Source organism: Perca fluviatilis, chromosome 16 (assembly GCF_010015445.1).
Source record: "Perca fluviatilis chromosome 16, GENO_Pfluv_1.0, whole genome shotgun sequence".
NCBI lineage: Eukaryota > Metazoa > Chordata > Actinopteri > Perciformes > Percidae > Perca > Perca fluviatilis.
The window spans coordinates 19,831,921-20,075,930 of NC_053127.1; the positions used below are offsets into that span (position 1 = coordinate 19,831,921).

The 244,010-nt window shown below is 39.6% G+C and overlaps 10 protein-coding genes and 1 long non-coding RNA gene across 15 annotated transcripts; 7 read left to right on the forward strand and 4 right to left on the reverse strand.

The window, feature by feature from the left end:
- Window positions 1–3,432: 3,432 nt before the first annotated feature.
- Window positions 3,433–14,133, forward strand: map3k7cl (map3k7 C-terminal like). Of its 2 annotated transcripts, none has more exons than XM_039777515.1 (5): window positions 3,433–4,276; window positions 5,214–5,324; window positions 7,801–7,859; window positions 9,270–9,385; window positions 13,192–14,133. In XM_039777515.1, the coding sequence occupies exons 2-5, from the start codon at window positions 5,249–5,251 to the stop codon at window positions 13,370–13,372; spliced, it is 432 nt and encodes a 143-aa protein (XP_039633449.1). In that variant the 5' UTR covers window positions 3,433–4,276; window positions 5,214–5,248; the 3' UTR covers window positions 13,373–14,133. The 2 variants fall into 2 exon arrangements, with proteins under 2 accessions (XP_039633449.1, XP_039633448.1); XM_039777514.1 differs by having other exon boundaries at window positions 3,434–4,276; window positions 5,243–5,324.
- Window positions 14,134–14,745: 612 nt separating this feature from the next.
- Window positions 14,746–23,398, forward strand: bach1b (BTB and CNC homology 1, basic leucine zipper transcription factor 1 b). The gene is made up of 5 exons (XM_039777513.1): window positions 14,746–15,416; window positions 15,524–15,772; window positions 16,612–18,081; window positions 19,107–19,313; window positions 19,416–23,398. Exons 2-5 carry the CDS (start codon window positions 15,524–15,526, stop codon window positions 19,755–19,757), a joined length of 2,268 nt encoding a protein of 755 aa, XP_039633447.1. The 5' UTR covers window positions 14,746–15,416; the 3' UTR covers window positions 19,758–23,398.
- Window positions 23,399–25,799: 2,401 nt separating this feature from the next.
- Window positions 25,800–33,382, reverse strand: rab38b (RAB38b, member of RAS oncogene family). The gene is made up of 3 exons (XM_039777517.1): window positions 32,950–33,382; window positions 30,459–30,736; window positions 25,800–26,539 (listed from the first exon to the last, which is right to left on the reverse strand). Exons 1-3 carry the CDS (start codon window positions 33,176–33,178, stop codon window positions 26,390–26,392), a joined length of 657 nt encoding a protein of 218 aa, XP_039633451.1. The 5' UTR covers window positions 33,179–33,382; the 3' UTR covers window positions 25,800–26,389.
- Window positions 33,383–34,794: 1,412 nt separating this feature from the next.
- Window positions 34,795–58,864, reverse strand: grm5a (glutamate receptor, metabotropic 5a). The gene is made up of 18 exons (XM_039777516.1): window positions 58,451–58,864; window positions 57,739–58,050; window positions 57,520–57,653; window positions 55,990–56,251; window positions 55,352–55,466; window positions 53,296–53,545; window positions 48,049–48,284; window positions 47,807–47,928; window positions 47,596–47,720; window positions 47,346–47,514; window positions 45,436–45,562; window positions 44,610–44,727; window positions 43,848–44,034; window positions 42,897–43,055; window positions 42,574–42,699; window positions 42,192–42,374; window positions 41,917–42,083; window positions 34,795–37,643 (listed from the first exon to the last, which is right to left on the reverse strand). Exons 2-18 carry the CDS (start codon window positions 57,964–57,966, stop codon window positions 36,758–36,760), a joined length of 3,594 nt encoding a protein of 1,197 aa, XP_039633450.1. The 5' UTR covers window positions 57,967–58,050; window positions 58,451–58,864; the 3' UTR covers window positions 34,795–36,757.
- A 4,310-nt stretch (window positions 58,865–63,174) lies between these two features.
- LOC120544345 (tyrosinase-like) lies at window positions 63,175–66,601 on the forward strand. The gene is made up of 5 exons (XM_039777998.1): window positions 63,175–64,121; window positions 64,950–65,166; window positions 65,499–65,646; window positions 65,763–65,944; window positions 66,225–66,601. The coding sequence occupies exons 1-5, from the start codon at window positions 63,300–63,302 to the stop codon at window positions 66,479–66,481; spliced, it is 1,626 nt and encodes a 541-aa protein (XP_039633932.1). The 5' UTR covers window positions 63,175–63,299; the 3' UTR covers window positions 66,482–66,601.
- A 311-nt stretch (window positions 66,602–66,912) lies between these two features.
- Window positions 66,913–76,489, reverse strand: chordc1b (cysteine and histidine-rich domain (CHORD) containing 1b). The gene is made up of 11 exons (XM_039778000.1): window positions 76,314–76,489; window positions 72,796–72,845; window positions 72,662–72,718; window positions 72,343–72,503; window positions 71,385–71,485; window positions 71,017–71,075; window positions 70,289–70,359; window positions 69,971–70,076; window positions 69,639–69,758; window positions 69,468–69,530; window positions 66,913–68,617 (listed from the first exon to the last, which is right to left on the reverse strand). The coding sequence occupies exons 1-11, from the start codon at window positions 76,375–76,377 to the stop codon at window positions 68,441–68,443; spliced, it is 1,029 nt and encodes a 342-aa protein (XP_039633934.1). The 5' UTR covers window positions 76,378–76,489; the 3' UTR covers window positions 66,913–68,440.
- Window positions 76,490–76,698: 209 nt separating this feature from the next.
- On the forward strand, window positions 76,699–149,291 carry LOC120544126 (protocadherin Fat 3). The gene is made up of 52 exons (XM_039777706.1): window positions 76,699–77,147; window positions 78,118–81,107; window positions 81,207–81,341; window positions 82,376–82,577; window positions 89,520–89,638; window positions 91,010–91,208; window positions 96,374–96,435; window positions 97,584–97,898; window positions 99,184–99,394; window positions 100,702–100,773; window positions 102,262–102,398; window positions 102,961–103,236; window positions 103,480–103,690; window positions 103,857–104,071; window positions 104,289–104,447; window positions 104,588–104,709; window positions 104,862–105,044; window positions 105,156–105,270; window positions 105,374–105,655; window positions 106,097–106,447; window positions 106,519–106,692; window positions 106,822–107,352; window positions 108,322–108,686; window positions 108,921–109,074; window positions 109,673–109,780; window positions 109,905–110,088; window positions 110,463–110,683; window positions 111,477–111,929; window positions 112,406–112,540; window positions 112,645–113,038; window positions 113,887–114,083; window positions 115,703–115,856; window positions 115,969–116,202; window positions 116,492–116,670; window positions 119,295–119,508; window positions 119,624–119,838; window positions 119,950–120,087; window positions 120,283–120,426; window positions 120,512–120,709; window positions 121,077–121,354; window positions 121,466–122,028; window positions 122,383–122,514; window positions 122,671–122,828; window positions 122,924–123,455; window positions 123,799–123,952; window positions 125,331–125,487; window positions 126,533–126,946; window positions 133,044–133,299; window positions 140,638–140,736; window positions 142,376–142,435; window positions 142,717–142,755; window positions 145,585–149,291. Exons 2-52 carry the CDS (start codon window positions 78,141–78,143, stop codon window positions 146,343–146,345), a joined length of 14,328 nt encoding a protein of 4,775 aa, XP_039633640.1. The 5' UTR covers window positions 76,699–77,147; window positions 78,118–78,140; the 3' UTR covers window positions 146,346–149,291.
- Window positions 132,810–142,065, reverse strand: LOC120544127. The gene is made up of 2 exons (XR_005636460.1): window positions 141,648–142,065; window positions 132,810–133,211 (listed from the first exon to the last, which is right to left on the reverse strand). It is a non-coding gene; the product is annotated as an uncharacterized LOC120544127 (long non-coding RNA).
- Window positions 149,292–156,961: 7,670 nt separating the features above from the next.
- On the forward strand, window positions 156,962–190,612 carry mtnr1bb (melatonin receptor 1Bb). Its single transcript, XM_039778244.1, has 4 exons — window positions 156,962–158,023; window positions 186,923–187,041; window positions 187,146–187,490; window positions 187,963–190,612. Exons 1-4 carry the CDS (start codon window positions 157,816–157,818, stop codon window positions 188,383–188,385), a joined length of 1,095 nt encoding a protein of 364 aa, XP_039634178.1. The 5' UTR covers window positions 156,962–157,815; the 3' UTR covers window positions 188,386–190,612.
- A 40,414-nt stretch (window positions 190,613–231,026) lies between these two features.
- Window positions 231,027–236,740, forward strand: si:ch1073-15f19.2 (T-cell surface protein tactile). Of its 4 annotated transcripts, none has more exons than XM_039778602.1 (8): window positions 231,027–231,216; window positions 231,454–231,792; window positions 232,273–232,382; window positions 232,488–232,644; window positions 233,262–233,309; window positions 234,411–234,884; window positions 235,470–235,569; window positions 235,775–236,740. In XM_039778602.1, the coding sequence occupies exons 1-8, from the start codon at window positions 231,135–231,137 to the stop codon at window positions 235,929–235,931; spliced, it is 1,467 nt and encodes a 488-aa protein (XP_039634536.1). In that variant the 5' UTR covers window positions 231,027–231,134; the 3' UTR covers window positions 235,932–236,740. The 4 variants fall into 4 exon arrangements, with proteins under 4 accessions (XP_039634536.1, XP_039634539.1, XP_039634537.1 ...); XM_039778603.1 differs by having other exon boundaries at window positions 231,139–231,216; window positions 231,360–231,792; XM_039778604.1 differs by having other exon boundaries at window positions 231,140–231,216; window positions 231,363–231,792.
- Window positions 236,741–237,371: 631 nt separating this feature from the next.
- On the forward strand, window positions 237,372–241,589 carry LOC120543562. The gene is made up of 6 exons (XM_039776682.1): window positions 237,372–237,540; window positions 238,357–238,458; window positions 238,567–238,606; window positions 238,803–238,927; window positions 239,384–239,439; window positions 240,243–241,589. The coding sequence occupies exons 1-6, from the start codon at window positions 237,534–237,536 to the stop codon at window positions 240,747–240,749; spliced, it is 837 nt and encodes a 278-aa protein (XP_039632616.1). The 5' UTR covers window positions 237,372–237,533; the 3' UTR covers window positions 240,750–241,589.
- Window positions 241,590–244,010: the final 2,421 nt, after the last annotated feature.

The following is a 244,010-nucleotide window of genomic DNA, read 5'->3' on the forward strand; positions in this document are numbered from 1 at the left end:
TACCTGCAGGAAGATTTAGGTGCAATATAATTTGTGACAAGATTATGATCCATAGACAGAACGATTATATTAACCATTTATTAACTTTTATTCCCATAAAACGTTCCAGGAATATGCTTCATCCTTTCAATTAAACCAACCAGATTTTTCCTCAATCTCCGTGAGCTGTCACATTTTTGCATTCAAACTTTAAATCTGTTCTACTCTTTGCTGCTGTCAGTTCAGGCAAAATTGATGCAACCCTCCTCCATCCCATTCTCCTCTACTTCTCATCATTCCAAGCGCCCAGGCTTCCTCCATCAGAAGCCCCGCTTCACATCACATGCATCCAGATCTTCAGGCTCTTCCTTTATCTCTTCATCACCGACACCAGTGTCTAGACTCCATCGGAGGGATTTTCCTATATATCCATGGCCTCTATACCCCTTATAATCGCCAAAGACTCTAACATATCAACATATTATGCACCATGTTCATTGAACTTATTTCACTCTTGAATGAAGTCTCTTCTGATTGAAATAGGTGCTGAAAACGTTTTTTAATAGACATTCAATTTGCCTTTACAGTACTCACGAAAACAAAGTTTGCTTTTTTACAAATTTAAAGCAGGAAGATCCATTGCCTGACAGCAGTGTATGCAGTATATTTGCCTAAACCTCTGTACTTTAGGTAATCAGAATGAGGGGTGAATATTTTTTCAGCAGCTGCAGCACAATTACCCCTCTGCAGCATGAATACAAAGAGCATCAATTAACATTTTCATTGACATGTCCTGTAAATCTATTTCATTTCCACTGTTTTCTGGGCTCAATGCTACATTTAGAGCTTCTCCAAATCCTCAGGATTGTTAATGTCCTCTGAAGCTGACCTAAGGTTAAAATAAATTAATTAGAGAATTTAAGAGTTTACTCATGCTCTTTGTCTATTTGCCAACTCTTTGCCCAACCTTTAAATCTCTTCTCTTTAGCAGCATCAACTTCCTGTCCTTCCTTTGCCCCTTTAGTTTGCACCTGCCTTGTACTCTGTTAGTGGAATGTTTATTTGGAGAAGCCTGAAGCCAGCAATTCAGTATTCCTGACATTTTTGAAATACTACCATCTGTAAAATCTGAATAACATAAATAATATACAGTAATCATTCAACACTAACAATTATACTGACAATGTCAACATGTCCTAAAGTTAGTCAGAAACTAACTAGTGGAAATGGAAAGAAGAATGTTAATGGAGCACCCTAAGCATTAAATCTTAATACAATTTATTATCAATAATGTCAGGACTTTTAAAACTGACCTGGCATTTACCAGCTAATGTGATGACATTTTGAAGAGGATAGAGCAAAATGGATATAATTTTTTCAGTCAGAGGTTTTGTTGTGACATTTCTCTTGGTGGATAGTGTGCACGGGTTTGTGTGCATCCTAAGAGAATTGGACCGAGCTTTTCTTAATCTCTTCATGTAATGAGTTTTCTCTTTTTGGTATTCAGATTAATTCTGGGATTGGTCTCAGTCCAATGTAATAGCGTTTGGTTGTCTCTAATCTTCTAACCCCATAATTCTTAATCAAAACCAAAGGCAGTATATATTTTTTTATCATTATCTAATCCTTCACGAATGAGGCCATGGATTACAACTCTGGCCTCGGCATTCTGCACGGCTGAGCAGGACTCTCCTCCTTACTAACCTAAAATAACCTCACCTGAACAATGTTCTGCTGTTTGACAATGTTTCTGTCTTCACCTGTGTTCATAGAGGTAAAAGAGAAATGGGGAAAGATAAAGAAATAGTAGCATAAATCTGTTTGTGCTGTCAGTTAGAAGGTCAGGGATTATGATCCATATTTCTATACCTCTTGCACAGATGAAGAGAAAGAGATTGAAAGAAAAATCCAGAGACGTCAAGATGGAGAGATCGCTCAAAGAAACTGTTGTTGACATTTTAATGTCCAAAATGGGCGGGCTCTATATTGCCTTTATTGCATTCACTTAAAGGAAAGGTCAGCAAACAGACAATCTCAATAGGGCTAAATTTATACAGGATACATTTGCAGGATACACAGCTGCGTTATAGAAATACATTTTACATCAGAGAACACTTGTACATTTCTTCTAGAATTCTTCTCTATGTACTGTATCTTAAATCTCACATAAAGCCATCAAACCTGTCAAGTCTGGTTCACATATCCCTTCATGAGACTTTCAACTGTACATACAGAAGACTCAAATCTAAACTAACTCCACCGTAAAAGAGTGGCAGATGTTTAAGTGTGTCCCATTCATCACAATGAGATGAACAGTCTCTGGGGCTGATAAGGCAGGTCTGTGTCAACAGCCTGTCAATGAAGACAAACGAGGAGGAGGAGGGCTCTTGGAGGTGCAGAGCATCATTTATCTCTCTGTGTCTTTCTTTCTCTCCTACCATCTCATAGCCTGGCTGTAAAATAATTCAGGGGCAATGCTCTCATCTGCTGGCGTGCAGGTGAACTGGCCTCATGGTTATAAAACATCAGAATATTGCAGTAAGTCAAAACACGAGGAAACCCTGAACAGTAATTCTTTTAGAGAACCGCAAGGCTTTTTTTTGCTTTTAGATCCATCTTTAATGACTTATAAGGTCAGTTCAGCATTATTATTATAATGTTTAGGCCTATTATGAATTCTTGTTGTCATGCACATTCAGCCTATAAACAGACCAGATGGAGGGCAGACTGTGATGCCCTACTCAAGTTTCAAGTTGAGAGTAAATATAAGTTGTTTCTTTTCAGCAACTCTGGACACTTATGCTCAATTGCAAATCATCGTTGTGTGAAAACAATAACTCTCCAGATCATCAGCGTTTTTATGAGCAAAGTAAAATAGTCCTTTTTCAGCTTTGTAATGTAGCATTTTTCAGATAATCCAATGTGGTTTTAAATGGTGATTTATCTTAAGAAGTTGGATAATTTCATTTAAATCTCAACCCTGGAATGGACCCTTCACTTTATTAAAATAAATCAAAAACACAAAATTTGGTACGTGCTTTTTGCTGAACAGCTAGTATCTGTGATGATACAGGAAAAACATTCATGTACATGTTGTATAATCTAAAAGGGGTACTGTAGCAATTTAGTATTGCACCTCCATAAAGTTGGGGCACTTAAGAGACAGATTTAAAAAAGAATGGTCAAAACTGAACCACCAGAGGCGGAGATATCTATATCTTTAGTCCTATGGGTCAAACTCCAAAAACACAGAATGCTACTCTTCCCATTATTAAATTCAATGGTGTGTTTTCATTAGACCCGTCCTGCCTGGGAAATGCCCAACATATCAATCTCCACACCCACAGGTTGTAATCTTTCTGTTAAAAAAAATGAGGTCTGAATCCTGAATCAGGTTTTTTTTTCAGACTGATGGCATCATCAGGGTTATTTTTTCAGAATTTAGAAAGCCTCTTCTCCAGAGCCACATATAGGCTTATAGTTTTCACAGGCTAAGTAGTACTCTTGTGATGAGTAAACTAACCCATGTGTAAATTCTTCAGTGTCCCTTTAAAAAGTATATATAAAAAAAGGTTAAGTGCCTGAATCACAGTAGCCTATGTATTGCAAGAAACTCCCCTTAGGTAGGCTATAAGTATATCACGTTCGTTAAGGTGTTCTTGCACATAATTGCCAAAAAGACCCCCCAAAAGATAAACAGACTGGGATGCTCCATTTCTTTCCCCAGAGCTATAATAGCATGAGATGTTCATTCTGAGCAACTGTCTCATTGCCCAGCTATTGCAAAGCCAAAGACCATCCCAGCGGCATGACCGTGTCACTCAAAACAGTGCTGCAGCTATGGGCATTTTTGCGGGCTAAAGTCATGTCATCTGAGACATTTAATTGGGCCCGGGCCGCCACAGGGGGACAGCGGACGGCATTCCTCCACTGCCTGCGCCCTGTTGTGTTGCTCTTCGCCGCGTGGCTGCAGTCCGTGGATAACATGTCCATACCCACGCAAAATTGAGCTGCTGGAGACCCTTTGACTGACACCATTGTAGTGGACGCCTTGACTATGCTGGAAAACTTTTGAATACAAAACAATATAGTTGGAGTCTCGAGGGAAGTGGAGGTCAACTTTTGGATCGATAATTGTGCCATGCAACGGCTGAGAGACGATTTGTGCTTTTTCTGAAGAGACCTCAGCGGTGGTCCGACGGGGAACAGACAACAATCAATATTGAGGACGTACACTGCTACCTGATTTTAAACTTTATTATACGGAATTTCCTGGGTCGGGCTCGTGCTGCTTCAGGTAACAATGCCCTGTTGGCACAGATGGTTCATTTTCAGCTAGATAGCCCATATGTAGGCTATGTAATAAACTCCATCATTATAGATTCTATAGCCTACAATATGTGCACTATTAGGCTATTCCACCTAATACTGTCATCTTTTGACACTATCAGTAGGGATGTTTTGATTCTTCAAAATTTGACCTTTTAACCCTTTTCTAACAACTGAGAAAGACATTCATTAAAAAAGTGCTTATTTGCTGGTGTAGAAGGTCATTGAGGTATGTAATGTGTGAGACAGAGGGTTTACCGGGGTTAAAGTAGGCAAATGCCCTGATATAAAAAGCCTGTATACTGGAGAGGGGCATGCAAAACCCAGACCTAAGAGCCAGTCTGTCAAAGATCCCTAATTATTTACAGTAATCCTACTGCAACTCTAAATGCATGATGAAATTGGTGGCTATGTGTGTGTGTGTGTGTGTGTGGGTGGGTGTGTTCATAAGGTCCGCCATACTTTCCTAGGTTATCAAAGCATGCTTTCATTCCAACTGAACACAACACCTGCTGAGTTCAGTATTTAGTTTAGTCTGGTTAACATCACAATAATGTACTAGGTTGAAATTAAAAAAAATGGTTTACTTAGCTTTCCATGTCTGATTGGATACCACATACAGATACAATTAAGGCTGATCCGCTGATATATTGTTTGGTCTATAAATAAAATAGTTAGAAAATGCCCTTCATAATTCATAGGTGGCATTTTCAAAATGCTTGTTCTGTACAAAAGATTTACAACTTACAGTCAAATAAAATGGAGGAATGCAGGAAGTCATCAAATTTAAGAAGCTAAATCTCTTACATTATTAATAGATCTGTCAGTTTTCAGTTGATTGACTAATTGTTTCATTATTATATCATCACTCTTCTTTCATGAGACCCCTTTGATTGTGCTAACAGCTCTGTTTTGTGCCTGTGGCCTCATGAAGGGATAAATGATCACCTCAACCAGAAGAGTGTCTCCTGATAAATCTGAAGTTAGAATCGCCTTCAGCCTTGACGACACATCAGGTAAACACACACGCACTTACAAAGTGTGCGCACACACACACACACACACACACACACACACACACACACACACACACACACACACACACACACACACACACATACTGCAGTCATCCACACACACCATGCGCTCACCTCACACACAAATGCCCACCCCACACGCACCTGTGTCACAGCATTTAAAAAAATGATGGTAACAAATTATTTTAAGTTACACCTATTATTCATTTGATCATTTAACACCTGACATTGTGTGGAGCTCTACTCTCACTGCATTTCCAGTATGTGTGTAACACATGCACGACATTCCTCCCTCCAAAACAGACCAGCACCCCCCCCACACCCTATCACTTTAACTGTGCTCATTCTTAAGACATGTGCTCCCTCTACTTCAGTAGGATCGCAGCATTTAAAACCCAACCACATGTGCATGTGCGCAGCTGTGCGCTTGCAAAATGCACATGTACTATATGCACCCATACAAGCGATTGCAAAACATTTTACAGTGATCAGCATTGTATAGTTCTTTAATCTTCAATCAAAGGTCAAAGGTCTACCCTACCTATGGTGCAAGGTACTGTCTGTCAGGATATTTTACTGCAGTGTGGCCAGGCACTGGGACAGCAGCTGCAGCTATGTCATGGCAGAGTCAGGTTTCCCCTCTAATACTAACAGTGTCGCGCTGCCTGATTCACTGTTCAGCTTTTAGAACACTGGCCTATATTTATAAGCAGTTAACACTTCCAGTCCTACTCCGCCCATCTCTGATCCCCCTTGTCTTTCTCTTAGGAAGTGAGATGAAGGGCTGTAGCAGGAACGACACTCAAATCCCACTCTGAGCAGTGATTCATTGAACTCCATGACATTCTGCTTGTCATTCACACAATGGCAACATGTCCTCTTACTGAATTGCCTTTTCATTTTCTTAATCATTCATATTGCTGTTCTTTTGTTTCTAGCTTGCTTTTTCTTTCAGCCTCAACCATCTATTTGCATGGATTCAGTTAAGTTTCACCTCACTTTCCAGTGAGTTTTGTTTTTGTCTAGTTGTGCACTGGTTCAATTTTTGATAAATCTTAAGGATCAAAGTAACTGCACAGGGCCTGCTTTATTTGCATGCTTACATGCCTTGTTTTAGTTTTAGATGTAGCTTCCAGAGCTGTTTAGGCACAATCTGACCCTACCCTCCTAAATCAAATTTGGGACATTCCCTAGACGATCATGTTGTTGCCTTTTTGAACTTGTGTTTCTCAGCAGAGGGACTAAGACCTGTGCTCCGTCTGGGGATCATGCTCTAGGGCTTTCATGACTTAATACCAGACATAGTTATAACCCCACACTGTGTCAATCCTAAGCATGAGAACTGTATTTATTCCACATCATAATTGGCCCCATGGCTGCAGGCTGGCACACTGATACTTCTGCTTTTAGAAGGTTGCATCATCACAGGATTCTCCACATGTGTTCCACAACTCCCGGGGGACATTACTGGCGAGGCAGAGGCTGGTGTAGACAACCTGTCGGTTTCTGTCTGTCTGCCTGTCTGTCTGTCTGGATCCCTCTCTGTCCATACATCTGGCCTGTCTATTCTTTCTGTCCACTGTGTTTGTCTGTTTGTGTTCGTAACCTGCATGTCTTTCAGTGTGACAGCTCATTACTGCTGTACAGTAAGAGGACATGGCTCATTTATAAGTGTAGCACTGTGTTGCTATGTTGTGGTGTCATACTTTATAAGAGGCCCCTATTGTGTTTCATTTTGGTCCATTTTATGAGGTGGAGAAAGGCATTAACGCAACTGCCTGTAGGACAAGTCACTTGGCTGTACATCAAGAACATTCAGCAAAGTTAATAAAAAAAAAGTTGAGTTGACTTTTCATCAGACAATTGAAGCTTGGAGATTATCTATCACAATAAACATTTTATTTATAATTTTTTAATGCTAAAGAGAAACCTTATTCATTAACTACAGAATCTACATTTAAAATAATAATAATAATATTAATTATTAATAATAATCTCATCACAGAGTACTTAGATGGAAGGAAGGAAATCAATCAGAGAATATGTGGTGGAAAGTACAATAAGTACTTTTCCTCAAGTACTGTACTTAAGTACAGTTTTGAGGTACTTACTTTACTGAAGTATTTTAGTATTTTGCTACTTTATACTTCACTGCATTTATCTGTAAAGTAGTTACTAGTAATTTTAAGCTTTATACAAAACAATAATGATCATCTGATGCATCAGATGTATTGTTATAGATTAGAATACTCACACCACTGCAGGATACGTACAGTATGCTTGGGAAAATGGTCAGCAGTAAAGCATATGCAATTTGTAGTAATGCAAAATCATCAAAATAGTATGTTAAATCATGTATCATTAACCAATATACTATATTCTGTTTTGATATGTCAGTATATGTCAATCATTATACTGATTGTTCATGTCTGAATAATGTGTTATTTTTCAATAGATGCAAAAGATGTGGAGGACGTCCCTCAGACTTTCCCGGATCTTGAACAGCGACTACAGGTATACAGTACTACTATACTAGTACATACTGTAGCATCACATTGCATTCAACACACACTTTTGTATTGTTGGCAAAGCAGCAAAAGAGTGGAGAGGCAGAGTATAGAAGAGATGGCAATGATTTTAAATCCACAGTGCTGAAGAATATCATTATGTGCCTTTTAAAGGAAAACTCTGCACTATAATGCTATTAACATTTTGCATTTCATGTCTGGCTCTGTTTTGTGGCTTAATGCTACATTTTTCTAATGGATTGTCAAACAATGCAATGTCAATAAATTCCTTCTTTTATATATACTGTATTTTGACTTTGAACATTTTTGCTCTGTTAATATTACTATTGATGTCATTATTGCTCTCTCTACTTACCGTCTAACTAATTCACAACTGAAGGCCAGGCCAGAGAAATCATTGTCAACCTACTAAAACAAAGTAGTGGAATGTTCCTCTAAAGCTCTGTTCTGTTTAGGTTAGAAGGATTCGAGTCTGTACATCAGGAGAACCTTGGGTTTAGTTTATCAACCCTGTAGATCAATGTCTTCACACTGTGCGCTCAATCTGCTATTAGTGTTGTCATTGAATTATCCTTCAACGAGGTCCAGTGCCAGGGTCACATACATGTTAGAGTATCAAATGAGAACAGTAGTTGCAGGCCAATGATAGCTGTCATACGCTATACTACAGGCTGATAGAGATTTCTTTTTTGTTCCCATTTTTTTTCTTATATACATAAAATTAGCATATTATATATCTATATATATTCATATTCAATTTCTAGAACGGTAAATGTGTTTTTGTTTTTGTGACGTTGACACGATTTAAACACGCAATATTCGGATCTGGTGTCAGACATAGCGCCATATGGTCTACCTCTGTGAAATAAAGCATTTATAGGTTTCATACAAGTTATATGAAGACAAGTCGGGTTTAGCTTTCACTTGTTGTCCTCAAGCACAGCAATCTCATGTTTCACCAGTAATGAATTTAATGGATATTCTTTCATTACTTTAGGAAATAACCTTTCTTGGATCAAAGCATGTAACAGCGGTGCTACTGGGGCAATGTGGGAAAGCTTAGAGGGTCACCAAAATAATAGCAATTAGCCTTTTAGCAGCCATTTAGCATAAGGTTTAATAATAAACAATGCCAGCAAAAAGGGAGTTTGCTTTGAAGCATTTTTAAAGCTTTCAAGTTGGAATGTGCTGTTCCGGGTTTGTACATAGTGTTGCTTGTGTGATATAATCTGTTTAATATTTATATATATTATAATAGATTGTATTTTTAGCATTATTTTATTATATGATATATTATATTTATTATATTATTATATATTCTAATCTTTTTTGTTTTGCTTAGTCATAAACTAATACATCTCTCTGACGTCACATATCTCTCTCTGACCTCTTGCAGCCAGTGCCCCCCTGTGTGTCTCTGAGAGAAAGTGTTCAGGTGTACAAGGAGCACTGCCGGATGGCAAGAGAGTTCCACCAGGTCAAACATGAGATCGCTGTGCTTGAGGACCGCAAGTGAGTCCCTGTAAATGCCTTCTTTTTTTTTTAAACTCAACGGGAGCTCTTTTGGTGCAATGGTAGCACATCTGATCAGAAGGTTGTGTCTTAAATCACGTCCGGTGTCACTGCTTGGATCAGAAGAAAACACATCTAGTCTTACTGTATATACTGGTGGCTTTGCCTGTAGTCTTCTTGGCATATTGAAACGTTTAAATATCCACTGTAAAGTACCATTGATTCAGGGAGAACAAATAAGACTGAGTTATAATAATTATAATAATAATGTATTGTAATATAGGTTGTGTATAAATGTTTGGAACATACAGTAAATCTAAATTTAGAAATTAAATTCCCTACTAAAACACAACCCGTAAACACTTTTTTTGGATCAAAATGTCCACCAGATGGCACCTGTTAATAGATTTTTTTCAGCAGCACATAATCTACTGAGACCATTTTCATTAAGATGATATTCAAACAGCTGGTATTGTATGACTTTAATTTCAGATGTATTTTCTTTACAAGGCCACTTCTGTAATTACTTTTGGATCAGAAACAAAATCCAGCATGGGTGTTGTATACAGGGATGTGAAGGTTACACTGTACACTGGGTTTCTGGGTTAGATTGGGCATCATATTTGGGAAAAGTAGCACCTTTGCTAGGGTGGATATTACACTAACTGCAACCCTTGCCAGGCGTAATTGAGTGAGACCTGCTGTATGCTTTATTGCACATATGTACTGTGTTTGCTTGCTGCACATAAACAGGCGTCTATAATAACACACACACACACACACACACACACACACACACACACACACACACACACACACACACACACAGTGCACACTGTCCCCTGTGCCCTCAGCAGCTGTGGGTAGTCTTAGCAGTAGGATTTTCAAGGCCCTCACCACCACACCCACACACACACACACACACACACACACACACACACACACACACACACACACACACACACACACACACACACACACACACACACAAACACACACGCACACACACAACCTACACCACTTGGCAGCTCCTAAATAGAGAACAGGCATGCAGACTCTGATGGAATGAGTATAGCCTTGAGTTTAGATAAGAACATGATGAGTCAGGCCGATATAAACTCTTGGTTCTCTCTTTTCACGCTGCTGCTCACCATCCACTAACACGTACACACACAAAGTCAGATTTACACTTAAAGTAAAGTAAGACACAACTAGACAGAAGTGAAGGCAATGCAACAAATGTTGCTTTTACGCCGATACTAAACATACCATATAAGGTATCACTGATACTATTACTTAATTAATTAGAACAGTGAATATATTATATATGAATATATTTCTGTGGAAGAGTAGATATTTTCATATTTTCTGCTATCGGTCATTTACCATTAACAGATATGCATGATACAATGAAAGTTTGGTTACTTCCCATATGATTACACACAGTAAGGTAGGAGAGTTTCAGGTGACGACAACAGGAACAACACTTTAACACACTGCAGAGGGATTTTCCAAAATTCACTCAATCTGCTTTTTATCAGTATTAAACAAGTAGCACTCATCTGTATGGTGGATTTTAACTCTTACAGCTATCCAGTTTTTCAGTGCAAGCTGTCATGCAATGCCAGATGCACAGAATTTCATTCCACCAGAATAGGGTCAACAAAGATGTTTATTTTCTCAAAGTTGGCCAAAGTGGAATAAATGAGTATAATTATATATATATATATATAGTTATAATTAATTTAATATGGTTATATATCTTTTAAACCAGCAGTTTAATGTTGTTTTACATTCCATTTTTTTCAGATCTTTACAAATTTTGGTGCACAGAAAAGACAAAACAAACAAATGTGGTAGTATATTACTTTTCATTGACTAAGAAATAAAAGTGTTTTGTACAATTTCTATCTATATCCTCCATATATCCGGATGTATTCTTTTGGACTGAAAAAGACCTCTTGTTTTTATTCAGGATCACTCTGTCACACAAAAATGCATACATACCCCCAGACACGTATGCACATGCAGGTTTCAACTTGCTTCTAATAAAGAAAAAAGAAAGTCAGCATAAAAGTAATGTATCCAAATTACTAATCTTTTACTCTAAATCATACTGCCTTTTGCTTGTATTTGAAAACTCTGTGGTTTAAAAGCTGCACTTTAATTACAGTTGAACACAATCATGTAACCCAAAAAACAGTGAAATCATGTGCGATTGCAAAAAGGAACCACATGCCTTCCCTTTCTGTTTTGTGTGTGTCATAAAGTAAAAAAAAAAAAAAAAGCTTACCAACTCAGATGGAATTACAAGTCTTAGGGAAATGTGTCAAAACAGATTGTTTATTAGTAGATACACAAGATAAGATTAGATAATATCAAAGTTTCCACTAAGCAGTTATGTCTATTTGTATTACTGCTTCTTAAAAGTGGATATGGTTTATGAGGAAATGAATTGTCTGAACATGGTTTCATAGGTATTTGGAAAAGATGATTTTAGAATATATAGGCCATTGTAATCAGCAGCTGAATTATTGAGAAAATCTGATTTTGGACTCAACAAGGTCAATTTCTCAATAAATAAAAGGTTGTGCTTGACGTATTTTTACTAAAAGTAAAACACATACTTTAAAGAGTTCATACCCATGAAATGTGTGTGAATTTAACACAAAGAAATTAAGGGTTAGGCCTTTAAATCATTTTATATTGCAACCTCCATTAAATAAAAAAAAACAGTAGTCATCTTCTGTCATAATTATGCCATTAAAGCTCTACAGACAGCCTGTATTGTAGAAGAGAGACTTCTTTTCTTCCTTGTTGATGCTGCTTTTATGTGACTTGGCACTTAGCAGCTGTCATACAACACTGACATTCACACACTCTCAGACGTGAGGCCATGGGACACACGTACACATACATACGTATACGTATGCTTACGCTGCCTTTCAAAGTCCAAAGGCTGATTTCTTCTCAGAGTGTAAAAGCACTGTTTGCCAGGCAAAGTCAGGTCATCCTGCTTAAACCAGAGCTACTGCAGTCATTCAACTCGAGTGGCTTCATTGGGAAACATAGTTGGGATGGAGGGGGGATGTTTATGTTTATGTGTTTATGTTATTCATTGCATCATATGCATACTGTACAAGTGCTCAGCACACATGGACTTACAGGACACCAAACATTTTAGTGGAGAAACTTTTGTCAGACAAGAACATAGCCTCTTACATATAACATTACATTGCAAACAACTTTGTCTTCTTCACAGAGATTTTTGAACTTTGGTGAAATTCTGCTGCACATACGCCTCTACACTGTTGCTACTTTTCATTAGCCAATATGTTCGTAATAAAGGTTTATACCAAACATCAGCACACCATATTGCACACCAAATGTCTTATTCACCTATTTCAGAGCGGTTAGCTTTGTTTGTTGTTGTTTTGTTGTTGTTTTTTTCTTCACACAGTTCAGCACTTCCTGTAAGTTTGCATTGTTGCCATGTTTATTTTTGGTATCTTTGGTTTCTCCAGAGAGCTGGAGAACCTAAATTGCTCATAGGAATGAATGTCTGCATATCTCTGAACTGGGAACCTGTTATGAGTGTTTCCCTGCCTCCGTGTGTGCTTGGACAGTGTCCATCTTTTCACAACTGAAGATTAAGCAGGAAGAAATAAAAAAACAAAAATGACCCGACACTCAATTCATTGTAGAATTTGGAGAAATACTTTACTGTTTTATGCGTTTATATGTAATAAAATTAGAGTACAAATATGCATCTGCTGCTTAATTCTTTATCTCACTCATCTACTTAGGCGTAAGTTGCTGGCAGAGCTGGTGGAGGATGAGGAGGTTGCCATAGAGATCGCCCGTCTAGAGGAAGAGTTTCGGCGTCTAACGGAGGAGAACCGGACCTTGATGACTGTCCACAACGAGCGCGCTCAGCAGTTAGAGAGGCTCTGTGTGACCAATCAAACGACGCAGGACTCCTCGTGACCTCTGACCTCAGCAGAATCTGAGGCCTCCAAACATCCAGCTGTCGCCAGACCGGGAAACCAAGAAGAAATAAAGGCTCAGCTAGTACTCATTCTACACAACTACAGTCAGTGAATCAGCTAATTACACAGAAAGGCGTCGTGTTTATTCATGTCTGAGTCATTTGTTTGAACCACAGACGTACTGTCGTCATCAGTTTGAAGCTGTTGTAGTGATTCTACCAAGCTATGACACAAAGCCACTTTTCTGGGTTTTGTTATTATGTGATCTTGCAGAACTTTCCTGGTTGCCAGTGCAATACCTCACAGTATATATTTATACAATGTCAGCTGCTGTGAATGTGACCAGATATTCTGATATCTGTCTCAGGTCCTGTGGAGACTCAGATCTTTTACCTGAGGTCTGTGGAGGGAGCCAATGGGAGTATGATGTGGTCCAAATTTTGTAGTTTGAGGAGTGCTCCCCCTCCCTTCCCCGACAGCTGCTCGTCAAGTTCCTGTTATGATAAAAAAAAAAAAAAGGAAATGAGACGAGTGTTTAACAGTGTCAGGGATCGGGAAATTATAGCCATTTGTGAGGAACAGCAAAAGAAGAAGGGTGATTATCTATTTCACAATAATTATCTGCTGTGACACAACACTGTAAGAGTTGTAAATTTTTTTTGATGTAGCGTGTCACACACCTGTAGAAGGGGAAGTATACAACAAGATAAATTGTTGCTTATCGTCCTCGTCTTATTAATAAAATGTATTTTAATTTTATCACCAGCATCAGTTCCTTAGTTTCATTTCTCCAAGCCGGTGCTGTTGTGTTTGGTGTGTGCTTTACGACCATATTGCGGTGCTTACATAGAATAAGGAACTAGATTTCTTTTCTTTTTTTCCATGAGGAGATTAGCTCATTCTGGAATTATGAAACAGTCACCTGATTGGCCTGTTTGACTCTGGCAGCCTTCCCTCTTCCTCCTTCCAATCATGTGACATTGGCAACAGTGTGTTGTGGTGAAGATTAGTCCATTCTGTTGTACTTTACTGCCTGAAACACCAGATTTGAAGGTGTGCTTTTTCTTTATACTGTAGAAAACTCACTTGCAAAGTTTATCATTAGACAATTTTTCTGGCAGCGTTGTGCTCCTCTATAGTCATTCTATCACAGATAATTGGTTAATATTTATATGGCCAATAACAGTTGCTGACACCTCAAAAGCCTAAATTCTTTTTATTAATAATTAATATGAGGATTCAATTATATTAGTTGTGTTGATACTTACTATACCTCTGCCAGCAAGGCATTCTCTCTCTCTCTCTCTTTCTCTCTCTGTCTCTCTCTCTCTCTCTCTCTCTCTCTCTCTCTCTTCTCTCTCTCTCTCTCTCTCTCTCTCTCTCTGTGTCTCTTTCTGACACAGACTATTTCTCTCACACTCACAAACACACATATTAACCTTTAGATTGACATGATACCCTCCCTCTTCTTGCAACCAGTGGCCAGTTCCATTTGTCTTTACTCTATGTTTTTGCACAACTTGTTATCAAAATGCACTGCCTACAAAATTAGTCGAGTAAGTCCAGACAGCATCTAAAGACACAGACAATAGACGGAATCCTGTTTACTGTAAACACTGGCTTTATATTCCCAACCCTCACCTTAATCTCTGAATTGTGTGCTGGGTAAATCTATAAAGGAATCTTCTGGGAAAAGCCTGTTAGTTTAGCAGACAGATCTGAGGGTGGGATTGGTATGGACGGGAAAACTTGCTTGCTCATTCTATATCAGCAGGAGTACATGAGTCAGCGCTTGCTCTGTTACACCCAGAGTTGTTGCAACACACACTCTCACTCCCTCTATCTCTCCCTCCCTCTCACATACTCACATACAGGCCATATGACTGAGTCAAGCTCAGTTTTTAGTTTGTAGCCGAGTTGCGATAAGGCTTTCTGGGAATCGTAGCCTGGTTGGACGACATTCCATTTAGAATGTGTGTTCAGCAGCTGGGACTTTTTTTAATACTCTAAAACACTTGGATATATAACGTCATCCTTGTAAGGTAGGTATGTTTTTGTTGTTATTATGATTATTATTACTTTTTATTAAGTATGTATCCTGATAGAGGGGAAATGGTGTACATAAGTGTGTTTTTGTGTGTACATGTAGATGTCCCTGATGGCCACATCTGCCCCCCGGTCGTCTGTGTTTACATTTGAATCTACAGTACATTCCTCCCATGTGCTGCGCTGCCTGGACGAGCAGCGTTGCCGGGACACGTTGTGTGATGTTACTGTGGTGGTGGAAGGTCAGAGTTTCAGAGCCCACCGCTCAGTGCTCGCTTCCTGTAGCGAGTACTTTACACACAGGATCGCCTCCCTCACCCAGCATGGAGCGGTCATCACTCTGCCACCAGAGGTGAGATGTCACCTCACGATGGAGTACAGCTAAAGAGTAGACACACACAAGCAGGGCTGCAAAGAACATCCTTGTGTAAAAGTGAAGTGAGAAAAATGACTGAAAGGTTTATTTCCTCAACAAGTGGTGATGGTCGGCTGACTGCATGAGATGTATTTATTGTGTACTTTCTTATGTTGTCTACAATCTTGTCATGGCCTGTCACCTTGAAAACAACATTTCCTACTGTAGTTTGCTTTTGAAGGGCAATGTAGAATAGCCCTAAATGTGTTACCACTCTTACTTGCTTATCAATATAAAAATATTTTTGGTTCTTAGTGGGTTTTCAATACAAACATATTTGCTCCAAGTGGGGCTTCAGGAATAGTCCTGAAGTTGAAAAAAAAGGATAAGATAAAATAAGTAAGGCCAATAAGTGTCCAAACAGTTTGATTTTCAAGAGGAAACATCAGTATTTTGAATTTTCCTGTTGGCTTAGCCATGCTAATAAGGCTATTTTACAATTACCTCATCTATTTATTTTTGGTTCTCTATTATTCCACAAGTAATGTGTTTCTTTTACCAATTTCATTTGCATTAACAATATTCTGTAATAGGAGAACCTGCTGGTATTCAACTTCTTTGGAACTTTTAGTTTCATTTATTGGTTGCTGTGTCAGTAAAGTCCTACGATCCTTGGCTTTATTTCGCTAAAATAGAGTAGTTATATTCCCTTGCCGGCCAGTATTGTATGCTTGATTATCTGACAGAAAATATTATATAATTACCTATTGCTATCCTTGAGAACTGACTAGAGGATATAAAGTGATCATTTTTGTCACTCTTGTCCTCTTTCACAGGTGACAGTTGCTGGTTTTGAACCCTTGCTGAAGTTTGCCTACACATCCAAACTTCTCTGTGGGAAAGACTGTGTCTTAGAAATACGTAACTCAGCTTCCATTCTTGGTTTCAGAGACCTAGACGAGGCATGCTTTGATTTTCTCCTCCCTAAGTTCTTCTCCAGCAGCAATGGCTCTGCTCCTGTTCCGAGAAAGACCTGTTGTAAGAAGAAATGCAAGAGGCGATTATCAAAGGAAGACAGTGGCATTGACTCTAACAATGTATTGTTGGATAAGAAAGAAGTAAAACCAGTTGCTGACTCACCATCTCAGCAAGAACTGGCTTGGCACTGTCACAAATCAGTGAACAGCAAAATGGGAAGTCAGAACAGTACAGGCGCTCTTACACCTGTAGTTGAAGGAACAAACGACCAATTTATGCAGTGTCCTAAGTATCGCAAGTTCCAGCTGGCTTGTGGGAAGGAAACTTGTGTCACAGAGAAAAGTCTCAACAATCCAGTAACAGTAATCAGGGATGACAGTAACCTCTCCTGCTTGCCTTGCTCCAGCAGTGTGAACAGCAAGAATGAAACTGACATTACATTCCCTGGAAATTCATCCTCAAATTTCACCAGGCAGAGCAAAGGAGGGGCTGATGAGCCATGGGAAACTGAAATACATGACAAGAAAACAGAGAATGGTGTGGACAGAGGGGAGGTTGATATGATTGAGAAAGACACAAATGAAAGGCAGAGAAAATGGAAAAAGAAGGAAAGAGAGATGGTTGTGGAGGAAGACATGAGCTCTTCAGACAGATCCAATGTCAAGGCAGTCTCCTCACAGCCAAGCACCGTGCTTAGTGAGAGGTCATCAGAGTTAATATTGCACCAGTGCCCCGTGAAGATCTTTGGTGAGGGCCCTGCAATCACTCAGTCACCGGGGCACAAGAGGTTTATCATAGACATCACAGAAGGCAAGAAAACAAGGGACTGCTGTTTACTAGCGCCAGTATCCATTCATCGAACAGCAGAGGAACAAGTAGAAGCTGAGAGGAAAATGGCAGATGATGAGATCGTACAGACAGGCAGCGTGGAGAGAGTAGCCTTGTTGGTAAATGATGGCAATGAAAGGAGCACTGTGGAAAGGGAGGTGGCCGAGCATCTGGCTAAGCGGTTGGGGTCTGACGTGGGCTTGTCTCAGCTGAACTTCCAGGACCCTGATGCAGGAAGTTCCTCTGATACAGGGAGCGGACGTGCACAGAGCAAATCTTTAAAGTGGCTGCAGCTCCACAACCTCAGCTCCACAAGCACCAGCTGTCCCTTTTTCCAGGATATGGATCAAAGCAAATGTTTATGGAAAGGAGCAGAGCTGTCTGAGTGCGAGGGGGCATCTCAGTCCGGTGTGTCATCCCTCAACTCAGGGGAGGATGGAGACTCAGAGACAGAAACAGAAGGAGACAGTGAGACCTACACAAGAGAAAGGGCCAGACAGGTGAGCAGTTAAACTATGAATCAAGTCTGCACAGGCACTGCAGATTTGTTGTGTTCTGTGCTTCGATATATCTGTCTGCTGCCACCTAATTGTGAAGTTCATGTTTGCTTTAGTTACCAGTGTTAAATATATTATATCAGATGCAAATGAGTGCTTGCATTTATATAACAGAAAGCAGAATCGCTTTATTGCCAAGTTAATAATTCACAAAGTAGAGAAGATGTGTGTGTGTGTGTGTGTGTGTGTGTGTGTGTGTGTGTGTGTGTGTGTGTATATTTGTGTCTTGCTAATTAGTTCAGAGTCCAATTCATCTGAAATTGACAGCTCAGCCCATTGAGTTAGCAATGACAATTGAGGTGCTACGGTCCAGAAAGTGTGAACACCAGAAAGTGTGAACGGCGCAGTGAGTGTGCAGACATATTGAGGTCATTTCAGAGGAGAAACAGTGCTTTTATTTACCCTAGATAAAACACTACATGATTGATACTGCTCCAATAAACCGGTGAGTGTACATTTCCTCTCACAGATTGGCAGCAGCAATGACCCAATAAAGTTAACTCCTTGTTTTTAGAGTTAATAATTAACAGCTTGGTAAAAATATAACTTAGTATCTGAACTCCATCCATTTTGACTTTTGCTTCACTTTACTGCTTTTTGTCCATAAACAGCAAGCTCAACACTTTCATTTTTTATGTTGTATTTCAATTGATTAAACGATGTCCTCCGATTATTTTAATTTTCTTCGGACTCAAGAGATACATGTTAACAATTATCATTTGATGTATTTCTTATGATAGTCAGACAAGCAAATCAAACCCAACTCTACAAGACTGCTGCTTAATGCAGGTATATGTGTACTATAGCCACAGTCCCATGTCATCTACAGCGTGACGTTATTTAAAAAGAAATATATATAAAAACATTGATTTTGGCTCCATTTGTCCTTAAGGGTGCTCTTCCAGTGATGCAGATACTCTTGCATGACTCTCTAGCGTAACCTTTATTTCCTGTACGGGTTTCCTCAGGTGCAGTTGCCATTCTCTGTAGATTGGATTGTGGATCTGAGCAGAAATGACTTCCAACAGCTGCTAAAGCAACAGGTCTTTACGCATGAACAGCTTGAGTTTGTCCACGATATGAGACGTCGCAGCAAAAACCGCCTCGCGGCCCAGCGTTGCCGGAAGAGGAAACTAGACTGCATATATAATCTGCAGTGTGAAATCAATAAGCTGGTAAAAATGTTTTTGTTTGTTTGAATCAGTACATTTTTTATTGAGCCACTTCTTGCATATAGACATGCTAATCATATTGTGTACTGCATGTGGATGTCACAGAAGACGGAGAGAGAGAAACTGATGACGGAGAAGAACCATCTGAACCAGCTGAAGTTGAAAACATGTCACAGTGTCTCTGCATTATGCCAGAGGGTCTGCAACGAAGCCAACCTGCAGCCAGAACAGCTCCAGGTTTTAGCCAAATACACCTCTGCAGACTGCCCTCTGTCCTCCTTCTTTCCTCACATAGACACACTCCTTTCACAGCCTGGGTTGACACTCCAGCCGCAAGCTTTACTCTCGGCCTGTTTTGTGGGCCTTGATAAGTATGTGGCGTCTGAGGAGGCCTCGTCCAGCTCCAGAAGGGATTCAGTCACAGGAGATGGTGAACATTCGCTTTAGATACCCATTCAGCACACATACATGCAGCACATGATCTCAAACTAGTTATTAAATGGTTCCCACACTGTATCATACAGTATCTGAAGACATTACCCCGGACTATGGACTGAGTACAGGCTGTATAATAAAGCAGCGCCATACTCGTGATCCATTTATAATGTAATGTAATCAGCACACATTTTAATTGATTCCTGCTACCTTTTCAATTTAAAACATTAAACTTAAATTGAGAGGTCAGGTATGCATTCCAGGTGTCTAAAACCATTAATTTGACTTTTACACCAAGTATAAGTCTCTGATGACCTTCTGTAGCGAATGTTTCACGCTTTGCAAATTAATTATTAGTCTTTGCTTTCTGGTTAAAGCTGAAAGGTACCTGCTTATAAATCACCGCAGCCAGTCAGGGTGCATGTTGAGAATGTTAAAATGTTAGCACTGAGACAATCAAAACTTAAATCATATATCAAAGGGACCAATGGTCTCTATATTTATAATATGCTATAATAATAATAATAATAACTGATTGATTACCTCAGGACAACACACTTCATCCTCATGTACTTTAATTGTTTAAAAGGACAATTCAGCATAAAATACCTCTTGCAGACAGTGTTGGTTCTGCCCTCTTTATGCAGAGTGCAACGCAAATCAGCATTTTGCACCAAAACCAGACAACTCAGAACAATAGACTTGATGTTTACCTTCTGGTCATATGTCTAGCTATCATATTTCAGGCTGTCATTGTGGTTGTCTGACCACAGTGACAGGGCTCTACGAGTTTGCACACAGCTCTCAGAGCTTTGCTTTGACTCACCAAACAGACCTCACAAATTTGCCTAAATAAGTTAAACGTGCTGTCAAAAGAAAGTGCTCCTCGGAAGAGCTTTCATGCATGAACAAAGTACACTTTCAGGAGAAAATCTGCCTCACTCTGTGTAATGAAAATCATTCCCATTATTTGTCACACATTATGTTTCTGTCCTGTACTGTGGCAGGTAATGGACTCTTCTAATATATTAAAGTGAAAAACAAAGACAACGTTTTGACCCTGCTGGGTCTTCTTCAGGGCCAGCAGAAGACCCAGCAGGGTCGAAACGTTGCCTTTGTATTAAATATGGGAGCAGTGTTACATTACATTTTTTTCGCTTTAGTATTTTTCATTTGTCCTGCACCTGCCAGAAGGTGGGATGTGCACACGATTACTTTTATAATCTTCTAATATATGTCATGGAAATATGGTGTTACCGATAAATTAATTATCTTTAACACCCTTATCTAAATTACTGTCAATGGTCAAGTAAACAAAGTAGCAATAACTTGTTGATGCGTGCTGGACAAGCATATTTATGTGTGTATTTTGTGTTTCCTGTACTATCAACCACACAATTATTGTTATTTGTTTTGTGCCATTCATTACTCCATTTTCTGTAGCTTTTCTGTTGACTTTCACCTATAAATCTTTCACCTATTTTCTCTCTGCTTATAGATCTTTGACACTCATGATTAAGTTTCACTGTATTACATGTGCATATATTTATGGATTCCTTTTCACTCATGATAATCATTACAGTGCAGCTGGTTTTAGAACTATTTGTGTAAAATATGAAATAATACAGTAAATACAAAACAAATCAGGTAGCCTATACATTTATTATGAGGAAATGCTGAGTAACCACATTGTATTTTTGAGGACAGTGGGGTTTAAGGGTGTTACGAAATGTGTTTTTTTCGCCCACCAAGCTGACTCCAAACACTGGTGCTTATTGCCCTCTAGTGGCAGTGCCTGTACAGTCAATACACTGAGAGATGTATACTGTATACTGTACATGTGTACTACATTAGCCTATATGATGCACAAATTGCTCTACTACTGTATTCCTTTGTTTTTAATCCACAAAATGACAATTTTCTACGACAATGTCTGAATGGATTCCTGCATTTTTAAGTAAAAGTGAAACTGAACCAATCAATATTAAACAGTAAAATATGTTTTTTATCATCCCCCACTTGTGAAGATGATTGCTAATGCAATGCAGTGTTATTGAAAAACATTAGTAAGGTTAATGAGATCTGTCATAAATAAAATCTGTCAGTGTTCAGTGTGAGCGATGAATAGCTGAGCTCATAAGGGCTTCAGAGGACTCATCTTTCAACCTGGACAGATATATTAATGATGTAATACTGCACTTCGTCTTACATCTTTCTCCCTCCTGAATCTCAGTCACTCTCTCCCACTTAGTCTCCTCTCTGTTACTTTTAAGTTTTGCTTTCTTTTCACTCTTTCTTCACTCCTCTCTCCCTCTGACTCTCTCCCTGGAGGCTATTTTAATTATACAGAGACTGTTATTTCATCTCTCAATTTTCTTTTATGTGAGCAAACATTACATACTAGTCCCCAGATGATTACGTAACTATACTAAGATCTGTAAATCACAGTATTGTTGGTCATTCTCACTGGCTATTTATGAACTTATAATGAAGAGAGAATTGAAGGAAGACCCATGGAGGCAAAGGTAAAGCAGGTTAACTTGGCCTAATAGATTCTGGCAGCAGGGAGTGGGAACTGAGAGTCACTGAGGTCCCAGGGCTTTAAAAAGGAGAAAGACACTTTTGGGAAAGCATGTGTTCACACGCTGTGATTAAGTTTTAAATCCAGTCATTCTGGTTCAGTGTTTATCTTTGTGGTTTTTCTGTAGAAATTAGACAGCTTGGAAAATACACTATATGAATCATTAATATGTTAGGCCATACAAGTTCAGTTAGCATCATTTTAAAATAAAGGTGAGCTTAGCAAATGAATACTAATAGAAATGAAAAAGGGTGGGTTGTTTCCAATCAATCAGCATCTACAACTAAGTTGCCCTAAAATGAATAACAGGCCTGCGGTGTCACTAATGTGACAACAGATGGCACCACATGAGCAATTTTTGATGGTGAAGACACTGGATAAGATCAGATCATATATCTTGTCTATCATCTTGAGTTCTTGTCGCTGGATTACGTAACTTGTCAAACGACTCTGTTGGCCTTCATGTGATTAAGCTGGCTGAATGTGTTCTGATATAATAGAGAGTTAGTTATAATATGTTTGAATTCTGTCTGGAAAATATTTCAAAGCTAGACGAATGTGACCTGTTTAATGTGTTTGCTTCTGTTTACCTGCACCTTTGATGGGCTGGCTGTAACCTTTTGTTGCTGCAATCTTTAAGTATTGCTTTTCTCCCATCTCATTTTCTTCTCTTGCTACCTGCTTCTCCACGTCTCTCTCTCTCTCTGTCTCTTGTGTTCTCTGAGCGAGTATGTGGGTGTTTTCTGTAGGTGGTTCTCTGGCAGAGCTGAGCACTAAAGAGAACACAATATGTTGGGCTCGTAATCTAAGTAATGAATAGTTAGATTTGTGCCAGCTGTTGTCATAGGAAGAGTTAACTGACCAAAACTTGGAGAATATTGTTCCAAGTGTTTTAATTACATCTTTTGAAATGTAATTAAAATCCTAAAACAATGACACCCACTACACCACAAGTGAGCTTGTTTCTTAAACCATGTGCTATATTCAAGTCAAGAGTTATTTATGTAATTAAGATGAATGCAGATGACAAAATCCTTTCAAAGTGGTTATAAAGTGGTTTTGGATCAGTTGATAAGTTGTTGGTGGTGATGTCTTTTAGGGGAGCCAAAAGCAGACGACCAAATCTAATCCGCCAGGCAGAGAATAATCCACGCAGTCATGGGCATCCTAATGAGAACCTGAGAGTCCTGGATCAGCTTGAATACACACACTCTCTCTCTCACACACACACACACACACACACACACACACACACACACACACACACACACACACACACACACACACACACACACACACACACACACATTTCTCAGTATAAACTAATAAAACACTTGGAAGCTCATTCACTGTCTCTTAAAGTGAAAGCTTTACAGTGATCATGAGGCTGTAAAATGGTTTGTTCCAGGTGTCACATTAATGTGATACAAAACAGGGACATGTGTGAAATTACTAATACTAATTACTGTAATACTTTACAATAAATAATGAGCAAGAACAATCCACAAGAGGTGTAATCAGAAAAATACCTGCAGTTTATTTGTGAGACAAAACATTTGATTATTCATCACAAAGTATTATCCTACACAGAATGTGTGTGAGTGTGTGAGCATGCAGTTCTTTCTAGTCAGACGGTTTAGAACTTTATAGAGAATCTATGGCATAGTGTAACGCCATGCTGATCACATGATGCATGATGTCACACACCCTCATGATGAGCCAAGCTAACACTGTGACATTGTAATCCTGTAGAGAGGGTATTGTTTAAGCCTATTAGGCCTTAATATGCATGCTGTCAATGACCACCAAGAACTCACACAATAACACATGACACTGTTGTGATCAGGCTTATAAACACTGTGCAAACACTGCTGACCAACAGCAGCTGGAAGACACATATGACATTGAAGTGCTCATATTATGCTTATTTGCTTTTTCCCCTTTCCTGTATTGGGTTATATATATATTTTTTGTGCAAGTTATAGGTTTACAAAGTGAAAAATCCCAATGTCCACCCCAAAGGGACTTACCATCTCCAACAGAAAACACTGTTCACAAACTGCTCCAAACAGCTCTATTGTAGTCCAGCCTTTACTTCTGTGACGAACGTGTGTCACTTTGTAACACACGTTATAATGCTCGCCTAGATGCTAGCATGGCACGACCTCATGCTCTGCAACTGACTAGCTAGCAGTACTTACCTAGGTACTGCGCATGTGCGACTCCCAACAAAGATGGAACAGAAGTGTGATACCTCACTCTGTAGCTAAAACAGCGAGCTCAACACACAGGGTGAAAAGAGGATCTGCAGCAATGTGCAGTACAACAAATATATGATGCTTTCTGAAAATTAAACCACATAAACCTATTCTGGGAAAAAAAAAAAAAAAAAAAAAAAAACAAAAAAAAAAAAAAAAAAAAAAAAAAAAAAAAAAAAAAAAAAAAAAAAAAAAAAAAAAAAAAAAAAAAAAAAAAAAAAAAAAAAAAAAAAAAAACCCCGAACACAACCAACCCCATGCTTTGCACCCAGGCAGGGACTTGATGTATAAACTTTAGTTTATATAAGGTCACAAATCTTCTCTGTCTTATTAAGTTTCAGTAAGAAAAAAAGACAACATTGACATTAGTTACCTTGCCTTTTACGGTAGTACTACTAAGTAATACAGAGGTGCAAGGTCAACTTCACAGTCAACTTGTTGCAAGATCAACAAAAGTATTGCATCTCTGGGTGTATAGTTGAGCCTGTGCGGGTTTATATAATGTGCTGTACATACTGTATGTGAATTAGAGAATGAGAGAAAGTAGGACAATTATGTGCGGGGGATATACAGTATACATATATATATATATATATATATATATATATATATATATATATATATATGAGAAGACACTGGAAGCAGCCATATTTAGAGAGGTCAGAGAATATTTCAGTATAAGAAACAATAACGAAGGATGGAGTGGAGTGTGAAAGGAGAAAATATGAGGTAAAAATTATGTAGTTACTATGGATACAGAGGGTTAAGGCTTTGGCAAGTGAACTCATGAGAATGTCCAGTTTACATCCAGTACTTAAGACAGAAGGATACCACTCCCTTCCATTAACAAACATACATGTCTGACAAACCTTTGATCACTTCAACCTGAACTGCTCCAGTGAAACTGCCCCTGGCTATAAAAGACTAGTTAAACTCGCCAAGCTCCAGGATGTTTGTGTGTCAAAGTGTTTAACTCTCCTTTTCTTTGCAGCCGACCAAGTTGTTGGTATACATATGAATGCTTTGCGACTCAACATGCCTGACTTAATAAGGGTCACACAATAGTCAGTTGTAGAAAAGATTTTAAGTAGAATAACATAATACATTAACCAGCATTACACTCATTAAAGCATACTGTAAATAACTTAGAATTGTAATAAATAAAAATATGTATGTGCAAAATTCACATAATTACACAATCTGGGATCCACCGAAAATGGTTAATACTGCTTTATTTGGCTCTTGCAGAATAACGATAAAGGAACCCAGACGTTTTTTTTTCACAAAGTTTAGGTAGATATAGAGGGAGAACAGCAACACAATCACACTTGCTTGAAATGGCACAAACACTCCTGTTTTCATCCTGTATTACTTTACAACTTTTGGATGTGTTGCATCAGGCATTTTGCGAGCATTTACTTGTCCAGCAGGTTGAGGGATGAAAAGTTTGACTGTTTGATACTTTGAATAATCATGCCAAAGAGCGTAGACAAGAGCTGAAGTTACACTTGTTTGTCTGCCAAGAACTTTAAACTCACAGTATGACGACTTACTAAAACTCTGTTAACAAATGTGCAACTTCTGAGTCCATGTGGTTTTAGTTTGCAAGCTCTGGTTCTTTGTAATTGGGCACTAAGAACACAAACAAACCACAAACATGCACCAAACTAAAATCTTCAACTCAACTCTGTTTCAGTCCAAAGAAGCCGAACTGTACTGTATGTACTTAGATTTCCTTGGAAGACTGTGTGGTGTGCCTGTCCCTCTTTGTCCAACTGTCTGTTCTGCCTCGGTGCCACCTTTTATTATTTGAAACAGCCAGAGCAGCTCATCTGCCTGTTGGAGTCCAGCTGAGGTGAGATGGTGTCTGGTACCACGCTTTTCAGGATGTCATTCTCTGTGGCCATGATGTGCTTGACCAGGAAGTTTGCAGCTTCACCGATGTTGAGATTGTCCTACAAGAGAGATAAAAATGTTAAGTATAACTCTATAATTAGTTTTTGCTTATCTTTTTTAAACAATCTGTACAGTTTCAGAATCTCTACAGTTTTATTTTCTTAACTGTGTGAATGCTGATTCATACATACTATGACTTTTTTCGATATACTATACAATGACTTTTTGTCACTTTTGACATACTATACTGTTACTTTTTATTACTTTTTTCAACATGCTATAACTATGACTTTTCATCACCTTTAGTAACATACTCTACTATGACTTTTTTGACAAACTATACTATGACTTTTTATCACTGTTTTTGACATATAATACTAACTTTTTTTCGACATTCTATACTCTATACTTTTTCATCACTTTTACCATGACTTAGTTCACTTTTCAACATTTTAAACTGTGGACATGGTGGCCTAATGGTTAGCGTTGTGGTCGCACAGCAAGAAGGTACAGTGTTTGGACCAAGGTAGTCAAAGACTTCTCTATTTGGAGTTAGTATGTTCTCCCTGTGTCTGCATGGGGTTTTCTCTGGGTGCTCCGGTTTTCCACACCAGTAAAAAAAAAAAAAACTGTTCCTCTTACTCTCACTTAATGGGAAGTTGCTTTTGAAAAAAGTGTCAGCTAAAATTACATGTAATGTAATGACTTTTTTTGACCAACTATACCTCTTCCTCTCACTTAATCGGAAGTTGCTTTGGGTAAAAGTGTCAGCTAAAATTACATGTAAGGTAATGACTTTTAGACATACTTTACTTTGACTTTTTTTTACATACTATACTATGACTTTCTAATCACTTTTTTCGACGTACTTTACTATGACTTTTATGTCACTTTTTTCAACATACTATAATATGACTCCTTTATCACTTTTGTAGACATACTTTGACTTTTTTCAACATACTATATTATGACTTCTTCGTCACTTTTACCATGACTTATATCACTTTTTTTCCTATACATTATACTATGAGCATGGAGGCCTGATGGTTAGCATTGTGGTCTCACAGCAAGAAGGTACAGGGTTCCAGTCCAGGTGGTCATGGGCTTTTCTGTTTGGAATTTGCATGTTCTCCCTCTGTCTACATGGGGTTTTCTTTGGGTACTCCGGATTCCCCCATTAGTAAAAAAAGAAAACACGACTCTATATATATATATATATATATATATATACTTACCTACAAACACCACGGGACTCCGGAGAGCAGATGTGACGACGTGATTTGACATTACCAGTACTTTTCTTCTAATAAGCACCGGTATTTGGTTTCTAAATAGAGTGTAATTTGGTGTAATATATTTTGTAGATATAGTATATTTTGAGTTTAACACGGCAATATATGCGTTTCTAAATACAGCATAATTCAGGTTTATGGTTTCTTATTAGCATCTAACTGTGTTCGTTTTCTGTCTAATTTCTTGTTTTGTTTTGGTCTAATTTGATAGAAAGTAAGGCTTATTATTTCTTGTTTATGTACTAATTACAGGATAATTACGGCGTTTGACCTGTAATTAGGGTATAACCGTTTTCTACTTAAGAAAAACAAAATTATTTCTAGTTATGTTCTAATTTGATAAGAAGCACGGCTTATTATGTCTTTTTAATGTACCGAAAAATAAAGTGCAACCAAATTCTGTACTTTTTTCTAACTGCTCCTAAAGAAGTCTGTGTATGTCTGTGTGCATAGCCTACCTCTGACATTTCTGGATGAACCTGCACCTTATAACCTTTGACCTTTCAGAATGTTGAGTCTTGATGCAACAAGAATGGCAGCGCACTTATGCTGCTCCAACACATTAGTGCCAACAGAGGATGTGTGAATGAAGACAACGTTTGTAGAATTTATAGCTACTTGTGCATTGCCAGTTTTAAACATGCCTGTTTGGAACGGGCCACTAGCTTGGCTTGTAGTATTGCTGCTAGCAGCTTTCTCGAGAACTGTTGATCTCATTAACTTCACACTCACACTGTGCTTCATTGGGTCCTGAGCAATACACCTGCCATGACATACTTGCGGCTATTAACGGTCAGAAAAAACTGTGAAATACACTCTGGTTCACGGCAAAAAACTGAGAGACTTTACCATTAGACAAGATAGGCAACTGCCTGGGGGCCCGAGGTCAAAGGGCCCCAAACAGCTATAGATTAAATATGATGTTTAGTTATGAAAAATATTCAATATGTTACTATTCTAACTCATTATAACCTGAAAAAAGCTCCACCTTGAACAGTTGTTAAAGGTGCTCTAAGCGATGTCACGCATTTTTTAGGCTACAACATTTTTTGTCATATCCGCTAGCTGCCTGTCCCTTGAATGCGGTCTCTGTACAGGGTTTCCCGCAGTACTTTGCAGCTTAGGCGGCTGCCTAAGCAAGACACGCCTGCCACCTTAACTACATCGTTAAAAAAAAAAGTATATTAACGATATCCGCCGTGTTACTGTGTCCTGTTTTTTCCCTTTCATTCCAAACCGTGACCAACGCCAGTCTCCCTTCTCTGCAGAACACATTAAAAAATAATAATAAAACACGTGCCATGAATTGGAAAATAATCAGTTTTTACAATCTTTAAATATGCAATGCCGGTAAAGCGGTTGCAAGTGTGTTTACACTTTTCAAAACTCCACGCAGACAGTGTATATAACGGCGAGGTGAAAGCTGTCATGGTATGGGTTAACGTTAGACTTCCTCTGTTACAGGCAGGCGCCACTGTGTTCACTATGCTCTATTGACTGACTGACCCCCCCCCCCCGGGCTGATGGCAATCCACACCCTACCACCACCTTAACTAACAAATTTTCTGCGGGAAACCCTGCTGTAGACAGCCCAGGCTCCACAAACGGCAACAAAAACAAACTGCGCCAACCTGCACCACGAAACATAACAAACAGTGTTCCAGCCAATAAACGACAAGAAGGATGGGGGGGGAAGGGGCTGGCCTCGTTTTGTTTGACAATACTTCAAATGTCAACAAGAAGTGACATCACCCAACATCGCTTAGAGCACCTTTAAGTAAATATAAGTACATTGTGCTGATAATGCCTCTCTTTTACTCTTCACTTGAAGTAAACATTTGAATACAGGACTTGTACTGTCAGTCAGAAACTATGTTTTGTTTCACACAGATTATTGGAGCTCAATCCTTACAAACACATAGTGTATAGAAATGAGTTGTTTAAACAAAACGGTATTTTAAATTCTAGTCAGGATCCCTTTGTTTCTGAGCATACAATTTATCATAAATATGGGGAAATATGTGGTGCACAAAATACCTAGACATTTCTATTGATTAAATAACTTTTCTTGGCCTGGAAGCAGAACTCTTTTTAAAAACAGTTAATAATCCTCTAGCTTGTTTTGACCCTGCTTTGTAAATCTGTCTCGCTGAGCCACTTTTCATGAGGATATGAAATTCCAGTTGGCTCTGTGGGGATGTTTTTCACTTAGTGAAGTGACCTGAGTGGGAGAAGATCTCCACTGAGTGTGTCAGGCGCTCACTGCAAAGGCCTACATTCTGGCCCATGAATTATCATGTTGAGGATTAGAGCAGTACTTCAACATTTTTGGAAATAAGCTCATTTGTATTCTTGAGTTATATGAGAAGATTGATTCTTTCATGTCAATTATGAAGCTACAACCAGAGGCCAGTTAGCTTAGCTTAGCATAAAGGCCAGAAACAGGGGGGAACAGCTAGCCTGGCTCTGTCTGAAGGCATACAATCCGAAAACCAGCTCTTCTAAAGCTCACTAATGTGCAGTATAAGTCACTGTGCCCAGTCAATAAATAGAACCTGCTGATTACCCATAAAACCACAAATTGTTGTTTTAACATTCATTTTTGTACAGATTAAACAAACAAGATATAATGTGTTAATAAGTGAGAATTAGAGAAAAGAATACCTTAACCACACTCTGGTCTCACCTTAGCCGAGGTTTCAAACCACCCGAGAAAGCCATGGTCCTTGCAGAACTGGTTCATTTTGATGCCGTTGTTGGTCAGCTCCTTGCCCTGGTCGCATTTGTTAGCCAGCAGCACAGTGGCAATGCTCTGTCCATTAGTCAGCATTAGTTTGGAGTCCAGGTCCTCTTTCCACTTGATCACAGCCTCAAAGGTCGTGGGCCTTGTCACATCGAACACTATGAAGGCTCCCATCGCTTCACGGTAATACACTCGGGTCATGTTTCCAAAACGTTCCTGACCTGTGATGAACAAACACACAGACACAGGGCGCTTTATTCATTACTGTGGCAACACTATGGTTCCCAGCCATCAGTTTAATAAAATATTCTCCTTGTTTTCCTGCATTTTTTTTGCAGCAAAACAGCTAATGCAGCTGGCATTAGGACTGCAGTTAGCAGAGCCTGCATTCCCATGAAACAGCACATTCCTGTGGTCTTACTGTCACGTTGCACTTAACCAGAAGGTCAATGCAACTGCTTGTTCCCGCTGATAATAGGCCTACTGAAATTAGACCTGTATTTTGCCCGACCTGTAATGAAAATAATCTCTGACCCAGACTATAACAGTATTCATGCAATATATCGGTGAGAATATAACCATGTGAAATGTCTGTGTGCAGGTATGCATGTATGTGTTAATCCATGCTTGTGTATTGTGCAGGTAATGGAAATGAGGTGCTTAAGAAGCAGGTTAGAACATGTCATTCCCCAGGGTTGTGTGTTCTGCCATCTAATGTGACAACTTGAAGGTCCAAAACTGAGTGTGTAGGTGTGTGCATCCTCTCAGCAGAAAAGTTGACATGGTTAATAAATATTAATGTGTGAGAGTCCACTTTTGGCATCGCTAAAAATACTTTGACAAGGACAAAATGCTGCTATTTGCCTCATTAGTAAGAGGAAATGGAAAATCTGACAGGCCATGGATTGAGAATTTCCTCCTTTTGTGCGAGATAATATCAACCACTTAAATCGCTCACAAGAAACCCCTCACGTGTAGTGGTGTGGCAGCAGTCTCAGACAGACACACACGTCACACATGTCCCTTGACACACTGTCATTCAATAAATTGATGGTGCAATATACAACTTACTGTAACATGACTTTAAAGTACATCATGTAAAATGTACCATTCCTTAGATTATAACAAACCAGAATCTCTCAGCCCCTCCTTAGTCTATTCCTACTCCTCCCTAGGATGAATTTCAAGTAGGTAGATGAGACTAAATCCGATGTGATTTATAATCGCATTTGACTGCTTGAAGCATGTGCCTGTGTGTGTGTGTGTGTGTGTGTGTGTGTGTGTGTGTGTGTGTGAGTGATTTATGATGTTTTGTTTTTTATTTAGGCTCCAATGACTCCTATGACTACCCTTTAAATCTCCCTCACATGGGCCTAATCACATGATGCAGCACCATAGCTTGAATGGCCACAGGTCAGGTCTTCCATCTCAAAGAATTGATTTTAATCAGAAACAAAGATGTCAATTAGAGTTTAATCCATCTTTCACATATTGTCATACCTTAAATCTGTCTGCCCCAGACAGACAGACTCCTTTTGGCCTTGGGAGGTGTCATGTGTATCGGAAGAGAGAAGTGCTTAAACCAACCACTTGGAGTTGCTCGTGGTAGTATAGCAACATGATCCCCCACTCCAGGCGTAGTCAGTATTGGGCCAGGGCGCTGGCCCGCTCACTTTACTCACTGGCCCATCCAGCCAAGTTTGATCAAAATGCGTTTTGTTATGAAAAATATTCAATTGTATGTAAAAGAAAATGTGTTATGTGTTTTCTCTTGTGATTAAAACAAAACAGTTGAAACCATAGAATAAGGATCAAACAATTAGGAAGCCTTCGCAACGTAACAGAACATAATTTAATTTTAGAACTGGACACCTTCCCAGCCTCGAGTTCTTCCATTACAGAGTTCTCGTGTCCACTCAGAAAAGATCTGTCCAAAAAGTATTGTATGAGGTAGAATAAGAGTGTGTGTGTGTGTGTGTATGAGAGAGAGAGAGAGAGAGAGAGAGAGGGAGAGGGAGAGAGGGGAGAGAGAGAAGAGAGAGAGAGAGAGAGAGAGAGAGAGAGAGAGAGAGAGAGAGAGAAATAATACTTTGTCATAGCTCTCCACAGTGACAGTGCGTCTTTGAGCTGTGAATGTTTCATAATTTTATAACAGTCATGCCTCACTGTCAATTTGAAGATAAGTCTTATCTCCACAAACCATCAACTTTTCAGGAACTATGACAAACAGCCTTGCTAAACAACAATTTGACGTTTTTCAGTGAGGATATGAAGGGGTTCCTTAGTTCTTGCACATATTTACCACGAACGTAGCCTACCATTTAAACTATGAATGGTGTGCAATATATTACACCCGCCAAACTGTTACAGTGACAGCAGATAACTAGGCCTATATACCCAGCAAAAGACATATTCAACTTCTTCACTGTCCCACCTGCAATGTCCCACAGTTGGAGCCGGACAGTCTCAGAGTCCCAGTTCAACACCTTTAGGGCGAAGTCCACGCCGATGGTGGCCCGGTAGTTGGTGGAGTAGGTCTGGTGGACGTAGCGCCTGATGATGGAAGTCTTCCCGACCCCCAGGTCTCCGATAACCAGAACCTTGTACAGGTGCTCCGTCCGGAGGCTCTGCATGCCATTGGAGTGTGATGAGTGATTGGTCATTCCACTTGTCGGATCTCAGGCGCACAGCAGATTTCAACAACTTTGACTCAGTATGTGCAGTTTGAGGCTTCTACCCCCTGATCCCGTGTGTCTCCCTCTACGTCTGTATGTGTATAGGAACCGCCCTCCCTGTGGGCAAGTGTGTGATGTGCTCAGGGGCTGTGCTGCTTGGGAACTTGTGACCTCGCCTCGTCGCTCTGGGGAGACGATCAGTGCGCAGGGTTTACTAAAATAACGCCATACGTAGTTCCTGTCACAGGGCTTCGTGAGTTTCGAGTGTAAAATACTGCCAATTTATATGATTTTCTGCCATAGTGTAGCCTAACCCTTTATGTGCTGCTAAACCATCGCCTAGTTGCTTAAGTTATCCAAAACAAATATAAGCTTTAGGAACTTACACTGCAATGATGTGCAGGAATGAATGGCACTGGTCATTTTTGGCAAAAAAGTGTCCCTTTTTAAATGTTGAATGTAAACTCCTTACAGGTTGCCTCCATCATCTGGCTAAATCCTGTTTACACGCAGTTAAAAAATGCATTCATATTGCAATTAATGCAGTAATGTCAGTTACTCATGTCCATGTAAAAACTACTCTGATTCTTGCAACTATTAGGAGAATGCGTAGCCTGGTCCTACCTCTCGTACATTTCATTAATACTGAAGGAAAATTAAAATTGAACAAGTACGTAGGAGGGCGGAGCCAGTCTAGAGAATGCACACAGTTCTAGTAAGATAGAGTCCTCCCATTTTTGTCTGATTATTGAAAGGCATTTCAAGTATGTAAACATATTTATTGAATCTTCCTGTTTCCCACAGCAACACATCCAACTGCTGGATCAGACATGTCAAACATGGCATATTGCAGGTTGTCATTTCTCAGGAAACACAACTATGGGCATGCTCTACAATGTTGATGCTACTGTTAAAAGAGCAAAGTTATAAAAAATAAGGCAGTACACTGCATGTTTTAACAGACCCAATACCTGGTATTATCTGCCATATCTCCCAACTGGAATACAGAGTACTGAATAGACAGAGAAATGCAAAGAGGACTAACCCCAGGCCTTAAAGCCACAGGTTTTTTTGTGTGAATTAAAGTGTTCTGTAGAAGTAAGAGATATCCTGGTTATGAAAGCTATTATGCTCTAACTATAAACTTTGGCCACCATCTTGTAAAAGTTAATTTCATTTAACAATTTTGGTCTACAATTTACGGCATAGGGAATTATATCACGTTATTTAATAAAGAGTGCCCCAGAAACCCTATTTCCCGTTAGGTTTATTAATTATCGCACCATGATTTGACACAATTATCTTCTTATTTAGAGAAGGTTCATAAGTAACATCAACTAAGGAAGTGTAAAAATAACTACCGCTGCATATGATCCAGTTACTACCATCAAAAAATACGTGACTCCTTCAAACATAGACAAAAGCGTCGTTCAAATGTCACTTTGAGACATTTTCTTCCAGTTACAGTTGTACTTTACATTTTTAAATATTCAGATAAAGTATTATTCCTATAATTGCGATGAAGAATTTATATAATGTGAATGAAGCATTCCTAAAATGTAAACAGGGAGCATTAACAAGAATTACAAACAATTGTAAGAAAATGTTTTGCATTTTGGATGGAAACATTTATTGCAGCACAGGTCTAAATTGTAAATTCTGTCTATTTGAAAGGCAGATGAAGAGATAAGACCAAGACAAACGTCTTATGTAGATTATATCAGTGAATAAAGCTTAGTATAATTCTGCAAATTTGGCACAAACCTGCATGCAAATATGGCAATTGTCTATGATATCGAAGCCAGTAGAAAAACACTACACAATTCAAAAAACTTGAACACATTCCTGCCTTTGTAAACATACAGATAAAAAATAATGACTGAAGGACTGATAAACAAGCATAAGCTAGCTCTGACCTGAACATCATCAGTTACATCTGCTAGCCTGTCAATCTACATCCCCATAGAGGCCAAAATGCAGATACAAAAAGAATATTCATTGATTCATTGTCATATATTATAAAAATAATAATAATAATAATAATGGCTGAAACATGAGCCCATTTATAGAAACATAATGTAATTGACATATACTGCAGGTAGATATCGGCACATATGTAGGTGAAAAGCCAGGCTAGAAACAACTGTTTTGCAATAGATGTTTGGCACAAAATCTGGCACACTTTCAGTTTGCTTCTCTCCTCCTTAAGCTAATCTTAAAAACAAATCAATATTCACAGACTGATAGTATCATTAATTTGCTACTGTATCTATTCATCTTATTAGTTTCACATGTACAATATATATATATATATATATAAAAAAAGTAATTTATTACAAATATAACTTAAAGAGTGCAAACAAATCTTGACATCATGCAAACTGGAAACATTTTGAGCCAAAAGATGACAGCGCTCGTTCAGCAGGTAAGGAGTTGAAGTCAAAAGGTATTTTGGTTCAGACACATCCTGAGGTGGAAGATCATTTTGGTCCACTTTAAATGACAATGTATCGTACATTCAGCTAAGAGAAAAGAATTAAAGAAGACATCTAAGTATTCCATAAACTCGTTGTGGATTAGACACTTGACGATTATGTCTATTTAGACAATGTCTTACATTCCTTTGAGATGTCCTCTCAGGATGGGTGGGGGTTTCATTCTCAGTAAATATTTTCTTTTCAAGAAAAGAAAAGCTCTCCACACAAAAAAAATGCTTCCTGATTCACATACTGCAGCATCTGTAAACTTTCTCCTATATCGTCAGGATATACAATACTTGCTTATGTTTTCTAGGACTGACAACCTATTAGAGGGCAGCATTCATGCTGATACAATCGACATCCACCTGGATCTCAAAATATTAAAGATTAGGGCAATTTGTCAGTAACAAAAACATTACATGTACAGAAAGTCAACAGCAATAATATACAGTAAGCAATAAAAACAAATCACACTTTCTGTGTTTATGATAATATGTGATGCAAAATATACAAATTAAATACAATTATCTTTACAACCTGCACCTACCTAAAAAAAAAATCAAATGCCATTTTGAAGTTCAGTATATAAGCCATTTTGGCTTAATCCAAAGAAACACTGAATATAAACATTTGGTGAATTTCCCCTATTTATGATTGATGACCATTTTTATAATGAAATCAAAATGTATTTTTTACATACATTTTTCTCAGCTTATTAGTATTTTCTTTGGAATTTGAAAAGTTAGAAACCTGTGTCAGTCAGTATAGCATTCTAAAATGCCCATATTGTCAAGTTTTACTCACTTGGAAACAAACGATGAAGCACTGACAATGCTCAGCTTAATTTCAGCATTTAATATTTGCAGTCGTGCCACTTTTCTCTCAGTCCTCTCAATGGAGGCATGTAATGGGTGCATTCAATCCAATCTGAAAATGAAAATATATTTTAAAAACTGACTACAAATTCTGAATATCCCCATGTAGAAAGGCGTCCAAGAGTCTGGTCCAGTCTAAAGCTTTGTCTTTTTTAAATAGCCCAAAAAAACGATAAACAAGGAGAAAAACGTGTAGTGAAAGGAGAGCAGGTTTAGAGAGAGGAGGAGCTCTGGCTGTAGTGTCTCAGCAGCAGCTGGTCATATTCAGCCTCAGAGGCCGGGGACATCGAGGTGGGTGAGCTTCCGCTGGAGCTCAGAGACGAGTCTCTAAACGGGGAGGGAGGTGTCAGAGCCACCAGCTCCTCCATATCCTTGGCTCGCCTGCTACTCACGCAAGTCCCGGCCAGGTGCTCATAAATCTTACCTGCTGGTCGATTCTCGCAGAAATTGGAGACAACCGCGACTTCGGCATATGTGGTGGCATTGGAGGGGGCTTGTCTGCTCCTGGATGTGAGGTACTGAGGTGGGCCGGGGGAGGCATCTGCAGCTGCAGGCAAAGCAGTGGTGGACGTGGAGCTGACGGTGACTCCCCCTGGCAGCATCATGGTGTTCAGCTCGCTAATGTTGGCAGTGAAACGGTTAACCACACAGCTGATTTGGTCCATGATTGTGGTGCCCTGAGGTTGGCCGCCGATCACCCCTATGCCGATATCACCCACACCTATGACGCTAATGTCGGCACCATCCACCATACCAACACCCTGGCCGTTGTCCCCAACTCTTCTTCTAAACCCAGCTGGGTGCTCAGGTATGTAGGTGGGTAACGCTTGTCCGTCCTCTCCAGCCTCTCCTCCCTGGAAACCCCTTGGTGACTGAGAGGGGGAGCAGGTGAAAGGCTGAGACACCTGTTGCTCCTCATACTGCTCTTTGACACCAGTGTCCGCAGGTGTATCTCCTCCTTTAGAGAAGGGCTTGATGATGGCTGTCTGGTTCACCTCGACTGCTTCCTTTTTCTTGACATGGAATGACATCCTCTTCCATATGTTTGGTCTGTAGCTGTGCTCATTCTGCGCCCATGTCACCGATTTCCCATTGGAACTGCAAAACATAAAGACAGAGACATAAGATTTGTTTACATGTATTGAAAAGTGATAAATATGACAAATCCACTGTGCAATACTGCTAATCTTCTATACTGTATAGATACATGCATATAAATGTGAGTACTGCAAGACATTATTTGTATGTATGTACATACTGTAAAATACCATCATACCAGGATAACTTCCCCATATAAGCTGAGGTTCATGTTCTACTTCTTGTTGTCAGTATTTCTACCATCCCCCATTCTATCTTTTGCTGTCTGTGTAATTTTACATCTCCCTCCATTTTCTTTTTATCTTCCCTAGAAAGACAAATCCTTAAAGGCAGTGGGTCTCCTCTGGGAGTACTTAACCCAAATGAGGTAGCCTAACACTGGTAAGAGCAAAATTACGTTTAATCATGTATCCAGCTAATTTCAATAGCTAACATTACGGTATTGTGTGAACAGTTGATTTCATTTAATATTTTATGCGACATTTTCTTTTGCGGGGTGCAAATGGTTCACCAAAACAAGTTTCTTTTGGGGACCATTTTGCAGAGGCACCATTGCTGCATCCAGATTGTTGTGATTGTTTAAAGTAATACAAACAACCCATAGCGTTTTTTTCTCTTATCCCAGAATGTGTCTGTGTAGCCAGACCTTCCTCCACAGCGCTGTGGAGATAGGTCTGGCAATGCAAGACTACCTAATGTTGAGCCAAGCAGGTAGTATCTCCACCATGTCTGCCATGCCCCTACCCACCTGCAGTTTTGTGGTCTTAGCCCCTTTTTGCAAGACTATCCTTTTTTACCATAAACCATCACTAATAAAGTCCTTACATGAAATAAAATGCTGAATGACTGCAATGCAAACCATGATTGTTCTAGTATGTTATAGTGTGATTATTAACCTGATCTGACAAAAATCTGCAAAAAAAGGAGGCCACATTGTTGTTACTGTAGTACAAATGTAATATCTAATGGATCATCCAATGTAATTAAATGCCTGTTTTAGATACTGAGGAGTTCATTTAATGTGGACTATTAAACATTAGATCTCTGTCTTCTAAAGTAATATTGGTAAACGAATTGATATCAGATAACCAAATTGATTTATTTTTTCTCACTGAAACGATGAATATGTTAGTCTAAATGAAGCCACTCCTCCCAGTCATAATAATACTCAAATTCCACGAGGCTCAGGCCGAGGAGGGAGAGTTGCAGCCATATTCGACTCAAGCCTGTTAATTAATCCTAAACCTAAACTAAATTATAAGTCGTTTGAAAGCCTTGTTCTTAATCTTCAACACCCAACGTGGAAAACGGCACAGCCAATTATATTTGTTGTTGTTTACCGCCCACCAGGTCCGTATTCTGAATTCTTATCTGAATTCTCTGAGTTCTTATCAAGCATAGTCCTTCAATCAGACAAAGTACTTATTGTAAGTGATTTTAATATCCATGTGGACGATGACAGCAATAGCCTTAGTACTGCTTTCAATTCACTACTAGATTCAATTGGTTTCAGTCAGAATGTGCATGAAGCCACACACCGTTTTAACCACACCCTCGACCTTGTGCTAGAATATGGAATCAAAATTGAAGATTTAATAGTATTTCCGCAGAATCCTTTCTTATCAGATAATTTTTAATTACTTTCGAATTCCTATTACCAGACCATAAGAAATTAAATAAAAGTTTCTACACTAGATGCCTATCTGACAGTGCTATAACTAAATTTAAGGAAGATATTCCAACAGCACTTAACTCAATGTCGTGCCTTAATATAACAGAGGACCTTTATGTTAACTTTAGTCCCTCCCAAATTGATAACTTCGTAGACGATGCTACGGCCTGCCTACGGACAACTTTAGACTCGGTCGCTCCTCTCAAAAAAAGACGATGAAGCAAAGCAATTAGCACCTTGGTATAACTCCCAAACTCGCAAATTAAAACAAATCTCACGAAAACTTGAAAGTAAATGGCGTTCCACTAAACTGGAAGAATCTCGTGTGGATTGGCAAGATAGTATGAAAACCTATAGGAAGGCCCACAGAATTGCCAGATCAGACTATTACTCAACACTAATAGAAGAAAATAAGAACAACCCAAGGTTTCTTTTCAGCACTGTAGCCAGGCTGACAGATAGCCACAGCTCTACTGAGCCATCTATTCCTGTAGCTCTGAGTAGTGACGACTTCATGACCTTCTTTAATGATAAAATTATAACAATTAGAGATAAAATTCATCACCTTCCGCCCTCAACTTCTAACAGCTCACCATTGGGCGCAGGAGGACTGGAGGAAACGATAAGACCTGATACATACTTAGCTGCTTTATGCTACTTTTTCCTAGGACCTTCAACAATTAATGTTAAAGGTCTCTTCAGCCAAGCCAACTACCTGTCTTTTAGACCCTATTCCAACGAGGCTACTTAAAGAAGCACTACCTGTGGTCAACACCACAATATTAAACACGATCAATTTGTCTTTATTAACAGGTCATGTACCGCAGTCATTTAAAATAGCTGTGATAAAACCTATTCTGAAAAACCTACCCTCGATGCTGAAGTCTTAGCCAACTATAGACCTATATCTAACCTTCCCTTTCTCTCCAAAATCCTTGAGAAGGTAGTCGCTAACCAACTATGTGACTTTCTACATAGGAACAATCTATTTGAAGACTTTCAGTCAGGATTTAGAATGTATCATAGCACAGAGACGGCACTGGTGAAAATTACTAATGACCTTCTAACTGCTGCTGACAAAGGACTTGTCTCCATTCTTGTTTTACTAGATCTTAGTGCTGCATTTGACACTATTAACCATACCATCCTGTTACAGAGACTGGAACACTTAGTTGGCATTAAAGGAATCGCACTAAGCTGGTTTAAGTCCTATTTCTCTGAGCGATCCCAATTTGTTAACATTAATGATAAACCCTCCAAGTACGCTAAAGTTAGCCATGGCGTTCCTCAAGGCTCAGTGCTTGGACCAATTCTATTTTCCTTATATATGCTTCCTCTAGGTAATATTATTAGGAAACACTCAATTAACTTTCACTGTTACGCAGACGACACCCAATTATAACTGTCAATTCGAAAGTGGTCAGTTAGCTAAACTTCAAGCGTGTATTAAAGATATAAAATCCTGGATGACCCACAATTTCCTGATGTTAAACTCAAACAAAACTGAAGTTATTGTGATGGGACCAAAGCACCTCCGAACTTCATTATCTAAAGATATAGCTACTCTGGATGGTATTGCCCTGGCCTCCAGCACTACTGTCAGAAATTTAGGAGTTATTTGTGATCAGGATATATCCTTCAATGCCCACTTAAAACAAACTCAAGAACAGCCTTTTTCCATATTCATAACATTGCCAAAATTAGGAATATCCTGTCTCAAAACGATGCTGAAAAACTAGTCCATGCATTCGTTACTTCTAGACTAGACTACTGCAATTCCTTACTATCAGGTTGCTCAAATAAGTCCCTTAAGACTCTCCAGTTGATCCAGAATGCTGCAGCGCGTGTTCTGACGAGAACTAAGAGAAGAGATCATATTTCTCCTGTATTGCCTTCTCTGCACTGGCTTCCTGTGAAATCTAGGATCGAATTTAAAATCCTCCTCCTGACCTACAAAGCTCTAAATGGTCAAGCACCATCATACCTAGAAGAGCTCTTAGTACCTTATTGTCCTAGTAGAGCACTACGCTCCCAGAATGCAGAGCTACTTATGGTTCCTAGAGTCTCTAAAAGTAGACTGGGGGCCAGATCCTTCAGCTATCAGGCCCGCCTCTGGCAACTAGCTACCGCAACTAATGGGTTCGAGGGGCAGACACCGTCACCACATTTAAGAGTAAACTGAAAACCCTCCTCTTTGATAAAGCTTATAGTTAAGGAGTGAGGAGTTGCAGCGTCCGCCTAACCGGCCCATCTGCTCCTCTTCGTAGTCATCAGTTTTATTTATCATATAATCAATAATATAGCAAGAGTAGAGGGTGGCAGGCCAGTACAGCCCGATCCGGTTGGGGAGAGTTCTAGCCCGACCAGGCACCTCTCTTTAACCTGCCTCTCTTAGTTATGCTATTATAATTTATAGACTGCCGGAATTCCTTAGTTCCTTCCTTCCTTATGACACACTGAGTTGGACTTTTATCTCTGTTTTCACTTTGTTTTTAAAAAAAAAAACTTTTTGTTTTTTTAATTCGAGATAACTCTTGGATACAATTGAATTCAATTTAATTACGAATTCATACATAATAAACACTTAGGTCCCCCATATACCTGATGTCCTGCGCAGAGCCACGGCGTCGAAACAAGTTGGCCATGCTGCTCGAGGTTTTGCCTGTCTTGGCAGCTTTCTTGGCATCACCTACATGCATGCGCACCACTGTGGATGTTGTGAAGGCACTCCGGACATTTTTCTCAGGCTTGGCAAGCATGATGTACACCTGACCAAGAAAATAACTATTAGCATAAAGGTGTTGGGATAAAACAAATACAAAAAAAGAGGAAGATATATTCACTGTAACTCTGAGAATATGTGTTTCCATTTATACCTTTGGGACAAACATGCAGCAGAGAGCCACTGTGGCACTGAGGCTGACACTAAAGCACATGGTTATGATCTTGTAGTTGGAGCCAAAGTAAATGGGAACAAAGGCCAGCCAGATGATACAGGTGGTGTACATGGTAAAGGCAATATACTTGGCCTCATTAAAATTTGCCGGAACATTACGAGTCTGTAGGAGAAAAGAAAGAATAGAAATTTTAAAGCAGTGTAAGTTGAAGTAGAAAGGACAGGATACAAAGGGAAGAAAACAAGAATAGGCCTGAGTGCAAAGAAATAAAACCATGAACCTGATAGAGAAAGTACAATGGGGCGGTGTTATAAACTACTTAACTTAACTAAACTACTTAACAACTGTTATGCTGAGGTACCTTGAAGGCGTAGAAGGTGCAGCTCAGGATAAGCAGGCCATTGTAGCCCAGCGGCGCCACCACCCCCAGAGTGGTCAGATTGCAGATCAAATGTACTTCACTAATACTGGGGTAGTCATAGATCACCTAAGAGGAGAGAAAGTGAGAGATCAAGCTAGATGTATAAATTAATGATCATCCCCCACACTGTTCAGCACACACACACACACGCACGCACGCACGCACGCATACACACACACACACGCACACACGCACGCACACGCGCGCACACACACACACACACACACACACACACACACACACACACACACACACACATATACCTGTGGTGGCTCTATGATGAAAAGTGCCACAATAATCCCAAGCTGCAGCAGTATGAGTAGGAAGGCGATGACCAATTGTGCGCAGGCGGACATAAAGCGCGGTTTCTTGGTGCAGATCTTCTTCTTGCTGCCTGCCAGGATCCGTGCTATACGGTTGGTCTGGATCAAAAATAGATCAAATGGTGATGCAGGCTTCACTTACATTGACTGTGGATAATACCGCTTGCGCTGGTTTATAACAATAATCCCCTTCTCAGTTTTTTCAGATTTTAAATAACAACCTCAGCCCACACACAGATCCCAAACTTCTACCTTACCTCCCTTACAATTGGCAATCATCCAATCTCTGGAGGTAGCTCCTTTAATCCTGCCCTTATCCTTAGATGCCCTTCTATTTACGCTAAAAACCTAAGAAAAACATTGGACTATGATAGTAGTAGTGTCTGATCAAATGTGTTAGTTTGCAACATCATCGGCAGCTCTGCCAAAGGCGCCAACATATACGGTAGACTGCATACTGTATGTTTCTCCTTTTGTCCTCCAACTCCTCTGCATGTGTGTGTGTGATGAAAGAAGTTAGTGATCTTCAACAGCTAATTTCAGTTTTGTTCTATTGACGATTGAATCTTCTATACAAGTGCATCTCAAGCCCAACATCCTGTTTCATGTGTCAAAAAATGGAAAAAACAGAGAATTTTCAAATCGCAAAGCCATCTAATCAGACCTTTAATGGGAGCGTGTACAGATAATTTTTTAAAAATGTTTTATGAAATAGTTATGCTGTGCTGTGGAGTTTCTGAAAATTCTGATATCCAAATAAGCTAATGGTGGAATGATGTAGCTTTAACCCTCAAAGTTTCGCAGGAAGTGAAACATGACACTAACTTGTACTACTTGAACTGTGTATATTTGTTCCTCTAACTCCTGGCAACAAAACAGAAAAGAAATTACCTTGGTGACCAGCGCAGAGTAGCTCATGGCGGGGGACAGGCCGATTCCCAGCCGCTGGAGGTAGCAGTAGACTATGTGGGGCTTGGCGATAAGGGTGAAAGTGCACAGGTAGCCAAGACATATTCCAACTAGGATGATGTAGCAGAGCTCACGACTGGATGACTTGACCACAGGAGTGTCCCAAAATCTACAAATGGATCAAATTATATCTCACAAAATTGATAAAATACAGCTGGTGCAGTAAAGGTATTGCTTTTGGCTCATTGATATATTCAACACAATAAGTCTCACTGGTTTCAATGAAGACATGTTATTTTTGTATTTGAATGATAAAACTATATTTTCATATTGAAATATATTTACATTCTGCATCACACAAGAAAACATTTTGTCCTTACTTAGTGTCTGAATCTTAATGAGATATCATGTATTTATTCATTGATGTAATTAACAACATGACCATTTTTAGCAACACATATACACTCTAAAAATCACGTTATTAAAAATGGACCCAGTTTGGGTCAATATAGCAATTTATTTAATACCGGTTGATTTGACCCAACATTTGTGTTTGTTCTTTCTATTATGTTTGGGTTATTTAGACCCAGTGTCAGAAACAACAAGCTCAAGTTTTACGTTAAAACTACTAACTAGTTTTCCACCCATGGGTACTGCATTAGGGTATGTTATTGCTATTGACCAAGTTGGATTTATTTTTACTGTGTATGTACACGACTAGTAAAACCGTAGACTGTAACTTACTTGATGAAGACAGAAGTAACAAAAAGTGTAGCCATGAGGCCCAGGCAGGAGAAGACCACTGCAGCAATGGGCTCTGGATCCCCCCAACGCACATACTGCACCGGGATCGGTTCACAACCTGCAGGATACAGTGAGATCATGGGGAGTGAGAAAAGAGAAGAGATAATGAGAGGATGTGTCTCCATGTCTTTGCATGTTACAGCAACTCATAGCTTGATGTGGATGCAGCAAAATAAATTACTATTACAGTAACTGTGTGAACAACAACAATTTAGTTGTTATGTGTAAAATATTCAATCTATGTTGCAGTGAATTTTGTGAAACATTAAAGTGATCTGTAAGGGAGAAAAGAGGGATCAGAAAGAGATGGATCGATGACAAGATAACACACTGCTGTTCGCCTATGGAGATTACACAAATACACAAAAAAAAAACTTCCTTCATGTGTTTGTTTTCACATTACAGAGTAACAGAAATATTGTGGGAGACAATAAACGTTTATCTACGGGCAGGAAAGGGGTTTTCAACAGTGTGTGTGTGTGTGTGTGTGTGTGAGTGTTTGTGTGTGTGTGTGTGTGTGTCTGTGTGTGTGTGTGCGCGGTGTGCGCGTGTGTGTGCGCGGGTGGCGGCCGTATGCATGCGTGTATCGTGTGTGTGTGTGTGTGTGTAGAGTACATAAGATCTAAGGGGATTTTGGGTGCACCATGTGTGTGACCTAGATTCAAGGCTCCTCTAGCCTGTTTGGAAATCTTGTATTTGAAGTAATACATCTAGTAAACACATAAAAAGTAAAGTAAAAGTAAACACATAAACAAAGTGTGTTTACCAGTGAGGTCATATGTGGGCCAGAAGCCAAGGTCGCAGGCTCGACAAGTGTACTCATCAAACACAAACTCGTTCTCCTTGCAGGGAGTGCAAGTCCAACAGCAGCTCACCTCTCCTTTACGGATCACCTGGAGACACACACACACACACGCGAAAACACATGCACACACACACACACACACACACACACACACACACACACACACACACACATACACACACACACCAGTATGAAAGGGGCGGAAAGGTCTCAAAGCTCCAATGGCACTTTCCTGTAGCTAATCTTACACTCTGACTGGGCAGGGAAATGAGAATTTCTTTGTCAGGGGATCAAAAGAAGAAAAAAAGAAAGAAAGATGTATGGAATAGATTTATGCTTGTTATTTTAAAAAAGGTTGTCTTTGTCTTATCATCTTTTCAGTGTGAAAATAAGCTGAGGAGAGTGGAGACGTGGTGGGTCAGTGGTTCATGCTTTTACTTGCAGAAAGTTCTGGGTTCAAATCTCTGTGTGGAGCTTGCATGTTTGCCAGGGGTTCCCCTACGTACTCCAGTTTCCTCTCACAGTCTGAAGACATGCCATGTCAGGAGATCTGAAAAAACAACTCCAAATCCAGGACTTATTTTCTATTTCTATTACTATGATCCCACCCATCCTCTCAATTCAGCATTTCAGTTGCTACCATCAGCCTGCCGACTGAAAGTCCCAATGGTCGGGAATAACGATTACTGTAAACAAGAAATCCTTTATTCCGTCAGCTGTATCCATTCTTAATAAGAGGCCCCTTGGAACTTGCCTGCCCCATCCCCTCCACCTACACACACACACCTTACCTTAACCCTTTCCCCAAATCCCCCTCCCAACCAATAAGGCTGTTTTTAGGACATTCTACAACCAACACCATCACTTATTTCCATGTATCATGGAATGTTGTGATGTTTGGATGGACCTACATGCCAGTGAAAGAACAATCCACTTTTATTACTGCCACTTGGTCACTTCAAGATTTTAAGATGCGTAATTGTTGTGTATTGTTGTGTATGGTATGTGTTGTCTTATGTGCCAGTGCCAAAGACACATTTCCATGTTATGCTAATCTAATGGACAATAAAGTCATGAATCTGAATCTGAATGACTCCTATCTGTTGTCAAGGTCAGCACATGTCAGAGAGAGCCAAGCAGCTGGTAGAGCCAAAGCTAGGAATGTGGGCTGGGGTGTAAGGCCTGGAGGTGTGAACAAGTAGATCTACTCGAAATGTTATGCATGAGACTGGAGTTTTGAATTCCCTACAAGCTGCCACATTACGGGTAGTCAGTGTAGAGTGTGTAGGAAGGGTTTAATGTTAGAGACGTTTGGGATGATTAAGAGGAGGCAGACTGCAGTGTTCTCCATGATTTGGAGGAGCTGCAGGGAGTTACAGAAGCCCAGATGGGACATGATTAAAGCTTGAACAAAGAGCTTTTCTGTGTCCCTCGTGAGGTACTCGAAGATCTGATTGGACCATTTGCAGATTGTAAACCTGTGGGCCCAAGTCATGGCTGCTGTGTGGGTCATGATTGACAGTTTTTTTTTCAGTAAAACGTTGATACTGTATGTTCTGTGGTCTATAGTCAAACATGAATGTATGAAACCATGTCTGTTGTTTGGAGATAATAACGGAAACAGCTGCCATTATTACTAAAACTGAATTCCAAAGGTATGATGTAGACTTTGAATATAAATCATTTATAGCCTGAAGATGTTTACATACAGTATATTCTACTGCATGCATGCAAATAAAGCAGTAGGTACACGGTTACCACGTGTATTTTTACTTGATAAAAATGGGTTTTTAAGTAATTCGACATAGCTTATCAATTTTACAACACATATTTCTCTACAATGTAAAACTGTGTGTTGGATAGGTGCATACCTTGATCTGTGCCTTCTGACAGGGCTCAGAGCAGACTGACTGGATGATGTCACTGTTGTTACTCCAGATTTCCTCATCGTTCATCTTAAGGCCACCCTGATCCCAGCTTCCCACATAGATGTAAGCGTACTCATCCTCGCCTGTGCGCTTGAAGTTCATGATTTCATACCTAAGGCACAGCATATGCATACATTTACCAATGCTTTCAACTTCTTAATTTCCTTCCTTCCTTCCCCACCATAATCCTTACCTGCCAGGTGAGTCTCCACTCTGGTCAAAGTAGATGGTCTCCCCAGACACACCAGTAAAGTTGGTTCTCATCAGGAAATCCAGCAGCTTGCGGCCATCAATGGGCCGCATGTTCTCACACAAACCCTGGCACCAGGGGAGGAGCAAACACTGTCAATACGGTCAGGCCCAATGTGAAACCATACAAATGTGCACACTGTTCATTATCGTACCTTATATCCTGGACAGAGGGATTGCTGCATGGCGTGCAGTCCGTAAGCCATGGAATAGATGGCATTTATGACAAAGCCCATCTTGGTGTCTTGGGCATACTGATGGCGAAGAGACTCTCTCCCTGTGTAGAACAGAGACCTGCTCATAAGGAGAAATCCAATCACTATAATCTAAACTGATGGTGAAACTTTTATGATGTGAATACAGTAAGGAGGTGTGTGAAGCATCATGTTGTACTAACAGGTGCAGGTGCGGTTGTACATGCTGCTTTCCTGCGGATGCCCCTTCAACCTGCATTGGAAGCGATGCTGCCAGAACTCGGGGAACCAGGGGTTTCTCAGGTTGGCGTCAGGCTTCAGGTTCAGGTAATAATCGTCGAACCAGGTCACGTACGCCGACTTTAGCTTTATAGTGATTCCACCAGCTGCCTCCCTCTGGTAGCCATCGGTAACGTCGGACCTGTCTGCCCAGCCATCACTGGACAGGAGAGAGAGAGAGAGAGAGAGAGAGAGAGAGAGAGAGAGAGAGAGAGAGAGAAATGAAGGTACAGCACATTTAGTTTGAATGGTTGGTTCTGATACTGTATGACTTTGATATGTTTTCTTCTTTTTTGTTTTATTGCTTTATTGTTTTTTATTATCATTTATAGATTTTTTTGTTTTCTTTAAAGCTATTGATTAAATCAGCATTTTAAATTCAAATGCTGAGATAAATAGTACAGGCATATAATGTGAACAATAGAACAATTATATTGGACATTTACACGTTTCTACAAAATAGCTTTTCTAATTCTTACACAGAAACCATTCATTTATATACAGCACATTGTGTACCATTTAAGCATTATGGTAACTGTTGCTCAATTGCAACCCACACCAGGATTTGACTGTTTAGACAGCACTGTCACCTCAGCAAGACTTGTGGAAAACATATCACTGTTTGTTAGCTGTAAGGAACAGCTAGTAAACCTGATGCAATGTTCGAGAAACAAATGATTGATAGGCAGGACTTATTTTGTCCATTACATTACCATCTGTCTTCATAGAAGACGGAGGCATTTGGATTATGGCATTGATGCTGAAGAACAGCTTCCACCCCCTTACCAACACTGTGCTTATGTACTGGGGATCTATACTAAGCCTTGAACCTGGTTCACAATTACACCCAACATTACAGTAGTTCCTATTAAAAAACACTTTACTAAATACAGGATTAGGGTACAATAGGTTACCATATGTAGTTTATAATGATCTTATAAAGAGTAATAACACCAAGTCCATGACAACAGTTAATTTTATATCTGGCCTGGTGAAAAAAGCTGTAGTTGGTGCTTATGACAAAATTTTGTACCACTGTTGAACAGATTGAAAGAGACAGTTGGTGCCTCACCAAATGAACCTAATGGCTGCTCTGCAGAGAGTTACAGTAAAATAAAAAAATAAAATAAAAAATAAAATAATTATCATGATGACTCAGACCAACACAAGATCCACTGGGTGATACAAAAAAGAGTAAGTATTTGCTTACATATCCCAGTTAAAAAATTGTGAAGTGACATTTTTTAATTATGTTCACATGCAAAGATAACTTGAAATAAATCTCCAGGGATCAAATGTTAATGGTGCTGGAAGGACTTGGCTAGCTGGGATAGAGATGCTTCTTTTCAACATGCCGTTTTGTTTTGTATAGACTATAGTCACATATTTTTGTTTGCAAAGTTTGTGTCTGACTGCTGATAAATAAGATCTCTATGGGCTCATTATCTGTGAAGTCTATTGAGACACACTTGTAATGGAAAGCATACTGATTTACTTGACTTTAATAATTTAAGGAGCAACAATCTCTATAGGCCTGCATTGCAGAAACATGCTCTTCATATGAACCAATCTGTTAATGTATTTTTAATGCAGACAATATCAGAGCATATATTGGTTTGTCAATTGGACATTTTACATAAGGGATTAGTTATTTGTTTCATTCTACATAATGGCAGCTTGGTGCAACACCTTCTGACTATAATTACAAAAGATACCTTATGCTCAGTGAATTAAAACACCAGACAAACACCATCAGACTGCAGCGTCTGCAGACACATCTGATCTACTATTTATTCAAAAACACTGGGGGTTGGACTTAGTAAGCTAGCTCATCAGTGAATTGCTTAAAAAGGTTTCTACTCCATCTATTATTATCTTTCCCTCTGGACACTTGTCTACGATCAACAAAGACAAAAGGCTTATTACACCTCCACACATGTGCATACATGTAAACATGCACACCTCACTGACAAAGAAATTCACTCTTCTCTTTCTAACTGACAAAAAAAGCAAAGGAAGTCATTTTAAAAAAAACTTTGCAAACTGAACTGGAGTTACACAACAGTAGCGTGGGTGTTTTTTTATCATGCCTAGTTCTCTGGGTGAGGTAGGAGATCATTTCATAACACATCCTTAGAGAAGCGAGCACAGAAATGGTATACTGGCATAAAAAAGACAGGAATGGATATGAAAAGCATGGATGGCTTTGACTCTGGATAGTTTGAATCACTCTTGAACGAGAGCTCTGAAACCCACACATCGACCTGGGAGGGCAATATGCTGTGTGCGGCGTGTTGCTGCACCACCTACAGGCTTGAAGACACGCACGCATACGCACACGCGCACGCACGCATGCACGCACACACACACACACACACACAAACACACACACACACACACACACACACACACACACCATGCTCTTATTTAAAACAATGCTGGTCAACTCTCCAGCCAGATCTTTTCTGAGTGGACACTTTACTCTGTAGTGGTACGAACTTGAGGCTAAAAAGGTGTCCATTTCTAAAATTAAACTGAACAAGACATGAAAGAAAAAGTGAAACAGCTGTCTGAACGATGCAGAGGCAAAAACACTCTACCAAGGCCTAGGCAAACCTCGGTTGCTGTGTTTCCGGCTTACTCAGGTGCTCCAATGAGCACAAATGGCATTATTTGCTGGTGGGAAGCCAGTGGGGGATCTTGTTGTCTTTACTAGCACTAGCAACTCCAAGTAGTTGGTTGAAGCACTTGTGTGAAGGGACTGTCATACTGTATGTAAACTGTACTGCAAACTAGGCAGTGGCACTAAATGTACTGTATTACATGAAGAGTGTATCGCCATGCTAACGGCTCTTTGTGGCTGTTCTTAGGCACAGTGGTGATTTGAGCTACATGCTAACATACTCACAGTGACAATGCTAACATGTTGATGCTTAGCAGTTAATGTTTACATGCTCACCATCTTGGTTTAGCATGTACGCATGCTAACATTTGCTGATTAGAGCTAAACACAAAATGCAGGTGAGGCTGATGGGAATGCCATTGGTTTTTGGACATTTGATGATGCTACTGCTTAGCTTAGAAACAAAGTGAAAAAAAAACTACATAAATCTTCAAACAAAAGTGAACAACATGATTTGAATCAGCAAAGTGATTCGTGATTTACACCTCTAACATAAATAAAAGTACTGCGTTGGACCAATTAAAATGTTGACCTGATGACAGATAAAAAGTGAAAGGATCACCAAAGTTAATCATTCATTTTGCATGGGGACATAGCCTAAATGTGTACGCCATATTTAATGGAATCCATCTATTGGAACTATCCAATAGTTGGGGAGATATTTCACTCAAAACCACAGGTGGCACCAGAAAAAAAAGTATAATCCATCCAATAGTTGGCTAAAAACAGACACATGCCCCCCATTTTGAGAAGTAATCCTCTTGGAGCATCTTAACTCTAAGATGTTCTTGTGATATATGCACCATTGATACACTCCATTGATTTCTATAAAAAACGAGCTGAAGGATGACAGTGGCTTATATACAAAAAAAATCTGCTTAAGCTGTGCTTGTAACAAAACAGCAACAAAAAATAATGATCTTCTCCTTCAGTCCCTTTCTTTCTATAAATGGAACCTAAGCATGAATGCACTGCATACATACAACAACCTGGTGAAAAATCCTCCAGGCTGACATGAAAAGGATGTTTGTTTAGGTAACAAGAAGAGCATGAAAGGTGATGGAGCCAACAAAGTGAGGTCAGAAACATGATGTTGAAGAAGGACATAACCATTAATAGGATACACTGATAAAAGTGCATGCTCATATTATGATCACATCAAAAGAGACACCAATCTGCCATCTTAACAGTACATCTCAAATCCAATTACCCTCAAAGCAGAACCGCAAGGAAAAACGTCCTAACAAATTAACTATAATCTATAATAATGAGCAGATGACAACTGTCTGGAAGCCCTGTGTGTTAATATGGATTATAGAGCATGGTGTTTTGCAATATGTAGTTCAAGGTTATATTATGTTTTCTACTGTCAGATTTGAGCGACAGCCTACATATGTGGCTCTTAATGAGGAAAGGCATTTATAGAACACGAGGGACGAGAGTGAGCCAGAGAGCTAAACCTTAAAATAAAACATGTTATTCTCGGAGAGAGTGAAACCTCCTGCTAAATCAACCCCCTCTTTTCCGCTTATTTCTTTCCCTAATTGCATACTGTCCCTCCTGCATCGCATGCCCAGCCTTTAACATTTTCTTAACCTGAATAAGCCAGTACATAGCAACATTTGAAACAGTAATATTTTCCCTAAAGGAAAATCTCTTTTATTTTAATGTGTCTTCCACAATGATATATTTTTAAGGATGGATTACAATGCTGGAAAATGACGACTGCCTTGGCTATTGATTTGTGTAATAGGTGGCCTTTTTAAATAACAAATCCCTGATATGCTGCCTTTACATGGCTACCAGCCACACCTCTTTTTTGTTGTTGTACTGTTAGACAGTGACAGTGACAATAGCAAAATTATACAATTTAATATTGATTCACGATTCATTTACTGTGTGTTCTGTTCCAGCACATTTGTGCAAGATAAATATGCTTCCCCATTTGAGTGGTTACGTTTTCTATCTGAAGGATAATCGTACAAACAACACCATGCTGCTCAAATAAAACATCTGCATTAATAATTCTTATTTGGAATGGTAAAAAAAAAAAGAAAAGCTGGCTGGGTTAGCCTTTCTCGATGACAGCAACAAGTGCAGCAATACAGACCAAATGTAAAAATAGCATCAAGTACATAGAATTTGAAGATAAACAAAAAATTCCAACTTCCACGTCTCATAAACGTTTGTGGCACAGTGTCACTGTCATGTAAATACAAAAAAGGTCATTAAAAATACCTTGATTTTTCTACACCACCATGAAGTTGATGGATGCGATGAAGATGATAATAAGGATGATGATGATGAGAGGACAAAGATGGCCCCAATGCTGGACATCTGAAGACAGTCTGGATTGGAAATGAAGACTAAAAAACCTGAAGCACAAATATTTTAGTCAATTCTTTTAGCCTCTAACACAAGCAACAACAAAAAGCTAATGGGTAAGAAATGCAGTCATGAATTCTACATACCACAATCCACCACTCACCTTCCAACCAGCAGAAACTCTCCCACGAGGCCCTGTCGTCTCATAGCCATCAGTATGCCTCGGACTGTCATGCCCTCGCAGAAGCAGGCCACAACCCTGGCTTTGGGCAGGTGAGCTCGTAGCTTCTGCAATAGCTTATCAAAGCTCTGTTCGCCTGCATTGCTATATATCTTATCAGAGTGGGCGATGCAGATCCCCTCCTTTGCTGCCATGTCTTTAAATGCTTCCATTCCACTCTCACCATAATTACCTACGGAGAGCAATACATTAATCAAATAGTGTTCATATACACAGATAATACTGCGCACACAGTGGCTCAGGTGGTAGAGCGGTCGTCTACCAATTGGGATGTCGGTGGTTCAGTCCCCAGCTCTCCCCAGTTGTGTGAGCAGGTGGCACCTTGTATGGCATCCTCGGCCACCAGTGTGTGAATGGTTCCTATGTTTAAAAGCGCTTTGAGTAGTTGTTAAGACTAGAAAAGCACTACATAAACACATTACATTAACAAAATGTTTGTTATCAATTTAAACCACCAGCATTCTTAAGAAAGCAGTTTAGGCAGTGGCTTTTTAGTTTTTTTTGCATTAGAATTTAAAATGTATTATCTGCTATTCCAGTATACTTATTTGACATTGCTCTGCAAACATTTATGCAATATTTTTTTTTTGTGCTCCCCACACTTTTACTTGGCATCAATGCTTTTTTGTGATCTTGTGATTCATGCACACAGGCGCACACAGGGTCTACACAATCAAACACACTGGTGTACTGCGAGCACAACACTTTAGAATCTAGTAAATTGGCCCCATTATGGCAACTGTCAGGGGTTACATTTCCCTGTTTTTGCTGGAAATGAGGTCACCTACTTTCTGTTGCTTAGCAAGTGTACTCTCACTATGGGCATGACACTGTTTGAGGCATCCTTTTTATTACTATGTGTGGGTTTTACCCCCATATGTGGCATGCCTCCTTGAGTTGGAACATTTTTCTTTTTTTTTTAAACTGTATTTTCACCTTGATTTAACTCTCTGTCAATGCAGCTAATGATGCTACTATTTATGTTTGAATTATAATTATTTTATTTTCTTCTTTGATATTTTTTCCACCTTTCTGTGCAGCCAACATTGTAAATAAGAACTTTTTTGTTGTCACAGGTATAGGCAAAATGTAAAGTAAGCTGAACATTTTTTCATAGCATACAGTTTTTGATAACTACAAGCATAATCTCTGGGGCTACAGTAAACGTTAATTGCTTTCAAAAATTAGGAGTGATTTGATTTAAGTCTCCTACCGTTCCTTCTCAGTGAATCAAAAGCTAACATATAGATAGGATAATAAAAGATACAATTCATATCCGATAATGGGCAACTGCTAAAAGCATCCCTGAAATAAGTGGACAGAGCACATGATACCCAGAGAGTTCAAAGCCCATGGCAGATGTTTCCTGAGAAGCTTTGCTAATTATGAACAGGATTACAGAGAATAAATAATCAGAGTTAATTTCATATGAGTTTCATATTCATGCCATGGATACATATAATGGCCTCCACTGAACAGTAACAACTAAAATCAGAGGTTTTACGGGAGAGTGACTTGACGTATGGTATGTGTGTGTTTGTGTTTGTATGTGTATCTGTGTAAAGACTCCAGTGTACTTGCTGACGGAGGCTATTCACACTCAAAATGATATACGAGATTCGGCAGAGCTTCCTCTACTGTATTTTGATGTCAGGTCAGAATGTCACTAAGTAAAAGTGTGATGCTTCGTCTCTGCCCCTTCAGATGGAAAACAGAAAAACTTCTGAAACTAAGAACTGAGTCTGGCGCTGCCCACAATAATGCAGATGCATGTGTTTCTCCATTTCAGACCCAATGTAAAAAAAAGAAATATTAATATTTAAGATTAGTATCAGCGTCACCTGGTATAAGACTATTTGCAACTGATAATCTGGCAACTCAGTGTAAGTGTCATGAATGTTGCTTAATCCATGTGTAAATATTGATTAAAGAGAGAGATGAAAGGAGAAACAGAATGACACAATTTAGGATGTCTTACCCTCTGTGTGTATTGCAGACACGTAGCTCCAGTTGTATTTCTTGACAATGTCCACCATGGCTTTGGCCTGTTGCATATCTGATGGAACCACCCTCATGAAATATTTATACAAGCTCTGTCGGAAGGAATTTAAATGTTCATGGCAGTATACTTGACAGCCTGTCTACCAGTGTCACATGCATCCATAATAAACCCTATTAAATTCCAGATGATTTTTACAACAAAGGACAATACTAATGTCTTAGCAGGATATAGCATACAAATCAGGCATACAAATGTAGTATTTTAAATTCTTAAATGTATTCTACCTGGCATCCAATCCCCAGCTTTCCACTAGTTTTATTATATGAAAATCATCCTTGAAATATGGCAATGAAATGTCTGCTTTTGTTATTGTCATGTCTGCATTATCGTCAGAGGATAATTTAGTTGAAAACCAGGTTACTTTGTAAAGTCTACACTGGAATACAATGCATCTTGTAAAAAGCAGACATAAAGTCTCTTCAACCCCAAACCAGTAACTGCCTAGAAAGAATGAAACACATTTGGTGAAGATATTTTTGCTATCTTGTAATTCAATGTGAAGGTTTGAAGTGTTCTCAAACTTTAATGTCATTGTTTTTGTTAATTGGTCTTACCTTGTCACTGAGATCCATGCTAGTGGCTGAGTAAGCTATTTGTGGGATGTTGAAGAGTTGAAGGAGATTTTGCACCTGGATGGCCACAGAGCTAGATCCTGGTCCAATCAGTCCCACAATGGGCTTCTTCGCCTGCAGCAACAGGCTCCCTGCTTCTGCAGTACACCTGCCCTGGCTCTCCTCCTCTTCGTTGGACACTAGTGTGTCCCGAATAAACTCAATGCTCTGCTCCAGCGCCACCGCAGAGTGCCAGCATGAGTCCCTGGTGTAGAAAGACTGAGTTCATAATGTTGTTAAGGCGAGCAGGATGCAAAGATCGCTATTTAAGAACATAGTCTGTATCTGGTGCTTTTGAAAAAAGAAAACCGCTTTACTATCGTTGATTAATTTTTTTTAGAGCAGTGAGAAACCTGCATTCCAAAGTTTAGCCAAAGCTAATATGAGATTTCAGCAGTATGACTCAGTCAAATGTATCTTCCAAAGTATTTTAGTCGAAATTTGCCTTTTTTTAGTTTTTCTGGACAGTGTTTCTTTGCTGAGCTGTGGCAGAGGGATACTGCCTGATTTGTAGGTCTGTTGCTGGGAAACAACACCAGCAGCATCAGCCTCATATTGGTTTCATCTAAGCTTTAAAATTATTCTTGTGCTGTGGATTTTGTCCCTCATTTCTTACAGTGTAGTTGCGCTTAGAATGGATCACACCACCGACCTTATGGAAAGGATGCATGATTGTGGCGAACAAACTTCTTCAACATATACTTTAGTACTTTAGTAGCTTAAACTCTAAAAACAAATCTGAAACTTAGATTTTTAAGGCATTTTATCTAGCCTGCTCTTTCAAGGTTAACACTTACTACAGTATGGTACATGAAAATCCTTGTCCTTAGACAAAGATAAAATATTAGACCCAAAAAAGGAACATTAACTTTAGTGCAATTTTGCTTGTTGGATTTGCAAAACAAAGGAAAACACAGTGTCAGCAATTACAGTTTTTTGTTTTTGTTTTTAGAGACCAGTAAAACACTTTGCCTCCGGTGAATGATTGAAAATGTAATAAAAGTACACAGCAATTAGTATTACAGACCTTGCCTGAGTGCATTGTTCTTAACATTACGTTTTGTAAAAAGTAGAATCCAAACAATGTTGCTTAATTTTTATGATTTTCCAGTAGCAGTTAGGGCGATGCCTAACATCTCTGCAGAATTCAGACAGTTGCTCAGGTTGTCTGTGAGTCTGCTAGCTGATTTGATCACTGCTTATGTGAAGTCCTTATATGTGGCATCTTAACCGAACAACAGTGTCATGCCAAACCTCTGGGTTTTATCCTACCCTGAGTGTAATATATTATATGTTCAAATTGGATTGCTATACTTTGTTGTCTTTCTGGTCTCACTCTCTCAGACTAACAGATTAGTCAGCCATTCTTTTATATCAAAATTCTACATTGTGTCTACACATGGTCCACTCATAATCCAATAGTAAAGGTCACTAACAGTAACATCATCAAATGTTTTGTGAATAGTTTCTGACCTGATCTCGCAGCCCAGGGTGATATTCGGGAGGATAGTGGGGTCTGCGTTGATTCGATCCAGAGTGTGCATCATGGCCTCCACTCTCTGGATCCCATACTGCTCACGCACCGCACCACACTTTCGCTCATGGACCTGAGCAAAGTGTAACACATCTGAGATTATAATGTTTATAACATGTGGAAAAAAATAAGAACACACATAAACACACAGCATGTACCTTGTCTGCAGGTGGTTGGTGGTGGACAGAGAACAGCGCTCCTATGATGATGTCACCAGGGATATGTGTCAATACCCTTCTCTCAGTGTTCTGGGCATTGACCCCAACCTGATCTTTCAGGCCCAGCCAGCTCAGATCAGCTCCCAGTAACGCACTCACTGCCAACAGCCTCACATATAACCCTAATCTATTTCCCATCTCTGTGTTCCTCCTTACACCTCCTGCCATCCTCTGTCCTCTTAGAGCTGACGTTCTGATGAATGTGCTGTCTTTGGCATGGTGCTTGTAGTGCCTGGGGTAAGGGTTAGATTCCTGAAGAAAATGACAGGGATTGGAAATAAAGGAGCTCAGTATGTAAGCACTTTTTTACAATACCCTAAGACGTTTTAGTATAAGACTTACTCAGTCGAGTCAGCGCATGTATTTTAAGTACAGTGACCATGTGGGGAAAAAAAGTAGGTTTGGTTATTTATTCACAAATCACAGCTTATTTAAAACTTGCTCTTCTTGCTCTCTCCCTAAAATGGCATCAAGTTGCTGTCCATGGTGCTGATAGGATGTTGTCAGGGCATCATGCAAACTAAAAAAAAGACATCTAGGCTGGTGGTCCAAAGAAGAATTAATAACCTATGTAAAACTCAATTCTCTATTAAGTATAACTTCATTATTGTGCGCATCTCATAGCTATAATATACAGACAACTTCAGCCTACCTGTTTCCTGCCAGCAGCCTTGCAGATGCCATTCCTTTTGAGATCGTTTCCATCACAGAAGAGCGCTGCAGGTTTCTGCTCAAGCTCAGTCTGGCGCCTAGCTACAGAAAACTGCAAATAGCAGCAGATATTATAGTCCGTTATTGGAACATGTTTGACTTACTGACGCACACGGCGGCCCCCACTCCTTCTCCACCTCCTCCTACTCCAAAACAGTGCAGAGCATGGAGCATCAACAGTGACTAAAATGAGCACTGTGGAAAGCTATGGGAGGCGAAGAACACAGACGCATTGTTAACATGAAAAAAGAAAGAAGTGCACAAATATAAGAAAAACAAATAAGGGATGAACGGTAACGATTGACATCCTTAACGATAGGCTAATGGTTAAAGTGGTGGTGTGGTGTTTATTATGGAGCGCGACGATCTGTTGCGATTGGCTTACAGAATTGGTAATGCGGGGTTCTCTTTCTGCCCTGACGAGCCCAGCCTGTCGTCTTTTTCACCCTTTTAATGTGATTGTGTAACCGACTCGAAATGACCGATTATTCATTAATCCGACATCAAAACGAGAGGATTCCCATTAATTGGAAAGTTACATTTAACATCCAGAGTCCCTCTTCTTTCACTTTTAAATTAAGCCGTAGGAAGGCTTTTATGCTTTTCGTTCATCCTCTCTCTTCCTGTTCTCTCTCTCTCTCTGTGTCTCTGAGACTATGGGCGTTCACTATTTCAGTTAAATCAACCAGATTTGAACAAGATCTCCATGAGCCTATCATAGCATTGCTATCAAACTTTTAAACCGTTGTCCTCGCTGCTGCTGCCCATGGGTTCCTCCCATCATCAAAAGCCCCACTCAACATCACATCCATTTAGATAGGCAGTTCCCTTCATTCCTGCACCACCACCAGTGTCTATTCATGACATCTCTACCCCTAAAACGTTCATGTCGTCACGATGGGGTTATTTTTGCACCAATGTCAATACATTTATTTCACTCTTATTACTCTTAAATTAAATTTCTCCTGATTGAAATACCATTGATAAAAACAGTGACCATATAATCCCATGTTTTTGTTTGGTATGAAGGGTTTTGTTTTGTGGCTGACCTTCCTGTGCTTGAGGTCAGTTTGACTTCATGCACAGCTTGACATTTGAAGAAAAGCATTTTATCTGTTCTCCTTGATGCTTCATGGCTTTTCATTAAATTTGCCATTACAGCCTCTGTGTTCAAAGAGACATGGCAGGGGTTCATCTGAGCTGGATGGTAAATGATAGTGTCCAGGACAGAACGGAGAAAGTATGCACTTCAACTGCAACTCTTTCCCTTTCTTGTCTTAGGTCAGAATGACTCCAAACATAATTAAATGTCTGCCTTGTATAATATAAAGTGTAATTATCTCCCACTTCAATGTGTTTCTTTCCAGATTTTCAGGAGACCTACTTTCTGAGTCATTCAAAGTCATTTCAGCATCAAAAACAAGTTTGCAAGAAAGTTGCACAGGAGAGACTTGATAAAGAGGTGAATTATGAATAGGTGAGACACACACAAAACTTACTTTACTACAGGTAGGAACCGCGGACAGAACCTGGCTTTTTGTTGGTGGCTATCTGCAGCAGTGGGTACATCAAGTGGTTCAGTTCAGTTTATTACAGTAAGTGGAACATACAGTTTTTACTTAGAAAGGCTACACATTTAGGAACAAGAGCAAACATGTTGATGTGTGCAATCTGGGTACGATTAATCCATCTATGATAAAAGAGCAAGTCTCAGTAACTTATTTACATCTCAGAAGTTCTATCCGACATGTGAACACCTACACAATGAATCCATTGGTTTCTGATGTAAGATGCAGGGATCATTGAGGCTTTTAGCAGGCTCCCAACTAAATAACAACATTTAAAGTCACAGATAATTAGCACAGCGAGAATGAAGGATGTGAACGTTTTGCAGGCTAGGATGTGTGACGCATATCCAACAACAATCTTTTCAGAGGATGTTTGGTAAAGTCTAATCAAATGGAGGTCAAATGTGTGAGTGAGGATGTTTCTACATGGGGATTCATTACCAGGAGCTAAATTAATGAATTTCTGCCTACAAAATTCTGGTTTGTTAGTTGCCTGGGGAGACATAGAAAGAGAAAGTAGCCCTGGTGAAGATGCCATTTGTAGACAGAGAATTGTATTGGAAGTAGTCGCATGGCTCCCTCTGGTGGGGAATTGTTTGATGTCATGGACATTCTTGCCCTATAGTAAATATCACATGCAAAGAGAATGATCATTAGTCTAAAGATTAAAAGGTCAGGGTGACCAGCAGTTATGGCCTCAGGTGTAAAGAACCATGTGAGACATCAGTACTGAAAAACCTCAAAAGTCATCAAAGTTGTCTTCTGAGAGAGCATTGTACAAATGCAAATAGGTTTGCCTTAGGCAACGTCTTGCTTTTGTCATGCTTTTCCCAAGAGCTTATTCACACTGAATCCTTTATTTTAAGTCCCTGCATTAGTTTACACTGTAGGTAATGACTAACAGTATTGTGGGGTCATATGACCACACATTCACAAGAAGGGAAGACAAAAAAATAAAATAAAAAACATATAGGCTTATATACTGTACTGTCTTTATACACATATAGGCCTACTGTACACCAACACATTCATTTATTAACATATCATTTTAGATATGTGTATTTTATTTCTCTCCTCATCCTCTATCTCTTACTCTGTGGTCCCAGTATTGTCATGGTGATTTTCATCCCATAATGGTAGGAATAACAGTTTACTTTATTTGAAGACTAATGTCTTCACTAAATGTGTGTCTGTATGTGTGTGTGTGTGTGTGTGTGTGTGTGTGTGTGTGTATGTGTGTTGTGAGCCGTTTCCAGCAGAAAATCACTAAATCATTCTAATATCTGCTGTAGCATTCTTCTCATCAGATATAAGCATTCACATGTCTCTATGTGACTTTACAGGATTTTTGTTTGTGGTGGTGGCTATCATTATATAAGAGGTAAGTGGACATTTAACTTTAACTTGATTAGCCCCCAAAGCCTATTACAAATCCCCTAATAAAAATTCGTAACTGAATTTTCGTGTAATTCCTTATTTTCCTCTGGATGGAATATGGCTGCAGTCTTTGGATGTGTCATAGACTACAATCTGGGATGTGTGCATTAACTGATGATGATCATGATGTAAGCTTTACCCTGAGGTTAGGAGGCATATGACTGACTCAACAAAGAGAAGGGGCACAGGATGAACATATTTCACTTATCCCAGGCTGAGAGTATTAGACCCGATATTCCCTGATGTGTCTTCCTATAATGTGTTTGTGTGGATGTCTATGTATCCCGGAATGCGCTGTTAGGCGGGCTGGGGAAGGGTTGGCCTCAGTGTAGAGAAACCATGTGAGACAGCAGTACAGAGAAATCTCAATCAATCTCAAGTCATCAAAGTTTTCTTCTGAGAAAGCATTTTTCAGATGCCTTAAGAAATGTACTGCTTTTGTGTTGCTTTTCCCATGAGCTTGTTCTCAGTGAATCCTTTGTTTTAAGTCACTGCATTAGTTTACACTGTAGGAAATGAGCAAACATATTGTGGGGTCATATGACAGTCAAAAAAGACAATTTCCACAAATATGATTTGATTAAAGGAAGTCTTTGGCAACACTTTGCAATACACCATAAGATGAGCGTTTTAGTTTTTTCAAATGTGCAATTCAAACAACATTTTTCAGATACAGATTCAAGCATTAAAAAAATGTTATTCATTACTTTACACATCCATACAGTGTGTAAATATGTTGGCCATTTGAAGGTTAATTGTGGATAGCCACTGTTGATTTTGACTATATATATCACAAGGAGACAAAAAATAAATAAATACATATAGACTTATACTGTCTTCATATACTCTACAGTAACACATTCATTTATTCATATCGAATTTTAGATATGTTTATTTTATTTCTCTCCTTATCGTCTCTCTCACTCTGTGGTCCATCATGGTTATAATCCCATAATGCCAGGAATAACAGTTTATTTTATTTGAGGCATTGCTGGTGTGTGTGTGTGTGTGTGTGTGTGTGTGTGTGTGGAGAGAGATCATGAGCTACGCCTGTTTTATGCTCATGACTCGACTAGAAAGCAGACTGTGTTCCAGCAGAAAATCACAATACAAACATTGTAACTAATGTGTGCTATAGTGTGGCTATTTTAGATATAGGCCTGATCATATGCCTCTATGACTGTATGACATTTTTTTGTGCTATTATTATGATATTGTATAGGCCTAAGTTGACATTAAAAAGACCTGTGGGCTACTCCGAACAGACCGTTCCCCAAGAGGCCTACCTGAAATCTATGTTTGTTTTTTTTACGGCCACGTGCACTAAAACTGTCTATCAAAACAAATAACACAGAAATTCGGATTAGGCTACACTACGGAATGTGACTTCATTCTCTGCTCAGGACGCCATTACCAAATATATATTTACATGGCAAATATTTGCTTTATGCTACATTAGGCTATATTAGGCTAATGTTTTGAATAATCTACATTATAAGATATACATCCCCTTTAACTTTTGTTCGCCCCCAGTTACTACTACAAATCCCATTATAATGGTTCACTGAACTTTTTTTTTCTCTGGAAGAAGAGAGAATTGGCTGCAATCTTTGGATGTGTGCCCCCCTCATGAATGAGGTAAGCTTCACCCTGAGGTTAAGACTGCCATGTGACTGGCTCAACAAGGAGGGGGTGCCTGGAAAAAACTTCAAGAATCCCTGTGAAATAATCACTTGGACCTTATCCACTGACTACTTTCCGTCTGCAAAGTAAAAACTTGATGTAATGTTGAAACTTACAATCATTAGTTTCATGTTTTGTTTTGTACCCTCCTATCAACAATTCCCCCGTCTCTGTGCCACCCGGGAAGCCTTACGCACAAAGGAATGCTGCCCGTCCTGGGAAGGGGACGGTTCGCCCTGCGGAGCCATCTCTGGTCGGGGCTTCTGCCAGGATGTGGAGGTGCCGGACCAGCCCGACGGGCCGCAGTACCCCTTCTCCGGGTTGGACGACAGGGAGAAGTGGCCCTTGGTTTTTTACAACCGGACATGCCAGTGCGCAGGGAACTTCATGGGTTTCAGCTGCGCGGACTGTAAGTTTGGCTACTTTGGGGTAAACTGCAATGATAGGAGAGAGTCTCTCAGGAGGAACATATTTCACCTGTCCCGGGCAGAGAGGATCAGACTCATGTCTTACCTGAACTTGGCCAAGCAGACGATCAGCAGGGAATATGTTGTGGCTACCGGGACCTACCAGGAAATGGAAAACGGCTCCAATCCGATGTTCGCTGATGTGTCTTTGTATGATGTGTTTGTGTGGATGCATTATTATGTGTCTCGGAACGCGCTGCTAGGCGGGCCGGGGAATGTGTGGACCAATGTGGACTTTGCCCACTGGGCGCCTGCGTTTCTGCCGTGGCACCGCTTATACCTGCTGCACTGGGAGCATGAGATCAGGAAGCTGACCGGAGACATGGACTTCACCATCCCGTACTGGGACTGGAGGGACGCCCAGGGGTGTGACGTGTGCACGGACGAACTGATGGGGGACCGGAGCTCGCAGGATCCCAGTCTCCTCAGCCCAGGCTCGGTCTTCTCTTCTTGGAAGGTAGCCTAAACACACACTCAAGTAACTCCTCCGGCTTCTCTCCTGGGGGGTTGCCAGAGTTATTCTGTTCATCCCTTCGGTTTCCCTCTCTTTTGTTTTCTGATGACCTACAGTAATAATATCAAGATTAAAGTTATTTGTCATATATTATCTTAAGCTCCCTCCAACAATGCTCAATAAATATGTAGGCCTATAAAATGAAAATAAACAATAATAAATGTGTGTAAAGTTAAAATATAGGGATACAATATAGCATATTTACATAAAGTGATGAGCTCAGGAGCTCAAGAGTTCAAAAGTGTAAGTGGTTCACTTTTCAGATAACATGTTGAAGTAAGAGTTCGTTCTGAATTGTTGCCAATGTTAGACATTATTACTTAAAAGATCATTAAAATGCAGGGAAATTGAAATTAATTAATCAATGGTCACTCACACACTTGTCTAATTTTAAATGAATAAATAGATACAAATTACAAGGACATGTTTACCTTTTTAATACTACAACTACTACTGCACCCAGACATTTATACTCATAATACTACAACTAAGTAAAAACACCAGTTTTGGTTTGTTTTGATCAAGATAATTGCAAACATGCTTTTACAGTCAGTGTTGTCCTGCTTGGGTGAGATTTACCTTGAGAATAGGCTAATAACAGTAAACGTAATAGCATTGCAATTGTTATTTCCAAACGCTGTAACCAGCTTCAAGTAACAATACATCATTTGCAACAACTGCAAAATGCTTGGCATTCACTTTATTGCTGGGATTTGTGCTGGTGCCTCATTCTCTGTATTGCAATATGTTTCTGTTTGTCTCCATCAACAGGTACTGTGCTCCCAAGCACAGGACTACAATGACAGGGGTGTGCTATGTGATGCTGTGGAAGAAGGCCCATTGCGTCGTAACCCTGGAAACCACAACCGTAATCTGGTTGAACGATTGCCAACTTCAGCAGATGTGGAGTTCACTCTCAGTCTGACCAACTATGACACCGGAGCCATGGACCGTGGTGCCAACATGAGCTTCAGGAACACTATGGAAGGTCAGATAGATACATACACACACACACACACACACACACACACACAACACACACACACACACACACACACACACACACACACACACACACACACACACACACAGACACAAGGTTGGTTTAAATGATGCATTATACCATCTTATTTATTGTAAGAAGCTGTTGTTGTGCAAAATGTAATACTGTATCCATTTTTTATCTTTTTTCGAATTGTCAATGAAAGATTAAAAAATGCCATTATAAATGACAATTTATCATTTTACAACCAAAAGCTTTTGTTTCCCTAACACCAAATGGTGCTGTCAACTTTGGCAATGCTAAACTTATTTTTGCAGGATTTGGGGATCCTCAGACTGGGCTAGGAAACAGTGCTCGTATGGGCATGCATGCTGCTCTCCATGTGTTCATGAACGGATCCATGTCCTCAGTGCAGGGCTCAGCAAATGACCCCATATTCCTTCTCCACCACGCTTTTGTCGACAGGTGAGACAAACACACACACACACACACACACACACACACACACACACACAGGAACACACATTTTATAGATTTACACACTTGCACTTAACATTGTTTTCATTCATTCTCTATGAAAGCATTTATGAGCAGTGGCTCAGGAGGCATGAACCATCTCCATCACAATATCCAGAATCTGATGCTCCTATCGGGCACAACAGCGAGTACAACATGGTGCCCTTCCTGCCCCTCTACAGAAACAGAGAATTCTTCATCTCCAGCAAGGACCTGGGATATGAATATACATATCTGCTAAATGCTAGTAAGTTCTAATGGGGCTTTTCTATTTTTCACTTTAATTAGCATTTGAGGAAATAAGTGTTGTCCGTTTTCATTCTTATCCTGCATTTTCAGATATCTATTTGTTTAATCTATTTCAAGTCTTGAACCAAGGTTTATTCATATCTCCAAAGGGTATGCTTTCTGTAAAGGGATGATCATTTAGCCCACTCAGATTTAGGTTACTTACTATCCTTGTTTTACTTGAGTAAACTCAAACATTTGCCTACTTTCCTGTGACTACTTCTATCTTTTTTTTCCAGGCCAGAGACTAGCAGAATCCATGCGTCCTTACCTGGAGGAATTGCAGGATGTGTGGCCCTGGCTGCTGCTTGCAGGGCTCTGTGGAGGAATTTTAGCAGTGACCATAGCTGCAGCCATCCTAACTGCAAAACGGCGATATGGAGGGCTGCACATGAGCAAATGGAAAAACGCATTTGATCTCCCAGAAAGACAGCCACTTATCTTGAGCAGTGACACAGAGGAAACCAAACATCCCAACTACCAAACAACTACCTGAAGGCACAGCCAGCCCTGTGCAGTGATGCATGCATAATTCATAAATTGTTGGCTTATTGTAATGGGTCTATAACCTTTGTTATTGGCAATGTATTTAAGTATTAAAACATTACAAAACTGAGCATGTAGGAAATTGTATGTATTTAGTATTTATGGGCTAAGAGGTATGTTAAATGTTCCACCCACAACTTGTAGGCCTAAATTCTAGCTCTTTTCAGAGACCGTCTGTGCAACATTTATGATTTCTGTCATGCAAGTGTTCCATTATGACTTTTTGCATTTATTCTCTAGGGTTAAAATGGTTTTAGGTGATTATCTTAAAAATAAGCTTCTGCAGTATTTTGCATCAATCATGTATGCAGGCATTTATTAAGACATTATATCCTACATGCATCCATTGCCATTCACAACAAGAAACACAAACTCTTCAGATAAATGTACAAAAGCCTTGGGGCACTTTCTTTTATTATCTTTGTGTGGGAGTTGACTGAAACAGCACTTTAATTAACATTTAAATTGATCCATGTCTGTGGTGTCAGACGTGCTTCTGGAAAGAGAAACAAAGGTGATAATAGCTGCATAGATGTCAAGGTCTGAGACATCTCCATAGGATCGGGACATAATTCAATATTCTAACCTTAAAGTTATGCAATAGTTTTGAAAAACTTTGACATTTGTAAAAGCCACTGCAATTCCCAAAGTTGCAGGTGGATCACAATCTTCACTTGAAGAGGTCACATACTCACAATTGAATTCAAGTGTTTCAGACAACCGTTAGAAGAGTCTGGCGTTAATACCACTTTAACAAACTTGGTCTGCATATACTGAAGGTCAGAAATATTCACACCACACCTTTAAAAGTTTACCACAAAAGTCTATTTTTGGTAAGATGAATTGGTTACCTAATCATTGTACCCTTAGGTAATTGTGTCATTCGACAAAATATAATTCATACATTCTAAGCCTGAGACATGCTGTCAAGCATAGCGTTTTTAACCATACAGTACTTTGCTGAAACATACTTTGTATTCAATCGGCATTCTCTGATATTACAGTACATTCTCAATATTAAAACTAAGGTTGCTTTGACAAGAAATGAGGAGACAATTACAGCATTGATCATGTAGAAGCAGAACTTGCACAAGATTTACATAATTTGGAGCAAATCTAGTATTTTAACTGGAAAAGGTGGAGTAGTCGGAGTACATCTTAATTTCTAAGTGTACGAGTCCCAAGGAACTGTTGGATTTCTTATAACACAATTTATTTAGAATAAACTCCATTAAACAAGTGTGGACATCTTAGAGATCCAAATGTCCTACTCAAACTACATAGAGCTGCTTCATTGCCACACATACATGGGAATTTATCTATGAAGACAGCATTCAGTCTGATGTGATAATTGTGGAGAAAATGCAACAATTTATAAAACTAAAGGCTGGAATGACTATTTTAACAAAATGTGGAAATAGAGGATGGTCACAAATGTGGTCCATTATGAAGACTTGATATGAGCAGTTCACATGAAATGCTTTATTGGTCTGAGATTAAACATGGTCACACCTGACTCCTATCCCATTGTGTGGTGTTATTTTCCAGGGGATTTCAGTGCAATTAAAAAGTGTGTCATAGTCTGACTTGATTAAAAATCTGCTAAAAGTCAGTGTTCCCGTTATCATTCAGTACTTGAACGAAAAACGGTTGTAAAAAAGTACTTGAAGATTCTTGAGCATTCCAACATATATAATGACCAACAAAATGATCAAAAGTCAAGAAAAAAGGGCAAAGGCAAGTATGTTTGTATGTATAAGAACTAAGAATGAAAAAGGAAACACTGTAAATGTTGAAGAGTAGAGGCCAAAGTTCCATGGCAGCAAAAGAGACAAAAAGAGGTAAGGAATGGACTGTGTGGCCTTGGATTCAGCTAAAAATACACACCGTTTGTATTTTTAATTGATCATCATTCATCTTCATCCTCGCTATCAGTCTCCTCTTTTTCCTTCTCCTTCTCCTCCTCCTTGGGCGGGGGCGGGGGAGGAAGGTCCAGACGAGCCCATGTCATGGGCTCGGACTTCTTCGTGGCGACCTCGATCTTGGCGGCCATCATGTTCACTATGCTTTTACTCACATCTATCACCTACAAGGAAAGGAGAGAGTGTGACAAAGATGGCTTAGCTCCTTTGGTATAAGGTGATCACAGATCAAGTCATGTTTTAACTAGTGTTTATTTATAGCTGGAAATTTATTTTCAAAGTCCAATTACTGCCATGTTTAATCCTGACAGCAAAGACCCCTAGTGTAGATAAGTAGCATATTAAATAATAAAACACTGTATAATATTGTCCATGAAAGTATGTTATATTGTGGTATCTGGAATGCAGTACAAAAAAAGTAGCATTATGACGTTTTTCCATTACATGGTACCAGCTCGACTCGCCTCTACTCGCCTTTTTTGGTTTTCATTACGAAAAATAGTCCCTGGTACCTGCTAACAGGTACTTTTTTTAGTATTGTCTCCGTCAGGGTTCCAAGCGAGCTGAGGTGATACCAAAAGGTGACGTGAAAACCTGCAGACTACTGATTGGTCAGAGAGAATTGTCACTAATCACTGTGTCATAATTGCTAGCGACAGACGGGGGTGTCCTGAACAAACACGCCATTTTTAAATAGTTTAGCCAGTGGTGGGTTTTTTGCTGCCTCCAGCTTCTTTTGAAACAAAATGTGTCTTCTGGCTGTGGCAACAGCCACATGCCGAGAATCAAAAACAACACACCTTCCACATCCATCCTGTGTGTGTGTTTCCTGTGGCATCGCTATGACGACCAGCCACGCTTACCTCATGCATGAGCTGGTGCTAAACCTGCAATGGAAAAAGGAGGACGGGGCACCGCGGCCGAGCCGAGCCGATACTAGCAGTGGGTAAGCGCCATCAGTTGTGTGTATGTACAAGACTGTTTCCATCAGGTTAAAAGTGATGCTGCACTTACTCCCCACAAGCTGATTTTCTGCACAAATTCCTTCTCTCCCTCAAATATAACATGGATGTCGAGCTGAAAGAGAAAAGAAAAAAAATAATTAGGTAGAGAAGGACACAATCACAAAAACTAAGCAGTTAGATATGGACAGAAATCATCTGACAGACTTATGGCATCCCTCACCGTGGTGCTGTTTGCATCCACATAGCTTAGCTCTGGGACGGCGTTCTTGGCGTAGATAGAGATGATGACCTGCGTCCCCGTCTGGTGCCAGTCAAACCGACATGGAACCACTTTCTTACCCTGCGTGGAGAATTCAAATAAACAACATTTGAGGCAGCGTTTGATTATTTTAACACACAAATTGAAAACGCAGCCATTCAGTCTCTATCACAAAGCATTTTCTCCACTGTGCAAGTGTTTACCAGCCACCACTAGATGGAGTCACAGCTGAGGCTTTCTCACACGGACTAGCACACATAAATGATCACTCGCTGTCAGACGAGCACACCTACCGCATCTTTTTTCCTCCATACATGTGTTCCCTTGGTACAGCCCTCTTGAGAAAGGAAGGTGTTAAAGTCAGAGGTTTTCTTCTTACAGCAGCTCCAGTATTTCATCCTGGAGATGCAGGAAAGACAAACACCCGCTGGATTTTTAGCAGTCAATAACTTGTCACTCAAGTGAACCAATGAACAAGACAAACAGGAAGACGGACAGGAAAATATCAGTGTTGCTCTTAACGCTTCTTTTGGTGTTTCCAGACAATATCTACCATTTCATGACAATACAGTGAAACACATTGATGGAAAGTTAAGTTTTTCAGTACTTACCCTTCATGGAAGATAGGAAATCCAGAGTGGTAAAAGCACACATCCGAATCGCTTGCAGGTCCATCAAAACTCTTAAAAAAAAAAAAAAGTAGTTAAAAGACTAAACCGGATCTTTTTTTGCCATCAAAAATACAAATAGGTCTTAATTACTAATATCTTGTTAAATGTTAAAACGTACCAATTTAGACTCTACCAGGACCCCAACTGAATAATCAAATAAAAACAGGCAGCCCTTGAGAGCATATCTCATGGCTTTCCATCACATCAGTTAAAGTACATTTATGAAATTCTACAAAAACCTGTCAATGCAAATCTTCCTTACAATTTATGTTCTAATCTTGGGGTTTCTGCTCTGACAGGCTAGATTAGCTTGAGCAAAAAATGTTGCTTTGCAGCCATCTCAGAGCAAACATCGAGGAGGAGGAAAAGGAACTGTACGGATTTCCCCTTACCCAAAGCAGTGAGCTATTTTGGGGCATTATCTTCATGATTTGTTATGTTTTTATTTAGTGACATCTGTCATAGATATGTTCAAATATGTTAATTGAATTTGGCTTAGTGGGAACTTATTTGGCAGAAACCACAAGTTCAGCATGAATTTAAAGCAAAATAAATGTAAACATTTAAGCTGTTGTTGCCAGAGGTATGATAAAGAGGGATTTTATTTTCTCATTTCATCACCATTAGAATTTATGACAGAATGTCTTCCCTGTAACACATTCACTTACTTTAGTACATCCTCCATTTTTACAGGATGTTCCAATCTTGATCTCATCATTTTCATCCTCTAGAAAAACAGAGAGACACAAAGAGACAAATAAGTGACTTAGATGCTTTGAATAGCATCTAAAAAAGGCATCCACAGTTGTGATGTGTTGTCCCGTCCCTGCCAGCTTTAACTCAAACGCCATGATGTGAATGACAGGTGGAGCAAATTCCCAGAGGCCATCCATTAACTTCCCGTCAATATGACCTTCCTGTCTACTGTAACAAGAGGTGGATGGTAATGGATGTAGTCTATGATAAAGAGGACAACAAACAGAAACACAGAAGAGTTAAAAGGAGAAAGAAGGGGAAGATGAAGTTATGTTCCCACCTTTCTTCTCTGCCACATTTTCAGAAAGCTTCAGTCTCTCCAGAGCCTGCTTCAGTGAAGTAGAGACGTTATGCTGCATCCTCACCATCGGCTCATCAGCACTGTAACGGTAACAAATCTATTAGGCATGAAACATTACCAAAGGAAGGGACAAAAGGTATTAAAAAAACAAAATTAACTTGTTAATATAAAAAAAAGGGTATTGTAGTTTTTACTTTACGTAAGGAATATATTATCACTTAAAAATTAGGTATTTGGTACGAAGCCAGCCTAAGACCAACACACTACTTGAAAATAGTTACTATTCAGTAGTAATCGCTTTATCAGTCGCTTGGCCACGTTCTTTTGAACTCCGTAAGGAAGCATCCAGGGTAAACTCCTCAGACTATCCTGTGGATCTTCAGTATTCAGGCTGATTTAATACCTCTGATACTGTAACTGTACCTGCCCTTTTATGCATTTGATACTAAACCAGAATTAATAGAAGCAGAATGTAATATGTGGGATAATAAGGATACATATATAATTTTAAACTGAAAGCCCTGTTAATGTACTGACTGGAGGAAAGTGTGTTCTTGCAGGTCCGCAACAACTCTCAGCTCTTTTAAATCAAGGCTGAAGACCTATCTTTTTGACGTTGCCTTTTTTTAATTCATTGTACTGCACTGTGACTTTTATTCCTGTATTCTATGTGTTTTTAATTTTGTTTTCATTTCTAACTGCTTTTAATGTTTTATGTAAAGCACTTGGAATTGCACTGTTGCTGAAATGTGCTCTATAAATAAAATTGCCTTGCCTTCTTGGCCTGTTTTTTCCCTTTAAATGCGATTTGGTAAAATCTTTGTACCTCCAAAAACACGTTAGCTTTACTTAAAAGGGGCTTTGTTGCACACATAATAAGAGCTTAGGGTATTCCTACGATATTGATTAAATGTATGTATAAAGCCAACTGTACAACCTCGGTCTGCTTATCGCCTCCTGAGGCTTTGGTGCCGAGATGATGTACTCGTTAAACTTTGGCTTTTGGTCATCTGCGTCTTTCTTTTCTACTGATGATGTCACATCTGGTTTCACCGGCTCAGGGGGCTTCTCCTTGTTGTGGGGACCTTTTGTACAGCCCTGTGGAGGAGAAAGTCATTGGGTTGGACTCACAAACGAGTGCCCAGGCCAATATGGCCACGGCAAAGGTGGCAGTCAATTCCTATGACAACAATAGACAATGGAAACATGACCACTGAGGATTAAAAGTATGGATTAAAACAGAAACTAAAACTTACAACAATGCTGAGGAAGTCTGAGAAGTCGGTGGTTCTTCTCTTGCAGCAGGACCATCCCTGGAGAAGGTCAGACAGACATTAACTTTGACCAGATAACAAGACACAAGCTAGCTGGGCATTTTCAGGCATTTTACCTTCAATGCATCGTGGAATACTGGGACTCCTGGATGATAGGTGCAACCATCTGTAAAGAAGAACCACAACTTTGATTAATTTAGAGATAGAGATTTTTTTATATATATATATATATATATATATATATATAGTTACCCACAACAGCATCGAAAAGCATGCAACCAGACTTATAGACTTTTCTGGCCTACTTTTAATGAATTGTAGTTTCATTAAAGACAGAAAACCTTCAGTTTTCAAGTTACACAATAAATGGCTCACTGTGGCATAAATCTCATATCTTTTAGTGAATAATAAGTAAGTAGAGTTGTAGAAAATGTGTTTCTGAATATGGCAAGGCATTTTGTGAATCAACAACTACAAATAATCTATCGTCATTTTCAACTGTTTGACGGGGACCAACCCTTTCTTGGTGAAGCACTACAACATCAGTGATGTCTTGTCTGCATTTGATCCTCCTTTTGTGTGTGGTACACATCTCAAAAGACTTGGGTCAGCAATGTCTGATGCTGCCTTCAGAAAACTGTGTGTAGATTGTGGGATGAAATACAAAATAAAAAATGTTTATTCTCTCTCTTAGGACTGGGCAATATATCGATATTATATCAATATCGTGATATGATACTAGATATTTTAGATATTGTAATATGGCATAAGTGTTGTCTATTCCTGGTTTTAAAGGCTGCATTAAAGTAAAGTGATGTCATTTTCTGAACTTACCAGACTCTTCTAGCTGTTCTATTATTTGCCTTTACCCACTTAGTCATTATAGCCACATCTCTCTCTCTCTCTCTCTCTCTCTCTCTCTCTCTCTTTTTTTTTTTTTTTTTTTTTTTCTTTCTCTCTCAGCAATTCAGTAGATAACTGCAAACTAGTAAGTAATAAACTTACATTAATATTGATACAGCATATTTCATGGATAAAACAAACAACCAGACTACAAACCTAGCAAACTAAACACATGAAGACAATTCAAGCTTTAGTACATATGTTTTTGATACTCAGTATTAAACTTCAGTTTGATAAAAATAGACTACAATTCCCACTACCTCTTACATAAAACATAAATACGTTTTGCATTTTTCCTTGTAAAGTGCAACACACAAAATACATAGAGAAGGTATTTACTTGGGCATTAGGAAAAGCATTGGAATTATTTATTCAACATTTTTTTTTGTAGAGAAGAAGTTATTCAAACTGAGGCTAAATATCAGCAACATACAAGCCAAACCAGTCCAAAAAAAATATCTGAAACCGATACAAGACAACCACACATGACCAATTTATATGAATACAATTTGAAACGTATGTGGATTCATGACATATTAAAGATACAATCAGAACGTTTGACAAATATTTGCCTTATCAGAAAAGTACAGCATGATTTTTTTAAATGTTCTCTGTTTGGAACTGCCCTAAAAGACAAATCACTGTGGAATCAATAAAAAAATGTGGCTGGGCAACGCCATAAATCAAGCATGTTCCTTACAGACAGAGCTGTGCCTCTTCTATACAATAGCATTAGATACACCTCTTAGATACCTCTAAAGATAACGATAATACTCATTTTTATGGAAAGAGGCATCTATTGACATAGGAATTGTATCATTGTGTATCATCACCAGATACTTAATGTAGCCTATTATTTGAAGACAGAGGACATTTCTAATAAAAGTAAAAAAAGGACTCATTGAGGTTTTGTCATGAGAGCTGAAGACAATAATACCACCTGGAACTATCAATTACATTTAGATCAGTGGCTTCAACTAAATAATTGTTTTATGAGCAAACCTTCTCTTAAGTAAGGAAACTCAAGATCAAGAAGTAAATTATCATTGAAATGATCTTCTCCCTACGCAACCGTATAAGTGAGTTATCTCGTGGTATTGTTGGGGTACTGCACAAGTTAATTATTTGTATGTCAGCTAAATGTAAGGAATTAATAGTTTCTCACATAAAAACAAGATATATATAGTCTACCATGATATAGTGCCAAATCTGTTAACACCAACTCAACCATGGCCTCAAACATGACAAAAGGCAATGAGATGGGAATAATTAGTTTCGCTCATGATGAGTGGCGTTCAAAATGCCTGTCTCCTGAGGAATCTTGTGTTACATGGATTTGGCCATGGTTTCAATGATGAATAAGCACTGTAGACACATCATGACTATATGTGTCAAACGTCCTGATTTCTAAATGAGGCCCCTGGTTATTGGGGATACTGCTCCCACTTTCATAAATTGATATGGCAGCAGACTGCGTGGGTTCAAAATATACTTTGACTTTCCTCAGGCATAAACCTGCTTGGTACTGTACTAAGGAAAATAACTATCTTATATATATATATATATATATATATATATATAAAATATGAGGTTTGCAATAACACACCTATTCTACCTACATCAGCAGGTTTACATTTCCTAATTACGTACGACACTGTTTGGAAGGCTGTGGTGATTATTTCAGCATATCTACACTACCGGTCAAAAGTTTGGGGTCACTTACAAATTTCCATTCCACTCCATTATAGACAGAATACCAGCTGAGATCAGTTGCATTGTTTTTTTAACCAGGGCAGCAGTTTTCAGATTACATTATGTGCTTACAAAATTGCAAAAGGGTTCTCCAATGTTTTCTCAGTTAGCCTTTTAAAATGATATCAGATTAGTAAACAGAATGTTCCTTTGGGACATTGGATGAATGGTTGCTGATAATGGGCAATATAGATATTGCATTAAAGATCAGCCACGTCTTTCTACAACAGTCGAGAACCCTTTTGCAATTCTACCTATCTCACCGTTTTCTGCAGTTTAGTGTTACAGTTTTGCAGTACTTCTGTCTTTTTTGTGTTAGCATTTATTTCATGGGGAACTTAAAGTTGCTTTGCAACCCATATCAAAGCAGCAGACAGCTTCAAAGGCTGTTGGAAAACAAGCAATGTGATGGATATTTCCATACAGAGAGATAACGTTACTTCCCTTGAAAAGCTGAACCTCACTGTAACTCACGGTAACTCTGTTTAACCCCGATCTGTCTATCGAGTTGTTGAAAAAGTTATTTCGCAGTTGTGGTGACATGGTTATGGGATAACATTGATTAAAAAAAAGTGCTGTAGAGAGTCTCCATGTAGTAAAAACGTCGAATGGCGTGTTTCTGAAACTTCAAGACGACGTACTGTGTCCTGTCCCCGGTAATGGTTCTGCAGTCTCTAACTTAACCGGCTAACGTGGAGCTTAACGTGCTAACAACATCTTGACGATTGACAGCAGGCCCACGTGTTATTAGCTTCTTGAGTTATAAGATACAGCAGTGTTGATTAAATAAGTTTTTACTGTGTTGGGTCCAGTCAGCTACAGTAATATCAAGTTAACGTTAGCTAGCTAGCTACATGGGCCAAGCAGGCCTGCTCGCTATAGAAATTTCCAGATGATCAGAGGTTAGCTTGCTAACAGACTGGTAACGTTAGGGGGCACAGCGATAGTTAAAATACTAGCCAGCTATAACGTTACTCACCGTCTGGGTTATTTTCTGGATCAAATCGCTTTCCACATCCCTTATTATAACACAAAACGGACATGATGGCGAGTGGAACAAGTTTAACTGGTGGCCAGAATTGTAACTAACCACTAGGAGCTCGTGTGTGTGTGTGTGTGTGTGTGTGCAGATGGTAGATGCTAGATCAGATCCGCTAGACGTATCGACGTCACAGGACTTGCCTCTTTGCCCGCCTTATTCTGCCTCTGATTGTCTTACCATGGTATTCTTACCCTAACTCTAACCAATCCTAATCCTACATCGACACGTCTAACGGATCCGATCTAGCATCTGTGTGAGAGCCGTAGCTGTTGCCTGAGACTGCTGCACATTACATTTCCGGATGTTGTCGACTACACTCGGCAAAGATCGGAGCTTGCCCAACCCGCCACTTCCATCCTGTGAGCGCACCGTGGTCCCACTCAGCGACAACTGATGCTGGTTGCTTTCCAACTTGCGATAAGCCACATGTTCTTCATACCACATTTATATCGGACCTTATCCTTAGCCAGCTAACACACCTAACTGCTTAACTTCAGTGTTTGCGTTAACTATTGCAGATAAATCCGAACTAGCCCACTGCAATCAGGGCTATTAGTCAGGTGCATGGAACTGGGGCAATAGCTTTTAGTTTTACGAGGATGGCTGCAGCCTAGTAGACAACTGCCTGTCGGGATATGTGCACATGAATTTTGCATTTCGCGCATCAACACCGACTTCTGCGCGACTGTTTCGCCTTTCTTTTTTTAATGACTGTCGGAGAGAGGATGGGAAAGGATTTACTTTCACTGATGACAGCTGTTTCGTGTGAAGGTAAGACACGCTGCGATGTGTGAGTTAAGTATGTCGACAACAGCTCTATTGCATCTGCATCAACATGGGAGACGATAAATGTACCCCGATATCTGCCGGGACAGTCTCCCTCTGGGGAATGTTAATTTGAGTCGTTGGATTCTGACAGCCTATTCACGACAGTCAATTTGGTGCTGATACTGATCTCTACTTTGCCCATACACACAGTATAAGCGAGCAAATTTCATATTTCATCAGTTTACAAAAAAATGTAGTTTCTGTTCAAGTTGTATTTATGATCAATAAAATGCTATTTGGCGTTACTTTAGTAGGCTACGGTGTCTCATACAGTAGACCTACTTAAAAGCAGTTGTAATAAAAAGAAAAATTAATTTTTAATTAGGCCACCTCATATTCCATTCCCTTTTTCTGGCAGTTAGGCAAATTTGGCTGTGCATTGGAGTTAACCTGATGATAACCAGTGGTGGAAGAAGTAGCCTACTCAGATTTTTTAAGTAAACGTAGCAATACCACAGTGTAAGAAAAGTAAAAGTCCTACATTAAAAATCTTGCTTTAGTAAAAGTAGGACTACAGGCTGAAAAATAACAAACTACTGTGTCTTTTAGGCACTCTGTATTATAATGCCAGTGATTGTTCCTGATCCCTGTTGTTTTATTTGGTGACATGATGTTCTTCACTGAGTCTTTTTAAGTGAGCTTTGCTTTGATGTGGTTTGTTTAAAGATATGTCAGTCTCTGCTTCTGAGCCTTTCCGCCGGAAAGTTTCTGGTGCAATATTCAGTGTTTTAAATGCAAACTGTTGAGCGCAACATTGAATATGCTATCATATCCCTGTAGTGATAAGCAGTACCCCAGAAATGTCTTTGTAACTTTTGTCACACAGTTCTCTATAAATTTTTTTAGCATGCAGAGTGCATGTCTTTATCAACTCTCCAACTGAATCCAGATCTGTTATTCTTTCCAAATATAGGGTGACTGGGTGATGGAATAGTGATGAAGCCTAATCGGTGGGGAAATATGCCTTCTCTACCCAGCTTCTCTCTTCTTTTCCATTCTATTTGCTTCTACCTCCTCCTCTGTTTCCCCTCAACCAATGCCCAGTTCCTGACAGAACCTAGGGCAGGTCAAGGCCTGCTGCTCTTCACCCAGCCTGCCTATAATGCTTCCATCTTCGAGAACTCTGCGGCAAGAACCTATACCAGAAGTGAGGTAAAAATGGGCATCGTTCTTGGGCCACCTCGGTCTTTGAACATAAAATATTCCGTTGTGTCTGGAGACAGTGAAGGAATCTTCCAGGCTGAGGAGTTTGTAATGGGAGATTTTTGTTTTCTTCGTATACGCACTAATGGAGGCAGTGGTGCCACATTAAATCGGGAAGTACAAGACAATTACACATTGACAGTTAAGGCATCTGCCCATGGAGGCCTAGAGTCCTTAGCCACCGTTTATATCAAGGTCTTGGATACCAATGATCTCCGACCTCTCTTCTCCCCTACCTCCTATTCATTTGTTGTTTCTGAGAGTGCCCCTCTGGGTGCCAGCATAGGACGTGTAACAGCCACAGATGCTGATGTGGGCTCCAATGGGGAGTTCTACTACTTCTTCAAGAACAGAATTGAACTTTTTGCTGTTCATCCGACCAGCGGTGTCATCACCCTGACAGGTCGGCCCAGAATGGACAAACAAGTCCGATTTGAGCTAGAGGTGCAGGTGGTTGACAGAGGGATGAAACTCTATGGGAACAATGGTATTAGCAGCACTGCTAGGCTGGTCCTTACTGTGGAGCGGGTTAATGAATTTGCTCCTGTTCTCAATGCAGTTGCTGTCGTTCCATCATGGGCAGACAAGGACCCAGTCTATGCGATAATGACTGTGGAGGACAAAGACGAGGGAATAGCTGGGGATATAGAGTGGGTGTCCATCATTGAGGGTGACCCCATTGAACAATTTGTGATTGATCGATCACCTGTCGGGAATGAGTATAGGGTTAAAACATCAGAATTGTTCGACTGGGATACATTCCCCTATGGCTGCAACTTAACCTTTCAAGCTAAAGACAGGGGTATACCTCCTAAGTTTTCTAATACTCAAGTTGTTCAGTTGTTGGTTAGAAAGCCAGACCCAGTGTTGGCCAATTTCCAGAAAGATGTTTATGTAGTGAAGCTGAGTGAAATAGCTCCCCCAGGTACTTTTGTAGAGGTGGTGAAAATCTCCCCAGCTCCTCTGAGTGTCAATTACAGCTTCAGCAGCCCCTCAGATCTAATGTACTTTGATATAAATCCTTTGACTGGAGTTATTATGACCACAAGGCAGCTGACAAGGATATCACAGGATTTCATGGAGATGGAGGTAGTTGATATTATCAGTCAGAAGCAAGCAAGGGTCCAAATCATCATAGAGGATGCTAATGACAACTATCCAGTGTTCAACAGGCCATTCTATGATATTGCAATCAATGAGAGCTTACCTGTAGGCACTGTTGCTCTTGTAGTGTCCGCTGTGGATGCTGATAAAGATGAGAATGGGTATGTAACCCACACAATAACTGGCGAACAGTCACTTCCATTTACAATAGACCAGGACACAGGGGAGGTGAGGATCACAAGAGATCTAGACTTTGAGTCATCAGATGATATCTATACTTTTGCAGTGCGTGCCTCTGATTGGGGTTCACCATACAGAAGGGAGAGTGAAGTTAATGTCACTATTCGTCTGATAAATATCAATGACAACCAGCCTCTTTTTGAGATGGTTTCTTGCAGGGGGATGATAAGCCGTGATTTCCCTGTCAGCCAGACTATTGTCACCTTGTCAGCTGTGGACATGGATGAGCTAGGAATGGTGAGGTACAAGATACTGTCTGGGAATGAGTTAGACTATTTCAATTTAAATCCAGACTCTGGGGCTTTGTCATTAAGAAGATCGTTAGGAATGGCTAATTTAAAAAGTGGGATATTCAACCTGAAAATAGTTGCAACAGATGGTGAGATGTTATCTGATCCTACATTTGTGAATGTATCTGTGGTGAGGGGTAGGCTGCCACCAAGGGGGTTCAACTGCAAGGAGACCAGGGTAGCCCAGCTGTTGGCTGAAAAAATGGTTTCAAAAGCATCTGCTATGGCTAGACCGAGACAAGTTGAGAGAAATACAGATAATTTCTCTATAAACAAACAGGCTCCACAGTTTGAGGCCTTACCTACTAGTATTCTAGTGAGAGAAGACCTTGCTGCTGGTGCCAGTGTATTTCAGGTGAGAGCACGAGATGGCGACACAGGCTTCAATGGCCGTGTACTCTTCTCCATATCTGATGGTAACAAAGAAAACTGCTTCAACATCAACATGGAGAATGGGTTGATAACTGTGTTGCAGCCACTTGACAGGGAGCGATTGGATCGTTACTTTCTTAATATCACCATCTACGATCAAGGCTTTCCTCAGTTGTCCAACTGGAGACTACTGACTGTGATCATTGAGGACACAAATGACAATGACCCCCAGTTTTATCAGGACAGCTTCTCTGCTCTTGTTGCAGAAAACTCAGCCATTGGTATTGAAGTTATTACCATGACTGCATTTGACAGAGACATGGGTCAAAATGGACAGCTCTCCTATATAATGCTGACCAGTGTCCCTCAGTTTGGTATTGACAGCGAAACTGGAAGTGTTTTTGTTTCTAGCCACTTGGACAGAGAAACCATCCCAATGTTCACTTTGAAGATTGAAGTGAGAGACAAGGCTGAAAGAGGCAATCGAAGGTCGTCAGTGACTACTCTTATTATAATAGTGGAGGATGTCAATGATTGTGCCCCAGCTTTCATTCCTAGCAGCTATAGTGTTCGTGTGCTGGAGGACCTCCCACCAGGAGCCGTGATTACCTGGGTGCAGGCTCAGGACCCAGACATGGGCCCCGGTGGACAGATCCGATACTCCTTAATTAATGACATCAACGGCACTTTTGAGGTAGGTGATGTCACTATTTGTGTTGCCTATACTGTTGCATATTCTGATCCTCTTTTTATTGACATTTTATGATGTATGGGATTGTAATGCTTTGTACAGATCAATGCTGGGAGCGGAGTGTTGAGGGTTAGGAAGGAGCTGGACTTTGAGAAACAATCGTTTTTCAACCTGACATTACTTGCTGAGGACAGAGGAGTACCTAGCCTCAGCAGTATGACATTTGTGGAGGTGGAGGTGCGTAACAAACACATACAAACACATTTGTATCAGAACAAATTCTAAATCAAAATCAGTTTAATCAATTGAGCACTGACATTTATAGTTCTGTTGGTTTATTTCAAGCTTTAAATTGTTGATACAACATCCCCATATTTACACTTATTCTTTAATGCTCCCCTAATTTCTCCTCTAGAAATACCTGTATAACAGCATTTAATCATCATCAATCATGGTGCACTAAAACTCCCCATCCCAACCAACCCACAATAATGATATAGAATGTATGCTTAAGGAGAAGTTACAGAATGACCCACAATTCAATTCAATTTAATTCCGTTGAAGGGAACATTTGGGTACACCAGCAAAGTAAATAATTAATTTACCAAAATGTTTGCTTGTCAGAAAGTCATGAATATCTGCTAGCCATAATCTAATTAAAGGTCCTATGACATGCTGCTTTTTGGATGCTTTCATATAGACCTTAGTGGTCCCTAATACTGTATCTGAAGTCTCTTTCCCGAAATTCAGCCTTGGTGCAGAATTACAGCCACTAGAGCCAGTCCCACAATGAGCTTTCCTTAGGATGTGCCATTTCTGTGTCTGTAGCTTTAAATGCTATTGAGGAGGAGGTTGAGGGTGGGGGTGTGGCCTTGACCAACTGCCATGCTTCGCTTGTTTTCAAGCCATGATGTCTCTCTCTTTCTCATGGGCAGGCCGAATTCTCTGGGCAGGCAAAGCAGAGAAAGGGGAGGTAACCTTTCTCCTTATGATGTCATAAGGAGGAGATTCCAGATCGGCCCATCTGAGCTTTCATTTTCTCAAAGGCAGAGCAGGATACCCAGGGCTCGTTTTACACCTATCACCATTTCTAGCCACTGGGGGACCATAGGCAGGCTAGGGGAACTCACATTAATGTTAAAAAACCTCATAAAGTGAAATTTTCATGCCATGGGACCTTTAAAGGCAATATTGGTATATTGGTCTAATGTTATATTGTACATTAAAACTGTTTGATACTACACATCTCTTGACTCTTTACATTTCTTCAGGTGGTGGATGTCAATGAGAATTTGTATGCACCTTACTTCCCTGACTTTGTTGTGAGAGGCTCAGTGAAGGAGAACTCTCGTGCAGGCACAAGCGTTCTGACAGTCAGCGCTAAGGACGACGACAAGGGGCGAGATGGTGTGTTGAGGTACTCTGTCAGAGGAGGCAGCGGACTAGGCACTTTCACCATTGACGAAGACACAGGTGCGACACAAGATCAATTTTGATGCCTACTTATGTAAAGTGGAAATCCAATAACTTATAGTGCCGTGCATTGAATATCAAAATCCAAACGTGTTGCAAATCATTGCGTATTATAAGAAATCTTAATATTTCTGTGCTATTGCCGAGGACTTTCACGTGTGTAGTTGTTGCTCAACTATTTAATGTTTCCCTTTGTCACATTGTGGTTTTGCATTGTAGGTAATACACAGAAAGCACGACCCCTGATAGCATTGTGCATTTGTATTTGAGGGAGAGAGTGTGTGAGGTACAGTCCGACTGACTGTGTTGACGGGGCCTCACGTGGGAGCTGTGTACTGGGAGATCATTACTGTAATGAGGGCAGCATGGCAGCTACACTGGCTTCGCCTCAGGCTGCTCAGTACAACTGATCCAGTGCTGTGTGGATAGGATGGATCAAGAATGTCCTGCACAGCTCCACCATCTTTTTCAAGAGTAGTGGAATCTCTGTGACTTACTTAAGTTGGCCTGACCCAAAAAAAAGCGTGCAGTTGTCTTCAGCTGTCCTGCAGTGTCAAAGCACAGCTGAAAACATGTTGATCCAAACAGGAGGCCGTGACTCACTCACCCAGGGATAAAATGAATCAAATACCCAGTTTGAAAAGAGGACAGTTCATATTAGTTCATATTGGCGCATGTACAGAATGAAAGGCCAACTCTCTCTCTCTCTCTCTCTCTCTCTCTATATATATATATATATATATATATGTATGTATATATATATATGTATATATTATATATATATGTATGTATGTATATATGTATGTATGTATGTATGTATATGTGTATATATATATATATATACATATATTGTCTAATTATTTCCTCTAAGTTGTTGTAGATGAACCATGGACATTGAGACATTAAGTAAATTTCTCTCTTAATTCTGAACTTTATTAGAGATCCTTTGATTAAGGATGGCAAAGGTAGGTCTTACAATATATATTTTTTTTGTCTTAAAAAAGCCCAATGAACATTGCTAACAAATGTGCGGACCATGCAAGTCACCTCAACAGAGATGAATTTAACCAAATTTAAAAGGTGTTTGTGCAATACGATAACATGAACAGCTGGATAAGATCTTGACGTTTGCTATATTTCCATTTGAGAAACAGGACTCATTTTTGATATTTCCATGAGAACAAAAGTAGGTGTAAGTGAGAACTCTTGCTTTCTCATCAAAGCTTGTTGCAGTCTCTGTTTCTCTATCCATGCTGTTGAAACTTTTAAACCTAATCTCTCTCTGTCTCTCTCCATGGTGCTGAAACACTTAAACACCAAGCTCCGGAAATCTCTCATTCTCCAGGGTACTCTATAGTGAGTAGTGATGCCATGTCTTACCACAGGTCCTGCATTGCAAATAAGCATGCCAATTGTGAAGGCTTGAAGTGGAAGTCACTTTCTACTGAAATGTATTTAGATAAACCACTTTACAGCAATGTAATACACTAGTTATTATTTAAACAGTAATGTTTATAATACTGAAGAAGTTATCAGTTACCAAATATCTAATTGAGTTTCACTCATTTTTATGAATGAGTTACTAGAGAGTATGTTTTAAAATAATGAACAGTCCAGTAACCACTGTTTTTTTAATTGCATTTGATACCACCCACATTTTCATTTTGCCTAGTGAATCCTAGTTTCTTACAGTCAACATTGATAGTCGTTATATTTGACAATCAAGTAGCAGGAGAATAATAACAAGACATACAGTAGGAACAGGTGATAGTACAATCTTATTAACCATGGCAATTGAACTATTAGTTGGGGAATTAAAACTTCTTAGTGACAGATCATATATTAACTAGAAATTATGACTTGGGAAAAGTGTAAAATTAGTATGTGAACCCAAATTAGTTTTTTAGCAAACAATTAGAGCACTAGTTGATAAAGCTTCTTATCTAATCTTGCTGTACTATATAATAGTAGTACAGCAAGTTAGATAAGAAGCTTTATCAATCTCCAATAGAGAAACGCATTTGCCACCAAATCAACTCATAGACAACTAGAAGGGAACTCAGAGAGGGCAGATCTCTGCCATGGCCAATATAATTTGTGCATCCACACCGTGATTCAGGATCCACTCCAAAGTTTAATGGGGACTTCCTAGGCCCATGCTACACCCTTTCACCAAGTTTCATAAAAATCTGGCCAGTAGTTTTTTCCATAATCCTGCTGACAGACAAACAAACAAACCAACAAACTGACCCAAATCAAAAACAGCAAACAACAAACAATATAGACATTACATTCGGTGTACACAACAAACAAATAACATCATAAAGAGAGATTTGAGACATGATTAACTGCTAAACAAGGGGCTACATCTAAAGACCACATCTAAAAGTGTTCATAAAAAAATCTGACCACTGCTAGAACAAAAGACCTTCTGAGTCATTCAGTAGAAATCTGAGACATCCTTCATCTCTTTACTGAATGAGCTTCTGAATCTGTTTAAAACGCTGTGTAAAATACAGAACCGTTTTTAACTAATAGTAAAGTCAATTGTCGCTAGTTTTTGGCAGTGTAGTAACCAGTGACTGGCTAAAGAAATAAGTAGTAGTTTAGCCAGTTTATTTTAGCTCTTATTCTTAGGGAACATATGACAGCTTTCCTCTTCTGGCGTCTTTTGTCACCTCTTGTCGCACTGGTCCCTACTGTACATGACTTACACTGGAGGCTATTGACCTTTAACTAGGCTAATTAGAATTGACTGTAGTTGAGAGAGAAGGCAAGAGAAACAGATGGACAAATGGAGAGAGTGTCTCCTGCCCTCACTCTATCTCTCTCTATACATAATTGCATATGCATAGTGTACACACTGTACTCATGACAAAACAGTGTTACAGTACACAGATAGTCTTCTGTAATAGCACTTGGTTTACTTTAGTTTTAAATCCTCAGTAAGGCGCATCACAGCTAGAGAAAGTTTATTGAGTGCAGGTTTTCCAGGGGAAATCAGAGTGCTTGTTAGAGCAGAAAGTGCAGGGAGAAGGCAGAGGAAGTGAAGCGAATAGAGGAAGGAAGAGGATGCAGGGGAGTATGGAGTACATAAAAAGTGTCAGAAGAAAATACTGCTTTCTTCCTCCCAGGCCTTTAAATAAAAGGTTCTTTCTGGAAATTTGTTTTTTAAATTGCGGCGTCTGTTATTTTATCATAAGCAAGTGACCCTTTTTGGTGTCAGATGAGAAGAGACAGTAAGCGCATGCCAAGTTTTCCCTCATCAAGTGTTTCATTTTATCTTGTAGCCTCTAGAAGTCAGTGTTGTCAGGCGCGTCATGCCCACATTGCATTTAGCTGCCATGTTGAGTGGCTCAGCTCTGACTGCTTGTCAATCTATGGCTTTTAGTGCCACATCTACGTATGCGAAGATAGAGTGAGGCAGACAGTGAGAGTGAGCAAAAGGGACAGAGAGAATTAGATATTGTGTGAGAAATCCATTTTGTCCAAGCCTGTCTTAATTTGTTCATTCTCACTTCCTGTAGTTTGTAAATTGTCTCTATGATGTATCTTGTGTAGCCCCTGACACCCCTGTTGTCTGTCATACTTTTTTACTCTTAATGAATTTCCCACCTTTGAGTTTTAGATGATGAATATGTCTCACTCTTATATGGGTTGAATGTACAGGGGTTATCAGAAAAGAAACAGGATATTCTCTGGCATAAATCCTTAGCACTCCTGTACTTTGATACTTGATACCTTTGGTATTCTTGTCATTGGCTGGGGGGAAAGCAAGCTCTTCAATTTCTTATTGGGCAACTGTCAGAAGCCACTGCTCCTCTATTAGTGGGTATGCAAGTGCCAGGATTTGTCACAGTCAGGATAAAGCATTAATAAGTTACAAGCAAACACACTTTTAAAAAGTAATCTATCCTGCATTTGAAAAAATGTCAGGCTGTACTTTTGATGTCTTATTTTGAATAGCTCTGTGTGTGGCAGTACACACAGAGCTATTCAGTTGTGCCTCAAGATTCAGAGAATTACACAGAATTTTCTCATCAGTCTTGGGATTGATTATTTGCTACAGGGTCATTAATTAGATAGTGGGACCCCAGAACCGGCTTCTCAAGAATGGAAAAGTTGAATAGACATGACAGGTGGATGTAAACCTAAGTGTACTGGGAACTTCTAGATTAGAAAATATGCCATGACCCTTCAATTTTATTTTCACTCTTTGAAGTGTGTTATTTATGGTGAGAATGGACGCTGTCAAGTCAGATTTATATTGAATTCAATGAATAGTGCCTGTCGGTCTTCAAGTTCAAAGAGCTTTTGAAACAGCCAGCTCTGTTTTCCTCGCCTCTCTCTGTTGAGTTATCTGACAGAGATGAGATGCAGTTTGAAAAGGACATGGTCAAGGACGACAGCGCAAAGATGGGTTTCAGCAAACACTTTTACTATGCATTGTGCATGCTCTGGGGGCAGCTACTTAGTCATAATCTGACATACTGTATGCACAAACTTTCTGGTGATAAGGTAACACGGTCGCCATGCTGCTGAGGATGCTGCAACAAGACAGACTCAACAACACAAAAAAGGCCACACAGTCACACCTCTAGTGTCTGATTTGTATGCTTTTATGACTAGGTTTGTGGCTGAGTGGGAAGGCCAAGTTAAAAAACAACAGACATGTATGAGAATGAAGTAAGAATGAGTAAGAATAACATTGTTATATTTTAATAACATATTCAGAAAGGATCACTGACATAGTGCTTTGCTTAAGTTCTCTGAACAACATACTTTTATGATTGTTTAGATGATACCCTGTTTTTTAACAGGCTGACCGAGGTTAGTAACAGAATCAAGCAAGAATACCACTGAGCACATCCCAGGGGTGTGGAGTCTGGGCTGAACCGTCTGGGCTCTCTCTCTGCGTCCCTAGACCTTCATTTACATTGGTCAAATTAAAGGAAGGTCTTCTCTTTGCACTACATGGCTCGGGAAATATGTTGTCTATTTATCTATCTATCTTGATGCTCTCACTTTTTAGGTGGAGCAGAGTAAAGATACCCAGACACTTATGTTTACTTTCCTCACTACTTTGTCCATCTGTAACGCAAAAAATGTGTTGCCATTGCAACAGTGTGGTTACATTGCAAATTAAGGCAGTGTATGTTTAATAATATGAATTTAAGCCATCCAAATGACACCAAAAACTACTCCTACTACTGCTAATCCTAATCCTAATTGTAATGGTGATACTAACACATTGTAAGTATTTGCATGCAAGATGCATAAACTCACATCATCAACGCCATCATCCAGTCTTTAATTATAAGAAGTGAAAATGCAGTGTAGTAAACAAGTAAGCATAAATGAGCCAAATTAAATACACACTCTCTCACATGTCCTGTCTCAGCTCTGCCTAGCATCTTGTTGGGGATAATTGCTTGTGAACTGAAGCTCAGACACATGCAAAGACTCTGCAAACATCGATGCACAGCTTAGCTCTTACTGAGTTTCTTAAGTTAGTGGAAGTAACAGACTCATGCTGACTTTTAAAAGTTTGTGTGCACTGAGCAGAAATGCATCAACTGCTTGCTTTGCCCTTATGAAGAGTTCAGTGTATTTAATCTTAGCTGACTTGTGTTATATCCTCTCGATATAAATGATGCAATTAGATATATGTGTTGTTTATGATTCAAACTTTAGCTTTCCTTGTTTAAAGGTCCCATGACATGGTGCTCTTTGGATGCTTTTATATAGACCTTAGTGGTCCCCTAATACTGTATCTGAAGTCTCTTTCCCGAAATTCAGCCTTGGTGCAGAATTACAGCCTCTAGAGCCAGTCCCACAATGAGCTTTCCTTAGTATGTGCCATTTCTGTGTCTGTAGCTATTGAGGAGGAGAAAGGGAGGCAAGGTGGATGTTGGGGGTGTGGCCTTGACCAACTGCCACTTTGCTTGTTTGAAAGCCACGATGTCTCTCTTTCTAATGGGCAGGCCAAATTCTCTGGGCGGGCAAAGCAGAGAAAGGGGAGGTAATCTTGCTCCTTATGACCTCATAAGGAGCAAGATTCCAGATCAGCCCATCTGAGCTTTCATTTTCTCAAAGGCAGAGCAGGATACCCAGGGCTCGGTTTACACCTATCGCCATTTCTAGCCACTGGGGGACCATAGGCGGGCTGGGGGAATGCATATTAATGTTAAAAAACCTCATAAAATGAAATTGTCATGCCATGGGACCTTTTAAATAAACTGTGTGTGACACTTTTGCACCATTGTGCTTCAGTGCTCTCGGCAGTGTATAAAAATGGCATGAGTGAACCCTAAAACCTAGAGTGTGAGTATGTGTTTACATGGACAGTCCTGCATGACTGATTTTACAAAAAAAGAGGCACCCATGTGTCATCCATTTTGAGTGTTCTCTTTGTCCCTCAAGAGGTCACCAAAGCTGTCAGCTACTCGTCTTCCTTAGGGCCACTAAACACACGCCAGTCAATGTGCGTGAGTGTCTGAGTGTCTGTGTGTGTGTTTATTGGTGTAGGGCAGTTCAGGGTACGTTTAGCACTACGCAAATTGCAGCTGGGAGCAGTTTGGTCAGCTGTGATTAGCTGTAGAGAAGCTGAAACATTCAAGGTGACTACAGCGGCGCCGCTAATGCCTGTGAATGTCACTGAAGCCAGGACACAACATTTTCTCTAAAATGTGTGTCTTTGCCTACGGAAAGTTTTTACTCAAAGACTTTCCCCATGAGAGGGATGTATTCTGTGGATGACACCCACACTGTCCCTTCAAAACACACACACACACACACACACACACACACACACACACACACACACACACACACACACACACACACACACACACACACACACACACACACACACACACACCTAATTGATATGTATTCTCAAGCCCAAGTAACAACTGCATTAATCTTCCTCTGCTTCAACAGGGGTGATTTACACTGCTGGTATCCTGGATTGTGAGACCAAAGACTCTTACTGGCTTACAGTCTATGCCACAGACAAAGGTGTTACACCCCTGTCAGCCTCTATTGAAGTCTTCATTCAGGTACCCACATTCTGCTGCATATATTCACATTGTACCATGCATGCATAATAGGCTTTATACAGAGGTTTTTTTCACTGAGAGATAAGCATAAACAAGACCAAACTACTACTTCACTTTGGTGCTGTTTTTCATTAAAAACTCATCAGGGGGACCTTATATTTATTTTTTGTAACTGCAAATTGCAAGCTGGGAATTTGGTCAAATAAAAACAGTTAATCTACATTGAATTACTATTGACCATCACACCAGCTTCTCAGTCATCACACTCATGACGCATGCATTTTAAAGTCTACAGTGGGGAATTGTATGATATTTAAAAATATAGTTTGGGTGGAGTATTCCATGCTTAATGCCACATTCATTCAGCCATATGTTTGACCCAAATGGTTCAGTTTTATATCCTCTCTGCTTTATATTTATTATATTAGGTTATACATTAAGCACTAATACAACATATAACTTCTGACATCTTTCTACCCCGAAATTATTACATTGTATTAAAGGGTGCTTTCTTTGTCTGTATCTGTATTGACAATGTCTTACAGCCCATAAACATGTAACTGCAGGCTAGTTTTGACGCTTTTACTGCATATTTACTTTACTGGAGGATTGCCTCCAAAGTAACAGTATGAAGCTAAACAACAATCCATGTGCTTCTCCCTAAAATGCTAATAGTGCTCAGTGCAGGGGATAAGTATAGCAAGTCTCCATCTGTGACCAAGAGATACACACCGGAGGGAATTCTCTGCTTCAGCTTCTATTTTATTTGGCACTAAGTAATCCACTGTCTAAACACTCAAATACACACATCACTGCTCCAACACTGCTCACTCTTTCGGGAAGAGTTCAGCAGTGTATAAAAAAACACAAACTGCCTTTTCAGGCATCGGGATATTCAGGTGTTGTATGACCGGGTGTTTTACTCCCGGCCTATTCATCACAGACAAAGATAGGCAGATTAATCAGGCGAAGGTGCTCCTCATTCACCAGCTGAACCATCTTGGCTCTCTGTGCCTCGCAGCATACACTCAATCAACGCTCTGTTTGCCATAAATATTCTAGATCTATGCTGTAAGAAGTGAAATTAATTTGCAGTGCATTTAAAGTGTGACATCCATGACATTTTTTCTGGTAAATACATTTCCATTTTGTGATTGATAACAGATCAACCCAGACCAAGTCCATGCTGCATTTCATGAGCTGTTGATTAACAAAGATACCAAACTCAGTATTACCATACATGCTGATTTCAAAGGTTATGTTTTATCAACACATCTATGGTCAATTGAGATCCAACTCATATAAAAAAGACAGTTTGTCTCTCTCTCTCTCTCTTCCTCTTCTTTTTCCTCTGCGCTCTTTCTCTCTCAGGTAGAAGATGTCAATGACAATGCTCCCCTCACCTCGGATCCTATCTACCATCCAGTCGTCATGGAGAACTCTCCAAAGGATGTGTCAGTCATCCGTATTCAGGCGCAGGACCCTGACCTCACTGCAACTCCCAGTCGTCTGAGTTACCGCATCACTGCTGGCAACCCGCAGAATTTCTTCTCCATCAACACCAAAACAGGTGAGACTCTTTTGAACGAATAACATATCTTGTTAATATAATTGACAGTATAATGTGGTAGACGGCATCATTAGTAATATATCCTTATAAACAACAAATAATTACAACACTCTTTTGTGTTTATATGTTTACATGCCTCTGAAATGACTGACATTTGATTTCATCATGCACCTCCTACTCCACACTCATCTTATAAAAGGTTTTGGTTCCCACACAACAAATTAAAAGGACTTTTGTGCCCACACAGGCAAACATCTAGGACACTGATGAGCTGCCCGCCCAGACATTCTTCACTACACTCTTAACTGAATATTGCTTCCAGTCTTCTTAAGGGGTGAAAGCTCTTTGCAATGTACTTGAGGAAATAAGTGTAGAGTTTTATTAAGCTAGTGTGTGGGTTAATATATTCTAGTCACAAAGAAGTTTACATTAGTCAAAGCAATTTTTTTTCCCATTACTTTTGTTGTCTGAAAGAGGGCCAAACAGCATATTTCTATGCATTGTGTGAGATATAATAACATTAATTAAAAACACGCTTAGTTATAAAAAGTGGAAGGGAAAACCAAAGCTGAAGTTTGCTAAGTTTTCAGGAGTAATATATTGGATTTAAAATGAATTCGATTTGTATTTAAAGAAATACTGCCAACCATCATATGGGTTCATCATAAGCCCTCTGCCATAGGATCATACAGGGTATTAAAAAGTCTGAGCTTGTGAAATAATGCTCAGACAGCCTGCGGTTGTATATTACCTCTTTTGAGCCTGCATGAGAAATTAAAGTCTGTGAGTGTTTAAAACACTTTTGTGCAGGTCAGGAAGCTACATTTTGCACCCTGTTCCTGTCCTGACCAATTTAACTTTAATGTGCACATGTAGAAATACCCGTCTGTTTTTTGAAAGTTGTCTAATTGGTTGGTAAAATCTGCCTTCTGATTTACGTAATAATGAGTAGTTCTAGAGTTGGATTGGGCTGTAAAGATGGGATCAGAAACTGTGAGTGTATTTTTAAGTACTCCACCAATTAGTTACAAGCGTTACCCTGCTTAAAACATTGTCTGACTCAAGATGGACAGTTTAAAACATTTCACATACAGAAGTACTCTCCAAGACCTATAAGCAGACTTTGAAGTGCACTAATTGGTGGAGTTACCCTTTACATTTTGGGAAAAGTTTTTTAAACATTCTCAAAATGTTTTTGGAACCTCACATCTTTTCTACGCATCTGTGAATTTGATGTGTTTGCAAAATCATTTTTTAGACATTTACACTCTTGAATTGCTCATGCATTTCAACAAGCTCACAAAAAATGAGTTACAACTGCAGCCTGCGAGCTGATTATCATCCCACAACATAACGCCTGAACATCATTTCAAAACTGAATGAACTGAATCTTTTAGATCCTGTGTAAAAGACAGAAACCCTTTCAGGGCCTGTGCTGATCTCATACCTTTTACAGTCTTTGTGTACTATAAAGATATTTAAGAAATCTTAAATTTTTCAGTAATTCTGATTTATTAACATTATATCTGTATGGATAACAAACATTATTAAAGCAAATAAATTCATACATGTTTCAGTTTGGGCTGCCAAATTTGAGGTCTAGGGAGGTCCCTATGCAGTCTCAGTACAAGATTTACTTGAAGCTTCCATTAAATAATTATTGGAGAGGTGATATGTTTTATTCAAATCTCAAGTAAAAAACTAAGTCTTTGCGGTCTCTGCCCTAGATTAAGTTAGGATTGTTTCAGTAAATAACAAAAGGCAGCTGTTACAGACACCTTTATTCTGATTCAAAGAAATATCAATGTAATAATCAAAAACGCATAGCCTCTATGTAACTTGCAGCATGTCAGTCATCAAGCTTATCGTAAGAGGAATTCCCTAATGGTGTGCTGTTGCAAGTTTGCTCTGTAAATCAAAGTGGGTATTTCCATTTCTCTTCCTCTATTCCTCTATGAATATCCTTTTGTACATTACAGCATCATGGATGTATAATATTGATAATATGTAGGGATGCGGACTGTACTCATCCAGGGTGAAAAGGCTAGTTATCGATCCCAATAGAGACACACTGGTCCTCACACACTCATCGATATGTAAACTGTAGCCAACACTTACTCTTTAGAATCCTTGAGAGTAATATATGATCCAGGTCATATATCTCTTAGCTGTAATGAGGAGTTACTGTCCCTGTGGTGATGCATCCACCAGATGTGATTGAGTTGATTTTGTTTTTCAGCCGATTACAAGTACTATTCACACATCCAACTGCTGTGTATGATATATGTATATTGTGTGTGTGTGTGTGTGTGTGTGTGTGTGTGTGTGAGAGAGAGAGAGAGAGAGAGTGAGATGGTGTGTGGTGCAAATCAATCAACTGATTAATTGGTTACAGCAGTGTGTTAGAGAGGGCAGCTCTATTACAATGAGTCGATGACGATGATGCCACCTCATGCATTATGAAACTTGCATGAGGGTGTGCATCCACATGTGGTCCTGTCTTTGTGTGAGCCACAACATACACCTAACAGTTGTATAAAGATAATTTGTGTGTATGAGATATGTGTGTGTATGTGTGGTTGTATCTGCGCTATGTTTGTGTGTCACAGGGGAGAGTTTTTAGCCATCTGAGCCCTGCTGTCTGCCTCTGTCAAAGACCCACAGTATTTTGTTATCTGTTACTCATTAATTTCATGCAAGGGAACTCATATTGATGACTATCTTGTTTACATTGTGATAAATGAAAGTTTACTGCCATACTGAGCAGTTGGTTTTTAATGTTTCATGCAGTCTTTTCTCTCAGAGGTCACACTTCTGGTTGACTTCCACCATCTTATTGAAGCCCAATAATTAACCTATGACAATTATGGATAGATTTTTGCTTGGGTGGATATACTATATTCTGCAGTTTTAGAGAGGCACAATAATTCATTTGAAAACATAATTGCCATAATTTTCACAATAATGTGCATGACCCAGTAATGAGACATGCATTAGTTAGAGATGCATTCAACATGAATCACTGCTCACTGTTTATCCAGTCAAAAACATTCCATGTACCAGAGTGATTTCATTGGATAGATGAATAAACAAAACCCAGCTGATTGATTTGTTTTCATGAAGTGCTGCAAAAAAACTTCAAGTTTCAAATTGTTTTTCAAAACTAGGTTTGGGGTGGTTCAAAGTAATACATTTTTCAAGTTTACTCTGAAAGTGTCAATTTGATGGGGTTGAGGTACTGCAACAATTCCCAAAATGTATTGAAGCCAAACTATGAATGAGCTGTGTGCTGTTACAGCTTCCAGTGCTGTCTGTGTGCGTGAAGCCTACCTCCTTTGGGGGTGAAAACAGAACAAATAAGCATTGACACAGGGTGTTAGAAAGAGTGCTTCTTTTAAAAGCATGCATGTTTGTGAGTGCTGTCATGGATTCATGGTGGCTGTGTGACCTTTTGTGCAATCCTCTATTGGATTGTATTGGTTTTGTTGTACCAGGATATTAACAAATGCATGTTTGAGTCAATATTTATGATCAACAATAAAGAAAAGTATGAGTTTTTAAATCTCGTATTTTTATTGTTGCTCCAGTTAGAAAATGTATGACAGTTATTCCCCGTACATGGCTAAGAAGTAGGCTATAAATTGATGTTACTGACAGTATTGTTTTGTGAACAATTCTTTATTTGCTTCGGACAGTATTTTATAGGAATAAGGGAGGAGACTTAAGATTTGAAACCGACTGGACATTACATAAATATTGTGTGTGGGTGGGGATTTCTAAATTATTTAATATACATTTTATATATTATATCTGCAGATGTGCCGCACGCTGTAGCTCATTGAATTTTATCATAGTTGTTACTCGCGCTGTGTTCTGCTGAACAAGCCCCCCCCTCCAGTTTCTCTCCTACAGCTTGTGACCGCTGCTCTAGATTTACTCCTAATTTGCTTAATTGAAGTTAGCCTGCATAGCAAGCTCAAGGTGACACTGTGCATGTGTGCAAGACCGAGAGTGTGTGAGTGTGTGCACTGTGCACACCATGGTTTTAGTCTATGCATTGACTGCACGGATATTTTATGCATATAAAATAATCCTACTTTACTGCAATGCTTCATTACACTGAAACAAACATATTATCACCATTCAAGCACATTCAATGTAATCATTCCACATAAAAATCCACACTGAATATATATGTATGTATGTGGATATTTCTGCATGTACCGATGTGTGTGTCTGGATGTCTTTATTTGCAAGTGCTACTCTTCCTTCCTTCATCCTTGTGCAAACACTAAATGAAAATAAGAATGCTGCAAAAGACAGATGTATCTTTTTTTTTTGTAAAAAAACAAACAAACCAGAATGATAGTATTTTAGCTTTTATCAATGCTTTTTTCTGTGTATTTTTATTTGTGGGTTAGGATAAAATAGATCCAGGTTGTAACAAATTTGGAAGCTCTCATGAGATGTAGAATAGCATACATGGGCAAACAATTCATTTATTTTGGAAACCAGGAGTCAGTTTACAATATTGTAAAACTGTCATATAATATGGCTGAATCTTCTTGTGGATTAATGCCTGAATTTTTAATCTCTGTTTCCCTGCTAGCCCAAATAATGTCTGGGGAACTTTCGATTTGTGTAACAGTGATTGTGTGTGTGTGAGAGTGTGTGTTTGTGTGTGTGTGTGTGTGTGTGTGTGTGGAGAACAAAAAATGTCAGAGGAAAAAATGGAGCTGTCATTGTCTGTGATCTGCAATGCAGCCAGCTAGCGTTTGTCAAACCATCTAACCATCATCGGAATAATCTAGTTCGATCAAAGCAATTATCAATAACCTCACTCCTTTCCCTCTGTCCTGGTGGCATGTTGGCCAACTGAATGGCCCTCAGCTATACAGTGCCAAATGAACATGCGCCAAATGCCGTTATCCCTGCCTGGGCTGCAGGCTATAGTTTTCCCGTGTGTATTTGAGTGTACACATGCATCATTTTTAAGTGGAAGATGTTCTAATTGGAAATTATTTTGGCTTTAAAAATTTTAATGTGATTGTAAACCTGTGAAGACAAATGATGAACCTTTTATGAAGAGGCACCAACTCTAATCTCGTATCTTTATCATCCATCTGTGTTTGTGTAATCTAAAGTTGCTCTTTTACGACTTTTAGGGCTGATCACGACAACTGCGAGGAAACTGGACAGAGAACAACAGGCAGAGCACTTCTTAGAGGTACAGACTAACCTGAACAGTGTGGATTGGTTTATAGTATTATTATGTATCTGGCCCTGCCACCTGCCACAGCCCACTATTAACAGAGACTGGGTGGAGGACAACCCTGGCAGTCCCTCAAGGCTCCATAACATGTGATGAATGGCTGTAGTTTTGGGCCCCGGGTTTAGGAATTTCTAAATATAATCATTCATCATTGGTTATCTTCTCTACTCAGGATGGGGATAGGGAGGAGAGGAGTTGCTCTGCCCAGCATTTGATAAGCGCAGAAACTGGGCATACAGATAGCTCCGTGATTACCATTTCTGTTGCTCCTACTGCTCTGCATGCAGATGAACCTGATAATCAGAGATTCTCAACCTCAGAGACACCAACAAACTTCTACTTCCCCAGACTTTTCTTGAAACTTATTAAATGCTGTTGAATCTACAAGCACTTTGCCCTTCTGCAAAATGGAATTAAATAACCCACAGTTGACCCACAGTATTGCCGCTTGGTGTTTTGTTTCTGTATTGCCGATTAACTTGTCTAGACTCAATAAGTCTTTGTGCCACTTTGTTCAGCTCTAGAATGTAATAACAACCCCGCTTATGACAACACACTACAAAATGAAAACGGCAGAAGTTGTAGAAGGACGCTGGCATCTAACAGCATCATATACTTGAAAAATCACAAAGGAGTTTAAAATTGGGGGCAGAGAAGTCTTTGTTGTTACATTGTCCTGTCCTGTCCTGTCCTGTACTGTCCTGAGATTTCAATAGGAATGCCAGTCCATGCATGCCACCCACTGCTCCGCCTGCCAGTCTTTGCTGCCTGTTTGTAATTAATAGTCTAGTGAGCAGTCAAGCTGGCAGCAGTGGTGTTCACCCTAATCTGATCCAATTGATCAGTTATCAGACCTGTGCCTCTGCCTCCAGGGGATCAATAATACAAAGAGATTTCCCATGAGCTCAGCCCCACGTGGTCCTGCACTCCACAGTGACAGCCACACAGTGGGAGCAAAGATTTAGAATGTTAATTAATGTATGCAAATCCCACGCATACTGTATGACAAAACATGTTCAAGAGATAATGATGCATCTCTATGACGACCTGATATGTGTTTTTCTTTTTGTATGCATGCTCGTACACTTGTATGTTTTCGTCAGGTAACAGTTGTAGACGGCCCAGTGACCACCCGCCAGTCTACTGTGTTGGTCATAGTTCACATCGAGGATGAGAACGACAACCCACCCACCTTCCCGGAGGTCACCTACCGCATCAGCTTGACCGAACGAGACCGCAACAAACGTGGCGAACAGGTGTACCGTGTCTTCGCTTATGACCGTGACCTTGGCGCCAATGGCAACATTTCCTACAGCATTGTTGATGGTAATGAGGATGAAAAGTTCAGTATTGACCCCAGGACTGCCATGGTGTCATCAAAGAAGATGGTGACAGCGGGAAGCTATGATATCCTCACTGTGAGTTTCATATACCAAGTTTTGTTTTTATAATTGCAGCACTCATTAGCAACATGGCAGACATGACAATAAATCTAGAGTTTGAATTACAGAGTACAGATTGTCTTACCAGGGATAAGACTGTTGCCTCTTCCAGGCACAGTGCTCCACACATGCACTTCCCGAGTGCTGCTTTGTCAATTCCTGTCTTGTTACAACTAAATTCATAGCCAGTTGGGGTTCCATTAGTTTTTAGGGCTCTGCTTTCATGCATTGCAAAGTTGGCAGAGGCAAACACAGTCACATTGTTAATTTTTCATTAGGCACAATACCAGGTATTTGAGCTTGTTGGTTTTTGGTATTTCAATGGGCAATGAGCTCAAAAGTGCCAAGGTTGGTGGAGTGGCACAGCTGAAGTTGTGTTTATGTACATCAGTTGGCACAGAGCATTTATGATACTCTGGCATGAAATGGCACCCCTTAAACACAAGCACAAATTGCCATTGTTGTGGCTTTATTTGTGTAACAAATGATCATGCTATGTATTCATCCTGCTCTACCCCTTTTTATATATGTGCTGCAGACAGCGTATTCTTCTCATGTGCCTGGTTCACTGATTAGTCGGTCACGCCCATGTGCCCTTTGAGCCTGTGCTCAGTTTTTAAGTGAAAAAGAGCTCATGTGTGACATGAGAGTGACAACACACCCATTTTCTCTCTTTCAATCTTGTTTCTCTATTCTCAGGGTAACATTGCTCTCTAAGCAAATATTAGTTTAAATAATGTATTTGGCTCACAGGCTCAGGTCTTAAATGAGCACCACTTATAACGCCATATTTTACAATTACGTCTTATATACTGGGTTCCTTATGCTTTTCCAATTTAATGTGTGAAAAGCAGAGCAAGCTATTTGAAGTCAGGCATGGGACAGCCATCCCATTAAACTGTAATTGCTGAAATCAATTTTGAGGTTAGCAAAAATATTATTTATGGATGGGAGGTTGTCGCTGAGTAAATGTAAGTGCTGTGTCTGAAGATGAGTATAGAGCTCATTCATATAGTTTTGACAATCCTTGACCAGAATTCTAATACATTCTCGATGTTTGCTTGCTCTGAATACATACATACTAACTTACTGTACTTATCATCTTACAGTGAATCCACTTATTTATTTAGCCTTTGAAATATTCTGTTTTTCTGTCTGGTTTATCATTGTTTCAGCATTTTGCTTAAATGTTTCCCAAATGCATGATTCATGCATGTGTCAGCTGGATATCTGCTTTTTTCAATATTGTTCCCTCTCTTAGATAAAAGCGGAGGACAGCGGTGATCCCCCATTATGGTCTACTGTCAAACTCCATGTAGAGTGGATTCGCAAACCTGTCCCCTCACCTGTACCCCTACTATTCACCCAGAGGTACTACAATTTCTCTATTTCGGAGACAGCTGCTGTGTCTCAGCCGGTGGGAGTAGTCGCTGTCAGCCAGTCGAGCACACCTGTCTGGTTCAATATAATCGGTAAGCAAATGAATGTGCCATGCTAAACTAACAGACCAGAAAATAATCAACATTCAAAATGTTCTTGTGCTGTCAAGTTAATTCAAATACATTCGTTCAGGGTTTACAGCCAGGCCACACTATCAACAACGAACTCAATGATTCTTGACATTTGTCATATTTAAATTGATTATAATTTATATATTAATAAAGGAAATGTGGTTTTATTCCAGAAGCCATCCTGTTTATGAACAATGGTCAGTTTACCTCTAATTGCCCCTTGAGGGATGATCAAAGGGTTTTAAATTGAATATCCACCTGCATGGCAGAGTATCATGATAAGGCTTTTGAAAGATGTTATTGGCTTTTAGGTTGGAGGATGACAGTTTTTGGAAAGTTATCTGTGGTGGATATTTCTTACACTCCAAATTAGCTTGTTAAAATCAAAAGGCCACTGAGTAGTTGAGTCTCTGTAGTTGAGATTAATTGTACACAGGCATAATATATATATATATATATATATATATATATATATATATATATATACACAACATTTGTTTATAGTTTATTTTTGCCAAAAGCATGCTGGAAAACAAAGGAAAATAAATAATGTATTTTGCTGCTGCTCTGGCTTTGGTGGAAACAATGAATCTTCTCAGGAGCATACTGGTTCTATACCGGTCTGCCTGATAAATACAGAGGAGCGCTATATTGCCCTTTGATTCAAATCTTTCAAAGGATAAATAGTGAATAGTTATTTTTTATTGCTACCGAACACAGAAAAAAAAATGATGTCTGTAGAGACCCAGTTCCCTTACTAGGATGTTAATATGTAAATTATTTGATAATTAGTTGATTAGTTTTCTTATTCTGTTTTTATTCACATGCATCAAAGATACAGAAAATGTGATGTTTTTTTTCCTGTTCTACTCTTACTGTTGATATCAGAGTAATTGTGCAGGAAAGGCTCATTAATATTTTACTTTTTTTTCTTTTCAAAAAGTAAAAGCATGGTGATTATCTTTTCACTCAAACTTCAAGAGCTGGACATGAATATCATCCCTGAATGAATCACAATTGTCATACTGTGCTGAAGTATTCTGATAAAAACATCCACTCACATTACCTCATAGCAGTTGGCTTTGCAGAGTGCTGTGTATACTGTGGATGATGCAGACCTTTGATCACAAGAATATCCTTGACTCCCTAAATATTCATAATCTGTTCTTTCTTTCTTTCTTTCTTTCTTTCTTTCTTTCTTTCTTTCTTTCTTTCTTTCTTTCTTTCTTTCTTTCTTTCTTTCTCTTTCTCTTTCTCTTACCGTTAAGGCGGAAGGCTCGCCAGAGAAACGTTCTACATTCCTCAGAATGCATGTGGAAGAAACTGCTCACTTGACACAGGTATGGTCAAACTTAATTTTGCAACACAACTTCCTCAAATGCCCAGGTCTGGAGAAATTCAGAAAATTCAGAAATACAGCAAACAGTACTAGGACCTTGTTTAGTCAAAGACCGTATAGCCTGATCTGATTTTGAGAAAAAAAAAGCACTCCACACAAACAGCACTAGTTTTTTATGTTTGCCCAGGCAGGACGAGTTCATTAGTTCAGCTACTATGCTGCTACTTTGGAGAGTAAATGGGATTGGGGTCTAATTGTAGTGTTTCTACCTCAGAGAGACTTCACAAAATGGAAATCTATTGTAAATAATACCAGAGTATGTTGTGATGTTAAGGCCCTTCAGAATGAGTCCACCTGATGATATTTCTGCTGTTACAGACAAACCCAACATATTTTGTTACAATAGAGGGGATAAAGTATTCTACTCTGTTTCACTGATATTATTGCAAACATTCTCTCACTTCTCCCAGAAATTATTTTCAGTATGTCTGTGACGTATGTCTGTGACGTGTGATGTTCATGTGTGTTATAGCATTTAAATGGGCTCTTGTGCTGGTGGAATATGTCATACAAACAATACAGAGACCCACTCAAAAAAATGACTTGCTTATCTGCTGACAGCAATTAAGGCTGATATTATATTAATATTGTATTTATTCATATATTATACTGTTATTCAAGAGGAAAACTAGGTGAGTTATGTCCATACATGTTTCAAAACTAAGTCATAATGTATTGACTACCACTGTACAATTTATTTTGCAGACATAGTGTACATATATATACAGTATAACTACCTGTTCAGCTGTCTGTTTGTAAAAGACGCTACCAAAAATACTACAACTAACTCTGAAGACCCCCCTAGAGGCACCTCTAACATACAGGAATGAAACAAGATACTTCTCTTTATTTAGAGACTACATACTGTGATTTCTGTTTTTCTTAATGCTGTGACCAACTTCTCAACCTGGAAAAAAAGTGAATCCCTGTGGTTTTCTACGACTCAACACGCATCAGTTGTTCTGTGAAAAATGCCCAATCAGTATTCATATGCTGAGGAGAGCTCAAGCCCCCAGATATCTCGGGAGAGAAGCCGGAGTGAGACGAAGGATGGTACTGAATACCTAACACGTATCAATTCTCTCCCTGGCTCTAATCAAACATTAAGCCTCTAAACTGTACACTCACCGCCCGTGGAAAAGACCCGGCTGCAGTTTTTTGATCCCTGAGATGGGTTGTGTTTTGGAGTGATAAGAGGGATGTTTGTGTGGCTGTTAACAGCTCTCTAGCTACGAAGTGGTTCAGTGTTACATTGCATTGCGTTTCAGTTCATTTTATTTCACAGACCCTCCAGCTCCAGATGCAGGCACCTGGCCAAAACAATTACACAGTAATAACTTAGAGCACCTGAGTTTAGCACGCAACGTGAATAATAAATGACTGAAACTTTGTGTGAGCTGTGCGTGTGTGTGTTTGTGTGTGATTCCAGGAAGCTTTGACATGCAGTTTGACCTTCAAGTGGGGGTGGGAACTCTAGTTGTGGCCAAGCCCCTGGATGCAGAGGTGCAATCGGTGTACAACATGACTATACAGGTGACCGATGGGACCAACTTTGCCACAGCACAGGTACGTACACTTATGATTTGTTATGCACTGGCACTGTCTCTTACACACTTCAGAACCACATCAAATTAAATTATTGTCACCTCTTCCTGGGGGAGCTGTTTACTCTCAGCTTTCTTCCTTCCTACGCTTGCACTACCTGAAATTATCTCTCGCTGACTGTGAAATGTGCTTTTTGTTGCTCTGTTTGGGATTTCCTATGCACCTGCTGTCTTGGCTGGCCTACTAGGTCTGCCTTGTAAGGAAAATTCTTGATATCAGTGGATTAATAGGATTAGCCTGTGCAAATAAAGGTCCCTCTTTGAAAACACCTGGTCCGGCTTGAACAAAATACCACAACTATAATTGCCTTGAGTACAGAGATTTAGTGTAAATACTCCTGGTACTGTATCTCCTCCTTGCAAATGAACAATTCAAGATGTAACAATACTCTGTAACTGTATCAAACATTTTCAGTCACCAAAGTTAAATCTACACCAGGGCTCTCATCTTTAAGGATAATATCCTCAATCTGTATCTACCTCAATGACTTTTTAAACTCTCCGTCTGTCTCTCTGTCTCTCAGGTTTTCATCCGAATACAAGACAGCAACGACAACCCTCCAGTCTTCTCACAACCAGCCTATGATGTCAGTGTCTCAGAGGACATACCAGTTGACATGGAGCTACTGCGAGTTAGAGCGTCGGACATGGACGAGCGAGCCCGTTTGAGCTTCTCCATCTATGGCAGTGTCGACCCAGTCAGTATGAGACTGTTCAGGGTCAATCCCGGTACGGGGGTTGTCTACATTGCAGACAGATTGGACTACGAGGCCAGAACACAACACATCCTCACTATTATGGTGAGAAGGGACATATGGAAGAAATATATGAATGTGTTTCTGTGTGTGCTTGGTCAGCTGTTGCCATGCCGTGTGTGTGTGTGTGTGTGTGTGTGTGTGTGTGTTATTGTATGTGTGTTCCTGTTCTGTCTTCCAAATGATGCTCCTCTATGCATCTGTGCCTGACTTACTTGATTTTAGTTGATTTTGTTCATTAATCGCCTCATACAACGCTATACATATTCATCTCTCATTTCACTCTAGGTCAAGGATCAGGAGTTTCCATTTAATCGTGACCTGGCTCGTATCCTGGTGGCGGTGGAGGACTCCAATGATAACATCCCCTACTTCACCAACACCGTATATGATGCTGTGGCCTATGAGTCATCTCCTGTAGACACTTCTGTACTACAAGTTACAGCCTTAGACAAAGATAATGGGATTAACGGGCAACTCACTTATACTATAGAAGCAGGTGTGATGCTTTCTGATCGCTATGTCTGTCTTTTCTTCTATTTTGAACAGTGGTTTAACCTGTGATTGGATTTGTAATGCTTTGTCTTAGTAGAACAAATTGGGATTAAAATTCTGTTTTTAGTATTTACTAGTAATGCTGTCTGTAACCTTTCTGCTACTTTCAGGGAACACCGGTGGTGTGTTTGGCATTGATAATGCCACAGGCCTTATTTTCATTGCCAGGGACTTGGACCTCACCTCTGTGGGCTTTTACACCCTCACCGTGCGTGTCACAGACAGTGGATTTCCTCCATTATTGGCCACAGCTTCAGCTCGCATCTCCTTGATACTCTCCGACTTCTCCCAACCCAAATTCTCTCAGAATGAGTACCAGGCTGAGGTAAAGAGAGAGATGGCTGACTAAAAGGATGGGTGCATGGGGGAGAGGTGTAGGAAGGGAGAGATAGATGGAATTAAGAGAAAGGCTGGAAGATGGTAGGGAGGGTTGGATGGTAAATCTCTAGACAAATATAATATATATATATATAAATATTAAATTGTGCACATAACTCACCAAAGTGCTTAAATTGTTATCACCAATGTGTTTGTATTTACAGATAATGGAGAACAGTACTATTGGAACACATGTCACAACCGTTAGCGCCCTCAGCCGCTCAGCACTCATTTATGATATAACCAGGGGCAACGATGAGCACTGCTTCTTTATCAACCATCACACTGGTGTAATCAGCACACGCAGACTACTTGACTTTGAGGTTTGTTAATGCCTGTGTTTAAACTAGAAGATTTATGCATTTATCAGCTAATTATCAGTGTTGACATTATCGTTTTAGAAGGAGTGCACATGGAATGTTATAATGCCACTTTTAGTTATTGCATTTCTTTGTTTTGGCAGCAAACAACATCCTACTTTCTAGTGGTGCATGCACTGAGCATGGCAGGAGTGGAGGCCAGCACCACTGTCATCGTCCAGGTGGGGGACGTCAATGATAGCCCACCAGTCTTCCAACAAATCAGGTATCAGTGTTGGTCAAAAGATAAGAGCTTTTGCACTGACGTGCTCCTCTGCTGTTTGCTGAGCCGTGTTGAGTCTTGACAACATCATTGTCTGGAGTGATTGAAGTATAGCTTTCCTCTTTTACAGCAGTGTCCTCTTTTCACCTCAACAGGTATGTGGGCGCAATCAGTGAGGCTGCTCCAGTCAACAGTGTGGTCGTGGGAGAGGATGGTAACCCTTTGGTCATTCAGGCGACTGATAAGGACCGCAATCACAATGCCCTGTTGCTGTTCCAGATTATAGACGATACGGCTCGTATGTTTTTCAGCGTGGACTCGGGGACTGGATCGATTCGGTAGGTGACATGTAGAAACCCCACCAGGTTCAGCACTATTGAGGATACAAGTCACCTGCTTATAAATTGTTATATCTCATAATTTCGGATTATGTGAATTTTAAATTGTAGAACAATTGCCAGTCTGGACTATGAGACCTTCCCCGAGTTCCTTTTCCGGGTTAATGTTAGAGACAGTGGTCAGCCTCCTCGGAGTGCTGACAGCCCTGCAGAGGTAGTTATAAGGGTAAGTAAATCAACTTTCACTGCCTCATAAACAATTATTGACTAACTTCGATCCCTGTATTTCATTTGTGGACATTATTTTCACTGTGTATATGCTGTTTTAGGTGATCAACATCAATGATTCACCTCCAAAGTTGTCACAGGACACCTACGAGACAGTTCTCCTCCTGCCAACCTACATGGGAGTCGAGGTCCTCAGGGTTGAGGCTTTTGACCCCGATATGACTTCTGACCTCACCCTGAACCCTGGCAAGTCCATCACCCCTCAGCTAGTTTACTCTCTGGTTGACAGCAATGTGGAGTACTTCTCTGTGGAGCGCTACACCGGAGTTGTGACTGTTATCAATCAGAACCTCAGTAAAGACCGTTACCGCTTTAATGTGAAGGTAAGTGATTGGCCACAAGTGTTCAGTGGACATGCAACAATACTAAAAATTTTATGTATCCTGTCACTAGCTTAGATAAACAGCATGCAGTTGGCTTCAACTGGCTTACATTATAAAGATTTCCACAGGGAGGTCAAAGCACAGGGGCAGCTGCAGAAATGCCCATTCTGTAGTAATTCAGTATCCTGATGTAGAATACTTTAGCTAGTTGATGCAGGGTCTTCTGCCCAGACAGATGGGTGATTTCTAGTTCTCCATGCCCCAGAGTTTTGTTACTTTTGCTGAGAAAGAAAAAGGACAATGTATGCACAGTCTTATTGAATACACATTAAAACCACATCATTACATTCTCTGCATTGGCCTAATGTGAGAATGCTTTCCCACTCAGCGCTGAGGGCCCAACAAGGCTCTCTTACCCTTCAGTATTTGTTTGTTTTTAAGGTATGGGATGGCCGTTTCTCCAGCATGGCGACGGTCACAGTGCTTGTCCGAGAAGCTCTTGACAGTGGCCTTCTCTTCACTTCCCCGGTCTACTCCGCCTCTATCCCAGAGAACAAACCCAATGTCACTATAGTGACTGTTGTTAACACAGTCGGCCACCGCCTCAATGAACCGCTGAAGTACACTCTGCTGAACCCCAGTGGACGCTTCACAATCCGGCCGACCTGCGGGGTGGTGCTCACCACTGGTGTGCCTTTTGACCGAGAGGAGAAGGAGAGTTACGAGCTGGTGGTGGAGGTCAGCAGGGAAGACGAGATACTGAGGGTGGCCAGGGTGACTGTACAAGTTCAGGTGGGTGTCTCTTTTTTAACTTTCTTTACACTGACCCCATTGGATTTTTAAGATAACCTTTCATTCTGTAGGTGGAGGATGTGAACGACAACGCTCCAGAGTTTGTGAATCTCCCCTACTACGCTGCAGTGCAGGTGGAAGCAGAGCCAGGATCTGCTATTTTCAGGGTCTCAGCTATCGACAAAGACTACGGTCTGAATGGGGAAGTGACCTACAGCCTTAAGGAGCAGCACAGAAACATTCAGGTGATTTGACAATTGTCTGCTCTTAAAAAGGTTTTCTTACTTTTATATAGGGGGCTATTTATTTGAAAATCTATGGTTTTGTACATTCGTATGCCCCCTATGTTATAAGTATTTATATATTCCATGCAGGTGAACCCTGTGACAGGAGAGCTGACCTTAAAGAGGGCCTTTGAGGCAGACTTATCCAACGCAGAGTACAAGGTGGTCCTTGTGGCCACTGACGGTGGCTTCCCCTCTCTGTCTAGTGAGGTGGAGTTGCCTGTTACTGTAGTAAATAAAGCCATGCCGGTGTTTGACAAGCCTTTCTATGGTGTCACCGTCAGAGAAGATGTGGCCATCTCCACCTCTGTCTTGTGTATCAATGCCACCAGTCCTGAAGGCCAGAGTGTCATCTTCACCATCACTGATGGAGACCCTTCCCTCCAGTTTGACATTGGCTTTGACACAGGAATCATCAGTGTGATTTACCAGTTAGACTACGAGACTACGCAATACTACCGGTTAACGGTGAAGGCTACAGATATACTGACTGGGGCAAAGTCTGAGGTCGATGTAGACATTGTCGTCCAGGATGTGAATGATAACCCGCCACTGTTTCAGAACACCTCATACTCCTCTGTGCTTGCAGAGAACTCCATGATCGGAACGACCGTGCTACAGGTGTGTGTCTTTGTTTATTGAGTAAGTCCAGTGTGTGTTCTTACTCAATACTTGTTTACACTTAAGACTCACTTCAGCAGTACTGTGGATGAATATTAGATGCCAAATCATTTATTCATGAGAGGATAGTGTGATATTTCCCTAGAAATTTCCCAGTGGAAGCTTGACCTTTAGTGGATAATAGACCAGCGCTGTTGTTTGCACAAGACAATTCCAAGACATCTAAATTATTGAAATAATTGGTTTCTGTAACAATGTTTTAAGGTTTTAAGTCATCAAAATAGGTTTCATGACCTTATTTGACTATATTATTGAATTCATCAAGAATCAGGAGGGCAATCTAAGAATATTGGATCACATGAATGTTTATCATGCCTTACAGGACACTGGGGCTTGCTGAGAGGTGTCCCAATATTGTTCACTACATAGTTCATGCATTGTAAATGCATATTGTGTGCCTCTGGCTTATCATCACTCAATAGCACTGATTATGTCTTTGCCTTGAGCTCAAAATATGCAATTTTTAGTACGTACATGAGCTTTTTGTTTGCGATAAAGGGAGTAAAAATTATTGATGAAAGCAATTTTATGTTGTTACTGCAATTCAAAACAGTTGATCAAACCAAGAGTACAAGTGTTTTGCATCTTCTACCTCAACATGAATATCACACAATTGAAATTCTTTTCACTCAATCATGTTTTTTCTAACCTGACAATGGTTGAGCGTACAGTATGAATGTGCTTTTGTTTTCAACGCACTTGTACAAAATGATATTGGCTTATGCTCGAAACTGTTTTGATGTGGTTTTAGATAAATATTTCAGTGAAACCCACAACTTTATTTACTTTTTTCATTTGGCCTCAGTGTACATGCTACAGTAGCTATAGAGTATGCCACGGTAAACAAATCAGACCATATCTTGAATAATGCATAAGGCAGTGCAAAGTTTAATGTTACTTTACCTGTAGGTGTTTGCCCAGGACCAAGATTCGGAGAAGAACGCCGTGGTGAGTTACCAGATCCTATCTGACATTTACAACAGCACCGACTTCTTCCACATTGACAGTAACAGCGGATTCATATTCATGGCACGCCTGCTCGACTATGAGCTCATCCAACGCTACAACTTCATTGTCAGAGCAATGGACAGTGGAGACCCTGCCCTCAGCAGTGATGTTAGTGTCACTGTGATTGTTACTGACACAAACGACAACCCACCTAATTTCAGCCAAGCACTGTATGAGGCCTTTGTCAGCGAGCTGGCTCCCCCAGGGCACTTTGTGACTTGTGTCCAGGCGTCGGATGCTGACATCTGTGATGCTCAGAGGCTGAGGTAAAAGATGTTTTATCAAGTTGTTCAGTTCATTATGTTTAGAAAAGCACATTTCTTATAGGCAATCTTGTTTTTGTGTTTCGGTCGGAGTTATTTTCACTCCATCTGTTATTTGTCTTTTTTTCACAATCACAAGCAACAAAAGTAGATACATTGTGTTGCCAGCATCTTCTGAGCAAAATAACGTTGTACAACGTAAACACCATTGTGCTTGTTTTTTTAATTTGCTTTCAGATACAGTATTCTCTCTGGGAATGAGAAAATGACTTTTATGATGGAGCCAGATACAGGGGTGCTCAGTCTGTCTAACAAGAGGAGACAAGGCATGAAACTCTCGTATCAACTCAATGTGTCTGTGTCAGATGGAGTCTTCACCAACAATGCTCAGGTGAGACAACTTACAATTCAAGTCTATCAACCGATTTGCTCTTTTTTAACCTTTGCAGTGTTCATGCGCAGAAAGCTGAGGGCAACCCCTCTCTTCAAATCTATTGCAAACATTCACAACTGTCCAGTACGACTGCTGTTTTCTATCCCTGGCTGCTGAGCAGCTCTGCAGTTGGAGGTTAATGTGTGTTTCTGTCATATCAGATTTACTGTGAAGATGAGCTGCCAACTGGGAATTTTTTTTTCCACATCTTTCGCAGTGGTAATTACAAGTAGGCTTTGATATCCCATATCTCTAATAGTCTACATCAAATGTTGAAGTGATAACATGTCACACAATTCTTTTGGGTTTTCATGTTCTTCTGACATGATGTAAACACTGCGTACCTCCACAGTAGTTTTTGCAGTTTGTGGGTGTTTGCAGCTCCGTCAATCACCATTTGATCACAAGCCTGATGCTCTTACTGCTGGTGTGATTGTGTTTGACAAATCAGCCAGTGATGATTAATGTCATGGCATCAGCAAGATGTCAGCAGACATGAGGATGATGATGATGATGATGATGGGAGAGGATTATAATGATGATGGTGACCCCCCAGGTGATTGTACGTGTCCTGGGAGCTAACCGGTACAGCCCAGTGTTCAGCCAGAGGTTCTACCTGGCTGAAGTCCAAGAAAATGCCCCTCCAGGGTCAAAGGTCATTCAAGTAAGTTTGCCTTAGTAATATGTCCATCATCATTTTAATAGGAAACATCCTTCATGGATGATGTTGTAGAACCTTGCAATGGCCAATCTGACATTATTTTCTGCATCTCTTTGTGGACCTGAAGGTTCGTGCTACAGATGAGGACTCTGGGCTGTTTGGCCAGATCAGCTACTCCTTCATCAATGACCTGGGGAAAACTCAGTTCACCATTGATGCAGATGGATTCATATCCACTGCTCAGAAATTAGATAGAGAAAATCCTCTTAACAAGGACATGGTGCTGACCATTATGGCACTGGATGGTGGAGGTACTGTATTATTTCGACACTGACCAGACTGACAAAATCTTCAAATCAGACAATATAAGACAAAAAGGTCTTACCTCTACATCTCGCAAGCCAAGCATTTAGCTAACATTAATGCATGAGTGGTCACTGTTCTTGGTAAATGCACTGTAGGTGCCGCCTGTAAGATCATAGCTTTTGTATAATAAGATCCCACACTGAGAATTAATGAATATTTAAGCATATTCACATTACAGATGCATTCAATTGTATCATTCAGAACTGATTTACAGTGAATGAAACGGTATAATAGGGCAAATTATGTCTGTATTAAAACTACATACATTTAATAAAACCATATGCAGACATTTATGTTCTGTTTTTTTTCTTTTTCCCAGGCCGTGCATCGTTTTGCACAGTTCGAGTGGTTCTTTCTGATGAGAATGACAACGCCCCCAGGTTCAGAGCTGTGGAATACCGTATGAGCATTAAAGCAAATGTTGCCAAAGGTTCCCTAGTGACACAGATCCAAGCCACTGACTCTGATGCTGGGTCTAATGGGAGGGTCACCTACTCCCTTTACAGCGAGGCACGCCTTTCGCTGGTTGATGTGCTGGAGGTCAGTATATTTGCTCTTTAATTTTATACTTTATACTGCTGTACTTTATAAAAAACATATTTGCACTATATAGCTGTACATTATGCTTAGTTTTAATAGAGTTGCACACATCTGCTCAGTTCCCTCAAGAAACCTCAAACAAATGTATTTAATGAGCGTAAACCATGTTAAAACTCACAATTTAAGAGATGTTCTCAACTGACTGTTGAGTGTACCAGTGTGTTTGTTACTGTTCTGTCTAGGAGTTTTTGTTGTGTATGTGGTGTTTATGTTCTGCAGAGCAGGAACCTGCTGAAAATCAGTTTTACACTGAGTCAGGCCCGATTGTCTTTAATCTTTTCCTGTTTAATAAATAAAAAATGAAAATGACACTAGCCCCACATTTCATTGGATTAACAGCCATCTGTAACTGTAATTATACATTTTTACTCATCAAATCAAAATTATGTTACATTAAGACTGATGCCACATTCAAGTTAGGCTGTTCTAAAGGGAGACACAATTGTGAACCACGATCAAATAACAACTATGAATGTAAATGACACAAAAAGCTGTAGTATAAAAGGCTAATATAATATGAATGAATGAAAAAAGTAGTAGTAGTAGCATAAACATATTAGATACCAAGATTAAGCTCAAATAACATTGTTTACTATGCTCTGATTTGTGGAAATAAAATTGACAAATACAGTTCATCAAATAAAATCCTAAGAGCAAATAAAGAAAGCTCTATTACTGGAATTATTGTTTCAGGAGTTGATTTAAATCGCATTGTGATTTTGCTGGTACCTAGGTGGAGCCAGACAGCGGTTGGATGATGACTAAAAGCACTGTCAACCACCTCCAGGGGACTGTGCTTTCCTTCTTTGTCAAAGCCACGGACGGCGGTTATCCGGCCAAACACTCGCTAGTGTCGGCCTTCATCCATGTTGTCCCACCAGATGCATTTGTTCCCTCCTTCAGTCAGCCTCAGTACTCCTTCACTATCCCAGAGGACACAGCAGTAGGAACAGCCCTGGGGTCTGTGTACATGGTCCCCGGACAGACGGGGTTCTTCACAACAGTCGGAGGAGAGACACTAGACAGCAACCAGGGAGGGACATTCCTGGTGGAGAGGGAAACAGGTCTGATCCGTCTGATCAAGCCGCTAGACTATGAACACATCAGCATCTTCCGCTTTAAGGTTGCGGCTACAACAAGAAGAGACCTGATCGAATCTGTCTCCACTGTGGACCTGGAGGTTAAGGTTGGTGATACAGTTCAACATTATTTTTTTCATATTTATTTGAATTTAATTAAATCTGATTTGTTTTGGCCTCTGAGTGCAATAAAGTAACATGCAATGAAACTACCCAAGAGTGTACCAAAGTTCTCAAAAAAGCCAGAAAATAATATATGTGTGTCAAAACAGGTATTGCAGTTAGTCAAAAACTAAATGTATTTAATTCTTTCCAAAACACGAGAGCAAGTACAATCTCAAAGTAAAGTGCAAGTGTAAATGCTTACAATTTCAACGAATAGATGGACTTCTTTGTTGAAGATAATTCAAAATGTGAAGTACAGTTTGGAAATTATACAAACATAATGTAAAAAAGAAAATTAATGCAATTTAAATTCCAAATTCATTCGAAAAATTCAGAGAATAATTGAATTTCTGTTGCATTATTTTTCAATGTACAAAATATAATTCAGACTTTGTTGGGCTAATGTGTCATTTTTCAGGTCCTAGATGTGAATGACAACAAGCCAGTGTTTGAGACTAACACCTATGTAGCCACAGTGATGGAGGGGATGCCAATAGGGACAAGAGTGATCCAAGTGCGTGCACTTGATCCAGACTTTGGCTCAAATGGACAGGTGTGTGAGTGCCAAGTTTGACACTAAGTATTTCGTTGTTTTTGTGTTTTGCTCTTCAGTTCGGAGTGTTGCAGATGCTTGGATGTTTTTTTTTTAAATTGCAGGTAACCTACAGCCTTGGACCTCTGCTCAACTACAACTTGGACTTGACAAAAGACGCTCGCTCTTTCAGCAGCCCCATCACTATGGGTTCTGTCTTTGCTATTGACAGTAAAACAGGCTGGATCACCACAGTGGGTCAGATGGACCATGAGGCCTGCTCCAGCTACAGCTTTGAAGTAGTGGCCTCTGATCTGGGGGAGTTACAGTCTCTCTCCTCCACCACAGTGGTAACCATCACTGTGTCAGACGTTAACGACAACCCGCCGCGGTTTGAGAGGGAGCTGTACAGGGGTGCAGTAAAGGAGAGTGATCCCCTCGGTGAGGTGGTAGCTGCTCTAAAAACCAAAGATCGAGATGGCACAGATCAGAATCGTCTCGTCAACTTTTACATAACTGGTGAGGAAATTAAGTAGAATACTAACATAATGTAGTTCAACACATTCTGCTGCAGTAATTGTACCTCATTCAGTGAAATGAGCTTGTGTTGTACAGTATGACAATTATTCTTTGGCCTAATGGGATTGATATTATTAAAGTTCAAATTTAAAATTTATTTCAACTTTTATTTTTTTGTATTTTCTTTGTATTTTAATATTACAAGGTATGCATTACACAGCATAACATTTCAAGCAAGGCAGAGAAACCCTGTATGTTTGCATTTTTATTTCTCAATATAGGTGAAAGAATAATGCTGAGTTACAAAGTACAATTTATATTATTTATTTTAGAATAGAGCCAACCAGCCTACAAACTTCTGCTTGAATGATTTTTTTATTTCCAATACAAGAAGTTGTCTTTTCAGACTCAAACATGACTTTGTGTCACTCCTTTTTTATAATAATAAAACACATTTTAAGGACTCTCCAGTAAAACTCTCACCTTGACACTAAGCTTAATGTTTTCCATTCACATAACGTGTCTGATAATAACCAAGGATGATATAGTTTGGCCTCATGCTCTGGCATTTAAAAATACTGATTGGCCTAATGGAAGCGTCAAATTAGGCCATAGCTGCTACACCACCAGCCTGGTAATGATAGATGTTTATTGAATATGCCAAAGGGTTTGTGTGTGTGTGTGTGTGTGTGTGTGTGTTTGTGTGTGTGTGGGTGGGGAGCTGATGCTTATTCATCTTGTGAATGAATGAGATTTCCAGTTTGTTCACAAGTCTGTTAGAATGCATTTTCACTTCTTTCTTTGCTGTGAGGTGTCAGCGTTTTAATCCTTATCTGTTTAATCTCCAGGTGGAAACCCGCGGGGCGTGTTCGGTCTGGCTCTTGTGCAGGGAGAGTGGAAGGTTTACGTGAGTGGTCTGCTGGACCGTGAGCAGCAGGACTGGTATCTGCTCAACATCACAGCCAGCGATGGACTATATGTCGCTCGCACTGCAGTGGAAGTTACTGTCATGGATGCCAACGACAACAGTCCCATCTGCAACCAGGTCAGGGATACAGACAAATGGAGATGGGGGAAATAAAAATATGCAAAGCAAACCAACAAACATAGAACAGACTGTGGATTGTAGGACGGTGAAGTGTTATTTTGCTTTTTAGGGATTCATGGTAGACTAGCCACATTCCTATTAGTGTTTTGTCTAAAAATAGAAATAAACATCCCTTTTCAATACATCATGATAATACAATCAATGTATAGTAAATATTAGTGAAAAAAATTGACAAATGACATGAATCAGTGATAAAGAACAATCAACTTTAGCTCATTGTGGTAATTTCTACCTTGCAACTTTAAGACTCATCCAAAAAAGAGTGTTAATGTGCTGCCAATCACTGTTCTATTCTAAAATAGGAAAGTCACTGTAAAAAGGGAAGATAATTGGGCTGTGCAGTCTTCTGGGAATATCCCTTTTTCGTATTTTGCTATTTCACATAATTAGTTGAGAAATGTTCCTTTTCCCTCTAAACTTTTACTTATTCTCTTTGAAATCATTCCTCCCTGTCTCCCTGTTCTTAGTCGTAGCAGTCAGTTGTAGAAGTGATACTAGCAGTAATGGCAGTAAAAGTAGATGTACTACTACGACTTCTGCTAGTAGCCACAGTGTTAGGCATGATTGATCATAGTCATAGTGGTAATCATAGTAGTAGTAGTAGTAGTAGTAGTAGTAGTAGTAGTATTAGTAGTAGTAGCTATACTGTAGTAGTTTCAATAGTTCTAGGACTAACCATGTCACGTTTGCTAATTTTAGGCATTGTTATCAGCAATTGCAGTGGTAATTGTTTGATAACCATTATTTGAATAGTTTTAGGGATGCAACTAAAAATTATTGATTATTTTTATCATCAATTAATCTGCCAGTTATTTTTTTTGCTTGATTGATTATCTATCATAATAGTTGCAGATTACTTTTCTGTCAATCGACTAATCAGTTAATCAACTAATTATTTCTTTCCAATTACTCTTAATATGATTAAGTCAATCACAGGATAGTCTCACTTTGCCAGACCCTCCAAAGTGCGTTGAAGAAGAATCTGGCTACTCCACACAGCATTCGGGGATGGGAGGAAAACATGCTCTGGTTTAATGGTATTTCTTTAAACCAATAAGAATCGTCATGGGCAGTGCTAAACTCCGCACAGAGCCGCTGCAAAATAGTCGTGCAAGAGAAAACACAGATTGGACAGATCCACCGAATTTAAAATTCCAACACGAAGAAAGCCGAAGGAAACGGAAAATACATGCATCCAGCGGATCCCGGAAGTGGAACGCGAAGGATATAGACTAATCACAGGATAACCTTTAATTACCGAGCAAAAGCAGCAGGGTGGGATATACTGCAGTGAGGTCACAAAGTTAATTTCTAGAGGCAGTCAATGGCAGGAGTGAAGGCAGGGTTAGAAAAGGGCACTTAACGCTGTTGTGCTTGTTCTAATACCTGGGATAATGGATGCAGCGCCCAACAGTTTAATATGTTTTTTGATGTGTTGGACAGATGTTGTTGTTGTTGTTGTTTTTCAGGCAGTGTAGTTTCACTTTGTGCTTGTAAACAATTTGTGTGTGTGTGTGTGTGTGTGTGTGTGTGTGTGTGTGTGTGTGTTGTGCCAGGCGGTGTATAGTGCCTCTTTTCCTGAGGACATTCCCACTAACAAGGGCATTCTGACAGTGGGCGCAACAGATGCTGACTCAGGCTCCAGCGCTGAGATCCAATATTCACTGTTTGGCATCGGGGTTGAAGATTTCTACATGGATGCAAACACTGGTACATTAAATTTTTATTTTCATTTAGGTTTTTGTATGATCAAAATTATATATACATCACAGATTAAACGTCCTTTCTACAGCTTTATACCCCTCTACATTTGTGTCCTAAGGAGAGCTGCGTACGGCCACAGTCATGGACCGAGAAATGACGCCCAGCTACAAACTCATTGCCCAGGCAACTGATGGAGGAGGGCTGTTCTGCCGCTCTGACATTTCTCTTAAAGTGTTGGATGTGAATGACAATGCCCCCTCTTTCTCCTCTAGCCATTACCTGGCTAATGTGTATGAGAATGCTGCCCCCAAGGCTTTGCTTACCCGGCTGCAAGCCAGTGATCCTGATGAAGGTAAGCTAATATGATGTTATAAGCTGGATGTGTAACATGTCAAGCGAGGATGATAATGAGCATAGAAAGTTTCCTACTTCAACTAAATGCAGGTTCACGCCAATATGTCACTGAGCATTCACATACCTTGTCCATAAGAAACATTCTTAATTATGAGGAAAGGAGACACATTATCACACAATGTACAAAATGAATAATAAAACAAAGATGACCAAGAACAGGAAGAAGAACATTTTGACATGGATAATAATTATTGGTTGTGCATGAATTTGTCTTCTATTGTCTCCAGGTTTTAACCGTACAGTAGTCTATTCTCTGGTGGATTCAGTCAATGGATTATTTTCCATTGACCCGATATCTGGAATGGTAATTTTGGAGAAATCTCTGGACAGAGAGAGCCGTGACTCTTATCGTGTCCGTGTCCAGGCCACTGACCAAGATGGACAACAGGGGGCGCTGTCCTCACAGGTTGGTGATCCATCTGACACATCCAATCTCAGTGTTTTTGCCATGCTATCCGGTATTCACTAAACCTAACTGCAGGGAGTATTATTCCAAAAGATATTCACGATCCCTCTCAAAAATGGCATTTATTGTGAAAAAATTGCTTGCTGAAAAAGAAAATTGAAATTCACAACAGTCTCTAACATTTATATTTTAGCTGATATAAGCATTGCAATTAAGATGATTTACACCAATTTCTAAAAACACAAATATATATGATTTTGTTGTCAAACCATTTACCACAATAATGCAATTAGAATTGATACCCTACATATTAAGTGGTGCATTAGCCAGCCATGGATTCATCCATCTAGTGATGTGCAATCTGTATTTCTGTCCAAACACATGAATAAAAAAAAGCAAATAAATAAAAACTGTTTATTGAAGACATCAGATAAAGAACCTTCTAGATTTAATCAAGATAAAGCATCATGAAATTATGCATTAGGTGGGATGGGAAAGACGGGGAATTTGACAGTTGCAGACACAGAAGCAGTGCAGAAAAGAGGAGGAAAAGAAGTGAAACAGTGTTAGCTCTCTCACAGTCACTAGGCTTTACTTCTCTTAGGTCCTTTGAGGCAGTCAGAACAAGCCATAACTGAAAATAAATCCCAGGCAAAAGTGAGGTCAGGTGTGTCCATTTTTGACTATATTGTAGCAGGTATCATTACCACTGCTAATACAAGTGGCAGTACTTAGCTGTAATAGCAGCAATAGCAGGGATAGTAGTAAGAGTATAATAGTAGTAGTAGTGATACCAGGAACTGTAGTATTTGTAGTAGGCACAATAATATAATAAGATTAAAGGTAGCAACTGTAGCATCCCATTTGCAGTAAGTGAAACAAAAGTTGAGTTTGTCTCTTCTATAATATGACTCGGTACCACACGCTGGTGTGTATGCCAGGAAAGACTAATAGGACTAATATGGTGAAGGTCTGATAAAGAGACTAATGAAGGTAGTTGGAAAGCAGCTGGTCCCGGTATCCATCTTTGCACTTTTCCATCCACCCATTCTACCTATTTCTAGTATTGAATAGAACAACACATTCTAATACCATCATAGGTATTTCTAACTTTTTTAGTTTCTAAGTTAAAAAAACAAACGTTGGTGTGCCTGTTCTTGCACACGCAATTTATGATGAAATATGATCTGACAGGTTAGTGTGAATTATATGTGTTGTCTCTGATTTACAGGAACCACAACACACACATCATTTTAAAGACACGGGCCAAAAACAAACAACAGAAATTACACAAAACAAAAACAAACCTATACCATATATCAACAGGGCGAGCAACATATTAATAATTAGAAGTAAAAAAAGAAGAAGAAAAAAATAGGGTTAGGGTTATTAAATTACATCCAAGCATTATTATACTGAAACACTGAAAACTACCTCTTAGAGTATTTACTAGAAACTAAACTAATGATATCATTTTTACCGACCTTCAGCCACCATGAACTTCTCAAATCTTTCAAGATGTTTTTAGTTTTAGTTTTGTTCTATTTGCGATTTTTCAAAATAAAATGTTGAAGAAACATTCTAAATGTATTGATATTCAGAGGAATACACTCCATAATAAGCTAATAATGAGGTTAACAGTTTGTTTCTGTAACATCAGAGCTTTGTTTTGTTAATATCTTTATTGAATTTCCAAGGGGAACATACAACATAAAGTAAGACAGCCACGGAGTAAAGAGTAAAGCCCTCCTTTTAGCCCACCCGCAACCCCTTAAAAACAACTGAGACAACAACAAAAAACTAAACAAAAACAACAAAAACGCAGAAGGTTTACAGTTGAGGCATACTCAACATAATCGGTCAAATGGGTGACTGAAGCCATTGTGTGTTATCTGGAAATGTACTTTGAGATCTCAAAAGTCGGAAGCTAATAGCGTCTAATGGGAGAAGTTCGAACACGCTCCGAGTCCATTGTGAAATCGTGAGAGTCCGAGATACACAGAAGAAGAATGCATCTCCTTGCATTAAAGAGAAGCACCTGCAGCAGCTTTAGTTTGGAGGAGCCGAGACCCAATACTTAAGGATCTAACCCCAGAATACAGCTGGCGGGAGTTAGAGCTAGTTTTTTCTTGAATATAACATCAATTTCCTTACATATTTTGACCCAGAAGTCATTAATAAAGGGGCATTCAAATATACAGTGGAAATATGTACCTTCAGAAATCTTACATTTATTACAAAATTTTGAGAGCAACGAGTTAAACGTATTGCGTTTCACCGGTGTGATTTGGAGCCTGTGTAAATTGCATCTCCCTGACTTTTTTGGTAAATAAGTAACCTGCAGGGCCTGACCAAACCCCATCCCACACAAAAGAACATTTTTTAACATTTTTTTTAAAAAAAATCAGTAGAGCAAAAACAGCATTTATCTAACATTTATATAGCAGCCAAGAAATCCTCTTTGGGGCTTTGGTGGACACAGACTTCAGTTGAATTTTGCCTCAGTCCCTTATCATGTAGAGCCTTTACTATATTTGCTCCAATTTATGACCATGTCTGTGGAGCTGAAACTGAACTCTGAGGCCCGGGAGCAATGCAGAGAAATGAGTTGATGTCTCCCTCAGGTTGATTTGACCATTTTGGTGCTGGATGTGAATGACAATGCTCCAGTCTTCCAGAGGAGGGACTACGCTGTTACTATCCCTGAGGATGTAGCCGTGGGAACCGAGGTGCTGCGAGTGTTGGCGTCGAGCATTGACATTGGACCGAATGCAGAGATCACCTACAACATCCGGTCGGGCAACGAGTTAAGAAAGTTCGCCATAGACAGAAACCTGGGTGAGCAGAGGTCCTTGAATGTCCTGGTTACTTTCAGAATGTCTAAGAACTAAAACTCAGCAGAAAAATGTCTTATATGGAATCCTATATATGCTGTACTATGTGTATGTTTTAGGCTCTATTTCTGTAGCTGATGATTTGGACTTTGAGGTGTGTAAGGACTACTACCTCACCGTTGAGGCCTGGGACAGCGGGAACCCTCCTCTCAGCACAGCTACCATGGTAACCATTGAACTCATGGATGTCAACGACAACGCTCCAGCCTTTAGTCAGGATATCTACAATGTTCTGGTCAGCGAGGATGCGTCTGTTGGGCAGACAATTACAAGGGTAACATTTAATTTGTTCACCACTTTATATTGGTCTTTCTAAACATTTATGTTTTTTTTTCATTAACTTAGCTTATCTTCACTCCATGTGTATATGTGTGGGGTTTTCTAGGTGTTGGCAGAAGACTTGGACAGCCAGGTGAATGGGCGAATCACCTACTCCATCCTGAAAGGCGACCGTAGCAACCACTTCTGGATTGACCCTGTTACAGGACTGCTCAAAGTCAATAAGCGGCTCGACAGAGAACTAGTGAGGATGCATCTTTAAGTACAATATCTCATAAACAATCAATTGTAATTTTCTGGTTTATGAGCACAGGAAATACCAAGTCCACTCAAGGTCAACACCAAATGAAGTCTCATATTATGCAAGCACAACAGTGCTGTCATATTGCCTGATACATACAGATGCTATGGCACTCTCATCCCCTCCTGCTCCATCTAGGTATCCCGGTACTCTCTGTCAGTGCAGGCGTTCGACAGTGGCTCTCCTGCCATGTCCTCCACTGTTACCCTTAACATCGACATATCCGACGTTAACGACAACCCTCCCGTCTTCACTCCTCCCAACTCCACCGCCGTCATACAGGTAACAGTCTGTGTGTGTTTGCTTATATTAATGCGTTTTTGTGCTCGGGTCACCTCATCTCCTCTCTCTCTCTCCATACTTCCAGCTAAACCAAGCGGCTGGCACCACCCTGCTAAAGCTGTCAATCAGCGATAAAGACTCCGCGAGAAATGGCCCTCCCTTTGAGTTTCGCATAGTGTCAGGAAATGAGGGGAATTTCTTTTCCCTGGATCAGACTGGAACTCTAAGGTCCAACCGTGTATTTGGCCCTGAAGCCCCCAGAGAGTTCACACTTGAAATCCAGGTTAGCAACAGGTGTTTTTATTTAAACACTATTTATGCAGGAAAAGTTGACTGATAAATACACTGTGTTAGCATGGTGTGGTGGTGGTGGTGGGGTTGGAGGTAGGGGTGGCTGTGCTTTAATATTGACAATAAGGTTTTTGTTTCAGTTCCAGATACATGGCTACCCATATTTATTGTTTTGAGTGTAAACACAATCTTACCATATGACCTTCTTATAATGATCTTCCCCAGTAAGAAATTGTACCCAAATGCAACTAGCAATAATTTGTTTATAGCAGTCCATAATATTTCAGCAGAACTTCACTTCTGTGTCTTTTTATCTGAGTTATTTAATATCTTACTGTAACTTTGTTTTGGTCTCTTAGGCAAGTGACTCCGGTAAGCCAAGTCTGACCTCGTCCTCCTGGATATTTATGAGAGTCATCGGGAACAGTCAGTATAAGCCCGCCGTCTCCCCCCTGGAAATCTTCATTGTCATGGTAACAGATACCTTCCAGGGCGGTATGATTGGTCAGATCTATGCAACCGACCGTGACCCCAACGACGTGCTGTCATTTACCCAGAAGCCTCAGCCCAAGAGCATGTTTATTATAAACAGACAGGATGGCAGCATTGTGGCTCTGCCAGGCCTGGAACCTGGCAGGTACACACCACACAAACACACAACTCACTCTCTAGGCTAAAACCTGGTTCATATGTAAAAAGAAAAAATTATTTTTGTCAAAACAAAACACATGTCCTTGTTCTCTCTCAGATACCAGGTGAATGCCACAGTGAGTGACGGACGTTTCGCTGTGATAGCCGATGTGTCAATCCAGGTCGAACAGGTGACAGATGTTCTGCTGAGTAGTGCCCTGACCTTACGTTTTACCTCCATGTCCCCGGAGGACTTGCTTGGTCGCTACCTGAGCCAAATCAAACTAATGTTGCGGGGACTAGCCGGTTGGAAATGGTCACCAGGACAACAGGATCCCCTCCACATCATCAGTGTACAGCGAGTGATGGGGACATCTGACGTGGACTTGCTTCTGGCCATGGAGATGCCAGAGACATCAGGCAGCAGACGGATGGGTGGGATCTACTCCCAGCAAGAGTTGTCTGCAAAGCTGGAGGAAGCAGCAGTGCGGGGCCAGATTCGAGGTGTCCTGGCTGGGGCAGTGGTGATGAGCAGTGCTTGTTCTGGGGAGCTGGATTGTGGGAACAGGGTGTGTGAAAAGACACTGGAGATGGAGGGGGACTCGCCTGTCACTTACAGCACAGAGAGGGTCAGCTTGGTTTCACCAAGGTTCAGCCCAACAGAGACCTGCACCTGCCCTGGTGAGCACTGCACTCTTGAAATCTAACTAAGCCCAGCTCACTTTGTTAGTGTCCTCTGTAACTGTCATAGCTGCTTGTCAAAGTCCATTACTGGTATTGGTCAGATGCTATGCATACAAAGATACAGTATATTTCTTCTCCTATGTCTACTTAATGTGTATTTGTGTTATTCTGATGTGTGTAAATGCTTTCTTTTTAGCTGCTGTAGCACATGAATTTCCCCAGTGTTGGATTAATAAAGTCTATATTATCTTATCTTATCTTAACTTACATATGTTAAAGTATTTTTTTAATATTCTGACATCCTGAATGTATATTTTTCCAATATTTCTGTATTTGCCAATTTTCAAACAGGAGGGACATGCCCCACTCCTTTGGAGCTTTGTGAAGGTCAGTCCTGTCCAGCAGACATGCAGTGTGTACGTTCTGGTCCTACAGCACCATCTGTGTGTCAGTGTCAGCCTGAGAGACTAGACGAGTGTGCAGGTATGATTTGATCCTTCCTTATGCTTGACGTTTGGACCTGTGTATCTGATCCATGTAGACAAGTAGATTGCCACGTTGCAAGGATTTGATTACGTTAAGTTGAAGCCTTTCCCCTCTAATTTTAGTCCTGTATCTCTATGTTTTCTGTATGTGTAGGCCAAACCTCTCTGAGTTTCTCTGGAAACAGCTATATTAAGTACAGAGTGACAGAGAGTGGCCAGAGTGGAGAAATGAGGCTCAGCTTGAGGATCCGAACGCTTCAGAGAAGAGGAGTCATTATGTTCACGCGTGTTAATCCCTGCACCATGCTCAAGGTAAACAAATTAACATGCTAATGCTACATTGTTTCTCAATGCCATATGTGCCCAGCAAAGGGTGTGCTGTATTTATGTTACCTTTCCTGCCATAGATTGAAGGGGGTCGACTCTGGTTCCAGTTGGACTGTGACAACACCCTTGGCATTATGGGTATCTCTGGCAGACCGATAAACGACGGCCTTTGGCATGCCGTTGCCTTGGAGCTGACTTGGAACTACACCCTCCTGTCATTGGATGATAGCTATGTGGAGCGCCGGCGAGCAGCCCGAGCCCCTGTTCGCCTTTGGCCTCTGGCCCCAGATTCGTCCTTTTTCTTTGGGGCCCAAGTGAGGCCACCGAGTGGGCAGGGTGAGAGGCCAAGCCCGGGGCCAGGGAGAAGCCAGGGACGGCCAGGGCTCGAGGACCGTGGAGCGAGGGCCCCGCCAAGAGCCCAGGATGGCTTCCAGGGATGCCTGGGCTCACTAATGCTGAACGGTAACGAGCTGCCACTACAGAATAAGAGGAGCCGTTATGCTGAGATAGCAGGGCTGAGCGAGGTGAAGTTGGGCTGCGTGCTTTATCCAGATCCATGCATCAGTCAGCCCTGCCTCAACGGAGCCATCTGCAGCAGCCTGCCCTCTGGAGGTCTGTGTAGTTGACAGTGTGAATGTGTGTGGGTGTTAGTCGTCTTGTTGTATAAATAAATGACATTAATAACTGTTGCCATATGAAACAGATTCACTTACTTCAAGATTCGCTTGAGTGCCAATTTCAGCATTTTAATTGTTGCTTAATTTTAATTTGATGGTTTGTTTGTGAAGTAGTGACCATCAACTTGTAATATAAATGTTATTTTATTTTTATTAAGCTAAATATTCAGTCAGTTACTTACAAAAATGACATGGTATTAACAAAATCTGATATTATGGGTTAATATATATGATTATACACATTATTATTTGACACATTTTGAATTTCTCTCCATCAGGCTTCTTGTGTAGTTGCAGTGCTGGCTTCACTGGGGGGCGCTGTGAAATTGAATTGACATCCTGCATGCCAAACCCATGCCAGAACGGTGGGGACTGTAAGCCTGTAGGCAGTGCATTCCTCTGTGGCTGTCCTAGAGGACTCAGGGGACTTATGTAAGATAAAATAGCCTGCAATCACACTCACACACTTTTAAGCCTTAATTACTGATTGTGAAAACAGTGTTGATGTGTTGTGTGCCCTGTTTACACAGTATGTCCTCAATGACAGTAAGGTTAGTGATAATTTAGTCACATTAACATCTACATCTCTTCTCTCATATACATTCAAACATGAAATAATATTTGAGGGACTCACACACACGCATTAGCCCACATTAGCAACCCTTTACCCACTGTGTTGTTTTAGTTGTTATTGTGTGAGATAAATTAGTGTTTCTGATTTAATTCAGTATAATTTTAGTAGAAAGCCTATAATCATTCTCTAACTGCCTTCGTAATTACAGCTCAGTCATTGCCTTTGAAATAACCTCTCTGCTCATGTGGTTGTTCAACGGAGCCACCACCAGAGAGCAGTTTCCCTTCAATGGAGAAAATGTTTCTGCTTTTTAATGATTTTGACAAAGATGTAAAAATGCTTTTGATGAAGTTAAATTAAATTAAATTTAGCTGAATAATAAGGAAGATAACAATTAAGATGTTTTCTTCAGGCAACAGATTGTTCAAATTATTATCAGATTAACACTGATTTAATTCAATTTTATTTTATTTATAGTGTAAAATCACAACAGGAGTTATCTCAGGACACTTTACAGATAGAGTAGGTCTAGACCACACTCTATAATTTAGAAAGACCCAACAATTTCCCCCCCAAGAGCAAGCATTTGGTGCGACAGTGGCGATTGAAACCATAGCTGAAGCAAATACTGTATTCAGCCACAAGCAAACAGCTGTTGAGTGTAACGGGCTATGAAATAGTTTTTCCTGCAGATTACTAAATGATAGTAGCCCACTGAAATATTTGCATCAACAATTAACTATAAAATAAAGTATTATACATTTTTAGGGTTTACTATACAGTAATCATGAGCGGATATCACTGGCCAGTATATCCAGGCTTTGTTAAGTAAACTTAATGACTTTTATCATTTAAAGCAAAACTTCAGTAGTCATACAAGGAAGCTTCCTGCAAAACTCAGAAATGTGTTTTATTCTTACATGAGACCAACTCTGTATGTGTTTTGAAAATCTCATAAAGAAAAGGTAATTGAAAAGAAAAATTCATATTTTTCTATTTTTGTCACAGCAGAGAGAAAGTGTGGAGTAAAATTATATCTGACTTTCATTTGTAATTTACGTCTTAGAGCTTGAATGATAATAGGGAATCTGTGAACATAATCCCTTGAGATGATCTCCAAAGTACTTTCTTTCTCTCTTTTTAATTCACTGTCACACTATCATCTTTAATTCTTCTCTTTCACTTTCACAAAAAATATCTTCACAGCTACCTATTTATTTGCCTGTGTCTCTGCAGATGTGATGAGGATATCAATGAGTGTGACCAGGATGAGTGCGGAGAGAAAGGAGAGTGTGTCAACACGTTCGGGTCTTTCTACTGTAACTGTTCAGAAGGGTACGAGGGTCAGTTTTGTGATGATCAGACACCTGGTGATCCAGGGGACGACACACAGGTATAATATGAGCAACACTGAATTTATGTAGGAGTAAATCTTATAGAATATTCTTTAGTATAATTGCACATTTAGCTTGCTTCTTATTGGCATATTCAGTAATGCAGTAGAGCATGTAAATGTGCAGCAGACTTTGTTTGTTCACCAGCTTGGTATGTTTGTCTCTGCAGTAGATGCCTGAAAGTGTGGTAATGGGGATTTCACAGTTTCCATTTGAAGTTGTCACGCTCTCATGCAGAAAATACCTTATATTGAGACTGTAAGCCCAATAATGTTACACATTGGGAGAAGGTGCTCATTATTCCCTAAAAGACTGTAATTAACAGAGAAGTAACCACAGTCGACAAAACCTATTAGGCTGCTTTCACAACCGATTGATTCGTTGGCTTTGTTTGTTGTTTTTTAAGGACATTTAAAGATATCTTCTGCTGGAAATAAAGCATTTGATCATGGAGCTTACGAATCACGTATCCTATTAAAACACAAATCTGTGGAATTAATCATTTCCTCCAAAATACAAGACCAGAAATGTGACGCATGTAATCCTTTGTCGTAGTGAGTTAAATAAAATTTGATCCAACATCACATGATACAAAATCTTAATTTTACACCAACAAAATGTCAGTAAGGTTTTTGGTTATTAAACATTTCTAAGACTGGTAATCTTTTCAGCACGTGATGTGTTAATTAACATCAATCTCCTTCCTAAGAATACTTTGGGGCGGAAGGTCAACTGCACTGTATCTGTGCACTCTACCATCAAACATGCATATTAACTACAGTTATCATATAGCTGCCTGGATAATAAAAAAAAATCAGCACTAACTTTACAGACTGAAGGGAAAAAAACAGATTTTTACCTTGACACCTTTTCTTTTTAGAAAGGTTTTAATCATGCCAACAGGTTTTCTCAGCAAGTTGAAAATATTTGATTGTTCTTTATCTACATGGAAGTGAATTCTAAACATGAAAATCCCCTAAATTATAGTTGCTTTGATTCCAACAGACAGTGATACATTAGTTTTTATTTCTCTTTGCTACCCAGGCGGAGCCCCTGTCTTACGTCGGCCCAGGAGAGATTATTGGCATTGGGGTCCTTGCCTTTGTCATCATTATCCTCCTCATACTTTTCATCGCCTTCAGGAAGAAAATCAAATTTAGGAAAGACTCAGACCCAGGCCCAGGGACTCAGGCTGTGATGGGTGTGTCGGCTATTTCCACAGAAACCAGCTACATGCTGCACAAGACTGGTATGGGGGCAGAAGGGATTGAGTTTAAAGCTGTGCGTGTGTCCGGATCACCAGGGACCACGAGCACCTATGATGAGGTGGGAGGCAGCACTGGGGGCCCTACCCAGGTCATGGTGCGTCCGACTACCCACTCCCTTCTACCAGGACTCAGCAACCAAGGCATGAGGAGTGTAGATGGTGACAAGACCACTTCCAGTGAGGGCAGTCAGGTATGTAAAAGCGTGCATAGGCATTTATTAGTAATTCGGGATCCAAGCCCGAGGGCTGTAGGAACCGCGGTAGCAAAGCCACGCGGTTCACACAGCAGGGCTGTGGAACCCCATTGTTTTTCTAAGGATTATTTTCCATCATCATTATTTTCCATTTTTCTTCTCCGCCTAAAACTCCCGCTACAGCCTAAACCGTACATGGTGTGGGGGAGGGGGTGCCATTTTCAGGACTGGTCCAAAACTCCACAAGGGCCTCAGGCGCAAAAATTGACCCACTTCTACCACTAGGTGGCGCTATAGCGGAAAAAACGTGTTTGGCCCTATAACTCCCACACTGTACACCGGACATTCAAAAACCATATATCCACGCGTTCCCTGGATCCAAATGAATCGCCTGATATAGGCCACGCCCATTTCCGCCTAGACTTTTATGCGTGAAAATCGCGATTTATCAAAAACCTACTTTTTCGATCTCCTCCTAGACCGTGTGACCGATGTGCAAGAAACTTGGCACGTAGTATCTCCAGACCGACCTGATAAAATATTATCAAAATCATTTTTATAGGATAAAAATTGCGCATATTATGCACAAACAAATTTGTGTAGCTAATTATGAAAACACTAACTTTGCCATATCTCGGCCAAAATAAATGCTATCAATGCGAAACATTTTTCATTTAGGGGGCGCTACAAGTACAAAAAGATTATATCTCATGAACGGCTCATCCGATTTTTACGAAATTTGGAGGGCCACTACTGAGGCTACCCCTACAGTGGGGTACTGATTGATCAAAGTGGGCGTGGCCTATGGGACCCACGTTTAGATTCACCACTTACACTAATGTGAACAACTTTAAATTTACAGGGTAGATGTACAATGGGTCATGGACTTCACCTACCAAAAATTACACGTGGACCACTAGGTGGTGCTATAATGGTTTATTGCCTTTAACTCCCACATTACACATTGCACATTAGAAATCTTTACATCACCGTGTTCCTTGAATTAGGCTGAATCTGATGATACAGGCCATGCCCATTTCTGCTGAAAACCTTTTTCGCAATATTGCACAATGCGCAAAACCAACCGATCTCCACAAAACCGGGTACATAGCATCTCCAGATGGACCTGACCAAAAGTTATTAAAAGAATTTTGCTACGTTAAAGTATGCGCATTTGACGACCAAACAAATTTTCCTAGCTAGCTACCACACACATATCATATCTCGGCCAAATTAAATGTTATCAGCAAATAACTTGAGATCATTGTTCAACATTCCACTACGATGCTCTGTAAAGATCGGCCATTAGGGGCCGCTATAATCAAAGTTAAATTGTTTTGGCCAATAACTCAATGCATTTAAATGGGAAATTTGCAATATTTCTGCCAGAGTAAATGATATTAACACGACACTTGCTTGTTTGGCATGCCGCCCTGAGGCTCTGTACCAAATTTGGCGAAGATCGTCCATTAGGGGGCGCTATAATCAACGATTATGTGTTTTGGCCGATAACTCAATGCATGCAAATGAGACATTTGCAGTTGATTGCAATTTCTCTGCCGTAGTAACTGCTATCAACATGAAACTTGACATGGAAAAACATGAAAGATCGGCCATTAGGTGGGCGCTATAATCAACGTAGACGAGTTTTGGCCCTTTTACTCAATCAATGTTAATGGGATATTTTCAGTGGGAATGTACCACAGACCTTGCACTTCACACTTCTAAATATTTACTGATGTTTGCCTTCACCGTTATGTTTTGGTTTTTGCTTTCGCATGCTCCCCTGATTCTCTATAATAAACAAACTTCTTAACAAACAAAGTTTCTACAACCTTCACAGTGAACAAATGCAACTCTTTTCTCTCACTTTTTCAATCCAAAATCAACACCATTTACAACAACTTGACCACCTCAATCCCCTGCTCCTTCAACCACCACACCTGCCTCCCCCCCTCCACCCTCTCAGTCACTCTCTCATTTCTCCCTGCTGTGCCCTGTGGTCAGGTGGGTTAAGAAGTTTGTTTATTGTAGAGAATTGTTAAAGGTAGTCTGTATATGCATGGAGATGAACTGTTAACCACTACATTTGCAACGGCAATGTACTGTAGACAGTGTTGGGAGTAACAGCGTTTAAGTATAACGGCATTACTAACGGCGTTATTTTTTCAATAACGGAGTAATCTAATTAATTACTTTTCCCATCATTGCAACGGCGTTATTGTTACTGAGAATGTAAAGTGGTGCGTTACTACAATTTGGTTGAATGAAGCGTGAGGTGTCAGGCTTTGGCTACACACCAGCTGCCTGGAGAGAGCAGGGGTGGGGATGACATTGCAAATGCGATGATGATTGGCTGGGTGGGCGGATGCCCTGCTCAGGCTGTCTCACCGCACGCTCCGACTACCACTAAACACAAGACAGCGACAATGGCAATGAGCCAGGGAAATTCAAAGGTAGCGTTCTCGAACTGGAAGTACCGGCACTACTTCTCGCTCATTGAAATTAAAGGCAAGTGTCGGTACACGATCCATTCTGCCTGCATGATGCGTTCTGCACATGCGCAAGATAATACTATTTTACCGAGGATACGACCAAAGCCGGTCTACGGAAAGCCGTTCCACTCCCTATTCAGCCCCATTGTACCGGATTTTGGTTGCAGTTCCACCAGAGTTCCACTGGGGGTGATCGCGGTCCAGTGCAAAATTAATGGGACTCTATGGAGCTAGACGGCTAAATTTGTCTCTTTTGCCTGATTGTCGTTGAGAAACCTCAGATTTGATTGTAGTTTTTGCAAGTTCAACATGGGTTATAGGTCGAAAGTTGAATGAACGAGTACTTATGTCCTTTTGATTTCTTACAGGGTGAGTCGTTGTAGCTCATAACACGCTAGCATTCTGCTAATGAATGCTGATTGGTCAGTGAAGGAGTGATTACAATCGGAGATCCCGCTTGACGGCATCCGAAGCAGAACCAGAATGTCAGAGTGAATATTTCGGTGTGGTCTTTAAAACATTAGCAAACCTCTTTCTAGCATGTGTATTAACAGGGAGAGCCTTACCTGTTAGCTGTGTTGTCGATGCCTCGAGAGAACAAAGGAAGCGACTCGGAGCTTGCCGTAAAGCAGTATCTCCGGCCGTATATGTGTATGACGTCATTGACATTTTAAAAGGCTTTTTAGAACAAAAAAGCGACTTTAAAAAAATCTAACACACAGCAGTGTGTATTTTTTTAGCCTCCCCTTTCGAATGCAACATTCAAATTACTAGACAAAAAATTATATCCTGAGAAAAGTGTTTTTTGAGGGGTATAGCTCCATAGAGTCCCATTCATTCTGCACTGGCCTGTGAGCGCCCCCTATATGGAACTCTGCTGGAACTGCAACCAGTTCAGAAGCCGGAAGTAACGAGGGAGTGGAACTTCTTCCTATATTAGAAATTCTTTGATACGACCTGCACGATCTGTTCCACGCTAGCCTATGGCTAGCCTCCACCAGGAAGCTAACGTTAGTTTAGCTAACAGCTAATTCGGCTAACCGCTAGCTGACAGCTAGATTCAGTCAAAAACAACGTTAAACGTTAAACTTAATGGGAAAAGCAGGCTACAGCTAAATTAAGACTTTACAGTAATAACAATAAGGACAAATATTGAGTGATTGTATTTTAAATGAGCACAAGTAAAGTAGAACTGACGTAATAGCTGTTATATATGTTAACGTTTATTTTCAAGTTTTATTTTGAGGGTCTTGTAAAGTTATTACTGTCTCAGCTAGCGGTTAGCTGAATTAGCTGTTAGCTAAACTAACGTTAGCTTGGCTGTCGACCGGAAGCGTGGAACAGATCGTGCAGTGTCGTGACTCCTCGTACAACAGCGCATGCGCGAACGTTTTGTGCATGTACAGAATGGATCGCGCATGTGTCGCGCATATGTAGAACGGATCGTGCAGGCAGAACGGATCGTGTACCGACAGCAAGAATGTTTATGTAACATGCACGCTATGCCCAGGAAAAAAGACTTCTATGACTATCTATGTCTGCCTCAAGCAACTCGAAACTTATGAAGCACCTCACATCAACACATGCTAACACAAGACTTGTTGCTGCTGCTAACCCAACCCCAAGCCCAAATGCAGATAGTGTGAGCTCCAGCGAAGGAGACGGAGCCACTCTGTTAAAACAAGCAACGCTCTATTTTTCAATATTTATTTTTTATATATTTTTATTTCTATGCATATCATATGGCAGGCTGCAATCTATTGAGTTCAAATAAATACCAAATGTTCTAAAATACTGTATATAGTGTTTTTATTCTTCAGTCAGTTAATATAAACATCTTTGACGTTAAAGATGTTATAGAACGTAATAGCTCTATAGAACATAAAAAATAACGTCGCAGTTACTTTGCTGAACTAATTACTTTTACAATGTGGTAACTGAGTTACTAACTCAATTACTTTTTGGGAGAAGTAATTTGTAACTGTAACTAATTACTTTTTTAAAGTAAGATGACCAACACTGACCGTAGACCTTGCGGCTCACACCTCTCGATTGATATTTACTGACGTTTGCCTCCCCACCGTCAGGCTTTCCCGCACTCCCCGGGTCATCGGGGGCGACTTGCACCAGGAGGCTTGGACCCCGTCATAACTGCTTGCAGTTCTAGTTCTAATTATTTCTGTATCATAAAATGACCTTATACTCCTAATTTCCACCGGTTGCGGAACAGCTCCGTGCTCTGCCATCCGTCAATACCCACCAGGGCCGGATTTGTTGCGGAACGGCTGTGGCCATGACTCACAGCTGAAGTCACGAGGACTCACCAGATCTCGCGAATTCACGCAGAATAGAACCACAAAACCAACAACAGTTTGTTTCAATCCAGAGGAGTAGAGGGAAAACAACTCTGTGCTGTGTTTTCAAGGTGTAGTGCAGGGAAATATGATCTGCTGTGAGCATGGTGTGTTTTATTTTGAAAATTAACCGGATGTTTTATTTTGTTTCTTTGCTCGACTTCCTGTCCCGCACAATCTGAATTGCGCTGAATTGCTGCGGAGCTCTCTGGCATCCGGCAATAATAGAAGCTCTGCGTATCTGCTCCGGAAGGCTGCGCAGACCGCCGGAGCTATGACGCAGTTGGAACGCAGCCGTTCCACAGTCAGTGGATACACACAGCTCCTTGTTTTGATGATGTTGTGCTTCTTTAATTCAGTTGTATTCTTTTTATTGTTTGAGACTCATAATGTTACTGGTAGTACCTCTATTACCCTTATTATTATTCTAACCATGATTCAAATAATCATGGTGTGCCTGAGAAAGGGTTCACTGAGTTGAACTATGCTTCCATGGCAGGAAGTAAGAGTGATGAAAGAGTGCATATGCATAGACTGCACCATTTTTCACTGGTTCGGTCTCATTCTTCTACAAATAAAAATGTATGCATTAAATTACATGTCATTTAGGTGATGCTTTTTATCCAAAAAGCGACATATAGTTACTATATATGTCAGAGGTCGTACGCCGCTGGAGCAACTAGGGGTTAAGTGTCTTGCGCAGGGACACATGTTGGGGCTGATGTATTGCAGTGGGAATTGAACCCAGGTCTCCCACACCATAGGCATGTGTCATATTCACTGATCCCCCATACACCATAAGAGAAATTTGAAAGATACTTTAAAATACATCTTAAAATAAAGTATAAGGATGCCGAGATTCTATGTTTTTGTTATTTTCAAACAAATCCAATAAAGACAAAAACAACATACATTAGTCTCTGAGTCCTGGCCCTGTCTGTGGCTCTCAGCCCTAAGCCCATTCATTCCAACTGAAGACGTAAATCTATAAAATTATTTATATTTACTATATAATTATATATACTTTCATTTTAAAAACAGGTTAAACAATGTCCTAATACAACTGTGCACTGTAGTTTTAAGCAAACATTACTCAAACAGGAATAAACAGTGCATATGTTTGTGAAAATTTAAGGGAGAAGAATGATGTATGTAGGATTGACTTTTCAAAAGATGTATTGACAATACAAAATGTTACTAGACTTATCCCTTTTTGTGCATTGCTGTTTTCTTCCATCTCTACAGTTGAGCAGCTTCCTCTCAGACATGTCTAATGTCCGTGGTGTGGCCAATAGGAGGGGCATCGCAGTGTGCAGCGTGGCACCCAATCTCCCTTCTGCATCGGCTTGCCGTTCAGAGCACAGTCCAGCCCACAAAGTGTCCTGGGAGGGAGAGGAAACGAGGGAGGAAGGGCTGGAGAGAGTGAGAAATGAGAGAGAGGAGGAATGGGGCCAGAGAGCTTTTGAGTTCGAGAGAACACAGAGAGATAACAGTTTACAGGGTAAGATTGCAAACCTTGTGCATGCACATGCACACACACAGTTTCTGACCTCTGATCAAAAAGGCGCCAAGTACACAGGGCATGAATTCATTATGTTACACCCATACTGAGAGAGATTATTTCACAGTGATCTATGCCCTTTTGATCACACATATCAAAGACCATGGCCCAGACTAAGTAAGAGTGGTGAAAAGTAATATTTTTATTTATAATAATATGACTTACGTTTCTGTTTTACTGCTGAAATTGACAATAGTGTCCTCTTTTATCAGGTTACCTCTCTTAGATCCACTGTGCACTTCTGTTTGAATGGTCAGGGTAATCAGCCAGAACTGATGTCCTATGTTCATGTCCTACTTTTTCTCAAAAAGGTTAATCAAAATAGTTGGAACACTGCCACTCAAAGAAAGTCAACTTGTTTCAAGTGTACCTTTGTCAACTAAGAGGACAACAACTGAGGGTGAGCAGTTACAAGTAGCTGTCAGATAATTTCAGTCTGATATTCAGCTGGCAACGCTGTCAACAGCAAGAGCACAGTTCATAGTTTGTTCCACCACATTGCATCTCTGTGCTGAGGTAGACGTCACACATTTCGATTCTCTGTCCAACCTGTTGTTTGAATAATATAGTCTGTGGTGGGAACTTCCTGCCTGTTAATTATTGATTCCTTCCTGGGGAAATGGAAATTGGTTATTTTATTGTTTTTCTCCCCTGTTGAGTGTATGCATATTAAAAGAAAAGCAATTGCCATTAGGGGTCACAGTTACATCACAGTCCGTTAATTGAAATGCTTATAGCGAACTAATATTATCATTATTGGGTTGATGACTCCAGTGTTAACTGCCAGTTTAATTAATCAATTGGAAACAGTTTGGTTATTTATTTGCACCACCACAACCACAAACAAGTTCAGTCAATATATAAGGAAAACATGTAAGTTTTAGCGGAGCTACATTGTTGCCGTTTTGTAGCTAGTTCATGTAAGGAAATCATATTGGTAGTTTTTCTGTCACTATCTGCTGAAACTTTATTATGCATTACATACAACTGTACAGTTCAAATTCAATCTCTGCATTTAACCCATCCTAAGCATTAGAAGCAGTGGAAAGCCACATATTGTTCAGAGAGCAACTTGGGGTACAGTGTCTTGCTGAAGGACACTTTAACATGTGGCCGGAGGAGGCTGGGATCGAACTACTAATCTTGTAGTTGAGGGCCAGCACTCTCTACCTCTGACCCACAGCCGCCACCATAAAATGTCATGAATAATGGAATAACTGACAAATACAGATCCCATATTGCTCAGCTTTTGGTAATTGTGCTCTCAAAAAAGCATGTCTCAGAATAAGCATATTGATATTCATGTTTTGCAACACTTTTTAGTTTTAATTAAAGGTTCATGATTGAATGACTTTGACAACTAAGGCCTCACAGACATATCATAACACCAGTTCCTCTTATAATGCAGATGGAGTAAACCTTTATTTGAGATTTTCCAGTTCAAATGCTACAACTATTACTGTATCACTTACAGGACAAATTACAGAAAGCAATTTGCGAAGCTGTTTCGGTTGCTGAAAAGAGTTCAGACTTGTTAAAGGTGAGGATTAGACCTATGTTTGGCTTTGTATTAGTGGCAATAACTATTTCCAATTAAAACTAATGTAAACTGGTCTGAATGGAAAGATTTGAAAAAATAATCAAAAGGTGAAAGGAGCCTATTCATTGGTTAATAAACCCAACAATAACAGTTAATTCAAATGAACTTAACAGTGCTGAAGTGAAGTTTTACCTTTTCAAAGCATCAGTTGAATTACAGGGTGAATGCCAGAAAATGACTCCTGATGCCTTTTACAATTGGAAAAGTACATGGGATTTAAAAAGTTTTAGGCCAGGATGAGTACATGGTTTGGCTGAGTGTTAGTGGTAGGATTAGAGCAATGGTCGGGTCTGTAACCATAAGCATGGCTGCCAAGATTGGCACAATGCAGAGTAGTCAATGGCACAATATCAAATGAGTGAGGAAAAAAATGAATGGAAAAGAAAGAAAGAATTATAAAAAGTTCACGGGAAAATATGGGGAAAATCTTTTTCGTTCAATATCGCGAGTGGCTAAGCGCTGTTCCATGGGGGCTGTGCCCGATGCGTTACTATAATACATCCATAGGTGCGTCCCATACAGATGCTAAGGGGTGCCTTGTGCGTTGGTATCTCACGTTGAGAGCCACTGACCAAGCGTCACTATTTGACGAGTTGGGAGTGAGAGCGGTTTGACTTAATTTGTTCTATGAGATAATAATTGGCAGTAGTAGTAGTAGTGAGTAATGCTTTCTAAAACCAAATTGCATTGGTTGAAGTGAGACATGTCCTGTATTCAAAAGGTGGTCCTGTATTCTGAAGAGTGTCCCCTCACCTGCATACTGAATTAGACCAGTGGTTGTGGCGCTGCCTTTCTTATTTAGTTTGATTGATGGTACTACCTTACTGCTCACATTCCCACAGGAGGATTTTTACTTCTTCCATGTGAATTGGACCATGACCACCTAGCTTGGGCTCAGAAAGCTAAAGTTGATATCCAGACATCCTGGCCCTCATGGACAGAGTTTCGGTTATAAGATGGGCCAAGAACTGACTGCTTGCTTGCTTGCAGACTGTCCAGACATTTTACGAAGATGTGACAGACACGGGGGACAAAGAAAGGCTGTGTTATGAGAAGCAAGCCACGAATCACAAACCTCTTATAGTTTTTTTCAATTGCTTAAGCACAATTTTGAAAACAGGGACCGTCTTTTTCAAAACACTACACACAATTAGCACAACCACACACCCAATTAGCACACCACCTCAGACCCTTTGCAAAATGAAACACTCTTGCAAAAACTATACACTAATTTATAAAAAACATATTTTGTTACCATATGAAACCCACACGTTTCATTTGACTTAATTCTGTTTGAACCAGTTACACACTGCTGTTGCTAACCTAAAACACTTTTAGCAATTCTACTTCTCAGTGATTAGAGTACTGTAAATGAAGTACACAGAGAAAGTGCAAATTTACAATAAGTTCACCAAACACTACACTAGACCAATGCTGCATAGCCAGGAAAATATAATTTATTTCTCTCCATATACCCAAATCAGTCAACATGGAGAATCAACAACAAAACAAGTCCCAGTTTTCATGCTACTACAGTAGTGTGCATAACATTGTTAGCTCTGCAAACAACAGACAAACATAATATACTGTATCCAGTACAGGTTACAATCACAAATAAAAACAACAAACAAAAAAATGATCTGAAAAAGTACAGAAAATACTAGACATTATCTCTTCACCTAGCTGGATCTGGCCAGAGAATTTCATCAATATCACGGGCGATATCCTCATTGGCAAGACAACCGTCTTGAATGTCAAATCCATCTTTTCACAGCTGGGGCATCGACTTGGTCACAGGGCTCCTCCATGGCCTCAATCAGGGGTACCTGAGCCTATGGCCAGAGATTGTAAACCCTCGCGTGAATATGGGTCCCCTTCCTCCTTGTCGTTCTCGACCCTCAATCCTCAAATGTCACAGGGAGGGGTATCAAAAGTGCTGATATGGTGCATACAATGAGCAGCTGATTACTGTAACTGTAGACAGATTTTCTTTTACCTGTTTCCTTGTCGAAATGTCCTTATGACAGATGCCACTGTATATCTACTAAGATTTCCCTCAGTCAATGGCTCAATCCGTGGTTCACAACATGGTCCACATATAGTGTTGAGCGACTTTCATTTGATACATTTGGTCCTCTTTTTCTTTGAGCATATTCTCTGGCTTCAGGTCTTCCTCTCCCTCTCCCTCTTCTTCTACCTCTACCTCCACCTCGGCCTCTACCTCTGGCTGGGCCTCTTCCTCTTCCGCTACCTCCTTCTCCTCCTCTTTGGATTCCCCCTCTCACTCTCCGTCTTCTTCTGACTCCTTCCATTTTGGTTGAAGGCAGGTGAACTTACCTGCTGCATTTTATATAGTGCTTAAACCTGATTGGTGTGTCTACAATTAAGCAATGATGTGTTTGCATTAGAGCTGTAATCGGGCCTTAAAAGTACGGCCCGAAAAGCCGAAAAAAATGAGTCATTTATACATGTTTTAACATCATTTATTCATGACTAACAGAGGCTATAGGCCACTTGGAGGTTGGAACAAAGAAACCGGCTAAGTCCTCCAGAGACCAGCCTCCGTTTCACCTCCTCAGGATCCATTTTCACGCTTATCGAAACGCATCAGCTGACCGCTCATTTACCATGCAACCCGAAGCGCAAGCCCGAGCCCGGCCCGAGCCCGGCCCGACCCCGTGTAAAATAATAGAAATTACAGTTTTTTCTAACTGCTTACACACGTTTTCAAAACTATGTCTCCTTTTTTCAAAACTCTACACACAATTCCCAAAACTGCACACACAAAATGCAAAATGCCTCACATCTCCTTCAAAATGAAACACTGCATTCAAAATACCATAAACACATCTCAAAATGAAGCATTTGCATCAAATGGCAAACACTTTTTTCATAATAGTAAATTTTTGGATATACCATGTACACACTGTTGTTCTAAATCTAAAGCTCTTTTGTCTTTCATAGGCTTATATCTACAATGTTCTAGAGAGAAAGTAGTCTGCTGAAAGTGGTTGAAAAGTGCACTGTAAAAAACAATGTAATGTTACAGTAAAACAGAAAATATGTATTGGGCAAAACATTACGTCTGTAAGAATAGCCCAGTGTTGTATACAGTAGCATGAAACAAGAAAAAAAAAGTATAAACATATGTAAACCAAAGGTATCATTTTTAGAATAAAGAATATGTGTGTGTGTGTGTGTTGTGAGTGTTTGTGCGTGCTTGTGTATGGGCGGGGGACGGAATAGTATGCACTTTGTGCACAACAAAGTCTGATTGATATAGTCATTAGATAGTTGCATGCAGTATGGACCCCACTGTAAAGCTACTCAAGATGGGCTTCTCTCCCTGATCTCATCAGAAATGGCTCTCCTTCTTACTCTTCTTCCCTCCTCCTCCTCCTCGTTGTTATCCCCTGTCTCTCCCTCCTCCTCCTCTTGCTCTCTGTCTATTGTTGGCATCCATTGTTCCAAACAGGTAATCTGACCTTTGGCCTCTGTATAGGCCTATACTAAAGCAATGATTGGTTAGTGTTCAGTTATGACATAATGTATTTGCACATGTGAGGAGTGTGTGTGTGTGCCCTGGTAAATAAGTGTAGCATTTTGATTGGTTGTGTTTAGAAATGGATAGCAAGTCACTTCTTGTTAGATTTTTGTGTCTTAGGTAGAGAATTGTGTTTAATGTTTTGAAAAAAGTGTTTTATGCAATTGAAAACTGAGTGAAAGGCTGAGAAATAGCTTATGGTTTTGGAGATTTGCTGTGTAGTTTTGCACTTTGAGTGAGAGGTTTCAAAAATCGTGTGACATGAAAAGATTTTGTGTGTAAGCAGTTGGAAAAAACTGTAAGACCAAACCCGAAATTGCAAAGAAATGACATCAATTTCTGTGTCAAATGCATACAAGTGTGTTTAGTGTTTTGCAAATCACTGTGTGTGATGTTTTGCAAAAAGTGTGAATCTGTGTTCAGATTTGGGTATATGGAGAGAAATAAATTATATTTCCCTCAGTCTGCAGCATTGGTCTTGTGTAGTGTTTGTGTCTGCTAATTGTGTGTGTGGTTGTGCTAATTGTGTGTAGTGTTTTGAAAAAGACTGTCCCTGTTTTCAAAATTGTGCTTAAGCAATTGAAATAAACTGTAACACTAACCAATCACTGCTTTAGTATAGGCCTATACATAGGTCAAAGGTCAGATTACCTGTTTTGAACAATGGATGCCAACAATAGACAGAGAGCAAGGGGGAGTAGGAGGGAGAGACAGGGGACAACAACAAGGAGGAGGAGGAGGAGGGAAGAAGAGAAAGAAGGAGAGCCATCTCTGATGAGATCAGGGCCACACTTATTCATCATGTGATCAACCACGGATTGACCAATGAGAGAAGCCCATCTTGAGTAGCTTTACAGTGGCGTCCATACTGCACGCAACTATCTAATGACTATTTCAGCATTACAAATCAATCAGACTTTGTTTTGCACAAAGTGCATACAATTCCCCCCCTCCTGCCCCAACACACAAGCACGCACAAACAAGCACACACACACACACACACACACACACACACACACACACACACACACACACACACACACACACACACACACACACACACACACACACACACACACACATTTTTTATTGTAAAAATTATACCTTTGGTTTACATATGTTTGTACTTTTTTTTCTTGTTTCATGCTACTGTATACAACACTGTGCTATTCTTACAAATGTAATGTTTTGCCCAATCAATATTTTCTGTTTTACTGTAACATTACATTGTTTCTTATAGTGCACTTTTCAACCACTCTCAGCAGATTACTTTCTCTCTAGAACATTGTAAATGTAGATATAAGCCTATGAAAGACAAAAGAGCTTTAGATTTAGAACAACAGTGTGTACATGGTATATCCAAAAATGTACTATAATGAAAAAAGTGTTTGCCATTTGATGCAAATGCTTCATTTTGAAGGAGATGTGAGGCATTTTGCATTTTGTGCATGCAGTTTTGTGAATTGTGTGTAGAGGTTTGAAAAAAGGAGACATAGTTTTGAAAATGTGTGTAAGCAGTTGGAAAAAACTGTAAAGGAGCAGACCTGGAAACGCAGTGGGTGTACTGGGATTTGTTGAAAATGCTGTTAGGCAGCCTTTGAGCACATGCTTGAATAAAAATTTTGAGTGTAGTGCAACTTAAATTTCTTTAGGTGGCATTAGTTTGTTGTGTGTGATTCTGAAGAATTGGTGTAGATATTCTATAGTCTATACTAATACAATACTCAAATGTCCATATGTACATTGAAAGAGTTGTTGTAATCATGTATCCTGTTCATCCTGGCTGTTAAGACATCCCTTCAGTGTAAGAGATGGGAAAATCCACAGTTCTTGCAGTACAGTACATTCCAAATCAAGTGCCTACCCACCTGATTTGGCTAACTAAGACTGCATAGTGGAGTCACGCCAGGAAGGGATCTCTTCACAGCCAGGATGGACTGAAGGAATGATTACAACATTCAATAACTCTTTAAAATGTACATATAGGCATTTTAGTATTGTATTAAGATATACTTAAAATGTTGAATTAATATATGTTATATTTTTTGGGGGTTATTGGTTATTAAGTAAATGCTTCTGAAAGGGGTTTGGAAATAAATATGTACCTGTGTTTTTTGGTGTGTTTGTACATTAGACATGCCAGAGCAGGTGAATGAGGTGACATGTCTCTCAGACTCCACCTCTGATGAACACTCCCTCAGTTCCTACACGTCTGAGTCCTTTGATGATAATGGTAAGACTCTTAATGCTATACAACCCAACACACTATATCACTCCACATACTGTAAGGTCTCTAAAAGTTATTCAAAAGAAAGAAAAAGTCACTCTTCAAGTAGAAATTGATTCACATTTTTTAGGCACATTCAAACAAAGTCTGGGAACCACAGCTGTAGATACAACTCACTGAATCTTACATAATGAAAAGCAAGCTGAAAATAGACCAGTGGAAATGTTTCATGCAAGGTACCTTATTGCAACCAAATCCATATGTGCAAATGCATTTACAGTTAATGCACAGGTCTCCATTGACTCTTCAATTCTATAGTGACTTTTTCCAAGTTAACTCAATAGCACTGATCTTTCCTTGGTTTAAAGTTAGGAAACCGAAACCGAAAACCCTCTGATTATGTGTGTGTGCTTGGGTGTGGGTGTGTGTTTTTCAGATAAGGAACCCATGTGGATGCTCTGTTTCCTGTCTTTTACTACTACAGTTGCTGCTACTACCTCATGTCACTCCCACCCTCTTATAGGACTAGGGATGCACCAAATCCATTTTTTTTGGGTTCGGCCGAATACCGAATCCACTGGTTAAGATTCTGCCAAAACCGAATACCGAATCCTACTCCCATCCTCAGTCCATTAACGCAGTAAACACATTAATGAAATAAACAACGTCCACAGCCTCTACAATAGTTAAATCTAACAACTTAATGTTTAATTCACACGCTCTTTTCACATCGTAGGAAAGCACATCGCTATCGCCAGATGAGTGACAATTTTGTTTGGCAAATTTTCGCTAACCAGTGTATGATGAAAGCATGTTGGGTGGGTGAAATTATAAAGCTAACGTTGGCTAACAAGCAGCAGCCTGGGAGAGTCTGGTTAACACAAGTTTTTAGCTGTGACTGTCCTTCTATCCCGTACCTGAAGTTGCTGCATTTTGGCAGCTGTCTGTAGATTCCTTCATGCGCGGCTCGTATTCTTTCGGATGTTTCATGCGCAGGTGTTTTGGCAGCGGCAATGTTGTGTGTTTTTTGGGGTCCTTGCCACCACGGAACAGGTCGGCATTGCGGGTTGGGGCGTGCGGCTCGGCTTGGGTCGCCTTCGTTTGGCTGGGGGTGCTGCCGGGCGGTGCTTTTTCTGCTTGTGAGTTCCATTTTTACTTTCTCACAGACTACTGCAACGGTCCACCTACGTAAATTCCTTCCCGTAATCAACGGCGGCGTCATTACGTCGACCAGCATAGCGCACTTAGTGCAAGCCTAGGGTTCGGTTGGTGGAAACAAATTCTAAGGTTTGGCAGAAACCGAACCCCGTCAAAAAGCCCAATATTCGGCCGAACCCGAACCCGAATCCTGGATTTGGTGCATCCCTATATAGGACACACACACACACACACACACACACACACACACACACACACACACACACACACCACATGCATACAAACGTGTTGGCAAGACAAACAAATCTCCTCTGTTCCCAATACATGTGCACACACCTGCTCATGCACATCCTCCATTTCAGCTCAGTCACACCCAGCACATGAAACCTTACCCTATTCACAAGTGCACTGACATTGTTTCTGTTCTTCTTCTTCTTCTTCTTCTTCTTCTTCTTCTTCTTCTTCTCTCTTTCTGTATTCTGCCTAGCCTCCATAGTGACAGTCATACGTCTAGTCAATGATGCTGTTGATAATATTGAAAGTGAAGGTATGAAAGTATATCTTCTGTTAACTTCTCTATCTCGTTTTTGTCTATCTTCTGATGCCAAAGTATTTGTTCAGTGGTGTAGCTCTAAGATATAATGTACTGAATTCAGCCAAGCCTCTGTTGTTGTCCTTTCTATTCAGAATAAAACATCCTGCTTAGATTTCCAATATCTGTCTCAGTTTCTGACACTGGATCTCTGTGTGTTTCAATTTTCCCCCTTTGGTTTCTGTGTTGTTTGTCTCAGTCTTTCTCTGACTTTAGATTTCTCTCTCCCTTTGTAGTGTCAAACATGGACAAACAACAGCAGCGGAACAGCCCTGGTGAGTGAGATGCAAAGCAACTGAAAAACATCTTAATAACCTTTTGTCCCTTTGGCTTTATTTCCCAAGCTGTGATCCCAAAACCCAACCTTTTGTGTTCTTTACATTATTTACTCTAAATACTTTTATTTTAATTTTTTTATTTTATCAGAGCCGATACAGAACAGATTACCATTTCTGTTTATGCAAAATTTCTGCTACCCAGACTTTATAAGGTTCCCTGTTTCCTTTTGGTTAAATAACCAAATATTAATGGATCCTTTTCAAGAATGTCTGTTTATTTTTTTTTATGTTAGACAACGGATATTGTCAGATATTAAATATTAATATCAGCATTGACTTCAATAACTCCAGGATCAGTTAGGGTCTTTACACTTCCCAATTTCATCCACCTCTTCAAACACGATCGTGAATGGTTTAACAGTTAGCAAAACATCAGTCTTTTCCCATCTTCCATACAACATTTATAAATATCAATATTAGGACCTTGCTAGCTTCATATTTTAGAATCAGGACCTTTATTCGGATTAAGACGTGTGTGGAAGATTTTTACTAAAGTAAGTTGGCTACACCTCTTGTTTCAATGTGTCAGATATACATCATTAACATTTCAATTTATGCTGCTCGTGTCAGCTGCAGATTGTAACTGTGGGTTGTGATTGATTAACAATATTGGTAATTACATTATGGCTTCCACCGAAAACTAGATTGTTTCTGCTTTTTTAACCAACAAAAGCCGATAAAGATCAAAATTGAATTGTTGTTTATTTATGTCTTGTGGGTTTGATAATGGATTTGAGATTGTTTAGATTGGGTAAATGGATTTTATACTGGATTCAGTTGTTTGCGCTCATGTCAAGAAAAGTGACTATACAAGGCAAACTGCAGAAACAACTGCATAAAAAATACCACTATATTAAGAGAAAATAAAATCTGATTTATAATGAGGTGAACAGAATTCATGTCTGTTATTGTCCATTTGACATATCATTAATCCCACTTGCATGAGATAACATGTGTTTGTGTGTGCAATTACAGGGACCACAGATGTAAATTAGCTGTATAGCTAACTCTGGTACAGGGCTTGAACTGTGCATAGTCCTTGACAAATAAACTAATAAACTAAACAGTGTGCATGTGTATGTATGTGCATATTACTTGTTATGCATTTTGTCAGCGTGTGTGTATCTGTCTGTTTAAATGTATCTACGATATGCTAAATGGATCTCTGCCAGCCTTCGTCTTTCATTATCCAGTTGTGTTTTCTTCCGTGTCATAATTCACCGTGTCTTTCTGCATTCAGTTTCATCATCAAAGGATTCTTGTCCCAATAGATATTTCTTTAGTTTTTTCGCCACCTGCAGAGCAAAAATGAGATTTGTGTAGAGTTCATCAAAGAGTACATTGTGGATTGTAAGAAAAAAAATTGTTTTCCCCCTTTAACCTTTCTTATGAACATATTTCAAACAGAGATAGGGAATCCAGGGAATAAAGCCTCAGGCTCCTAACACAGTATGTTAACTAAAATCCTTTTCTTAACTCTCTTAAGTAAGTTGTCTCTCTACTTCCATTAAAAACATACTATTTCTCACTGCAATTATTATTCCAAACTATTTACCAGAGATAGGGATTTTCTAGCAGCATGACATGCAGAACTCCCAAATATCTCTGTCCACGCCTGTCATGCATTATATACCAGGAGCTGGCACCACTTATGAAGTGTACTCTCCATCCCACACAGAAGATGACTTCCCTGGCTCCTCTGTTATTTTGTTTCACTATTTTTTCACTCACAGCTCATTAATCAGGATTTATACAACCTATTTCTCGAAAGTAGTGGATTAGTGGGGAGTTCTGTGTCAGTTCATTTAACAACATGAACTCTGTAAAAAAAAAAAAAGAATGTTGTTGACTGGTTTAATTTGCACATTAATAAATTCTCAATAAGAAGTGGAGCAATTACACAACGTATACAAACACTCAGTCCCACAGAACAGGCAGTAAGCTCCATAGTGACACAACAAGAAACAGAGCTGTTCATGAGCCTCCCGCTGCATCAGAGACACAAACAAACACATACTTCCTCTCAAACATGCAGCACACACTCACACATGCACACACACGCTCTCACGCACATAACAAGCAACACATTTCTATGAAAATAAAATGAGATCAAGGGAGTAGATGAGAGCAGAGGAAAAACTAAAAAGGAGGAACACAACAAGCCAGAGTATATGCATAAGCTATTAATTAATGTTAGGAGCGTTGGCTGACATTTGTTTTTCTTTTAATTAAAGGAGTTTGTTTATTAGGAAGCAGTCAATTCCAGATTTTGGCACCTTGTGTTTTCTTTTTACACCTAGAGTTTGGCTTTATAAGGGCAGAGATGGAATTTACAGTGATTTGAGTAATTGTGGCCAATCCCTCCAGTAACTGAAAGCATATTCACTGGTGTTACCTCGCTTACCTCCTGTAGATAAGATTGCGATGATACTGTTTTTTAGAAGTTAAGTGATTTATTGTTGTGGCACCTTTTGCCGGCTGATCCTATTAGATAGATAATCTGATCCTTGCTTAAGGCTGTTTGTAACGTACCACACACATTCAAAAGAGAACTACATATTTCCAGTGATTTGGCAGCGCTACTTTGTCCAGGGAATAAAGCCTCAGGGTCCAAACAGTATGTTAACTAAAATCCTTTTCTTAACTCTCTTAAATAAGTCGTCTCTCTACTTGTTGTTCCATTAAAAACATGCTATTTCTCACTGCAATTATTATTCCAAACTATTTACAAAAAACTCTTTCTGTATTCATCCTTTTCTTTTTCAGCATACCGCTTGGAGTCTTCCAGTCAGACTTCGAGCTGGTTGTCACCATCACGTCTGCGTCCACCAGAGGTGGGATCCCATTCTGACCTCAGTGACACCCAGCAAAACATCAGACGAGGAGGCAGCACACGGTCTCTCCAGCTGGACTCCAAAGCGATGGGCTACGGCGGTGCCAGGGGCCGAGAGCGGGGACCGGAGATCGGGAGGAGGACCTTCCAGTGGGAGAGGAATCAATCGGGTGAGTGGGAGAGGAAACGTATCCTGGACAGAGGAGAAAAGAGAATGCGTGACGGGGAAGTTAAGGACACAGGCAACAGGAGCAGAGACATGGGGGTGAGCCAGGACCACAGAGACCAGCAGCAGTTGCATGGCCATGGCAGCAGTGAAGACAGCTCCTCGCCTGTTTATGAGGAATACCGAGAGTTCCGCCATGACCCAGAGCAAAATGAAGACACAGAGAGCCTTTACGACACTCTACCCCCAACCCGACTAGCCTACGAAGGATACCCGGAAAGCCCCGCGGGCATCAACCTGCACCCGGCTCAACTTTTACCCCCCCTCAGGGCATGGGACTTACAGATAGGGGAGTGGAGGGGATCACAGGAGGATCGCAGAGGGCTTGGCTCTAGCAGTCTGGCAGGTTCTGGGGACGAACTAGAGAGACTACTGAACCTGGTGTCCCTTAGAGCCAGGAGAGCCACACGAACAAACAGAGCCTCTACCCAATCTGAACCCTCAACAGACTGGAATGAACTTAAATGAGCACACAAGACAATCAATTTAATATTCCTTTATAAATTAAAGAGAGGCAGTGACCTTCTCTGATAACACTTGACATTAATATGATTACAATGTTGGTCCAACACCTAAAAATAATTAAAGGAGAATATTACCATATATACTTTTATTATCCCATATTATCGTCCTGCTGTAAGCAAACACTTATCCATCACTAATCCCCTGGCTCATTTATAAGCTGGAGGAATAAGAGGAAATATATGTGTTCTCTAGACGCCTTCACCTGTGCTGCATGAGAGTTAGCTGAGATTGGCTGTGAATCAATGCTATTAGATTTATTATTTATAAAACCACTGGAGCACAGCATTTATCAACATCAAAATATGAAAGGAAGTAGTCTGTCTGTTTTTATATGATAGCCTACCACTGTATGTACATATGATATTGTTTATTTCATCCTTTGTTCTGTTGAATGGTACACGTACAGATACACACACAATCATTTTGTTAGCTCATCCATGTAATGCTTAATGCATTTCTTAATTTTATTGGCAAGTGCTCGGGGTGGTTTTGAAGATAACTATTCGCCCACATCCCAGACATAGCCTCAGAGATGCTATTAAGATTACCAGATGTTGATACCAGAAGATTTTTATTTAATAATGTCATTATTCCATAATTATTTATTTAATAATTACGCTATGTAATGTATTATTGGTTGTATTTGGTTGCTTAAGAGCCTTTTCATGAACACAGGCATCAGGGGCATATATTGCTATGATTAAATACAGCACTTTAGGTAATGCTACAGTTTTACTCATGCAGCTCAACAATAGTTTTGACCTATCAGTTTAACTCACAATACCTGCTATGCAGTTATGAAAGACAGTGTGTGGAAATATACAGATTAATTTATGCACACAGATTCTGATGTACATTATGTACCTTTTACTATATATATTACCAAAGCTGAACTTTAAGCAGCAGATAGAAAATAATCCCACTTAACACCCACTATTAACATGTTATACGAATTTTCAGGATTTATGTGCTGAAAGGCTTAGAGAATTATGTGGAAATGCATCCGTAAAGTACCCAAGACATCTACACATGGTAAACACTCCTCCCCTTCTGCTATCTCCGCCATCTATTTTGCAAGGTCACCGTTGCTGCATCTGGAGCTTAGCGTCGCCAAGACAACTGTAATTAGTTTAAAGAAATGCAAACAAGCCAGAGAATTTTTCCCCCCTATCCCAGAATGATGAGCGGTGTAGCCAGACCATACTCCACCGCTGGAGTATGTTCTGGCTATGCTAGACTAATGTATTCACAACTACAGTTCAGGACAGTTGTGGAGTGTAAATGAGCCAGACTAAATGTCACAGACACAGCTGCACTAACTTGCCTTCACCTCACACTTAAGATATATATTCTGATAAAAATGGCTCCTTGTGTTTGATTTGAAAAGGAGAATTTTTTTTGTTGACAAAACACTCTTTGTGATGGAGAGGAAAAACATTACATCTTGCGCAAGGATGTAAACAGGAAACAATATGCATAGCAAACTGTTTTGGACTCTTGAAGGACAGAGTAGATATTACCAGGTGTAAATGCAAATCATCCACATCAGACAGAATGTGCTCTTAATGATGATGTAACATTGTGAAGAAATACAGCACTTACAAATTCAAGGGCACACTGTCAAATGGAATCCTAAGAATTCTAACAGAAAATACTATTAAAATGTATGTTAAGTTTTGAACTGCTTTTGTTGTGCAAGTAAAAAATGTCTGCTTGCCAGTAAGAGTAAATGGATTGATTTGTTATTGCAAGAATGTTATTTTTCAGAATAACTGTAGAGAATGTTAATACTGAAAGGAACTATACAGATTGACTCTTTGGAAGTACTATAACAACCAACACCAATAGTAACAAATACCAACTGACAGGTCTTAACATGGTCATAATCAGGCCTAGTGTCATCTAATGTATTCATGTCTGACATTATGGTGTCTACCCATCCATTCATCCTCATTATCCATTCCTGTTCATGATTACTCTGTAAGTGGGTTGCTGAAGCGTATCTCCGCTTGCATTGGGCAACATCCGGGACAGGTCAGACAAACACAAGATAACACATTCACACTTGTGGGCACTTTACAGTATCTAGTTCACCTGGCCTTCATATCTGTGGACTGCGGAAGGAAACCGGAGCACCGTAAGGAAACCCACAGGAATACTGTGAGAATGTACAAAAGCAACACAGAACAAGCCACTTGCAAAGTCTGAAAATTTGAACCTTAAAATCTCAATGCTGTGAGTGCTAACAAGTGAAAAGCCTTTTTAATACTTTATTACCGTCCATTGAGTCATCTCGCAAAGTACCTTTCAAGTGTGCTGGATTTTCAGTAATGTCGGGGGCTGATGTGCTGAAGCACAATGTTCATGTACCAGTGTGGATGTTCAAGGACTTAAACAATATTCTCCAATCAAGCAGATTCAAACTTAATTGGAAAGAAAACGACATCTGTCTTAGGGGTAAATATGTACCTGGCGTACTGGAGCAGGTGAGCTATATCTCAGACTACATGAGATGAATAATCCCCATAACATTTGTAATCCTATCAAGTCAGTCTTGTCACACCTCTTATATGTTTTTTCTTTCCTTCTCGACTAGAATCTGGTAGATTCATTTAGCGGAGCTTAAAGTCATCGATGTGCTGTGAAGACATGAAGGCATAAGAATGTCTTCTGGAATGTTCATAAACTGTATGATAAGTCAAACAATACATTTTTTTGAAATCATTTGAGATTATATGACAAGGGTGTTATGATCATGGCTAAGATTGTTTTGGTTGGACTGTCAACAGTTGAGCCGATTTCAGCGTAATCTTGTCATTATGTGCTTTTGTTTACCTCGGGAAGTGTTTTTTTGCTGACTTGAATAGATGTGTGTGGCTTATTGTCTGGCACTCGTTCCTGTGAGTTTCATTTCTATACTGACCCAGTGCTATGATCAAATTATGTAGACTATGCATCCATAAAAGCACCTATCTGTAATCAGAAAAATTATCCTCTGCACATCATCCAAATTCAATCAATCATCCAACTTTAATTACTGAATGTTACAAGGTATGCTACCTGTGAGTAAGGTGACATTTCCTAATTGCTTTATCTACATCCTCAAAAGGTGTCATAAATACTTGATAGGTGAAAAAGGTTTAAGGGAGGGTATTGTCAGCGTACGCTCCGCACTCACTGTGTGTAACTAACAAGGAAAAACACAGAGGAACCGTTGTGGTGTTATGAACATTTTCCTTCTATGCCCCTGTGGAGTTGAGAAACAAACTTTGTCTTTGTTTTCATCCAACCCTCCTTATATAAACCCCACCAGGCTGACTGTCTGGCCAAAAACATTCCTATGGCAACCAGACATTCCCCTGATCATGTTTGTGGTTCATTTTCGCTGTCACACTCAACACATTTTGGCCAATTAAAGGTATAGTAAGCAATGTTAATCCATTAAAAAAAAGTTTAAATTCAGCGAATATCTCCTCACGATCACCTAGCTCCAGTGTTCCTACACAGCTCTGGCCCTGTAAATGCAAAACAAACAGAAAGGTGCGCTAGAGCCACAAAACACTATTCGAGCCAATCAGCAACAGGCAGTGCCAGTTGCTCGCGTAAGCGAGTGATGGGGGGCAACATGTGAAAGCGCTGAGCCAGCCAAGAGTTATGAAGAGATCGCTGAGAAATAGCAAAAGAGGAAAAGGACTGAAGAATAGAAATAAAAAAGCCAGGATGTATGACCGGGAAAGGAGGAAGAGCCTAGTTAACATCGGCGAGGCTTTTCAACGCTGCAGAAACCTCCGTCATTTCAAAGGAAAAACTGATAAGGGCTCTCGTTGTTATGGACAAGCGAGTAATAATGTTACCTTCGCTGTTTCAATGTTTGCTGTTTTCAATAGGTCAATAAGGGGGGTGTATTTTTTTGGCTGTTGAGTTCAAAAATCAACAATCTTTGCGTAGCATCACTTACTGCGCCTTTAAGGGGCGAAGACTGTACATGTGTGCATGTGTTTGCTGTTTCAGCATATACGTAGGTATTGTGTATGCATGCACTGAGATAAGTCAGGATTCATTGGTAACATGCATGCCTGAGTATCTTAGGTTTTGGAGAGAAACATTACCCTTAAAATGATTCATACACATTTAAAGAATCTGTCATTACATCCTTTTAAATTACTATTTGCAAAGTGTACATTTTAAGAAAGCCAGAAGCTGCAGCAATCATTTTTGTCAGAGTAAGTGTTACATCTTTTGAACAGTGGATACCTTTTTTGAGTTAAACACTTCATATATCTTTCAGTGCATGCCAGTTTGTGTCAGTGCAATAGATGGAAATAGCTCATAGTCAAATGTTTGCTGGCTTGTTCCAGTTCTATTCTCTCTCCCTGCAGGAACCATAAACCACAAAAGACTCAAACAGGTACAAGGCAAAACCTGAGGTAGATGAATCCTCAGCCCAGTAAAAATAAATCCTGATGTTTTGTGTAAAATGAACATAAAACTTAATGAAATGTTTCACTGCAGGAGACATTCTAAATCTCATAGTACGGACTTTACATCCTAAAAATAATCAGCTTGTTTTGCTCCCCAATGTGATCACAACGCCTGCATCTGTATTTCCTCTGTTACCCCTGCCTGTCACAACATGGCAAAACAGAAAATGTGATTTTATCAAGTAGCATAATATGCTAAAGATGTCTCAAGTGATAACAGCAGGAAGCCTAAAATGTACAGGTGGCATGTCAGCTTTCACTGAATCCACCCATTCATTCATTATTTTTTGTGGTGATCCTGCCTTCCTTTTGGGTCTCTAGTCTACTAGAAGGAGAAAAAGAAGAGTCATTACCCACAAGACATGCATCCTTTCGGACAAAACCTTACATAACATTGCCTCTGCTTCCAGCCGTACGTACTACAGACACAGGATCAACAACAAAAATGCAAACAGCACACCACAGGTAGAAATAGTCCTGCTGTCCGGTCAGAAGGATTGGAAAAACCACAGGCAATTTATTCATACAGTTCCACAGCTAATTAAACTATTCTGAGGGATTATGCAATATGTCCCAATAATTTACATACTCTCTCTGGCACACTCTTTTGATGACCATCCCGCTTGTTTAACGCATTCCAAGCATGCTGGCTGTCCTAGTGACAGGCAAGGGGGTCAAGCCAAAGGCAAATACGAGGGTGCGTGAGCGAAAAGAGAGGCAGATGGACAGAGAGAGAGAGAGCAGTAAACAAAGTGACTGTTGTGTTTATTTATTATGCATCAGAGGAAACTGATGAGGACCTGCTAGTCCCTTTAGCTCTGCTGGTTTTTTATTGAACCATCCGGCTAAGCCACTGAAAATCTCTTTCTACCCCCACATGCTTTTTTTCACAATGACGTTCCTACAGATCTGGCTGGACACACCAGGGATGGGAATGGATGGACAGAAGGATGAATGGATGTTACATAAAGGAGGAGGGGAATAAAGGAAAGATCATGTAAGAAAGGCGTGAGATGAGCAGAGAAGTGGGAAAAGTATAAGAGATTACCATTCCCCAGTTTCTGCGTATTGAGGGGTAGCAGTGTGGGTGATTATAAATCCATGCTGTTCTCAGTAACACAAGGATTACACACCCAGCTAGACCTAATCTATGTGCCTAACATCTGCTTCTGATAACACAGACACATGAGCGTACACATACACACATGCAGGCCCACACGGTCATACATGCGCGTACAACACTCACATGACCATATCATGGTCACAAATGCAGTCAGTGTCTCAAGCAATCCCATCACCTGTGTTATTCATGAATACATTCATTTTAGAGAGTATAATCAGGCACAACATGCCTGCACCATTAAAATAAGGCAACAAGGGGGATGGGAAAATTGAATGGGAAAGGGTCACATCCATGTGTGACAATATGAATTCACATCAGAACGCTGCCCTCAGCCATGTGTGACTGAGTAGCGAAGCCCTACTCCATTACCCCACTCCCCCTGCTGTTCTAACAGATTATTAAGGCAATCCTCTGCCATATGCGTGTGAGCCAGGGAAGTTAACTGCTCTGCAGCATACTTCATGTACTTTATTTGATTTTCTTGTGTCACGGAAGTGGATAAATGCCATCGGATTATTCCACACAACTCAACTGGTGTTGACATTGGAAGACCAATTCTCTCAAACTATGGGACATTTCTTTGGATTGAAAGTTTCTTTTTCACACAGCCACTTTTTGCAAACTACACAAAGAGCACAGAACAAAAGCTGAAAGCCATTATTAGGGACATGTTAATTTTACCCTCCATAAAGCTTGGCTTGAGTTCTGATATGCTGATTTGACAGGGCCCTTCAATGTTATGCTGTTGGACTTTAGTTCTGATCTTGTAAAGAAATGCTGCGTTTAACACAGGTGAGGCAGAATAATGGACAACAAATGAGAAACTTGGCTGCATCATGGGCTTCAGAGCTCAGCTTGTTATCTGCTTTAGCTCTTTTTTGGTACGCTGTCACTGTCGAGATTGCTGAGATCTGATTTTGGTAAGAAGGTCTGCACTATGTTGTGCTTTGATCATCAGTGGTTTTTATGCTCGCCAGCAGAATAAGCATCTAGATTTGCTGAAGTTGCAACGACAGTAAGATTTTTATAAGGTCCTTGTTGAACTGTGCAAGCGTAAAATTCACCTTTACAGTCTATCTGATGACTCAAATGTAAGAACAATCATAACGCACAAGACTGTGCGAGAAACACACCTAAATGGCAAACTGGAGAGCACAAACCTTCGCAAAATAGAATTCTTAATAGGATTAATAGCTTCTACCTTTGCACTATAAGTCTCTGTCCCTGTACTTTTCCTCGTTGTTGCTATAAAATTATAATCTAATGTCAGAAATTGCAACTCTAGATTATCTCTTGAAATATTCCTTGGTATATGGCCCACATTCTATTCCATATTTTTGAGATTTTTCACCAAATGTCATGAGCAAATGTTAAGTGATTAGGGTAACAGGTTTCTACAGTAGTTTTCAAATAAGCCATTCTGCCAAAGTCATCTGCAAACACAAATGTTATGATACTATAAAAAAATGTATATTACAACAATGGTCCAAATCTGAAATTATAAATGGCAACAAGTTGGTAGTAAACTGGCCAACACTTTACAACTTATGAATGGCTGTACAAAATGTTGTGCAAATTCAATATGTTGATGTTGAGTTATTTCACAGAAGTGAAAACATGACCTGCTGGCGCTGGTGGCACTAAACAAAAATATGTCATGGCAATTTATCAAGTAGTTGCCAGGATTTATTCTCTGAGGACCATGAATTGCTCTACAACATTTCATGTGAAGCCATTCAATAGTTGTTGAGATATTTCAGTCCGACTGACTCAAAAGTGTTAACTGTCCAACAGATTGACATTGCCATTCATTGAGCCAATAGCATGGCTAAATATACGCTACATCCTGAAAGTTGTTACAGAAAACACACTCTCCAAGTGCAACATTGGCAAATAGCTCAATTTTCTTCATCTCATCTAATACACACAATAACTTATTTATAACAGATTGACCCACTTGTTTATTAGACTTTCCTCACACCTCCAAAAACCTTTAATAAACATATTTTTATAATTTCAGTTTTATTATAATGCATTACATTATTATTACATGCTGTATCTATACTGAATGCTACTTAGGACTGCACACACCTTTCTCCTCCAAGCCTCTTTCTCAGTAAGTTATTTTTTTGTTTGTTTCACCTTTTTTTTTCAGCCAAGTCATTAAGAACAGGTTCTTATTTATCTGGGCCATTATAAATAAACACGAGTAAAATGTTGTTTGTATGCATTACAGCAAAACAAATAGGGGTCTCATTTTATTTTACAGTACATTAATATGATGTAATAATTAGGGTATAACTGTGTTTTTTTACTGTCTAATAAAGACCACATTATATCTAATGTTTTGGTCTAATTTGATAGAAAGTATGGCTTTTTTTGTCTTATTAGTGTACCGTAAAATAAAGTGAGACCCAAATATGGTTACACTTGTTACATTATTTCCAAAGATAAATAGATAAATCACAACATACTCTACAGACATTTGTTTTGGCAGCACTATCTGGTCATTTCAACAAAACTTTCTGCGGAACAATGGCTCTGAGAGTAAGCAACAAAGACTCATCGATATTAATAAAATCTTGTTGTCCTGTAGCGTGACAGCACAAAGAACATAAGCATATGAAGCAGCTACGCTACTGGTTCTTGTAGAGGACGGTGTTGCTGCTCAGTTGCTGTATGTGGCCAGTTTGTACGGACATCAAACATCCACATCCCCATTCCTGCTTTTATACCCACAAAAATATGCTTTATTGCCGTGATGCCACAATAATCACATTGGTAATAGATTTAGAAGTCGTCAAAGCATGTCCACCATAGTAATAGCACAGCAATATAAAGGCATTGCAGTTTTCAATTAGCAAATTTGTTTTATACACCAATGCTGTTGGTTTTCCTGATGTAAGATATTGTGATGTTGTTAAGCATGCCCCGGATATTAGGGGTCCAAGCCTGAGGGGCTGGGATCCCACCTATGTAGATGACAGCACCAGTGGTGCTGGGAACCCCATTGTAATTGTATTTAATTTTTTCCATTGATAAAAGTGTCACTACAGCCTAAACCGTACATGGTGTGGCTGTGCAATTTTCAGGACTGGTCCAGAACCCTGCAAGGACCTTAGGCACAAACATTTACACACTTCTGCCAGTAGGGGCACTATAACAAATAAAATGCATTTGCCCTATAACTCCCATACCATACTAACCTGGGAAAACCCTGACGACCTTCCGGCAAATTTGAGATTTGCTCTGCAAGTCAGTCTGGCCAAGAGCCCATTCAAGCCCATTTCCAAGTTTTCCAAATCGAGGCACAAATCCCAACCGTTGAGCAAGCTTTACATGATGACGATAGCGCAGCGACAGCAAGCAGCTTTTTCTTTACATTCAACATGACGGCCATTGAAGCACAGCAACCCGCTGATGCCGCTGTCGCTGTTACGTCACCCGGATCATTGGTCTGATTGGTTGAAGGACCGAGGTGGTTTGAGCGGCGTCCATTGGTGAAGCTAATTTGGAAATGGGCTGTGAATGAACCTTGCCCAGACCAACTCTAAGTTACAACTGAGAAGGGTCTGGTGTCAACCAGGCTAATACCATACTTCACACATTTAAAAACTTTATATCCACGATCCTTGAATTTAGCTGAATCTCCTGATACAGACAACACCCATCAGCTCCGCCTAGACTTTTCTCCCCGCAAAATCGTGATATATTGTAAAACTATGTTTTCAAACTCATCCTAGGCCATGCGTCTGATATGCACAAAACTTGGCCTATAGCATCTCCAGACAGCCCTGATAAAAATTGTTTTGCTCCATTCAAAAATCCTAAAATTACGTAGGTGAACAAATTTGTGTAGCTAGCTACCAAAACACAAACCTTTGCATAGCAAATTAAATGATATAAATGCCATGACACTCTGAGGCTCTGGACCAAATTTGGCGAACCACTAAAGAGTGCTACAAATACAAAAAGTATGTATGAAGGGCTCATTTTAGTGTGATTTTTATGAAACTTGGAGAGTACGATGTAGGGCCACTCCTGAGGACACGCCTACAATGGTGTATTGATTAGCCGAAATGTGCATGGCCTATTACACCCCCCAAAAATGGGAGGCTTGGACCCCGTCATAACTACTTTCAGTTCTAGTTGAGTTTGTGTGTGTGTGTGTGTGTGTGTGTGTGTGTGTGTGTGTGTGTGTGTGTGTGTGTGTGTGTGTGTGTGTGTGTGTCAATCTGGCTGACCTCACAGCCAGAGCTGTCTGTTGTGCCTGGTCATCACCCTGCTTTGAGGCTGACACTGGGCTGCTCTAATCTGTCCCTGCTGCTGTGCTTGAGGGCATCCGCTGCAGCTATTCGCCCAGCAGTGAGGATTTAAACAAGTGAATGGCGCTGGCCTCAATGTGTCACCACCGGCACTGCCGGTATCGATGACATATGAATCCACTGGATCAGAGAGAGTTCGACTGAACTGTTGCCACCAGTTACCCACTTTAAGGATGAATGGAATTATACTGCCACCTCTACTTGCTCTGACTGCACTGTGCACAAATTATAGTCCACAGTCAAATGATTGGTACCCTGGTGAATGCATTCACACTGCTAAATTATTTTTGGTTCAATCAATGGTGTATTGTGTTTGCAATTGAAAGACATAATACAGCTCCAGCTGTTTTAATTTTTTTCAACTTTTATTTTTTATTGAAAAGGTTAATGCATTAACACACGTTTTAATAAACCTAATAAATCAGAAAATGTACTCATATTATGTAACTTTAGATTACGTTTTAAAAAAGGCTGTTTTTTGTTATGTGCAATATTGAACTTTCAAAAGTCTGTGACAAATGCTCCACATAAGTCACAGTGTGCTGATTGGATTTCCCGTGCAGACCCACCACTGTGTGTGCATTTAGAGCAACTCCAAGCATTGTGCTCAGAATTCAAAGACGGATTCTGGGAAGTCACGCTGGGAATAGGCAGTGGAAAATGAGGGGAATGTTTGTCTGCACCGACTGCACGCACACCTCGGCTGCTCGGCATGGTAGCCTATATAGATGGAGCGAGAAAGTCAACAGGGGAGAAAAGGGAGATACACATTTAAAGAGTAGTCTGATGTTAATAGGTTGTTTGTGAAGCCGTGTCTCTCTCCGTCCTCACTCTGTGGATTTCTCCACATCCTGCTGTGTGCTTGACTGAGGGCTTCTCTGTGATATTTACCTCAGTGCCTCTTCGCCACGCACAGCAAGGGCATCACACATGGTTAGGGAAGACAATTTGTTCCTCCGTTTGTTCAGAGAATAACAAATTAAATCAGAAGGACTCCCGAGGCGGTACAATGGTTTGACATTTTACAAAGAATATAGCCTTCTTTTTTGCAACGTGGGCGCATGGGAGACTGATATGCCAAGCAGAAAGCCAGGGGCACTTCAAGAGGATGAAGACTTGAAATATGAGTGGAATGGACCTTCTTTTATGAAATATCATCTAAACGACAAATAATTTACATTTTCTCACCAGGGAATAGGTGGGACTGCCGCGTGTCCGATCAGCTTTTGCTGGCACATGGATTGATGACTTTTGTGCGAAGATAAACAAAGCGTAGAGTCGATGTAACTTCATATAGGTTACATGTGATCGCATCATAACATCTAGTCACTCATATCGCCTTTAATTAGCAGACTCGACGGAGGAACTCGGGAAGGCATCCAGGTGCGCTCCATGTTTGGTTTAGGACACACCGGTACCTGCGCTACCTGCGGGACGTAAGGCACAGTTAGGACTTGAAAGCAGCGTTGGTCTGTGGGCCAGTGATGCCGGACACATTCACACACATAAAGAACCGGACAGAGTCACGGCTGGGGCAGCTAGAGCGCACACTGGCCACGGAGGGGAGCGCCCGCCCCGCCTGGGTCATAGCAATCCTGGCCAGCGTTTTGATCTTCACCACGGTGGTGGACGTGCTGGGGAATCTGCTGGTGATCATCTCGGTGTTCAGGAACCGCAAACTGAGGAACTCAGGTAAGATCTTTCTTCCCTTGAAATGATTGTATATAATTGCAAAGGCGATTAGTGGTCGCAGCAACAAATAGACTGACTCCCATTTTGAGGGAAAAGTCGTTGTGCACAGGCCTGTTGAACTTCCATTACTGTGTCAGTATGCATTTCCATAATGATATGGGCTGTGTATGCCTGGGTGTAAAATGATGTACTGAATTTTGGATAAAGTAGTTTGTCTTACCCTGACCTTCTTTAGCTGCTTTTGACCTACAGACCTATATCACTGTCATCAGTGAACCCAGTGACACAAACTATTCCAAAGTAAATTGGTGCATTTTACAGCTTTAACATGAAGAGCACACATTTAACTGAATTCACACCACATCATCTGTAGTTTCAAGCAAATGCCTCCTTTTGGATTAGGGTGTCAACCTATGTATTGCAACCTAAATTCAAAGGATAGCTTCCATCATTATCCAGAGCACTATTCATATCATGCTAAGGGACATCTGTACAGGACACACGGCTGCTGATAGACACAGCGATAACTGGTAGGGATTTAAACATCATTTAAAACATTTTCAGTTCTTATATAGTGCATTGATGACTCGCTGATGGCCACGTATTTCTTCACAAATTTAATTAATGCTATAGTGACTTGAGTGACACTTAGCACTATTTGAAATAACAGCCTGCATATCTCTCTTGCTTCACTCTTCTGCTCTTTACAAATAAAGTTCAAAGGTCATCTTGACTCACACTTGCTGTGTAAGAGTAGATTAATAAGCCCAGGTGAGTCCTTTTGAAAAGCTGACTAGTGTTGAGAATCTATTGATGTGAATGTGTGAAATTACCCAGGAGGCCTCATACAGCTACAGTGAAGCAAAATGCCAAATCATAAAGCATGAAAGTACTCTTTCCCTGAACCCTTGCTCCAGGTAAAATGAACCTTTGAGGTTGTGATTCAACTCTTTTTTTTGATGATAATGAACCCCTTTCAAGAATGTTACTGAATCATGCAGTTGGTTTACCGCCACATTTGCCCCTCTTCAATGTACTGACAGTTTGTCTTTACTAAAAATGAATGAAATAAATTATCCCTGAAAAATGTATTTCACCGTAATGTCAGATTTTTAAAAATAGAAACTTGTCAAGATAGATATCTTATGCAGTAAAGTCTGCCACACTGTGCTGACTGGCTATTTTGTGCTTTATGGGGCAACAATTAGTGCAGGCATTTATTTGCATAGCCAATAGGATGCAACCAGGAGGAGGAAGGACTTTCTTCCTTATTAGTCAATGGGCAAAATACTACTACTTTCCTGTCATTTAAGAACATTTTGAACCTCTTCTTATATTTGTTCATATGGGAAAAGATATTTTTCTTTTATTTGAACATATTTTTTTCAGTCAGGTGGACACAGTCTTGAGAGAAAGACTCCTACTTTCTGCACACTAGCATGAATTCTTTTTAAGGCTTAGATAAGGTTCATCTTATTCATAGCTCTGAATTACCTTGAACTGAGGCTATTGATTTATTTATTGAAGCTCTTTAGAAGTGGAACTCAAAAAGATCTCAAGAAACACATTTGTAAATCAGGATCAATATGCCAAGTATGTCCTCATTTTTAAACGAGCTACCCAGGGATGCACAAAGAATTTCAGCCTTGGCTGACAATAAAGTTGTATCGTATCGTAAGTGTGATTTCATTTGTGTGGAGCGTAATATACAAAATCCTTTTTTTAAACATCATGCACAGTGACAGACAGAAAAATGTATGTCATGCATTTGTACATTTTCTTCACCACCATAAGCAAATAATATTGAGTTCAACATGTACATTGTATCACATTGCCCTTCCCCCCAAGATACTATATTCACCGTCATTCAACATACTATAGCAATGAGTTTAGACTTTTTAGTGTTTGTTAAAACACACTTTTCACAAAAATATAAAGTATAAGACTTTACGGTAATTACCTTTTTTTTATTTCAACCTTGATTTACAAGATAAAACTAATTCAAACTTTAACTTGCTATCTAGCTGTGACTGGCAATAGTTAAACAATGTCAGCTACCATTAGCTTGCATTAAGTTTGTTGGCCAGCTGGGTTGCATTTGGGATGATTGAGCTGGCTAGGTAGCTAGATACAGTAGCACAATGACTATAGCCTATTTTATTTCATGTTCAATGACTAATATTAGCTGACACATCACATAACAAAAAAATGCTACATTACTAACTCTGATTTACAACACCAGTAACACCTGTGGGTGTAAGGGACCAGATTTTAAACAAAAGTCTTCCCAATTCTTGAGTGGATAAGACAGATATAATATCTTATTAAAAAGATAATTGGTTGTTGTAAGCATGTAAGTTTGTTTTTGCATCTTTATCTCTGATGGTTTTAATTTTTACTCATGCATTATGTTGATATAACCTTAAATAGTTTTGGGAGTTGGCCCTACACATACTATGGTGAGTGCATACGGCAACATGGCCCCGGTTAAATTTAAACAACTGTGGGAGTGTTTGTCCTACATAAATCTCACATAGCACATGCAATGATATTCTATATAAATCATCATATTATATAAGATCATGTTCTGCACCGTGTTCACCCTTTTTTTTTTTAAAAAAAATTTTTTTTTTCTCCCCACTCTGTGTAAATTTTTTTTTTTTTTTTTTTTCTGTGGGGTGTTTTTTGAAAGAGAGGGTGTGATTATTCTGACCCTTTGGAATGACATTTGCTTATAAATTTTTTTTTTAAATAGGACCCATACATCAGTCAATCTCATCCACAATTTCAAGAACAATTGCCTGCACAGGGACACCTGACATATATTCAGTTTAAAGCTTAATTAAAAAATACCTATTTCTATTCAAGATTTACTTGGATATTGTGGGTTATCCTTTCTTTATCTATTTCTAGGTTTCTTATAGCCAATAGCATTTTTGCCTTAAAGCTGATCTCTCTCAACTCAAACAGCCCACTCAGCAGTTGAGAAACCACACTGAACCCACAGTCATGAACTCGAAGGACGACTACTGTAGATTGAAACAACCCACTCAACGGTTTAGATGGGAAAACACCTGACTTAACAACAGCTCATAAAGTCACAGCAGAAGCAGAGGGTAGCATAATTACCCACTACAGTTGTCGTGACTTTGCATTAATCCCTGCTGTGGCAGAGTGAATGAAGTAAACTGACCGTTAAGTGTTGGACCACAATATTTCGTCATATGCTAGGTTGGTGGGTGATGACTAACTCTGAGTCATTCTCACCTACCCTTAAAAACAATACATTCATACTGTAGTAAATCTTATAGTACAGCCTCATTATTCTGACACTGAATTGGCGTTAAAATATGTAAATCACACTAATCAAAACTCAGATGCATGTGCCATGTAACCAAGCTCCATTAGAATTGCACAATACCTTTCTGCCCTCGCACTTTTTTTCCTCTTTTGTATTTTTAAAGACCTCAATGTTTAATTTAAAGGGCTTTCTCTATCATCATGTGCCATTGTATATCAGCAAACTTGTGCCGCAGACACACAATCACACACATGCATACATTGAGCCATTTGTTTCCTGAAATTCATCTTTAAAAATTTTTGGGACTCATATACAGATGTGCGCCTGCATGCAAAAACACATAAAGCATATTCAGGAAAATGCAGTACAGTAAGTCTACACATCATATTGTGATTGTCTTGTATGAATGTACATGTGAGCATGTGAAAGGTGTCTTGTACAGTTGTGTAGGGCAGAGGTTTTTGTCCCCTGAGATTTGTCTTTGAAGGGGCGTAGGTGTTGCAAACCTTCAAAGAGATTTAGACAGGGTCACACATTACAGAGACTCTCCTCACAGAGACTTCATTTACATCACATCTCTCCACCTCCCTCTCGAACTTCTTTTCTCTAAAGCTCTCTGCCTCTACAATATTAATGTTCCTTAGTTAAAACTGAGGTTTAAGGAAAAAAACACTCTTTACAGTGCAGCGTTTCACATCCAGTCGCTCTCAGTCTGCCTCTATCCATGGTGCTGAAACACTAAAAAACAGTCTCTATTCGTCTGTCTCTCTCCATGGTGCTAAAACACTCAACGTTAAGGCCTCTTTCAATCTTTCCTGTCTGTGCTTGGGTTCTTTTGAACTTGTGGAACACATACAGTCCAACTACTGTTTGGATTCAAATTCTGCATCTAGCCATGTACAGTCCAAATGAACAGGAGTGTTTGTTGGAGTTTGAGCACCCGTCGACCAGGTGCGACCGACCGCTCATTTTGGAAGCTAGCAGGCCAGCTCCCAAGATCGCCGACCAGCTAAAGTCCATGGTCATCCAAGGTGAGAACAGTCTTATCTCGAGAAGCCATTTAGTAATTTACCGAGTGGGTTCCTCTGATGTCTCTGTAGCGTTTTGAAAGTATGATTTAATTCCTTTTGGAAGATAAACTTTGATGATGCCAAATTAGTTTGTGTTGGACACTAATGTTGTACAACAGCCAGTGTACTTTGGGTTATTATCATATATTTAAATGAGAAAGAACACAGGAAGTGTGGTAGATATACATTCCAGTTGATATAACTGTTGGCTGTATCTCACAATCCAACCTCAATTCATTTAAAAGCTCCAAAAAAAGCTTTGTTGTTTTTTAGATTTTCCCAAAAAGCCTGTTAGTGAAGTTTTGACTGGAGGTATTATGTTATAGAACAGTTGCACAGTTGTGTTGAAGTTTAGGCTAATCACTAGAGCTGGAATGGCAGCAAGAACACTCCTGCTCCGACTGCATATTTAGCATACTGCGCCCTCCCGTTCTGGAGAGTTTGGACTCCCAAGTTGAACTTGGCAAGTTTGAACTCCCAAGGAAACGTGTAAAAAGTTGGTGTACTCTGTATGGAAACAGGCCACCAGTCTCTCTGTCTGACTCTTTCGTGCGCATGGTTCTGAAACATTTAAACCCAGTCTCTCCCCTTACTTATCTGTTTCTCCCAATGGTCCTTTGTGACATTGACTAATACTGCCGCTGCTCTGTCTTAGCTGTAGTTTAGTTAGTTTTCACATGACAAAACATGAAAAGCCATGGAAATATTAATGCAGGAGAGAGAGAGAGAAAGAGAGAGAGAGAGAGAGAGAGAGAGAGAGAGAGAGAGAGACCATTCACGTGTATGTCTGATCTGATATGATTATACTTGTGAGGAGCAAGTCTTGAATACCCAGGCTCCTCTGATGATAATTTGGTTTGAGACAACTGGTCCTGACAGCTGCTTTTTCTTGGTTAAAATGAGGGACTGTTACAAATGGGTTTAGAGTTAGTGTAGGTGTGTAGTTGTGTTTGATGTACTGTAAGTGGGACACAGAGAGTGAATTTGTGTGGAGTTATTCCACTGACATATTAATCCAGAGTTCCTCCCAATGAATAATATGGAGAATTTCTGTGTCTTGACTGGGGAAATGTTGGCAGAACATATGGCTGCTTGCAGAGTATTCCAAGGAATCTCTCTGAACACTATACCATCCCGCTGCCCTGTCTATATTATGAAGTGTGAGGAGATGTACTTTAACTGTTGATTTAAGCAATGGGCTTCTAGAGGCAGTGACATACAGTGCTTTAAAGAGAAGACAAAGAGAGACAGATAGCTCTCCTCTTTGTACAAGGAGAATACAAGGTATTTCTGTTACGCATTCACAATTGACATGTGTGATAAACTAAGCCTAGCTGAGATATACCCATTGTATCATTGTCCCTATAAATCAGGTATTAAACTTTTTACCAACCACTGAAAATATTTCTTCCAATTCACCTTTAATTACAGTCTTCTTGCAATTGTTTAATCTTGCTTTGCCTAACGGTGCAGAAATACATATTTCAAAGTGACATGTTGGTTAAAAGCGAGACTTTTTCACTAATTTGTAATTGCATCCTTGTAGTTTGAAGACTGCATGGTGCCATTTTATGAGATTTATTCTTCAAAAATAAATTAAGAAACAAGTTAGCAAGAGTTGAGACACACATACATGGGGATCATAAGCTATCATACTGTTGTTAAATGTGACTTCTCTTCCAGTTCATTGTTTATTTTCTCCTCCTTAAGCAATAATCTAATTGCTGTTTTATGAGTCTTAGACTGCTACATACAATAATGAATAACAAGAAGCTAACCAGAAATCCATTTAAACCACATTAAATATGCTGGAGAAAAAAATCACAACAGGTAAAACAAATTGTGACACACAGGGTGCATAAAGTATGTAGTAGGAAGTTCATTTTCTGTGTTGATCTTTTTGATTGGTTTCAATGTTTCAAAAGGTGCTGATTTACTTACTTGCTACACTAGCATCTTTTCTAGGTGAAAAACATCTTCTCAAGTCTTAGGTCTAGAATGGATTTTAATATTCTGCTCATCACTTTTAAAACATAGTTATGCTCTTCATTTTCACTATGACCCAGTAGGAACCCTGATTTTAATTCATCATTAAATTCATTAAAATCAAAATAGGAGATCAGACAGCTTGTTCTGTTATCCCTGTTTATGCTTCACAATCGTGAGGACAGAATACAGCTGAACAGGTTGTCAGTTTGATCAGATGTTTTTTTAATTTTGAGAAGCTTTTTCAGCTTTCTGTTGCACAGTTTAAAAAAAGCAGACAGCTGAAGGCAGACTCATACCATCCACCCAACAACCCTCTTGGAACCTTTTTTATGTGCATATCAGAGAAGATGGAGAAGGCAAAGAGATGAAGAGATCACAGAGCAGGCAACATGGAAATAGAGGAGTGTTAAGCTGTAGCTCAAAAAGAAAAGGGGAAGAGATTAGACACATAGGGGCTCTGTTGCTGGTTTGATTTGAATTAATCAATTTACTTGATATTGAATTATTTTGAATTGCATGAAAATTGCATGGGACATCCCATTATACATCCCATTGTGACAAATATTACCCACTCTGTTTAGTTTCATCATGTAGTTTCATGTAGAATCCATAGGAGAGCTGAATTCCCACAGATCTATAATGCATGGGAGGAGAGAGAGGCTTTGGGGGATTCTCTGTATGTGTTGAGGCTGAATTCTTCATCATCTGGTTTTACTGTTTTTTGTCTTACTCAGTGAGTATTTAGGCAGAAGTGAAGGTTGGGCATGACTGCAGTGATGTTTTCAGCAGCTTTAAGTGCTCTGGAAGTCTGCTTCTGCCTGAGCTGTGCCTAGATACTGTTCTGTATTTTGGGTGAGGCATGACTTCTGTAATTCCCTTGAACACAGACAGCAGAATAAAGGAAGCAGGAAGACAGAGAGGAGCAAAGCATGAGAGAGAAAGAGAGAGAGAGAGAGAGAGAGAGAGAGAATGATATGGAAAAGAAAGGTTTGGAACAGCTCAAAAATGACAAGGACACAGGATATAAAATAGAGAAAGACAGACAAACATTTACATGAGAGGAAATCTCCCTCGCTATAAAAAGTATGAGAGTGATGCTGTGTTTCTAAAGGCAAGAGGCACAGCCGAAAAAATGTAAGAACTACTGTCATGTGTCATCACAATCATCCAGTTGCTATCAGTACTTTAGTGCTGAGATGGGGGATGACTCAGTAGCACAAGTTTGCACATATGCGCGCACATACACAGCAACTGACAGAACAATTTTCTTTAATCTTAATAACCATGAACACGATAGATTGACCCATTTAATCTGCAAAGAAACTGATCCGTAATTCCATTCCTTCATTCTTTATCAAATCCCGTGATGCCTGCTGTAGTATCTCCCCATATCCATAATACATGTGTTGTGATAATTTGAAGTGCATTATGTAACATTTTTTCAAAACCCTCAGGCGGCAGTGGGTGAAGAGGTGGAAGAAGCAAGGGATTTGCTGCAAGAGAAGGAGGAGAAAGAGAATGAAAGGAGGAGGAAGGTGAAATAGAGAAGACGTGAGAAATTAAGGGCAATCTAGGATGAGAAATTGAGAATGGGATATGGGGGGAGGGAGATGTCACAGGGATGTGCAGAACTGCATTCATGCAGACGGCTCTGCAAACAAGACAAACAAACAGAACGTTTGAGACAGCGAGAGACGGCGGAGCTGGTTGGAAGCTACTTGCTGATCCACTCTTGGATGCAACCCTAGAGAGATGTAGATAAAGATGGTAAATGTACATAAAGGTTTAGAGGCCACATGTTAAAGGTATGATACTGATTTTGAAGGCATCTGGGAAGTTAGTTTATATTTTAAAATACAGGAATCTATGTTCATATTGTGGTTTAACTGATGGTACTGCTCTATTTTTTGGTAGAATCTTTACAGGGCTGATGTTTGAACTGTAAAATGCTCCCAGCAGAATTGATATAATATCATAAAGCCTAAATAGTCATGGCGAAATGCATGACAAAAGGTTATAATTTGCAGCCAACTGCATCAAGATTGAGAGCTACACTTTGAGGTGTAATGCCCTGTTTAAATCATTCAAATGTTCTGTTGTGTCAGTGGTATTTATGATACTGACTGAGCGCTTTACTTCAAAGAAAATTAAAAGATGGAAAGTACAGTATTTAGTTTTCATTCAACTCATTTTCTATTCAGTAAACCCTGAAGTCATGTTAAATACAGTATAGCAGTTTAGATATGTCTGATTATCGATGGGCATGTAATCAGTAGCCTATCTTCCAAAAAGAAACCATGGATTAAAGAGATATGTGTAAAGACACCATATGTTTATGATTGATACTGAGAAAAAAACCTGAATTAAATACTAAATCAAATCGTATTTATTTCAACTCATAGTCTTGTCTTTCAAACTCTAGTTGAATATGCTCAAGGCTCTGGAGTCATGACATTTTTCTTACATAAATACATTTTCCCCTCACTTTCATCTATTGAAATTGAACTTTTTTGGAATATGTTTGCAGTTGAATGTGTTTAGTGAATTAGACAATGATAATTGTCCATTAAAGCTGCAGTGGGTAGAAAGCAAAAAAAAAAAAAAACCCAGTAGAATTTGAAGTAGAATGAGACCTCTTCCTGAAGCTCTGCCTCTCCCCTCTCTGTCGCTCGGGCATATGCGCAGGGTGCGAACTACGGGGGAGCTAGGGGGAGCTCGGCTCCCCTTAATAAGACATGGGCTCCCCTGAAAACGTGATTTGTGAAATTTTGGGGGGTCTCTAAAAATATTGACAATGTGTCATTTTGACGTGCAATTTCAGTTTTGTGTAATGTGATCATCGTGGATTATAATGTGTAAAACTTCAAAAATATAATCCATGCGTGATGGTGATTTAAACCCAATTGACCTCTCGCCGGCCCCTCCCCCAAAACAGAAATTGTCCAATCACACATCGTAGCAACCGTTACTATGTGAGCAGGTCCGACAAACACTGACTCCAAGCAAGATGGTGAAGCGGTACACCCACGGCGTTTGTAAATCGGACACTAGATACCTCGATTGTCTGGAGGATTCATTTGCACGTGTTTACTATTTGGCAGCCTGAAAACTGGTATTAAAGGCTGTAGAAAGAATGCGGAATGAAAAGAGATCATGCGGTCAACAGTGTTGCCGTAGTAAATCGGACTCCAGCTGAAGTTTATAGCCTACATCCTTGACACATATATTCTATAGTCCTAATAGTAATATACAGGCTTATATTGCAATCTCTTAGGCCTATATGTAGGTGTACTTATATTTAAATAAACACACAGTAGCTGAGTTTATGTCTTTTATTTTACTCGTGTTTTTTTCATGAGTCAGAACCATAGACTGTATTAACAGTCTATGGTCAGAACGAGGCAACAGCTGAGGGAGAGTGCATGTCCTCCGCCCCCCCGTGCTGGACCCTGTCTCCTGACAGCAGAGGGGCTGGAAAAACAAGCCGAAATAACTCGGTCAATGGTACAAATAAATCGTTCACGTTCAAGAGAAAACGTTTCATAAATGAGGGCCAACGTGAGTGGTGCCTACAATGGATAAAACCGTGTGGACGGCCCCACTCCCAGTTAAATGTTTTGAACATTACGAAGCATAAATACGTCTGCTCAAAGGTAGCTAAGGCTAGAAGCTAACTAGTTACCGTGTTGTCTAGATCTACTAACTAGAGGCAAGAACACAAATTGGACCAAAGTTATGATTACCATGGATATCATTGCCAGAATGTTAACCTACTCTCTAAGCTAAGTTTAACGAGCCCTTTAGCTTTAGCCAACATTAGTTAACATGTTAGCTAATGCTAGCTACATTAGCTGCTGTTGTGTTGGGTCTTTGAGCTTCCCAACTTTATTTTTCAAAGTCAAACATTTGAATATATCCCTCCACTGCACACTGTAACCCCTTTTGCCTCGATCTGGAGGATATCGCGGAGGTATTGCTCCAAAAAAGGTCACTGACACGCACGGGTATACCTCTTCCCGTCATGGCAATCTGTCGCGCTGGTCGTGTTTGACCATTTGTTTGTCGGACGTAGCAACAGTAACTAAGGGGGGCGGGGCTTGGCGAAAGGCTAATTCACTTCAATAAAGAAAACCATACATGCTATTCTTGTTATGAGCATCAAGGCGTGGCGGCGCTGCGGTGCAAATCCAACTCATGTTTAGTAGGCTACATGTTAACTCAAAGATTCGTAGAAAAAATATAAACATTGGAGGCCATTAATCGGTGCGCAAAGTCCTTGAAATCCATTCGGCAGTAAGCATCATATAGCCATGGCAAAAAGAAAACAAGGCAGTTTTATTAATTTTGGTTTTACTAAGAAACTGTGTAGCGATGACGTTAATAGCACGACTAATTCACCTGCTGCAAGCCCACTTAGCACACCTCCCACCGGGGTGACAACGCAAGAAGAAGCTGAAGAAATAATGTCCTCTCTGGCTGAAGATGATCCTAACCCCTCTCGCTCCTCTCTCCTGTTAAACTGGACCAGCCGGCAGTGGAGAGCCTGGAACAGCCGATATACATGGCTGTTTGTTAAGGATGGAAGCTTGGGGTGCGTCGCTAAGGTCTAATTGAACGGAGGAATTCTGGTATTCTTCGGTAGCCTGAGTACCTTTCACCGTTGTTTATGTGAAATCTCAAAAACAGCCTGATGCTTTGTTTATATATTTGTGGCTGGCTGTTTGCCCTATCTATTCCTGTCGATAAAGTATGATAGGGTAAATCCTGTAGTGCATACACTTGTAGCTGTTATGTATCTTTGTAAGTCATTGTAAGTTGCAAGCGCACGACCCCCCCCCGCGTGGAAAAAAAGTGGGCTCCCCCGAAGGCCACGGTATAGTTCGAACACTGCATATGCATGTGCAGAACAGCCAATAGAAACGCTCTCTCTGTCTCTGAAATGACCTGTGATTGGCCAAAGTCTCCAGTCACACTTGATTTTCTAAAGCCTGGAAAGAGAGCCAAGAGGAGATGCAGAAGTCTAGTTTTCTCTCAGACCACTTGAATTACAATATGCTGGATTTTTTTGCCCAACGATGCCAAAAACAAATTGCCTACCGCAGCTTTAAAATAGGTTTAACTATTGAGAAATCTATTTGGAAAGGCTCATCAGACTGCTCCCAGGACTTATTCACAAAAAATCCCATACAGCTAAAATTAAATCACTGGGTTACAAAATTTGTGAGCAAAGACAAAGTCGCTTCTCTCTCCTTGGGGGCTACATGTCCTTTGGTTTCTGTCCGTCTGTTCCACAACTCCCCTTAAGAGCATGTTTGCAGCCCTGGTATAACTTGGCAGACGGGACAGACAATTTGAGCACTCAAATGCTGTGCATCCAAAATGCCAAGTTTTCTCATCAAACACAGAATGCCCAGAGAAATTAAAACCTTTAGTGCAGCTTTAATCTTGACTTTTTTTTTCTTCCCAATGTTCACTGTTATAATGATGAGCTAAGAAAGCTTTCTGATTTAATCATCTGCTTTGCTTTACAGCTCAGTGTGCACTGAACAAAGGTCAATCTCCTCAGACTAACCAGACTTAATGTCTGCCTGCTGCACTCAGTAGAAAAGCCAGAAAGCCAAAGCATCACAGGATAATCTTGGTCCAACATGTACATTTACCAAGTCACAGCTATAGTGAAAAAAATATTACAAAAAAATCTACTGTAGAAGGGTAACCTCATTTGGAGGTTTTGCACTTTGCACTAGCTTCTGTCCTATATGTCCTAACTAGATGTTGAACTATTAAAAATACCCTCTGAGTTTATAGGTGTTAAACCTCACAGAGAGGATACAGAGAGTTTGGCTTGCCTGAGGCAAATCGTCCACAAAGTGAATTTTAAATTTTAATTGTCCTGACCTAAGTTCATCTCCACGAAAGACTAAAGCTTACCAACAGATGGCAACTTGCATCATTTGTGGTTCACACAAATAGTTTCTCATATGTTATTCGCTGTATGAGATATTCAGTAAGATTTGACAGACAGCTTGAGCTGGACTAACAGCCGTGCAAAAGATAAATAGTTAGCAGCCTTATCTCTATTTCCCTTTTTTAGTAGTCCTGTACAACTCTCTTTAGTAAAACAACCTGCTAAAACTTACTGAAACTCCCTGCAGAGATATGTCTGTATATATCTGTATGTAATATATTCTCAATATTCTCATAATGCTCACAAGGGGATAATTGTATTATTTTTTGAATAATGTCAATTACTTTCCGTATTAAACATGCTTTCAGACAGCAGCGGATATCTCAAAGAGCTCTACCCATGAGGCCTGTTTGTTGAGTAAAAGAAAGATTGTTGCATGCTTCTATGGGCTATTACCAGTGAGAAAGGAAATCGTCATAATAACATAAAAACATATAAAGTTATTCGCTTGTTTCTGTTTAAGCATACAAAGATTAAAAACCATATACAGTATTTGTTGTTATTAGGTTACTTTGTAACATGTCTGTGAGCTAACTTCTCTCATCAATCCAATGGGAAGGGCAAGTTGACCTATTCCAAATGTAATTAGTTGTAAGTTTAAGCACTTATTTTCACCCCCCTTGCCTCAGTTTATAAGTCTGGTCATTCTTCCAACAGATGTCTTCCTCCTTACACCGATAGTGAGCCGCAGTGCACAAGTCTCCTGTTCTGTTTGAAAACACTTCAATTATGCCAACAAGAAGTCAGCTGCTGCCAGACACACACATTATATGTGACACGTCTGCATGCTGGGGAGACAGGAAGTGTTATCACGCCTAATAGAAAAACAACCGTGTACCTAGAAATCTGGCACTAAAACATCTCGACAGACCTGAGCATTGTTCTTGTGCTTTGTTGATTCTCATGCACTCACACACCCAAGGTCAGGAAAGAAAACAAGTGCATTGCTAATGTGGCATGCATTAAAGATACAAATTGAGAGACACTGACAATGGACTGGAAAACATTCCATGGTGCCTATTAAAAATATGGTGCTTGAAGAAGTTGGAGCAGCAAGGAAAAGAATGTGGATGTGGACATGATTAACAGATTGATTATCAGTGATTAGACTCTCACTTACACTTGGTGGAAAATAATACATCTTTCAGGCCATAAAGCATTCATCAGAGCTGTTATATCATCAGTGTGATGTTTTAAAGAAAAACACAAACCTTGTTTTCCTTGTTTCCGTGTATTTTCATAAAGTCCACTGTTGCAGCTGGCCTGAGGCATAACTGAACTACTGTAAGCAGTAGCTTATGGTGCCACAGCAACCATGGGTCAACACAGAGCATGAACATTAGCAATATAATGTCTCTTTGCGTTCCTCTTTTTTATTTGTATCATCTTTCATTTAGTTTTAATGTTGCTGGCTTTTGTATGACCGTGTGTGCAGTGCAGTGAAGTGGGTGTCAAGTCAGGGCCCCCAAACATTTATGCAGGTCCCATCCAACTTTTTTGTGTAACAAGCTGTTAAATAGTTACATTTTTTATTTTTTTTACATGCAGTAATCTGACATCAATGAATGGCAGCTGAACTGCAGGCAGTGGTCTGTCTGTTCTCCTCTTACTAGAGAGTAGCCTACTTCAAATTTGATGTTGCTAGAGTCTAAGAGGCTTTCTGTGAGCCAGAGTCCTCTGCTAAAGAAATGCAAAACAGAGAGGCAGAGGAAGAAAGATACAGCTGATGGTACTGTAGCCCTCGGTTGGATAGCAGCTAGCCTGGCTGGTGAGCGGCCTGCCGGCCAACAGCAGCATCATCTTTAGCCAAGTTGATAAGAACTGAACTGCTGGGAACCAACAAGCAGAGCTGACTGGCAGTTATTCGCTCTGCAGTTGCCCACCGTTGCCAACTAAAGCTACAGTAAATTACTATACTGCTGTGGGTTTCACCATGGCTTGTTATTTTTTGTTGGCCTATGTTGCTGACACCAGCACAGAGAGGGAAGTGCCAACATTTGTGAAAGCAGGAGGTTTGAAACTTTTCTCAAAGATAAACTGCCAAGTGTAACAAGAGGCAAGCAGAAACCTTGTGCTAAGAGCATGTTTTCAGCCATTAGCCACTGTTAGCATCCTAACATGCTAAGCTAAGATGGTGAACATGGTGAGCATTATACATGCTAATAATCTGCATATGAGCATGTTGACATTACATTAAGCCTCACAGTGCCGCTAGTTGTTTAGGTTTGAGGACGGTTTATGGATTTTTTACAGACTAGTCATATGCAGATGGTAATACTTTTTCACTCTCGTCTGTCTGTCTGTCTGTCTGTCTGTGTGTTATACGCATATCTCTTGAATCGTTATTATATATACATATTATCGAATCGCAAAGTAGCACTACTTTGGACTGTCTTTGACTTTGAATAAAAAAATGACAATTCCCGAATTTAAAGGAGAAGTCCGGGCAAGTTTTACGTTAATCTTGATTAACCGACAACAATCCACAGGCGCCCACTGGTCTGGTGGATGTCCTCCAGAGGACAGTTAATACTTTCGCGACGAAATTTTGACTTTATTCCCCCCCTCAAAAATAGGTTATTGAGCACTGTAGTGGTTATGATCATATCAGTGACTATGTAACTACATGGAAACAGACCAAATGATGCTTGTACAGTAATAGCGTTACTGAAGGCTAGCTCTAGCTCTAGCTCATAGTTACGTTACTCCAAGCTTCTTCCCTTGTGAACACCTCCGTTCTTCACTCTTCACACACTACGCTCTGATCTGCACACTGTTGTTTACCTTTTCCTGCTACAACTGCATTCCCACGAGACTTCAGCGCAAGGCTACAGCCTTCTGTAATGCTAGTTACTTTACAAGAAACAGGCATAATTTGGTCTGTTTCCATGTAGTTACATAGTCACTGATATGATCATAACCACTACAGTGCTCAATTACCTATTTTTGAGGGGGGAATAAACTTCAAAATTTCGTCGCGAAAGCATGAACAGTGGGCGCCTGTGGATTTTTGTCAGCCGCGGCAGGCGAGGAAGGCGGGGAGGAAGTAGAAGGATGCCGTTCGGGGCTGCAAGCCTGGCTAAGGAAACTACCACACAATTCGCCACTGCAGAGACTCATATTCACCAACGACAGCACACAAAATGGATATATATGCTACAAATACACATGGAACTGCCATGTGATGATTATTACCGGAGCCTGGCTAAACACACTCACTCATCCCAGACGGCAGCTAGCAGCTAAGAGGGTAGGTGAATTTAAACAATGGCTAACTTGCTAAACGCATCTTGTTGTCATGTAAGGGCCCTGTTCATGTTGCACAGAAATTTTAATTAGGGCCCGAGCACCGACAGCGGCGAAGGCCCTATTGAAACTGAAGGAATTATTGTTTTTCCCGGCAAATTAATTGCCTTTTTGAGGGGCTTAACATATTCAAAAACTCACCAAATTTGGCGGTCGCATCAAGTCTGGTGAAAATTTACGTATTTTAAGGGTATCGGGAATAGGCGCACAAAAATGGCTCGCTAGCGTCCCCTAGAAAGTTAAAAAGCTTGAGCCCCTGCAGTGCGTTTAACGTAGACTCACGAAACTTGGTACACATATGTACCATGTCACGATGTACAAAAAACGTCATTAGAGCCATACCCTAAACCCAACAGGAAGTCCGCCATTTTGAATTCAATGTTCGAAATTAGTGCGATTTTGGCCATTTCTACATGTCGTACTTTAACAAACTCCTCCTAGAGATTTCATCCGATCAACTTCAAACTCGGTCTGTGCCATCTTAAGAGGTTAAAGATGAAAAGTTGGGTTAGGGTTAGGGGTAGGGGCATGGCGGCCATTTTGAGCGTTTAGCGATGAACAAAGAAGTTGTTGTAACTTGAGTGTACGTTATCGTATCTGCCCGAAATTTCTCACGAATCACAAGGGTCCAGACCTGAGGACACCTACAGGCCAAAATTGACTTTTGGTGATAGCACCCACCGCTGGCAACAGGAAATGCGCCTTATATGACAAACATCATCCGATTTACATGAAACTTGGAATGTGTGGTCTACATGTGATACTGAGCCGGCCCCTATAATATGACCACGCCCACTTACCCAGGCCACGCCCCTTTGATAACATTTGAACTGTTTAAGGTAGAGTCTTGTGTGAGGTGTCATTGAACTCAGCAGAGAGTTCCTTTTTAATTGGTGATGGTTTGACCCGCCCCCTACGCTTTAGCCACGCCCCTTTTCACAGCTAATGAACCGTATGACGTAGAGTCTTGTGTGAGCTATCGTTGAACTCGGCAGGGAGTTCCCTTTTCATTGTGGACGATGCAGCGTCTGAGTGCCGCGTGAATGCATGGTCGCAAGGAGCGGCGTCCGCCTGTAACCCTGACGCGTGCAGAGGCGCGAGGGCCTGTCCATCGCTGCTCGCAGCTTTAATTGCATTTTGTGTCTGTTAAGAGGCACAAAGGCACTCTTTATCTTATGCCCCCATAACTGCCGTTTTAGCTGAGTGGGAGCTCTCGCCATTAGCTGCAGCAGCTCCGTGTTGCTAGCACAGATTTGGCTCGTGTTTTTTGCTATCGACAGTACTCATATACATATAGCGATCAAGATTAACCTAAAAATTGCCCAGAGTTCTCCTTTAAGGATGTTTCAGAATCCCACACATGCAAAGCACAACCAGCTACAGACAACAAGTAGACAGAGCGTGATGCCACTTATAGGCAGGCTACCAGACACTGTTTTTGAGTCACATAGTTGTCCGTGTTTGGGGGCGTTTTTGGTGGGAAGGTAACCTGCACGCCACACGCAGACGTTCACTGGCTACCGATTGGTTTTAGAGTGCATTTTCAAATTTTAACTATTACCTATAGAGCCTTACGTGGCCAAGCACCCTCGTACATCCAGGATCTACTGCACGCACACACTCCTGGTCACTCTCTGAGGTCTTCAAGTCAGGAACTCTTAATTGTTCCTAGAACACGTTTTAAAACAAGAGGTGATCGTGCATTTTTGGTGGTGGCCCCAGGGCTCTAGAACTCTCTCCCTTTAGCCTTGAGAGCTTTGGATTCTGTGGAAACCTTTAAAAAACATCTGAAGACTCATCTTTTTAGACAAGCATTTTATTAGCCATATAGCTTTGTATGTGTTGTCATTGCTCTGTTTTTTATTTTACTGTAAAGCACTTTGTGACCCATTTTGTCTGTGAAAGGTGCTATATAAATAAAGTTTACTTACTTACTTACTTACATGCATTCCTGTCTATTTTTTCGATAAGAGGAAACTCAACAAAAAGCCAATTGTCAACACTAAATATCAAACAAAAGCCAAACACTATAAGTATTAAGTTTCTGTGAGCTGTAGCCTACATTAACCATTTCTAACCAGAGGCAGAATATAAAGTAATCTCTGAGATTATTCCTTTACAGCGCTGTGCAATGCGAGAAAATCTCAGATCTGAACTGGGCAGACACAGCACTTTTCATCAGACTCACCCCAGGTTAATTAAGTAAACTGCTAACTAACAACATTACTGTTGCCAAAATACCTACGCGAATCAAATCCCCTACTTCACCGTTAAACTGTCAAGCCACCAAGTCATACGACACAAGACAACACCGTCTCTCTCTCTCTCTCTCTCTCTCTCTCTCTCTCTCTCTCTCCCTGCGCGCGCACACACACACACAAACACACACACACACAAACACACACACACACACAGTCTGGTTCTGGTGGTTGATTAACGCAGATATGTGCTGATTAGCTCTCATAACGGGCCAGGTGGGTATATAGCGCACTGCCATGAGGCTAATGCTGATTACTCCACATTGTCATTGTGATATTTTGCGATTACATTCTGAATCTGCAACGTTCTCTGTCAGGTAAATCAGTAAGTCAGTAGTAGGGTATACAGGGGAGTTGCATATGAAGTGGTTTGGGGTCCTTCTGTAAGTAATTATGGGGTACAATATGGTTTTGATGAATTCTAGAAGCAGCAATACCACAGGCCAAGCAATCGGCAACAGGCACATTTTCAACAGGCACTGCACTAGTTAACATTAAATACAATGCAGTCATTGTATCACAAGCTGCTCATTTCACCTGTCCGGTGAGTCCCAGAGACCTGCTTTAATCTCCAGCTCTTTCATATAATCGCAGCGCAGCCCTTCATCACTGAGGTATGAACGGTTCAGACTTTTTAGAGAGAGCTGAGATAAACTAAAGCTTCCTGTTTGGCCTGGTGTGTTGGATGAACTTCAACTTTCAAACACCAAGTCCTTGAAACTTGGTGTTTCTTTGGTAATTGCTTTGGTCGATACCCCACTTTAACTTCCCTGCAGCCTCTATACTGCTGCTCAGATGTTTTCTGATTATTCTGAGATTCAGAGAACTCTCTCTCGCTCACTCACTCTCTGTCTCTCCTCTTCAAAGGTGTCAACATTCAGTTCAAGTTTGTGGTATATTTTGCCATTTATTGTCAGATGTTAGGCTCCAGTACTGTTACATAACATGTTGGTGCTCTCTTATCAAGCCAATTTCTCCCAATTTGTGTTGGCTTTGACAAATCATGAGAAATAATTTTTGGTAGTCCCTATTTTTGAAAGATTTTTACATTGGCTCTGGCTCACAGTACATTCACAATGCATGACAAAAGACATCACATGCACGATGTAGCACATTCAGGAATACTGGAGAGTTATTATTTGATCTCTACTTCAGAGTGCATTTAATGTGATTCGTGACACAGCAGTCTATCATTTTACTGAGCAAAGACTGTTTACAATAAATTGCAAATTATACTTTTACTTGAAGGTTCTATGTATTAGTCTAGTTATACAATGCTCATCCGTCTACGTTGCCACATTTCACAATTCTTGTTCCTCCTCTTCTAATATTACATTAAAAAAAAGAATTAAAACAAGGCCAGGTTAAATGGTTTGTGTGATCGGGATCCATTTAGCATCATGGAGCGTGGCCATAACTCAGCTCCTGAGGGTTCTGGGTTTCTGTGTGTGGAATCACTCATCCCTTCACCTGACAAGCTTTTTATCACAACACTGTATTGCAATTCCACCAACGTCGTCATTATGCTGACTTTCTCTTGCAGCATGAGGCCCATGTTGGCCAAACCGAGACAAGCCCTGGAGCACGCGCCTGAACACAAAACAGCCATATGTACAGACAGCACTAATTATGCAATGGCCAGACATTTGGAAGACGAATGCTGTCTCTTCTCATTGTGCTTCGGAACTAAGCAGCCTTCAGACCAGCGAGCAATTTATCCTAACTGCAGTAACAAAAAGAGATATTTTATTACATATGGTAATGGGGTCAGGTTATCTGACCATCATCATGTGATACTAAACCATCTGTCTTTCTAATGCATCACCTAGTGTAATGTTCACACTATTTTCTTTCCTGGTGTTGTCTGTGTTCGTTTATTCTATCAGATCTATTTGCTAAGCATTTTGTTCTAAATATTTAAATCTGTAAATACTAAAACCAGAAATGTAAAAAATGTTCATTAAGTTATTAAGAAAATAGCCCACATCCAGGGCAATATACAATTATGTCCAGAAAATACTTGGTTATGTATCAATATGATTATTTTTAAATGTGGCATATCAATTGAGTTTAAGATTAAGATTAAGATTTGTCATTTTAAAATTAGTTATAGTAGTAGTAGTAGCCTGCCATTCCCATTTATCATGGAGTTTCTGCATAGTAAAAATCAATTGTAGGCAGACATATTTGAAAGAAATATCCCAAAGGACTGTGGTCCAAAACAAATACCTGTCCATTCCACATACAACAGATAATATTTTAAATAATTCCATGTATGAGCAGTTACATTTAGAAGCATTATTTGCATATGTGCAAGTAATTTAGCCCAGCTGCACACACAGATGCACACACTGGGACAGAATGTTTAGCATAAACTGGTGTTCAGATGAATGGTGGATCAGTAAAATAAATATGAACACAAGCTCCACATACTGATGCACACACAAACTGGAAGATGAATGACTTTGATAGGCTACTTCCAGTATGGACATTTGACACAGCATAAAGAGCAGGAATGTGACACTTTGTCCAATCTACTGAATACAACTATTGATTGTAGTTAAATATGCAAACTGTCTCTGCAGAGAGCCAAACAGATAATTTATTTGCATATTAAGATGTGTATTAAACTTCATACAAACATTTATGTGTTGTGTAAAATATATGAGATTCACTTGGACTGAATTAGAACAACTGTATCTTTACCATCGTTTTACACCTACTGTGTAGGTGAACACAGTTATTAAAAAGAGCTACTGCGTGAAAAAAAACTAATTGGAAGAAAGTGTTTGTGGTTGCTGAATATTTCAGTAAATCTTATTTAGCCATTGGTTGGCTGCTGCTTTAATTAAAACCATCTTTGCAAAGAAGCTCTTCCTTTAGCTGCCTCCCTTAGGTCTCTCTCTCTCTCTCTCTCTCTCTCTCTCTCTCTCTGTCTGCCACCGTTGCCTCTCTTTAGAGAACACTGTACAGTGTAAACAATGTGCATATGACGCTTTATTTATGAATCACATTAACTTGCACACCCAATGATTACCATGTTTACAGTGTAAAACACCCAGCTCCAAAATATCAAATGCAAGATGATGAAATAAGTAATAAACTGTTTCCACAGTTGGAGAATAAATAATTCTCATACATAAAAAAATACCAAAATCCTTTTGCACACTCAAGAATATTAAGTATTATTATATAATTTAGTATTATTTTTGCTTATATTGCCTTTGGGTAGTTACTGCTCTTAGTTAGATAGATAGTTTTTATAGATTTGTATGCAGTTTTTATTTCTGGAAAAAGCCATTCAATGTAGTGTCACATCACTTTACTATTATACTCACAAGGTTTTAAGGCAAACACAACACACTGACCGCAAAAAACAAACAGAACCCTCATGCTGTGTGCTGTACACTAATTAACTGATGAAGCAACTGCCATGCAGTATAACCTTAGTCCCAGGAAAAGTGCAAACTGACACCAACTGCTGAGTAAATCATAGCCATAATGATAAAGAACAACTTAAATCATGGTCAGTCAGGCACAAAGACAGAAAGAAGGTGTACAGGGCTACAGTGTGAACTTGTTTGGATGGGCGGTTCTCAAAGAATACCAGAGGCCAAGCAATCAGGCACATTTTCAATGTGTACTGAAGAATAACAGCAGCAGCAGTGGCAACAACTGGTAATGTTATTACATTTAAAGAACAACTTAATATCATCTAAAAAAAAAAAAAAAACTTGCTTACCCCCAATGTTTGCAGTGCTGCAGTAATGTAGCAAGGATGATGTTGGGAGTGATTATACTGTTATCCCAAATAAGTTGACTTTACTAGAAATATGCGTGGAAACCAGTTGCCTTAAACCGTTTAAGTAGGTGTTTAACACAGAGCGGTAAGTTTATGCAGTAGACAAATCAAGTTTACATTAGTATTCATTACTAAAAATCATTAGTAAACATAAAGTGACTATATATGTAACTTTTTAATGTTTCTGAAAGTGTGTAATTTTTCATCTGTTGATCATAAATGACCTGTAACAGGAAACGAGACTTAGGCCTACAGTGAAAAGAACGCATTTTTATATAGTTTTTAATAATGCCTTTGCCCAGTTATTCAAGCAAAGTCACAACATGATTTACGGTAGGTAGATGGAAGAAACACACACACTGACAGTTCACAGATTTCATTGTAACACCAGTAGTAGGAGTGTCCAGCCAGGTAAAAGGTACCAGGAGATTTCTTTAAAGGGGTGATAGAATGCAAAACCGATTTTACCTTGTCATAGTTGAATAACGACAGTTCAGTGGGTAAAAAGGACATACATAGAAGCTCAAAATCCCATTGACACCCCTTTACTATGAAAATCTCATATTTTGAAACTGCCGCTGAAAACGGGCGAATCTCAACAAAGCTAGTTGCTTGCGTAAGCATCTCAAAATCCGGAACCTTAAGAGAACGGTCATGCCCCAACATTTACATAGGCTACACAACTGACCTGAGATCAGGTAGTCTTCTGAATCTAGCTAGGTCACGCAGATCTCTGCTATGCCATTACAAAATTCACTTCTGAAACTTTTTTATGCGAGAAATCAACTATGTAAAGCTCAAATATGGGCCATTTTACAAAAATGGATGGCTAATTGCAAATTTTGTCCGACTGTGGGTCGGAATTAAGCGGCCGGTGCTACCTGGGTTGTTACCTCGCCGCCCGGTGAGCTCCGTTACGGCTGGCAGCCATACCCGCGCAGAGTCACCGGTAACACCGCTAATGGACCACTAAACGCCGCGGCTCTGACAGACCTCCAGGGCCTGCAGCTCCCCTCTTCCTGCTAGCTAAAAGCCCGGTATGTGTGAGTGAGAGCGCGGTCAGCGAGCTTGTTACACCAGCAATCTGTTACCACAGGTTCCAGTTACTCTTTTAATGTGTGTAATTATAATGTGTTGAGTTATTTAAACAAACGATTGGGGAAATAAACGCTGCTTGTCCGCGAGGCTGGACGTAGCTCTATCAATGAGAGCTAGCTAGCCACCTCTTAGAATTCCTCTGGAATTCACAAATATTCATTAACTTGAAATCGGACACCGTTGTTAGCTTTATAAGACCTTTAGGTAGATGTTGTATAAGTGGCGTGACGAAATTCAAACTGTAAATATACTCAAATTAAGGCGAAAAGGAAGCTAACTATCCGTGATTTGTAGCTAGGATTGAAGGGACAGTCACAGCTAACGAAACACCTAGTCTTCACAAATATCCATTAACTTGAAATCGGACACCGTTGTTAGCTTTATAAGACATATAGTTAGATGTTGTGTAAGTGGCGTGACGAAATTCAAACTGTAAATATAATCGAATTAAGGCGAAAAGGAAGCTAACTATCCGTGGTTTGTAGCTACAAATAGCTAGGATTGAAGGGACAGTCGCAGCTAACGAAACACTTTGTCTTCACAAATATTCATTAACTTGAAATCGGACACCGTTGTTAGCTTTATAAGACCTTTAGTTAGATTTTGTATAAGTAGTGTGACATGTGTGTAACATGTGGTAACAGATTGCTGGTGTAACAAGCTCGCTGACGGCGCTCTCACTCTCACACAACGGGCCATTTAGCTAGCAGGAAGAGGGGAGGCAGGCCCTGGAGCTCTGTCAGGGCAGCAGCGTTTGGTAGTCCCTGCTGTGGGCTGCCAGCCGTGACCGAGCTCCAAGTACCTCATAGCAGGCCGGGGTCTGTGAAGGAAGGCAGGCCGGCGCGCCGGCAGCACCGGGCCGGTGAGGGCGCGGCCGCCGGCTGAACTCCGACACAAAGTCTTACCAAATTTGCAATTAGCCATCAATTTTCGTAAAACGGCCCATATTTGAGCTTTATATGGTTGATTTCTCGCTTAAAAAAGTATCAGAAGTGAATTTAATAACGAAATAGCCCGATAAACAATGTATAACTTTGCAGTGTCTGAAATATGAGAGTCTCCCATGTGTTTCTATGTAGTTTGCTCAAACCAATCAGCGTGTAGCTCATTCTGAATATTCATGAGCATACCATATTTGGAAGAAAAGCTCTTGTTCCAAATATTCACAGGGTAGTTAAGGGCCTAATAAAATATCATTCGGGCAATTTTCAGCCCAACCAATGTTACATACCCCATTAGGAGACCTTAAGGAACAGTGTAAAATACCCTATATAATCATTCTATCACCCCTTTAAGCCTAATTGTATTCTAATTTTATTTGAGAAGTTATCTGAGTATGTCATAGCTGGCTTTTTGGGCAGGGACATCGCAGAAAAGAAGGAAATTAAACAAAGAACAAAAAGCTAAAAGGAAAAGTCAAAGACGACGGGTGAAACCCGAATCAATGTCTGTCGGGCTTTCAACAGACGGAGACAATTACACGATTGTAAATGATTCAAAAACGTCCCCGAATTGACCCTCAAGTATGTAATATGTCTATTTCATTCATAACAATAACTTCACAATGCGCGATGTGATTGTACGCCAGTAGCAGACATTAAATTACGCCCCCCTTCCATTTAGCACCAAGGTTTTATTCCTTTTAGTCCATGTTTGTAATGGCTTACTGTTTTCTTGTCCCCCTGCGTAAAGCGTCCGTGGTGTTCATGAAATGTGCTATATAAATCTAAGTTAATATTACGTTTGTTGCTACAACAATCTCTTAGTGCTTTGGCTCGTGACAGTGACACCCCTAGCTCACGAGACATCCAGGCTAAGAATAACAATTGAACTGCAACGATGCGATCTGTAACGCGTTCTCTTATTGTAAATGAGCAACATATTGATCAATATATGACCTCCCGGTAACGCTAACTCACAGTAATACATAGGCTAGTGAGTAATACAGCACCGTAAAGAAAATGCTTTTAAGACAGCAAGTATAATAAAAACACTACCGCTTTTGTCCAAAGCGGCCGCTAGAATCAACACAAACTCAGTTACATTAAAAAATATTTTTTTTCTGGAGTCATGTTTTCTAAAATAAGCATATTAAATTAAACATGCAAAACACATAACAAATACAAAAACATTGTGTTACTTAAAATACTAAAGATATAGCTTGTTTACATAAATGTATTTTTCTTTATGACAACCTAACTCTAAGAACAACGTATTCAACAAAATTGTCTGATACTTTACAAAATAGGAATACAATCAGTACGTCATAAAAGCTACTCAATGTATCTACTCAATATCTCAATACAGCCATGATCGCGATGTATGGAAAGTTCCATTCAGCAGACAGAGTTTCCACCATTTAATCCTACATGACATAAAGCTCTTTGCCACTGCCCAGATCCCATCAGTCCCTACCCGAGTCTCCGTCATGGTGCAACAATAAATGTAGATAAACATGAACACTTAATCGACCATACAAAATTAAAACCCAGATAATTTAATTGCACACCCAAAACATTAACAGAACATTAATAAAACACACTTTAACTACGACAGAAACCGTTCAGAACATGTTTTTTGTCTTCCCATGAGCCTTTGCACCGCTTCAGCGCAGACCAGTTCAAATGACCCCGACCCCCCCCACATACTTAAGATCCTTAGATCTGCTTAATATGATCTGTGCACTGCATACTTAAGCTGATTAAACAACTAATGTGGTTTAGTAATGAATATGTTTTTTAACGAAACATGAAAGAATAGTAGACCACCAAAAAATTCAATTATTGCTAAATCAGGGTTTACAGTGGTGCAGCAGATTTAAAACTTTAAACCAGAGATCAGTGAATCTGCTGGACTTCCTGAATCATATTTTATTGTTTTACCAGTACCTAAAACCCCTCGCCCCAACCACAGCAGCCGCTTGCATTGTTTTATGCAGATGCAAAGGCGGGTGTGTAGTGTGTCGTTCTACCGCAATGCAAAATCTCTTTAGCACGAGGTCAAGGAGAGTAAATACTATGTGGTAGGTACGAAACACAAAGAAAAACAAGGCAGAATAAAACAAGGAACAGAAAACAAAAATCTCTGAACAGTTAATTACATTCATGGCTAAATGTTTTACAGTACTTAAAATGCAGGACACGTTTTAGCCTATTGGTCTTTGTAATTCCAATTTTCTGCCTCAAAGAGAATCTGCAGCAATAACCTTTTTTTATTGATCTACTGTCCATCCAAATGTGCATGTCCCTGTTTGATGTATTTGAGCTGGTTAGAGTCGACCACTAACTTCCAGGTACATTAAGACGGTCAAATCGAAAGGACTTGTCTCATTTCTTACTGGATAAATTGCTGCACATTTCTAAATACAATGTTACCTCAGGGATGTTTATACCAATTAATTGAACAGGATAACATTCCTCCTCTATACTTACTGGTGGGTTAGATAAATGGTGGTGTCTAGCCAAAAGTGTTGGAAAAAGGCTACTCGGTGAACCATGGATGAAGTGTTTGCAAATAGGAATTGTCTAGCCATTTATTTATGGGGATTTTGTGGATTTTATTCATTCATGCTGTTATTTCGTTGGTCCCAGTTTGACCGAAAGCTCAAAGAAAGTGAAACACTGCATAAATCTAAGTGCGGATATCCTTTCTATCTGTCACGAAAAAGCAAAAATCAGACACTTAAAATGTGGATTTGCTGTAGGCTCTATGTGTCCTTGCTCTTGCAAAGAACATTTAAAAAGTTTTACTCACTGTACAATATTTGCCTGAGGCAAAAACTACTTTTCAGTTATAGCATAATACTACATCTGAACTCTTAAGAACAGACTCAAACTTTGCTGAAAATCCTGTTCTTCTGTGAACTTCTTTTAATGTGTGGAGTCTAGAGAGTGATGCAGTGCACTTTTTAGGTCATTTTCTTCACATAGTAGTAGCCTGACATGCTTCCAATCCATTTTGGACTGGCCACATGGCCTGATCATCCACTCTGCAGTGTGTGTTTTGTCTCTTTTCTTCTGTGAGAAACACATTTAACCTCTGAAAATAAGGTGAAAAAAGAAAAAGCAGGATCATTAAGGAGCTCAAAAGGAGGGTTATTGGGTCGTATCATTCAAAAATAACACTGGCCGAGAAATTTGAAGCAGCTAAGTGAAAAGACACAGGAAAGAACAGGCAGTGGTGGAAGTGGTAGAAAGGTTTGCCTTGTAGGGTCAGCTATGTGTGACCAGGCAGTCGGCAGGGCAGTAGAGTGAGGAAGCTGCTGGCATGCTGAGGAAAGGGCTCTGATGTATAGTAGTGATGACAAGATCGTTTATTGCCTTGCCTACAAAACTATGAGAAAATGCATTACTCTTTTATCTTGTCTACTGTCATCAGCTTATTCTCCCTTCTCTTCTTCTGCCGCTAACAATCCCATCCTCTGCCGACCTTTAACCTCCTTTTATTTTCCACCATCTTCCTAATTTTCTATTTCCCTGTTGACAGATTTGATCATTCATCTCTGCAGATTGAGTTATACATTGCCTCCTGTTTGTCTTTGTGTCATGTTCTTCCATTTAACAAATAGAAGAAATTACTAGAGTTAACAGCTTCATTAAAAATAACAAGGCTGTTAATTGTCCAGATCATGTCTTGTGGAGATATTATTTCTTAGCCTCCTTAAATGAGATTGGCTCCCCACTTTTAACACCGCCTTTCCTCATGAAAGTGCAGCTTTTATCATGCCTCACCACGTTTCCCTCCACTCCTTTCTGGATTCAGTCCCCATTCCTGTCATTCCCTTACCATGTTTTTTTTTTGGCCCCACAACTTCACTGAAAACAAATGTAAATGCAACAATGCAACTCTGCCTAGCATGTCTTCCTACATGGCATTTAAAAAAGCAAACGAGAGGAAAATCTTTGCAATCCCTCCCCGTGGGCGAAATGCTTTCAAACATGCAGGGAAAATGCACAAAAATAATTTTTGGTTCTAATATTGTTTACTACAATGATGCATAGATGCCTTTGACAAATCAGATTAGGTTTCAGTCAACATTATCATATGCAATCATGTGCATGTGAATAACCTTGTGAAGAGCTGTACAAACATCCAATCCACCTATAAGGCATAAAATGAGGGAGAAAACAAGCAGCAGTGCAAAAAATACTGTTTATTATGCATGTTTGTTCATTTCCTCTTTGATTGGTGCAGCCAAATAGGTTGCTACTGCAAATTAAACTCAATGCTTCAGAGTGTGTATATGCTTTCATATGGAAATTCAAAACATTCAAGGTCTCTGAGCAGTTGCTCGTCCAAATTACACCCCTATTCCAGCAGCTGCTGGGTAAATGAAGTTGTAGTGTAATCTAACTATAGTTTACATTGCTCTAAACCCTGAAACAAGATTGTCTCATTTAAGCTTATACTCTCATTTATGAATATGATGAAATGTGATCACCATCATAATCCGTGGTTTAGTGAACAGATGGTTTAAAAAATTCTCACAGGTGTGCATCTACGTGCGCTCGCGTGAAACGCACTGCACTCTATCAGGCTAATGTAGGAGAAAGTGAAGCGGCCAGCTACTGCTCTCGCACGAACGCACGTACGCACGCACACACACACACACACACACACACACACACACACACACACACATTTCTTTGGTTCATGCCAGAGCAGTGCACATGTGGCAATGGCTGCTTATCCAGTCCTCATGCATTAACAGCATTGCGTGGTCAGAGAAGTCATTAACAGCTATCACAGAAAGGATTTGTCTTTGCATTTTTGTTGAAAATTACAACCATCTGCCTTGATTTTACACTGATACATGTCCATTATAATAATAATAATAATAATAATAATAATAATAATAATAATAATAATAATAATAATAATAATACATTTTATTTATATGGTGCTTTACATACATTAGTTGTGTGTGTGAGTATAAAACACTATTCACTCCTTTATCTCCTCCTATTTAACTCAAATTAGAGGGTGAATCCAGTGTTTATAGAAAAGCATATGTATGGTGTGTCCTACATAATAAAGGATGTGATTCATCTCACAATCAGAGAGCAAGTTACAGTAAGAGACTGTCTCCCTCGTGTCTTCTTCTCTAGGTAATGTGTTTGTGGTGAGTTTGGCCTTTGCTGACCTCGTGGTAGCCTTCTACCCATACCCCTTGGTTCTCTATGCTCTCTTCCATGACGGATGGGCACTGGGAAACACACAATGCATGGTAAGGCCGCATCCGTTACCACATGTTTCAGATTACGAACAATACAACACCAATAAACCCTGACACAAACACTTCACTTTCTTTCTCTCTGTCTTTCTGTTCAGGTCAGCGGTTTTCTTATGGGGCTGAGTGTCATTGGTTCCATTTTCAACATCACTGGGATTGCAGTGAACAGATATTGCTACATCTGTCACTCATTCTCCTATAGTCGTCTGTACAGCTATCGCAACACTCTGCTGTTTGTTGCCTTAATTTGGGTGCTCACAGTATTGGCCATTATCCCCAATTTCTTCGTTGGCTCCCTGCGCTATGACCCGCGGGTCTACTCCTGCACCTTCGCCCAGAATGTCAGCAGTTCCTACACAGTGGCAGTAGTGGTGGTTCACTTCTTGGTTCCCATTGCAGTGGTTACCTTCTGTTATCTACGCATCTGGGTACTTGTGATTCAGGTCAGTCTCCTGCTTCTCTACACGGTTATTTACGTCTTTACAGGCACACAGTAGGTATTAATGACGAGGGTAATAACACTAACCAAATAAACCAGTAAACGTGCCATCAGTTGTTAATAACACAGACACCCCTTGGACCAAACAATGATAAGCCATTAGCCTTCCAGGGTTCAACCTAATTGGACCTGTAATGTAAACAATATGGTCACTCCAAGTTTACTGGACTACTACAAGTGTAGATTTAAAACAAACTGAACACAGCAACGATTTGGCAAAGTCGTGGAATATTATGTTTGACAGGCAGATAGATGGATGAGATCCCTGAAGTGGTTGTATGTGTGTATATCTGTGTGGGTGTCTGTCGGCTTTTGTGTGTTTTGATGTGTGTAACATAGAGAGGCAGATAGCAACAGTAGCTTTATGGCATCATTAATAGTCTAATTCTTATCTTATGTGTTTTCATCATGTCCAGGTGCGACGTAAGGTGAAGACAGAGGAAAGCCTTCGCCTCAGACCAAGTGACTTGCGGAATTTCATCACCATGTTTGTGGTCTTTGTGCTGTTTGCCATCTGCTGGGCTCCACTTAACCTGATTGGCTTGGCCGTGGCCATAGATCCGTCCCGTGTGGCTCACCGTATCCCTGAGTGGCTTTTTGTGGTCAGCTACTTCATGGCCTACTTCAATAGCTGTCTGAATGCCATCATTTATGGCTTACTCAACAGGAATTTCAGGAACGAGTACAAACGCATTGTCACTTCCGTCTGGGTGACTCGGCTTTTTGTGACAGAGACTTCCCGAGCTGCCACGGACGCCAGGAGCATGAGGAGCAAGCAATCGCCGCCTCCGCCACTCAACAACAACGATTCAGTCAGAGATCGCACAAACAAAGAATGAAATCTTAAATCCTTGAGCCTGTTAATTCCTGTTTTTATGTGGCATCCAGTCAGTTGTGCAGCTGAAGAGTATCAAGTAATGGATGAAGCTGGAATATATGGCTTGGTTTTCTGTTCGCTGACATCGAACAGAACAGGGCGCAGATGTTTACATCTGTGGAGAAGTTTTTTTAAAGTTGAGAATAATTATATAATAAATATAAGTTCTTGAAAGTTTATCATTTGGGGGATTAATTTAACAACTTTGCTATTGTGCTAAATAAGGCCAAGTTTCCTCTGTGATTATCAACCACCAAGCATTAACAGAGCAAACATTTAAAAGATGAGTTATGTCCTGGGAGAGCCATGCATTGCAGTTTCACTTTGCTTGTACTCTTTCATAAACATTTCATAAAAAATGTAATATCCTTTAATATCTACTGCTGTAGAGTCTTTGACATATTTCACAAAACTGGTTTAAAAGCCTCAAATAGTACAACTCGCCTCACCTGAATGCCAGATGAGGAGATGATGTCAGTCTGTCTGTAACGTCTAAGATCAGTTTGTGGGGTTTGACGTGGTGACAGTAATGTGGCAGTAGCATGATACTTCACGCTGCCTGGTCTGACCTTGCACTGCAAAGAACGACAAACAAAAACTTAGTAATGAACATAATACACAAATTCAGGAAATTAACTCAAAGCAATTATTGCACAAACCTATCACCACACTATGTAAAAAGTGCCAATTAACATGTTTGTTTTGGTTTTTTAAAAGTTCAAAAACAAATAGTGTATGTGATGTAGCAGGTGGAGGACACCTACTGTACATATCTACAAAAGTTGCTGTATCCATCGTTCTACATATCACCTTACTACTACTATTACTTCTCAGCTGCTGTGGTTTGACCATTATGTTATTGCAAAACCAAATTGCAGGATAGGTCACTATAGACTCACTCACATTATCTTTTGAATCCAAAATGTTTCTAACTATGAGCAAAAACAATCTAAGAAAAACATAAGCAGCCTATTTCCTGGAGGGCTAAATATTAATTTGATATTGAAAAATTTGTTTTCAATTGAATAATGTTGACTAGTTTTCAAATTTTCTGCTACACGAGTGCATTTACTAAAGTTTAATTAACTATCAATTTACCATTTATTAATAATGGTTATTATGAAGTTTAACAAAACAATCTCAACATACAGTATACTGTACGACTCTTAACGTAAATATACCATATATAGCTTCTAGGATTACAATTATTGTTTATTTCATATTAATGTTCAATATGTTTGTTTATATATGCACCAACCACTAAGGCAAATTCTTTGTAAGTGTTCTCCAGGCCACAGCAGGCCAACAAAAGGATTAAGATACATGGAAATTCAGAAAGCCTCCAGCCAGAAAAAGGAAGCAGATACAGTATAACATTTACTGAATATGCAGGAAGCAATAGAAGGGGCACATGTTCCTCTGCCTTCTACATCATATGCAGGATGTGGCAGTCTGATGCATTGGTGATTTTTATTCTTTATTCTGAAATACTTATGTACATAGGTAATGGCTCTTTGTAGTTAATTTATTTTCTAATGAAATGTAATTCACCAGGAACACATTTTTATGATTTCAATGTGGAAAAACAAAAGTGTACATAGGAGTTGTACTGTCACTTTGTCATATTTCTTGACAGAAGAGTGACATCCATTGCCTCTTGATTGAATAGTGTGTCGAAAGATGTAGATTGTTGAGAAGGTACAGCTCATATCTGCATTCCCATCTCAGGGTGCCTATACCGAATATTTTGTCATGCTACAGAGTTGTCTCTAAAACATTTGCAGTTTATAAGCTGTCATATAAGGGAGTCTGAAGACATTTCAAAGGGATATTTCGTACATTACTGTCAGTGTGTTTTTTAACTGTGGTATATTGTTATTAGAGATGAATTCAAAATGTGTTTTTATAGCCTTTATATAATCTGAAGCTAAATAACCCCACACAATTAACGTTAATTACCAGGTTATGCCTAACCTTTATATCCATGTAATTCTACTACAGTAAAGTGCATCTAAAACAACCTCTTGCTTAAGCATGTACATGGCATCACTACGAATACATGTGTTTTTCAGTGTGGAGTGATGAAATCAACTTGTAATTGCATAAATCAAACATCCAAGAACGGCAAAACAAGGTATTCATAATAATTGTAATATTTTTAATTTTTAATTTTATTTAAATTCATTATTTTATTACAGGGAAATGTCTGGCAAAACATTTTGTCAACTGATTGCAACATACGCATACAATATATTTTGACATGAGTCATAATTTAAAAAAAAAAAAAAAAAAAAATTTTAAAAATTTATCTTTCCTATACGCTCACTGTCGGCAGCCTTACTTTGGGCCTTTTTCTCCATGAGACCAAGCGCTAGCTTAAAGGATAGATTCACACAGCATGTTTGTAAAGCACAAGCTCACTAACCACTCTGCTGCAATGTCTCACTGGGCTTTAACTCAGAATAATGACTTAATTATTTAGTCCTACAAATCCTATGGGGAATCTTAATCAAAATTGATAAGCTGGCAGTAAAACGGTCAAAAACACTATTTATTAGTTGGATTAATGCTGCAGAGTGGAAAGCTAGTTTCTCAAAACAGAAACTACAGGTGTGCTATGTATTATTGTAACTGATTCTGAGTCAAAAAATTGCAAACCTAGCAGTGAAAGTCATCGCAATGTTTTGCATTGGAAGATAACAGCTAAGGTTTCTATGTGCTACTAATCATTTTGAGTGGTGAACTCAATGATGCAACATTGGATTATGCTGTTGGAGTCCCTCTTGCACCTTTCTTAACATCAGTGCACAAATTTCATGCAAGGTTGACGTTTTCCTAAAAGAGGCTTCCCTGAAAAGTAGCATGAGTGAAGTAACCGCTTTGCATTTGAAAAGGCTTGTTTTCGATAGCTTCTGTAAACACAGTTGCTTTATTTTGCTTATTTTTACGGATGCAGTTTTTAATTACGCTCCACAGATCACAAGATATCCATAAATCAAATTTGATCACATATAGTGATGTACTATTTAAGGTTGTTTCTTATTAAGGCTTTGGTATGATTTTAAATACAACACAGCAGAGCTTTTTGATCAGTGTCACTGTCTGCTATGCAGAAACCTGGCAACTTCATAAGCAGATATAAAATATGATTTAAATATACTGCTCACGGCACAATTCAGACTAGAAGTACCCTTAAGCCTCACTGTTCTCTTCCTTTATTTTCATCTGGACATACTCAGTAGCCAGTTTAGTTTTCTTTGTGTCATTAATGGGTTATGTAACAGCATGACAACATCAGCTGACAGCTAAAGGCAGAAAAGGATGCAACACTGATCAAATTATGTGCAAGGTACCTTCAATTAGATGAAAATTAAATGACAGGCCCTGGAAACGTAATTGAATGCACTGATGACAAATCACAGAAACTTAGCAGTTTATGCACCTCCTATACATTCCAGACAGGAAAATAATTGATACATTTCAAACTGTGAGTATGAAAACATGAATGAAACAGCTATTTCAAAGCACAAATCCTTTTCACCTGATAAATATATACGTACTCTCAGTGGCAACTTATTTGGCTGCAACTTGTTAGACGTAGGTCAGATCTCGGTTTGCTTGCGGCCTGAATTCTTTGAGGCATGTTCAAAAGAATTCCTGTTCAAGCTGTAATGTTTTTGTGTGTGTAAAGAGGCACCAAATTAAACAATTACAAAATTAGTTTTAGAACATGAGCGAGATTGGATATTGCTCAGTGAACTTTGAGCTTTTAGCCAGTCGACTACTCGTGTCTTGATAAGTATCTTTTAATCCAGAGGCGTGCGTGAATGTGCATGCTTGTCTGATGTTGTTTATGAGGTGATGCTCATTTACAAGAGTTCACTAACAGGTGAAGGTCACAACGCCCAGAGGATGTTCTGCGTAACCAAATGGAAATCTGTGGAATGTAATGGACTTTGACATTTCTACATTCAAAAGGCTTAGTTGTGACACTGAGTCTCATCAAAAATGAACTGTGTGTAAAAATATCTGCATTATGTGTACAGTTCTACTGAAACACAATGTTATGTAAAATAAAACTGATATATCATACTTGATATTTGCTCATTAATGCATTTGTGAAATCAGCACTCTCTGAAAGAGTTGTTGCGCTCTTATTAAACATATTTCATATTCCATCCCTAAGTACTGTAAGTGGTAAAAAGGTTTTTGTAAAATCACAAAATGCAATAAAACCCAACACATTTTTCATCGTAGAGCAGGATTCCAGACTTTTTAAGGGTGTTTTAATTGAAGGTTTCCTAGATAAGCCTCTTAAGGCTCAGAATTAGGGTGAATTGGAGCAAGAGAGCTTTTATATGCGTAGGAGAGATGGATAGATAGTTTGAGGGGAAAGCATACTGCTGCCCTGTGTTGGTGAAAAGGTGCAGATTTGAATGAGGTAAGCAACTTGCAGAGTTTAAAGGGAATAAATTGGGTCACATTAGGCATGCTTGCTGCAATGTGAAAAGATACATCTTGAATTTTGAATGTTGTACTCTTGTTTATCCTTAAAACTTAAATTAAATTGACTGATTGATTAAAACAATTTCCTATCATCAGCCCAAAATAGTGTTTTAGCAGTTTCTTTATATTGACTTACAGTCATATAATACACATATAATAAACATACTTCTGTGTGTGTGTGTGTGTGTGTGTGTATGTGCGTGTGTGTGTGAGAAAAGTAAATGCAGATTGATTTGTAGCAGGCGGCAGGACATGGATAAGTGGCTGGAGGTGATACAGCAACGCAGGAAAGGATTATGAATAAGAAAGGGGGATGTGGTTGAGATAAATTACTGCTTTGCTCATGATAAATAATTGTAATCCAGATGGTGGTCTTGACTCATCCCCAAAGTCAAAGTCAATGCACAAACTGGGATTATAAAGGAAAACAATCAGTCGCTTCAAGAGAATAAAATCAACAAGTGGGAGATTGTGTTATAACAAATTACACACAGGTGACACAATATGCGGCCACAGATGAGGAGGTCAACAGATATGAAAGCGATTTATAAGGCTTTCAGGTATAATAACTTTGTTCCACTATTCATTATTGCCATACTCCATTCTTTGCTTACATGCCATCTTAAACAAAGATTCCTTTGTCTGCTGCAATATCTGCTGGCAAGTGGCCACCACATGGCAGGAAATATCACGAGCAAATAGTTCACACACATTTTTCTATAGTTGATGTCTCCCAACAGCCAGGCAATTATTATATCAAGGCTTAACTGACTGGTTGAGTTTGCCTTTAATAATTCTGATTAAAATGTAACGTGTGAAAGGGCACCTAAACTGCAAATAATGCATGGATTGACGAAAAATAAGGTTAATTTTGTTATTCTGTGTATCAAAGATATACAATTTCAATTATCTTTAAAGCAGAGATTAGAGGGCACTCTTTTATGATGTAATGTATAAAAGGCAAAGATATTATGAGGTTAATATGTTTATTTAGAAAGTTAGAATACTTTAATTGAAGAAGCTTTCTTTTGAATTCATTTGTCACCATACGCACAGTGAAATAAAGAGAAAAAGCCTTGATTCGAAAATTTTGAAAACATGGCTATAATTATCGCAAGAGCAAACGAGGAAGTAAGATGAAAAGTAAAAGAGTGCCAAATTCCGGATAAGGAGGCAGGTTGGGGTGGTGGATGGGTCAAACAAATACAGGACTTTCACTCAGGAGGGTTTGTGTCCCGTGTGAAACAAAAGTCTACTGTCATTTTTAAATTAACCTAGTTAATGTGATGTACGGAGCCCCTAAAGGGACATGAGCAAAAAAAACTTTCATGTGCTCACGTGAAACTTTCATGTGCGCACGCAAAACCTTTTCATGTGCGCACATGAAAGTTTCGTGTGAGCACGCAAAACTTTTGTGTGAGCACATGAAAGCCGTATATTGATGTAGCCTGGATCATACTGGAGACAGGGACAGCTAGAGAAATGACTACAGTACAGGAGTTAGTTGCACTATATTTTAATCTAGGTCTTCATTATAAGGACATTGCTGCTTTGCTTGCAAGTCATCACCATTATATTGTTTCGATACAACATTTAAAACAGATTTTAAAGTCTTGTAATCTGTTCTGGAGCAAGGGATACAGCGATTTTGGATCGGGCAATTACTTTCATTTCTGAACAGTTACAAACATCTGGCCAACTCCACGGATATAGGTGGATGTACACACAATTCAAGGAGAATGGATTAAACATAAGGAAAGAGGATGTTCGATTAATTCCACGAGAACTCCAAGGGGTGTTGAACGGGAAAACGTGAAAAAGCTTAACATGGTTTAATGTACCTAAACAATGATCAATGATTACCAAAGTTCTCTCTTATATTGCTCCTCATAACCTCTGAAAACTGTCAAAAATTTGAACCAAAAGTCCAGTTATTATGGAAGTTATCTGACATTAAGCATTTCTGCTTCACATTTTCAGCAGGGCAGCGGAGCGACTGTGGGTTGACTTTCCATGGTTCTCATGGGCTTTATAAGTTTAAGAATGTCCCTGTTGAACTCAGAGTGAGGAGACGGCTCTGTTGCCAAAACTACTTTCCTAAAGGGTCTAATTATATTTGGCACTTAGACAAATTGAAGCATTTTGGCATCTACATAAATTCATCTTTAGCCGCCATCCTTTCTAACCGGAGTTCTTTGCTGCAGTGCTGCTGACTGTGGCACTGGCACTGTTCATAACAGCGCGAAATGGGTTTCAAAGCGGCGCTCATGAAAGTTTAGTTTCATTTGCTCACACGAAACTTTCATGTGCGCACATGAAACGGTTTTGCGTGCGCACATTAAAGTTTCACGTGAGCACATGAAAGTTTCATGTGAGCACATGAAATTAAACTTTAGATTTTTTTGGGCTCATGTCCCCTTAGGGGCTCCGTAGTGATGCAACCTAACATCCTCATTGTAGTAGTTTGATGTGTTTACTAACCCTAAGTATGTTTATTGGGTAACACTTTACTTGAAGGTATCTACATAAGAGTGACATGACACTGTCATGAATACATGACTCTATATCTTGATGGTATTTTTTGCCTCCAACGGCACCTTCCAGGCAGCTAATTCTAACCTTAACCCTAAACATAACCATTGCCGCACTGCCTGGAAGGAGACGTTGGGTGCAAAAAACACCAAAGACCGTTGGAAAAATCATCTTATTCCGGAGGCCTGAAAGCATCATATTTAATATTTCTCAACTTGTTCCAACCCTTCATTTAAGCCACAGGATATGTTTACACTCAGTGAAATATTTAAACCCAAGACTCCATGTTTTTCATTGCTGCACCATTCCATCAAATGGAAATACATATTTCCCAATATATACATATTTTGTCTGACATAGTTGATATCTTTGGAAATGTTGAGACCTCTACTAGAAATTAAAATTTTGTTTTGTGGGTTGCAACAATGTTTAGCTGCACAGCATGAATTGGAAATGACAGACGCACCATATCACAACCCCAGCTCCTAGTATTCGTAATGATGCTAGTCTGCCATAACTCTGTCCTTTCAGCTCCAGCCACTCCCTTCTGCCCTACATTAAGCCCTCTCCCACCATTCCCATCACTTGATCTTCCCCACCCACTCATCACCTGCTTCCCATTTCCATAATCAGCCTCGTAGTATATCGGCCCATCTCTTGTTCTCTCACTCATTTCCTGCCAGGTTTCCTGCTAGTTTGCATCTGCCCTAGCTTTCCAGCCTTTGTTCTGCCTGCCTGATCTATGGTTTTATGATTCTCTGCCAGCTCCCTTTTGAATAACTTTGACCCTTTCCTGTTTCCATGATTAAGTAAAGTTGTATCTGCCTGTGAAATGTGCTTTTGAGTTTGGTTTGCTGTTTTTTTTTTTGTTGTTACACATGATTTAATAGCTCTGAGCTTTAACACTAAAAAGTGGACTGCAAAGTTCTAATACAGTTTAAGACACATGCCCTTTTCTTTACACCATCAAAATATGACTGTAATTACTGTAAACCCTTTTCTTTCTTTTTTTTTTTTTACAGAGAATTGACTTGGTCTATTTTCCAGGAGCCAGACTTCACTGCATTGCCAGCAGAAAAGCACATTCAAAACTAACGATTTTAAACCGTCTTATCCAGAACACAGCTTTTGTCCTGCTGCCAACAAACTCGGCAAACGGCAATGACTGCTCCACTTCAAACACTTTCAATTACTGTACTTTGCAGCTGGTAGAACTACTGTATACTGACTTGACTGCTACAGGAGTCAGCTGTCTGCATTTGATGAGGACTAAAGGAGCCTGAAGACTATGGTTGTCAAGACAACAGACGCTGTAACAAAATAAAAACAGGCCTAAAGAAACGGAAACTGTAAGGCAGCCAATCTGTCATGTTCCTCTGCAATTTTCTTTTTCTTTTCAGTCTGTTTTATTGCAGCATAATACTCTAAAGTAGTGGTCTGAGCTATCATCCAGTGCCATCTTTAAAACAATGTTACTGCTTGACATAGGTCACAGAAATATCCTTTTTCATTTACACTGAGCCATTCACAGAGAAGGCAGTACATTGTTTAGTTGTTGAGACTGTTCTTTTTTATTAATGTTAATAGTCTATTTCTAAAATATAATTTCCACCAAGATCAGAATACTTCCATTATCCATCATTAAACACTTTCATTTTTCTCACATGTATGGTGGCAAAATTATTAGTGTTGCTGGAGTCTGCCTGTTTTTCCTGTGTCTGTGAGCAGGTGCACTAACTTCCCTCCCCACTGTCCACTGACACATGCAGGTTGGTGAGATGGGAGCTCTAAATTGTAGGTGTGATTGTGAGTGTGAATGTGAATGTGTTTGTCTGTAATGGAGTGGAAACCATGAACACAGTGGGTTGAGAGGTGGGGTACACCCTGGCCCAATCATGATGGGCTCCAGCCTCGCGTGCTTTAGACAATGGATGAATGGGTGTGAAAACAAAACAGTATCTTTGATTATTGTCCAAATCACACGCATAAATATGCTCGTGCACCTCTCACACAATACATAAAGAGTAAAATCATTGTTTAAATTTTCACAATCAGTGTTAAAACAACTGTAGATTCAACTAAGTTACTCCACTTGATTTACAGTTCCCAAAATTGATTTCCTTTCTGCTCACATAGCTTTGGTTTTAGGATTTCCAGCATCAGTGCTTCAACTTTACGCTTTCAATCCACTGTAAGATGAAAGTTTCTCTCACTTCACACCCCCTCTCCACCCCTAAATTCACCTCTTCTACTTCTAATATGCACTTTTGCTAAGCCATTTATGCCTTTCTCCTCTATTTTATTTTCCATATTTAAACATTTTTGTACTGTATATGATTAATTTTAAGGTCACAGGAATATTTTGTTACATCTAGCACTATGGCTCTTAAGCAAGAATATTTTATTATTCAATTTGAATGTGAATTAAGGTAAAAAGCCAAAATTTACTTGGTGTGTACGTGTCTTAACATTTAGACTGGATGTTCTTACTCAATTATTCTTTGTTGCATAGACTTTTAGTGGCTATGTGTAATGTATTACCTTAATACATACAGATACAATGCAAAATCCACATCAGCAGGTTATATTAGCAAACTACAGCATGTTATAACAAATATGCCAGTACAAGTGAGTGATAATGTATTTTCCAATATGTGAAATACATATAATATAGTATAGTATAATGTATATATCTGAGAAGTTATTGGAATAGGTGTTTTGTTAGCAGTGAATTCAATAACCAGAGTTTGGGTATTTTAAGCCCACATTATCAACTTCATCTTAAATAGAAGTAGGGAGTGAGAACATAATTGTTTGGGCAGGCTTTAATTTAGACCCTGCCCTTTTTTCCTTTGTGCCCTTTTCAGACTGAACTCCAAGATGATTTTTTTTAAACAGTAAATTTGAAGGGCATTTAGGATTTCCATGAAGCTCCCCAGATGTGACGGACATGACTTAGCTCTTTTCAGCAGCTTACTGTGGTCCCATTGAAGTACATCATTTTATCTGAGAATTTTTTTAATTCATCACCATGTCAAAATGTCAACAAAGAGTCATATAACTTTAACTTCTAACCCTACTAAGATGCCTTTAAAATTACTGTTACCCTTTCTAAAAAAAAATCTGAATCTTTTTTTCCCCCATCACTCTCATTTTTCTCACCATCTTTCCCTTTCTCTCTTTCATTGTAAAAATACATTCTCACAAAGGACATAAAGAGAATAATGTATGTGTGAGATCTGATGCAGCCATCTGGCATAAATTAGCCAGTAATTGATAACATTAGTGCGGCAGCAGGCGTTTAGTTTAATGGTCAATAAATCAACTGGCTGCAAAGTATCCACTATACAGTATACAAAAGCATTAAAAAACATATATCTAGTTATATATCACATCAACTTTAAAAGTTAAAAAAAGAAATGTGCAAAAATGTAGTGTTTTGCCTTGACTTTCAAATTTCTGTCAAAAGCTATCTTTTTGTAACCTGACAGCCATGTGCAGTCTGATTAATATACTTATATATTATCACATTTGAGGAGGAGTACTAAAAATAAAATGCATCATAATTTCTCTTTCTGATTTGATCCCTTATTTAATGTATATGAATTATATTTACTAGTTAGCACACAACAGATAATTAATGTCAATGGCAGGCTTTGCGAATTCTTGATAGTTTATTAATTCATTGAAATGGATACATATAGGCTAGGTAATATATCTTGTTAACTATAGTTAATGTAATGGCTACATAATACCTTGTCAAATGTTTATTTGATTATTATTATTAGTTTGGTATTTTAAAATAAATGTTACTGTTATTTTCAGGGTAAATTATTACATTCTCTAAATTATGGCTGCTGCTTCTTACTAGCTATTCATGCCAATTATTCAGTCAATACAAAGTGAATAATAAAACATTGTTCATTTTGTATTATCTATGCAGACATGCTGAGTGCCAGTGGGATGTATGTAGATCTATGAGACAATCTTGACATCTGCATGGCCTGCATTTGAAAATGCTTGTGAAAAGGATGATGGATTTCTCTAACTGTGAGACTCATATAAAGTTCAAACATGACTGAAGTTGCCACAGTGTACCCATTTGATGAAACTGTTTGCAAACTGCATTTCATGGTGCTTTACAGATACATATATTTGGTTAATAGGCTATTTCCTCAATGCATTTGAGTGTTCCAACCCTCATGGCAGTGTTCACATGCTGAACACTCACTGTGCTGATTGGCAGGCAGTCCCAGCTCTCCTGATCCAAATCTGCTCAGCAGAGGCAGTCCAGAAGGTGTCTCAGTTGCCTGACTGGAAGGACTAAAGACAGCATCAAACAGTAATCTGAGATCTGTTCATTACAGCTCCTCTGATAAAATGGAAATATGGATGTGAGTTAGGCAAGTTGAACAGTGAGAGAGAGAGAGAGAGAGAGCTCCTGAAGACTGTCAAGGTAAATAGTGCAGACACAATGAGAATAGTTACTAAAGATCAATGTAATAAGAAAAAGTAATATATTTCTCAACCAGTGTAGTTCAATTATTGATTACATGACACTCTGACCAGTTTATCATAATATGACTTGGCCATCAAAACAATTTAATTCCAGTTGTTATAGTCAGTTTAATGCTTATAGTGAAATAATCCATTCTGGTAATGACAAAAGCTATGAATTACTCACTGCGCATTAAACTCTCTGTAATACTTCCCACAAATCATTAGCTTCATAATCTATTTACAGAATATGTTTCATGTTACCTCATCTTACCTCCAGTGAAGCATTCTAATGCTTGAGTCTTAATCAAAAGTTTAGGCCTCTAACCTTTTTAACACTTTTCTTCATATATAACGTATCACCTTGTTTTTATTATCATTAATAAAGTCAGTAATTTATTTCATATTGTAAATAAAGATAACACTTTAACCTTCGTACTGCTGCTAAAAGACACTGACTTGTTCAGATCATTCTAGAGGTTTGTACACGTGGGTCTGGTGAAAAAAAGTGAATTTAACAGCGGTGACAGACACTAAATTACATCTCTCACTTTGTCTTTCAATCTAGCTCAATCTTCTGCCTCTCTTGCCATTTGATTAAAGTTGTCCTTGGGTGTGTGGCTTCATAAAACATAAATCATTAACATAGAATGCAAACTTCATGCACACATGAATTATGTTCCATGCGTCACATTTTGTTTTTCCTGAATGGAACCAAAAATAATTGACAGATTAGGATCCAGATTGGTTACTAACCAACTATGTTACTTTTGTACAAACCCCAATTCCAATAAAATTGGGACGTTGTGTAAAACGTAAATAAAAACAGAATACATGAAATGTGTACCAACATTACGTTGTACAATATGTACCATGTGTAATTTGATTGTCTTCATATGATAATACTGAACAGATATGCCAAAAGAATAAAGACTTGTCTTTATACACAGAAATTAATATTGATGACAGTAGCAATGTTCCACCTCCATCTACCTCCTTCAGTTGGTTCATCAGCAGTGAGTTCAAATCCACTCGCTGTATCTGTGTAATGTTGAATTTCAAATGACCATCCATATTGTACTCAGACTCGTGTTAATGGTTGACTTTTGTTGAGTCAAATTTCACTGGTTCAGAGCCATTTTCACAGTATTTGCTAATGGTTGATGAGCACAAAGAAAATGTCTGATGTGCAGGTGTTTGTGGTCCACTGTAAATGGGCTTGTTGGACAATGTTGTATCTATGTTGATTATGTGAAAATAGGCCATATTCCTGATGTTGGGTTGATTGCAAAGTGTTGATCTGTCATATTTCCTGGTCATGTATTAATATCATATGTTGATTGGTTCCAGAATAATCTGCCATACTTTCTGATTGCAATATGGTAGTTGGACTGTGTGTAGAACTTGTACGTATTAATGTGTCTTGTATGTGTTTATACTTGCTGCACATAAAGTTGAAGTTGACTGTAATTTCACTGTGTAACCATGTGATGATGTTCCAGCTCAGTAATCACAGTGACTCGGTTTTTTCACTGGTTTGCTCTGGCAGAAAAGAGGTGCATCCACCTATAATGAAGTTTGGCAAATGAGGTGTGCTTCATTGCTTGATAGGCTTTCCTATCAGAAAAGACTTGGGGCATTATGTTTGGTTGACAAGCGGAGGGACAAGCTGCTTAACTGGTTAGAACACACTTTGAAGTCCAACAACTAAATAAAAATACTGAAAATCCCAGTTTACTTCCCTCAGATGTTCAGCTTTTCTCTCCTTTTCAATAGATAAATTGATGTTACTTATTAATTAGTGGCACAAAGAGCTGTGTTTATAAATGCCCTCATATGACATGTAAACTTGGTTTGCCTCGCAAACAGTCTGTGCTTTCCTCATCCCTGTATTTTAAACTCATCCTTTTACACCCTGTTTCACTTTGCCTTAATCAGATTGCCACTTCCTGTAAAAATAAAGTATCCACTTAATCACTGGGGACAGACCATATGCTGTGCATGTTACTCTTGCCATGATAATAAATCAAAGGATGCTTTTGCTATACTTCGCAAGCTCTTATTAATGTATTTAATAATTGGAAAGTATAACATGAAAGCCACACAAATGCAATTTTATCCTACTCCATCCAACCTCCATATAAGAGCTTGTTGCCATGAAAGGCTGTACGTGCATCCCTTCCAAAAAACAAGTTTGTTTTTTTTCTGTTGGTTTTTGAATGGCACAAAAGTAAAATTGTATTACAGTGATTCCAAGCCAGGAGTAGTTCATTATACCCCAGGGGACATTGGCGCAGTTGCTGTATATAAAAGGATCAACTAATTAACTATACTAAACTCAACAAAAGTGGAAATTGGGATTGGATTTTAAAAATACTGTATATCTACATATTTGTGTATAAACAGCCAAATGTGGTTATTCATTAATGTTGTGCTAGAGTTTAGTAATTGGACAATAATCAGAAAGCTGCCAAGATGTAACACATTAACACCATGTACACCCATAAAGTAACCTGAACCTGTGTTGCAATTGAGAGTGCATTAAAACTACAATAGTTCATGATAACAGGAGCCCATTTCTGTGTGTTACTCAACTGAGGTGAGTATAATCAATGGTACCTGTACCGTAAGCCCCACTCAAAGGGGTTCAGGGTTTCGATGTCGATGTGTAACAGCCTGAGCACAACACAGACGATTCTTCCATTACATCTAGCAGTGGAGCCTTTTCCATGTGTTTGAATAAAAACCTTAACAGCATTGATTAAATAAGGCTGGACTTTTTAGAGTTAGATTAACAGGTGACCCAGCTGTGAAGTATGGCAGCTATCTTTTTCACAAATTAATTCACTTACGATAGATTTGATACAGGGGAGAATGGGGAAAAAAAGCCCAAAATGAAATGAAATGGGAGGATAATTATTTGTGTTGAATAGACTCTTTCAGCAAGCCACTTCTTCTGTAAGGTTAGCACAAGTAACTTTTGTTATTTCCTCTGTGTATAGAAAATTATACCACCTTTGATCCTGTTCTTCATGCACAGGTGTGTTCATGCGTTAGTATGGTTGAGTGTGTGTGTGTAACCAACTTGTAAATATGGATTCTGCTCCCCTAGTTCAATTAAACACCTCATCAAACAATAAACATGCGTTAACAGACATCACACAACAGACGTCAGACTTGCTATGAGTATGCCATTGGCTATAGACAGCTAAAGGCATTTGATGAATTATTAAGTTTTTTTTTAGTCTGGATGGTTGTTTTTGTTTTTTTTAGTAATTTAATATAATTCAGTTACCTTGATCTTGGGTTTATGTCAATGATACTGATTACAGCTTAGAGTCGGAGATTCACAAATCTTTAATTCAAGCCAATTGCCAAACTATATATAGCCTATATAATCGACATCCCTTGAGAATTCCATTTACAACAATCAGATTTTACATAATAATAATTTATATGAATTAGGTTCACTGCATATATCTAACTTGATATCTTATTTAACTCAGCAGTAAAACAAAGACACTTCTGATTGCCATAGATGGTGACTCTCTGGATGATCAAGGACTACATATAGAAACAGCAGCACTTCGATCAGACATTCAAAAGTGTTGGAGCAATATCCAAAGTAAGTATAAGCATGGTAATAAATTAATTTATGTCAAAGAAGGATGTGATCATGTAGGGAAGAAAAATGCCTCCAGCGGGCAATTGCAGGTGGTCCACAATAAGTGTTTTCAGTGTGGAGTGGAGAAGAGCATCTCAAATAGACATTCATTCGTTTACGTTTTGGATCTGGACCTGGAAAAAACTGTGAAAGCTAACTTCAGCTTTAAGTTTCCCTTAAATTTCCCCTTAACCGTCAAATCGGAAGCTGCGAATCAGAAGCCAACTTCAGAGTTGTTTATTAAACTATAAAATTGACCAAATTTGTTAGCAGGGACAGACTGTGTAATTTATTGTACTGTGTGTACTGATTGGAATAAAACAGTGGATATACTTAATGGTGGTCTTGACTATGATATAATACCTAATAGACATAATTGATGGTGCTTATAGTACATTCAGAAAAACAACTTGGCCAGGGTTCTCTAAGAATCTTTCAATTTACTTTGCTTCCCCAGTGCAACATATAACAAGATAGATGTTCCAATTTTTCATTTGAATAGTTGTTCAGGAGCAGTTTGAGGCCATCCAAAAGTCCCCTTTCACAGCTTCTCCAAATTCCATCCACCACACTGACTTTCTCACCCTTACTGTCTCGCTATTATGGATGTAATACCAAAGGATATTGTGTCATGACTGCTGCTATGCCACCCTCTTCACTTTCATCCTCTTCCTCCAGCTACAGTAGGTATGGATATTTCAACCCGGTCTCACGACAGTTCTTGTAAATGTACACGTTATTCTTAATCTATTGATACGTGTTCACGGAGACGTTTTTCTCGTTTTTTACGTGTAACTGTCACGTTATTTTTTACGTGTAAATGTCACATTATTTTCTCGGGGAAAGGACGGGCGGAGGCGGCCGAAAAGGTCGCTCCATAAGCCGGGAGGCGCCCGCGAGTCGGCCCGCGAGTCGACCCGCGAGGCGGCCCGCTGGAGACGCCCCACAATAACGGGATGGCGGAGGTTGGGTTTAGGAAAAAACTTACGGGGAAAGGGCGCCTTAAACGCCGGAGAAAGGGCGCTTTCCCCGCCGGGGAAAGGGCGCCTTAAACGCCGGAGAAAGGGCACTTTCCCCGCCGGGGAAAGGGCGCCTTAAACACCGGGGAAAGGGCGCCTTTAAGGCCGGGAGACGCGCCACAGTAACACGCGGGACAAAACGCCACATGCAGGGACGCCATCCCCGGGAAACAAAGCGCCGCAAACGGGACGCGATCCCCGCTCGCCCGGGTGAAAGTCCTGTGTTGTTTGACCCATCCACCACCCCGACCAACCTCCCTACGCGGATTTTGGGGTTTTTATATTACTCCCTACAATTTCGTGCTGTGGCCACGAAATATGCTTCCCATTGAAATACATTAGTTCACATTTTCGTGTTGTCCACCACGTAAAAAACGACAAAAACGTCTCCATGAACACGTATCAATAGATTCAAATAACGTCACATTTACACAAACTTCCATGAGACCGGGCTGGATATTTACATGCATACTACACAGTGGCACTGAGAGCTCAATGCCATAAGAAAACACATGTAAATAGACAAAACAAAAGCCCATTAAGGAAATGTCTTAATCAATTTGACAACATATGCGCAGCATTTAGAAAAAAAACTGCAAAGTGAGAAAACGCAGTGCGGGTCGATGGATATGATGTATTGCACCAACATGGAAATTTGACACATTGTCAAGCCCACACTTTATGGCGGAAAATGAAAAGCTTCGCAATTTAGCTTTGCCAAGGTATTTAGATTGTACCCATTTCAATTGCGTTAAATCTGTAGGAGGAGTTTGTTAGGTACAACATGTGGAAATGGTAAAAACTGTCAAAATAAAATGCATTTTCAATTCAAAATGGCTGACTTCCTGTTGCCATGCCCAAGCCCAATGACCACTGAAAGCATTTCCAAAGAGGGACATACTTCTTCATTAGCCAGATTTCCAATATAAGTTGTGGTTGTTTTGCCGACATTTTTTTGTGTTTTACAAGCATACTAAATACAAACGAACACGTTTGCAGCTTTTTTAGATGTGGTAACAGATGCTGTGTGACTACTTTACTCTGTTTAATTACTGTACCACCGCATATCTCCCTCAACTTCATTGGTAAGTTCATTGGTAGTAGGCTACAAGTCTGCTGAGCTGTATTACTGTCATTCTTTGTTTGACAAATATATAGACATACAAGTCTTGCCTGTTCATTGTTAACTTATCTTTCACATGGGTGGAAATCGTTATTATGCTCTCATCTCTTACAAAGGACATGTAAAGCAGAACATATTGTTTTAATCTCAATTCTGTGTGTGTGTTGTTTCTGTCATAGAAGAATGTAGAAAGAAGCAAGTATTGTATAACTGACTTGATACAAAAAGTATGTATATCATTTTCACTGAACGTGCGTGCGTTAATCGCGAGTTAAAAGGAATTTGCGTTAACGCATTCATTTTGACAGCAATATATATATATATATATATATATATATATATAAATAATGCAGGTCCTCACTAAAAATTAATATGCGCTGCTCTACCCCTGGCGTCACACACCGCTTGGATTTGCCGCTTTGCGCTGCGCTCAAAGTTCAAATTATTAAAACTTTGACCTAGTTGCCGCTGACCTTTCGAAAGTGCAACTATTGAGATAACAGCATGTCGTTACCTAGCAACGGGAAATAGCTTCCTTGCCACCATTGATGACGAATATCTGCGGATGCGCTTTGCTCTCTGCACTTTGCTCTGCACCCTACCTAGCGGTGTGCAGAGAGGAAATCGCTTATCGTGTGTAGGTGGCTTAAGGCATCATATGCAATCAGCATGGTTCGTTTTCCCCCCTAAATAGCCTGCAGTATACCCTTTCATGTAACATCAAAAGTGAGGCAGAATGCAATATCAGAGGTGGTTTCAGAATCTATAGACATACAACCAAAACAAATTACAAAGACTTCACTCTAAAGGCCATTTTACAGTTGTGCGTCAAATCGACGGCGCAGGGACCGGCGTAGACGCAGACCCCTCTGCGTCTACGCCGGACCCTACGCCGTAGCCTGACGTGCACCTCTCGAAAAATGTAACTACACGTCGCAGCGACGCACGTAGCTCGGCCGTGGCTTGGTAGCGTTGCATTTCTCCCGACTCATTTCCTGGTTCTTATTCTCCATAAACAACATGAAATCAAGGAGAGGGTTAACTTCTCCTGCTACAGATTTCCCACTGTAGTCAGAAAGCACAGAGGAGACACTTTGTTTCTCTCACTATGACTCTAGAGTCGCTACTCGCTCCGAGCTCCGAAGGTAATCGCCGGCACTCTCTCACTTCTCTCTACCACACACTCCCCACACACACACACACACGCAGCTCGACGCACACACCAGCGCACAAGTATAAACATCAGGCCACTTTTTAAGGCTACGGCGAGAGCTCTGCGTGGAGCCGACGCACAACTATAAAAAGGCCTTAAGTCCCACATGCCACATATTCACGTGTTCAAGTATTTCTATATTGTTTATTTTTTGGCATTCCATTGTTATAAATAATTGTGCATGTTGATTTTGAAAAAAAAAAAGTTTTCTAACATTATTCGATCAAAGGTAAAAACATCAACAGGTTGTTAATGGAGATTTATTCCACAATTAGAAATTAAAGGTGAAGAATAAGTAGAAGGGACAGCGTTATTCATTTACGTGGGCATCTCCTTGGGCCTGGCTGCTTTACATTGCAAAACTCATTCCTGAGCTGGTGTGGAAATATATCAACAAAAGATTAATAGAAGTTTTCTAATACCCCCTGTAAAGATTTACATTATGTTTTTGCTTTTAAATTCACTGAAGCCTCACTTCTTGCCCTTAAGGACAAACAGCAATTTCGCAGGTGCTTTTAGCATGGTAGCCAAAGTTTGCAAATTGATTTCATACAGCTGTAAAAACAGCTTTGATCTATGAAAATGTCCTCACTTTGTAATTTTATCCTATAATAATGTACCACTAAGCACATATTTAAAAAAAAGAGAAATTAATTGGTGTTCTAGAAGAGATTCATTCAAGGACATAAGTACAATATTTTGAGAACACTACATGCAGGGTTAGGGAAAAATTTAAAAGGCACTCAACTCAGGTGTTGTTTCAAATATTCTGCCTGATTAGACCTCTATTCAGGCTGACATTGGACAGACTCTGCATATACAAGAAAAAAAAAATGTATTAGCCCCATAAACTCTAAAATACAAGCTTCTGAGGAGTAGTATTTCTCCTTGGAGGAGTAGTATTTCTCCTTGAGTGGTTAGAAAATGTCTTAAAACCTCAAATTGCCTCAGAAACTCATGCACAGCTGTCACGTACTGGCAGCAGGCATTATACCTTAATCCCAGATTAAGCTTTGAAGCAAGGTTACTCAGTGATTAATCTTAGAAATGGTACACAATTTGGTATTCATCCATCAGTATTTAACTGGGACGTTCAGTTTCATAACTGCACAATGTGCCCTGTGAAATGACGGATGGATTGCATTAGACAAAAATCGGATTCATACATCAATGTATCTGCTCCAGTGTCTCACTTCACCTTTTTTTAAATCTTACTTTGCTTTCTTGTCTGGATTTGTTTCTGATATAACTACACTTTGTGAGACATAACTACCTTTTATTTTACAAAACACTGTGACTTGAGCATTCTTAGGCTGATGCAGACTATGTGATACTCATATGTTTGCTTTTAGACCACCAGGTTGTGAGATCCCAACTCCCTTTAACATTGCACTGGATGAAATAATTGTAAAATATGTAAACTGCTCATATGACCAGACCTACTTGGGCCAAAAGACACTGAGCCACATCTACACTGTGTTCACTCACAATGACAATGGTCTCAAGTGCCTCTATTTCTTCTAAAGGTGTTTCTCTTCCCTTAAATTGTCTGATCATGCAGCTTCTGACTGAACGATCAGTCTGTTGTTTATTTGAGACAACCTGCTGCTGAAAATGTAAAATGTAATACTTCCGTAGGCTCAGAAGCCACAGCTTTTTAATTTTATTGTGTACAAGTTGAAAATGTGCTGGGAGTCTTTGGACCATGACTATACAAAGCCAGTTTAATCAAAATCTTCCTGGTTTCAGTGACCTGTCCCCAGCTGGAGCTGTCCCCAGAAATGTCCCTGGTTTTCACTGTGACTGACAGACCTGAAATTTGAATGAAAAAAAGAAACATTGACCAAATGTATAGTCGCGCACCCTACACACGCAGGCTCAAGATAGCCAGAGCATGGGCTGCTCAGAGCTCAGAGATGTTCTAGAATTTTGGCAGCGCGGGAAGAAGAATCTTTGCCCTTTGTGAGACAGCTACAGTGGGCTTCTTTCATCCATCCATTCATTCATTAATTCATTCCTTCAGCCAGCTAGCTCTGACGAGTTTGAGTAGTACAATATCGCTAACTGATATGCGTTGAGTGCTTAGCAAACTTTCGAATAACATGCTATTGATTCATTTTAATGATATGAGTAGTACACTCATACATACATCTCATAGGATAGGTAAACCAAAGGTGTTCTTGTAGCCTAAGTGTTATTGTTTATCATCTATGTTATATATTATGTAACGTTTAACCTATATGTGTAATATTATTAGCAGTGATACAACTAACACCTAACTACTACTATGGCACACAATTGTACTATAATGACATTTCAGTTTCACTTAAGCTAGCTACTTAGAGGTAGACTACTTGGTAACTCACGTAATAGAGTGCAGACTTATTAAACTATTCATCACAAACTTGTGCCAGCTGCATTAGGTTGCCAGCCTGTCAGTGACGACTATCTCTGGCTGGCTGGCTAGCTCAGCGAGCAAATGTTGATTACATTCTACTCCCTTGCCATTCATTTGGCATTGTTGTTGTCAATAGGCCTACAGCAGATTGCTTGCCTATTTCTCATTGAACACGGACGTTTTCTAGCCATATTATATCAGTGAATCAATTATGTGTGGGGTGATTCTGAAATGTCATTGTTTAACATAATTAACATGCTATTTATTTAGCAGGAACTGAGGACTAACTGTTATTAGTTCACAAAATCAGTCAGATTGTTCTGCTTTGGTCCTTGTAGAGAGAGTGGAAAGGAAGGACAGAAGACTGGACATGAAGACGAGTGAAATAGATAAGAGCAAGAAAGGGCAGTGAGAAGAGAGTGAGAAACTAAGGGAGAGAAGAGTGAAGGGACAAAAGAAAATGAATACAAGTGAACAGAGGAGGACAAGAAAAAGTTAAAAGTGCATACAGTGAGGAAAGCTAGAAAGACAAGATGCAATAATGTCTCTCTCTAAGAAAAGAAAATGTAAGGTTAATGACAATATATTGAAAGAATTTCCATTTACATGGCCAGGTCATAATGAGGCAATAGCTTTCTGTACGCTCTGCAATTCCTCTTTTACCGTGGGTAGTGGAGGAAGAACGTCTGTGGTAGAACACCAACAGACAAAAAAGCATAAAGCTGTCATTATTGCCTGTGCAGGGGTACCTACATAAACAGAAAAAATATGAAAACGATGAAAAAACGATTCCACCTGTGTGCATGGTTGAAATTCTGAAGTGCAAAATAGTTCAGGCTACAGCACAAATATTTCCATCCATAGATAAGACTAATCAAGTCTAACCTCTGAATTTCTTTTCAAAGTGCACCAGATTGATGCATTTAAACGTTAAAATAGACACAAAATTTCTTACAGGGTAGCATGCCCATGGACCCCCCTAGGGGGGCTTGTGCCCGAGTGCAGCTCTAGGTCTAGTGACACCCCTTGGGCAGTGTCCCCATTTTAAGTTTACAAAGATAAAAACATTATCTGTTTTGGAGGTATTAACGCTTCTGAGCTGAAAACTGTGAACCTACAGTTGTGAACCTACAGTGTTGTCTTTCTGTTCCTTTAAGGGCCTGGCCTACCTCTCTCTTTTCTCTCTTAACTTGGTGATTTAGATTAATTCAATTTTTTTGGGATACTGAGTGAAAAGCTTTAGCAAAAATGCTAAATGCTATATTTATACATCCATTCGAGTTTCTTGTTAGGCAGTGACCTCTCGTGTCTGTAATTATCGCAAGACAAGAGCAAACAATTAGATTAGTTTCAACTTTATTGTCATTGTGTAGAGTACAAGTACAAAGACAACGAAATGCAGTTTGCGTCCAACCAGAAGTGCAAAAAGAGAAGAAAAGTGCAATGTGATATTCAAGTAAAGACAGGACAAGAAATATAGTGCAGTGTAGACAGTAGTGTACAGTTGGTTTACAGAAGGTGGTTTAGAGTAATATAAATTAAATATAAATGTGTGCAGTGTATTAGTATTAGTTACCTTATAAGAGCGGAATAAATATGGCTATGTAATATGAACAATGTATGAACAACATGTACAGATATGTGCAATGAAGCAGCAGTAACATTATAATAGTAGTAAAAAAAATAATAAAAGCAGTGTATAAACGAGGAAGGGCACGTAGGTTTGGGTGGTGGAAGGGTCAAACAAACTGAGTACTTTCACTCATGAACCAGGGTTTGTGTTCATGTTTTACAGACCTTAGTCCTTGACATCACATTTCCTAATTTTAGTAGTTTTACGTGTTAGTCTTAAGTATTATTGTTGCCTAAACTTAATTAGTTCCGTTTCACAACATAAACTACTAATTTACTAAATAGAGCGGTCACATGATTACGGTCACATGATCAAACCACCACTGTGAGGTGTCTAAGTAACAAAGACAATTTCCAATAATTAAGAAATTATAAACAAATTCATACTATACAGTGTACAGAAACATAAAATACACTTTATACATACGTGCTTTGTCACTACAGTAGCTATGTGACCTCTTCATAAAGGTCTGATAACATGATAAATCATGATCCTGCAGCAGTTGTATTTAGATGTTTATCAGGGAGTGACTAAGGAAAACTAGATTTTTCAGAGCGAATAGAAAGAGAAAGAGGGCTACAGAAAAGCCGTCACATAAAAGGGGGAGAGCATATGTAACTTAATTAAAAGTGACAAGACTTGAAAATGTCACTCTCTGTTAAGACAAGTCTGTAATTAAGAACCCTGATTAAATTCTGGCCATCTCCTAAAGACTGCATGGTGCATTTAAAACATGCCAGTTTAACTGTGGAATCTAATTAGAATGAATGACTTGCGGATCAAGTCCAACTTAGTCTGCCATGCTGCATTCACAATAATGGAAATAGAGGATGAGGAGATTGGGCGGATCAAGTGAAGTGGGATAGAGAAGGGTCTTTGAACAAGTAAAAGAGATGCGTGTGTTGGACCATATCAAAGCCCCGTGGTTCATGTCTTTGTCTGGCTCACTTGTATTTCACTCACTACAATTTGGTATAATATTCTTTTACTGTTAACTCGCCTCCAACAGGCAGACACTTATTCAATTCAGTCTAAAATTAAGACTGTGAACAAGTGTGATAGTGACCATGTGCTCACCCTACTGATCTAAGGTTGGTATCACTTACTGTGACACTGAACGTCAACTAACTTCTGCTATTGCGCAGAGGCTCCGGTATTTATAACAAGATAAACAACGGCGACACTGGACTGGTTTTAAATTTCAGGGGAAACTGGCCCATCTGGGAGAGTGCTGATCATTCTGTGTCTCATAAGATAGTTAAGATGTGTGCAATAGATAATGACATTATCATTTTTACATCTCAGGAGTACAGCTTCTCTCCACTGGATTCAATCTTTCTTTTCCTAAAATGTTGAACTCTAACTAAATCTTTGTTGCTTAATCTGAATGTTTGCTATGTGTATTGATTGCTTCAGCGAGTGTTGATTTAACTACATTAGATATATGGATGTTTATTAATCACAAAGTGCAAACATTCACAGCTTGTGCCTTCTATGTCCAAGGCGTGTTCCACACCTTACAGCTTATAATAGACCAGTTGTTGTCATTGTAAGAAAAGCAGCAGAAGAGGAGGTGAGATATACTGTTGACCATAGCTTGGAGGTGTCGTGTTATGTGATGCCGCTGCGTAGCTTGTTATGAGTACTGACTGATTATTTTTGCACCCCCAGGCAGGCCTAGTCCACACGTACACAGGTATTTTTTAAAACAGGGTTTGTTCTTCGTTCGTTTTCAAAACAATCCCATCCTCAAATGCACTCTTTAGAAAAATCTATGTCTACATGCCAACAAGCCAACAGGTGACAATATAACCCCTATTGTGCAAAGAAGAAGAAGATGTTGGCCAATCAGAAGCCTGAGAAAAAGCTGTTACCCGAAGACTACCAACTAGAAGTCCGACGGTCTCTTCAAAGACTGGCGATGTTGGTGTCCTGGCAGTGCTGGACTAGGTAGCAGTGACCTCCATTCTGGAACCCCGTTCTACAATGCAAATTGAAGAGTAACTACTGTATACATTTACTGTATGTGTAAACATGTTACCAGCACTATTTTGGCCATGCCTGCATTGCAAGAAATGTTGCCTCATTTGTGATCAATGTTGTTACAAGCCAAAAACACAGTTAGTCTACAACCCTGTCTACATGACAACACACAAACAACATTTCTAAAAGTCTTCACCCTGCCCAGAGTTTTCCAAAAGCTCAATTGTCAGTGACCTAAAATGCTGTTTGTGTGGACAAAATGCCAAAACGCATAAAAACGGCTGTTTTTTAAAATGCCTGTGATGTATGGATTAGGCTTCAGTAATATCCATAAAATGGTCCACGTCCTCAAGTGTCAAACTTTGTTTGTCTTCCAGTATTTATGCTCCAAAGAAGACCATGAACATAAATTAAAGTAATACAGTGTGTGTTTTCACATAAAAGTGACAGAGGCAGAAGCAGAGGCAGACAATGTGAGGGTATTATCAAATCTTAAGTATATGAGAAGTGAAGTACACTGAGCTGAAAAGGTTTTTTTATTCAAGAACTAACTTGAGCAGCGACAATAACAGTCGTAGAGGAGCTACAGAGAAAAACAGAGCTGAGAGAAGCAGATCAACAAATATCCCAGCTACACATTTCATTAAAACTTATTCTGTAGCAGGCAGTTAGCCAAGTACTTAATTGAGGGGGACAGCTAGATCATGCCCTTGTGGAATAGCAGCACTGAGTGCATTTGGGACTGCAGTGCAACAGCAAGCTCCTGCAACAATAATACTTGTCACATGATGCTTCCAGGGACTACAAAACCAGAACACAACTGCACAGCAGTCTCAGCAGAGGTTGGAAGTTGGTAATGTTAAATTGGCTTCTTGTGGAACCACATGAGGCTACATAGTCCATTGTGTTGTGCTAAATGCAGATGAGTTTTCAAAGTTAGACTAAATATACTGTAAATATATTAAGGAATCAACCCTGTCTCCTGGAAATTATGTTTATTGTATGTGCACCTAATTTGCTTTGCCTAGACTGTATTGCTAGGATTACGTTCCGTAGCAATGTTGTTTTTTTTTATGGAGCAAATGCCACATTTTTGTACCATTATTTAATATTTAGCCAAAAGCACATTCTTTCCCTAATCTCAATCAAGTGCTTTGCATGGCAAAACATAAAAAAAAACATGAATCATGCATCATCTGCTACAAGCAGATATTGTAGGAAAACAAACTATATCTGTTATCACAGAGAATATTGCTGATGCATTTACATTTACATTCATTAAAACTGTTTCCCAATTATGTTGGTAAAAAAGCATCACGTTTTTGTCATAAAAAGAAAAAAGGTGACAGTGTTGTAAGGAATATATTTAGAATTTGTATTTTTTTTGTCCTATCGTGAGCAGTACTCACTGAATATCTGTTTTGTCGGTTTTGGTTATTTATCACTTTTTCCGCTTTAAAGACACAATACACAATTTTATAGTAATGGTTGCCTATTAGCTTGTTTGCCAGTGTTACTTTCCAATGCTTACATGACAAAACTGTCCCATTTTTCGGTTATCAACTGCCCTTTTATATTTTGTTCCACAAATAATAGATTCTTTTAAGCAATGTCTTCTTTGGTGAGGACAGTCTCTGGAAATTGAATTGCTTACCTTTTTCATTTGTTGAAAGGGTTTTATGTACGCAGATAACATCCTCTTGCTTCGACCATCATTTTGTTCAGTGATTGATAAGAAGGAAGAGAGCAGATGATTAGGGAGTGAAAGCAACCCTGAAACATTCACATCATCCTAATCAATGCAATAACAACTATTTATTTATTCATTGTGAATTTCGTGGCCAATTCTGGTTGGTTTACTGAAAAGTGAACGCCTCTAAACAGCTGAATAGTTTTAGGATGACAGAGTGGTGATTGAAGTTATTAGAAGTCTTCCTGAAAGAATTGAAGAAGTGATTTTAATTCACTCTCTTAGTAGGTTTTTTAAAGTATTTTTGTTGTTGTTGGTGAAACTACACTCTCTCCCTGCTGCATTGGCATAGAGCCTACACTTCAAATAGAGCTGCCAGCTAAGCAGCTGGGAGTCAGGATGCACACACCATGACCATGCCACTTCTCTGTATGTGGCTACTGAAACTGCTGTTGCTGCTGTACTTTACAAGCTAACTAAATGGCTGTTTGTCTGAGCAAGAACTGGTAGTTGCATAAGCAGGCTTGATGTGGGTAGAGGAATCAGGCACAGATACTGCTTTGAAAAAGAGAGATGCCTAATGTATAATCGTCTTTGATGTCCCATTTGTTCTCTGGCAGCTTTTGAAAGCTGAAGAGAGCGCTCCTATTTAACTTAGGATTTTTTTGTGATATTGTGTAGGTCTGTATCCAGAATGTTATGTAATTGTCAAATCATCATGTTCTATTGTGTTTATGTTTATTGGTGTGCACCATTCCAATTATCCTTAACGACAAGGAAGAGAAGTTCTTAACATTGGTAAAGAATGTGCTCCACTATTGATCACATTAAGTTTTCTGAACAATTTGCTTATTTTCCCCCTCCATTAAGATCCAAATTCTTAACCTAAAAAAGACTTAACTGGTTCTTTTGGCCCATTAAAACTGGGCACGCTTTACATTACTGCCAGCTATTTTCCAAAATTTACCTTTAGATTTTTAGATTGATTTCCTATACCTTCTCCTTTCCGAGAGACAAAATCAGGCCGGTGGAGCATGTCTTCTTAGCGAGTGGTTAGCAGTCTGAGAGAACCCAAACCATGAAAAGTAGCTATTATTATAAATTATGCTGTCAGAGTATACTAGCATAAAGGCAAAAATCTTATCTGCCTTGCCCAGTTTCATTCCGGTCCAAGCACAGTAAACTGTAATTGTGTAATGCGTATATACAGACTTCTGCCTGAAGCTCATCAATGATGGCAGGCATGCAGGAACCTATAGTGAGAAAAACATCCTCTCTGGTAAAGAAAATAACAAGGTTACAGTCTCATTACAGTACTATCTTTGCCCTGACGAAGGCAGGGTCCTTGACCGTTAACTGGCTTAGGGATGGAGGTCTTTTGTGGATCTGAATGATACTGCAGAGTTCCACAGAGACAATATAGTGGAAGTGGAGGGAATTCAAATTAAAAGACACCATGTCTCTTAATTTTTTCAAAAATGTTTTTTTAGAGTGTGATCATATGGTGTCCATTATTCAGCTGTCTAACATTTAGCAATTTTGACAGCACAAGTGGCATGGCTCTGCAGATGGCAATGTTGCTCTTTTAGTCCCCTGACTTTCCCTCTAGTGCCACCCACAGGTTGACATTTTTAGTCTAAAGTGAAATGTCTAAACAGCTATTGGAAGGATTGCCATAGATGTTTAGTGTAAACTTCCATGTCCTGCTCAGGATTAATTGTATCATCTTTGGGGATTCCCTGACTGTTAATCTAGCCCCATCATCAGGTCAAAATTGTAGTTTCTCTAAGACTTTGGTTTATGACCAAATACCTACACTACCAACTATTCCCATCAGCCTCAGCTGTCCTTTGTGTTTACGGCTAATCAGAAAAATGTTATTATGCTAACATGCTAAACTAAGATGGTGAACATGGAAAATAAACATCTGCATGTTAGCATTCTGATTGTAAGCATTTTAGCTGAGCCTTATGAAACACTACAACTCATTTAGACTTAATTTATGTATGCTTATGATACATTTCTACCTTTAAATCTAATTATTTAAATCTATTTTCTTCTGCTGAGGGTTTTCTCTATAGTTTCCCCTAAAGGTTCATTTAGTACGGTGGCCGACAGGGGCAAACGCCCTGCAACTTCAGAAAACACATGCAAATAGACAAAACACAAGCAAATTAAGAAAACAACTTCATTAATTTGACAACACATGTGCAGCATTCAGCAAACGCGCTGCATATACATACAGCACAACAAAATACATAAACGCGATGCGAATAAAAAAACGATGCAAAAAGAAAAACAAACCCCGAAAAAAGAAGCGATGCAAAAAGATTAATTTGACAACACATGCGCAGCATTCAGCAAACACGCTGCAAATACACACAACACAACCAAATACATAAACGCGATGCAAATAAAAAACGATGCAAAAAGAAAAGCACACAAACCCCGAAAACAAATGCAACAAAAAAACGCTGCATCCAGATTCCACAACGGAAGTTCTCCAGACCTCTAGAGGGAGCAGCTAAGTGGAACAGCTGGATTTTCGACCCCTTTTCTGCCTTTTTATTAGAGTGGGGTATGGCTGCATAGTAAAAAGAGAACTCCTGTCTCATGCCCTTATTAATAACATAATATAATATATTAGTAATATACAGTCTATGCTCCCGTCTCAGCCGGGAGGCTGGTGCCGTGCTCGAGCTTCGACTTTTCAAAATAAAAGCTCGCGTCTGGTCCGCTCTTCTTCCTTTGGTGTTTTGGATGTTTTTGAACTAAACAGTACGGCAATCATGCTAATGAATACAATCACTTTTTCAGCAGATGTCTTACTTACAACACGATGGAGCAAGCAAAGCAGTTTTGTCTTTATGTGAGGGCAGGATTTTTATTCCATTTGATAAATCCCACAGTAAATTGGCTGGTTTACTAAACAGGGAGGGACTATACATAGTCAGTTTTTTGTATTTCAAGAGCGAATTGCTCCACAACATGAATACAGATTGGTCACTTATTTTGTTGTATAATCACAATATTACACTTGAGGAGGCCTACACTTCAGTGATGCGCCTTCGGACCTGGAAATTAAACCCTCTTATTTAATGTGGCTTAAACAAACGTTAACGTTAAGCTGATGCAGTTTTAAATGTTTTATTACCACGAGTTTACAGACGTCTCTGCTGATGAGTATCAGCTGTGACCCGAGCCTAGACACACCCACCAAACCAGAGAAGACATATCTCAAACATAGACTAAATATTTACAGTCTATATGATCTCACCGTTGCACACCGTTCTGAGATTGAACGTCTCTCTCTCTCTCTCTCTCTCTCTCTCTCTCTCTCTCTCTCTCTCTCTCTCTCATAGACTGTTAGTCTATGCTCTCCCACCAGCCCCCCCATGGGGTCGAAAATCCAGCTGTTCCAGTGTAATATTGTGATTATACAACAAAATAGGTGACCAATCTGTATTCATATTGTGGAGCAATGTTTCTTGAAGTTGCAGGGCCCCTGTCGGCCACCGTAATTTAGAAAGAACCGGCCAGTTTTGCTATTTGAAAAAGAAAACTCATGCATAAACTAAACAAATACATTTTTCTAGTTTGCTGTTATTTTGATGACATGATGTCACTGGCTTCCCAGCAGATAATTGGTGATGAACAATATCTGGATGCAAAAGTAAGAACGTGGGCGAAATATGAGTGTGTTTCGCCATTGCTAAACATTTTGTGGAATACGACTTTGCAGTTGTCAAGAACCATCATCCCCAACTTCAGGACAGCATATAAGGAATATATAGATGTAATGCAATGCTAATTAATATGATCATTGGAAAAGTTTCTCAGCAATAAAAACTTCTAGTTTGACAGTAACAAGGATGTTATAATGGTATTCATCTACAGTATTACATACTGGTGATGTTGCATAATACTGTAACCTGCGCACAATAATTTTTACATTTTTATTATTTTTAGCAACCTCTTAACAACATTTAAACCGACATGTTGACACTTAATAAATGAAATCTGTGAGCATGAGGGGATGTAAATTGCTGGTCTTAAAGCTGCTCAGTGGTTGTGAGAAAAGATATTACAAGAGTGGATCTGTCAGTCAGAGGGAGCTGGAGTGGAGCTAATCATGACGACTAATAGAAAGGGGTGGTTGAAGAAGTGAAAGTGAAATTAGCCACAAGGATAATGAGTCATGTCTCAATGTGACTCTGTTACGCCGTGCCAGCACAGAAGCACATTATGTCACTCCAAACACTGCTGCCTAGTTGGCAGCTCACTCCTCAAGTCAGAGTGCACAATAAAAACCTCCGAGAGCTGAGTTTGCAGTTTTTCATACAACCAAGAAGGTATGAGTGGTCTTTGTGTTCATTATAGCTAACCTCCATTACTGTCAGAACGTGAAACACTGACTCTACTATGTTTTTCTGACACTGAATCAACATACAATCCATTGTGTATATTTGATGGAGGTGAGTGGAATATGCTATTTTGTACAGCTGTACTGGAAAACAAAAGTTTGGAGGAAATGGTGGCATTCTGCTGAACCTATCAGTAATTAAAGGGGTGATAGAATGCAAAACCAATATTACCTTGTCATAGTTGAAAATTTGAAGGGGTAAATAGGACATGCATAGAACCTCAAAATCCCACTGACATCTCTTTCCTCTGCAAATCTCACAATTTGAAACTGCTGCTGAAAACTGGCGAATCTCAACAAAGCTAAAAGTTGACGTCAACTCCTCAACTCCTAGTCTTTGTCACGCCCCAACATTTGCCACCACTCACCTGAGGTCAGCTTAGTCTTCTGAATCTAGCTAGGTCACGCAGATCTCCAGAGGTCCACTATTTAATTACTAAATTCACTTCTGAGACTTTTTTATGCGAGAAATCAACTATGTAGAGGTCAAATATGGACCATTTTACGAAAATTGATGGCTAATTGCAAATTTTGTCCGACTGTGTGTCACAGTTCAGCAGGCTATCTTGACAGCGGCCGGTGCTGCCTCACCACCCGGCGTGTCCTCCTTCATAGACCCCGGCTTGCTGTGAGCTAAATTATTGAATTATTGATTGGATTATTTGAAGGAGATTGTTGCAAACAAAAGGAGATCGTTACAGTCAAGGTAATTGTATGTTTTATGTTGAACTATAGTAGAAAATGTCAAGATATTAAAGTATTTGTAGTAAAGTAAAGCTTTATTTAACCTGTTATTTAACTAGCTAACTAATGTAAGTAAGCTAGCTTGCAACATTAGCTAGCTAGCGCTAAGAAATGACAGGATCATAGCTAATGTTAGCTTATATTCTATATATAAGTTTTAATGGCTATGATAGCAAGTTACACTGCTCTCATTGCACCTTATGTTAGGTCTAGGGACATTTTTGCTGCGGTATTCTTGTTGCTCTCAGGGTAACTTGTCATAGCTACATGCCATAGATATATACACTAGATGTCGCCTTGACGTTCTAAGCATACGTCAAAACCGCAGCCAACAGGGGTCCGAAGTTTTCCCGCATTCAGATCAACGCTAAAGATGCCGGACTTTTGTGCTGCTTATTGATGTTCGATAGAGGAAATGAAAAGAACAAACAGCAAGGGATAACATTTAACAGGTGACAATGTGTTTTATGATATATATATATGCCGCCTTCGACCAGCAATCTGAGCTCCGGCGGCAGCGGGAGGCGGAGAGCCCGAGAGTCGGGTCGCAGCCGTCTCTTCCCCCGGGCAAAAACACAGCTTCGCCTCACTGCTGCGCCGGTCCCCGCTGATCCAGATCGGACCAGCCAAAGACAGAGTGGTGATCGGGAGGATTTTACACATAGTCCGGGAGGATCTTACACGTAGTCCAGGATTACCTGTATGTCGATATCGGCGGGAAGTTCCACTAAGTTTGCCGGCGGCAGGCGGACAAAGAGAGGAGAGAAGTTACAGCGGGGCAACAGAGACCGTCTGCGGCTGCAGGATCTGGAGCTCAGTGCCCGTTAAAATTATATTTAACTCATAAATACATACAGAAATAAATAGTGGAGGAGTGAGCCTGGACATTTCAGTCTGTTTAAACTTCACTTTGAAGCAGAAACTCAGAAGTTAGTTCAGAAGGGTGAAGTTTCCATTTGGACTCCGATCTGTGAACAGATCATAATAAATATTCTTTACACATTAATTAGTCTCTTTGTTTTGTAGTCGATAGTTCATCTTAAGTTTACTTAAGTGGAAGCAGTATCAAGTGGAAGAATGGGACTATAAACCTAGGCTTACAGGCACTAGGCATTACATTTTGAACAAAGTAGATTATATTAATATCAAAAGCTTAATTTTTCTCTGGACTCGATCATAATTACATGTCTGACCTTTGGAACGAACCACAAAAACTAGAAAATCGCATTCATGATGATTTATGGTGATTTTATTTCCGTTAGACCTTTGCCTACATTGACGCTGATGCATTAAAGAGGAGTGACTATGAGTGACTCCCCTGTTCCAAGATGGCGGCTCTGTTGATGCATTTGTTCCAATGAACTGCCGTAGTCAAGGCGACATCTAGTGTATATATCTATGGCTACATGCTAGCTACATGCAACTAAATTATTGGCTGCTCTCAGTGTATTTTTGCTGCATAAATTCTAATACTGCTCTTACAGCACGTTGTATCTGCATGCAACATTCATTGGCTCCTCTTAGGGCAACTTCCCTGTATATTCTAATACTGGCTGCTCTCAGGGCACCTTGTAGTATCTGCATGCAACATGAATTGGCTGCTCTTAGGCAACTTTGCTGCATATATTCTAATACTGCTCTCAGGGCACCTTGTAGTATCTGCATGCAACATTCATTGGCTGCTCTTAGGGCAACTTCCCTGTATATTCTTATACTGGCTGCTCTCAGGGCTTGTAGCCTTGTAACATAAAACATACATTTACCTTGACTGCAGCGATCTCCTTTTGTTTGCAACGATCTCCTTCAAATAATCCAAGCCCCGCCTCCTAAAAAATTCAAATAATCCATGTCCCGCCTCCTCCTGGCATTGATTGGACGGCTGAGAGAACCAATAAGATGCAATGCTGCCCTGAGAACATATTTCAATGACTGAAAGTCCTACCTGCTAACAAAACCCCAACAATTCACAAACATGCATTAAATTGAAAACGGAAACAAGCGTTAGCTTTGTAAGACCTTAGGGTAGCTGTTATATAAGTGGCGTGATGAAATTCAAACTGTAAATATATTATAGTTATGGCTTCGCGTGGCCCTGAGCCCCGGTTGTCCAGTAGCTAACCCAGAAACGGTGACTTTCTCCTGGGTATGGATCGCCAGCGGGGCTGCCGCTGTCTCGTCAGACTGTGTGGACCTCCTGAAATCCAGCCCAACCAATGTTACATACCCTATTAGGAGACCTTAAGGAACCGTGTGAAATACCCTATATAATCATTCTATCACCCCATTAAGGTAAGGTAACTGTTTTGTGTGCCAGTACTGCAACACAAAGGTAGAGAATCATTTATTTTCCATTTTCTCTAAAATGGCCCAATTGTTTAGTTTTTGTCTTGTTTTCATCTTCTCTACCTTCGTTTAAGTAGGCTAACAGTTGAAACTAATATATCTGTGAGAGTTTTGGGGTTATTGTAGGTAATCCCACTTTTTTTAAGCAGCATTTTGAAGCAATTTGAATTAATTATTTAAATGTAAACAACACTACAAAATGTTTACTTTGGTAAAATGTAACATGACATGGCTGAGACTGGATGAGGGCCTTAATGGGACCAAAACTTACATCAACAAACAGCACTGTTTTCTGTGTTTACAGCACACACAATGTTGAGATTGTAGTACAGAAATGGCTTAAGAGAAGAATTCTGTCACAGAGTACAGGACACATTTCCTCACAGTGTTATTACAGAAAAGTTATTGTTGTTATGTTGTGGGTAAGAAGAGCTCCACCCTCCTCGCCACAGTTTTTACAGTACTTTAAACACGCTGCTGCTAATGCCACTACTGCCACTACACACTGAATACCAACTGGGGCACATCAATAGACAACCAAACATAAATAGCACACAGGGTGAGCCAACACAGTCGTACAAATACCGCCTCTATGATAACACTGAATTGGATAGGTCGGACTGGAAAGAAAAAGCTGGAGGGGAGTTGTTTACTTGTCCCCTGCCCCAAAAAACACATGAAAGGACACACACAAAAGCACACAGACGTGCAGTGTTCACAAACATTTCTGAGCTAGATTAGATGACCCACAGTGCACTCTCTCAGGATCCCTAGACAAGTCAAAATCTTAAACCTTCTCAAATGTCATTATAGATAATAACAGACAAGTGAATACTGTCAGAAAACTGTGTGAGTGTGTGTGTGTGTGTGTGTGTGTGTGTGTGTGTGTGTGTGTGTGTGTGTGTGTGTGTGTGTGTGTGTGTGTGTGTGTGTGTGTGTGTGTGTTAGGTTAGACTGTGCAGATGTCCATTTCAGGAAGGAGGTTTAACTAACTCTGAGTCTAACCCTGATCTCGGAGTTGATTTACCCTGAAATGGGAAACTGAGTTTTCGGTTCCAGAACAGCTGATTCGAGTTGGTTCAATCAACTCGGAGTAGGTTGACTCAGAGTTATGCGCGTGCACCACCACAAGAAAAAGGCAGCATGAATGGAGCCATGATACTACGATTATGGTAACAACCCAACACGGTCTCACGGCAGTTCGTTAAATGGTCATTTGGAGATTAACGGGGAAAGCAAACGTCACACCCCGGGACACGGCCGCAGGGGAGGACGCAGGACGCCTCACAAACCGGGAGACGGCCGTGGGGGACGCGCGACAATAACGGGATGGCAGAGGTTGGGTTTAGGAAAAAAACAACAGGGAAAGGACGCCTCACATGCCGGAAAACGGCCGCGGGGGAAGACACGTCACACACCGGGAGACGGCCGCAGAGAATGAGCAAAAATAACGGGACAGTAAACGGGGAAACAAAACACCACATGCAGGATGCGATCCCTGGCCTCCCGGGCAAAAGTCCTGAATTGTTTGACCCATCCACCACCCCAACCAACCTCCTTACGCGCCATTTCATACTACTCGCTACCATAGTCGTGCTGTGACCACGACATATGCTTCCCATTTAAATACATTAGTTTCCATTTTCATGCTGGCCAAAACGTAAAAAACGACAAAAACATCCCTGTCATGAGACTGGGTTGAACAACCACAAACAAACTGGTCGGCGGAAATACTCATGCGCACATACAGCGGGTTTGAATATATTTTGTTTTAAGCAATACAGCTGCTGCTGCAAAATAGCGGGAATTGGTGTGGGAGAAAATTGCTGCTAGAGTCAATGCATAAGCTCTAATATAGTGTAATAATTTCATATTTAATCACAGGTAACCTATAATATTACTGGTGAAAACTGGAATGGTAGTAGGATACACCTAATTTCATTTCATAATTCATCCTGCAGGTGAAAAAGTAAACTACTACTAATCCCATTCTGAGCCTGCAGCACCATCATTAACAGAATTATGATTTACAATAATTAATTTCTTTTTAATGTCTCTTACTGGTTTGTGTCTCTACAAAGCATTTAAAAAACGTTTCAGAGTGAGTCATACTCTTCTGATGGCGCTTTGCTATACAGTGGCTTTACTAATATGCTCCGCATCATCAATGTTGTAAAGAAAACTGCCGTTTGCAAAAAAACATAATGCGACAAAGAATCTGCTGGGATGTAGAGTATGTCCACGATGGGTGACGTTAGTGATATGAGGACGGATAAGGTTATATAGGCTACATAACTGATAGACTGGAAAGAAAAACGATACCGCTCAAATAGGTAGTTATCTGGAAATGAAAATACATCTATAGTCGGGGCCTCAATATCATCTCCCGAAGTAATACAGCTTCTTCATCAACGGAGGGAGGAGACTGAGAGAAACTCAAGGTTTATTGAAGAAAACCTGCTCCCAACCAGGTTAGGTTCACAGGCTCAGTTACCATAGTAACAGACTCTGAGGTTAAAGAGGCGCTATGCAGTTTTGGCCATTCCACTTTTTGCTCGCAGGTTTCTCTATAGAGCTCCCCCTACAGCTTCGTAATAGATATTTGGCAGCTGCTATGTTTACTTGTGTCTGACTCCTCACTCAGTCAGTCTGCCGTTTCCTCTTTCTCTGTTCCTCCGACAACGCTTTCCTAGCTTTCTGCTTCTTTTTTGTCGGCTCAGCCATGACGATGGTGTGAAAAACTCCATCGCTACATTGTTAGCCGGTTCCTGAATGGGCGTATGTGTGCAATGGCGCGAAGCAATTTGTTACATTGTGAGACCTGATACCACGCGATACTTCCTGACTCTGAGGCCGGCGGCTCGCCGGCCGAAAGTTGCAAGGGTGGTTTTTCAGCTCACAGGCGCTAGGGGGGAGCGAGATGACCACCATTTAACCCGAAAAAAAGTCATATAACCATTCCAATGACTCCGAAGCTGTTCAGTTAAGGTAAATTAAGCTAAAAAAGCTGCATAGTTCTCTTTTAAGTTACCTCTCTTTCTGAAACAGAAAACTCAGTTTCCCTCATCTCAGGGTTAACAAACTGAGAGTTTTCACTAAACCTGCTTTCTGAAACGGGCCCCTGGAGTCTTTTTATAAGTTATCTGTAACTTTGCTGAGAAAAACTGTCCACGTTTCGTATTCGAGGTCCATGGGTTTGATTGACACGTTTCCCTATGATAATGATAATAACAAGTTATGTGTTAACATTTTGTTGAAGTATTGCAACTTGCTTTCATACAAGTAAAATTGTACAGTACACGTGTCCTCAGTTTCACACAAGCTGATAGAAAGGTGGCTTCTTTTTTGGTGATTTATTTTTTAATTGAAACAATGAGCGAATAGAGGCTAGCTCTGTAGAGTTGAGTAATAAGTCTCTGTGGGGTCACTCATTTCACATTGCACATACTCATCTGTTTGTTGCTTATTAATCAAATATATCAGTGGTGCTGTTTATCACAGCTGACCTTTTAGCTAAGCATACTTAATTGTCCATTTTGGTAGATATTTCCCACCTAGGGTGACCAGACTTCCTGATGAATTTAGGACAGTCCCGGATTAAGAGCAGTTGTCCCGAATTAAGAGCAGTTGTCCCAAATTCCGTCCCGTTTGTCCAGAAAAGTTGACTTAAGTTGAGTTCAGCTTACTTATAGCCTAATAAAACATTGACTTCTGATAGTTTTCGATGAAACATTACGGTGCTGCCCACAGACGGGCACTGTGACATGGAAAAGTACAAGTTGGAGTGAGGGGTCACACACGAGATGAAGCTGTGTATATCATAGTAAATAAATAAAAAATTAGCATGTCTCTCCCACCTGAGGGAATAAAACGAATATAAAGAGAATTAATTAATAAACAAGAGAATTTAACGGCTTTCACATGAAGCTGTTTGTTTAGTTTCATAAGATCAAAACATTTTTTTAGATAGACCAAAAATAAACTCTTTACCACTGGAGGAAAGTGGCTGGATGCCATTCCTTTTGTTGTGTAAAATAGCAAGGGGGTGGGGGGAATGACAACATTTATCCATTCAAAATCCTACATTGCCAACACATTCACTTTTATCCTCCCTCTGTGCTTTGTTTGAAAGAAATATTTTATTCATGTCCAGGGGATAATTGGGGATTATTGGCTCTAAACTGGCATTTTGATGGCTTTTAAAGAACACCAATTTGAAGACAACCAATAGTGTGTTTCTAAGTATAGTTTTATTATGAGCTTATCTGTAAGAGAGGGAGCCATTGTGAAAACAGGAGTAGTAAGAAATGAACTGACCTCAAACTGGGTGAAGTTGCCTACCTAATTAAATCTCTTTTTGTTGTGTAAACTATTTAAGTAGTCATTGTAAAGTTTCTTGGAATTTTGCTGCATTTTTTTTGTTTGTCCTCAGTGAATCAAAGGCCTAGGGGTATCATGCAAAAATTTTTTAGAAAGGGGCAGAGGATAGGATTGACCATAATTGATAACATCCTTCAACAAACCCACTGATGATGTATGATAATGTATAATAATGTATTATTCCCACCCGGCTTTCATCTGTAGTGCACCCCGCGTGCCTCCCACCATGAAAAATATATCAAAAGTTCACAAGACACAATTTATGCACACTGCATACTGTACACTTGTCTACACTTTGTACTCTGTTTCTTGATTCACAAAAATAGGGCATCTCTATCAGTGCATCAAAGAACTTAATATTTTGCAGCTGGGTCACTTTATCTTTCATGGTCTATTATAGTTAGAATCCCTTTCACATAAAAATAGTTTTTGTTCACCAGAATGACATCACACAAAAACACACGGTTGAATTTGTTTGTTCCCACTGAATGAAAAGGGGCTGACTAATTCCTATGTTTCAGGCCTAGATATTCAATTCAGTGCAACCAAGAGTAAAATACGTTGAATATCTCTCATTGGTCAAAATCAGTTTAGGTATTATTTTACTGTTCAGTTTAATACAGTTGTTGGTGTTGCCCGAGCCCGACAGGCATTAAGATATTTTTGTCCGAGCCCGACCCGAGCCCAACAGTTAAAATCTCATTTTTTGAATAATGACACATATAGGCTACATTTGTTTGTGTGGAAAGCCCACTTTTATTAAGCAACTGTAGGAAGGCATTTGGGAAATGTCAACAGATGAGCGTATCAGTGCACACGGGGCAACAAGCGCACGTTAAAACACAGGCGCGCACCTACATAATAAGCTGTTTTAAATTTAAAATGTGCAATGCCTCATCGCGCTGATCATTTCTAAATATCTGTCGAACCCGGCCCGGCCCGTTGGGCTCGGTTTGGGTATCCATCCTCTAATGTGCGTCCGTGCATGTGACGGAAAGGTGTGTCAGAGGTTTGCTGGGTAGTATATCCTTGACATTCCACTTCCGGGATTGTTCTGTTGATGACTGAAAGTCTACCGGATTTCACTCATTTACGCCTTGGGCTTCCTTTGTGTGGCATTTTAAACTCCGGTCAATTTATGAGGACTATGGTTAACCTTTTCTCAGATCTCTACAAGGTAAATCCAGACAGCTAGCTAGACTATCTGTCCAATCTGAGTTTTCTGTTGCACGACTAAAACAAAACTTTTGAACGTAGGCTACACATGTTCTACCAAAACAAGTTCCTTCCCGATGCTATTTTGCAGCGGCATCGCGGCTTTTCTCCGGTGCTTAGTACCGCCCAAGACAATTGTGATTGGTGTAAAGAAATGCCAATAAACCAGGTCACGTTTTTCTCCCATCCAGGAATTCTGTGGATGCAGCGTCACGGTGGAGGAAGGTCTGGCAAAGCGAGACTATTTGTTAAGTGATTATACAGATGTTCTTTTTATGTTTGTGTTTTTTAATGTTATCTGTTGATTGTTGTAGCAGACGATGAAAGAACATTTTCTGTGTGAACAGACAATAAAGTTTTATCTTATCTCTTATCTTACAAGTTGGGTGAGTGAAAGATCAATGAATACATTGTTACGTTTCTGTTTTTGATATCCCACCTTACACCCCCATAGACTATTCACCATCTTAACCATTTTTTTCAAAAGAAAAACATAACTTTTCCTAAATATTGGGGGTAACGAGGAAAGCAGGAGACACACAAAGGAACAATTGAGGAAAGGGGAAAGAGGTGAACACAACCATAGTAAATGTGTGTTTCCCCCCCAAAAAAATAAGGGCAGTAACAGAAGACCCTCAAATTGTTATTGTGTCTTAATAGGGCAGTTTGCCTTCAGTCCACCCTCCACCATATGCCTCTTTTTGACATCACTTCCAGTGCAGCCTAAAGATTGTGATGGGGTTGTTTTTTCTTTTCACATTGGTCCAAGATACTAGCTCAACATGTACCGACTGTGGTACGCATATCCATGGTTCCCATAACATGATTTTGGTAACTTCCCTGAAATGTTGCGTAGTATCACTAGTCAAAAGGTAGGGTGAGGGTTAAAAGCAAAACTTTTTTTGCCATAGCGACTAGGAATTTTCAAACTATTGAGTCATCGTCGGGAAATAGAGGATCCATATTACAACACCAGGAGAGACATTTTAACATTGGCACTATCACAATTAAATTGGGATCTCTGGTGTCCCCTCTAGGGCCCACTAGTTGGGCTTTAAAGTTTTAGTCCTGGTGTTACAATGTTACTTTGTGTAATGTTGTTATTTCAAAAACAGAAAATGTGCCCACTCCTCATAGTATTTGTTTTTCAGTAGGAATTCTTAGAGGGACAAGAGCAAACAGGGTAAAAGGATGAATTGAGATTGAATTCCACCCATCTGGGGTTTTTAAAAGAAAAAAAGCATGTGTGCTGTTGTAAATGGTTCCAGGTTATCCACCACTCCACCAGAGTTTTACACAGATCTGACACTGCTCAGCTCCAGCATGAAAATTAAACACAGGTTCCTAAAATACGATATATCATGAAACTATCTGAAAAAGAACTTTCATTTACAGAGCAAGTTCTTTGTGGAACAATATCCCAAACAACATAACTTTTATCACAGGAAAGGTACATTTTAGAAAGAAAGTCAACTCTTAAATAAAATTATTTATCTTGAGGTTTTATATTTTATCTTATTGTGTGGTAGAAAATATTCCATTTCCTTCTTTGTTTATGTGATCCTTATAATAAATACAAATACAAAATGTCAAGTCCCATGCTTCCTGCTTCCTTTAAAGTAATGAGAGTTCAGATCCACATTAATTGTGTGCAATGATCAATACTCCAATGTGATATTTAAAAAATTGATAGAAAGCCTGTTTATAGGTTACAGTCTTTTTTATATTTAGTAGCAGTACTTTGAAGTAGTCTCTCAGGGCTCTGACTGGTTTGTAGTCAGACAATCTGTAAAACATGCCCAGATTTCAATAATACACTGCCTCTAAAAATCACACTTGTTCGCAGTGATAACACTGTGCTCACAGCAAAACTGAGCAGTGAATGTGGCAAAATGAGCAGCAGTGGAGAATGTGTGAATATGTGTCAACAATGGTCACATAGCCCTTTAGGTCAGCGGACACACAAACATACACCTCACACACAAACACACACATAGATACAAATAAGAGATTTCCACGGCTCCCTGGGGGAGTGATGATGCCCTTATCAAATGAAGCATTGCAGCAAGGTCCTGTTATACTTTTATAAAACACTGATAGAAGTCTTCCAGATAGCAGTCACTCTTCTAAGCCCTAATTTAAATTATAAAGGTCATACACAGAATATGAATGTAAGGTAATCAATCATCTAAATGCATTGCAGGGGCTTTAAGGAGTATTCATAATAAATGAAATGGAGAGCTCATAACATTTGACGGAGAATGAAAGGTGTTTGGATAGCAGCATTTTGTTATACTAATAACAGTGAATATTGCTTTCTTTCTGAATGGCTAATGAAATTAGATACTGAATAATTGCTAGCCTAATCTTTGAAAACATTGCCACTCATTCATCAAGTGTGTATATCGACAGGTTTATCTTAAATGCCTGAAGAACATTTCTACAGAAAATATTTGCCTAATTATCATCTTTCTCTTAGCAGATAAGATTTTTCCAGTTTATTCTCATGATGAAGTGCTAATTGGATGTAGTTCGGCCATCTCTCTCTCTCTCTCTCTAAGATGCAATCACGAGTCAATTCGTTTTAAAATTAATGTATGCATAAGACTTACATTAACAGTTAGTCCTGTAATATGTCCTTCTATCTCTTTATCTCAGAGCAGAACTTAACTATAGTTAAGTTCTGCTCTGAGACATTAAGCACAGCGGGCAAAACAAGGCTATCTGAAGGCTAGATAATATAAAGCAATCAATCACAATTTTCAGAAACATAATCTTTAGTGGCTCACCTAGATATTTCTAGATTGTATTGTCTGTTGAGTATGAATTGACCATCAACAGATGAAGTTAAATAAAATATATATATACATACACATGATAGAAACAAAACTGTGACAGATGTATGTACAGCATGGGCCTTCATGTGTTTGGAAGTACCTGCAAGATTTTTTTTATTTGTGTTTCTTTATTTGAAGAAAGGGTCATGCCTGCACACTTACTCAAGTAGTGTATTAATTTGCTCATAAAGACAAAAACGGCATCTGTCTTCCTGGATGATTTAGGTCATCAGTGATGTATGAGTCAATTATCTGCATCTTGTTAGTGAGTCCCAAGAATAAATGTGGTAAGCACTGTGGAGATTTACGTCTCCTGCAAGTGTCTGCTTTGCACCAGAGGTTTTCACCGCAAAGCTGCAGCGCCAGCACATATAACTCTGTGTAGCTTCCTGTGAAGATAGGACTTCCTGGTCTCTGTCTCACACGCTCTACCCCACTCTTTAACCTCAGTTGACAGTATACTCTTTCTGTCTTTGCAAATGCCTCGATGGATTCAGCCTGATTGATTGTAATGAGTTTGGGGAGCTCAAACATGGCTGGAGGTGCACTGGGAACAGCCTTCTCGCTCCTGTTTCTTGCCTCTATTATACAAGGTAATCCTGGACAACATGTGCACTTACTCAAATGATATACCACCAAATATGGGATATTCAGCAGGAGTTTGAAATGTGTATTGGCTTCTGGTGTGACAAGCTACCACAGTATAATGCTATGATTGTATCTTTCTACATTCCAGCAGACTGCAGTCGGTAATATCCATTTCAAAGTGTAGGTGATGTTGTCTCCTCACTTATTCTTTTGCTTCCAATGCTATCTGATGTGCTTGACAGGGCTCCGGGATGTTGAGGTGTTCCATTATGAAAAGATGGAGGCAGTAGTGGGCCAGAACGTTACTTTACCTTGTACTGTAAAAAGCAGTACTGATCTCAAGATCGTCAGTATTGAATGGAGAAAGAACAAAAATGAAGAGAAAAAGCTGGTTCTGTACAGCGAAAAGTTTGGAATCAATCAATTTTGGCCTAATGTCACCATGCAGATTGAGAACAAGTTGATGGGCTCCCATCTCCAGCTTTTCCAGGTGGCAAAATGGGACAGTGGTTTCTATATTTGTGACATCGCAACTTTTCCCCTGGGCACCATCAGGAGAGAAACCGAGCTAGAGATCAAAGGTAAGACGTAGGCTAGTACATGCAAAGCCATACCTACATTGCTCAACCAGACGCTGCAGTCTTCACAGGTTTCTATCTTATTCTCCAATGCATATATTTCACGTTACTCCTGATTGCATCAGAGCGCCGCTCCTCTGCCAATGTCAGCAGTTATTTACTTCTGAGCAAATGTATCTAATAATTGCAAGAACACATCAAACAGCTTTGGCTATGTTTGGCCCTATTTTTTTCCCCTCATGAATCATTTAGTCGTCCATTGACACAGGCACAATACACCTGTACCTTCTTTTCATCTGTAAGCAAACTGAACGGGTGTTAGGAACAAAATAGAGGCTGCAGAGGACAATGTGCTGTTCATGTGTATTGTATTGGATCTGCAATCCTTTGTTCATAGTAGTCATTTGCTGTATTTAGCAGATGTTTTACATAAGCATTCTTTCGTTGTCAATCCAAATTAATCTCACCTTTTCTCTCTATTAGATGATGTTAAAATAATGTGTGATATGGATCGCACTGTTGAGGTCTATACTGGAAAAGATGTGACCATTCAATGCAGAGCATTCCCTGATGCACAGTACAAGTGGACCAAGGTAACAGGAAACAGTTAATCGCCCCATTTCAAAACCTACAATACAAAACACATCTTCTCAATATGAAAAGGTATTTGTATGGTACATAATCTTGTTTTGCCCTAGAACAAGATACTGGTCTCAGAGAATGCATCTCTGGAGCTCTGGTGTGTGACTGAGGCTCACACAGGGGTTTATACACTGACTGTCAACACAGGAAACAAAAGTCTGCATCAAGAGTTTATCATCACAGTGCTAACAGCAACCACAAGCTTAAGGACAGGTAAGCCTTTCCATTTCTTTCTTGCCGCTATTTCTCTCTTTGTGTCTTACTCAATTTCAGCATTTCCTCAGGGCAGATTAACAATCTAGTAGAGTGCCCAAGAGACGGAATGACTTAAAAAACTGCATTGCAACAGAGAGCTGATGCTTGGCTTTTGTAATCATATTGTAGCTCATTCAATTTTAATTTTTAATTAGCTGAAAGGAAAGTGAAATATATTTAAAGGAATTTGAAGCTGCCAGCCATGTTATGAGACCACACCAACTGTGAATAAATTGGATACAACATCAAAACTTTAAGAGCGAAACTCCCAATTATTTGCTGCAAATCAATTGCCCTGTGGGATTAGGGTCAATACTGAACCAAGCTTAACTAAAAGAGTATTCACAGTTTTAAATGATAAAACAACCAAACAGCATGTTGTCTGCCTCCACTGGTTATAAAGCTTGGTATAGTGCTGTCGGGGTGTGCTTAAGCAGGGAAATAATCCGAGACTGTATTCATGTTTCTCACAAGCGTTTCAATATGTAACTAAAGCATACCTAACAGAAGCCACACAGACATCAGAAGTAACTTCCTGCTCTTTCTTTCTTTCCTATCTACTGTCAAACTACAAGAACAAACTCACTCAGCAGTCTCAACAGCATCTCTGAATGGTAACATGGGTAAGAGCACAATCTGTTGGACAGATTGGAGAAGTACAACCAAAATGAGCGTTTGAAAAATACTGAGAAAAGCTGCTTGAAACGGACACAGCGTTGATTTAGAGCACATTGCATTGCGGCATTGGATTGCTTCTCTCAGTTGCATCTTATAGGGGGATGTGAGATAAGATTAATTTGTCCTGGTGATTGTATGGGAATATGCAGGGTAGAAAACAAATAGTTGAAAACAACTGACACATAACTGATTAAATGTGTTCATTAGTTAACCATACATACATTTAGAATTCATGACCAAACATTTGCTTTAGCAATCTGTATCCATCACAGTCCAGGCTCTTGAATGAGCTCTTTGCCTTATTTTACATATTGATTATGTGCTCATATATGCCAACCCGGTCCACATATTAATGATGTATAACATGCATTGGGTATTATATTTTTCTACATTCAACTTTACAATGTGAAGCTTGTTAAAGGAATAGTTTATTTATGGAAATGCGTACAAAAACCAAATTCTAACATCGACAACTCGCCATTTTACAGGGGCGTTGTGTATGCTGGACTATTTCTCAGCCAGGAACAGTTGTCAGGCAACCAGGAAGTTACTGCACCTGGTGAAGCACATAACTCCCTGTAAAACCACAACTTGTGGGTTTTACGTTTCTGTTTGCTTAGATAAAACAAACAAGACATAACCTTTAGAGGTGCTCATAGGCCGATTTAGTTACCTCTGGCCAGAGCCAGGCTGGCTGTTTTCCTCTCTTTATGCTAGTATTTATGCTAAGTTAAGCTAACTGGCTACATTTTATCCATACAGATATGAGTGGCATCAATTTTCTCATTTAACTCTTGGCAAGGAAGTGATTAAGCGGAGTTCCCAACACATCGAACTATGCCACTAACCTGAACAGATTCCCATGTGATGGATAGGCTACAGTTTGTTAACCCATGTGCAGTTTTCCATGTCAGGTATTTCTATTCTAACAAGTGAGTTCTGTTGAGTCCAAGAAAGTATGTTTTTAATGCAGTGGCAACATCAAAATAGTACAGTTGTCGCTGACTGCATATCTATTGTTGACTAACTTGTGTTGCTACTTTCAGATCTTGTGACAGTGTCACCACAGTCTAATGCAACTGCAGAGGGTTTGACTGAATCAGCAGACAGCAGCTTTACCACAACACCGACCACTGGGCTTTCAACCATTGACAGCAATGCAACTTGGACCATGAGTATGAGCACAGCTGTAGGCGATGATAATCCAAACTCCAGAAATGTCACAGATGGAGAGCATATGACCTCTTTAACAAATTATACACATGTCAGTGTCACGTCATCCCCTGCCACACACACTGATCCCTATCACTTCAACAACTCCACGGACCAGGAGATAAACCCGACTCACAATTTAAACACATCTGAAGGATCAGTGGCCAGCAATCTAAACACAACATTAAGTTATGATAATAAAGTGTTCAGATCAACACAGGACACGAGGAATGCGTCCATGGGAGGCAATCCTGGTGCCACCCCAACTCTGGGCACTGTCAATACAATGACGCCCATTGAAGATGAAGGTAATAGTTACTTATTTCACATTTAATTCTTCAATGTTGGCAGATACTAGATTTGCTCCCTTTCCCTCCCATGAATGGAACATTTCAAGGATAGCATATGTGACCATTGTGTAGAGTAAAAATGAAGTTTTAGGAAGAAAAAAATATATGCTCAGCAATGCATTATATTATGCATTTCCAGTCTTTTTCTGAAACCCAGAATCATCCAACATCCCTTTGTTTGCCTGAGATAGCCTTTTTAGGTTTTGTGGGGCACATTATTTGCTCTGTGGTCTGCCAACAGTGCACTTAGGTTTGTTTGCGGCTATTTAGGTTAGGTGAGCAGGAGCAGTGCTGTAAAGTAAATAAAGAAGTTTAAAAGCAGCACATAACAACAAACAATAATGCTAAATGTTCGACAGGCAAGACCTACTTAAAAAAATACACATGAATATCATCTGCAGTTTTGCAGCTTTACATTTATTATCAATATTTGTTGGAGTCTGCTGGGTTTCACCAGAGTAAGCTGATCAATAGCTTAGAAACACATATTAAGCTGTTGCTGTCCTCCAAAATGACACTCCCCACCCCGAATCTGCTTCTCAGATACTGCTGGTGTACGGAGTCATCTGTTGTTGCCGTTAATCATCGTTCCATTGATTGCTGTGGTTGGCTTTCTCTACAGAAGAAAACTTATGAAGGAGAGGTAAAGCTCTCAGGTTCTATCCATGCAACTATCCTCTATACCTGCTTGCACCTATTCAGGGTCATGCACTGGTTGGACCTGATATCTGTCTTACTTCAATTGATGCACATTATCTTTCTGATATATCTGCAAGCTTTTTGGATACAGCCAATTTTCGAGCAATGCCACAAATATTTAAATATTTGTGTTCTCTCTCTCTCTGTAGGATGGATCTACCGCCTCCATTCAAACCCCCTCCTCCTCCAGTAAGGTATACAGCTGCAAGACACCATGATATTTCAACACAGCAATTCCCCACTTCAAGATGTAACTCAGTGACAGAACTTAAAGATATGAAACAAATTAATATGTATATATATTAATATATAGTGCCTGATATATTGCACAATGACAGCATGCAGTCATTGTGGGGATCTGTGGGGGGCTGTATCCTAACTTTGTTAAATGCAGAATTAAGGTAATACTTGCAGATGTAGACAGTATCAAAGTGCAGTTACAACACAGTTGCAGGCAATTGTACAAATGTGGGCTGTGTATATCTAGGATGGGTGTTTTTTTTATTTTTAAATGTATTAAATTTTGCCATACAGTTTCTAATATTTGAAAATAAAAGCTGGTTTATTTTGTCTCTAAACTGACTTTGAGCTATTGCACTGCAGGTGCTTGTGTTATTTACATTCTTGCAATATAATATATTCACTGTGACTTTTTGATGAAGTCCCAGCTATTGTATCTTACGCAGCAGTAAATAAGCATTGCAATGCTTAGAAACATAATTGTTGGAACTATATGGCAGATTTACTTCCTTTAAGGTAATTCTGGCTTCATCTGTTAAGCCTGTGATTTAGGATTTCTTGCACAGAAGCCCAATGTATTTCTCTTGTGTAACTGTTCAGTGCTAATGCTGCAAATTGACTGACGGCTCAATATCAAAGACCACTGTTGTCCACACAAACCACAGGCTACCACTTGAGATTGGGGCGTACCACAAACCACATGGGATAAATAGCTAACAAATATAACAACCACTGGGTACCATCATATACACAGAGGGAGGAGGTGTTGGACATGTTTATACTACTATATTGTTTTATTATTGTTGAGTATGTACTGGTTTTATAAATATTGTTTTCATTTCGTTTGCATACCAAATAAAGTGAACCCTGTTTAATTCGGTCTCTCAGTAATCATTTATTTTTTAAACACACATTCACACGCATTTACGGTAGCTGTACTGAGAAACCTTTCAAAACTGCTTATTTTCTTCTTCTGATATTCCGACCACAGCAGCAAAACCAAAATGTACCCTCTGTATGCAAGATATATATTCTTGGTATACAATGCTCTCAAGTCCCCGTGCACACAGACAACTGGTATACAGTAATACCTACACGTTTGCTTGTTATTCATGGCACTGTGGGGACTCTCTGGCTTTCAGTGAACTGAGCAGATGGTCACCACAAGTGTATTTATTTTAGGGTTAAGACTTGGATTTAGGGTTAAGTTCAGAATCAGGTTTCTGTAAGTTAGGGCTACGATTAGGGGTTGACATTTTTTTAATTTCCCAATTATTCTGAAATTTCTAAGCTGACAAATAATTAAGTGAAAATGTATTTGTGTATATGTTTGTGTGCCGTTTTATTATAAATCCTAATAGCATAGTTGCTAAGAGATATTAATAAACCATTGTAGTCTTACTACATACTAATATGGTGATCTATTTGACATAGTACTGTACCTCACAATGAGATCGAGACTGGGTGCCTCAGAATGAGGTTACATTGCTTCCTGTTTGTAACTGAAGAGAAGCCAGTTATCAAAGCACTGTGACGAGAGAGGTAACTTAGGCAAAGTAAAAATAGACTTCAGTGTAGCACACCTCACTGACTAAACACTGTAATGTCCTGTAGCCGGAGAGCAATCGTGTCACACAGACAAAACGTTAAGTTCAAGACGGCTGGAATATGACAGGTAGGTTCTAAAATTAGATTTAAATGTACAAACGTGGTTCTAATATTGCTACAGCGTACATATCTGTTAATGTTGTATCCCATCCTGCAAAATGTTGCATTTACCACAAAAACAGGAAAGCTAAATCATTTCTAAAGCGTATGTCACAGAACATGGCAGAACAAAAGGTGAAACAAAACAATGAGTTGATAACCATAACTGTACAGTATGTATAATATATTGCTTAGTTTACTGTAGTTTAGTATCTACACGTAACCTTTTTATGTCACAGTACTTACGGTTATCATACCATGTGCAGCACACTTGATTTCCGAAACCCTCGGGACAGTTTTTAACCAAATTATTTACGTTGCTTACAGAGGAATTAAGATGAATTTACAATAAAATGTTACAGCAGGAAGAATGATTGTATAATGTATAATTTGTCAGTGTTTTTTTAGAAATAATTATGTAGCCTCTAGCTTATTAAAAAAGCAAACATCTTAAGATATTCCATGCAGTAGCACAAAGTACAAACACGTGTAGTATACACTTATAATTTAAGATTGGCTATACCAGTTGTTAATGGCTAACTTTTTCTGTTCTATTTTTATTCTTAAAAGGTCAGGGATTGGAATTGTCCAGTATTGTTGAAGCATTTGACTACATCTTTGTTTTTCACCAGCACAAAAGCAAAGATGCATTTGAAAAAAAGTGTAATCTTTTCTGTTTGTTATTGAGATGTACAGTGGGAAATTCCAAATTGTATTACTGATAGCTGATGAGAATGTTGACTTGGAAATACTGTAAATTTAACAGTTTGAGTTTGTCTTTTAGACTCTCTATATGTAGGTCTGGGACTGTTATCTCTGGCCTTGTTGATCTCTTTGTGTCTCAATGTCATCTTCTGCATCAGACAAAGAGCCACTTTATGCAGAGGTATGGTTACATGTAAAGTCAATTTCTTTTTTAAATGTGGTCGCCATTGACTCTAAACCCTTCAGCAACAGGGCATTATATAAATTGCTAAATATTTTGTTCATACAGACACAGAAGAGTGCTGCTTCACAAACATTTCTGGAGAAAGGTTTGCTTTTTATTTATCTTTTAAATTTTTTTTTTTTAATGAGGCTTAAACATGTGTGCATGTCAGCACATTATTATTTAGTTTAATACATATTCATTTTTAATAAGTAATACGTGTTCCAATATATTTTTATTTGTAATCTACAAATGACATCTTATTAATGAAATAAACTGTGAAATTATTCCTGTTGTTGAAGCCCGTCACAGGATGAAGGGCATTATTTTGATAACCTCAATCATGATGAGCAGCAGGAAAGTCCCCACAATCATCACGAGCAGCAGGAAAATCCAATCTACGGCAACATCAGCTCAGACAGAAGAGGTGAGCGCAGGCGTGCGTTCTGTAACTTTTTTTTTTCAGTACAAGAAATCATTGCATTTTTTTTTTAATGCTAGCATACACAAAATTATTATGTATGACGACACAATTTATTTATAACAATAATTATAATATTATGTTTCCTTTTTCTTTAGTTGTAGACATTAAGCTGAAAGTTCATTTGGATCTATTCCATGCAGGTTAAACATATATACATATGCATAATACATGTATAAATAAATGCATTTAGATAAAACTGCATTTCCTTTTCACCCACTGTTTAAATACCCTTAGATTTCCAAATTTTAGATGTGTTGTTTGTTGTCATTTCTTCAGTAGAAGAACCTCTAAAAATCTAGATTAGACTCTTCTATTTTCTAATTTATGTGATTCATGTGTGCCTACTGTGGTAAGTAGAATGTAAAACAAATGACCAAATCCTGTGTTTTACTTGTTCAGATTCTGCAGAGCTTTGCTATGAGACGATGACTATGTTCACAAGAGATCACAGGAAGGTAATTGCTGTGAATGTAATGTTCAGACTATGGCCTGTGATGTTGTTACGTACTATATAATAATATAATGTACATATTATTTTGTCATACATTTGATAGCATATGTAGGGACTGTCAGCATTATCGCAGAGTGAAAAAAAAAAAAAACTTAAACATGCATGGCTCATTTTTCACCTGCTTGATGTTATTAATCTTCACTGATTTATGCCAGAAGTGTTTTTGTGTGGAATGCATGCTAGAATAATGAAACTGTTAAACTTCTCTAAAGCTTTGCATCTCCAATACGGAAGATGAAAAGTACTGGATATAACATGCACTAAAGGTAAACAAGCAAAATTGGCTTTGTGAGTTGTTTACAAAATATAATTATATTCTAAACCTAATCGCTTGACTATAATTTGCAAATGTTGGTATTCTAGTTATAGTCCTTGTTACATTCACACTGAAACCAAATATATGGTAACGCATTTGGTGGTATGGTATATGCAATATATGGTAATGCATTTGGTGTAAAAATACACATGCAGACCAGTTTAAACCCATGCTCAGTTTGCTGACAGATTTGCTTTCAGAACGGAAGGCAGCTAACACCATAGACATTGTGGTCAATGGAACTGTGGACCAATTAAGAACAAAATGTTCTAAAAATAAACTACACTTACAGAAATACATGAGAACCTAAAACCACAAGATCTAGAATGTCTCATTTAAACTGGTGTGAAGTGCTGCAGCTTTTTTTTTTCATCAATGTAAACACCTAAAAAACAGCATTAACTCATGTTGTCTCTATTGTTTGGAACCAGTCTCTAGAGCCTGACCTGAATTATGCCTCGTTGGATCTAAAGATAGCAAAGAAACGCCTGAAGAAGAATCGCCATCAACAAGGCCATGCTCAGGGAAGAAACAAACTTCAAGATGAGCTGCCGGTCCACCCCACACCCCCGACGAATGCTTTCTTGGAGGTGGAGGCAGACATGGATGCTTACCTTCCTTCCAGAGACACCAGCACCATGGTTTCACACAGTAGCATCTACCTGAACAGTCAACAGATCGCCCAAGAGACAGAGGAGATGGAAAGAGAAAAGGGCATATACACAGAAAGGAAGAATGGGGGTTGGGAGGGAATAAGAACGAGGGAAGAAGGGCGAAGTGGAGAGTGGAAAGGAGTGCAAGAGACTGAGGAAAGAAAAGATATTCAAGATGGTAGTAATGGGAGTGTATTCACACAGCTTTCAGAAGCAGAGGCTATTCAGAACGGCACAGATCATTTCATCAGCAGCTTCAGCTATGAGCGTGACCAACAAGATTAGGCAAGACCTCATACTAAGTCTCTTGTTTCAAACTTTTCCGAACTGAATAAGCCACCTGAAAAGGCAAATAAAAGCGCTGTCCATGAATGAAATGTCACTTTCAATAAACAACGAGCTTTGCGCAATTTCCTCTTTGATGCGAACAAACTATGCATCAAAGACTCTCCAGATTGAGCAACTGAGGAAAAAAAGGTGTGCTTTTCTGTGCAGAGGATGTAATAAGCATAGAGGATATACTGAGAAAATGAAACTCTGTGTGTGACATTTAGAGGTCAAGGGCCACATGGAACTTTTCAGTTTGTTGCAACAGATAAGGAAAACGTCAAATCATCACAGGCCATGGAAGATCTTTGACTGTTTTGGTGACCTATTATCATACATCAACAGGTGTCTCACAGAATGGTGTAAAGGGAAAAAATGAATCTTATATTTTTTTTCCATGCTGTAGGCGTTGGCCAAGGCTCAATACTTTCTTGAATAACTGTACATGCCTGAGCATGGGAATCTGCTTTTGAGTCATGTTATGACTGATGATAAAATTAATAAGATAAAAATTAAAAGGCATAGTGGGATAATACGATAATATTAGTAATGTCATAGTATTTTCCCTTTTGGCATATTGTTATGTAAATGTCACACACAGAGGATTTTTCACATCAAAGTTACGATAATGGTCATTAGCTTTCTAATCTATTGTATTTATGAGCTAATGCGGCATCTGCTTAAATGATTATTTCCCTTTCTTCCCTCTTGGGGAAGGATAATTCACTGCCTTGCTATCTACTGAGGGAGCTGAAAGGTGCTATATAAATAAAAGTTATTATTATTATTGTTGGCGCACATTTGTTCCTTTGTTTGGTCTGTAATTTGGCATCGCTGTAGATGCGTGTTTTTAAACAAACAACTGCCAATGAACAACTTGTCCAAGAGTTCAAACTTAAAGTTGGATATGGAAATCCATTTAAGTAAACAGCAAAATAATAAAACTAAATTATAATTCTTCTTTTAATCTTACCACGTTATCATACACGTAACCATGGTCAAAAAAACTGTGACCTTGCTGTGCGCAACACAGCTGAAGCAATTAGGCCACATTTAAATAAACTTTTCCACCCACAGCATCACACGCTGATTGCCAATTAAATGGCTCCAACAATTATTATTATTATCATTATTATTATTAATAATAAAGTGGAGGTCTGCAGCACACTAACTGTTTATTGACAGCTTTTCAGTAGCTGACCATGGACTCCTTCCCCCTATGGATTCATTTTTGGCCTCAATTATAATACAGACATAGAGGAAAGAAACATAAAAAGACACACACATAAACAACAAGGCAGGCAGTCCTACTAGATTGTCTTCCTAATGCTTTATCAATGGAAGTGATGAAGGAAAAAATCCACAGTTGTTGTTTTTGTTACTCTGTGCAAAAATGAGTTCTAATCTCTGATCTCTTTTATTAAAAAAGTGCATTAGGATGGGATTTATGTCCAGTATTAATAGGAGTGACTTCAGCAAGCAGACAGACTTAATAATCTCGACCTCTCCTTCAACGTGTAGAAATGCTCTTGGTTTTCTCTTACATGCCTAGATGTGATTTTATTATACTTAGCTAGACCATTATGTGCTCAAGCTACAGTATGCGTCTGTTATATTGTGGCAATAAAGGCTGGTCAGAAAAGGGAATACCATTCAACTGTAGTTTGATAATGAAGTTTTTTTCTTCATAAAGTACTCTTAAAAATAATTGTGCTATCCGTGGTTTTAAATGTCTATGCAATGCAATCAGAATAGCTCACCAAAGATACATTTTAGCTCCCCCCCCAAAAAAAAGACTGTTGATTCTTTTTTTCCAGGAGACTTTGCTTAACTGCTAATTTAACTTTAATGAGTTAGTAAGACTGTCCTTGTGAACCATAGACTGTTAATATACAGTCTATGTTGTGAACTGATATTTGTTCATTAGCGAGAATTCAGGGAAGTCAGATCCCAGTGAAAATCATTTTCCATGGTGCAGATGTTGTGGTTGCCATGGTCACAAGGCAAGCTGTGGCAAGAAAGTGGCAGCCGCCCTCTTTCTGCAGCCTAGCTTGTGGTTTGTAGCTATAGTGGCACTGTAAAGTTAGTTATGAGTTGCTACTGGGCTGGCCTGTAGTTTAACTTACTTTATATAAGGACAATGAATTGGGATTATGCGTATAATAGCATCAGCATTTCTGTAAATCCAGTGTTAGCCAGGTGGCTAATTTTGAACTGCAATCCTTTGGCGAGATGTTTTGAAACCAGTAATGTGATCGTTCAAATTTACAGACAGAAGCCAACAAGAAGCAATAAAGACAGTAACAGCAAGCATTCAACAACATCGACTATTCGGTACATGTATCTGCACAACCAACTGATTATAACCATTTTTTGACACATGCAAACATGCAGAGCAGCAATAAGCAATACAGCATATACAGTGATGACTGGTCATTAGGGGCTGGTGGGGCACAGCAAACAAATATGTTATTTTTAAATAAATTTAAGATTATGATTATCTATAATTTATTGTCTTCACATATGTGTAAAATACGACAAGCATTCAATTTCTTAGTGGCATGAAGAAATAGTGTATTTTATTATTATTATTATTATGATAATTATTGTGGTGTACTTTATGCACAGTGGAAAGATTACATGAAATGAAGGAAGACAATAAGGGTGAATTACATGAAAAAAGTCTCTGGACAAGAAACATATATATGTAAAATATATATGTCACCAACCACTAACATTGAGCCATGTGTGTTTTCTGATATGCCACCCCCTATGGTTAATACAATTAAGTTCAGGCTATTTAAATTAGGCCTACTTGGGAAGGTTAGAAAAGTATTGTGGTCATCATTGATTATGGAAAGATTCTCTTCATTATTCTATGCCATGAAAGCCTCATGCTTTGCATCCACTCCACCTCCTCCCTATCAGTGTTAATGCATACTACTTCTGCCTTTGCTACTGAGAGATTTCATCATCATATCTGCAAGAGGTCACGAAAGGAGAATATTAACATACATTGTTTTAGGTGTTCGAATAACATAATATAGATGTTGTCTGCTATAAATAAATAGCCCAAGCATTGAGAGTAGACCAAACTAACTGAACATTTTTAAATCCAGTATTCACATTGTAATTAGTAGGCCTACTTTTGAGGATAACACCTTTGTTTCAGGTCGGTACCTAATTGGTTATTGATTAGGATATTACCTGTTCAGGCTC

Bases quoted from the DNA above. Each gene is read 5' to 3' on its own strand.
- map3k7cl (XM_039777515.1), top strand. From the start codon at position 5,249: ATGATCACCTCAACCAGAAGAGTGTCTCCTGATAAATCTGAAGTTAGA. The intron at 7,860-9,269 runs GTATACAGTACT...GACCTCTTGCAG, and splicing joins ATCTTGAACAGCGACTACAG to CCAGTGCCCCCCTGTGTGTC. The intron at 9,386-13,191 runs GTGAGTCCCTGT...TCATCTACTTAG, and splicing joins GCTGTGCTTGAGGACCGCAA to GCGTAAGTTGCTGGCAGAGC.
- mtnr1bb (XM_039778244.1), top strand. From the start codon at position 157,816: ATGCCGGACACATTCACACACATAAAGAACCGGACAGAGTCACGGCTG. The intron at 158,024-186,922 runs GTAAGATCTTTC...CTTCTTCTCTAG, and splicing joins CCGCAAACTGAGGAACTCAG to GTAATGTGTTTGTGGTGAGT. The intron at 187,491-187,962 runs GTCAGTCTCCTG...CATCATGTCCAG, and splicing joins TCTGGGTACTTGTGATTCAG to GTGCGACGTAAGGTGAAGAC.
- LOC120544345 (XM_039777998.1), top strand. From the start codon at position 63,300: ATGTTGAAACTTACAATCATTAGTTTCATGTTTTGTTTTGTACCCTCC. The intron at 65,167-65,498 runs GTCAGATAGATA...TTATTTTTGCAG, and splicing joins CTTCAGGAACACTATGGAAG to GATTTGGGGATCCTCAGACT. The intron at 65,647-65,762 runs GTGAGACAAACA...TCTCTATGAAAG, and splicing joins CACCACGCTTTTGTCGACAG to CATTTATGAGCAGTGGCTCA.
- si:ch1073-15f19.2 (XM_039778602.1), top strand. From the start codon at position 231,135: ATGAGTTTGGGGAGCTCAAACATGGCTGGAGGTGCACTGGGAACAGCC. The intron at 232,645-233,261 runs GTAAGCCTTTCC...TCAAACTACAAG, and splicing joins AACCACAAGCTTAAGGACAG to AACAAACTCACTCAGCAGTC. The intron at 233,310-234,410 runs GTAAGAGCACAA...TGCTACTTTCAG, and splicing joins ATCTCTGAATGGTAACATGG to ATCTTGTGACAGTGTCACCA.
- bach1b (XM_039777513.1), top strand. From the start codon at position 15,524: ATGTCCCTGATGGCCACATCTGCCCCCCGGTCGTCTGTGTTTACATTT. The intron at 18,082-19,106 runs GTGAGCAGTTAA...GGGTTTCCTCAG, and splicing joins CAAGAGAAAGGGCCAGACAG to GTGCAGTTGCCATTCTCTGT. The intron at 19,314-19,415 runs GTAAAAATGTTT...TGGATGTCACAG, and splicing joins AGTGTGAAATCAATAAGCTG to AAGACGGAGAGAGAGAAACT.
- LOC120543562 (XM_039776682.1), top strand. The intron at 238,459-238,566 runs GTATGGTTACAT...TTGTTCATACAG, and splicing joins AAGAGCCACTTTATGCAGAG to ACACAGAAGAGTGCTGCTTC. The intron at 239,440-240,242 runs GTAATTGCTGTG...GTTTGGAACCAG, and splicing joins TCACAAGAGATCACAGGAAG to TCTCTAGAGCCTGACCTGAA.
- chordc1b (XM_039778000.1), bottom strand. From the start codon at position 76,377: ATGTCCGTTTTGTGTTATAATAAGGGATGTGGAAAGCGATTTGATCCA. The intron at 71,486-72,342 runs GTTGTACAGTTG...TTACCGTTACAG, and splicing joins GAGGCGATAAGCAGACCGAG to TGCTGATGAGCCGATGGTGA. The intron at 69,759-69,970 runs GTAGGTGTGCTC...TTCTCCACGCAG, and splicing joins TATGGAGGAAAAAAGATGCG to GGTAAGAAAGTGGTTCCATG.
- grm5a (XM_039777516.1), bottom strand. From the start codon at position 57,966: ATGGCAGGAGGTGTAAGGAGGAACACAGAGATGGGAAATAGATTAGGG. The intron at 57,654-57,738 runs GTACATGCTGTG...CACTTTGCTCAG, and splicing joins ACCAACCACCTGCAGACAAG to GTCCATGAGCGAAAGTGTGG. The intron at 42,700-42,896 runs GTATATGTGTGT...CTCTCCTCTTAG, and splicing joins TCATCATAGAGCCACCACAG to GTGATCTATGACTACCCCAG.
- LOC120544126 (XM_039777706.1), top strand. From the start codon at position 78,141: ATGAAGCCTAATCGGTGGGGAAATATGCCTTCTCTACCCAGCTTCTCT. The intron at 104,710-104,861 runs GTATCAGTGTTG...TCACCTCAACAG, and splicing joins CCAGTCTTCCAACAAATCAG to GTATGTGGGCGCAATCAGTG. The intron at 108,687-108,920 runs GTAAAAGATGTT...ATTTGCTTTCAG, and splicing joins TGTGATGCTCAGAGGCTGAG to ATACAGTATTCTCTCTGGGA.
- rab38b (XM_039777517.1), bottom strand. From the start codon at position 33,178: ATGACCAATCACTCATCACACTCCAATGGCATGCAGAGCCTCCGGACG. The intron at 30,737-32,949 runs GTGGGACAGTGA...TGTTCATCACAG, and splicing joins CCAACTGTGGGACATTGCAG to GTCAGGAACGTTTTGGAAAC. The intron at 26,540-30,458 runs GTGAGACCAGAG...TCTCTCTTGTAG, and splicing joins GGTTTGAAACCTCGGCTAAG to GACAATCTCAACATCGGTGA.